A 206,352-nucleotide genomic window follows, 5' to 3' on the forward strand; every position below is an offset into this window, starting at 1 on the left:
TTAATGCTGTTTAGTGTTGGACTCCCAAAGGAAACGCGCATGAGGCTCCACGACTGGAGAAGTTACAGCTTGTTCCCCCGACGTGTGCCCTCCCGTCTTTTGGGGACAGGCTGCTGCCAAACGGCAGCACTAGTGGGACGGATTAATTTAGTCCAGGCACTATATCTCCGAGTTTTTTGTAAATTTACTTCCCATGTTTTCTTCCATCCCAGGTGATGTTTTTAAAGTTCCAGATCTGTCTTTTCAACAGAGGATAAGGTGTAGAATGGGATATCAAAAAACCCAACAAACCGACAAAAAATCCCATACATGTTTTGTATTTCACAGCCTATTTCCCTTTTTCCAGAGAGCTGTACTCAGTCCCGGTTGCTAGCATTTAGCTCTAAGGGTTTGGAATTTGCCTGAATTTCCTGTTTGTAATGGAGCCCCGAACAGCGAGTGCATGTGCAGCGCTGCCGGCTGCTGAGTTACTCTAGAACGGAGCGTTAAGTCCTACGTGTAAGCCCAGCCTAGAGTGTAAGGGTAGAGGCAAACATCGGGAAGTGCTGTTGGGAGAAGGGGGAGGAGTGGCGGCGGATTCAGAGCAGCCCCCGATGTGCAGCTGAGAAGTACCAAAGAGAAGAGCGAACAGTGGAGTGTCCCCGCACTGAGGGAGAGCGGGACGGACCATTGCGACTGGTGGTGAGATGCGGCGCAGGTCCCCTCCTCCATGACACTGCTTTCCTCAGCAGAAGGGGCGAGGACAAAGTCCGTGAAGCTCGACCGCTGCACAAAGCTGTGCAATTCGCGGTGGAGACTGTGCTTTCGGACCGAGGGGAACAGGCTCGTCACTGCCCCACGTCATATTTGACTTGGCATAATATCGCCAGATACATTTTTCTCCCGTGCGGTAGAAGGAACACAGTGGCGGGCCGCGTGTTGTTCCTTTGTGGTCGGGATGTGGGCGAGGATCACGGAGGAGGTGTCGGGGAGAGCCGGCAGCGCAGGAGCTCCCCGCCGGGCGGGCAGCGATGTCTCGGTGGCGCCGGTGCCGTCCCCGCGAGCTGTCGGTGGGAAGGGCCGGGCGGGCAGCGATGTCTCGGCAGCGCTCGGTGCCTGCAGTGCCGGGAGGAGGCTGCGGGCGCCGCTGTTGACCGAGGAGGAGCGAGAGGAAGGCCGGAGCGCTGCAGGCAGCCCCGCCCGCTGCGGCCCGACTCGCTCGCTCGCTCGCTGGCTGGCTCGGCGGCCGGGCGGTCTGCGAGCGTCCCCGCGGTGCGGAGCCGTGCTGCAGCGAGGCGGAGGGGCCGGCGGCAGCGGCCGGGGCCGGCGACAGCGAGCGGGAGCCGGAGCCGAAGCCGGAGCTGGAGGCAGAGCCGCAGTGGGAAGAACGACACGGGGCCGAAGCAGAAGCCGTAAACGGGAGCCGGAGCCTGAGCCGGAGCCAGAGCCAGAAGCGGATCGGCGGGCGGCGGCGGGTCGGTGGCGGCGGTGGTGCGTGGCCGGCGGGGCCGCGGCCGAGATGTGCGCGGCGGGGAGGCGCCGGGGCCGGCGGGAGCGAGCCCTGCTGTGGTGCGTGCTGGTGGCGGCGTGGGAGGCGGCGTGGGGGCAGCTGCGCTACTCGGTTCCCGAGGAGATGCCCAAGGGCTCGTTCGTGGGCGACGTGGCCAAGGACCTGGAGCTGGAGCTGCTGGCGCTCCCCGACCGCGGCCTCCGCGTTGTCTCCGCAGGGAGGACGCAGTATTTCTCCCTGCACGGGAAGACGGGACATTTGGTGACGGCGGAGAGGATCGACAGAGAGCAGCTGTGCAGGCTGGCGGAGAAATGCGTGCTGCGGTGTGAGGTGATAGTGGAGGGGCAAATGCAGGTTTATGGCATCGAAGTGGAGATCACGGACATTAACGACAACGCTCCCAGCTTCCGAGAGGCAGAAAAGGAACTGAGAATGAGCGAGACGACATCGCCGGGGTCGCGGTTTCCCCTGGCCAGGGCTCACGACCCGGACTCGGGAGCGAATTCCCTGCAGCGCTACGAGCTGAGCGGCGACGAGCACTTCTCGCTGGCCGTGCAGGCGGGCCCCGGCGGGGACCAGCGTCCCGAGCTGGTGCTGGCGAAGGCGCTGGACCGCGAGGAGGCGGCGTTTCACGAGCTGGTGCTGAGGGCGAGCGACGGCGGCGACCCGGCGCGGACGGGCACGGCGCGCATCCGCGTGGCGGTGCTGGACGCCAACGACAACGCGCCCGTGTTCGGCCAGGCGGAGTACACGGTGCGTGTGCCGGAGGACGTGCCCGTGGGCTCCACCCTCCTCACCGTCACGGCCACCGACGCCGACGAGGGGATGAACGCGCACGTGAAATACTCATTGAAGAAAGCGACGGACCTGGAATCGGAGATTTTCCAGCTGGACGCCGAGACGGGAATGATCACGCTGGTGCGGAGCCTGGACTTCGAGGAAGCGGCTCTCTACGAACTGGAGGTGGAGGCACATGACGGCGGCGAGCTTTTCGACACAGCGAAAGTGGCGATCACGGTGACAGACGTGAACGACAACGCGCCCGAGATTTCGGTGCGGTCGGCGCTGAGCGAGATCTCCGAGGACGCCCCGTCGGGGACGGTGGTGGCCCTGCTGCACGTGCAGGACCGCGACTCGGGGGCGAACGGCGAGGTGCGATGCAGCATCGCAGAGCGGCTGCCGTTCCGTCTGGAGAGGTCGTTCGAGGACTACTACCGCGTGGTGACGTCAAGGGAGCTGGACCGGGAGGAGGTGGCGGAGTACAACGTGACGGTGCGGGCGGCCGACGGCGGGTCGCCGGCGCTGCAGAGCAGCGCGGTGCTGGCGCTGCGGGTGCTGGACGTGAACGACAACGCGCCGGTGTTCGCGGAGGCGCGCTACAGCGCCCGGCTGCCCGAGAACAACGCGGCGGGCGCGCTGGTGCTGACGGTGCGGGCGGCGGACGCGGACTGGGGGCAGAACGCGCGCGTGCGGTACCGGCTGTCGGAGGGGCGGGTGCGGGGCGCGCCGCTGTCGTCCTACGTGTCGGTGCAGGCGGAGACGGGCGCGCTGTACGCGCTGCGCTCCTTCGACTACGAGGAGGTGCGCGAGGTGGGGCTGTGGGTGCGGGCGGAGGACGGCGGCGCGCCGGCGCTGAGCAGCAACGTGTCGGTGCGGCTCGTGATCGTGGACGAGAACGACAACGCGCCGCAGGTGCTGTACCCGCCGCCGGCGCCGGGCGCGGGCGCGGGGGCGGGCGCGGGCTGGGCGGGCGTGGAGCTGGCGCCGCGCTCGGCGGAGCCCGGGGCGCTGGTGGCCAAGGTGGTGGCGGTGGACGCGGACGCGGGGCAGAACGCGTGGCTGTCGTACGAGCTGGCCAAGGCGACGGAGCCGGGGCTGTTCCGCGTGGGGCTGCACAGCGGCGAGGTGCGCACGGCGCGCTTCCCGCTGGCCCGCGACGCGGCGCGGCAGAGCCTGGTGGTGGTGGTGAAGGACCACGGGCGGCCGGCGCTGTCGGCCACGGCCACGCTGACGGTGGTGCTGGCCGAGAGCGTGGCCGAGCTGCTGTCGGAGCTGGGCAGCGCGGCGGCGGCGCCGGGCGAGCCGGCCGGCAGCCTGACGCGGTGGCTGGTGGTGGCCGTGGCGGCCGTGTCCTGCCTCTTCCTCGCCTTCCTGCTGCTGCTGCTGGCGCTGCGCCTGCGGCGCTGGCGCCGCTCGCAGCTGCTGGCGGCGGGCAGCGGCGCCTTGCGCGGCGTGCCGGCCTCGCACTTCGTGGGCATCGACGGCGTCCGCGCCTTCCTGCGCTCCTACTCGCACGAGGTGTCGCTCACCGCCGACTCGCGCAAGAGCCAGCTCCGCTTGTCGGGCGGCAGCTGCTGCGACACCCTCCCGGCCCGGCCGCCGCCCGACGAGCCCGCGCCGCTGCTCGGCGAGGACCCCGCCGCTGCCCCGGTGAGTTCCTGTGCCCGCACTTCGCGGCTCCGCGACGCTTCGCTCTGCTGCTGCTGCTCGGGCCTGGCCGCGCCGCGTCCCGGCCGCTGCCGAGGGGGGTTTCGCTCCCAGGCAGGCAGCGCTTCCCGCGGCAACGCGCCGGCTGCTGCTGCCTCTGGCTGGCGGGAGGGGAGCGTGGGACCGGGGCTCAGCGCTACAGCTGCTGCCGGTGGCGGCACAAGGGCCGACTCTGCGGTCCCGCCAGGTCAGGTGCTTCCCCACAGCCCGCGCGCTGGAGCGGGGGGAGATGCTCTTCCGACGGAACCCTCGTGCCCCCACATGTAACTTGGCTGCTCAGCGTTTCTGCTCTTCTCAGCCTCGCTGCTTCTCCATGACGAGCAACGAAATGTCTTTGCGCTTTCACCTTTGTGCAGCGGGCGGAGGAATGGGCTGGGCAACAACTGGTCCCTTGACGATGTCTGTCTGCCTGTTAGGAAGCTGAAAGAGAATAGGAAAAGTTGTGACTCTTTGAGAAAGTCTCTGGGTGGCTGCGTGGGAAGGGCTACTGCAGGAAACGGGAGATGGGCTTTGCTGATTGCCTGTGTTTTAAGGCTTATTTACTTGAAATGGAGCTGGATGTGCCTTGGCTTGAGCATACAGGCTATGGCAAGAGCTGTAGGAGAGAGTCAAGGGGCAGTGGGAGATGTAAGGAGGGGGATAGCGCCCCTATGCAGATGTTCACTGACCCTGTGGGCCGCTTCTCTTCTAGTTTTAGGCCCTTGATGTTTCTTCCTAAAACACCAGTGAGCAGAGAAATGTGTCTTCCTTCTTGTATGGAGATGTCAAGATATCTATGTGGAGTGCGTGGTGTGATGGTGGTGAATGCTGAAGAGAAAAGTTTTGAGCAACTGTCCCTGTGATGTGATGTGTTTGCAAATTATCTGGTCAGAGAACACCATGCAAGTTGTGAAGGGTTGGAGATGAGAGTGCTGGGAGCTGTGTGTGAGGGGCTGTTGAAGGAGACAGGAGAGATGATTCGCTCCTTTCCCTGTCCGGTGCCCAGCTCCAGTGTCATACAATGAGAATTTCTCCTTGCCAAAGATGCTGAGATGCCCATGTGCTGAAGAAGGATGATGGTGTCTTTGAGTTGATATTTTGATGAGTGAGTCTTTATTGGAGCTGCGTATTGCTTATGCACTGGAGAACATTTGCCATTTCTTTGACTTAGTGTGATGCGCAGAGAAATCTCTTTGCATGTGTCTGTGTTGTGATTGTTGTTCTCGGGTAAGGAGAACTGTGTGTGCAACGTCTCCTTCAGTGGTGTCTGTGTGCAAAGGCAGCTTTCCTCTTGTGTGATGTTTGGGCAGGGTGAGAAATTTGTGTCTGTCCGTTGAAAAAGTTTGCTGTGGTATAAGAAAATACGTCTAACAGGTCTTAAGATTGTGTAAAAATTCTCTTTGACCTATTTGTTAGATGAGGCCCACAGTTGTGGTTCTGTGCATTTTTCCCTTTTTCAACTGTGCGAAGAACTTATATTGAGGAACAGTGGCTCTGGTGTTTGGTGTGAGCTCCTGTGTGAGTGTCCTGTGGGCTTTTTACCTACTAGATACCTTTCCTTTGTACCTACTAGAGCTGAGATCATCTGAAATGTCCCGCTCTGATTCCTTCACTTCTGTAGGTTTCCCATTCTTGCCTTGTTTGTTGTCCAGGTCTAAAGCTGGGCTTCGTTGTGCCTGGTCATGCCCCAAATACATTAAAAGATCTCTTGTAACTGTTGGGCTGGGGGAGCCGTTTCCACCCCTCCTGGAAGGTGTTCAGCTGCCAAGACAAAGACTTTGACAGAGCTCAGTTTCCCTCAGGTGTCACTGAATGAAATGCTCTGTTGCCTGTGGCCGCCATATGGCCACGAGTTGGATATTGTGCGTGGTGCAAGCAAAGGCTGTGACTGCAGAGTGAGGAGGGTGAGGGGCTGGCTTTGGACTAGGAAAACAGGTGGGTCAATGTGGTTTTGGGTGGGCCATGGTTTGGTTTCATGGCTGGTGCCAAGGCCTGTGCCACTGATGTTGTGATCCTGGTTTCCCTGTCCTGAAAGGCAATTCCAGTCCTCCGGTCATAAAGTGTTTGTGCAGTAACTGTGCCTGTAGAACGATGATGTGTGTGTAGAAAGGTTTATAATTCCTGTGTGAAAGCTCCTTGTAAGTTTGCAATGTAGTGTTTCTTCATAGTTGTACTTAGACTTTCTTTCAGGCCTTTGTTTGCTGGAAGGTCATGGTACATTTTCCCCATTTCTGGAGAGTTCTTTATGCTTTTGAAAACGTGAGCGTTGTTTTTGCAGCAAATACTTACTTCAAGCCCCTAAGACAGAATTTTATTTGTGAGGAAAAGGAAGCAGAAGCTGAAAGAGAATGTGTTGTAATTTCTCAGAAGACGTAGCTTGAGAAGGACGTCCACAAGAAGGAGTTTGTACTTACGGCTTCATATCTGTGGGAGATGAGCAGGGCACAGATTAGAAATATTGCCGAGAGCTGACGAGTATTTCTTAAACTGAACCCCCCTGCTGTGTAGTCCAGAGTAAGGCTTTAGGGCAGCACTTGCAGCTTGAGATCTCAGGGACTTCCAAGTGCTCTCCAGGATGAATTCCCACGCCTGCAGTGAAGACTGAGACATCTTCCCGGTGAGTTCCTCTGAATCCACTTTCTCTTTGAATGCTTACTTGCCTTGCTGGTCTGATCTGTGGGTTTGTTTTTCTTTACCTGGTCTCCTCTGTATGTACGTTTATCTGTAACAATCAGCACAGCTTTGTTCAGCCATGCGTGGTGTGTTAGTGCCTCTTGCTGATGCTCGAGCGGGTGTGCAAGGCAGGAGATGTGGGGGACTCTTTGTGTTCTGTTCTTGTCGGTGGGGAATAGAGGTAAACATGACCTTAGCAGGAGTCGCATCTCTGTGGAACAGTGCGTGTGATAAAAGAGGAGAGGAGGTTCCCCGTAAGCCCTTAAGTTGATGACTCATTCTTTAGCTGTTGGATGACTGCTCCTCTTCCATTTTGGGCATTTATCATTCATGTGGTTTAGAATTCTTGTCATTCTCCTGAGAGTGGTGGTGAGGACTCAAATGTACCTCTGTTCTTCGTGCCGTCGTGGTGCATTCTCCTCTCATGATCTGTTTTTGCCAATTCTGAGAAGGTCAGAAGCAAACCTGCCAGTTGTGTAGGGTTGGAGAGAAGACAGGGGAGCTCTGGGTGTGAGGCTGCAGAAGAAGAGATGGTCATTTCCGTACCTGTCATAGTTAACACGAGCGTGTGCCTCATGGAGTACCTAATGGTGTATCATTTCTGTGCTTTGAACCTCACAGAGAAACGCACCTTCCCTTGCTCATACACTTCCATGGCCAGATCTTGGTGCACGTTCTAGATATTGTGTCCTGGCAAATGGCCCTTTGATTACATGTTCTTGCAAATTATGAGGGTCAAAGAACACCGTGCAATGGTGAGAAGTCAAATCCTATCCATGGTGAGGAGAAATTGTCTGTGTGACTTTCGGTGGAGGGGGTTTGCAAATGATGAGGAATTGGAGACAACCATGTGAGCTGTGAGCAGAGTCTCGGGGGGGCTCTGTGTGAGGAGGAATTTGTAGCAGGAAGGCCTGTGTTTTGTGGATTCCAGGATGTATTGGTGGCCTTCTGCAAATGATTCCAAAGGTGTCTTATCTTTGGATATCACCTTGCTCAGACTCCAGATGGCCAAGTTGTGAGTTCATCAGTTTACTTTCCCCTTGCACGCTGTTCCCTGTGATGGACTGGCCTCAGAGCAAGAGAAGAGGGGGCTGTGTGCTCCCTCCAGCTGGGTGATGCTTTAATATCTTGCCCGGTGCCAAGGCCTCTGCCATTCTGCCTTATGCCATGTCCTGAAAAGGGATGACAATCCTCTGATGAATTTGTCTGCAAGCAATAGCCATAGACGTGCAGACATGCTTCAGGGGTACCGTTTCTAGGTATTGCTGTGGGAAATGTCATTTCTCCAGCTGTATGTCCTTGTCGGATTGTGCTGTGGAGTTTCATCCTGGTTGTATTGAGCCTTTACCAGCCTTTACCAACCTTCAGATGTTCTTAGTGGCTCTTGCTCATACGAAATAACTGCTGATGTTTTGTTGGTATTAAAATTGCTGGGACTGTAGGAGACGAGAGGATATTTTTGTCAGGGTTTTCTGGGTTTTGGGCTTGGTATTTGAAGCATATGCGAGGAAGCTGCTCATTTGGTGCACCTCATGGCTGATACAGCTTTTCCTATCAGCGGTATTTCTTGAACATAGGTGTAAACATTGCATTATCAATTACAGAGTCACGTGTCTTCCAGATTGCCCCTGTGCTGAAGAATGATGGTGTCTTTGAGGTGATAGTGAGGACTGAGCTGCATATGGCTTATGCTCTTTAGAGCATTTCAGATTTCTTCACATAAGTGTGATGAGCAGAGAAGTCCCTATGCATGCACCTGTGTTGAGATCCTTGATATCCTTAAGGAGAAGTTGTGTGGGAAACCTTTCTTTCAATGATGTCTGTCTGCAAAGTTAGCTTCCCTGTTGGGAGCTGTTGGAGCACGCTGAAGCATTCTGTCTGCACAGAGCCAGGGCAGGTGGAAGAGTTCACTGTGCTGTAGTTTGAAATGTCTAGAAGGTAGGTGTAAATGTTGAGTTTCTCCTAGTTTCATATGAGTTCCACACCTGTGGTCCTGTGCATCTTCCTTCTGTTATTGTCCAGAGAAATTTCTTTGACAACTGTGGCTATGGTCTGTGGTGTAAACTCCAGTTTGATGCTCCCGTGTACTTCTTACCACCTAGATACTCTTCATTTGCACCTACTAGTACCTACTCAGCTTCACCCCGAGGGTTTTCTCATCAACCCTCCTTTGAGTAAATTGAGGATCGTGCATGACGAAAAATGTGGTGGGCGCTTCTTGATGGAGTTTCTTCCTTCCTCAATACTTTGTTCCCAAACCGATGCACTTGAACGTGGTTGATAGCTGCATGTAAAACCGTGGGTTTCCCATCAACGTTTTCTCCATTAATTCAGAACTCACAGATTGTTCCCCCGAGATGAAGGAGGAGTTTGTCCCCCATCTTTTGGGAGAGGCTTCTGTAGTAAAGGTAGCTCAGGTGGGAGCGGTTATTTATTCCTGTCATTGTTGCTCTGTGCAGTTATTTTGCTTTTTTTCTATCCTGGGTGTTAGTTCCCTCTTTTTCAGCATTCCTGATCTGTCTTTCATACATATGTGGAGGTGTAGAATGGGATCTCGAAAGAAAAAATAAACCGCCTTTTATATTTTCAATCTCTTCCATTTACCTCTCCCCTTTTCCCGAAGAGAGGTGCTTGGACCTCGTTGATCGCGTTGACAGGGAAACCGAGGAACTTGGTTTCTCAGCCACTTTTCAATTTTTGTGGAATCTGCCTGTTTGAGCAGGAGAGACTATACCCACCGTGAGAACATATCTAAAACAGGAAGGAATTTTAGGAGAAGTAAGATGAGATCAATTAGGCACTCGAATACAGTCCATTTACACTTTTAGAAATGGTCCGCATAGTTTAGGGTGTGCAGCTGCACTTGTCTTCACTTGCTGTCCTACAGTATTTTGTTGAAGAGGTGTCCTACCAACATGAGCATTCAAGGATTAGATTAATAATTTATTAACAAGTTGCAATCTTTTACACCGCGATTTATGAGAAAATGAAAGTTCCTTCTGGTCGTTCAAGGTATCGAAATACTTGGATAAATGCTAATGTGTATGAACTGTACAAACCCGGAATTTATGTGGGGGTATTAAAAGTGAACACTCACGGTAGAGACCTTCACCTTTGATTTTCCAGCCATTCTTAGCTGTATCTTTGGATGTAGCAACGTTTAATGCGATTGAGTTGCTCTCCCACAGTGCAAAAATACCGTTGGGAATAACAGACGCACCCAGTCATGTGGCTGCGATGAATGGGCCGAGGAGCCAAGGCAGCGGTGCCGCTGTTGTTCTTGCCGTGCTCGCCAAGCCATTTTCCCGGCAGCTGGCGGAGGCCGAGCAGGTGATTCGGGCCGGGGTCAGTGCAGGTGCCTCCCGCCTCCTGGGGAGCTGTAGTGCAGCCCGGGGTGGGGGCAGAGAATGAGTCGCGAGCAGTAGCGGCGCCTCCTCCTGTGCTGTGTTCCCAGGAAGCTCTTCTAGGGAGAAAGCCCTGAGGCCGTGGCAGGGCCGGAGCAAGCCCAGCTCCTCCGGAGCGGTAGGGGCCGAGGGGGCTTAGATTCTGCGTTGATGGACCCCACCTTCTTCAGCCTTGACGTGTCTCGGCTCGGGCGGCGGCGGTGGGGGAGTTCATTGGGAGCGTGTTCCGGGGGAGCTGAAGGATTGAAAGCCAAGTTCCTGCCGCTTGGGTTAGGGAGCCCGATACCTCTGGTTCTCCGGGGGGGGGGTGGGGTGGGTGGGTGTGTGTGTCCGAATATCGCGTTTTGTATTTCAGAGCCTGTTTTCTTTTGCTGTCCTTGTACCCGTCATTCCAGCATGCTGGCTACAAAAATCCGTGGTGGGGATTGTGTTTAGTGCAAATCGTCGAAGACTCGTGATATTCTAGACGTCAAATTAAAAAAAGAAAGGATTATACTTGCCATATATGGCCATGAGCACGTGTTCTTTCCCGTGCGGTCGGAGTAAGAGGCATCGGTAAAGGACAGAACGGCTCAGAGAAAAGCCCGTGCAGGAAATCCCGGGTGTCCATTGGAGGGAGGATCTTCATTGCTGCCTTGTGCTGTTGGTCCGGACGGGGGGAAATCCTGTGGCTGTAGGACGCACCTTTGATCTGCAGAAAGCGTCAGGGAAAAGTCCTTGAAGGTCGAGTGCTGCACGAAGCTATGCAATTCGCGGTGGAGACTGTGCTTTCGGACCGAGGGGAACAGGCTCGTCCTATCTGACATGACATTTCTCGCCATTAGCACTTGGTTATTGCCGTGCGGGAGGAGTAAGACAGGGGCGGCCGCGTGTTGTTCCTTTGTGGTCGGGATGTGGGCGAGGATCACGGAGGAGGTGTCGGGGAGAGCCGGCAGCGCAGGAGCTCCCCGCCGGGCGGGCAGCGATGTCTCGGTGGCGCCGGTGCCTGCAGTGCCGGGAGGAGGCTGCGGGCGCCGCTGTTGACCGAGGAGGAGCGAGAGGAAGGCCGGAGCGCTGCAGGCAGCCCCGCCCGCTGCGGCCCGGCTCGCTCGCTCGCTCGCTGGCTGGCTCGGCGGCCGGGCGGTCTGCGAGCGTCCCCGCGGTGCGGAGCCGTGCTGCAGCGAGGCAGAGGGGCCGGCGGCAGCGGCCGGGGCGGGCGACAGCGAGCGGGAGCGAGAGCGGCAGCTGGAGCCGCAGTGGGAAGAAGGAGCCGAAACCGGAGCCGTGAACGGGAGCCAGAGCCGGAGCCAGAGCCAGAAGCGCATCGGCGGGCGGCGGCGGGTCGGTGGCGGCGGTGGTGCGTGGCCGGCGGGGCCGCGGCCGAGATGTGCGCGGCGGGGAGGCGCCGGGGCCGGCGGGAGCGAGCCCTGCTGTGGTGCGTGCTGGTGGCGGCGTGGGAGGCGGCGTGGGGGCAGCTGCGCTACTCGGTTCCCGAGGAGATGCCCAAGGGCTCGTTCGTGGGCGACGTGGCCAAGGACCTGGGGCTGGAGCTGCTGGCGCTCCCCGACCGCGGCATCCGCGTTGTCTCCGCAGGGAGGACGCAGTATTTCTCCCTGCACGGGAAGACGGGACATTTGGTGACAGCGGAGAGGATCGACAGAGAGCAGCTGTGCGAGAGTGTGCAGCGCTGCGTGCTGCGGTGTGAGGTGATAGTGGAGGGGGAAATGAAGTTCTACGAAATCGAAGTGGAGATCACGGACATTAACGACAACGCGCCTGACTTTCAAGAGGCAGAAAAGGAACTGAGAATGAGCGAGACGACATCGCCGGGGTCGCGGTTTCCCCTGGCCAGGGCTCACGACCCGGACTCGGGAGCGAATTCCCTGCAGCGCTACGAGCTGAGCGGCGACGAGCACTTCTCGCTGGCCGTGCAGGCGGGCCCCGGCGGGGACCAGCGTCCCGAGCTGGTGCTGGCGAAGGCGCTGGACCGCGAGGAGGCGGCGTTTCACGAGCTGGTGCTGAGGGCGAGCGACGGCGGCGACCCGGCGCGGACGGGCACGGCGCGCATCCGCGTGGCGGTGCTGGACGCCAACGACAACGCGCCCGTGTTCGGCCAGGCGGAGTACACGGTGCGTGTGCCGGAGGACGTGCCCGTGGGCTCCACCCTCCTCACCGTCACGGCCACCGACGCCGACGAGGGGATGAACGGGCACGTGAAATATTCGATGAAGAAAACGAAGGGCCTGGCATGGAAGATATTCCATCTGGACGCCGAGACGGGAATGATCACGCTGGTGCGGAGCCTGGACTTCGAGGAAGCGGCTCTCTACGAACTGGAGGTTGAGGCACATGACGGCGGCGAGCTTTTCGACACAGCGAAAGTGGCGATCACGGTGACAGACGTGAACGACAACGCGCCCGAGATTTCGGTGCGGTCGGCGCTGAGCGAGATCTCCGAGGACGCCCCGTCGGGGACGGTGGTGGCCCTGCTGCACGTGCAGGACCGCGACTCGGGGGCGAACGGCGAGGTGCGGTGCTCGTTGGACGGGGGCGTCCCGTTCCGGCTGCGGAGCTCTCAGGGCAGCTACTACCGCGTGGTGACGTCGAGGGAGCTGGACCGGGAGGAGGTGGCGGAGTACAACGTGACGGTGCGGGCGGCCGACGGCGGGTCGCCGGCGCTGCGGAGCAGCGCGGTGCTGGCGCTGCGGGTGCTGGACGTGAACGACAACGCGCCGGTGTTCGCGGAGGCGCGCTACAGCGCCCGGCTGCCCGAGAACAACGCGGCGGGCGCGCTGGTGCTGACGGTGCGGGCGGCCGACGCGGACTGGGGGCAGAACGCGCGCGTGCGGTACCGGCTGTCGGAGGGGCGGGTGCGGGGCGCGCCGCTGTCGTCCTACGTGTCGGTGCAGGCGGAGACGGGCGCGCTGTACGCGCTGCGCTCCTTCGACTACGAGGAGGTGCGCGAGGTGGGGCTGTGGGTGCGGGCGGAGGACGGCGGCGCGCCGGCGCTGAGCAGCAACGTGTCGGTGCGGCTCGTGATCGTGGACGAGAACGACAACGCGCCGCAGGTGCTGTACCCGCCGCCGGCGCCGGGACCGGGCGCGGGTGCGGGCGCGGGCTGGGCGGGCGTGGAGCTGGCGCCGCGCTCGGCGGAGCCCGGGGCGCTGGTGGCCAAGGTGGTGGCGGTGGACGCGGACGCGGGGCAGAACGCGTGGCTGTCGTACGAGCTGGCCAAGGCGACGGAGCCGGGGCTGTTCCGCGTGGGGCTGCACAGCGGCGAGGTGCGCACGGCGCGCTTCCCGCTGGCCCGCGACGCGGCGCGGCAGAGCCTGGTGGTGGTGGTGAAGGACCACGGGCGGCCGGCGCTGTCGGCCACGGCCACGCTGACGGTGGTGCTGGCCGAGAGCGTGGCCGAGCTGCTGTCGGAGCTGGGCAGCGCGGCGGCGGCGCCGGGCGAGCCGGCCGGCAGCCTGACGCGGTGGCTGGTGGTGGCCGTGGCGGCCGTGTCCTGCCTCTTCCTCGCCTTCCTGCTGCTGCTGCTGGCGCTGCGCCTGCGGCGCTGGCGCCGCTCGCAGCTGCTGGCGGCGGGCAGCGGCGCCTTGCGCGGCGTGCCGGCCTCGCACTTCGTGGGCATCGACGGCGTCCGCGCCTTCCTGCGCTCCTACTCGCACGAGGTGTCGCTCACCGCCGACTCGCGCAAGAGCCAGCTCCGCTTGTCGGGCGGCAGCTGCTGCGACACCCTCCCGGCCCGGCCGCCGCCCGACGAGCCCGCGCCGCTGCTCGGCGAGGACCCCGCCGCTGCCCCGGTGAGTTCCTGTGCCCGCACTTCGCGGCTCCGCGACGCTTCGCTCTGCTGCTGCTGCTCGGGCCTGGCCGCGCCGCGTCCCGGCCGCTGCCGAGGGGGGTTTCGCTCCCAGGCAGGCAGCGCTTCCCGCGGCAACGCGCCGGCTGCTGCTGCCTCTGGCTGGCGGGAGGGGAGCGTGGGACCGGGGCTCAGCGCTACAGCTGCTGCCGGCGGCGGCACAAGGGCCGACTTTGCGGTCCCGCCAGGTCAGGTGCTTCCCCACAGCCCGTGCGCTGGAGCGGGGGGAGATGCTCTTCCGACGGAACCCTCGTGCCCCACATGTAACTTGGCTGCTCAGCGTTTCTGCTCTTCTCAGCCTCGCTGCTTCTCCATGACGAGCAACGAAATGTCTTTGCGCTTTCACCTTTGTGCAGCGGGCGGAGGAATGGGCTGGGCAACAACTGGTCCCTTGACGATGTCTGTCTGCCTGTTAGGAAGCTGAAAGAGAATAGGAAAAGTTGTGACTCTCTGAGAAAGTCTCTGGGTGGCTGCGTGGGAAGGGCTACTGCAGGAAACGGGAGATGGGCTTTGCTGATTGCCCGTCTTTTAAGTCTGACTTACTTGATACGGAGCTGGATGTGCCTTGGCTTGAGCATACAGGCTATGGCCAGAGCCGTAGGAGAGAGTGAAGGGGCAGTGGGAGATGTAAGGAGGGGGATAGTGCCCCTATGCAGATGTTCACTGACCGAGTGTCTCCTGGTGGGCGGCTCCTCTTCTGCTTTTAGGACTTCGAGGTTTCCTCCTAAAACACCAGTGAGCAGAGAAATGTGTCTTTCTTCTTGTATGGAGATGTCACGATATCTATGTAGATTGCGTGGTGTGATGGTGGTGAATGTTGAAGAGAAATGTTTTGGGCAACTGTCCCTGTGATGTGATGTGTTTGCAAATTATCTGGTCAAAGAACACCATGCAAGTTGTGAAGGTTTGGAGACAGGAGAGATTATTTGCTCCTTTCCCTGTTCGGTACCCAGCTGCAGTGTCATACAATGTGAATTTCTCCTTGCCAAAGAAATTTGTCCTGAGCCATGTTATTGTAGCTGTCTTGAGAGCCCTGGGAGGTTCCTCCTCTGTGTTTGCAATTGTTGTCAAATGTTAACTAAGACCTTAATCACATACTTATTACAAACGATATAATGAGATCTTTGGGATCAGTAAACTGTGTGTAGAGTACCTACTAAACACCTTAATATTGTACCTACTCTAAGTGCCATGATCAAGAACAGTATGGTGTCATCCCTTCCATGTTGCACGTGTCAACCTCTTGCCTTGCTCACAGTGATGAGCTAAAGATGGGCCGTTGTCTCTGATGTGCCCTTTCATATTTCCAGCAGAGAAGAGAAATGATTTCCTAGGTGTGTTTCCTTAAAATGTTACTGAAAAAAATGCTCGTTTGACACATATGGTGAGAAATCAAATACTTTTCATGGTAAGGAGAAGTTGTCTGTATGACTTTTTGAGTGAAGTGTGTCTGAAATGATAACAATCAGTAACAGCCTTGTGAGATTGGAGGGTTTGAGGAGAGTCTCAGAGCTGCTGAGTGTGAGGAGGAAGTGGTGAAGACAAGGCATGTGTTTTGGTAATTCCCAGGTTTGTTGCTGGACAACATAAAGCGAGTCTGAAGGTGTCATAGTTTTGGATATCACACTGCACAGTCTCCAACTGTCCAAGCTGTTGGTTCATCCATTTCTTTTCCTGCTTTATGATATTTCCTGTGAGTGGCAGGTATTGAGCATAGACGTACACTTTACGTTAAGGTCTGGGAATCATGTATCTTCCAAGTTGCCCATGTGCTGAAGAAGGATGATGGTGTCTTTGAGCTGATACTTTGATGAGTGAGTCTTTATTGGAGCTGCGTATTGCTTATGCACTGGAGAACATTTGCCATTTCTTTGACTTAGTGTGATGAGCAGAGAAATTGCTTTGCATCCATCTGTGTTATGATTGTTATTCTTGTGTAAGGAGAACTGTGTGTGCAACGTCTCCTTCAGTGGTGTCTGTGTGCAAAGGCAGCTTTCCTGTTGTGTGATGTTTGGGCAGGGTGAGAAATCTGTGTCTGTCCATTGAAAAAATTTGCTGTGGTATAATGTGAGATGTCTAAAAGGTGTAAAGATGGTGTAAAAGTTACATTGGACCTAGTTGTTAGATGAGGCCCACAGTTGTGTTTCTGTGTATTTTTCCCTTTTTCAAGTGTGCGAAGAACTTACATTGAGGAATGGTGGCTCTGGTCTTTGGTGTGAGCTCCTGTGTGAGTGTCCTGTGGGCTTTTTACTAACTTGATACCTTTCCTGTGTGCCTACTAGAGCCGAGATCATCTGAAATGTCCAGCTCTGATTCCTTCACTTCTGCAGGTTTCCCATTCTTGCTTTCTTTGTTGTCCAGGTCTAAAGCTGGGCCTCGTTGTGCCTGATCATGCGCCAAAAACATTATAGGATCTCTTATAACTTTTGGGCTGAGGAAGCAGTTTCCACCCCTCCTGGAAGGTGTTCAGCTGCCAAGACAAAGACTTTGACAGAGCTCAGTTTCCCTCAGGTGTCACTGAATGAAATGCTCTGTTGCCTGTGGCCGCCATATGGCCACGAGTTGGATATTGTGCGTGGTGCAAGCAAAGGCTGTGACTGCAGAGTGAGGAGGGTGAGGGGCTGGCTTTGGACTAGGAAAACAGGTGGGTCAATGTGGTTTTGGGTGGGCCATGGTTTGGTTTCATGGCTGGTGCCAAGGCCTGTGCCACTGATGTTGTGATCCTGGTTTCCCTGTCCTGAAAGGCAATTCCAGTCCTCCGGTCAGAAAGTGTTTGTGCAGTAACTGTGCCTGTAGAACGATGATGTGTGTGTAGAAAGGTTTATAATTCCTGTGTGAAAGCTCCTTGTAAGTTTGCAATGTAGTGTTTCTTCATAGTTGTACTTAGGCTTTCTTTCAGGCCTTTGTTTCCCGGAAGGTCATGGTACATTTTCCCCATTTCTGGAGAGTTCTTTATGCTTTTGAAACCATGAGTGTAGTTTTTGCAGCAAGTAATTACTGCAACCACCTAAGACAGAATTTTATTTGTGAGAAAAAGGAAGCAGAAGCTGAAAGAGAATGTGTTGTAATTTCTCAGAAGACAAAGCTTGAGAAGGACGTCCACAAGAAGGAGTTTGTACTTACGGCTTCATATCTGTGGGAGATGCGCAGACCACAACAGATTAGAAATATTGCCGAGAGCTGACGAGTATTTCTTAAACTGAACCCCCCTGCTGTGTAGTCCAGAGTAAGACTTTAGGGCAGCACTTGCAGCTTGAGATCTCAGGGACTTCCAAGTGCTCTCCAGGATGAATTCCCACGCCTGCAGTGAAGACTGAGATATCTTCCCGGTGAGTTCCTCTGAATCCACTTTCTCTTTGAATGCTTACTTGCCTTGCTGGTCTGATCTGTGGGTTTGTTTTTCTTTACCTGGTCTCCTCTGTATGTACGTTCATCTGTAACAATCAGCACAGCTTTGTTCAGCCATGCGTGGTGTGTTAGTGCCTCTTGCTGATGCTCGAGCGGGTGTGCAAGGCAGGAGATGTGGGGGAATGTTTGTGTTCTGTTCTTGTTGGTGGGGAATAGAGGTAAACATGACCTTAGCAGGAGTCGCATCTCTGTGGAACAGTGCGTGTGATAAAAGAGGGGAGAAGACTCTCCCTAAGCCATTAGTTTGATGACCCATTCTTTGTTGGATGACTGCTCCTCCTTCATTTTGGGCACTCTTATAGTTTTTTTTCTTCTGACAATGGTGGTAAGGTCTCAAATATACTTGTCTTCTTCCCTTTAGGAGGGTGAGGGGCTGATGTTAAACCAGGAAGATCAGTGGGTCAGTGTGGTTTTGGCTGGTAAATGGTTTGGTTTCATTCCTGGTGCCAAGGCCTGTGTCATTCATGCTGTGATCCTGGTTTCCCTGTCCAGAAAGGCAATGACAGGCCTCCAACTATCATGAAGTGTTTGCACAATATCTGTGCATGTAGAATGATGTTCTTCCTCCTGCTGGGACAGGACCTTTTCAGTGGGGACACCTGTGGGATGTGGGGCTTGAACACCAGTGCCAGCGCAGAAGTGCTGCCCCTGGAGACCGACGTGCCACACGTCTATAAGCCCACGCTCTCTCGCTGTTTTCCTTGAGCCTTTCTGAACCTCTGTCCTTGTTCTGCTGGGTTTCCCTGGGTGATGTGGATGGGAAGTGCTGATCCATGTCTCCATGAAGGAATGAAAGAAGGAGCAGTGTGACCCCCATCCATGCAGAGCAGCAAGTGAGATAGGGCACTCGCATTTGCATCCTACGTGTTTGCTCAGCGGAGAACTTCTGGTGATTCTGTCTGTGCTGGGCAAAATGGCAAAGCCAGTAGTGGTGAACAAAAAAAATGTTGATTTGTAGTGAGATTGGTTTTGTTCCTAAATGCTTTTTCCCAGTGGGATGTGTTTGGACCTGATTGGTAACATTGCACACACAGCTGTTGGTTCTTGCTGTTTTGATAATGGCAGTCCCAAAGGAAATGACCGTGTGGTTCCATGGATAGAGAAATTAAAGTTTGTTCTGTGTAAAGAAAGACAAGAGTCTCACTGTCTGCCTTCCCAGCTCTTGGAGGAAGGCAGCTGCAGAAACAGTAGCATTCGGTGGATGGATTGATTTTCTCCAGCATGATTTCTGTGTGTTGTTGCTGCAGCTGTTTCTCACTGTTTATTCCATCCTTGGCGGTAGTACCTGCCTTGGTACTGTTCCTCATCTATCCTGTATCTGCAGGTGAAAGTCAAGGGAGATGTTGATGTATGGCTGAGGGTGGGAAAGCATTTCCCTGGGAGGCTGTAGTTGCTATGTCACAAATACTGGATTTCATCCATCCATACCCTGATGTTTCCATCCCTACCTTGAAGGTTTAGAGCTGTCAAGACAAAGTCTTTGATGTGCTTCTGTTTCCCTAAAACGTCACTGCATGAAATGCTCTTTCACCTGTGGCTGGTACATGGCCAGTAGTTGGATATTGTCCGTGGTATGACTAAAGGCCGTGAACGCAGAGTGAGGAGGGGCAGAGTCTGGCGTCGCACCAGGAACAAGGTAGGTCTGTGTGATTTTGGCTGAGCAAAAGTTTGATTTCATGCCTGGGGCCAAGGCCAAGGCCTGAGCCATGTGTGCTGTGATCCCGGTTCCCTATCCTGAAAGGTGATGGTCGTCCTCTGATAATAAAGCATTTGTACAATAACTCTGCAGTTAGAAAGATGATGCATGGGGAGAATGGCTGATAATTCCTGTGGAAAACTGCTTTTATCTGAATTATATCTCCCTGTTATGTTGCAACATAGGGCTTCTTCATAGTTGCAATTAGACTTTCTTTCAGGCCTTTGTTTGCTGGAAGGTCGTGGTTTTGTTTCCCTATTTCTGGATAGTTAATTTTTTGAAAATCTGAGTGACATTTTCCAGGAAAACAAAAGAGGGGAGGAGATTCCTCCTAAGGAGGTAGTTCAATGACTCAGTCTGTGTTGGATTACTGGTGGTCTTTTAATTTGGCCATTTGTAATTTGCCTGTTCTTGAATACTTAGGATTCTTCCGAGTATGGTGGTGGGCTGAGAGAAATGTATCTCCTTTCCTGGTATGATCATGATGCATTACCCTCTCGTGATGGTTTTGCTAATTATGATGTTCAAAAGCAAACCTGCAAGTTGTGTAGGGTTGGAGAGAAATGAGAACGATGATGTATGGGTAGAATGGCTTCTCTTTCCGTTGTGAAACCTTTATCCATCCATATCTCCCTGTAACACTTTGATGGAGAGTTTCACCAATGCAGTAATTACATTCTCCCATCCTTTGACCTTCCTTCAGCCTTCTTGGAACATCGTGGTTCACGTTTTCCGCTTGAGGATTGTTCTTTTGCATTTGAAACTGTGAGTGTAGTTTTGCAGCCAAGACTGACTTCCCTGGAGAACCACATGAAGACAGAATGTTATGTGTGAGGAAAATGAAAGAGATGCTAAAAGGGAGTCTCTCCTAAGTCCTTCTAGTCAGATACAGGTCTTTGATCAGTCATTTCCACTTACAGCTTCACATTCATAGGAGACGAACAGGACACAGAGTAGAAAAATTCATGAGAACTGTCAAATGTCCTGAAGTGCAGACCCGCTACTACATAGTCCAAAGGAAGACTTTAGGGGCTCACTTGTAGTTTCAGGCCTCGGTGACTTCCAGGTGCTCTGGGAGATGAATTTTCAAGGCAGAGATGTGGCAAAGCCCCTGTACATTTAACAATATTTACCACAGTGAGCCAATCAGAGCTTTAGGTTTTGTTTATTAATGTTGTGGTTTGAACCCAGAGGGCAACTGAGCCACACGCAGCCAATGGTTCACTCCTCTCCCCTCAGGAATGATAAGGAGAAATAAAGCCTAAAGGCTCTGGAATGGAGATAAGTGCAGGGAAGGATGAGTCACCCATTATGGTCACGGGCAAAAGAGAGACTCATTAGGGGAAGAAAAAGAACATCAATTTAATTCAAACACCACCACCACTTAACAGTCAACCACATCTTAAAATTAACCACAATTATCCACATCTTAAAAACACCTTTCCCAACATTTCCCTCTTCCCAGGCTCATGTTCGCTCTCGATTTCTCCACATCCTCCACCTCAGCAGTGCAGGGGAGCAGGGGATGGGGGTTGTGGTCATTTTGTCACCCATTGTTTGTGATGCTCCTTCCTCTTCAAGGGGCAGGACTCCTCCCACTCTTCCCCTGCTCCAGCGTGGGGTCCCTCTCACCAGAGAGTCATCCATGAACTTTCTCTGAACTGAGTCCTTCCCATGTGCTGCAGCTGTTCACAATCTGCTCCAGCGTGGGTCCCTCCCACACGTGGCAATCCTCCCAGAGATGAACTGCACCAGCGTGGGCTTCCCTCAGAGTCCCGGCCTTCCTCGGGTGCAGTCACCTGCTGTGGTGTGGGGTCCTCCACAGGCTGCAGGTGGCACCTGCTCCACGGGTGACCTCCATGGGTGCAGGGGACAGCCTACCCTCTCCCCATGGGTGCAGGAGACAGCCTGCCCTCTCCCCACGGGCTGCAGGGGAGTCTCTGCTGCAGTGAACCTTCCCCTCACCATTCTCCTCCCTTCTTCCACTGTTTTCCCCTCACAACTCCTCCTCCCAGCTCCAACTCCTCCCGGATTCCCCTTCTTAACTATGTTATCACAGAGGTGCAACCACTGTTGCTAATTGGCTCGGCCTTGGCCAGAGGTGGGTCAGCTTGGAGCCAGGGGAGCTTTGAGAATCTTCTCACAGACACCACTGATGTAGCTCCTTCCCCAGCTACCAAAACGCCCCTCCCACGCACACAAACCCAAGACAATTAATCCTCAGAAATGACTGAGAGATTTGAGCTTCTGCATTGGAAGAAGGAACTTGTGGAGAACACTTGCACACCTCCCTAACCATTGCTTACTCCAAGTGGGTAACAAGCATTAATTGAGATTAAGGAGCATTATTGCTGTTATTTGCTGAGGTATGTGTTTTGGCTTCTTTGGTTTAAACAGGGACTTTTGTTGTTCTCATAAAGGCAGATCTGAAGCTTAGTAAAGTCATTCAGTACAGGCAGAAGAGGCCCAACAGCCCTTCTGAATCACTGCAGCTCGCCCAACTTATATCTGGATGTCTCAGTGACTTTACTGGTGCTCTGGGGATTAATTCCATGACATACATGCATGACATCTATGGGCAGAACGATGAAACCGTTTGCAGGTTTGGCATGACAGGAGAGAGTGCCTTTGGAAAAGGAGAAAGAGCAGCACTTGGATCTTCCAGTATTTCCTTCTGCCTCTCTCTTGTCCTTGCGACTGGGCACAGGCCTTACAAAAACTGGCGTGCCTTAACGTCACTGGGTGTGAAACCCTTCTGCATTCTGCTATGACTCTACTCAGTGTTTAGTGTGTGGATTCCCTTTTTCTCCTGGGTGCTGGAGAAACAATATCCTAGCTATGGGGCATACGCACACCCTGTTCAGTCTCTGAGCAGTCGCCCTTTCACACTGTGTCTTCAGTTCTCTGACTGTGCATGAGGAAAACTCGTTATTGCCTCTGGCACACATATTTCCTTCTTAGCTCCCATGCCAGCTCAGGCCACAAGCTGTAAAATCCCTGATGGAGTGCACTGCTGCTTTAACAACCCACGGCAGGTACAAGCCCCTTTTCAGTACGACACAGGAATGAAGTCCTGTGCCGTTTCTGTTACGATGCGAGCTTTGCTGTCCATAACGCAATGGTAACGCTCTGGTAATCAAGTATGTGACCATCAGCGCGTACGTGGAGCAAGGCTGCGTGGGAACGAGCCGTCACAAGTGGCGGGTGCCCCCTCCTTTCCCCTGTGTCCCAGAGCCCCCGGGAGCGCGGGCATCGGCCGGCTGCGGTGGCGTCGCGGCGCCTCCGGGTGCCGCTGTTGGCCGCCGCGGAGCGGCGCTGGAGCCGGAGCCGCCGCCGCCGCCGCCGCCGCCGGAGCCGCCGCCGCGTCCTGCCCCCGCCGGCTGCTCGCTCGCCCGGCGCCGGCCAGAGCGGCAGCGGCGCGGGCAGCAGAGGCGAGAGGCGGCGCGGCGCGGGGAGCAGCGGCGTCCGAGCCGGCGCCGAGCTCACTGCCCTCCGGCGGCCCCTGCGCTCGGTGCGGAGAGCGGCTGGAAGGGCGGCAGGGCAGCGGCAGGAGGGAGGAGCGCGGCGAGCGCTGCCGACGATGGCGGGCAGGCAGCGGCAGAGCCGGCGGCGAGCAGCCGGGCGAGTGCTGCTGCTGCCCGCTCTGCTGCTGGGCTTGTGCTGCCGGGCGGCGGCGGAGCGGATCCGCTACGCCATCCCCGAGGAGCTGGGCAGAGGCTCGCTGGTGGGGCCGCTGGCGCGGGACCTGGGGCTGAGCCCGGCGGAGCTGCCGGCACGCAAGCTGCGGGTGGCGACTGCCGCTGAAAGGCAGCTGAAATACTTCTCGGTGAGCGCGGAGAGCGGGGAGCTGTACGTGAGCGAGAGGCTGGACCGGGAGGAGATGTGCGGCGAGGCGGCGTCCTGCTCCGTCAGCTTCGAGGCGCTCGTGCAGAACCCGCTCAACGTTTTCCACGTCGAGGTGGCCATCCAGGACGTCAACGACAACTCCCCGCGCTTCCTGCAGGACACTTTCCAGCTGGAGATCAACGAGTTGACTTCTCCCGGCGCCCGGTTTTCCCTGGGGGTGGCCGAGGACGCGGACGTGGGCAGCAACGCGCTGCAGGGCTACGAGCTGGAGACCAACGGGTACTTCGCGGTGGAGGTGAAGGAGGGTCAGGACGGCAGCAAGTTCGCGGAGCTGGTGCTGCGCCGAGCGCTGGACCGGGAGAAGCAGAGCTCCTTCCAGCTGGTGCTGACGGCGGTGGACGGCGGCGACCCGCCGCGGAGCGGCACCGCCCAGCTCTGCATCAACGTCACCGACGCCAACGACAACGCGCCCGTGTTCTCGCAGGACCGGTACCGCGCCAGCCTGCGCGAGGACGCGCCGCCGGGCTCGACGGTGCTGCACGTGTCCGCCTCCGACGCCGACGCCGGCACCAACGCCCGCATCACCTACGGCTTCGGGAAAACGCCGGCCAAGGTGCTTCAGAAGTTCGCGGTGGACGCGGAGAGCGGGATGGTCACGCTGCAGGAGGCGCTGGACTTCGAGGACACGCGAGGCTACACGCTGCTGGTGGAGGCGAGGGACGGCGGCGGCCTGGTGGCCCACTGCGAAGTGGAGGTGGAGGTGCTGGACGTGAACGACAACGCGCCCGAGATCACGGTGTTGTCGGTGTCGAGCCCGGTGGCCGAGGACGCGCCGGTGGGCACGGTGGTGGCCCTCCTGAACGTGATCGACCGGGACGCCGGGGAGAACGGTCAGGTGTCGTGCGAGCTGTCGGGCGAGGCGCCGCTGTCGCTGGTGGCGTCGTCGTCGGGCGGCTCGTACAAGGTGGTGACGGCGAGCGCGCTGGACCGGGAGCAGGCGGCCGAGCACCGGGTGACGGTGGTGGCCCGCGACCGGGGCATCCCGGCGCTGTCCGGGCGCGCGGCGCTGGTGCTGGAGGTGTCGGACGTGAACGACAACGCGCCGGTGTTCGAGGAGGCCGCCTACAGCGCCTACGTGGCGGAGAACAACGCGGCGGGCGCGCCGGTGCTGCGCGTGCGCGCGCGGGACGCGGACGCGGGCGCCAACGGGCGCGTGAGCTACTGGCTGGCGGGCGGCAGCGCGGGCGCGGCGCCGTACGTGTCGGTGGAGGCGCGGAGCGGCGCGGTGTACGCGCAGCGCTCCTTCGACTACGAGCAGTGCCGCGAGTTCGCGGTGGCGGTGCGGGCGCAGGACGGCGGGGCGCCGGCGCGGAGCTCGACGGCGACGGTGCGCGTCTTCGTGCTGGACCGCAACGACAACGCGCCGCGGGTGCTGTGGCCGGCGGCGGGCGCGGGCGCGGCGGGGCCGGCGCCGTTCGAGGTGGTGCCGCGGTCGGCCGAGGCCGGGTACCTGGTGGCCAAGGTGGTGGCGGTGGACGCGGACGCGGGGCGCAACGCGTGGCTGTCGTACGAGCTGGTGCAGGCGCCGGAGCCGGCGCTGTTCCGCGTGGGGCTGCACAGCGGCGAGGTGCGGACGGCGCGGGCCGTGTCGGAGCGGGACGCGGCCAAGCAGCGGCTGGTGGCCGTGGTGAAGGACCACGGGCAGCCGGCGCTGTCGGCCACGGCCACGCTGCACGTGGTGCTGGCCGAGAGCTTGCAGGAGGCGCTGCCGGAGCTGAGCGAGCGGGCGGCGGGCGCCGACTCGCCGGCGGAGCTGCAGTTCTACCTGGTGCTGGCGCTGGCGCTCCTCTCCGCCCTGTTCCTGCTGAGCGTGGCGCTGGCCGTGCTGGCGCGGCTGCGCCGGGCCGGGCCGCCCGCCGTCCTGCGCTGCCTGGGCGCGCAGCGCTTCTCCGTGGCCGGCGCCGCCTTCCCGGCCGACTTCTGCGAGGGCACCTTGCCCTACTCCTACAACCTGTGCGTGGCGCCGGGCCGCGCCGTGGCCGAGGCCGCTTGGCTGCCGCCGCCGCCGCCGCTGCCCAGCCTGGCCGCGGAGGAGCTTCTCGGCGGGGAGCCCTGCGGGAAGCGGAGCCCGAGCAGCAGCGCCGGCGCGGGAGAGCCGCCCGCGGAGCCCGACGCACCGCAGGTCTGTGAGCCCGCGCGCTCTCGCTCTTCTCCTTCAGCCGGGCGGAGCCGTCGTGCCTCTCGCCCGGGCTTTTCCGCGGCTGCTGGGCACAGGGAGCGCTCCTCCGGCTGCCCGGGAGGGAAGGAACGGGCGGGGGATCCCCCTTGCTCTGCGAGCAGCCAGGCAGCCGCGGCACTCCCTGCTCTGCCGGCGGCCCCACCCTCAGCCTCACGTCGGGGGTTTTCTCGCCGACCCTACTTTGAGTAAACTGAGGATCGTGCGTGACGAAAGATGTGGTGGGCGATTCCTGGTGGAGACTCTTCCTTCCTCGTCGCTCTTTGCCCAAACCGATGCACCTGAACCTGGTTGATAGCTGCATGTAAAACCGCTGGTTTCCCATGAATGTTTTCTCCATGAATTCAGAACTCCCAGATTGTTCCCCAGTGAATGTTGCCCTCATCTGCCGTGAGCCCTCCCAGCACTTGGAGGAAGGCTGCTGCAGAAATGGCAGCCTTAACGGGGCGGATTAATTTTAACCAGGCATGAGTTTTCTGAATTCTTTGTGCTTTTGGTAGTTCCCTCTCTTGTTTTTTTTTTACCGTTCCCTATCCGTCTTTCATACACAAGTTACGGTTTGTTCCTCCGTGATGATGGAGGAGAGTGTACTCCATCTTTTGGGGAAACTCTTCTGCAGTAATGGTAGCCCAGATGGGATTGGCTTAACTATTTCAGGCATTGTTCCTCTGTGCAGTTATTTCCCTTTTTTTCTACCCTGGGTGTTAATTCCCCCTTTTTAACGTTCCTGATCTGTTTTCCATATACAGGTGAAGGTGTAGAATGGGATCTCAAAAGAAAAAAAATTAATCTCCTTTTGTATTTCAGAGCCTGTTCTCTTTTCCTCTCCCCTTCTCCCAAAGAGAGGTGCTTGGACCTTGCTGATTGTGTTAACGGGGAAATGCTAAACCGAGGAATTCGGTCTCTCAGCCACTTTATCAATCATTGTGTGTCTGCCTGTTTGAGCAGGAGAGGCTATACACACCCTGAGAACATATCTAAAACAACCTAAAAGGAGATCAATTAGGCACTCTAATCTAGTCCATTTACGCTTTTAGAAATGGTCCGCATAGTTTAGGGTGTGCAGCTCTATTGGTGCTCGCCTGCTGACCAAGAGTACTTTGTTGAAGAGGTGTCCTACCAACATGAACACTCAAGGGTTAGATTAATGATTTATTAACAAGTTGCAATCTTACACCGCTATTTATGAGAAAATGAAAGTTCTTTCCGGTCGTTCAAGGTATCGCATTTCTTGGATAAATGCTAATGTGTATAAACTATACAAACCCTAAATTCACGTGGCGTATTAAAAAGGGAAATCGCTCACTGAAGTCCTTCAACTTTCCTTTCTCAGTATTGGCTGCATGCTTAGGCGATCCAGCATAGTAATGATGTAGCCGTTAGCTCCGTGACTTCCCTAAAGCATCGCACTGCTCTCATTCCGTTCTGTCCGTCCATACTGTCGAGGACAGACGAATATCATGAAATTAGACGGACAAGAAAAAAATGGAGCAAAGGAAAGCTGTCGTATGGCTGCAATCGATCCCTGTTTTGCTCCTGTGGGCCACCGAATGGGCCGAGGAGCCAAGGCAGCGGTGCCGCTGTTGTTCTTGCCGTGCTCGCCAAGCCATTTTCCCGGCAGCTGGCGGAGGCCGAGCAGGTGATTCGGGCCGGGGTCAGTGCAGGTGCCTCCCGCCTCCTGGGGAGCTGTAGTGCAGCCCGGGGTGGGGGCAGAGAATGAGTCGCGAGCAGTAGCGGCGCCTCCTCCTGTGCTGTGTTCCCAGGAAGCTCTTCTAGGGAGAAAGCCCTGAGGCCGTGGCAGGGCCGGAGCAAGCCCAGCTCCTCCGGAGCGGTAGGGGCCGAGGGGGCTTAGATTCTGCGTTGATGGACCCCACCTTCTTCAGCCTTGACGTGTCTCGGCTCGGGCGGCGGCGGTGGGGGAGTTCATTGGGAGCGTGTTCCGGGGGAGCTGAAGGATTGAAAGCCAAGTTCCTGCCGCTTGGGTTAGGGAGCCCGATACCTCTGGTTAACCGGGGGGTGGGTGGGTGGGTGTGTGTGTGTGTCCGAATATCGCATTTTGCATTTCAGAGCCTGTTTTCTTTTGTTGTCCTTGTACCCGTCATTCCAGCATGCCGGCTACAAAAATCCGTGGTGGGGACTGTGCTTTTGGGCAAATAGTCGAATACTCGTAATATTCTACACGTAAAGATTTAAAAAAAAAAAAAAAAAGTATCATACCTGCCATATAGGTCCATGAGCACGTGTTCTTTCCCGTGCGTTAGGCGTAAGAGGCATCGTTAAAGGACAGAACGGCTCAGAGAAAAGCCCGTGCAGGAAATCCCGGGTGTCCCCAGATACATTTTTCTCCCGTGCGGTAGAAGGAACACAGTGGCGGGCCGCGTGTTGTTCCTTCGTGGTCGGGATGTGGGCGAGGATCACGGAGGAGGTGTCGGGGAGAGCCGGCAGCGCAGGAGCTCCCCGCCGGGCGGGCAGCGATGTCTCGGTGGCGCCGGTGCCGTCCCCGCGAGCTGTCGGTGGGAAGGGCCGGGCGGGCAGCGATGTCTCGGCAGCGCTCGGTGCCTGCAGTGCCGGGAGGAGGCTGCGGGCGCCGCTGTTGACCGAGGAGGAGCGAGAGGAAGGCCGGAGCGCTGCAGGCAGCCCCGCCCGCTGCGGCCCGACTCGCTCGCTCGCTCGCTCGCTGGCTGGTTCGGCGGCCGGGCGGTCTGCGAGCGTCCCCGCGGTGCGGAGCCGTGCTGCAGCGAGGCGGAGGGGCCGGCGGCAGCGGCCGGGGCCGGCGACAGCGAGCGGGAGCCGGAGCCGAAGCCGGAGCTGGAGGCAGAGCCGCAGTGGGAAGAACGACACGGGGCCGAAGCAGAAGCCGTAAACGGGAGCCGGAGCCTGAGCCGGAGCCAGAGCCAGAAGCGGATCGGCGGGCGGCGGCGGGTCGGTGGCGGCGGTGGTGCGTGGCCGGCGGGGCCGCGGCCGAGATGTGCGCGGCGGGGAGGCGCCGGGGCCGGCGGGAGCGAGCCCTGCTGTGGTGCGTGCTGGTGGCGGCGTGGGAGGCGGCGTGGGGGCAGCTGCGCTACTCGGTTCCCGAGGAGATGCCCAAGGGCTCGTTCGTGGGCGACGTGGCCAAGGACCTGGGGCTGGAGCTGCCGGCGCTCCGCGACCGCAGTCTCCGCCTCTTGGATAGAGGTAGGACGCAGTATTTCTCCCTGCACGGGAAGACGGGACATTTGGTGACGGCGGACAGGATCGACAGAGAGCAGCTGTGCCGGCTGGTGGAGAAATGCGTGCTGCGGTGTGAGGTGATAGTGGAGGGGCAAATGCAGGTTTACGGCATCGAAGTGGAGATCATGGACATTAATGACAACGCGCCCAGCTTCAAGGAATCTGAACTGGAGGAGAGAATGAGCGAGACGACATCGCCGGGGTCGCGGTTTCCCCTGGCCAGGGCTCACGACCCGGACTCGGGAGCGAATTCCCTGCAGCGCTACGAGCTGAGCGGCGACGAGCACTTCTCGCTGGCCGTGCAGGCGGGCCCCGGCGGGGACCAGCGTCCCGAGCTGGTGCTGGCGAAGGCGCTGGACCGCGAGGAGGCGGCGTTTCACGAGCTGGTGCTGAGGGCGAGCGACGGCGGCGACCCGGCGCGGACGGGCACGGCGCGCATCCGCGTGGCGGTGCTGGACGCCAACGACAACGCGCCCGTGTTCGGCCAGGCGGAGTACACGGTGCGTGTGCCGGAGGACGTGCCCGTGGGCTCCACCCTCCTCACCGTCACGGCCACCGACGCCGACGAGGGGATGAACGGGCACGTGAAATACTCGTTGAAGAAAGCGACGGACCTGGAATCGGAGATTTTCCAGCTGGACGCCGAGACGGGAGCGATCACGCTGGTGAGGAGCCTGGACTTCGAGGACGCGACTCTCTACGAACTGGAGGTGCAGGCTCGAGATGGCGGAGAGCTCTTCGACACAGCGAAAGTGGCGATCACGGTGACAGACGTGAACGACAACGCGCCCGAGATTTCAGTGTCGTCGACTTTGACCGAGATCTCTGAGGACGCCCCGTCGGGGACGGTGGTGGCCCTGCTGCACGTGCAGGACCGCGACTCGGGGGCGAACGGCGAGGTGCGATGCAGCATCGCGGATCGGCTGCCGTTCCGTCTAGAGCGGTCGTTCGAGGACTACTACCGCGTAGTGACGTCGAGGGAGCTGGACCGGGAGGAGGTGGCGGAGTACAACGTGACGGTGCGGGCGGCCGACGGCGGGTCGCCGGCGCTGCGGAGCAGCGCGGTGCTGGCGCTGCGGGTGCTGGACGTGAACGACAACGCGCCGGTGTTCGCGGAGGCGCGCTACAGCGCCCGGCTGCCCGAGAACAACGCGGCGGGCGCGCTGGTGCTGACGGTGCGGGCGGCCGACGCGGACTGGGGGCAGAACGCGCGCGTGCGGTACCGGCTGTCGGAGGGGCGGGTGCGGGGCGCGCCGCTGTCGTCCTACGTGTCGGTGCAGGCGGAGACGGGCGCGCTGTACGCGCTGCGCTCCTTCGACTACGAGGAGGTGCGCGAGGTGGGGCTGTGGGTGCGGGCGGAGGACGGCGGCGCGCCGGCGCTGAGCAGCAACGTGTCGGTGCGGCTCGTGATCGTGGACGAGAACGACAACGCGCCGCAGGTGCTGTACCCGCCGCCGGCGCCGGGCGCGGGCGCGGGGGCGGGCGCGGGTGCGGGCGCGGGCTGGGCGGGCGTGGAGCTGGCGCCGCGCTCGGCGGAGCCCGGGGCGCTGGTGGCCAAGGTGGTGGCGGTGGACGCGGACGCGGGGCAGAACGCGTGGCTGTCGTACGAGCTGGCCAAGGCGACGGAGCCGGGGCTGTTCCGCGTGGGGCTGCACAGCGGCGAGGTGCGCACGGCGCGCTTCCCGCTGGCCCGCGACGCGGCGCGGCAGAGCCTGGTGGTGGTGGTGAAGGACCACGGGCGGCCGGCGCTGTCGGCCACGGCCACGCTGACGGTGGTGCTGGCCGAGAGCGTGGCCGAGCTGCTGTCGGAGCTGGGCAGCGCGGCGGCGGCGCCGGGCGAGCCGGCCGGCAGCCTGACGCGGTGGCTGGTGGTGGCCGTGGCGGCCGTGTCCTGCCTCTTCCTCGCCTTCCTGCTGCTGCTGCTGGCGCTGCGCCTGCGGCGCTGGCGCCGCTCGCAGCTGCTGGCGGCGGGCAGCGGCGCCTTGCGCGGCGTGCCGGCCTCGCACTTCGTGGGCATCGACGGCGTCCGCGCCTTCCTGCGCTCCTACTCGCACGAGGTGTCGCTCACCGCCGACTCGCGCAAGAGCCAGCTCCGCTTGTCGGGCGGCAGCTGCTGCGACACCCTCCCGGCCCGGCCGCCGCCCGACGAGCCCGCGCCGCTGCTCGGCGAGGACCCCGCCGCTGCCCCGGTGAGTTCCTGTGCCCGCATTTCGCGGCTCCGCGACGCTTCGCTCTGCTGCTGCTCGGGCCTGGCCGCGCCGCGTCCCGGCCGCTGCCGAGGGGGGTTTCGCTCCCAGGCAGGCAGCGCTTCCCGCGGCAACGCGCCGGCTGCTGCTGCCTCTGGCTGGCGGGAGGGGAGCGTGGGACCGGGGCTCAGCGCTACAGCTGCTGCCGGCGGCGGCACAAGGGCCGACTCTGCGGTCCCGCCAGGTCAGGTGCTTCCCCACAGCCCGTGCGCTGGAGCGGGGGGAGATGCTCTTCCGACGGAATCCTCGTGCCCCCACATGTAACTTGGCTGCTCAGCGTTTCTGCTCTTCTCAGCCTCGCTGCTTCTCCATGACGAGCAACGAAATGTCTTTGCGCTTTCACCTTTGTGCAGCGGGCGGAGGAATGGGCTGGGCAACAACTGGTCCCTTGACGATGTCTGTCTGCCTGTTAGGAAGCTGAAAGAGAATAGGAAAAGTTGTGACTCTTTGAGAAAGTCTCTGGGTGGCTGCGTGGGAAGGGCTAGTGCAGGAAACGGGAGATGGGCTTTGCTGATTGCCCGTCTTTCAAGGCTTATTTACTTGAAATGGAGCTGGATGTGCCTTGGCTTGAGCATACAGGCTATGGCCAGAGCTGTAGGAGAGAGTCAAGGGGCAGTGGGAGATGTAAGGAGGGGGATAGCGCCCCTATGCAGATGTTCACTGACCGAGTGTCTCCTGGTGGGCGGCTCCTCTTCTGCTTTTAGGACTTCGAGGTTTCCTCCTAAAACACCAGTGAGCAGAGAAATGTGTCTTCCTTTTTGTATGGAGATGTCAAGATATCTATGTGGAGTGCGTGGTGTGATGGTGGTGAATGTTGAAGAGAAATAGTCCTGGAAAATGTCCCTGTGATGTCGAGTGTTTTAGAAATTATTTGGTCAGAGAACACCATGCAAGTTGTGAAGGTTTGGAGACAGGAGAGATTATTTGCTCCTTTCCCTGTTCGGTACCCAGCTGCAGTGTCATACAATGTGAATTTCTCCTTGCCAAAGAAATTTGTCCTGAGCCATGTTATTGTAGCTGTCTTGAGAGCCCTGGGAGGTTCGTCCTCTGTGTTTGCAATTGTCGTCAAATGTTAACTAAGACCTTAATCACATACTTATGACAAACGATATAATGAGATCTTTGGGATCAGTAAACTGTGTGTAGAGTACCTACTAAACACCTTAATATTGTACCTACTCTAAGTGCCATAATCAAGAACAGTATGGTGTCATCCCTTCCATGTTGCACGTGTCAACCTCTTGCCTTGCTCACAGTGATGAGCTAAAGATGGGCCGTTGTCTCTGATGTGCCTTTCATATTTCCAGCAGAGAAGAGAAATGATTTCCTAGGTGTGTTTCCTTAAAATGTTACTGAAAAAAATGCTCGTTTGTCACATATGGTGAGAAATCAAATATTTTTCATGGTAAGGAGAAGTTGTCTGTATGACTTTTTGAGTGAAGTGTGTCTGAAATGATAACAATCAGTGACAGCCTTGTGAGATTGGAGGGTTTGAGGAGAGTCTCGGGGCTGCTGAGTGTGAGGAGGAAGTGGTGGAGACAAGGCATGGGTTTTGGTAATTCCCAGGTTTGTTGCTGGACAACATAAAGTGAGTCTGAAGGTGTCATATTTTTGGATATCACACTGTACAGTGTCGAACTGTCCAAGCTGTTGGTTCATCCATTTCTTTTCCTGTTTTATGATATTTCCTGTGAGTGGCAGGTATTGAGCATAGATGTACACTTTACGTTAAGGTCTGGGAATCATGTATCTTCCAAGTTGCCCATGTGCTGAAGAAGGATGATGGTGTCTTTGAGCTGATACTTTGATGAGTGAGTCTTTATTGGAGCTGCGTATTGCTTATGCACTGGAGAACATTTGCCATTTCTTTGACTTGTGATGAGCAGAGAAATCTCTTTGCATGTGTCTGTGTTGTGATTGTTATTCTTGTGTAAAGAGAATTGTGTGTGTAACATCTCCTTCAGTGGTGTCTGTGTGCAAAGGCAGCTTTCCTGTTGTGTGATGTTTGGGCAGGGTGAAAAAATGTGTGTCTCCAGAGACAGGGCAGTTGGGAATGTTTGCTGTGGTATAATGTGAGATGTCTGAAAGATGTAAAGATGGTGTAAAAGTTCCATTCATCCTAGATATTGCATGAAGCCCACAGTTGTGGTTCCATGCATTTACCATTTTTGATTCTCTGAAGAAATTACATTGAGGAACGGTGGCTCTGGTCTTTGGTGTGAGCTCCTGTGTGAGTGTCCTGTGGGCTTTTTACTAACTTGATACCTTTCCTGTGTACCTACTAGAGCTGACATCTTCTGTAATGTCCAGCTCTGATTCCTTCATTTCTGCAGGTTTCCCATTCTTGCTTTCTTTGTTGTCCTGGTCTAAAGCTGGGCCTCGTTGTGCCCGGTCATGCCCCAAAAACATTAAAAGATCTCTTATAACTGTTGGGCTGGGGGAGCATCTTCCACCCCTCCTGGAAGGTGTTCAGCTGCCAAGGCAAAGACTTTGACAGAGCTCAGTTTCCCTCAGGTGTCACTGAATGAAATGCTCTGTTGCCTGTGGCCGCCATATGGCCACGAGTTGGATATTGTGCGTGGTGCAAGCAAAGGCTGTGACTGCAGAGTGAGGAGGGTGAGGGGCTGGCTTTGGACTAGGAAAACAGGTGGGTCAATGTGGTTTTGGGTGGGCCATGGTTTGGTTTCATGGCTGGTGCCAAGGCCTGTGCCACTGATGTTGTGATCCTGGTTTCCCTGTCCTGAAAGGCAATTCCAATCCTCCGGTCATAAAGTGTTTGTGCAGTAACTGTGCCTGTAGAACGATGATGTGTGTGTAGAAAGGTTTATAATTCCTGTGTGAAAGTCTCTGGGTGGCTGCGTGGGAAGGGCTACTGCAGGAAACGGGAGATGGGCTTTGCTGATTGCCCGTCTTTCAAGGCTTATTTACTTGAAATGGAGCTGTATGTGCCTTGGCTTGAACATACAGGCTATGGCCAGAGCCGTAGGAAAGAGTCAAGGGGCAGTGGGAGATGTAAGGAGGGGGATAGTGCCCCTGTGCAGATGTTCCTGATCCTGTGGGCCACTTCTTTTATAGTTTTAGGCCCTTGACGTTTCCTCCTAAAACACCAGTGAGCCCAGGAATGTGTCTTCCTTCTTGTATGGAGATGTCAAGATATCTATGTGGAGTGCATGGTGTGATGGTGGTGAATGTTGAAAAGTTTTGGGCAACTGTCCCTGTGATGTGATGTGTTTGCAAATTATCTGGTCAAAGAACACCATGCAAGTTGTGATGGGTTGGAGAGGAGAGTGCTGGGAGCTGTGTGTGAGGGGCTGTTGAAGGATCGAAGACAGATGGTTTAGTTTATTCCCTGTTCAGTGCCCAGCTCCAGTGGCATGCAATGAGAATTTCTTCTTGTCAAAGAACTTTGTCCTGAGCCCTTTTATTCCATCTGCATTGGGTGTCCTGGGAAGTCTCTGCTGTGTGTTTGCAATTCTTTGTTGTCTATTCGTAACTAACACCTTCATTATGTACTTATCAGCCTTGTGATCTTGGGGGGTTTGAGGAGAGTCTCGGGGCTGCTGAGTGTGAGGAGGAAGTGGTGGAGACAAGGCATGGGTTTTGGTAATTCCCAGGTTTGTTGCTGGAAAACATAAAGTGAGTCTGAAGGTGTCATATTTTTGGATATCACACTACTGAGTCTCCAAGTGGCTAAGACGTGGGTTCATCCATTTTCTTTCCTGTTGTATGATATTTTTTGTGAATGGCAGGTATTGAGCATAGACGTACACTTTACGTTAAGGTCTGGGAATCATGTATCTTCCAAGTTGCCCATGTGCTGAAGAAGGATGATGGTGTCTTTGAGCTGATACTTTGATGAGTGAGTCTTTATTGGAGCTGCGTATTGCTTATGCACTGGAGAACATTTGCCATTTCTTTGACTTAGTGTGATGAGCAGAGAAATCTCTTTGCATGTGTCCATGTTGTGATTGTTATTCTTGTGTAAGGAGAACTGTGTGTGCAACATCGCCTTCAGTGGTGTCTGTGTGCAAAGGCAGCTTTCCTGTTGTGTGATGTTTGGGCAGGGTGAGAAATTTGTGTGTGTCCAGAGACAGGGCAGTTGAAAAAGTTTGCTGTGGTACAATATAAGATGTCTAAAAGATGTAAAGATGGTGTAAAAGTTCCATTTGTCCTAGTTCTTAGATGAAGCCCACAGTTGTCCTTCTCTGCATTTTTCCCTTTTCCAGTTGTCTGAAGAAAATACATTGAGCACTGCTGGCACTGGTCTTTGTTGTGACCTCCTGTGTGAGTGTCCTGTGGGCTTTTTACCTACTAGATACCTTTCCTGTGTACCTACTAGAGCTGACATCTTCTGTAATGTCCAGCTCTGATTCCTTCACTTCTGCAGGTTTCCCATTCTTGCCATGTTGGTTGTCCAGGTCTAAAGCTGGGCCTCATTGTGCCTGGTCATGCCCCAAAAACATTAAAAGATCTCTTATAACTGTTGGGCTGGGGGAGCCGTTTCCACCCCTCCTGGAAGGTGTTCAGCTGCCAAGACAAAGACTTTGACAGAGCTCAGTTTCCCTCAGGTGTCACTGAATGAAATGCTCTGTTGCCTGTGGCCGCCATATGGCCACAAGTTGGATATTGTGCGTGGTGCAAGCAAAGGCTGTGACTGCAGAGTGAGGAGGGTGAGGGGCTGGCTTTGGACTAGGAAACAGGTGGGTCAATGTGGTTTTGGGTGGGCCATGGTTTGGTTTCATGGCTGGTGCCAAGGCCTGTGCCACTGATGTTGTGATCCTGGTTTCCCTGTCCTGAAAGGCAATTCCAGTCCTCCGGTCAGAAAGTGTTTGTGCAGTAACTGTGCCTGTAGAACGATGATGTGTGTGTAGAAAGGTTTATAATTCCTGTGTGAAAGCTCCTTGTAAGTTTGCAATGTAGTGTTTCTTCATAGTTGTACTTAGACTTTCTTTCAGGCCTTTGTTTGCTGGAAGGTCATGGTACATTTTCCCCATTTCTGGAGAGTTCTTTATGCTTTTGAAAACGTGAGCGTTGTTTTTGCAGCAAATACTTACTTCAAGCCCCTAAGACAGAATTTTGTTCATGAGAAAAAGGAAGCAGAAGCTGAAAGAGAATGTGTTGTAATTACTCAGGAGATGTAGCTTGAGAATGAGGCCCATGAGAAGGTGTTTACGGTTAGAGCTTCATATCTGTGGGAGATGAGCAGGGCACAGATTAGAAATATTGCCGAGAGCTGACGAGTATTTCTTAAACTGAACCCCCCTGCTGTGTAGTCCAGAGTAAGACTTTAGGGCAGCACTTGCAGCTTGAGATGTCAGGGACTTCCAAGTGCTCTCCAGGATGAATTCCCACGCCTGCAGTGAAGACTGAGACATCTTCCCGGTGAGTTCCTCTGAATCCACTTTCTCTTTGAATGCTTACTTGCCTTGCTGGTCTGATCTGTGGGTTTGTTTTTCTTTACCTGGTCTCCTCTGTATGTGCGTTTATCTGTAACAATCAGCACAGCTTTGTTCAGCCATGTGTGGTGTGTTAGTGCCTCTTGCTGATGCTCGAGCGGGTGTGCAAGGCAGGAGATGTGGGAGACTCTTTGTGTTCTGTTCTTGTCGGTGGGGAATAGAGGTAAACATGACCTTAGCAGGAGTCGCATCTCTGTGGAACAGTGCGTGTGATAAAAGACAGGAGAAGATTCCCCTAAGCCATTAGTTTGATGACTCATTCTTTAGCTGTTGGATGACTGCTCCTCTTCCATTTTGGGCATTTATCATTGATGTGGTTTAGAATCCTCGTCATCCTCCTGAGAGTGGTGATGAGGACTCAAATGTACCTCTGTTCTTGGTGCGATCGTGGTGCATTGTCCTCTCATGATCTGTTTTTGCCAATTCTGAGAAGGTCAGAAGCAAACCTGCCAGTTGTGTAGGGTTGGAGAGAAGACAGGGGAGCTCTGGGTGTGAGGCTGCAGAAGAAGAGATGGTCCTTTCCGTACCTGTCATAGTTAACACAAGCGTGTGCCTCATGGAGTACCTAATGGTGTATCATTTCTGTACTTTGAACCTCACAGAGAAACGCACCTTCCCTTGCTCATACACTTCCATGGCCAGATCTTGGTGCACGTTCTAGATATTGTGTCCTGGCAAATGGCCCTTTGATTACCTGTTCTTGCAAATTATGAGGGACAAAGAACACCGTACAATGGTGTCACGGTCCACTCATTGGACTTGTGATGGTTTGTTTAGTACGATCTCGAAAGTGCAAAATTAAGGCGACCAACACCAAAGGGGATTGCATCAATCAAACAGTGAAACTTTATTGTGTTGCCCGTGAAGTGGCATGTGATAGTTAGAGGGGTGAAAGAAAGGGGAAAAGTTAACTGTAGAAAGAAGAGAAGGGGAGGTTATAGCTACCGGTGCTGATCTCAAGACGTCCTAACAGTCCTCTGTCCAGTCAGTGCTCCGTCATCAGTCGTTGTGATTCTTGGTGCGGAAGCTTCAAATTTTCATTGCCAAGAAGTCATCTTTCATGCTTAGTAACACACCTTGCTCCTCCTCTGCCTCAGGGATCTCCGCCCTTCTCAGAATTCAATTATCGTATCTCTGCCTTTCTCGAGCGAGACTCCCACGCATGCACGGGGACAGTGTCCGAGGCGTGGTCAGTGTTAGAGGCAGGTAGCCTTCAACCAGGAGGTGTGTTTTGGGATTATAATGAAGCAAAGTTTGTCTAAAGTTCATGATTTCTTCATCAATATTATGGCAACAGTTGCGATCCATCTTTTTTGACAGTAGCTGTGCAGTTATCTCTAACGGCTCCGGCTAGGCCCTGGTACCGAAGAACAGCACCGCACTCTTGGTACCACACAGTTCTGTATTCAGGAGCCTTTGCAACCACATTCCACTCTTGGTATCGGCAGCTGTGTTTCAAACAGGCTGTTGTGGGTTTCCTCACTGTCCATGTCCCTGATGACAATGTTGAGACAAGGCTGATCTGACTGACTTGTACAAATGGTGAGAAATCAAATATTATCCATGGTAAGGACAAATTGTCTGTGAGACTTTTCTTTGGGTGGAGGAGCTTTGCAAATGATGAAGATCAGAGACAACCATGTGAGCTGTGAGCAGGGTCTCGGGGGGGCTCTGTGTGAGGAGGTATTTGTAGCAGCAAGGCCTGTGTTTTGTGGATTCCAGGATGTATTGGTGGCCTTCTGCAAATGAGTCTGAAGGTGTCTTATCTTTGGGTATCGACTTGCTCAGACTCCAGATGGCCAAGTTGTGAGTTCATCAGTTTACTTTCCCCTTGCACGCTGTTCCCTGTGATGGACTGGCCTCAGAGCAGGAGAAGAGGGGGCTGTGTGCTCCCCCCAGCTGGGCGATGCTTTAATATCTTGCCCGGTGCCAAGGCCTCTGCCATTCTGCCTTATGCCATGTCCTGAAAAGGGATGACAATCCTCTGATGAATTTGTCTGCAAGCAATAGCCATAGACGTGCAGACATGCTTCAGGGGCACCGTTTCTAGGTATTGCTGTGGGAAATGTCATTTCTCCAGCTGTATTGTCCTTGTAAGACTGTGCTGTGGAGTTTCATCCTGGTTGTATTGAGCCTTTACCAGCCTTTACCAACCTTCAGATGTTCTTAATGGCTCTTGCTCATATGAAGTAACTGCTGATGTTTTGTTGGTATTAAAATTGCTGGGGCTGTAGGTGATGGGAGGGTATTTTTGTCAGGAATTTCTGGGGTTGGGGCTTGGTATTTGAAGCATATGCGAGGAAGCTGCTCATTTGGTGCACCCTCATGGCTGATACAGCTTTTCCTATCAGTGGTATTTCTTGAACATCAATGTAAACATTGCATTACCAATTACAGAGTCATGTGTCTTCCAGATTGCCCCTGTGCTGAAGAACGATGGTGTCTTTGAGGTGATAGTGAGGACTGAGTTTTAACTGAGCTGCATATGGTTTATGCTCTTTAGAGCATTTCAGATTTCTTCACATAAGTGTGATGAGAAGTCCCTATGCATGAACATGTGTTGTGATCCTTGTTGTCCTTAAGGAGAAGTTGTGTGGGAAACGTTTCTTTCAATGATGTCTGTCTGCAAAGTTAGCTTCCCTGTTGGGAGATGTTGGAGCACGCTGAAGCATTCTGTCTGCACAGAGCCAGGGCAGGTGGAAGAGTTCACTGTGCTGTAGTTTGAAATGTCTAGAAAGTAGGTGTAAATGTTGAGTTTCTCCTAGTTTTTATATGAGCTCCATACCTGTGGTCCTGTGCATCGTCCTTCTCCTGTTGTCCAGAGAAATTCCTTTGAGAACTGTGGCTATGGTCTGTGGTGTAAACTGTGGTTTGATGCTCCTGTGTACTTCTTACCAACTAGATACTCTTCATGTGTACCCACTAGTGCTGACAGAATGTGAAATGGGAAGCTGATTCCTTCACTTCTGTGGGTTTCACATTCTTTCCTTGTTTCTTCTCATGTTCTAAAACTGGGCCTCAGTTTGCCTGACAGTCCTTAAAGGAGGATCTGTTACAATGATCAGGCTGGGGAGCAGTTTCCATCCCTACCGTGAAGGTGTTCAGCTGCCAGGACAAAGGTTTTGCTATAGAATCAGAGGATCATCTCGGTTGGAAAAGACCTTGAAGATCACTCAGTCCAACCATTAACCTAACACCGACCGTTCTCAACTCCACCAGATCCCTCAGCGATGTGTCAACCCAACTCTTAAGCACCTCCAGGGATGGGGACTCCCCCCCTGCCCTGGGCAACCCATTCCAACGCTCAGCAACCCCTTCTGGAAAGAAATCCTTCCTAAGAGCCAGTCTAACCCTGCCCTGGTGCAGCTTGAGGCCATTCCCTCTTGTTCTATCGCTTGTTTCTTGGTTCAAGAGACTCATCCCCACCTTTCTGCAACTTCCTTTCATGTATTTGTAGAGGGAGATGAAGTCTCCCCTCAGCCTCCTCTTCTCCAGACTAAACCCCCCCAGTTCCCTCAGCCACTCCCCATCAGACCTGTTCTCCAGACCCTGCACCAGCTCCGTTGCCCTTCTCTGGACACGCTTGAGTCATTCAATGGCCTTTTTGGAGTGAGGGGCCCAAAACTGAAGCCAGTCATCGAGGTGCAGCCTCACCAGTGCCGAGCACAAGGGTAAGATCCCTTCCCTGTCCCTGCTGGCCATGCTATTGCTGATACAAGCCAGGATACCATTGGCCTTCTTGGCCACCTGGGCACACTGCTGGCTCCTGTTCAGCTGGCTGTCAATCAACACCCCCAGGTCCCTCTCTGACTGGCAGCTCTCCAGCCACTCCTCCCCAAGCCTGTAGCGCTGCTGGGGGTTGTTGTGGCCCAAGGGCAGCACCCAGCATTTGGCCTTATTGAAACTCCTGCAGTTGACCTCAGCCCATCGCTCCAGCCTGTCCAGGTCTCTCTGCAGAGCCTCCCTACCCTCGAGCAGATCAACACTCCCACCCAACTTGGTGTCATCTGCAAACTTACTGAGGGTGCACTCGATCCCCTCATCTAGATCATCAATAAAGATGTTAAACAGGAGTGGCCCCAAAACCGAGCCCTGGGGGACACCACTCGTGACCGGCCGCCAACTGGATTTAACTCCGTTCCCCAAAACTCTTTGGTCCCAGCCATCCAGCCAGTTTTTTACCCAGCGAAGCGTGTGCCCATCCAAGCCAGGAGCAACCAGTTTCGCCAGGAGAGTGTTTTTGGAAACGGTGTCAAAGCCTTACTAAAGTCAAGGCAGACAACGCCCACAGCCTTTCCGTCATCCAATAAGCAGGTCGCCCTGTCATAGAAGGAGATCAGGTTTGTCAAGCAGGACCTATCTTTCCTAAACACATGCTGACTGGGCCTGATCATCTGGTTGTCCTACATGTGTTGTGTGATGGTACTTAGGATTATCTGATCCATCAGCTTCCCGGGCACCGAAGTCAATCTGACAGGCCTGTAATTTCCCAGATCATCTTTCTGACCCTTCTCATATATGGGCATTACATTGGCCGATTTCCAATCTGTGGGGCCCTCCCCAGTCAGACGGGACTGCTGGTAAATGCTGGAAAGCAGCTTGGTGATCACCCCAGCCAGCTCCTTCAGCACCCGCAGGTGTATCCCATCCAGTCCCATAGACTTGTGTATGTCTGTGTGATGCAGTAAATATACTCTGTTTCCCTAAGATGTCGCTGAAGGAAATGCTCTTTCACTGGTGGTTGATGCCTGGCCAAGAGCTGGGCATGGTCCATGGTGCAACTAAAGGCTGTGAACGCAGAGCGAGGATGGTGAGGGGCAGGCTTTGAACTAAGGTGGGTCAGAGTGGCTTTGGTTGGGCAAGGCTTTGACCTCACGCCTGGTGCCAAGGCCTGTGCCATTTCTGTTATGATCAAGCTTTGCTGTCCATAACACGATGGTAATGCTCTGGTAATCAAATATTTGACCATAAGTGTGTACCTGGAGCAATGCTGCATGGGTACGAGCCCTTATAATTGCCTTCTGAACCCTCCTTTATCCATTTCTATCTTGCTGGAATGTTGTGATGTGGAATTTCTTCACAGTTGTAATTACAAGTGTTTTCAGGCCTTTGTTTCCTGGAAGGTCATGGCTGGCTTTCCCCATTTCTGGACAGTGCTTTTGCATTTGAAACTGTGAGTGTTGTTTTGCAGCAAATGTTTAGTTCAACCACCTAAGACAGAATTTTAGGTGTTAGGAAAATAAAGCAAAATCTGAACCAGAATCCCTTCTCTTTTCTCTTAGCTTGAGAAAGAGGCCCATGACGAGGTGTTTACACTTAGAGCATGTGATTTGTAGGGAGACTAACAGGCCAGAGAGTAGAAAACTACAGATGAGAGCTGATGAATATTTCATAAAATGAACCCCCTCCTATGTAGTGCAGAGTAAGACCTTAAGGTTGCCCTTCTAGCTTGAGACCCCAGGGATCTGCAGATGCTGTGGGAGATGAATTTCAATGTCCAAGTGCAGACTGCCAGTGACTTTCCTCTGGCAACTATTTGTTTTGAGGCTTGTTGCGTGGCTTGTTACATTTTCTTTTCCTTTCCTGGTCTCCTCTGGATGTTGGTTTAGTTATAAGTAGCAGGCTCTCTTCCATTGTGCGTTGGTGCCTCCTGCTCATGTCACAGCTGGTGAGGAAGGCAGGAGATGTGAGGGTACATTTGTGTTCTGGTTTTGGGAGGGAGAGCAGATGAAAACAGGATTATAGTAGGAGTTGCATCTCTGTGGGACAATGCGTGTGATAAAAAGGGGGAAGAGGTTCCCCCTAAGTCACTAGTTTGATGGCCCACTCTCTCTCGGATGACCGCTCCTCTTTGACTTTGGCCATTGCTCATTCATGTGCTTTAGAATCCTCTGTTTCTTCTGAGAATGGTGGTGAGCAGGCAAAGGTACATCCCTTCTTGTTTTTGCTAATTCTGAGAAGGCCAGAAGCAAACCTGCAACTTGTGTAGGGTCGGAGAGAAAACTCAGGGGAGATCTGTTGTTGGGGGTGGGTGTAGAGGCGCAGACAGTCATTTCCCTGCTTGTCATAGTTACTCCCTTGCGCGCACCTTGTGGTACCAAGCATACAATTGGAGTTGTTTCTGCTCAGTAAGTTGGGCCTAAGAAATGTTATTGCCCAGATCCGTTCATTTCTGTGTGTTTCTAACAACTGTTGTCATGAGCTACAGCTCAACCCCCAGGTGTCTGATCCAGTGGGGAAGGTCACATCTGCTCCAAGTCTCCGAGGGCAGGGGCACCTCCCATATAGCTCTTGGCTGGTGACACGGTGCAGAGGAAGGCTTTCCTAGACCCCCGTGTGCTGCCAGAGGACACTTGTCTGCAGCATAAGAAAGGAAACCATCTCTGCTGCAGTCCTCAAAGTGCAGAGCTGCACCCGGCCCAGCCAAGGTTTCCACGAACAGACGAGGGCTTCGTGACAGAACGTGTGCAGGGTGTCCCCAACACGGTCACCCAAAACATGATGGACACTTGTTGGAGAGAGCTGGGTTTGACAGGAGGACTGTTGGATGGGTGAGGACCTGGCTGGATGGCCACGTCCAAAGAGTTCCAGTCCATGGCTCAATGTCCAGATGGAAACCAGTAACATGTCGCTCAGGGGTCCGTCCTCGGAGCAGTACTATTGAATGGATCTAAATAACATCTTCCCCAGGGACAGAGATGGTGGCAATGAGGACACCCTCAGCAAGTGTTCTGATAAGCTGTGGATGCACCGTCATGGTAAGTATTCAAGGACAGGTTGGACAGGGCTTTGAGCAACTTGAGCTGAGGAAGGATGTCCCTCCCTGTGGTACAGGGGCAGGGGGGTGCTGGACCACATCATGTTTATGGTCTGTTCCAACCCAAGCCATCCTTGGCTCTATGAAGGACTTAACCTGGCTTTACGCTTTCCCATTGTCAACCCCTCACGTATGGAGACAGAAAAGAAGGAGGGAACTTTTGTTCCTCAGGAAGAAATTAATAAAGGCTATTCTGCTATCTGGGCATAGGGGGAGACACATTGCCTTCGGGGTGATACAGTTCTCTGTGCAATTGTTCTTCTCCCTACAAGAAAAATCAACAACAGGACAAACGTCAGAGACTGACTGGAGCACAAGGAAGAAATGCACAGAAACCCTTTGCAGGCCCAGGATGGCAGGACTGCACTGACGTTTGCTTCATCCTGTTTCTGATTATTTATTGGTTATCAATAACTGACCTCAGAGCTGTTGCCAGGGCCTGTGCCGTTTCTGTTACGATGCGAGCTTTGCTGTCCATAACGCAATGGTAACGCTCTGGTAATCAAGTATGTGACCATCAGCGCGTACGTGGAGCAAGGCTGCGTGGGAACGAGCCGTCACAAGTGGCGGGTGCCCCCTCCTTTCCCCTGTGTCCCAGAGCCCCCGGGAGCGCGGGCATCAGCCGGCTGCGGTGGCGTCGCGGCGCCTCCGGGTGCCGCTGTTGGCCGCCGCGGAGCGGCGCTGGAGCCGGAGCCGCCGCCGCCGCCGCCGGAGCCGCCGCCGCGTCCTGCCCCCGCCGGCTGCTCGCTCGCCCGGCGCCGGCCAGAGCGGCAGCGGCGCGGGCAGCAGAGGCGAGAGGCGGCGCGGCGCGGGGAGCAGCGGCGTCCGAGCCGGCGCCGAGCTCGCTGCCCTCCGGCGGCCCCTGCGCTCGGTGCGGAGAGCGGCTGGAAGGGCGGCAGGGCAGCGGCAGGAGCGCGGCGAGCGCTGCCGACGATGGCGGGCAGGCAGCGGCAGAGCCGGCGGCGAGCAGCCGGGCGAGTGCTGCTGCTGCCCGCTCTGCTGCTGGGCTTGTGCTGCCGGGCGGCGGCGGAGCGGATCCGCTACGCCATCCCCGAGGAGCTGGGCAGAGGCTCGCTGGTGGGGCCGCTGGCGCGGGACCTGGGGCTGAGCCCGGCGGAGCTGCCGGCACGCAAGCTGCGGGTGGCGACTGCCGCTGAAAGGCAGCTGAAATACTTCTCGGTGAGCGCGGAGAGCGGGGAGCTGTACGTGAGCGAGAGGCTGGACCGGGAGGAGATGTGCGGCGAGGCGGCGTCCTGCTCCGTCAGCTTCGAGGCGCTCGTGCAGAACCCGCTCAACGTTTTCCACGTCGAGGTGGCCATCCAGGACGTCAACGACAACTCCCCGCGCTTCAGCAAGGCTGCTCTGGACCTCGAAATCACAGAGCTGACACTTCCCGGGGCGCGTTTTCCGCTGGTGATGGCCCGGGACGCGGACGTGGGCAGCAACTCGCTGCTGACTTACCAGCTCACCAGCCACCCGTCCTTCACCCTGGCCGTGAAGGAGGGCCCGGGTGGGAAGAAGCAGCCTGAATTGGTGCTGGAGAGCGCGCTGGACCGGGAGAAGCAGAGCTCCTTCCAGCTGGTGCTGACGGCGGTGGACGGCGGGGACCCCGCGAGGTCCGGGACCGTCCAGGTTCGCGTCAACGTGACGGACGCCAACGACAACGCGCCCGTGTTCGGCCAAAGCGTCTACGAAGCGCGACTGCGGGAGAACGTGCCGGCGGGGTCGCTGGTGCTGCGGGTGCGGGCCACGGATGCGGACGCGGGCTCCAACGGGCGGGTCTCCTACTCCGACGCCAACGTCCCGGACGGCGTCCGCGCGCTGTTCAGCGTCGACGGCGACAGCGGCGAGGTCAGGACGGCGGGGCCCCTCGATTTCGAGGAGAAGAGCAAGTACAGCTTCGACCTGGAGGCGAGGGATGGCGGCGGGCTCTCGACTCACTGCGACGTGCAGATCGACATCACCGACGAGAATGACAACGCGCCCGAGATCACGGTGTTGTCGGTGTCGAGCCCGGTGGCCGAGGACGCGCCGGTGGGCACGGTGGTGGCCCTCCTGAACGTGATCGACCGGGACGCCGGGGAGAACGGTCAGGTGTCGTGCGAGCTGTCGGGCGAGGCGCCGCTGTCGCTGGTGGCGTCGTCGTCGGGCGGCTCGTACAAGGTGGTGACGGCGAGCGCGCTGGACCGGGAGCAGGCGGCCGAGCACCGGGTGACGGTGGTGGCCCGCGACCGGGGCATCCCGGCGCTGTCCGGGCGCGCGGCGCTGGTGCTGGAGGTGTCGGACGTGAACGACAACGCGCCGGTGTTCGAGGAGGCCGCCTACAGCGCCTACGTGGCGGAGAACAACGCGGCGGGCGCGCCGGTGCTGCGCGTGCGCGCGCGGGACGCGGACGCGGGCGCCAACGGGCGCGTGAGCTACTGGCTGGCGGGCGGCAGCGCGGGCGCGGCGCCGTACGTGTCGGTGGAGGCGCGGAGCGGCGCGGTGTACGCGCAGCGCTCCTTCGACTACGAGCAGTGCCGCGAGTTCGCGGTGGCGGTGCGGGCGCAGGACGGCGGGGCGCCGGCGCGGAGCTCGACGGCGACGGTGCGCGTCTTCGTGCTGGACCGCAACGACAACGCGCCGCGGGTGCTGTGGCCGGCGGCGGGCGCGGGCGCGGCGGGGCCGGCGCCGTTCGAGGTGGTGCCGCGGTCGGCCGAGGCCGGGTACCTGGTGGCCAAGGTGGTGGCGGTGGACGCGGACGCGGGGCGCAACGCGTGGCTGTCGTACGAGCTGGTGCAGGCGCCGGAGCCGGCGCTGTTCCGCGTGGGGCTGCACAGCGGCGAGGTGCGGACGGCGCGGGCCGTGTCGGAGCGGGACGCGGCCAAGCAGCGGCTGGTGGCCGTGGTGAAGGACCACGGGCAGCCGGCGCTGTCGGCCACGGCCACGCTGCACGTGGTGCTGGCCGAGAGCTTGCAGGAGGCGCTGCCGGAGCTGAGCGAGCGGGCGGCGGGCGCCGACTCGCCGGCGGAGCTGCAGTTCTACCTGGTGCTGGCGCTGGCGCTCCTCTCCGCCCTGTTCCTGCTGAGCGTGGCGCTGGCCGTGCTGGCGCGGCTGCGCCGGGCCGGGCCGCCCGCCGTCCTGCGCTGCCTGGGCGCGCAGCGCTTCTCCGTGGCCGGCGCCGCCTTCCCGGCCGACTTCTGCGAGGGCACCTTGCCCTACTCCTACAACCTGTGCGTGGCGCCGGGCCGCGCCGTGGCCGAGGCCGCTTGGCTGCCGCCGCCGCCGCCGCTGCCCAGCCTGGCCGCGGAGGAGCTTCTCGGCGGGGAGCCCTGCGGGAAGCGGAGCCCGAGCAGCAGCGCCGGCGCGGGAGAGCCGCCCGCGGAGCCCGACGCACCGCAGGTCTGTGAGCCCGCGCGCTCTCGCTCTTCTCCTTCAGCCGGGCGGAGCCGTCGTGCCTCTCGCCCGGGCTTTTCCGCGGCTGCTGGGCACGGGGAGCGCTCCTCCGGCTGCCCGGGAGGGAAGGAACGAGCGGGGGATCCCCCTTGCTCTGCGAGCAGCCAGGCAGCCGCGGCACTCCCTGCTCTGCCGGCGGCCGCACGCTCAGCTTCACCCGAGAATTTCTGATACCAACCCTCCTTTGAGTTCGTATCGGTGATCGCTGTAAATTGAGGATTGTGCCTGAGAGGGACGGGAAAGTGTGGTGGGCGCTTCTTGGTGGAGACTCTTCCTTCCTCGTCGCTCTTTGCCCAAACCGATGCACCTGAACCTGGTTGATAGCTGCAGGCAAACCCGTTGGTTTCCCACGAATGTTTTCTCCATGAATTCAGAACTCCCAGATTGTTCCCCCAGTGAATGTTGCCCTCATCTGCCGTGGGCCCTCCCAGCACTTGGAGGAAGGCTTCTGCAGAAATGGCAGCCTTAACGGGGCGGATAAATTTTATCCAGGCATGAGTTTTCTGAGTTCTTTGTGCGACTGGTAGTTCCCTCTTCTTTTACCGCTCCCAATCTGTCTTTCATGCACAGGTGAAGGTGTAAAATAGGATCTCAAAAGAAAAAAAAATCCGTGTTGAATTTCTGACCCTGCCCTCTTTTTCTCTCCTGTTTTTCCGGGACGTAGTTCAAGGCGTTACAGGGAAATACTAAAGCGAGGAATTCTGTCTCTCTGCCACTTAATCAGTCGTTGTTGCATTTGCCAGTTTGAGCAGGAGAGGCTATACCCAGAACGTATCTAAAACGAGAAGGAAATTCGTAAAATGAGATGAATTAGGCACTCTAATCTAGTCCATTTACACTTTTAGAAATGGTCCGCATAGTTTAGGGTGTGCAGCTCTACTTGTCTTCGCCTGCTGTCCTACAGTATTTTGCTGAAGAGGTGTCCTACCAACATGAACATTCAAGGATTAGATTAATAATTTATTAAGAAGTTGCAATCTTTGACATCACGATTTATGAGAAAATGAATGTTTCTTCTGGTCGTTCAAAGTCTCTTATTACTTGGATAAATCCAAATGTGTTTCAACTACGCCGCCAAGGCAACCCAATTGTCTGCAGAACCTGCGCTGTCTCCGAGGGTGTGTTAGTGCCGGTGAACGCGTATCCTGCCTGTGCAGAATGAAATCCTTCACCGTTCTGAACCTCCGTCCTCTTTCTCCTGGGTGTCGCGGTGGTGGGGATGGGAAGTGTTGAGCCATGTGTCCAGGGAGGGAGGAAGGAAGGAACGGGGCGACCCCCTTCCACTCCAGCAGGCAGTAGGCGCTTCGTGGTTCCTCGGCGGTCACAGGTTGAGGTTCAGCTGAGAAGTTCTGACTAGGAAACGTGTGTTGGCTGAACTGCTAGTAACGGTGAGGGCGGATCCTTTCTGTGTACGATGAGACCCGCTAATCCTACACGACGCCGCCGGTAAACAAGGTTGACGCTCGGTGTCGATGTTTCCTTCCGATGACTTTTTCCCAAAGCCATGGACTTTGTTTGACAGCTGAAGAGAGCCCCGTTGCTTAATGCTGTTTAGTGTTGGACTCCCAAAGGAAACGCGCATGAGGCTCCATGGCTGGAGAAGTTACAGCTTGTTCCTCCGACGTGTGCCCTCCCGTCTTTTGGGGACAGGCTGCTGCCAAACGGCAGCACTAGTGGGACGGATTAATTTAGTCCAGGCACTATATCTCTGAGTTCTTTGTGCATCTACTTCTCATGGTTTTCTCCATGAATTCAGAACCCACAGATTGTTCCTCCGTGATGAAGGAGGAGTGTGTCCCCCGTGTGATTGGAGAGACTTCTGTAGTAATGGTAGCCTAGGTGGGAGCGGTTATTTATTGCAGTCTTTGCTCTGTGCAGTTATTTCGCTTTTTTTCTATCCTGGGTGTTAGTTCCCTCTTTTTCAGCGTTCCTGATATGTCTTTCATGCACACGTGGAGGTGTAGAATGGGATCTCGAAAGAAAAAATAAATTGCCTTTTGTATTTTGAACCTCTTCTATTTTTCCCTTCCCTTTTCCCGAAGAGAGTTGCTTGGACCTTGTTGATCGTGTTGACAGTGACATACTAAACCGAGGAATTTGGATTCTCAGCCACTTTTCAATCGTTGTTGATTCTGCCTGTTTGAGCAGAAGAGGCTATACCCACCGTGAGAACATATCTAAACCGGGAAGGAATTTTAGGAGAAGTAAGATGAGATCAATTAGGCACTCGAATACAGACCATTTACACTTTTAGAAATGGTCCGCATAGCTTAGGGTGTGCAGCTGTACTTGTCTTCACTTGCTGTCCTAGAGTATTTTGGTGAAGAGGTGTCCTACCACAAGAAGACTCAAGGATTAGATTAATAATTTATTAACAAGTTGCAATCTTTTACACCGCGATTTATTAGAAAATGAAAGTTCCTCCTGGTCGTTCAAGGTATCGAAATACTTGGATAAATGCTAATGTGTATGAACTATACAAACCCGGAATTTATGTGGGGGTATTAAAAGTGAACACTCACGGTAGAGACCTTCACCTTTGATTTTCCAGCCATTCTTAGCTGTATCTTTGGATGTAGCAACGTTTAATGCGATTGAGTTGCTCTCCCACAGTGCAAAAATACCGTTGGGAATAAAAGACCGACACAGTCGTGTGGCTGCGATGAATGGGCCGAGGAGCCAAGGCAGCGGTGCCGCTGTTGTTCTTGCCGTGCTCGCCAAGCCATTTTCCCGGCAGCTGGCGGAGGCCGAGCAGGTGATTCGGGCCGGGGTCAGTGCAGGTGCCTCCCGCCTCCTGGGGAGCTGTAGTGCAGCCCGGGGTGGGGGCAGAGAATGAGTCGCGAGCAGTAGCGGCGCCTCCTCCTGTGCTGTGTTCCCAGGAAGCTCTTCTAGGGAGAAAGCCCTGAGGCCGTGGCAGGGCCGGAGCAAGCCCAGCTCCTCCGGAGCGGTAGGGGCCGAGGGGGCTTAGATTCTGCGTTGATGGACCCCACCTTCTTCAGCCTTGACGTGTCTCGGCTCGGGCGGCGGCGGTGGGGGAGTTCATTGGGAACGTGTTCCGGGGGAGCTGAAGGATTGAAAGCCAAGTTCCTGCCGCTTGGGTTAGGGAGCCCGATACCTCTGGTTCTCCGGGGGGGTGGGTGGGTGGGTGTGTGTGTGTGTCCGAATATCGCGTTTTGTATTTCAGAGCCTGTTTTCTTTTGCTGTCCTTGTACCCGTCATTCCAGCATGCCGGCTACAAAAATCCGTGGTGGGGACTGTGCTTTTGGACGAACGGTCGAAGACTCGTGATATTCTAGACGTCAAATTAAAAAAAAGAAAGTATTATACTTGCCATATATGGCCATGAGCACGTGTTCTTTCCCGTGCGGTCGGAGTAAGAGGCATCGTTAAAGGACAGAACGGCTCAGAGAAAAGCCCGTGCAGGAAATCCCGGGTGTCCATTGGAGGGAGGATCTTCATTGCTGCCTTGTGCTGTTGGTCGGGACGGGGGGAATTCCTGTGGCTGTAGGACGCACCTTTGATCTGCAGAAAGCGTCAGGGAAAAGTCCTCGAAGCTCGACTATTGCAAAACGTTGTGCAATTCGCGGTGGAGACTGTGCTTTCGGACCGAGGGGAACAGGCTCGTCACTGTCCCCACGTCATATTTGACTTGGCATAATATCGCCAGATACATTTTTCTCCCGTGCGGTAGAAGGAACACAGTGGCGGGCCGCGTGTTGTTCCTTTGTGGTCGGGATGTGGGCGAGGATCACGGAGGAGGTGTCGGGGAGAGCCGGCAGCGCAGGAGCTCCCCGCCGGGCGGGCAGCGATGTCTCGGCAGCGCTCGGTGCCTGCAGTGCCGGGAGGAGGCTGCGGGCGCCGCTGTTGACCGAGGAGGAGCGAGAGGAAGGCCGGAGCGCTGCAGGCAGCCCCGCCCGCTGCGGCCCGACTCGCTCGCTCGCTCGCTGGCTGGTTCGGCGGCCGGGCGGTCTGCGAACGTCCCCGCGGTGCGGAGCCGTGCTGCAGCGAGGCGGAGGGGCCGGCGGCAGCGGCCGGGGCCGGCGACAGCGAGCGGCAGCCGGAGCCGAAGCCGGAGCTGGAGTCAGAGCCGCAGTGGGAAGAACGACACGGGGCCGAAGCCGGAGCCGTGAACGGGAGCCGGAGCCGGAGCCAGAGCCAGAAGCGGATCGGCGGGCGGCGGCGGGTCGGTGGCGGCGGTGGTGCGGGGCCGGCGGGGCCGCGGCGGAGATGTGCGCGGCGGGGAGGCGCCGGGGCCGGCGGGAGCGAGCCCTGCTGTGGTGCGTGCTGGTGGCGGCGTGGGAGGCGGCGTGGGGGCAGCTGCGCTACTCGGTTCCCGAGGAGATGCCCAAGGGCTCGTTCGTAGGCGACGTGGCCAAGGACCTGGGGCTGGAGCTACCAGCGCTCCGCGACCGCGGCCTCCGCGTTGTCTCCGCAGGGAGGACGCAGTATTTCTCCCTGCACGGGAAGACGGGACATTTGGTGACGGCGGAGAGGATCGACAGAGAGCAGCTGTGCCGGCTGGCGGAGAAATGCGTGCTGCGGTGTGAGGTGATAGTGGAGGGGGAAATGCAGGTTTACGGAATCGAAGTGGAGATCACGGACATTAACGACAACGCGCCCAGCTTCAAGGAAACTGAACTGGAGGAGACAATAAGCGAGACGACATCGCCGGGGTCGCGGTTTCCCCTGGCCAGGGCTCACGACCCGGACTCGGGAGCGAATTCCCTGCAGCGCTACGAGCTGAGCGGCGACGAGCACTTCTCGCTGGCCGTGCAGGCGGGCCCCGGCGGGGACCAGCGTCCCGAGCTGGTGCTGGCGAAGGCGCTGGACCGCGAGGAGGCGGCGTTTCACGAGCTGGTGCTGAGGGCGAGCGACGGCGGCGACCCGGCGCGGACGGGCACGGCGCGCATCCGCGTGGCGGTGCTGGACGCCAACGACAACGCGCCCGTGTTCGGCCAGGCGGAGTACACGGTGCGTGTGCCGGAGGACGTGCCCGTGGGCTCCACCCTCCTCACCGTCACGGCCACCGACGCCGACGAGGGGATGAACGGGCACGTGAAATACTCGTTGAAGAAAGCGACGGACCTGGAATCGGAGATTTTCCAGCTGGACGCCGAGACGGGAGCGATCACGCTGGTGAGGAGCCTGGACTTCGAGGACGCGACTCTCTACGAACTGGAGGTGCAGGCACGGGATGGCGGGGGTCTTTCCGACACAGCGAAAGTGGCGATCACGGTGACAGACGTGAACGACAACGCGCCCGAGATTTCGGTGCGGTCGGCGCTGAGAGAGATCTCCGAGGACGCCCCGTCGGGGACGGTGGTGGCCCTGCTGCACGTGCAGGACCGCGACTCGGGGGCGAACGGCGAGGTGCGGTGCAGCATCGCGGAGCGGCTGCCGTTCCGTCTGGAGAGGTCGTTCGAGGACTACTACCGCGTGGTGACGTCGAGGGAGCTGGACCGGGAGGAGGTGGCGGAGTACAACGTGACGGTGCGGGCGGCCGACGGCGGGTCGCCGGCGCTGCGGAGCAGCGCGGTGCTGGCGCTGCGGGTGCTGGACGTGAACGACAACGCGCCGGTGTTCGCGGAGGCGCGCTACAGCGCCCGGCTGCCCGAGAACAACGCGGCGGGCGCGCTGGTGCTGACGGTGCGGGCGGCCGACGCGGACTGGGGGCAGAACGCGCGCGTGCGGTACCGGCTGTCGGAGGGGCGGGTGCGGGGCGCGCCGCTGTCGTCCTACGTGTCGGTGCAGGCGGAGACGGGCGCGCTGTACGCGCTGCGCTCCTTCGACTACGAGGAGGTGCGCGAGGTGGGGCTGTGGGTGCGGGCGGAGGACGGCGGCGCGCCGGCGCTGAGCAGCAACGTGTCGGTGCGGCTCGTGATCGTGGACGAGAACGACAACGCGCCGCAGGTGCTGTACCCGCCGCCGGCGCCGGGCGCGGGCGCGGGGGCGGGCGCGGGTGCGGGCGCGGGCTGGGCGGGCGTGGAGCTGGCGCCGCGCTCGGCGGAGCCCGGGGCGCTGGTGGCCAAGGTGGTGGCGGTGGACGCGGACGCGGGGCAGAACGCGTGGCTGTCGTACGAGCTGGCCAAGGCGACGGAGCCGGGGCTGTTCCGCGTGGGGCTGCACAGCGGCGAGGTGCGCACGGCGCGCTTCCCGCTGGCCCGCGACGCGGCGCGGCAGAGCCTGGTGGTGGTGGTGAAGGACCACGGGCGGCCGGCGCTGTCGGCCACGGCCACGCTGACGGTGGTGCTGGCCGAGAGCGTGGCCGAGCTGCTGTCGGAGCTGGGCAGCGCGGCGGCGGCGCCGGGCGAGCCGGCCGGCAGCCTGACGCGGTGGCTGGTGGTGGCCGTGGCGGCCGTGTCCTGCCTCTTCCTCGCCTTCCTGCTGCTGCTGCTGGCGCTGCGCCTGCGGCGCTGGCGCCGCTCGCAGCTGCTGGCGGCGGGCAGCGGCGCCTTGCGCGGCGTGCCGGCCTCGCACTTCGTGGGCATCGACGGCGTCCGCGCCTTCCTGCGCTCCTACTCGCACGAGGTGTCGCTCACCGCCGACTCGCGCAAGAGCCAGCTCCGCTTGTCGGGCGGCAGCTGCTGCGACACCCTCCCGGCCCGGCCGCCGCCCGACGAGCCCGCGCCGCTGCTCGGCGAGGACCCCGCCGCTGCCCCGGTGAGTTCCTGTGCCCGCACTTCGCGGCTCCGCGACGCTTCGCTCTGCTGCTGCTCGGGCCTGGCCGCGCCGCGTCCCGGCCGCTGCCGAGGGGGGTTTCGCTCCCAGGCAGGCAGCGCTTCCCGCGGCAACGCGCCGGCTGCTGCTGCCTCTGGCTGGCGGGAGGGGAGCGTGGGACCGGGGCTCAGCGCTACAGCTGCTGCCGGCAGCGGCACAAGGGCCGACTCTGCGGTCCCGCCAGGTCAGGTGCTTCCCCACAGCCCGTGCGCTGGAGCGGGGGGAGATGCTCTTCCGACGGAACCCTCGTGCCCCCACATGTAACTTGGCTGCTCAGCGTTTCTGCTCTTCTCAGCCTCGCTGCTTCTCCATGACGAGCAACGAAATGTCTTTGCTCTTTCACCTTTGTGCAGCGGGCGGAGGAATGGGCTGGGCAACAACTGGTCCCTTGACGATGTCTGTCTGCCTCTTAGGAAGCTGAAAGAGAATAGGAAAAGTTGTGACTCTTTGAGAAAGTCTCTGGGTGGCTGCGTGGGAAGGGCTACTGCAGGAAACGGGAGATGGGCTTTGCTGATTGCCCGTCTTTTAAGTCTGACTTACTTGATACGGAGCTGGATGTGCCTTGGCTTGAGCATACAGGCTATGGCCAGAGCCATAGGAGAGAGTCAAGGGGCAGTGGGAGATGTAAGGAGGGGGATAGTGCCCCTATGCAGATGTTCACTGACCGAGTGTCTCCTGGTGGGCCGCTCCTCTTCTACTTTTAGGCCGTTGATATTTCTTCCTAAAACACCAGTGAGCAGAGAAATGTGTCTTCCTTCTTTTATGGAGATGTCAAGATATCTATGTGGAGTGTGTGGTGTGATGGTGGTGCATGTTGAAGAGAACTGTTTTAGGCGACTGTCCCTGTGATGTCAAGTGTTTTGGAAATTATTTAGTCAGAGAACACCATGCAAGTTGTGAAGGGTTGGAGATGAGAGTGCTGGGAGCTGTGTGTGAGGGGCTGTTGAAGGAGAGAGGAGAGATGATTCGCTCCTTTCCCTGTCCGGTGCCCAGCTGCAGTGTCATACAATGAGAATTTCTTCTTGCCAAGAATTTGTCCTGAGCCATTTTATTCCAGCTGCATTGGGTGTCTTGGGAGGTTTCTCATGTGTGTTTGCAATTGTTGTCAAATGTTAACTAAGACCTTAATCACATAATTATGACAAACGACATAATGAGAGTTGTGGGATCAGCAAACTGTGTGTAGAGTACCTACTAAACACCTTAATATTGCACCTACTCTAAGTGCCATGATCAAGAAGAGTATGGTGCCATCCTTTCCAATTTGCACGTGTCAAACTCTTGCCTTGCTCACTGTGATGAGCTGAAGATGGGCCATTTTCTCTGATGTGCCTTTCATGTTTCCAGCAGAGAAGAGAAATGCTTTCCTAGGTGTGTTTCCTTAAAATGTTTCTGGAAGAAATGCTCTTGTTTGTTACTTACACGCGGTGAGAAGTCAATGACTATCCATCGTGAGGAGAAGTTGTCTCTGTGACGTTCTTTGGGTGAAGTGTGTCTGAAATGATAACAATCAGTAACAGCCTTGTGAGCTTGGAGGGTTTGAGGAGAGTCTCGGGGCTGCTGAGTGTGAGGAGGAAGTGGTGGAGACAAGGCATGGGTTTTGGTAATTCCCAGGTTTGTTGCTGGAAAACATAAAGTGAGTCTGAAGGTGTCTTATTTTTGGATATCACACTACTGAGTCTCCAAGTGGCCAAGCTGTTGGTTCATCCATTTCTTTTCCTGTTGTATGACATTTCCTGTGAGTGGCAGGTATTGAGCATAGACTTACACTTTACATTAAGGTCTGGGAATCATGTATCTTCCAAGTTGCCCATGTGCTGAAGAAGGATGATGGTGTCTTTGAGCTGATACTTTGATGAGTGAGTCTTTATTGGAGCTGCGTATTGCTTATGCACTGGACAACATTTGCCATTTCTTTGACTTAGTGTGATGAGCAGAGAAATCGCTTTGCATCCATCTGTGTTATGATTGTTATTCTTGGGTTAAGGAGAACTGTGTGTGCAATGTCTCCTTCAGTGGTGTCTGTGTGCAAAGGCAGCTTTCCTGTTGTGTGATGTTTGGGCAGGGTGAGAAATTTGTGTGTGTCCATTGAAAAAGTTTGCTGTGGTATGATGTGAGATGTCTAAAAGATGTAAAGATGGTGTAAAAGTTACATTGGACCTAGTTGTTAGATGAGGCCCACAGTTGTTTTTCTGTGCATTTTTCCCTTTTTCAAGTGTGCGAAGAACTTACATCAAGGAACGGTGGCTCTGGTCTTTGGTGTGAGCTCCTGTGTGAGTGTCCTGTGGGCTTTTTACCTACTAGATACCTTTCCTGTGTACCTACTAGAGCGACATCTTCTGTAATGTCCAGCTCTGATTCCTTCACTTCTCCAGGTTTCCCATTCTTGCCTTGTTGGTTGTCCAGGTCTAAAGCTGGGCCTCATTGTGCCTGGTCATGCCTCAAAAACATTATAGGATCTCTTATAACTGTTGGGCTGGGGGAGCTGTTTCCACCCCTCCTGGAAGGTGTTCAGCTGCCAAGGCAAAGACTTTGACAGAGCTCAGTTTCCCTCAGGTGTCACTGAATGAAATGCTCTGTTGCCTGTGGCCGCCATATGGCCACGAGTTGGATATTGTGCGTGGTGCAAGCAAAGGCTGTGACTGCAGAGTGAGGAGGGTGAGGGGCTGGCTTTGGACTAGGAAAACAGGTGGGTCAATGTGGTTTTGGGTGGGCCATGGTTTGGTTTCATGGCTGGTACCAAGGCCTGTGCCACTGATGTTGTGATCCTGGTTTCCCTGTCCTGAAAGGCAATTCCAGTCCTCCGGTCAGAAAGTGTTTGTGCAGTAACTGTGCCTGTAGAACAATGATGTGTGTGTAGAAAGGTTTATAATTCCTGTGTGAAAGCTCCTTGTAAGTTTGCAATGTAGTGTTTCTTCATAGTTGTACTTAGACTTTCTTTCAGGCCTTGGTTTCCCGGAAGGTCATGGTACATTTTCCACATTTCTGGAGAGTTCTTTATGCATTTGAAACCATGAGTGTAGTTTTTGCAGCAAGTAATTACTCCAACCACCTAAGACAATTTTATTTGTGAGGAAAAGGAAGCAGAAGCTGAAAGAGAATATGTTGTAATTTCTCAGAAGATGTAGCTTGAGAAGGAGGACCACAAGAAGGAGTTTGTACTTACGGCTTCATATCTGTGGGAGATGAGCAGACCACAACAGATTAGAAATATTGCCGAGAGCTGACGAGTATTTCTTAAACTGAACCCCCCTGCTGTGTAGTCCAGAGTAAGGCTTCAGGGCAGCACTTGCAGCTTGAGATCTCAGGGACTTCCAAGTGCTCTCCAGGATGAATTCCCATGCCTGCAGTGAAGACTGAGACATCTTCCCAGTGAGTTCCTCTGAATCCACTTTCTCTTTGAATGCTTACTTGCCTTGCTGTTCTGATTTGTGGGTTTGTTTTCCTTTACCTGGTCTCCTCTGTATGTGCATTTATCTGTAACAATCAGCACAGCTTTGTTCAGCCATGTGTGGTGTGTTAGTGCCTCTTGCTGATGCTCGAGCAGGTGTGCAAGGCAGGAGATGTGGGGGAATCTTTGTGTTCTGTTCTTGTCGGTGGGGAATAGAGGTAAACATGACCTTAGCAGGAGTCGCATCTCTGTGGAACAGTGCGTGTGATAAAAGAGGGGAGAAGACTCTCCCTAAGCCATTAGTTTGATGACCCATTCTTTGTTGGATGACTGCTCCTCCTTCATTTTGGGCACTCTTATAGTTTTTTTTCTTCTGACAATGGTGGTAAGGTCTCAAATATACTTGTCTTCTTCCCTTTAGGATGGTGAGGGGCTGATGTTAAACCAGGAAGATCAGTGGGTCAGTGTGGTTTTGGCTGGTAAATGGTTTGGTTTCATTCCTGGTGCCAAGGCCTGTGTCATTCATGCTGTGATCCTGGTTTCCCTGTCCAGAAAGGCAATGACAGGCCTCCAACTATCATGAAGTGTTTGCGCAATAACTGTGCATGTAGAATGATGTTCTTCCTCCTGCTGGGACAGGACCTTTTCAGTGGGGACACCTGTGGGATGTGGGGCCTGAACTCCAGTGCCAGCGCAGAAGTGTTGCCCCTGGAGACCGACGTGCCACACGTCTATAAGCCCACGCTCTCTCGCTGTTTTCCTTGAGCCTTTCTGAACCTCTGTCCTTGTTCTGCTGGGTTTCCCTGGGTGATGTGGATGGGAAGTGCTGATCCATGTCTCCATGAAGGAATGAAAGAAGGAGCAGTGTGACCCCCATCCATGCAGAGCAGCAAGTGAGATAGGGCACTCGCATTTGCATCCTACGTGTTTGCTCAGCGGAGAACTTCTGGTGATTCTGTCTGTGCTGGGCAAAATGGCAAAGCCAGTAGTGGTGAACAAAAAAAATGTTGATTTGTAGTGAGATTGGTTTTGTTCCTAAATGCTTTTTCCCAGTGGGATGTGTTTGGACCTGATTGGTAACATTGCACACACAGCTGTTGGTTCTTGCTGTTTTGATAATGGCAGTCCCAAAGGAAATGACCGTGTGGTTCCATGGATAGAGAAATTAAAGTTTGTTCTGTGTAAAGAAAGACAGGAGTCTCACTGTCTGCCTTCCCAGCTCTTGGAGGAAGGCTGCTGCAGAAACAGTAGCATTCGGTGGATGGATTGATTTTCTCCAGCATGATTTCTGTGTGTTGTTGCTGCAGCTGTTTCTCACTGTTTATTCCATCCTTGGCGGTAGTACCTGCCTTGGTACCGTTCCTCATCTTTCCTGTATCTGCAGGTGAAAGTCAAGGGAGATGTTGATGTATGGCTGAGGGTGGGAAAGCATTTCCCTGGGAGGCTGTAGTTGCTATGTCACAAATACTGGATTTCATCCATCCATACCCTGATGTTTCCATCCCTACCTTGAAGGTTTAGAGCTGTCAAGACAAAGTCTTTGATGTGCTTCTGTTTCCCTAAAACGTCACTGCATGAAATGCTCTTTCACCTGTGGCTGGTACATGGCCAGTAGTTGGATATTGTTCGTGGTGCGAGTAAAGGCCGCGAACGCAGAGCGAGGAGGGGCAGAGTCTGGCGTCGCACCAGGAACAAGGTAGGTCTGTGTGATTTTGGCTGAGCAAAAGTTTGATTTCATGCCTGGGGCCAAGGCCAAGGCCTGAGCCATGTGTGCTGTGATCCCGGTTCCCTATCCTGAAAGGCGATGATCGTCCTGTGATAATAAAGCATTTGTACAATAACTCTGCAGTTAGAAGGATGATGCATGGGGAGAAGGGCTGATAATTCCTGTGGGAAACTGCTTTTATCCGAATTATATCTCCCTGGAACATTGTGACATAGAGCTTCTTCATAGTTGCAATTAGACTTTCTTTCAGGCCTTTGTTTGCTGGAAGGTCGTGGTTTTGTTTCCCTATTTCTGGATAGTTAATTTTTTGAAAATCTGAGTGACATTTTCCAGAAGAACAAAAGAGGGGAGGAGACTCCTCCTAAGGAGGTAGTTCAATGACTCAGTCTGTGTTGGATTACTGGTGGTCTTTTAATTTGGCCATTTGTAATTTGCCTGTTCTTGAATACTTAGGATTCTTCTGAGTATGGTGGTGGGCTGAGAGAAATGTATCTCCTTTCCTGGTATGATCATGATGCATTACCCTCTCGTGATGGTTTTGCTAATTAGGATGTTCAGAAGCAAACCTGCAAGTTGTGTAGGGTTGGAGAGAAATGAGAACGATGATGTATGGGTAGAATGGCTTCTCTTTCCATTGTGAAACCTTTATCCATCCATATCTCCCTGTAACACTTTGGTGGAGAGTTTCACCAATGCAGTGATTACATTTTCCCATCCTTTGACCTTCCTTCAGCCTTCTTGGAGGTCGTGATTCACGTTTTCCGCTTGAGGATTGTTCTTTTGCATTTGAAACTGTGAGTGTAGTTTTGCAGCCAAGACTGACCTCCCTGGAGAACCACAAGAAGACAGAATGTTATGTGTGAGGAAAATGAAAGAGAAGCTAAAAGGGAGTCTCTCCTAAGTCCTTCTAGTCAGATACAGGTCTTTGATCAGTCATTTCCACTTACGGCTTCACATTCATAGGAGACGAACAGGACACAGAGTAGAAAAATTCATGAGAACTGTCAAATGTCCTGAAGTGCAGCCCCGCTACTACATAGTCCAAAGGAAGACTTTAGGGGCTCACTTGCAGTTTCAGGCCTCGGTGACTTCCAGGTGCTCTGGGAGATGAATTTTCAAGGCAGAGATGTCACCTGTACATTTACCAATATTTACCTCAGTGAGGCAATCAGAGCTTTAGGTTTTGTTTATTAATGTCGTGGTTTGAACCCAGAGGGCAACTGAGCCACACGCAGCCAATGGTTCACTCCTCTCCCCTCAGGAATGATAAGGAAAATAAAGCCTAAAGGCTCTGGAATGGAGATAAGTGCAGGGAAGGATGAGTCACCCATTATGGTCACGGGCAAAAGACAGACTCATTAAGGGAAGAAAAAGAACATCAATTTAATTCAAACACCACCACCACTTAACAGTCAACCACATCTTAAAATTAACCACAATTATCCACATCTTAAAAACAACTTCCCCAACCCTTCCCTCTTCCTGGGCTCATGTTCGCTCTCAATTTCTCCACCTCCTCCACCCCAGCAACGCAGGGGAGCAGGGGATGGGGGTTGTGGTCAGTTTGTCACCCATTGTTTGTGATGCTCCTTCCTCTTCAAGGGGCAGGACTCCTCACACACTTCCCCTGCTCCAGCGTGGGGTCCCTCTTATGGGAGAGAGTCATCCATGAACTTTCTCTGACCTGAGTCCTTCCCATGTGCTGCAGCTGTTCACAATCTGCTCCAGCGTGGGTCCCTCCCACATGTGGCAATCCTCCCAGAGATGAACTGCACCAGCGTGGGCTTCCCTCAGAGTCCCGGCCTTCCTCGGGTGCAGCCACCTACTGCGGCATGGGGTCCTCCACAGGCTGCAGGTGGCACCTGCTCCACGGGTGACATCCATGGGTGCAGGGAACAGCCTGCCCTCTCCCCATGGGTGCAGGGGACAGCCTGCCCTCTCCCCACGGCCTGCAGGGGAGTCTCTGCTGCAGTGAACATCCCCCTCACCATTCTCCTCCCTTCTTCCACAGTTTTCCCCTCACAACTCCTCCTCCCAGCTCCAGCTCCTCCCGGATTCCCCTTCTTAAATATGTTATCACAGAGGTGCAACCACTGTTGTTAATTGGCTCAGCCTTGGCCAGAGGTGGGTCAGCTTGGAGCCAGGGGAGCTTTGAGAATCTTCTCACAGACACCACTGATGTAGCTCCTTCCCAGCTACCAAAACGCCCCTCCCACGCACACAAACCCAAGACAATTAATCCTCAGAAATGACTGAGAGATTTGAGCTTCTGCATTGGAAGAAGAAACTTGTGGAGAACACTTGCACACCTCCCTACCCATTGCTTACTCCAAGTGGGTAACAAGCATTAATTGAGATTAAGGAGCATTATTGCCGCTATTTGCCGAGGTATGTGTTTTGGCTTCTTTGGTTTAAACAGGGAGTTTTGTTGTTCTCATAAAGGCAGATCTGAAGCTTAGTAAAGTCATTCAGTACAGGCAGAAGAGGCCCAGTAGCCCTTCTGAATCACTGCAGCTCGCCCAGCTTATATCTGGAGGCCTCAGTGACTTTACTGGTGCTCTGGCAAAGAATTCCATGACATACATGCATGACATCTATGGGCAGAACAATGAAACCATTTGCAGGTTTGGCATGACAGGAGAGAGTGCCTTTGGAAAAGGAGAAAGAGCAGCACTTGGATCTTCCAGTATTTCCTTCTGCCTCTCTCTTCTCCTTGCGACTGGGCACAGGCCTTACAAAAACCGGCGTGCCTTAACGTCACTGGGTGTGAAACCCTTCTGCATTCTGCTATGACTCTACTCAGTGTTTAGTGTGTGGATTGCCTTTTTCTCCTGGGTGCTGGAGAAACAATATCCTAGCTATGGGGCATACGCACACTCTGTTCAGTCTCTGAGCAGTTGCTCTTTCAGACTGTGCCTTCATTTCTCTGACTGTGCATGAGGGAACCTCGTTATTGCCTCTGGCACACATATTTCCTTCTTAGCTCCCATGCCAGCTCAGGCCACAAGCTGTAAAATCCCTGATGGAGTGCACTGCTGCTTTAACAACCCACGGCAGGTACAAGCCCCTTTTCAGTACGACACAGGAATCAAGGAGGGGGGGGCTCTGCGCTTCCTGCTTGTAACAGGAGAGAGGCATCGAGGCTGGGAGATTTTTGTAGGCCCAGGGTGACAGGACTGCTCTGACGTTTGCTTCATCCTGTTTCTGATTATTTATTGGTTATCAATGACTGACCTCAGAGCTGTTGCCAGGGCCTGTGCCGTTTCTGTTACGATGCGAGCTTTGCTGTCCATAACGCAATGGTAACGCTCTGGTAATCAAGTATGTGACCATCAGCGCGTACGTGGAGCAAGGCTGCGTGGGAACGAGCCGTCACAAGTGGCGGGTGCCCCCTCCTTTCCCCTGTGTCCCAGAGCCCCCGGGAGCGCGGGCATCAGCCGGCTGCGGTGGCGTCGCGGCGCCTCCGGGTGCCGCTGTTGGCCGCCGCGGAGCGGCGCTGGAGCCGGAGCCGCCGCCGCCGCCGCCGGAGCCGCCGCCGCGTCCTGCCCCCGCCGGCTGCTCGCTCGCCCGGCGCCGGCCAGAGCGGCAGCGGCGCGGGCAGCAGAGGCGAGAGGCGGCGCGGCGCGGGGAGCAGCGGCGTCCGAGCCGGCGCCGAGCTCGCTGCCCTCCGGCGGCCCCTGCGCTCGGTGCGGAGAGCGGCTGGAAGGGCGGCAGGGCAGCGGCAGGAGCGCGGCGAGCGCTGCCGACGATGGCGGGCAGGCAGCGGCAGAGCCGGCGGCGAGCAGCCGGGCGAGTGATGCTGCTGCCCGCTCTGCTGCTGGGCTTGTGCTGCCGGGCGGCGGCGGAGCGGATCCGCTACGCCATCCCCGAGGAGCTGGGCAGAGGCTCGCTGGTGGGGCCGCTGGCGCGGGACCTGGGGCTGAGCCCGGCGGAGCTGCCGGCACGCAAGCTGCGGGTGGCGACTGCCGCTGAAAGGCAGCTGAAATACTTCTCGGTGAGCGCGGAGAGCGGGGAGCTGTACGTGAGCGAGAGGCTGGACCGGGAGGAGATGTGCGGCGAGGCGGCGTCCTGCTCCGTCAGCTTCGAGGCGCTCGTGCAGAACCCGCTCAACGTTTTCCACGTCGAGGTGGCCATCCAGGACGTCAACGACAACTCCCCGCGCTTTCTTAAGGAAAACATCTACTTTGAAATCATTGAATCTACCCCTCCCGGCGCCCGGTTTTACTTAGGCATGGCCGAGGACCCAGACGTGGGCAGCAACGCACTGCAGGGCTACGAGCTGGAGGCCAACGGGTACTTCGCGGTGGAGGTGAAGGAGAGCCCGGACGGCAGCAAGTTCGCGGAGCTGGTGCTGCGCCGAGCGCTGGACCGGGAGAGCGAGCAGAGCTTGCGGCTGGTGCTGACGGCGGTGGACGGCGGCGACCCGCCGCGGAGCGGCACCGCCCAGCTCTGCATCAACGTCACCGACGCCAACGACAACGCGCCCGTGTTCGCGCAGGACCGGTACCGCGCCAGCCTGCGCGAGGACGCGCCGCCGGGATCGACGGTGCTGCACGTGTCCGCCTCCGACGCCGACGCCGGCATCAACGCCCGCATCACCTACGGCTTCGTGGAAACGCCGGCCAAGGTGCTTCAGAAGTTCGTGGTGGACGCGGAGAGCGGGACGGTCACGCTGCAGGAGGCGCTGGACTTCGAGGACACGCGCGCGTTCAGCCTGGCCGTGGAGGCGAAGGACGGGGGGGGTCTGGTTGCCCACTGCAAGGTGGAGGTGGAGGTGCTGGACGTGAACGACAACGCGCCCGAGATCACGGTGTTGTCGGTGTCGAGCCCGGTGGCCGAGGACGCGCCGGTGGGCACGGTGGTGGCCCTCCTGAACGTGATCGACCGGGACTCTGGGGAGAACGGTCAGGTGTCGTGCGAGCTGTCGGGCGAGGCGCCGCTGTCGCTGGTGGCGTCGTCGTCGGGCGGCTCGTACAAGGTGGTGACGGCGAGCGCGCTGGACCGGGAGCAGGCGGCCGAGCACCGGGTGACGGTGGTGGCCCGCGACCGGGGCATCCCGGCGCTGTCCGGGCGCGCGGCGCTGGTGCTGGAGGTGTCGGACGTGAACGACAACGCGCCGGTGTTCGAGGAGGCCGCCTACAGCGCCTACGTGGCGGAGAACAACGCGGCGGGCGCGCCGGTGCTGCGCGTGCGCGCGCGGGACGCGGACGCGGGCGCCAACGGGCGCGTGAGCTACTGGCTGGCGGGCGGCAGCGCGGGCGCGGCGCCGTACGTGTCGGTGGAGGCGCGGAGCGGCGCGGTGTACGCGCAGCGCTCCTTCGACTACGAGCAGTGCCGCGAGTTCGCGGTGGCGGTGCGGGCGCAGGACGGCGGGGCGCCGGCGCGGAGCTCGACGGCGACGGTGCGCGTCTTCGTGCTGGACCGCAACGACAACGCGCCGCGGGTGCTGTGGCCGGCGGCGGGCGCGGGCGCGGCGGGGCCGGCGCCGTTCGAGGTGGTGCCGCGGTCGGCCGAGGCCGGGTACCTGGTGGCCAAGGTGGTGGCGGTGGACGCGGACGCGGGGCGCAACGCGTGGCTGTCGTACGAGCTGGTGCAGGCGCCGGAGCCGGCGCTGTTCCGCGTGGGGCTGCACAGCGGCGAGGTGCGGACGGCGCGGGCCGTGTCGGAGCGGGACGCGGCCAAGCAGCGGCTGGTGGCCGTGGTGAAGGACCACGGGCAGCCGGCGCTGTCGGCCACGGCCACGCTGCACGTGGTGCTGGCCGAGAGCTTGCAGGAGGCGCTGCCGGAGCTGAGCGAGCGGGCGGCGGGCGCCGACTCGCCGGCGGAGCTGCAGTTCTACCTGGTGCTGGCGCTGGCGCTCCTCTCCGCCCTGTTCCTGCTGAGCGTGGCGCTGGCCGTGCTGGCGCGGCTGCGCCGGGCCGGGCCGCCCGCCGTCCTGCGCTGCCTGGGCGCGCAGCGCTTCTCCGTGGCCGGCGCCGCCTTCCCGGCCGACTTCTGCGAGGGCACCTTGCCCTACTCCTACAACCTGTGCGTGGCGCCGGGCCGCGCCGTGGCCGAGGCCGCTTGGCTGCCGCCGCCGCCGCCGCTGCCCAGCCTGGCCGCGGAGGAGCTTCTCGGCGGGGAGCCCTGCGGGAAGCGGAGCCCGAGCAGCAGCGCCGGCGCGGGAGAGCCGCCCGCGGAGCCCGACGCACCGCAGGTCTGTGAGCCCGCGCGCTCTCGCTCTTCTCCTTCAGCCGGGCGGAGCCGTCGTGCCTCTCGCCCGGGCTTTTCCGCGGCTGCTGGGCACAGGGAGCGCTCCTCCGGCTGCCCGGGAGGGAAGGAACGGGCGGGGGATCCCCCTTGCTCTGCGAGCAGCCAGGCAGCCGCGGCACTCCCTGCTCTGCCGGCGGCCCCACCCTCAGCCTCACGTCGGGGGTTTTCTCGCCGACCCTCCTTCGAGTAAACTGATGATCGTGCGTGACGAAAGATGTGGTGGGCGATTCCTGGTGGAGACTCTTCCTTCCTCGTCGCTCTTTCCCAAACAGATGCACCTGAACCTGGTTGATAGCTGCATGTAGAACCGCTGGTTTCCCATGAATGTTTTCTCCATGAATTCAGAACTCCCAGATTGTTCCCCAGTGAATGTTGCCCTCATCTGCCGTGAGCCCTCCCAGCACTTGGAGGAAGGCTGCTGCAGAAATGGCAGCCTTAACGGGGCGGATACATTTTATCCAGGCATGAATTTTCTGAGTTCTTTGTGCTACTGGTCGTTCCCTTTCTTTTTTTTACCGTTCCCTATCCGTCTTTCATACACAAGTTACGGTTTGTTCCTCCGTGATGATGGAGGAGAGTGTACTCCATCTTTTGGGGAAACTCTTCTGCAGTAATGGTAGCCCAGATGGGATTGGCTTAACTATTTCAGGCATTGTTCCTCTGTGCAGTTATTTCCCTTTTTTTCTACCCTGGGTGTTAATTCCCCCTTTTTAACGTTCCTGATCTGTTTTCCATATACAGGTGAAGGTGTAGAATGGGATCTCAAAAGAAAAAAAATTAATCTCCTTTTGTATTTCAGAGCCTGTTCTCTTTTCCTCTCCCCTTCTCCCAAAGAGAGGTGCTTGGACCTTGCTGATTGTGTTAACGGGGAAATGCTAAACCGAGGAATTCGGTCTCTCAGCCACTTTATCAATCATTGTGTGTCTGCCTGTTTGAGCAGGAGAGGCTATACACACCCTGAGAACATATCTAAAACAACCTAAAAGGAGATCAATTAGGCACTCTAATCTAGTCCATTTACGCTTTTAGAAATGGTCCGCATAGTTTAGGGTGTGCAGCTCTATTGGTGCTCGCCTGCTGACCAAGAGTACTTTGTTGAAGAGGTGTCCTACCAACATGAACACTCAAGGGTTAGATTAATGATTTATTAACAAGTTGCAATCTTACACCGCTATTTATGAGAAAATGAAAGTTCTTTCCGGTCGTTCAAGGTATCGCATTTCTTGGATAAATGCTAATGTGTATAAACTATACAAACCCTAAATTCACGTGGCGTATTAAAAAGGGAAATCGCTCACTGAAGTCCTTCAACTTTCCTTTCTCAGTATTGGCTGCATGCTTAGGCGATCCAGCATAGTAATGATGTAGCCGTTAGCTCCGTGACTTCCCTAAAGCATCGCACTGCTCTCATTCCGTTCTGTCCGTCCATACTGTCGAGGACAGACGAATATCATGAAATTAGACGGACAAGAAAAAAATGGAGCAAAGGAAAGCTGTCGTATGGCTGCAATCGATCCCTGTTTTGCTCCTGTGGGCCACCGAATGGGCCGAGGAGCCAAGGCAGCGGTGCCGCTGTTGTTCTTGCCGTGCTCGCCAAGCCATTTTCCCGGCAGCTGGCGGAGGCCGAGCAGGTGATTCGGGCCGGGGTCAGTGCAGGTGCCTCCCGCCTCCTGGGGAGCTGTAGTGCAGCCCGGGGTGGGGGCAGAGAATGAGTCGCGAGCAGTAGCGGCGCCTCCTCCTGTGCTGTGTTCCCAGGAAGGTCTTCTAGGGAGAAAGCCCTGAGGCCGTGGCAGGGCCGGAGCAAGCCCAGCTCCTCCGGAGCGGTAGGGGCCGAGGGGGCTTAGATTCTGCGTTGATGGACCCCACCTTCTTCAGCCTTGACGTGTCTCGGCTCGGGCGGCGGCGGTGGGGGAGTTCATTGGGAGCGTGTTCCGGGGGAGCTGAAGGATTGAAAGCCAAGTTCCTGCCGCTTGGGTTAGGGAGCCCGATACCTCTGGTTCTCCGGGGGGGTGGGTGGGTGGGTGTGTGTGTGTGTCCGAATATCGCGTTTTGTATTTCAGAGCCTGTTTTCTTTTGCTGTCCTTGTACCCGTCATTCCAGCATGCCGGCTACAAAAATCCGTGGTGGGGATTGTGCTTAGGGCAAATCGTCGAAGACTCGTGATATTCTAGACGTGAAATTAAAAAAAAAAAGGATTATACTTGCCATATATGGCCATGAGCACGTGTTCTTTCCCGTGCGGTCGGAGTAAGAGGCATCGTTAAAGGACAGAACGGCTCAGAGAAAAGCCCGTGCAGGAAATCCCGGGTGTCCATTGGAGGGAGGATCTTCATTGCTGCCTTGTGCTGTTGGTCGGGACGGGGGGAATTCCTGTGGCTGTAGGACGCACCTTTGATCTGCAGAAAGCGTCAGGGAAAAGTCCTCGAAGCTCGACTATTGCAAAACGTTGTGCAATTCGCGGTGGAGACTGTGCTTTCGGACCGAGGGGAACAGGCTCGTCACTGTCCCCACGTCATATTTGACTTGGCATAATATCGCCAGATACATTTTTCTCCCGTGCGGTAGAAGGAACACAGTGGCGGGCCGCGTGTTGTTCCTTTGTGGTCGGGATGTGGGCGAGGATCACGGAGGAGGTGTCGGGGAGAGCCGGCAGCGCAGGAGCTCCCCGCCGGGCGGGCAGCGATGTCTCGGCAGCGCTCGGTGCCTGCAGTGCCGGGAGGAGGCTGCGGGCGCCGCTGTTGACCGAGGAGGAGCGAGAGGAAGGCCGGAGCGCTGCAGGCAGCCCCGCCCGCTGCGGCCCGACTCGCTCGCTCGCTCGCTGGCTGGTTCGGCGGCCGGGCGGTCTGCGAACGTCCCCGCGGTGCGGAGCCGTGCTGCAGCGAGGCGGAGGGGCCGGCGGCAGCGGCCGGGGCCGGCGACAGCGAGCGGCAGCCGGAGCCGAAGCCGGAGCTGGAGTCAGAGCCGCAGTGGGAAGAACGACACGGGGCCGAAGCCGGAGCCGTGAACGGGAGCCGGAGCCGGAGCCAGAGCCAGAAGCGGATCGGCGGGCGGCGGCGGGTCGGTGGCGGCGGTGGTGCGGGGCCGGCGGGGCCGCGGCGGAGATGTGCGCGGCGGGGAGGCGCCGGGGCCGGCGGGAGCGAGCCCTGCTGTGGTGCGTGCTGGTGGCGGCGTGGGAGGCGGCGTGGGGGCAGCTGCGCTACTCGGTTCCCGAGGAGATGCCCAAGGGCTCGTTCGTAGGCGACGTGGCCAAGGACCTGGGGCTGGAGCTACCAGCGCTCCGCGACCGCGGCCTCCGCGTTGTCTCCGCAGGGAGGACGCAGTATTTCTCCCTGCACGGGAAGACGGGACATTTGGTGACGGCGGAGAGGATCGACAGAGAGCAGCTGTGCGAGAGTGTGCAGCGCTGCGTGCTGCGTTGTGAGGTGATAGTGGAGGGGGAAATGAAGTTCTACGAAATCGAAGTGGAGATCACGGACATTAACGACAACGCTCCCAGCTTCAAGGAAACTGACCTGGAGGAGGCAATAAGCGAGACGACAGCCCCCGGGTCGCGGTTTCCCCTGGCCAGGGCTCACGACCCGGACTCGGGAGCGAATTCCCTGCAGCGCTACGAGCTGAGCGGCGACGAGCACTTCTCGCTGGCCGTGCAGGCGGGCCCCGGCGGGGACCAGCGTCCCGAGCTGGTGCTGGCGAAGGCGCTGGACCGCGAGGAGGCGGCGTTTCACGAGCTGGTGCTGAGGGCGAGCGACGGCGGCGACCCGGCGCGGACGGGCACGGCGCGCATCCGCGTGGCGGTGCTGGACGCCAACGACAACGCGCCCGTGTTCGGCCAGGCGGAGTACACGGTGCGTGTGCCGGAGGACGTGCCCGTGGGCTCCACCCTCCTCACCGTCACGGCCACCGACGCCGACGAGGGGATGAACGCGCACGTGAAATACTCCCTGAAGCAAATTACAGAGAAAGTCTCGAAGATTTTCTATCTGGACGCCGAGACGGGAGCGATCACGCTGGTGAGGAGCCTGGACTTCGAGGAAGCGGCTCTCTACGAACTGGAAGTGGAGGCACGGGACGGTGGGAGACGTTTCGACACAGCGAAAGTGGCGATCACGGTGACAGACCTGAACGACAACGCGCCCGAGATTTCGGTGCGGTCGGCGCTGAGCGAGATCTCTGAGGACGCCCCGTCGGGGACGGTGGTGGCCCTGCTGCACGTGCAGGACCGCGACTCGGGGGCGAACGGCGAGGTGCGGTGCTCGCTGGACGGGGGCGTCCCGTTCCGGTTGCGGAGCTCTCAGGGCGGCTACTACCGCGTGGTGACGTCGAGGGAGCTGGACCGGGAGGAGGTGGCGGAGTACAACGTGACGGTGCGGGCGGCCGACGGCGGGTCGCCGGCGCTGCGGAGCAGCGCGGTGCTGGCGCTGCGGGTGCTGGACGTGAACGACAACGCGCCGGTGTTCGCGGAGGCGCGCTACAGCGCCCGGCTGCCCGAGAACAACGCGGCGGGCGCGCTGGTGCTGACGGTGCGGGCGGCGGACGCGGACTGGGGGCAGAACGCGCGCGTGCGGTACCGGCTGTCGGAGGGGCGGGTGCGGGGCGCGCCGCTGTCGTCCTACGTGTCGGTGCAGGCGGAGACGGGCGCGCTGTACGCGCTGCGCTCCTTCGACTACGAGGAGGTGCGCGAGGTGGGGCTGTGGGTGCGGGCGGAGGACGGCGGCGCGCCGGCGCTGAGCAGCAACGTGTCGGTGCGGCTCGTGATCGTGGACGAGAACGACAACGCGCCGCAGGTGCTGTACCCGCCGCCGGCGCCGGGCGCGGGCGCGGGTGCGGGCGCGGGCTGGGCGGGCGTGGAGCTGGCGCCGCGCTCGGCGGAGCCCGGGGCGCTGGTGGCCAAGGTGGTGGCGGTGGACGCGGACGCGGGGCAGAACGCGTGGCTGTCGTACGAGCTGGCCAAGGCGACGGAGCCGGGGCTGTTCCGCGTGGGGCTGCACAGCGGCGAGGTGCGCACGGCGCGCTTCCCGCTGGCCCGCGACGCGGCGCGGCAGAGCCTGGTGGTGGTGGTGAAGGACCACGGGCGGCCGGCGCTGTCGGCCACGGCCACGCTGACGGTGGTGCTGGCCGAGAGCGTGGCCGAGCTGCTGTCGGAGCTGGGCAGCGCGGCGGCGGCGCCGGGCGAGCCGGCCGGCAGCCTGACGCGGTGGCTGGTGGTGGCCGTGGCGGCCGTGTCCTGCCTCTTCCTCGCCTTCCTGCTGCTGCTGCTGGCGCTGCGCCTGCGGCGCTGGCGCCGCTCGCAGCTGCTGGCGGCGGGCAGCGGCGCCTTGCGCGGCGTGCCGGCCTCGCACTTCGTGGGCATCGACGGCGTCCGCGCCTTCCTGCGCTCCTACTCGCACGAGGTGTCGCTCACCGCCGACTCGCGCAAGAGCCAGCTCCGCTTGTCGGGCGGCAGCTGCTGCGACACCCTCCCGGCCCGGCCGCCGCCCGACGAGCCCGCGCCGCTGCTCGGCGAGGACCCCGCCGCTGCCCCGGTGAGTTCCTGTGCCCGCACTTCGCGGCTCCGCGACGCTTCGCTCTGCTGCTGCTCGGGCCTGGCCGCGCCGCGTCCCGGCCGCTGCCGAGGGGGGTTTCGCTCCCAGGCAGGCAGCGCTTCCCGCGGCAACGCGCCGGCTGCTGCTGCCTCTGGCTGGCGGGAGGGGAGCGTGGGACCGGGGCTCAGCGCTACAGCTGCTGCCGGCAGCGGCACAAGGGCGTCGCTCTCGGCTGGAGTTTCGTTTGAACGGGGCTTTGTGCTCTTATCGCTCGCCAGGTTCTTTCTCGTTTTGTGCCCTGACACGTGTAATACCCGTTTTCCTGTCGCTATTGGTAGGTGTTGCGGTAATAGCAAATGGAAGGTTGCGTTATTACCAGGGCAGATGTCTTCCCGACTGCACATACTCTTGACTAGGCTGAGATTGTTTCCAAACGGATCGTGTGTTGGGGTCGGTTAATACTTTTCACGCGGGCTTATCCGTTGTTGGGTACCATCACATGCTCGTGTGTAGTGGCACTTCATCTTACATTGTTTATTAGTTACTATCGTTGAAATCGGTGTGTGAGGAACAGAGTACTATGTATTCTTTATCACTGTACTGGTTAGAAAGGTTATTCCTCTTTTTCTGTGCTCCTCTACCAGCCTCTGGTCAGTGTTACTTGTAGGATTTGAGTGTTACCAATTCTGTTATTTTTATCGTGAACGGTGTGTTAACTGGGGTGTTTTTCTCAAGTGCATCTTTGGTTCATTTAATTATCGCTCTTCTCTTGCTGCACATCGTTTTCATTTAACATGGTTTGGAATGACTGGAAGCCATTGTTTGAAGTTAAGAGCCGCCTGTGCCTGCTTTGGGGCCGGTCTTGTGCTTGTCTCGTACGTGAAAGCTTCTCACACAGTGTGTTCCTCAGCCAGTGGTGAGAGCAGTGTCCATTTTGTGCACCAGAATGCAGTGTGTGTTTTCCACATTGGAGGTACCCCTTCCTCAACGGGAAGACCATTCCCAGGCGTTCCTGTGAATTCCTTGTTGCTTGCGGGAATTTCCTTGGTTGGGTCAGTAGTGAGCTCCATGCTCCGGATGGAGGACGAGGGTGAAAGAGGAGCGAAATTACTTGTTGGTAAGTATTAAATTCTAAAATACATGTGTGTACCTGAGCACTAGTTGGTCACCTTGGGGGTGAGCCACGGCTGTGCTCTTCAAAGATGTAGCAGAGTTAAGGAACTGGGTGTTCCCAGACTGAATGCTGTGCTTATAGACTCTTCTTAGGCCTTCAAACTGTAGGTGAAGTGTTAGAAAGTAGAGAGTATTGCTGCGGTTTCTGCTGGGGTGTGTTACGGACAGCATGGCACCTCAAGAAATGTCAAGATACTCTTGCTGTGAAGCATGACTCACTTGTGCTTTTTATGTCACCTTGCAGCTTGTTTCATATTGTTAGCCCTCATGTAGCAGCACTTGATCTTTCGATGCTAGGTGTTTAAAATTGATGCAAGCGGGGTGTGTGTGGAACCGAGTAGCACACATTTTTAATAGTGCTACTGGTTGGAAAGGTTGTTTCCTCCTTCTGTGCTCCTTACCAGCCGGGGAGCACAGCTGGAATCTTTCTACAGCTGGAATCTTTCTACAGCTGGAATGATTTTGTGAGAATGACCTCGTTGTCCACGAGAAGCTTGTTCATGCAGCAACCTTGTGGCCTTTCTGCCAAATGAGGGTTAATCTCCGAGGGATCGTTACTGTCCCCTCGGCACTTGTAATCTGCTTTGCTGGTTGTCATCGTGTCTTTTACAGAGAGGTGTAGTTAGAGGTAGCGGTGTAGCCGAGGGTGTAGCAACAGTTTGTCCTCTTGTGCCTAATGCCGATATAACGTTCATTTCTTGCTCGGCAGCATTACTCATAGGATTGGGCTATTAGACATACACAGGTATTTTCATCGTGAATGTCTTCTTAGTTGAAGGTTTTTCTAAAACTCTATTGTTCATTGCTTTATTTATCACTATTGTCTTACAACACAGAGTTTTCATTTAACGTTGATTATTTGACATGCATGTGAGCAGTACCTTAGTAATGCAATGCAACAAGGTCGAGGAAGGGCGAGATTCTGTGTAAATAGCTGCTCAGTATGGGTAGGTGACCCTCTTGTACGTGTCTCTCTACCTGAAGCAGTGTGGCTACTCCTTTGTGAGAATGGTCTTGTTGGCGAGGAAGAGCCTGTTCTCACAGCAATGTTGTGGCCGAGCGATCGTTTGCTAGTAACTGCTACGGTGGAAGAAGCTTGTGAAGGAGAAACGGAGTCCTGTAGTCCATGTCTTTGTATATATTGAGGGAGTGGCAAGAGTGGCATAACCGGGAGCTGAGTTATCACCAGGACCCTGTGAAGGAGCACAGTAGTCATCCATGGAGTCACCTCTTCTTTGGAGCAATAGGAGTGATAGGAAAATCTGCTGTACCTGTAGTTTCCAAGCTCGTGGTGTGTGTGATGTGCCTTGGCTAGAACATACAGGCTATGGCAAGAGCTGTTTGAGGGAGGGAGGGAGAGAGTCAAGGGGCAGTGGGAGACAAATGTATCTTCCTTCTTTGTATGGAGATGTAAGGATGTGTAGTACGTAGTGTGATGGTGGTGCATGTTAAAGAGAAATGGTCTGGGCAAATTATGGGGTCAAAGAACACCATGCAAGTTGTGAAGAGCTGGAGATGAGAGTGCTGGGAGCTGTGTGTGAGGGGCTGTTGAAGGAGACAGGAAAGATGGTTTGCTCCTTTCCCTGTTCGGTGCCCACCTGCAGTGTCATACAATGTGAATCTCTCCTTGGCAGAGAAGTTTATCCTGAGCAATATTATTCCAGCTGTCTTGCGAGACTTGGGAGGACTCTCCTCTGTGTTTGCAGGTTGTTGTCAATTCTTAACTAAGAACTTAATTACATACTTATAAAAAACGACATAATGAGAGCTTTGGGAAGAGCAAACTGTGTGATGGCACCTACTAAACACCTTAATTAGGCACCATCATCAAGAATTGTATGTTGTGATCCTTTCCTTTCTGCATGTTTCTTCCCTCCATCATTGTGATGAGCTGAAGACGGGCTGTTGTCCCTGATAGTGTGTGGAAGATCACAGCTGTTACATTTCTCTGACTGTCCCGAACGTGCCTTTCATGTTTGCAGCTGTGAAGAGAAAGACTTTCCTAGGTGTGTTTCCTTAAAATGTTACATGAAGAAATGCTTTTGTTTGTCACGTACACAGGGGGAGAAATCAAATACTATCCATGGTAAGGAGCAATTGTCTGTGTGACTTTCTTTAGGTGGAGTGTGTTTGAGGTTATGACAATCAGTGACAGCCTCGTGAGATTGGAGGGTTTGAGGAGAGTCTCGGGGCTGCTGAGTGTGAGGAGGAAGTGGTGGAGACAAGGCATGGGTTTTGGTAATTCCCAGGTTTGTTGCTGGACAACATAAAGTGAGTCTGAAGGTGTCTTATTTTTGGATATCACACTACTGAGTCTCCAAGTGGTCAAGCTGTGGTTTCATTCATTTTCTTTCCTGCTTTATGACATTTCCTGTGAGTGGCAGGTATTGAGCATAGACGTACACTTTACGTTAAGGTCTGGGAATCATGTATCTTCCAAGTTGCCCATGTGCTGAAGAAGGATGATGGTGTCTTTGAGCTGATACTTTGATGAGTGAGTCTTTATTGGAGCTGCGTATTGCTTATGCACTGGAGAACATTTGCCATTTCTTTGACTTAGTGTGATGAGCAGAGAAATCTCTTTGCATGTGTCCATGTTGTGATTGTTATTCTTGTGTAAGGAGAACTGTGTGTGCAACATCGCCTTCAGTGGTGTCTGTGTGCAAAGGCAGCTTTCCTGTTGTGTGATGTTTGGGCAGGGTGAGAAATTTGTGTGTGTCCAGAGACAGGGCATTTGAAAAATTTGCTGTGGTATAATGTGAGATGTCTGAAAGATGTAAAGATGGTGTAAAAGTTCCATTCGTCCGAGATATTACATGAGTCCCACAGTTGTGGTTCCATGCGTTTACCATTTTTGATTGTCTGAAGAACTTACATTGAGGAACAGTGGCTCTGGTCTTTGTTGTGAGCTCCTGTGTGAGTGTCCTGTGGGCTTTTTACCTACTAGATACCTTTCCTGTGTACCTACTAGAGCTGACATCTTCTGAAATGTCCAGATCTGATTCCTTCACTTCTGTAGGTTTCCCATTCTTGCCATGTTGGTTGTCCAGGTCTAAAGCTGGGCCTCATTGTGCCTGGTCATGCCCCAAAAACATTAAAAGATCTCTTATATCTGTTGGGCTGGGGGAGCCGTTTCCACCCCTCCTGGAAGGTGTTCAGCTGCCAAGACAAAGACTTTGACAGAGCTCAGTTTCCCTCAGGTGTCACTGAATGAAATGCTCTGTTGCCTGTGGCCGCCATATGGCCACAAGTTGGATATTGTGCGTGGTGCAAGCAAAGGCTGTGACTGCAGAGTGAGGAGGGTGAGGGGCTGGCTTTGGACTAGGAAAACAGGTGGGTCAATGTGGTTTTGGGTGGGCCATGGTTTGATTTCATGGCTGGTGCCAAGGCCTGTGCCACTGATGTTGTGATCCTGGTTTCCCTGTCCTGAAAGGCAATTCCAGTCCTCCGGTCATAAAGTGTTTGTGCAGTAACTGTGCCTGTAGAACGATGATGTGTGTGTACAATGGTTTTTAATTGAATTGCGTATGAAAGCTCCTTTATCCATCTGTATCTCCCTGTAAAGTTACAATTGAGAGTTTCTTCATAGTCGTACTTAGAATTTTTCAGAACTTTGTTTCCTTAAAGGATATTTCATTTTCCACATTTCTGAATAGTTCTTTACACTTTTGAAAACGTGGGTGTTGTTTTTGCAGCAAATACTTACTTCAAGCACCTAAGTCAGAATTTTATTTGTGAGGAAAAGGAAGCAGAAGCTGAAAGAGAATGTGTTGTAATTTCTCAGAAGATGTAGCTTGAGAATGAGGCCCATGAGAAGGTGTTTCCAGTTACGGCTTCATATCTGTGGGAGATGAGCAGGGCACAGATTAGAAATATTGCCGAGAGCTGACGAGTATTTCTTAAACTGAACCCCCCTGCTGTGTAGTCCAGAGTAAGACTTTAGGGCAGCACTTGCAGCTTGAGATGTCAGGGACTTCCAAGTGCTCTCCAGGATGAATTCCCACGCCTGCAGTGAAGACTGAGACATCTTCCCGGTGAGTTCCTCTGAATCCACTTTCTCTTTGAATGCTTACTTGCCTTGCTGGTCTGATTTGTGGGTTTGTTTTTCTTTACCTGGTCTCCTATGTTTGTCTGTAACAATCAGCACAGCTTTGTTCAGCCATGTGTTGCGTGTTTAGTGCCTCTTGCTGATGCTCGAGCGGGTGTGCAAGGCAGGAGATGTGGGGGAATCTTTGTGTTCTGTTCTTGTCGGTGGGGAATAGAGGTAAACATGACCTTAGCAGGAGTCGCATCTCTGTGGAACAGTGAGTGTGATAAAAGAGGGGAGGAGGTTCCCCCTAAGCCATTAGTTTGAGGACTCATTCTTTAGCTGTTGGATGACTGCTCCTCTTCCATTTTGGGCATTTATCATTCATGTGGTTTAGAATTCTTGTCATGCTCCTGAGAGTGGTGGTGAGGACTCCGATGTACCTCAGTTCTTGGTGAAATCGTGGTGCCTTCTCCTCTCATGATCTGTTTTTGCCAATTCTGAGAAGGTCAGAAGCAAACCTGCCAGTTGTGTAGGGTTGGAGAGAAGACAGGGGAGCTCTGGGTGTGAGGCTGCAGAGGAAGAGACGGTCATTTCCGTACCTGTCATAGTTAACATGAGCGTGTGCCTCATGGAGTACCTAATGGTGTATCATTTCTGTGCTTTGAACCTCACAGAGAAATGTATCTTCCCTTGCTCATACACGTCCATGGCCAGATCTTGGTGCATGGTCTAGACATTGTGTCCTGGCAAATGGCCCTTTGATTACATGTTCTTGCAAATTATGAGGGTCAAAGAACACCATGCAATGGTATCATGGTCCACTCGTTGGACTCGTGATGGTTTGTTTAGTACGATCTCGAAAGTGCAAAATTAAGGCGACCAACACCAAAGGGCATTGCATCAATCAATGAGTGAAACTTTATTGTGTTGCCCGTGACGCAGCACATGACAGTTAGAGAGGGGTGAAAGAAAGGGGAAAATAGAGTTAAGTTTAGAAAGAAGAAAATGGGAGGTTGTAGCTACCAGTGCTGATCTCAAGACGTCCTAACAGTCCAGTGTCCAGTCAGTGCTCTGTCATCAGTCATTGTGATTCTTGGTGGGGAAGCTTCAAATTTTCATTGCCAAGAAGTCATCTTTTATGCTTAGTAACACACCTTGCTCCTCCTCTGCCTCAGGGATCTTCACCTTTCTAAGAATTCAATTATGATACCTCTGCCTTTCTCGAGCGAGGCTCCCACGCATGCACAGGGAGGAGTGTCCGATGCGTGGTCAGTGTTAGAGGCAGGTAGCCTTCAACCAGGAGGTGTGTTTTGGGATTATAATGAAGCAAAGTTTTTCTAAAGTGTATGATTTCTTCATAACAGTTGCGATCAATCTTTTCTGACAGTAGCTATGCAGTTATCTCTAACGGCTCCGGCTAGGCCCTGGTACCGAAGAACAGCACCGCACTCTTGGTACCACACAGTTCTGTATTCAGGAGACTTTGCACCACATTCCACTCTTGGGATGGGCAACTGTGTTTCAAACAGGCCGTTGTTGGGTACCTCACTGTCCATGTCCCTGATGACAATGTTGAGACAAGGCTGATCTGACTGACTTGTTGGAAATGGTGTCAAAGGCCTTACTAAAGTCAAGGTAGACAATGTCCACAGCCTTTCCGTCATCCAATAAGCAGGTCACCCTGTTGTAGAAGGAGATCGGGTTTGTCAAGCAGGACCTGCCTTTTGTAAACCCATGCTGACTGGGCCTGATCATCTGGTTGTCCTGCATGTGTTGTGTGATGGTACTCAGGATGAGCTGCTCCATCAGCTTCCTGGGCACCAAAGTCAAGCTGGCAGGCCTGTAATTTCCCAGATCATCCTTCTGACCCTTCTCATATATGGGCATTACATTGACCGATTTCCAATGTGTGGGGCCCTCCCCAGTCAGACAGGACTGCTGGTAAATGCTGGAAAGCGGCTTGGTGATCACCCCAGACAGCTCCTTCAGCACCCACGGGCGTATCCCATCTGATCCCATTGACTTGTGTATGTCTGTGTGATGCAGTAAATATACTCTGGTTCCCTAAGATGACTCTGAAGGAAATGCTCTTTCACCGGTGGCTGATGCCTGCCCAAGAGCTGGGCATGGCCCATGGTGTGACTAAAGGCTGTGAACGCAGAGCGAGGAGGGTGAGGGGCAGGCTTTGAACTAAGGTGGGTCAGAGTGGTTTTGGCTGGACAAGGCTTTGACCTCACGCCTGGTGCCAAGGCCTGTGCCATTTCTGTTACGATCCGAGCTTTGCTGTCCATAACGCAATGGTAACGCTCTGGTAATCAAGTATGTGACCATCAGCGCGTACGTGGAGCAAGGCTGCGTGGGAACGAGCCGTCACAAGTGGCGGGTGCCCCCTCCTTTCCCCTGTGTCCCAGAGCCCCCGGGAGCGCGGGCATCAGCCGGCTGCGGTGGCGTCGCGGCGCCTCCGGGTGCCGCTGTTGGCCGCCGCGGAGCGGCGCTGGAGCCGGAGCCGCCGCCGCCGCCGCCGGAGCCGCCGCCGCGTCCTGCCCCCGCCGGCTGCTCGCTCGCCCGGCGCCGGCCAGAGCGGCAGCGGCGCGGGCAGCAGAGCGAGAGGCGGCGCGGCGCGGGGAGCAGCGGCGTCCGAGCCGGCGCCGAGCTCGCTGCCCTCCGGCGGCCCCTGCGCTCGGTGCGGAGAGCGGCTGGAAGGGCGGCAGGGCAGCGGCAGGAGGGAGGAGCGCGGCGAGCGCTGCCGACGATGGCGGGCAGGCAGCGGCAGAGCCGGCGGCGAGCAGCCGGGCGAGTGCTGCTGCTGCCCGCTCTGCTGCTGGGCTTGTGCTGCCGGGCGGCGGCGGAGCGGATCCGCTACGCCATCCCCGAGGAGCTGGGCAGAGGCTCGCTGGTGGGGCCGCTGGCGCGGGACCTGGGGCTGAGCCCGGCGGAGCTGCCGGCACGCAAGCTGCGGGTGGCGACTGCCGCTGAAAGGCAGCTGAAATACTTCTCGGTGAGCGCGGAGAGCGGGGAGCTGTACGTGAGCGAGAGGCTGGACCGGGAGGAGATGTGCGGCGAGGCGGCGTCCTGCTCCGTCAGCTTCGAGGCGCTCGTGCAGAACCCGCTCAACGTTTTCCACGTCGAGGTGGCCATCCAGGACGTCAACGACAACTCCCCGCGCTTCCTGCGAGACAATTTCCAGCTGGAGATCAACGAGTTGACTTCTCCCGGCGCCCAGTTTTCCCTAGGAGTGGCCGAGGACGCGGACGTGGGCAGCAACGCACTGCAGGGCTACGAGCTGGAGGCCAACGGGTACTTCGCGGTGGAGGTGAAGGAGAGCCCGGACGGCAGCAAGTTCGCGGTGCTGGTGCTGCGCCGACCGCTGGACCGGGAGAGCGAGCAGAGCCTGCGGCTGGTGCTAACTGCAGTGGACGGCGGCGACCCGCCGCGGAGCGGCACCGCCCAGCTCTGCATCAACGTCACCGACGCCAACGACAACGCGCCCGTGTTCGCGCAGGACCGGTACCGCGCCAGCCTGCGCGAGGACGCGCCGCCGGGCTCGACGGTGCTGCACGTGTCCGCCTCCGACGCCGACGCCGGCACCAACGCCCGCATCACCTATGGCTTCGGGGAAACGCCGGCCAAGGTGCTTCAGAAGTTCGTGGTGGACGCGGAGAGCGGGACGGTCACGCTGCAGGAGGCGCTGGACTTCGAGGACACGCGAGGCTACACGCTGCTGGTGGAGGCGAGGGACGGCGGCGGCCTGGTGGCCCACTGCGAGGTGGAGGTGGAGGTGCTGGACGTGAACGACAACGCGCCCGAGATCACGGTGTTGTCGGTGTCGAGCCCGGTGGCCGAGGACGCGCCGGTGGGCACGGTGGTGGCCCTCCTGAACGTGATCGACCGGGACTCCGGGGAGAACGGTCAGGTGTCGTGCGAGCTGTCGGGCGAGGCGCCGCTGTCGCTGGTGGCGTCGTCGTCGGGCGGCTCGTACAAGGTGGTGACGGCGAGCGCGCTGGACCGGGAGCAGGCGGCCGAGCACCGGGTGACGGTGGTGGCCCGCGACCGGGGCATCCCGGCGCTGTCCGGGCGCGCGGCGCTGGTGCTGGAGGTGTCGGACGTGAACGACAACGCGCCGGTGTTCGAGGAGGCCGCCTACAGCGCCTACGTGGCGGAGAACAACGCGGCGGGCGCGCCGGTGCTGCGCGTGCGCGCGCGGGACGCGGACGCGGGCGCCAACGGGCGCGTGAGCTACTGGCTGGCGGGCGGCAGCGCGGGCGCGGCGCCGTACGTGTCGGTGGAGGCGCGGAGCGGCGCGGTGTACGCGCAGCGCTCCTTCGACTACGAGCAGTGCCGCGAGTTCGCGGTGGCGGTGCGGGCGCAGGACGGCGGGGCGCCGGCGCGGAGCTCGACGGCGACGGTGCGCGTCTTCGTGCTGGACCGCAACGACAACGCGCCGCGGGTGCTGTGGCCGGCGGCGGGCGCGGGCGCGGCGGGGCCGGCGCCGTTCGAGGTGGTGCCGCGGTCGGCCGAGGCCGGGTACCTGGTGGCCAAGGTGGTGGCGGTGGACGCGGACGCGGGGCGCAACGCGTGGCTGTCGTACGAGCTGGTGCAGGCGCCGGAGCCGGCGCTGTTCCGCGTGGGGCTGCACAGCGGCGAGGTGCGGACGGCGCGGGCCGTGTCGGAGCGGGACGCGGCCAAGCAGCGGCTGGTGGCCGTGGTGAAGGACCACGGGCAGCCGGCGCTGTCGGCCACGGCCACGCTGCACGTGGTGCTGGCCGAGAGCTTGCAGGAGGCGCTGCCGGAGCTGAGCGAGCGGGCGGCGGGCGCCGACTCGCCGGCGGAGCTGCAGTTCTACCTGGTGCTGGCGCTGGCGCTCCTCTCCGCCCTGTTCCTGCTGAGCGTGGCGCTGGCCGTGCTGGCGCGGCTGCGCCGGGCCGGGCCGCCCGCCGTCCTGCGCTGCCTGGGCGCGCAGCGCTTCTCCGTGGCCGGCGCCGCCTTCCCGGCCGACTTCTGCGAGGGCACCTTGCCCTACTCCTACAACCTGTGCGTGGCGCCGGGCCGCGCCGTGGCCGAGGCCGCTTGGCTGCCGCCGCCGCCGCCGCCGCTGCCCAGCCTGGCCGCGGAGGAGCTTCTCGGCGGGGAGCCCTGCGGGAAGCGGAGCCCGAGCAGCAGCGCCGGCGCGGGAGAGCCGCCCGCGGAGCCCGACGCACCGCAGGTCTGTGAGCCCGCGCGCTCTCGCTCTTCTCCTTCAGCCGGGCGGAGCCGTCGTGCCTCTCGCCCGGGCTTTTCCGCGGCTGCTGGGCACGGGGAGCGCTCCTCCGGCTGCCCGGGAGGGAAGGAACGAGCGGGGGATCCCCCTTGCTCTGCGAGCAGCCAGGCAGCCGCGGCACTCCCTGCTCTGCCGGCGGCGCCACCCTCAGCCTCACGTCGGGGGTTTTCTCGCCGACCCTCCTTCGAGTAAACTGATGATCGTGCGTGACGAAAGATGTGGTGGGCTCTTCTTGGTGGAGAATTTTCCTTCCTTGGCGTTCTTTTCCCCAAATCGGTTTATAGCTGAATGCAAACCCGTGGGTTAATCCATTTCCCCAAGAAAACGGGCGTATTTTCTCCATTAATGCAGATGTTACAGATTGTTCCTCCGCAGTGAATGTTGCCCTCATACGCCGTGTGTTCTCCCATCTTCTGGAGGAAGGTTGCAGCAGAAGTGTCAGCATTAAGTGGAGAAATAAATTTTATCCAGGCATGAGTTTTCGCAATTGTTTATACAGTTCTTTCCCATGCTAACTGTGAATGCGGGTCTTTACCGTGTAGAAGGAGATCCACTGATTCTACGTGGCGCAGTCGGGATGATGGGATTGACTCTTGGTGTTGGCGGTTTTTTCTTCCTGAAACATGCGTGTTTTCTCCATGGAAGAAGTTATGGTTTGTTTCTCCGTGATGAAGGAGGAGAGTGTCCCTCGTCTTTTGGGGGAATTCTTTTGCAGTAATAGTAGCCCAGGTGGGATGGCTTAATTATTCCAGGCATTGTTTCTCTGTGCAGTTATTTCACTTTATTTTTTTTGCTTCCTGGGTCATAATTTCCCCCTTTTCACCGTTCCTGATCTGTCTTTCATACAGTGAAGGTGTAGAATAGGATCTCAACAGAAAAAAGAAATCGCTTTTTGTATTTCAGAGCCTGTTCTCTTTTCCTCTCCCCTTCTCCCAAGGGAAAAGTCCGAATATGTGTGTCCGACTTTCGCGTTTTGTATTTCAGAGCCTGTCTTCTTTTCCTGTCCTTGTACCCGTCATTCCAGTTTGACGGCTACAAAACCCGTGGTGGTGATTGTGCTTTTGGATCAGTGGTCCAAGACTCCTAATATTCTACACGTAGAATTAAAAAAAAAAAAAAAAAAAAAAAAAAAAAAGTATTTTACTTGCCAAAAATGTAAAAAAATATAGTTGTAAAAAAAGTATTTGTCCTTGCTTTCCCCCTCCCCTTTTCCCAAAGAGAGGTGCTTGGACCTGGTTGATCGCGTTGACAGGGAAAGACTAAACCGAGGAACTCGGTCTCTCAGCACTTCATTAGTCGTTGTATTTGACCAGGAGGGGCAGTGGTCTGTTGGTCTTCCTTTGTCTGCTTTGGGCGTTAGTGCCGATCTCGGTTTCCGTGAAGGAACGAAAGAAGCCTGTAGCGCTGCTTTTCTGGCAAGTGCGAACCGGCACTTAGTGCCTCATCAGCTGTCACTCCTGTAGGCTCAGTGGAGAGGTTCTTGCCATTCAGCTTGTGCCGCCTAAAATGGTGGTACTGGTGTCGTGAACCGCTGAGATGTCGTGGGCTCTGCCACTCGAATCTAGTCCATTTACACTTTTAGAAATGGTCCGCATAGTTTAGGGTGTGCAGCTCTACTTGTCTTCGCCTGCTGTCCTACAGTATTTTGCTGAAGAGGTGTCCTACCAACATGAACATTCAAGGATTAGGTTAATAATTTATTAAGAAGTTGCCATCTTTTCCACCACGTTTTATGAGAAAATGAATGTTTCTTCTGGTCGTTCAAAGTCTCTTATTACTTGGATAAATCCAAATGTGTTTCAACTACGCCGCCAAGACAACCCAATTGTCTGCAGAACCTGCGCTGTCTCCGAGGGTGTGTTAGTGCCGGTGAACGCGTATCCTGCCTGTGCAGAATGAAATCCTTCACCGTTCTGAACCTCCGTCCTCTTTCTCCTGGGTGTCGCGGTGGTGGGGATGGGAAGTGTTGAGCCATGTGTCCAGGGAGGGAGGAAGGAAGGAACGGGGCGACCCCCTTCCACTCCAGCAGGCAGTAGGCGCTTCGTGGTTCCTCGGCGGTCACAGGTTGAGGTTCAGCTGAGAAGTTCTGACTAGGAAACGTGTGTTGGCTGAACTGCTAGTAACGGTGAGGGCGGATCCTTTCTGTGTACGATGAGACCCGCTAATCCTACACGACGCCGCCGGTAAACAAGGTTGACGCTCGGTGTCGATGTTTCCTTCCGATGACTTTTTCCCAAAGCCATGGACTTTGTTTAACAGCTGAAGAGAGCCCCGTTGCTTAATGCTGTTTAGTGTTGGACTCCCAAAGGAAACGCGCATGAGGCTCCATGACTGGAGAAGTTACAGCTTGTTCCCCCGACGTGTGCCCTCCCGTCTTTTGGGGACAGGCTGCTGCCAAACGGCAGCACTAGTGGGACGGATTAATTTAGTCCAGACACTATATCTCCGAGTTTTTTGTAAATTTTCTTCCCATGTTTTCTTCCATCCCAGGTGATGTTTTTAAAGTTCCAGATCTGTCTTTTCAACAGAGGATAAGGTGTAGAATGGGATATCAAAAAAACCAACAAACCGACAAAAAACCCCATACATGTTTTGTATTTCACAGCCTATTTCCCTTTTTCCAGAGAGCTGTACTCAGTCCCGGTTGCTAGCATTTAGCTGTAAGGGTTTGGAATTTGCCTGAATTTCCTGTTTGTAATGGAGCCCCGAACAGCGAGTGCATGTGCAGCGCTGCCGGCTGCTGAGTTACTCTAGAACGGAGCGTTAAGTCTTACGTGTAAGCCCAGCCTAGAGTGTAAGGGTAGAGGCAAACATCGGGAAGTGCTGTTGGGAGAAGGGGGAGGAGTGGCGGCGGATTCAGAGCAGCCCCCGATGTGCAGCTGAGAAGTACCAAAGAGAAGAGCGAACAGTGGAGTGTCCCCGCACTGCGGGAGAGCGGGACGGACCATTGCGACTGGTGGTGAGATGCGGCGCAGGTCCCCTCCTCCATGACACTGCTTTCCTCAGCAGAAGGGGCGAGGACAAAGTCCGTGAAGCTCGAGTGCTGCACAAAGCTGTGCAATTCGCGGTGGAGACTGTGCTTTCGGACCGAGGGGAACAGGCTCGTCACTGTCCCCACGTCATATTTGACTTGGCATAATATCGCCAGATACATTTTTCTCCCGTGCGGTAGAAGGAACACAGTGGCGGGCCGAGTGTTGTTCCTTTGTGGTCGGGATGTGGGCGAGGATCACGGAGGAGGTGTCGGGGAGAGACGACAGCGCAGGAGCTCCCCGCCGGGCGGGCAGCGATGTCTCGGTGGCGCCGGTGCCGTCCCCGCGAGCTGTCGGTGGGAAGGGCCGGGCGGGCAGCGATGTCTCGGCAGCGCTCGGTGCCTGCAGTGCCGGGAGGAGGCTGCGGGCGCCGCTGTTGACCGAGGAGGAGCGAGAGGAAGGCCGGAGCGCTGCAGGCAGCCCCGCCCGCTGCGGCCCGACTCGCTCGCTCGCTCGCTGGCTGGCTCGGCGGCCGGGCGGTCTGCGAGCGTCCCCGCGGTGCGGAGCCGTGCTGCAGCGAGGCGGAGGGGCCGGCGGCAGCGGCCGGGGCCGGCGACAGCGAGCGGCAGCCGGAGCCGAAGCCGGAGCTGGAGTCAGAGCCGCAGTGGGAAGAACGACACGGGGCCGAAGCCAGAGCCGTGAACGGGAGCCGGAGCCGGAGCCAGAGCCAGAAGCGCATCGGCGGGCGGCGGCGGGTCGGTGGCGGCGGTGGTGCGGGGCCGGCGGGGGCGCGGCGGAGATGTGCGCGGCGGGGAGGCGCCGGGGCCGGCGGGAGCGAGCCCTGCTGTGGTGCGTGCTGGTGGCGGCGTGGGAGGCGGCGTGGGGGCAGCTGCGCTACTCGGTTCCCGAGGAGATGCCCAAGGGCTCGTTCGTGGGCGACGTGGCCAAGGACCTGGGGCTGGAGCTGCCGGCGCTCCGCGACCGCGGCCTCCGCCTCTTGGACAGAGGTAGGACGCAGTATTTCTCCCTGCACGGGAAGACGGGACATTTGGTGACGGCGGAGAGGATCGACAGAGAGCAGCTGTGCGAGAGTGTGCAGCGCTGCGTGCTGCGATGTGAGGTGATAGTGGAGGGGGAAATGCAGGTTTACGGAATCGAAGTGGAGATCACGGACATTAACGACAACGCGCCCAGCTTCAAGGAAACTGAACTGGAGGAGACAATAAGTGAGACGACATCGCCAGGGTCGCGGTTTCCCCTGGCCAGAGCTCACGACCCGGACTCGGGAGCGAATTCCCTGCAGCGCTACGAGCTGAGCGGCGACGAGCACTTCTCGCTGGCCGTGCAGGCGGGCCCCGGCGGGGACCAGCGTCCCGAGCTGGTGCTGGCGAAGGCGCTGGACCGCGAGGAGGCGGCGTTTCACGAGCTGGTGCTGAGGGCGAGCGACGGCGGCGACCCGGCGCGGACGGGCACGGCGCGCATCCGCGTGGCGGTGCTGGACGCCAACGACAACGCGCCCGTGTTCGGCCAGGCGGAGTACACGGTGCGTGTGCCGGAGGACGTGCCCGTGGGCTCCACCCTCCTCACCGTCACGGCCACCGACGCCGACGAAGGGATGAACGGGCACGTGAAATACTCCCTGAAGCAAATCACAGAGAAAGTCTCGAAGATTTTCTATCTGGACGCCGAGACGGGAGCGATCACGCTGGTGAGGAGCCTGGACTTCGAGGAAGATGACTCTTACGAACTGGAGGTGCACGCTCGGGACGGCGGGGGCCTTTCTGACACGGCGAAAGTGGCGATTACAGTGACAGACGTGAACGACAACGCGCCCGAACTGACCGTGTCGTCGGCGTTGAGCGAGATCTCCGAGGATGCCCCGTCGGGGACGGTGGTGGCCCTGCTGCATGTGCAGGACCGCGACTCGGGGGCGAACGGCGAGGTGCGGTGCAGCATCGCGGAGCGGCTGCCGTTCCGTCTAGAGAGGTCTTTCGAGGACTACTACCGCGTGGTGACGTCGAGGGAGCTGGACCGGGAGGAGGTGGCGGAGTACAACGTGACGGTGCGGGCGGCCGACGGCGGGTCGCCGGCGCTGCGGAGCAGCGCGGTGCTGGCGCTGCGGGTGCTGGACGTGAACGACAACGCGCCGGTGTTCGCGGAGGCGCGCTACAGCGCCCGGCTGCCCGAGAACAACGCGGCGGGCGCGCTGGTGCTGACGGTGCGGGCGGCGGACGCGGACTGGGGGCAGAACGCGCGCGTGCGGTACCGGCTGTCGGAGGGGCGGGTGAGGGGCGCGCCGCTGTCGTCCTACGTGTCGGTGCAGGCGGAGACGGGCGCGCTGTACGCGCTGCGCTCCTTCGACTACGAGGAGGTGCGCGAGGTGGGGCTGTGGGTGCGGGCGGAGGACGGCGGCGCGCCGGCGCTGAGCAGCAACGTGTCGGTGCGACTCGTGATCGTGGACGAGAACGACAACGCGCCGCAGGTGCTGTACCCGCCGCCGGCGCCGGGCGCGGGCGCGGGTGCGGGCGCGGGCTGGGCGGGCGTGGAGCTGGCGCCGCGCTCGGCGGAGCCCGGGGCGCTGGTGGCCAAGGTGGTGGCGGTGGACGCGGACGCGGGGCAGAACGCGTGGCTGTCGTACGAGCTGGCCAAGGCGACGGAGCCGGGGCTGTTCCGCGTGGGGCTGCACAGCGGCGAGGTGCGCACGGCGCGCTTCCCGCTGGCCCGCGACGCGGCGCGGCAGAGCCTGGTGGTGGTGGTGAAGGACCACGGGCGGCCGGCGCTGTCGGCCACGGCCACGCTGACGGTGGTGCTGGCCGAGAGCGTGGCCGAGCTGCTGTCGGAGCTGGGCAGCGCGGCGGCGGCGCCGGGCGAGCCGGCCGGCAGCCTGACGCGGTGGCTGGTGGTGGCCGTGGCGGCCGTGTCCTGCCTCTTCCTCGCCTTCCTGCTGCTGCTGCTGGCGCTGCGCCTGCGGCGCTGGCGCCGCTCGCAGCTGCTGGCGGCGGGCAGCGGCGCCTTGCGCGGCGTGCCGGCCTCGCACTTCGTGGGCATCGACGGCGTCCGCGCCTTCCTGCGCTCCTACTCGCACGAGGTGTCGCTCACCGCCGACTCGCGCAAGAGCCAGCTCCGCTTGTCGGGCGGCAGCTGCTGCGACACCCTCCCGGCCCGGCCGCCGCCCGACGAGCCCGCGCCGCTGCTCGGCGAGGACCCCGCCGCTGCCCCGGTGAGTTCCTGTGCCCGCACTTCGCGGCTCCGCGACGCTTCGCTCTGCTGCTGCTGCTCGGGCCTGGCCGCGCCGCGTCCCGGCCGCTGCCGAGGGGGGTTTCGCTCCCAGGCAGGCAGCGCTTCCCGCGGCAACGCGCCGGCTGCTGCTGCCTCTGGCTGGCGGGAGGGGAGCGTGGGACCGGGGCTCAGCGCTACAGCTGCTGCCGGCGGCGGCACAAGGGCCGACTCTGCGGTCCCGCCAGGTCAGGTGCTTCCCCACAGCCCGTGTGCTGGAGCGGGGGGAGATGCTCTTCCGACGGAACCCTCGTGCCCCCACATGTAACTTGGCTGCTCAGCGTTTCTGCTCTTCTCAGCCTCGCTGCTTCTCCATGACGAGCAACGAAATGTCTTTGCGCTTTCACCTTTGTGCAGCGGGCGGAGGAATGGGCTGGGCAACAACTGGTCCCTTGACGATGTCTGTCTGCCTGTTAGGAAGCTGAAAGAGAATAGGAAAAGTTGTGACTCTTTGAGAAAGTCTCTGGGTGGCTGCGTGGGAAGGGCTACTGCAGGAAACGGGAGATGGGCTTTGCTGATTGCCCGTCTTTCAAGGCTTATTTACTTGAAACGGAGCTGGATGTGCCTTGGCTTGAGCATACAGGCTATGGCCAGAGCCATAGGAGAGAGTCAAGGGGCAGTGGGAGATGTAAGGAGGGGGATAGTGCCCCTATGCAGATGTTCCTGACCCTGTGGGCCGCTTCTCTTATAGTTTTAGGCCCTTGACGTTTCTTCCTAAAACACCAGTGAGCCCAGAAATGTGTCTTCCTTCTTGTACAGAGACGTCAAGATATCTATGTGGAGTGCATGGTGTGATGGTGGTGAATGTTGAAAAGTTTTGGGCAACTGTCCCTGTGATGTGATGTGTTTGCAAATTATCTGGTCAAAGAACACCATGCAAGTTGTGATGGGTTGGAGAGGAGAGTGCTGGGAGCTGTGTGTGAGGGGCTGTTGAAGGATCAAAGACAGATGGTTTAGTCTATTCCCTGTTCAGTGCCCAGCTGCAGTGGCATGCAATGAGAATTTCTTCTTGTCAAAGAACTTTGTCCTGAGCCATTTTATTCCAGCTGCATTGGGTGTCCTGGGAAGTCTCTGCTGTGTGTTTGCAATTCTTTGTTGTCAATTCTTAACTAACACCTTCATTATGTACTTATGACAAAACAACATAATGAGAGCTTTGGGAAGAGTAAACTGTGTGTATATTATGTACTAAAGACATCAGTCATGTACCTACTCTAAGCGCGATCATCAAGAAGAGTATGTTGTGATCCCTTCCATTTTGAATGTGAGAACTTCTTGCCTTGCTCACTGTGATGAGCTAAAGACGGGCCGTTGTCTCTGATAGTGTGTGGAAGATCACAGCTGTTACATTTCTCTCACTGTCCCGTACCTGCCTTTCATGTTTACAGCTGTGAAGAGAAAGACTTTCCTAGGTGTGTTTCCTTAAAATGTTACTGTAAGAAATGCTCTTGTTTGTCACATAGACACAGTGAGAAGTCAATGACTATCCATGGTGAGGAGAGGTTGTGTGTGTGAATTTTCTTTGGGTGGAGTGTGTCTGCAAATGATGATGATCAGTGACAGCCTTGTGAGCTTGGGGGGTTTGAGGAGAGTCTTGGGGCTGCTGAGTGTGAGGAGGAAGTGGTGGAGACAAGGCATGGGTTTTGGTAATTCCCAGGTTTGTTGCTGGAAAACATAAAGTGAGTCTGAAGGTGTCTTATTTTTGGATATGACACTATTCAGTCTCCAAGTGGCCAAGCTGTGGCTTCATCCATTTTCTGTCCTGTTGTATGAAATTTCCTGTGAATGGCAGGTATTGAGCATAGATGTACACTTTACGTTAAGGTCTGGGAATCATGTATCTTCCAAGTTGCCCATGTGCTGAAGAAGGATGATGGTGTCTTTGAATTGATACTTTGATGAGTGAGTCTTTATTGGAGCTGCGTATTGCTTATGCACTGGAGAACATTTGCCATTTCTTTGAATTAGTGTGATGAGCAGAGAAATCTCTTTGCATGTGTCTGTGTTGTGATGGTTGTTCTCGGGTAAGGAGAACTGTGTGTGCAACGTCTCCTTCAGTGGTGTCTGTGTGCAAAGGCAGCTTTCCTGTTGTGTGATGTTTGGGCAGGGTGGAAAGTTGTGTGTGCCCAGAGACAGGGCATTTGAAAAAGTTTGCTGTGGTACAATATAAGATGTCTAAAAGATTTAAAGATGGTGTAAATGTTCCATTTGTCCTAGTTCTTAGATGAAGCCCACAGTTGTCCTTCTCTGCATTTTTCCCTCTTCCAGTTGTCTGAAGAAAATACATTGAGCACTGCTGGCTCTGGTCTTTGTTGTGAGCTCCTGTGTGAGTGTCCTGTGGGCTTTTTACCTACTAGATACCTTTCCTGGGTACCTACTAGAGCTGACATCTTCTGAAATGTCCAGATCTGATTCCTTCACTTCTGTAGGTTTCCCATTCTTGTCTTGTTGGTTGTCCAGGTCTAAAGCTGGGCCTCATTGTGCCTGGTCATGCCCCAAAAACATTATAGGATCTCTTATAACTCTTGGGCTGGGGGAGCCGTTTCCACCCCTCCTGGAAGGTGTTCAGCTGCCAAGACAAAGACTTTGACAGAGCTCAGTTTCCCTCAGGTGTCACTGAATGAAATGCTCTGTTGCCTGTGGCCGCCATATGGCCACAAGTTGGATATTGTGCGTGGTGCAAGCAAAGGCTGTGACTGCAGAGTGAGGAGGGTGAGGGGCTGGCTTTGGACTAGGAAAACAGGTGGGTCAATGTGGTTTTGGGTGGGCCATGGTTTGATTTCATGGCTGGTGCCAAGGCCTGTGCCACTGATGTTGTGATCCTGGTTTCCCTGTCCTGAAAGGCAATTCCAGTCCTCCGGTCATAAAGTGTTTGTGCAGTAACTGCGCCTGTAGAATGATGATGTGTGTGTACAATGGTTTTTAATTGAATTGAGTATGAAAGTTCCTTTATCCGTCTGTATCTCCCTGTAAAGTTACAACTGAGAGTTTCTTCATAGTCGTACTTAGACTTTTTCAGGTCTTTGTTTCCTTGAAGGGTATTTCCTTTTCCACATTTCTGGAGAGTTCTTTACGCTTTTGAAAACATCAGTGTTGTTTTTGCAGCAAATACTTACTCCAACCACCTAAGTCAGAATTTTATTTGTGAGGAAAAGGAAGCAGAAGCTGAAAGAGAATGTGTTGTAATTTCTCAGAAGATGTAGCTTGAGAAGGAGGCCCATGAGAAGGTGTTTCCAGTTAGAGCTTCATATCTGTGGGAGATGAGCAGGGCACAGATTAGAAATATTGCCGAGAGCTGACGAGTATTTCTTAAACTGAACCCCCCTGCTGTGTAGTCCAGAGTAAGGCTTTAGGGCAGCACTTGCAGCTTGAGATCTCAGGGACTTCCAAGTGCTCTCCAGGATGAATTCCCACGCCTGCAGTGAAGACTGAGACATCTTCCCGGTGAGTTCCTCTGAATCCACTTTCTCTTTGAATGCTTACTTGCCTTGCTGGTCTGATCTGTGGGTTTGTTTTTCTTTACCTGGTCTCCTCTGTATGTACGTTTATCTGTAACAATCAGCACAGCTTTGTTCAGCCATGTGTGGTGTGTTAGTGGCTCTTGCTGATGCTCGAGCGGGTGTGCAAGGCAGGAGATGTGGGGGAATGTTTGTGTTCTGTTCTTGTCGGTGGGGAATAGAGGTAAACATGACCTTAGCAGGAGTCGCATCTCTGTGGAACAGTGCGTGTGATAAAAGAGGGGAGGAGGTTCCCCTGAGCCATTAATTTGATGACTCATTCTTTAGCTGTTGGATGACTGCTCCTCTTCCATTTTGGGCATTTATCATTCATGTGGTTTAGAATTCTTGTCATTCTCCTGAGAGTGGTGATGAGAACTCAAATGTACCTCTGTTCTTGGTGCAATCATGGTACATTCTCCTCTCATGATCTGTTTTTGCCAATTCTGAGAAGGTCAGAAGCAAACCTGCCAGTTGTGTAGGGTTGGAGAGAAGACAGGGGAGCTCTGGGTGTGAGGCTGCAGAAGAAGAGATGGTCATTTCCGTACCTGTCATAGTTAACACGAGCGTGTGCCTCATGGAGTACCTAATGGTGTATCATTTCTGTGCTTTGAACCTCACAGAGAAACGCACCTTCCCTTGCTCATACACGTCCATGGCCAGATGTTGGTGCATGTTCTAGATATTGTGTCCTGGCAAGTGGCCTTTTGATTACATGTTCTTGCAAATTATGAGGGTCAAAGAACACCGTGCAATGGTGAGAAGCCAAATCCTACCCATGTTGAGGAGAAATTGTCTGTGTGACTTTAGGTGGAAGGGATTTGTTAATGATGAAGATCAGAGACAACCTTGTGAGCTGTGAGCAGAGTCTCGGTGGGGTCTGTGTGAGGAGGAATTTATAGCATCAAGGCCTGTGTTTTGTGGATTCCGGGATTTATTGGTGGCCTTCTATAAATGAGTTTGTGTGGGGCTGTAGGGGACGGGAGGGTATTTTTGTCAGGAATTTATGGTTTTGGGGCTTAGTATTAGAAGCATATGCGAGGAAGCTGCTCATTTGGTGCATCCTCATGGCTGATACAGCTTTTCCTATCAGTGGTATTTCTTGAACATCGATGTAAACATTGCATTACCAATTACAGAGTCACGTGTCTTCCAGATTGCCCCTGTGCTGAAGAATGATGGTGTCTTTGAGGTGATAGTGAGGACTGAGCTGCATATGGCTTATGCTCTTTAGAGCATTTCAGATTTCTTCACATAAGTGTGATGAGCAGAGAAGTCCCTGTGCATGCACCTGTGTTGTGATCCTTGTTGTCCTTAAGGAGAAGTTGTGTGGGAAACCTTTCTTTCAATGATGTCTGTCTGCAAAGTTAGCTTCCCTGTTGGGAGCTGTTGGAGCACGCTGAAGCATTCTGTCCGCACAGAGCCAGGGTGGGTGGAAGAGTTCACTGTGCTGTAGTTTGAAATGTCTAGAAGGTAGGTGTAAATGTTGAGTTTCTCCTAGTTTTTATATGAGCTCTATAGTTGTGGTCCTGTGCATCATCCTTCTCCTGTTGTCCAGAGAAATTCCTTTGAGAACTGTGGCTATGGTCTGTGGTGTAAACTCCGGTTTGATCCTTCCATGTAATTCTTACCAACTAGATACTCTTCTTGTGTACCTACTAGTGCTGACAGAATCTGAAATGGAAAGCTGATTCCTTCACTTCTGTGGGTTTCACATTCTTTCCTTGTTTCTTCTCATGTTCTAAAACTGGGCCTCAGTTTGCCTGACAGTCCTTAAAGGAGGATCTGTTACAATGATCAGGCTGGGGAGCAGTTTCCATCCCTACCGTGAAGGTGTTCAGCTGCCAGCACAATAACTTTGCTATAGAATCAGAGGATCATCCTGATTGGAAGCTGCTCCATCAGCTTCCTGGGCACCGAAGTCAAGCTGACAGGCCTGTAATTTCCCGGATCATCCTTCCTACCCTTCTTATATATGGCTGTCAGATTGTCCAATTTCCAATCTATGGGGCCCTCCCCACTCAGCCAGGACTGCTGGTAAATGCTGGAAAGCGGCTTGGTGATCACCCCAGCCAGCTCCTTCAGCAACCGTGGCGTATCCCATCTGGTCCCCTAGAACTGTGTATGTCTGTGTGATGCAGTAAATATACTCTGGTTCCCTAAGATGTCGCTAAAGGAAATGCTCTTTCACCGGTGGCTGATGCCTGGCCAAGAGCTGGGCATGGCCCATGGTGTGACTAAAGGCTGTGAACGCAGAGCGAGGACGGTGAGGGGCTGGCTTTGAACTACGGTGGGTCAGAGTGGTTTTGGTTGGGCAAGGCTTTGACCTCACGCCTGGTGCCAAGGCCTGTGCCATTTCTGTTATGATCAAGCTTTGCTGTCCATAACACGATGGTAATGCTCTGGTAATCAAATATTTGAGCATAAGTGTGTACCTGGAGCAATGCTGCATGGGTACGAGCCCTTATAATTGCCTTCTGAACCCTCCTTTATCCATCTCTATCTCCCTGGAATGTTGTGATGTGGAATTTCTTCACAACTGTAATTTCACGTGTTTTCAGGCCTTTGTTTCCTGGAAGGACATGGCTGGCTTTCCCCATTTCTGGACAGTGCTTTTGCATTTGAAACTGTGAGTGTTGTTTTGCAGCAAATGTTTAGTTCAACCACCTAAGACAGAATTTTAGGTGTGAGGAAAATGAAGCAAAATCTGAACCAGAATCCCTTCTCTTTTCTCTTAGCTTGAGAAAGAGGCCCATGATGAGGTGTTTACACTTAGAGCATTTGATTTGTAGGGAGACTAACAGGTCAGAGAGTAGAAAACTACAGATGAGAGCTGATGAATATTTCATAAAATGAACCCCCTCCTATGTAGTGCAGAGTAAGACTTTAAGGTTGCCCTTCTAGCTTGAGACCCCAGGGATCTGCAGATGCTGTGGGAGATGAATTTCAGTGTCCAAGTGCAGACTGCCAGTGACTTTCCTCTGACAACTATTTGTTTTGAGGCTTGTTGCATGGGTTGTTACATTTTCTTTTCCTTTCCTGGTCTCCTCTGGATGTTGGTTTAGTTATAAGTAACAGGCTCTCTTCCATTGTGCGTTGGTGCCTCCTGCTCATGTCACGGCTGGTGAGAAAGGCAGGAGATGTGAGGGTACATTTGTGTTCTGGTTTTGGGAGGGAGAGCAGAAGAAATCATGATTATAGTAGGAGTCACATCTCTGTGGGACAATGCGTGTGATAAAAAGGGGGAAGAGGTTCCCCCTAAGTCACTAGTTTGATGGCCCACTCTCTCTCGGATGACCGCTCCTCTTTGACTTTGGCCATTGCTCATTCATGTGCTTTAGAATCCTCTGTTTCTTCTGAGAATGGTGGTGAGCAGGCAAAGGTACATCCCTTCTTGTTTTTGCTAATTCTGAGAAGGCCAGAAGCAAACCTGCAACTTGTGTAGGGTCGGAGAGAAAATTCAGGGGAGATCTGTTGTTGGGGGTGGGTGTAGAGGCGCAGACAGTCATTTCCCTGCTTGTCATAGTTACTCCCTTGCGCACACCTTGTGGTACCAAGCATACAATTGGAGTTGTTTCTGCTCAGTAAGTTGGGCCTAAGAAATGTTATTGCCCAGATCCGTTCATTTCTGTGTGTTTCTAACAACTGTTGTCATGAGCTACTGCTCGACCCCCGGGTGTCTGATCCAGTGGGGAAGGTCACATCTGCTCCCAGTCTCCGAGGGCAGGGGCACCTCCCATATACCTCTTGGCTGGTGACACGGTGCAGAGGAAAGCTTTCCTAGACCCCCGTGTGCTGCCAGAGGACACTTGTCTGCAGCATAAGAAAGGAAACCATCTCTGCTGCAGTCCTCAAAGTGCAGAGCTGCACCCGGCCCAGCCAAGGTTTCCATGAACAGACGAGGGCTTTGTGACAGAACGTGTGCAGGGTGTCCCCAACACGGTCACCCAAAACATGATGGACACTCGTTGGAGAGAGCTGGGTTTGACAGGAGGACTGTTGGATGGGTGAGGACCTGGCTGGATGCCCGCGTCCAAAGAGTTCCAGTCCATGGCTCAATGTCCAGGTGGAAACCAGTAACATGTCGCTCAGGGGTCCGTCCTCGGAGCAGTACTATTGAATGGATCTAAATAACATCTTCCCCAGGGACAGAGATGGTGGCAATGAGGACACTCTCAGCAAGTGTTCTGATAAGCTGTGGATGCCCCGTCATGGTAAGTATTCAAGGACAGGTTGGACGGGGCTTTGAGCAACTTGAGCTGGGGAAGGATGTCCCTGCCTGTGGTACGGGGGTGGAGGGGTGCCAGACAACATCATATTTATGGTCTGTTCCAACCCAAACCATCTTTGGCTCTATGAAAGATTTAACCTGGCTTTGCGCTTTCCCATTGTCAACCCCTCACATATGGAGACAGAAAAGAAGGAGGGAACTTTTGTTTCTCAGGAAGAAATTAATAAAGGCTATTCTGCTATCTGGGCATAGGGGGAGACACATTGCCTTCGGGGTGATACAGTTCTCTGTGCAATTGTTCTTCTCCCTACAAGAAAAATCAACAACAGGACAAACGTCAGAGACTGACTGGAGCACAAGGAAGAAATGCACAGAAACCCTTTGCAGGCCCAGGATGACAGGACTGCACTGACGTTTGCTTCATCCTGTTTCTGATTATTTATTGGTTATCAATAACTGACCTCACGCCTAGTGCCAAGGCCTGTGCCGTTTCTGTTATGATGCGAGCTTTGCTGTCCATAACGCAATGGTAACGCTCTGGTAATCAAGTATGTGACCATCAGCGCGTACGTGGAGCAAGGCTGCGTGGGAACGAGCCGTCACAAGTGGCGGGTGCCCCCTCCTTTCCCCTGTGTCCCAGAGCCCCCGGGAGCGCGGGCATCAGCCGGCTGCGGTGGCGTCGCGGCGCCTCCGGGTGCCGCTGTTGGCCGCCGCGGAGCGGCGCTGGAGCCGGAGCCGCCGCCGCCGCCGCCGCCGCCGGAGCCGCCGCCGCGTCCTGCCCCCGCCGGCTGCTCGCTCGCCCGGCGCCGGCCAGAGCGGCAGCGGCGCGGGCAGCAGAGGCGAGAGGCGGCGCGGCGCGGGGAGCAGCGGCGTCCGAGCCGGCGCCGAGCTCGCTGCCCTCCGGCGGCCCCTGCGCTCGGTGCGGAGAGCGGCTGGAAGGGCGGCAGGGCAGCGGCAGGAGGGAGGAGCGCGGCGAGCGCTGCCGACGATGGCGGGCAGGCAGCGGCAGAGCCGGCGGCGAGCAGCCGGGCGAGTGCTGCTGCTGCCCGCTCTGCTGCTGGGCTTGTGCTGCCGGGCGGCGGCGGAGCGGATCCGCTACGCCATCCCCGAGGAGCTGGGCAGAGGCTCGCTGGTGGGGCCGCTGGCGCGGGACCTGGGGCTGAGCCCGGCGGAGCTGCCGGCACGCAAGCTGCGGGTGGCGACTGCCGCTGAAAGGCAGCTGAAATACTTCTCGGTGAGCGCGGAGAGCGGGGAGCTGTACGTGAGCGAGAGGCTGGACCGGGAGGAGATGTGCGGCGAGGCGGCGTCCTGCTCCGTCAGCTTCGAGGCGCTCGTGCAGAACCCGCTCAACGTTTTCCACGTCGAGGTGGCCATCCAGGACGTCAACGACAACTCCCCGGTCTTCAGCAAGGCTGCTCTGGACCTCGAGATCGGTGAATGGACGCTCGCCGGCGCGCGTTTCCCGCTGGAGATGGCCCGGGACGCGGACGTGGGCAGCAACTCGCTGCTGACTTACCAGCTCACCAGCCACCCGTCCTTCACCCTGGCCGTGAAGGAGGGCCCGGGTGGGAAGAAGCAGCCGGAATTGGTGCTGGAGAGCGCGCTGGACCGGGAGAAGCAGAGCTCCTTCCAGCTGGTGCTGACGGCGGTGGACGGCGGCGACCCCGCCAGGTCCGGGACCGTCCAGGTTCGCGTCAACGTGACGGACGCCAACGACAACGCGCCCGTGTTCGGCCAAAGCGTCTACGAGGCGCGAGTGCGGGAGAACGTGCCGGCGGGGTCGCTGGTGCTGCGGGTGCGGGCCACGGATGCGGACGCGGGCTCCAACGGGCGGGTCGCCTTCTCCTTCGGCAACGTCCCGGACGGCGTCCGCGCGCTGTTCAGCGTCGACGGCGACAGCGGCGAGGTGAGGACGGCGGGGCCCCTCGATTTCGAGGAGAAGAGCAAGTACAGCTTCGACCTGGAGGCAAGGGACGGCGGCGGGCTCTCTGCTCACTGCGACGTGCAGATCGACATCACAGACGAGAACGACAACGCGCCCGAGATCACGGTGTTGTCGGTGTCGAGCCCGGTGGCCGAGGACGCGCCGGTGGGCACGGTGGTGGCCCTCCTGAACGTGATCGACCGGGACTCCGGGGAGAACGGTCAGGTGTCGTGCGAGCTGTCGGGCGAGGCGCCGCTGTCGCTGGTGGCGTCGTCGTCGGGCGGCTCGTACAAGGTGGTGACGGCGAGCGCGCTGGACCGGGAGCAGGCGGCCGAGCACCGGGTGACGGTGGTGGCCCGCGACCGGGGCATCCCGGCGCTGTCCGGGCGCGCGGCGCTGGTGCTGGAGGTGTCGGACGTGAACGACAACGCGCCGGTGTTCGAGGAGGCCGCCTACAGCGCCTACGTGGCGGAGAACAACGCGGCGGGCGCGCCGGTGCTGCGCGTGCGCGCGCGGGACGCGGACGCGGGCGCCAACGGGCGCGTGAGCTACTGGCTGGCGGGCGGCAGCGCGGGCGCGGCGCCGTACGTGTCGGTGGAGGCGCGGAGCGGCGCGGTGTACGCGCAGCGCTCCTTCGACTACGAGCAGTGCCGCGAGTTCGCGGTGGCGGTGCGGGCGCAGGACGGCGGGGCGCCGGCGCGGAGCTCGACGGCGACGGTGCGCGTCTTCGTGCTGGACCGCAACGACAACGCGCCGCGGGTGCTGTGGCCGGCGGCGGGCGCGGGCGCGGCGGGGCCGGCGCCGTTCGAGGTGGTGCCGCGGTCGGCCGAGGCCGGGTACCTGGTGGCCAAGGTGGTGGCGGTGGACGCGGACGCGGGGCGCAACGCGTGGCTGTCGTACGAGCTGGTGCAGGCGCCGGAGCCGGCGCTGTTCCGCGTGGGGCTGCACAGCGGCGAGGTGCGGACGGCGCGGGCCGTGTCGGAGCGGGACGCGGCCAAGCAGCGGCTGGTGGCCGTGGTGAAGGACCACGGGCAGCCGGCGCTGTCGGCCACGGCCACGCTGCACGTGGTGCTGGCCGAGAGCTTGCAGGAGGCGCTGCCGGAGCTGAGCGAGCGGGCGGCGGGCGCCGACTCGCCGGCGGAGCTGCAGTTCTACCTGGTGCTGGCGCTGGCGCTCCTCTCCGCCCTGTTCCTGCTGAGCGTGGCGCTGGCCGTGCTGGCGCGGCTGCGCCGGGCCGGGCCGCCCGCCGTCCTGCGCTGCCTGGGCGCGCAGCGCTTCTCCGTGGCCGGCGCCGCCTTCCCGGCCGACTTCTGCGAGGGCACCTTGCCCTACTCCTACAACCTGTGCGTGGCGCCGGGCCGCGCCGTGGCCGAGGCCGCTTGGCTGCCGCCGCCGCCGCCGCTGCCCAGCCTGGCCGCGGAGGAGCTTCTCGGCGGGGAGCCCTGCGGGAAGCGGAGCCCGAGCAGCAGCGCCGGCGCGGGAGAGCCGCCCGCGGAGCCCGACGCACCGCAGGTCTGTGAGCCCGCGCGCTCTCGCTCTTCTCCTTCAGCCGGGCGGAGCCGTCGTGCCTCTCGCCCGGGCTTTTCCGCGGCTGCTGGGCACGGGGAGCGCTCCTCCGGCTGCCCGGGAGGGAAGGAACGAGCCGGGGATCGCCCTTGCTCTGCGAGCAGCCAGGCAGCCGCGGCACTCCCTGCTCTGCCGGCGGCCGCACGCTCAGCTTCACCCGAGAATTTCTGATACCAACCCTCCTTTGAGTTCGTATCGGTGATCGCTGTAAATTGAGGATTGTGCCTGAGAGGGACGGGAAAGTGTGGTGGGCGCTTCTTGGTGGAGAGTTTCCTTCCTCGTCGCTCTTTTCCCAAACCGATGCACCTGAACCTGGTTGATAGCTGCAGGCAAACCCGTTGGTTTCCCACGACTGTTTTCTCCATGAATTCAGAACTCCCAGATTGTTCCCCCAGTGAATGTTGCCCTCATCTGCCGTGGGCCCTCCCAGCACTTGGAGGAAGGCTTCTGCAGAAATGGCAGCCTTAACGGGGCGGATAAATTTTATCCAGGCATGAGTTTTCTGAGTTCTTTGTGCGACTGGTAGTTCCCTCTTCTTTTACCGCTCCCAATCTGTCTTTCATGCACAGGTGAAGGTGTAAAATAGGATCTCAAAAGAAAAAAAAAATCCGTGTTGAATTTCTGACCCTGCCCTCTTTTTCTCTCCTGTTTTTCCGGGACGTGGTTCAAGGCGTTACAGGGAAATACTAAAGCGAGGAATTCTGTCTCTCTGCCACTTAATCAGTCGTTGTTGCATTTGCCAGTTTGAGCAGGAGAGGCTATACCCAGAACGTATCTAAAACGAGAAGGAAATTCGTAAAATGAGATGAATTAGGCACTCTAATCTAGTCCATTTACACTTTTAGAAATGGTCCGCATAGTTTAGGGTGTGCAGCTCTACTTGTCTTCGCCTGCTGTCCTACAGTATTTTGCTGAAGAGGTGTCCTACCAACATGAACATTCAAGGATTAGATTAATAATTTATTAAGAAGTTGCAATCTTTGACATCACGATTTATGAGAAAATGAATGTTTCTTCTGGTCGTTCAAAGTCTCTTATTACTTGGATAAATCCAAATGTGTTTCAACTACGCCGCCAAGGCAACCCAATTGTCTGCAGAACCTGCGCTGTCTCCGAGGGTGTGTTAGTGCCGGTGAACGCGTATCCTGCCTGTGCAGAATGAAATCCTTCACCGTTCTGAACCTCCGTCCTCTTTCTCCTGGGTGTCGCGGTGGTGGGGATGGGAAGTGTTGAGCCATGTGTCCAGGGAGGGAGGAAGGAAGGAACGGGGCGACCCCCTTCCACTCCAGCAGGCAGTAGGCGCTTCGTGGTTCCTCGGCGGTCACAGGTTGAGGTTCAGCTGAGAAGTTCTGACTAGGAAACTTGTGTTGGCTGAACTGCTAGTAACGGTGAGGGCGGATCCTTTCTGTGTACGATGAGACCCGCTAATTCTACACGACGCCGCCGGCAAAACAAGGTTGACGCTCGGTGTCGATGTTTCCTTCCGATGGCTTTTTCCCAAAGCCATGGACTTTGTTTGACAGCTGAAGAGAGCCCCGTTGCTTAATGCTGTTTAGTGTTGGACTCCCAAAGGAAACGCGCATGAGGCTCCATGGCTGGAGAAGTTACAGCTTGTTCCCCCGACGTGTGCCCTCCCGTCTTTTGGGGACAGGCTGCTGCCAAACGGCAGCACTAGTGGGACGGATTAATTTAGTCCAGGCACTATATCTCTGAGTTCTTTGTGCATCTACTTCTCATGGTTTTCTCCATGAATTCAGAACCCACAGATTGTTCCTCCGTGATGAAGGAGGAGTGTGTCCCCCGTGTGATTGGAGAGACTTCTGTAGTAATGGTAGCCTAGGTGGGAGCGGTTATTTATTGCAGTCTTTGCTCTGTGCAGTTATTTCGCTTTTTTTCTATCCTGGGTGTTAGTTCCCTCTTTTTCAGCGTTCCTGATATGTCTTTCATGCACACGTGGAGGTGTAGAATGGGATCTCGAAAGAAAAAATAAATGGCCTTTTGTATTTTGAACCTCTTCTATTTTTCCCTTCCCTTTTCCCGAAGAGAGTTGCTTGGACCTTGTTGATCGTGTTGACAGTGACATACTAAACCGAGGAATTTGGATTCTCAGCCACTTTTCAATCGTTGTTGATTCTGCCTGTTTGAGCAGAAGAGGCTATACCCACCGTGAGAACATATCTAAACCGGGAAGGAATTTTAGGAGAAGTAAGATGAGATCAATTAGGCACTCGAATACAGACCATTTACACTTTTAGAAATGGTCCGCATAGCTTAGGGTGTGCAGCTGTACTTGTCTTCACTTGCTGTCCTAGAGTATTTTGGTGAAGAGGTGTCCTACCACAAGAAGACTCAAGGATTAGATTAATAATTTATTAACAAGTTGCAATCTTTTACACCGCGATTTATGAGAAAATGAAAGTTCCTCCTGGTCGTTCAAGGTATCGAAATACTTGGATAAATGCTAGTGTGTATGAACTATACAAACCCGGAATTTATGTGGGGGTATTAAAAGTGAACACTCACGGTAGAGACCTTCACCTTTGATTTTCCAGCCATTCTTAGCTGTATCTTTGGATGTAGCAACGTTTAATGCGATTGAGTTGCTCTCCCACAGTGCAAAAATACCGTTGGGAATAAAAGACCGACACAGTCGTGTGGCTGCGATGAATGGGCCGAGGAGCCAAGGCAGCGGTGCCGCTGTTGTTCTTGCCGTGCTCGCCAAGCCATTTTCCCGGCAGCTGGCGGAGGCCGAGCAGGTGATTCGGGCCGGGGTCAGTGCAGGTGCCTCCCGCCTCCTGGGGAGCTGTAGTGCAGCCCGGGGTGGGGGCAGAGAATGAGTCGCGAGCAGTAGCGGCGCCTCCTCCTGTGCTGTGTTCCCAGGAAGCTCTTCTAGGGAGAAAGCCCTGAGGCCGTGGCAGGGCCGGAGCAAGCCCAGCTCCTCCGGAGCGGTAGGGGCCGAGGGGGCTTAGATTCTGCGTTGATGGACCCCACCTTCTTCAGCCTTGACGTGTCTCGGCTCGGGCGGCGGCGGTGGGGGAGTTCATTGGGAACGTGTTCCGGGGGAGCTGAAGGATTGAAAGCCAAGTTCCTGCCGCTTGGGTTAGGGAGCCCGATACCTCTGGTTCTCCGGGGGGGTGGGTGGGTGGGTGTGTGTGTGTGTCCGAATATCGCGTTTTGTATTTCAGAGCCTGTTTTCTTTTGCTGTCCTTGTACCCGTCATTCCAGCATGCCGGCTACAAAAATCCGTGGTGGGGACTGTGCTTTTGGACGAACGGTCGAAGACTCGTGATATTCTAGACGTCAAATTAAAAAAAAGAAAGTATTATACTTGCCATATATGGCCATGAGCACGTGTTCTTTCCCGTGCGGTCGGAGTAAGAGGCATCGTTAAAGGACAGAACGGCTCAGAGAAAAGCCCGTGCAGGAAATCCCGGGTGTCCATTGGAGGGAGGATCTTCATTGCTGCCTTGTGCTGTTGGTCGGGACGGGGGGAATTCCTGTGGCTGTAGGACGCACCTTTGATCTGCAGAAAGCGTCAGGGAAAAGTCCTCGAAGCTCGACTATTGCAAAACGTTGTGCAATTCGCGGTGGAGACTGTGCTTTCGGACCGAGGGGAACAGGCTCGTCACAGTCCCCACGTCATATTTGACTTGGCATAATATCGCCAGATACATTTTTCTCCCGTGCGGTAGAAGGAACACAGTGGCGGGCCGCGTGTTGTTCCTTTGTGGTCGGGATGTGGGCGAGGATCACGGAGGAGGTGTCGGGGAGAGCCGGCAGCGCAGGAGCTCCCCGCCGGGCGGGCAGCGATGTCTCGGCAGCGCTCGGTGCCTGCAGTGCCGGGAGGAGGCTGCGGGCGCCGCTGTTGACCGAGGAGGAGCGAGAGGAAGGCCGGAGCGCTGCAGGCAGCCCCGCCCGCTGCGGCCCGACTCGCTCGCTCGCTCGCTGGCTGGCTCGGCGGCCGGGCGGTCTGCGAGCGTCCCCGCGGTGCGGAGCCGTGCTGCAGCGAGGCGGAGGGGCCGGCGGCAGCGGCCGGTGCCGGCGACAGCGAGCGGCAGCCGGAGCCGAAGCCGGAGCTGGAGTCAGAGCCGCAGTGGGAAGAACGACACGGGGCCGAAGCCGGAGCCGTGAACGGGAGCCGGAGACGGAGCCAGAGCCAGAAGCGGATCGGCGGGCGGCGGCGGGTCGGTGGCGGCGGTGGTGCGTGGCCGGCGGGGCCGCGGCGGAGATGTGCGCGGCGGGGAGGCGCCGGGGCCGGCGGGAGCGAGCCCTGCTGTGGTGCGTGCTGGTGGCGGCGTGGGAGGCGGCGTGGGGGCAGCTGCGCTACTCGGTTCCCGAGGAGATGCCCAAGGGCTCGTTCGTGGGCGACGTGGCCAAGGACCTGGGGCTGGAGCTGCCGGCGCTCCGCGACCGCGGCCTCCGCGTTGTGTCGGCAGGGAGGACGCAGTATTTCTCCCTGCACGGGAAGACGGGACATTTGGTGACGGCGGAGAGGATCGACAGAGAGCAGCTGTGCGAGAGTGTGCAGCGATGTGTGCTGCGGTGTGAGGTGATAGTGGAGGGGCAAATGCAGGTTTACGGCATCGAAGTGGAGATCACGGACATTAACGACAACGCACCCGGCTTTCAAGAGGCAGAAACGGAACTGAGAATGAGTGAAACGACATCGCCGGGGTCGCGGTTTCCCCTGGCCAGGGCTCACGACCCGGACTCGGGAGCGAATTCCCTGCAGCGCTACGAGCTGAGCGGCGACGAGCACTTCTCGCTGGCCGTGCAGGCGGGCCCCGGCGGGGACCAGCGTCCCGAGCTGGTGCTGGCGAAGGCGCTGGACCGCGAGGAGGCGGCGTTTCACGAGCTGGTGCTGAGGGCGAGCGACGGCGGCGACCCGGCGCGGACGGGCACGGCGCGCATCCGCGTGGCGGTGCTGGACGCCAACGACAACGCGCCCGTGTTCGGCCAGGCGGAGTACACGGTGCGTGTGCCGGAGGACGTGCCCGTGGGCTCCACCCTCCTCACCGTCACGGCCACCGACGCCGACGAGGGGATGAACGGGCACGTGAAATATTCGATGAAGAAAACGAAGGGCCTGGCATCGAAGCCATTCCATCTGGACGCCGAGACGGGAGTGATCACGCTGGTGCGGAGCCTGGACTTCGAGGAAGGCGGCTCCTACGAACTGGAGGTGGAGGCACATGATGGTGGAGGCCTTTTCGACACTGCGAAAGTGGCGATGACGGTGACAGACGTGAACGACAACGCGCCCGAGATTTCGGTGCGGTCGGCGTTGAGCGAGATCTCCGAGGACGCCCCGTCGGGGACGGTGGTGGCCCTGCTGCACGTGCAGGACCGCGACTCGGGGGTGAACGGCGAGGTGCGGTGCAGCATCGCGGGGCGGCTGCCGTTCCGTCTGGAGAGGTCGTTCGAGGACTACTACCGCGTGGTGACGTCGAGGGAGCTGGACCGGGAGGAGGTGGCGGAGTACAACGTGACGGTGCGGGCGGCCGACGGCGGGTCGCCGGCGCTGCGGAGCAGCGCGGTGCTGGCGCTGCGGGTGCTGGACGAGAACGACAACGCGCCGGTGTTCGCGGAGGCGCGCTACAGCGCCCGGCTGCCCGAGAACAACGCGGCGGGCGCGCTGGTGCTGACGGTGCGGGCGGCCGACGCGGACTGGGGGCAGAACGCGCGCGTGCGGTACCGGCTGTCGGAGGGGCGGGTGCGGGGCGCGCCGCTGTCGTCCTACGTGTCGGTGCAGGCGGAGACGGGCGCGCTGTACGCGCTGCGCTCCTTCGACTACGAGGAGGTGCGCGAGGTGGGGCTGTGGGTGCGGGCGGAGGACGGCGGCGCGCCGGCGCTGAGCAGCAACGTGTCGGTGCGGCTCGTGATCGTGGACGAGAACGACAACGCGCCGCAGGTGCTGTACCCGCCGCCGGCGCCGGGCGCGGGCGCGGGGGCGGGCGCGGGCGCGGGCGCGGGCTGGGCGGGCGTGGAGCTGGCGCCGCGCTCGGCGGAGCCCGGGGCGCTGGTGGCCAAGGTGGTGGCGGTGGACGCGGACGCGGGGCAGAACGCGTGGCTGTCGTACGAGCTGGCCAAGGCGACGGAGCCGGGGCTGTTCCGCGTGGGGCTGCACAGCGGCGAGGTGCGCACGGCGCGCTTCCCGCTGGCCCGCGACGCGGCGCGGCAGAGCCTGGTGGTGGTGGTGAAGGACCACGGGCGGCCGGCGCTGTCGGCCACGGCCACGCTGACGGTGGTGCTGGCCGAGAGCGTGGCCGAGCTGCTGTCGGAGCTGGGCAGCGCGGCGGCGGCGCCGGGCGAGCCGGCCGGCAGCCTGACGCGGTGGCTGGTGGTGGCCGTGGCGGCCGTGTCCTGCCTCTTCCTCGCCTTCCTGCTGCTGCTGCTGGCGCTGCGCCTGCGGCGCTGGCGCCGCTCGCAGCTGCTGGCGGCGGGCAGCGGCGCCTTGCGCGGCGTGCCGGCCTCGCACTTCGTGGGCATCGACGGCGTCCGCGCCTTCCTGCGCTCCTACTCGCACGAGGCGTCGCTCACCGCCGACTCGCGCAAGAGCCAGCTCCGCTTGTCGGGCGGCAGCTGCTGCGACACCCTCCCGGCCCGGCCGCCGCCCGACGAGCCCGCGCCGCTGCTCGGCGAGGACCCCGCCGCTGCCCCGGTGAGTTCCTGTGCCCGCACTTCGCGGCTCCGCGACGCTTCGCTCTGCTGCTGCTCGGGCCTGGCCGCGCCGCGTCCCGGCCGCTGCCGAGGGGGGTTTCGCTCCCAGGCAGGCAGCGCTTCCCGCGGCAACGCGCCGGCTGCTGCTGCCTCTGGCTGGCGGGAGGGGAGCGTGGGACCGGGGCTCAGCGCTACAGCTGCTGCCGGCAGCGGCACAAGGGCGTCGCTCTCGGCTGGAGTTTCGGTCGAACGGGGCTTTGTGCTCTTATCGCTCGCCAGTTCCTTTCTCATTTTGTGCCCTGACACGTGTAATACCCGTTTTCCTGTCGCTATTGGTAGGTGTTGCGGTAATAGCAAATGGAAGGTTGCGTTATTACCAGGGCAGATGTCTTCCCGACAGCACATACTCTTGACTAGGGTGAGATTGTTTCCAAACGGATCGTTAATGGTCCCGTGTATACGTGTTGGGGTCGGTTAATACTTTTCATGCGGGCTTATCCGTTGTTGGGTACCATCACATGCTCGTGTGTAGTGGCACTTCATCTTACATTGTTTATTAGTTACTATCGTTGAAATCGGGGTGTGAGGAACAGAGTACTATGTATTCTTTATCACTGTACTGGTTAGAAAGGTTATTCCTCTTTTTCTGTGCTCCTCTACCAGCCTCTGGTCAGTGTTACTTGTAGGATTTGAGTGTTAGCAATTCTGTTATTTTTATCGTGAACGGTGTGTTAATTGAGGTGTTTTTCTCAAGTGCATCTTTGGTTCACTTAATTATCGCTCTTCTCTTGCTGCACATCGTTTTCATTTAACATGGTTTGGAATGACTGGAAGCCATTGTTTGAAGTTAAGAGCCGCCTGTGCCTGCTTTGGGGCCGGTCTTGTGCTTGTCTCGTACGTGAAAGCTTCTCACACAGTGTGTTCCTCAGCCAGTGGTGAGAGCAGTGTCCATTTTGTGCACCAGAATGCAGTGTGTGTTTTCCACATTGGAGGTACCCCTTCCTCAACGGGAAGACCATTCCCAGGCGTTCCTGTGAATTCCTTGTTGCTTGCGGGAATTTCCTTGGTTGGGTCAGTAGTGAGCTCCATGCTCCGGATGGAGGACGAGGGTGAAAGAGGAGTGAAATTACTTGTTGGTAAGTATTAAATTCTAAAATACATGTGTGTACCTGAGCACTAGTTGGTCACCTTGGTGGTGAGCCACCGCTGTGCTCTTCAAAGATGTAGCAGAGTTAAGGAACTGGGTGTTCCCAGACTGAATGCTGTGCTTATAGACTCTTCTTAGGCCTTCAAACTGTAGGTGAAGTGTTAGAAAGTAGAGAGTATTGCTGCGGTTTCTGCTGGGGTGTGTTACGGACGGCATGGCACCTCAAGAAATGTCAAGATACTCTTGCTGTGAAGCATGACTCACTTGTGCTTTTTATGTCACCTTGCAGCTTGTTTCATATTGTTAGCCCTCATGTAGCAGCACTTGATCTTTCGATGCTAGGTGTTTAAAATTGATGCAAGCGGGGTGTGTGTGGAACCGAGTAGCACACATTTTTAATAGTGCTACTGGTTGGAAAGGTTGTTTCCTCCTTCTGTGCTCCTTACCAGCCGGGGAGCACAGCTGGAATCTTTCTACAGCTGGAATCTTTCTACAGCTGGAATGATTTTGTGAGAATGACCTCGTTGTCCACGAGAAGCTTGTTCATGCAGCAACCTTGTGGCCTTTCTGCCAAATGAGGGTTAATCTCCGAGGGATCGTTACTGTCCCCTCGGCACTTGTAATCTGCTTTGCTGGTTGTCATCGTGTCTTTTACAGAGAGGTGTAGTTAGAGGTAGCGGTGTAGCCGAGGGTGTAGCAACAGTTTGTCCTCTTGTGCCTAATGCCGATATAACGTTCATCTCTTGCTCGGCAGCATTACTCATAGGATTGGGCTATTAGACATACACAGGTATTTTCATCGTGAATGTCTTCTTAGTTGAAGGTTTTTCTAAAACTCTGTCGTTCATTGCTTTATTTATCACTATTGTCTTCCAACACAGAGTTTTCACTTAACGTTGATTATTTGACATGCATGTGAGCAGTACCTTAGTAATGCAATGCAACAAGGTCGAGGAAGGGCGAGATTCTGTGTAAATAGCTGCTCAGTATGGGTAGGTGACCCTCTTGTATGTGTCTCTCTACCTGAAGCAGTGTGGCTACTCCTTTGTGAGAATGGTCTTGTTGGCGAGGAAGAGCCTGTTCTCACAGCAATGTTGTGGCCGAGCGATCGTTTGCTAGTAACTGCTACGGTGGAAGAAGCTTGTGAAGGAGAAACGGAGTCCTGTAGTCCATGTCTTTGTATATATTGAGGGAGTGGCAAGAGTGGCATAACCGGGAGCTGAGTTATCACCAGGACCCTGTGAAGGAGCACAGTAGTCATCCATGGAGTCACCTCTTCTTTGGAGCAATAGGAGTGATAGGAAAATCTGCTGTACCCGTAGTTTCCAAACTCGTGGTCTGTGTGGCGCTTGAAGTGATTCAGCTGGTCATAACGTGCCCTGCTCTCTCCGTGGTCACGAACCAAGATTTGTTGGTTCACAGAGCGTCTTGCATTCCACGATTTCCTTTGATATTCGCTGACATGTGGTGTTACCGTACAAACAGGCACTGAGGAGGATCAAGTACATTTTCATAGGCGTTGCACTCAGGAGGGATTTATCCTTTCCATTTTCAGACCACCCCACGCCTGGAGTGTCCTGTGTACTGTCGGTGCAAAACACACGTTGCTCTGCTTGTGTCATGGGCACACCGCCTTCCTTGGTGCTGCCCTTCTCACTTTTCTTCCTGCGACTTTTTTTGCCGTCTTTTACCTGCCAGTGTCTGACTGTCCCTGGGAAAGGTAGCTGATGTCGCATACACCACGGAGGAGTATACCACTCCTTTTTACAATTCTCGGAATAGCACACTGGTAATTGAAGTATCCTGGGCGCACGGGCACCTTTTTGCTGCCCGTCCATGTTCTTAGATCTATTTACTTACCGTGTTCCCTGAAAGAAGCAATTTTAAAGAAATACTTTAAGAGGTCTGTCTTCCCAGTTCTAGAGCAAGAAGTTGTGATGATCTCCGTGATTTGTAAAAGTGGGAGCATGTACTGATACCGCTTTTGTGGAGAGTAAGGCTTGCCATTTACTCCCAGTCTCAGTTTCTCTGAGAGGTATATAAAGGGATATAAACAAGAATCCTCTCAAAGGAAACGGGAGGTCTGGTGCTTCCTTTCTACAACAGCTTCTCCTCTGAAGTATTTTGTAGCTGTTGCTCCTCAGAGCTCATAGAAATGAAACAAAAGAGCTGGGGAAAGACAACCGGCAGCAATAGTAGGAGCTGTTGGAACGTGTCAGACATTCGCTGCACAGTTACCGGCTTGCACTTACCTGTACTCCCGGGTGCTGTACGAAGTCTGTCCGCTCCTCCACCGCTCGGTAACACGTTCCCCAGCCAGACTCTTCATTGCCGGTCCCGGGCACAGCTGCGTGGTTCGTCCTTCCGCGGGAATGAGAAAACTCGCCAAACTGAGAGCGGAATCGAGCTTTTCGGTGGCCGATGGCGCCGACTCCCGGCGGCTGCTGGCAGAGCGGCTCCGAGCGCGGGGGGCCGAGGCGCCGCACGGCATCAGCCGGCTGCGGTGGCGTCGCGGCGCCTCCGGGTGCCGCTGTTGGCCGCCGCGGAGCGGCGCTGGAGCCGGAGCCGCCGCCGCCGCCGCCGCCGCCGGAGCCGCCGCCGCGTCCTGCCCCCGCCGGCTGCTCGCTCGCCCGGCGCCGGCCAGAGCGGCAGCGGCGCGGGCAGCAGAGGCGAGAGGCGGCGCGGCGCGGGGAGCAGCGGCGTCCGAGCCGGCGCCGAGCTCGCTGCCCTCCGGCGGCCCCTGCGCTCGGTGCGGAGAGCGGCTGGAAGGGCGGCAGGGCAGCGGCAGGAGGGAGGAGCGCGGCGAGCGCTGCCGACGATGGCGGGCAGGCAGCGGCAGAGCCGGCGGCGAGCAGCCGGGCGAGTGATGCTGCTGCCCGCTCTGCTGCTGGGCTTGTGCTGCCGGGCGGCGGCGGAGCGGATCCGCTACGCCATCCCCGAGGAGCTGGGCAGAGGCTCGCTGGTGGGGCCGCTGGCGCGGGACCTGGGGCTGAGCCCGGCGGAGCTGCCGGCACGCAAGCTGCGGGTGGCGACTGCCGCTGAAAGGCAGCTGAAATACTTCTCGGTGAGCGCGGAGAGCGGGGAGCTGTACGTGAGCGAGAGGCTGGACCGGGAGGAGATGTGCGGCGAGGCGGCGTCCTGCTCCGTCAGCTTCGAGGCGCTCGTGCAGAACCCGCTCAACGTTTTCCACGTCGAGGTGGCCATCCAGGACGTCAACGACAACTCCCCGCGCTTCCTGCAGGACACTTTCCAGCTGGAGATCAACGAATTCACTTCTCCCGGCGCTCGGTTTTATTTGGGCGTGGCCGAGGACGCGGACGTGGGCAGCAACGCACTGCAGGGCTACGAGCTGGAGGCCAACGGGTACTTCGCGGTGGAGATGAAGGAGAGCCCGGACGGCAGCAAGTTCGCGGAGCTGGTGCTGCGCCGAGCGCTGGACCGGGAGAGCGAGCAGAGCCTGCGGCTGGTGCTGACGGCAGTGGACGGCGGCGACCCGCCGCGGAGCGGCACCGCCCAGCTCTGCATCAACGTCACCGACGCCAACGACAACGCGCCCGTGTTCGCGCAGGACCGGTACCGCGCCAGCCTGCGCGAGGACGCGCCGCCGGGATCGACGGTGCTGCACGTGTCCGCCTCCGACGCCGACGCCGGCACCAACGCCCGCATCACCTACGGCTTCGGGAAAACGCCGGCCAAGGTGCTTCAGAAGTTCGTGGTGGACGCGGAGAGCGGGACGGTCACGCTGCAGGAGGCGCTGGACTTCGAGGAGACGCGCGCGTTCAGCCTGGCCGTGGAGGCGAAGGACGGGGGGGGTCTGGTGGCCCACTGCAAGGTGGAGGTGGAGGTGCTGGACGTGAACGACAACGCGCCCGAGATCACGGTGTTGTCGGTGTCGAGCCCGGTGGCCGAGGACGCGCCGGTGGGCACGGTGGTGGCCCTCCTGAACGTGATCGACCGGGACTCCGGGGAGAACGGTCAGGTGTCGTGCGAGCTGTCGGGCGAGGCGCCGCTGTCGCTGGTGGCGTCGTCGTCGGGCGGCTCGTACAAGGTGGTGACGGCGAGCGCGCTGGACCGGGAGCAGGCGGCCGAGCACCGGGTGACGGTGGTGGCCCGCGACCGGGGCATCCCGGCGCTGTCCGGGCGCGCGGCGCTGGTGCTGGAGGTGTCGGACGTGAACGACAACGCGCCGGTGTTCGAGGAGGCCGCCTACAGCGCCTACGTGGCGGAGAACAACGCGGCGGGCGCGCCGGTGCTGCGCGTGCGCGCGCGGGACGCGGACGCGGGCGCCAACGGGCGCGTGAGCTACTGGCTGGCGGGCGGCAGCGCGGGCGCGGCGCCGTACGTGTCGGTGGAGGCGCGGAGCGGCGCGGTGTACGCGCAGCGCTCCTTCGACTACGAGCAGTGCCGCGAGTTCGCGGTGGCGGTGCGGGCGCAGGACGGCGGGGCGCCGGCGCGGAGCTCGACGGCGACGGTGCGCGTCTTCGTGCTGGACCGCAACGACAACGCGCCGCGGGTGCTGTGGCCGGCGGCGGGCGCGGGCGCGGCGGGGCCGGCGCCGTTCGAGGTGGTGCCGCGGTCGGCCGAGGCCGGGTACCTGGTGGCCAAGGTGGTGGCGGTGGACGCGGACGCGGGGCGCAACGCGTGGCTGTCGTACGAGCTGGTGCAGGCGCCGGAGCCGGCGCTGTTCCGCGTGGGGCTGCACAGCGGCGAGGTGCGGACGGCGCGGGCCGTGTCGGAGCGGGACGCGGCCAAGCAGCGGCTGGTGGCCGTGGTGAAGGACCACGGGCAGCCGGCGCTGTCGGCCACGGCCACGCTGCACGTGGTGCTGGCCGAGAGCTTGCAGGAGGCGCTGCCAGAGCTGAGCGACAGAGACACTGTGTCCGAGCTGACGTCTGATCTAAACATCATCCTTGTAGTCGCGCTCTCTGTCGTGTCCTTGTTATTCGTTTGCACGGTCATTCTGATATTGTTCTTGAAATGCCGACGGTCAAGGAGCCCCCCCGTCTTTATAACTTCTGATAAGGAACTGTATTCCAGCCTGGGCTCAAAAGGACCGTACAACTACTGTAGCAGCACGCTGCCCTTGCCCTACTCCTATGAGGTGTGTTTAGCCTCCGAGTCGGGCCAGAAGGACTTCACATTTCTGAGACCAGGGGCGGCAGCGCTGCCTGACCGTCTCCTGGCCGGGGAACCGGGCTCAGAGGCTCAGTCCGGAAAGGATCCTCCTAGCCCCGGGCGCTCGGCACAGGTGAGCTTCTGCCCTGGGGTCCCTCCTTGAGGCCTTATCCGAATAATCTTCCCCCGTTCTGCGGTCGGGTATCTGTGAGCCACCGGCAGAGCTCAACGTCGCCTCCGGGCGCACTGCTCAACGGCTCGGGGGTGGAGGTGTGTGTGTGATCCTGACTTTTCCTTTTGACCTTCCCGATCTCATCCGCGAATTGTCGGTTGTGCCCCGAAAAGAGACGCAGTGTTGTCAGTACTGCTGTCTGTCTGTCCTACTCCAGATGGGAGTTCCACCGAGCCGGGGTGGTGGCGTGGACACGGGGTGGAGCGGGGCCAAATGTGTCGTGGGGTCCGAAGCGGAGACAACCCTTTCCTCTTGGTGTAGTGACTGCTTCACTCATTGTCTCTGCCACATTTGAGCGTTGCCTGTGAAAAAGATGTGTGATCTACCCCGGTCTGTTCACCCAGTGAAGGCAGCAACTCTGTAGTTCTCTGTTTTCCCTTCCAGCTCCGTTCTTTTCGTACTCTGAACCCCTCAAATGGAAGATGTTGTGTACACCCTTGACACCTTCGTCTGGGGAGCTGGGGCTGATGCCTCCGAGCCCAGAGCCAAGCAGAAAATGCTTTGGATCTGCTGCTGCCACCCGCTCCTCTGGAGCCCCGGCAGAGCCGGGAATAGCGCCGAGTGAGCGGCTCTGGCTGGGATTTGTCTTGAATCCGTCCCCGAAGGAATTCCTGGTGCAGTGGAAAGGCGTCTTTCCCCTTACCTGTCTCACGTTTCCATTCCTCACCCTCCAAATGGTGCTTTCAGGGGCTCTGAGGTGTCGCCGTCAGTATTCGGGCTTCCCATCAAAGTGAGGGAGACGTAATGTCTCCAGATCAGTCGAAATAAGGGAGATGGAAATGTTCAGTCTTCCACGCCTTTCCCGAGATCTCTTCGCTGTACTCAGCTCTTCGCTGCTTGGCCCTCCTACTGCTGCTGGGATTAAGTGGACAAGGTACTCTGAATACAGGTCGTGTGTGCGCTCATATGAAGAGAAACTCCTTGAGAAATGTGGTACACATGGTAGAGAAATTGCTCAGTAAAGCAGAGTTTAGAAAAGACACGAAATGTGCAGTGGTTGGGAAAAAGATTCAGAGCTTATTTCAGAGAAAATAAGTGGTTGGAGACTGTTTCAAGATTTGTTTTGAAGAGAGCTGTGAAGTTTCTTCTTTTCAGATTATATATAAGAAAGTAATTGGTATTTGGTTGCGTAAGGGCCTATGAGAAAAAAAAAAAATCTGCTGTCAGCACTGTGAGCCTGCAGACACGGTTTGTTACAGAAGCGCTCCAGAACGGACAGAAGGTCATAACGTGTATTTATGTGCACGGTGCAGCTGCGGTGGGTAAAGCATATTGTTCTCCTTCTCAAGTCTTTAAATTGCTCCAGAATTAAATTCTATTAAAATACACCGTTAGATGACTGACGTGGGATCTTATGGGTGTGAAGCCTATACTTTTATCACATTGTGTGGACTGGTGATAAGAATGCTCAGTAGCACTGATATGGTTTATCTTTCGGCAACGACTATTCGGTAGGAAAGGAAATAGCTGAGCACGTAAGACTGTGCCGACCCGTTTGATATTGTTGACTCTTCATATAAGCGCAGAAATACTGCGTCTCTGGGTGCATCCCGGGTGCTCACGGCAGTTAACACGACTGCGCGGGGCGAGGACACGTAGGTCCCTGTCGCTCTGGCGGGTGTCGTGTCTCCCACGTTGGTGCGGGTGATTTGCAGCCCTTCCACGACGCGCCCAGCCACGACAAGCAGCGGCGTAACAGACAATTAGCCGCAACGTTTCTGAGCCAGTTCTGCGGAGAGTCTTCTCGTTTCTCTTCATAAGCGAATCCACGCGTGGGCGCTGTTTTCCAGTCCGGTTTCTTCCCCAGTCATCGCCGTTCCTTCCACAGTCTCAGCCACAGGGCTCCTGGAGCTCCCTTCTCAAACTTCCTTGGCCCCTTCCCATCACACCGTGACTGCTGAGCAGTTGTGCGGGTGACAGCCGAAATTGCGGTAGTTTATCCGTATGGGCGCTCGAAACGTCGGAAAAACCGACGCGTCACGAGTTGTTGTTGACAGCAACAACCCCAAACGCGGGCAGACAGCCCGGCAAGTGGCTGTTTCTCGCCCAGACGCTGCCGGTACTGTGGTCCACGCGGTGCCGTGACCTGCCGGGCTGTTGCTGCGCGGGAACGGGAACCGCTGCAGCCCCCGGTGAACCAGCACGTCGCAGACTGGGATTCCCCTGCATCTGGCCGGTGGAAACAGGTACCGGGGAGCAAGCTGGGAGGTGGCGAGAGTAGGAGAGCGTATTAGACCGAGATTTCTACGATTTGTCGGGGAAGATGCCTGCTGGGACAGTGGTGGCGGTGGGGAGCAGGAGGACGATGCTCCTGGGAACCCCGCGGCAGGAGCTGCCCCGCGGGGTGACAGTGCTGCGGCCGGGGCGGCTGCTCGTAACTCGGCAGCACGAAATCCGCGTCGTTTTGCCGGCGACACTGCTTTGGTGGCACACAGAGGCGCGACGCCGTGGGATGTCAGGAAGGGACTCACCAAGCACTGGGGTGGGAGGGGCGGCCTCCCGAAGGTCCCGAGGGACAACTCGGAGCTGGCGCGTCGTGCCGGGGGTGGTTCTCCCCGGTGCCCTGCGCGCCCCCACCGACCCTCCCCATCTCTCATCCCGCCCGCCCCACCTCCCCTTGCTGCTCCCGCTGCCCCTTTCCAACGAGGTTTTCCCGGGGGACACTCTCCCCCGTTTCCATCTCGCCCCTTTTGGCGCCAGCCTCTCCTCCAACTCTTACACCTTCCTGCCCGCACACGTAGTCCCCGTGCCCGACCCACGCAGCCGCTGCCAGCGCTCTCCCAGCCCCGCTGCCCTTTTTAGCTGGGTTTCTCGCAGGGCTGTGCTCTCCCTTCAGGATCGACGGCTTGAGCCCCGCTGCCTTCGGGCCGGGGCGGTCCCGCTCGGTCCCGGCGGGGCTCGGCGGGCGGCGGCCCCGCGGCGGGGGCCCCGGCAGCCCTGCGCTCCGTGCAGTTATTGACCGGGACTCTGTGTGCCGCTGTCGGCCAATGATGGAGCGGGGGGGATCTGCCGGCCCGGCCCCGCTCGGAGCCGGGCTGAGGCGCAGACGGTCTCAGAGCGAGCCTGGGAGCGAGTCGCCGCCGAGCCCGCCGAGCGATGCCCGCCTCCCCGCCGGTCGCCGCTTCCCGGGGCGCGCTGGGCAGCGGCATGACGGGGCGAGCTGAGCATTTCTAGCCGGGGCGGGGGGGCGAAGCGGGGAGCGCGGCCGTCCTGTGCGATGAACGGCGTTGCTGCAAGGAGCCGCGGGGTGACGACGGGGCAGGTACTGAGCCTCTTGCTTTTGTTCGGCGTTTCCGACTGGGTTTCCGCCGCGATTCGCTATGCGATCCCCGAGGAGGCGCGGAGAGGCTCCGCGGTGGGGAACGTGGTAGCCGACCTGGCGCTGGACCTCGGGCGGCTGCCGGGTCGCCGGTTGCGGGTGGTATCCGGCGGCACCAAGAAGTACTTCGGGGTGGACCTGGCGAGCGGCGCGCTGCTGGTGAGCGAGCGGATAGACCGGGAGGAGCTGTGCGGCGCGCTCTCTCCCTGCTCCCTCAGCTTTGAGATCGTGGTGGAAAACCCGCTGGAGCTGTACAGCGGCACCGTGGAGATCCAGGACATCAACGACAACGACCCGGTTTTTCCCAGCAGCCAGGCGAGGCTGGAAATCAGCGAGTCGGTGGCTGCCGGAGCGCGCTTCCCGCTAGAGAGCGCGCAAGACCCCGATGTGGGGATTAACTCTTTGCAGACCTACCAGCTCAGCGCCAACCCGCACTTCGCACTCGACGTGCAGACGAGGGTGGATGGCAGCAAGTACGCGGAGCTGGTGCTAGAGAAGGAGCTGGACAGGGAGGAGCAACGGGAGCTGCACCTCGTCTTGACTGCACTGGATGGAGGCAGCCCGCCGCGGTCAGCCCACGTGCAGATCCACATTGATGTTGTGGACGCCAACGATAACGCCCCAGTCTTCAACCAGTCCACGTACAAGGCAAGCGTGAGGGAGAACACGCCCAGCGGTACCCTGGTCGCCAGGATCAGTGCGTACGACCTGGATGATGGGCCCAATGGAGACATCGTCTATTCCTTCAGCAGCCACACGCCCGCCAAGGTACGAGAACTCTTTGCTCTGGACTCAGCCACAGGGGAGTTGAGGGTCAAAGGACAGCTGGACTATGAGGAAACAAAGCTGTATGAGATTTACTTACAGGCTAAAGACAAGGGCGCTGTTCCTGGCGTAGCTCATTGCAAAGTGCTGGTGGAAGTTGTGGATGTGAACGACAACACTCCAGAGGTGACAGTGACTTCTGTGTACAGCCCTGTGCCTGAAGATGCAGCCCCAGGGACGGTCGTAGCTCTGCTGAGTGTAACGGACTTGGACTCCCATGACAACGGTCTGGTGAACTGCTTCATTTCCCCTGGGATCCCGTTCATGCTCAGCTCCTCCCTCAAAAATTACTACACATTGAAAACAAAAGCAGCTTTGGACCGGGAAAAGGCATCGGAGTATAACATCACTATCACAGCCAGGGACTCGGGCTCACCACCCTTGTCTGCAGTAAAACAGATCCTGGTGCAGGTGTCAGATGTCAACGACAATGCGCCCAAGTCTTCCCAGGACTCCTATGATGTGTATGTGCTGGAGAACAACATGCCTGGCATCCCCGTCCTTAACGTGAGTGCCACAGACCCGGACCTTGGGCGCAACGCCCATCTCTCCTATACCCTCTTGCAGGGTGACACCACTGTAGGCCACCTCTTCTCCATCAACCGGGACAATGGCACCCTCTACCTGCTCACCTCCCTGGACCACGAGGACCAGGTGGAGTTCAACATGATGGTGCAGGTCCAGGATGGCGGCTCTCCGCCTCTGGCCACCAATGTCTCAGTCAGTGTGTTTGTCACTGACCTCAATGACAATGCCCCAACTGTGCTGTACCCTCTCCCTAACACCACCGCCACCTATACCGATGTGGTGGCACCAGGCACTCCTGCCGGGCACATGGTCACCAAGGTGGTGGCGGTGGACGCGGATGCAGGGTACAATGCCTGGATCTCCTATACCCTGTTGCAGGCCACTGACCCCAGCCTCTTCTCAGTTGGGCTGCACAGCGGGGAGATCTTCACGGCTCGCCAGCTCCGGGAGGATGACGCTCCCCAGCACACATTAGTCATCCTGCTGAAAGACCATGGGGAGCCTGTGCTGTCCGCCAGTGCCACTGTCTCCATCTCTGTAGCCGAGATGGTCAAGGAGGTGTTCACTGACCTCTCTGATGTGGCACCTGCCAATGACCCCAGGAGGCATGTGACTTTCTATCTCATCCTGGCTGTGATTTTGGTGTCAGCAGCTTTCTTCATCACCATGTTGTCAGTGGGCATCTTCAAGTGCTACAAGTGGAGGCAGTCAAAGGAGCTGTTCAACAGCTCCAGGAACACCCTGTACAGGACACCAGGGCCCTTCCACCACATTGACGCCGTGCGGGGCGGCTTCACGCCACCCAACTTCTACCACCAGGTCTATCTTACCACAGACTCTCGCCAGAGTGATCTCCTGTGTAAAAAGCCCTTCACTTCCAGCCCCCTGGGCAGCCGACAGAGCACCATGAGGAATGGTGAACCAGGGCTGTACCACCAGATTGTGGGCACTGCCAGCCGTCTCCCCACACCTGCCGAGGTAATGTAGCTCCTTCCTTGGCACGTCCCAGTGCCAGGCAGAGCCGTGGTTCATTTGTGCCATACGCATACGGTAGCAGAATGGGGTTGGGGGGAATATCCAGTCGCCTCGTGCCTCTGAAGAGTGGTTAGCTATAGCTGAACAGGTCTTCTTTGGAGTCAAAGGAGCCGTTCTGAGTGTTGATGACGTTTGTACTGTGGTGAGCAGGATCAAGTGAGTCAGTTTGCTCAGGTTATTGAACATATGTCTTTCTGATGCAGTTTTGGATATGCCTTGTGTGAGTAACCGGTGAAGGCTGAGGTCAGCTTGCAAACACTTGCAAATCCTTGGCAGAAAGTTTGCTGCTAATGGTATTTCCTTCCCTTTGCAAAATGAGAGCTGGGGGGAGCACTTGTGGGGTCAGGCACTGGGAGGGGAACGTAGCCTCTCTGCGTCGTGCGCCGGTGTGGGCTGAGGAGGTGGTCGTAAAAATGGGGCTGGGAGCCACCAGATGCCAGTGGGGGACTGGGGTGTCACTTCCCACAGCGTAGCATGCAAACCTGAAGGATGATGCTGGTTCCTGCATTTGACAGACCATGGCCACAGAGCAGTCCCTTCCGTCCATGTCTCACCTCATGTTTGACTCCTGATGGTTCCGTTCCGGTTTTGTTCCTGTGGAAGTTTTGTGATGATGTTCATTTTGGGGTGGGGGGGTGGGATTGCAGACCACCCCAGTTGCTTGCAGAGCTCCACTGAGCTGGACTGTGCTCTAGGCAGGATGGTGAGTTCTCCACCCAGGTGTTGTTTTAACAACCCTGTTACAAGCCCTGCATGATTTGTAATATGCTATCCCCGGGTGTCTAATGTCCTGACTCAACAAACTGCAGTCAGGAAGGCGTTTGTGCATGACAGGCAGCTTCTGTGCTTCTTCCCCAGTGAGAATTATGCAGCTTAATTTGAGAGCTTTCAATTACAGGAACGCTTCGATCTTCAGAGCTGAGGCTGGGTAGTGGATCCAGCAGAAGGGGGGTGATCTGATGGGTTTCCAAGGTGGTAGATGCTGGTAATGTGTCCATGGAGGCTGTGAGTAGGAGCGACCGGTTCCTCTGAGCAGAAGGAAGTGAGGTGCAGCGGAAACTGCGCAGGGGTGTGGGGCTGAGTCTGCCGCCTGCTCACTGTGGCCAAATCACAGATGGAGGCAGAAACCTCTCAGAATTTTTTTTTTTTTTTTTCCTCTTGCGTCGCTGGTCAGACTCAGCACTTCTCATTTGTGGCAGGTGGAAATGGCTGCAGCAGCTGCAGAAGCAAGTGTTCCTCTGCATTGTGTGGGCTGTGCTACAGCTGGGGACAAGGATGTCCCCTCCACCAAAGGGTTCTGGCAAGATGCCTCTGGGGGTGGGGGCAGTAAATGATTTGAGAGTGGGAATGGAAGGAGGTGATAATGGGCAGGTGGTAAACCTAAGACCTAGCCATGGCTCCCCCCTACTCCTCAGTATACACTGGAAAGGCACTGACAGTGAGAAACCAGCTGGGCTGGCACTGGGCCCTGGATTTTCAGTCTTTGTGGTCAAAGAAGATCCAGTCCAATGCCATGGACTGTGTCAAGCCTGCAAAGGCTTTACAACTCTTTGCTCTGCAGGGCAACAGCCAGACCCCAAAACTGATGCAGTAGGGAGGGTGCTGTCCCCATCTGTGGCAGGTGGCGTGTCCTGCAGGATCTCCAGTGATCCCTCAGCTCCCTGGGTAGCCTGGGTCAGAGACTTTCTATAGGGTGAGCTCTGGCCCTCTGAAAGGGGGACATCTCCTTCTCAGTCCTAGACACCCCACACCTTTCCTGCCTTGCCACTGTCCCCATCCTGGGCTTTGGCAGACCCAAGCAACAGCAGGATTCCCCATGTGAAGCCCGTCCCTTGCTCCAACCCCTTGGTGACTGAGCCACCTTGGGACACTGAGTGGATTCTCTGAGATCATGTGGGCTTCACAGGGGCCTTCTGCCGAGGCAGCACAGCAGCACCAAACCCATTCCCAAGGGTGCAGCACCCTGTGTTGCCAGTGGCAATGTCTGTCACCCAGCTGTGCTATCCTGGGCCCTGCCTGGGATGGGGACAGGGCACATCCCAGAGTCAAGGTTACTGCGACAGCTTCCTGCTGGTGGCACCGTCGGAAGCCCTCGGGGAATGAGTCCGTCCGAGCAGGTATCGGGCTCTGGACTGTGGGGAATCCACTTGTCCAGCGTTTTGCTGCGTTGGCCCTTTAAGAAAGCCTTCTTCTCTTCCCCGGAGCAGGCAGTAGGTGGGACCCGGGCGATATTCTGCACCAATCGCGACGTTCCTTGCTCCGTCTCTCCCTGACTAGCAGCAGGCTTGTCCCGCCCCGTAGGTCCTGGAATGGGCAGGGAGGGGCTGCACCGGGGAGGGAGGCCCCTCGACGGCAGCACATCCACCGTCACTGTCCTCGCCCAGAAGGATGGTGTCCCTGCCACCGTCCACTGTGCCGGGCATGGGTGCCCCCAGCCTCTCTCACCTATTCCCCAGGTCCCCTTGGTGCCCGGGTGGTGGGTACAGGCAGGGTCCCGGGCAGGAGCTGGCTCCCTTGCCTGCCACACCACTGTGAACCCCAGCCCCCGGGGTCTGCATGCACCCAAGGGGGGCCAGGGTGTCTTTTGAGTGCGCCAAGGATGGGACTCCAGGGCATGACTGCACAAGGCTTCTGCAGGGATGTGAACCAAGCTAAGACCCTGCAGCTTGCCACTCTCCTCTGGGACAGGGAGAGGGGGAAACTACTGCCCCACTCCTCTTCGGGGAGGCTGAGACCCCTGCTTTTGCCCTCCAGGAGATTGCTGGGCTGCAAAGCTGTGTCTGCCACAGAATTTCAATATGTGTGTCTGTCACATGGGAGACTCAGGCCTCCTTCCCAATCTAATGTCCCAATCTGATGTTGTGATCTGATGGTGGTCTAGTGGGCTTGTCGGCTGGTTCTGTGTGTTTGCAGTGACTTGGGTCCTGAGAAGGTTGACCCCTTCCTTATCCCAGGGTGAGGAAGGGGCATCCAGCCATGTGTGTGTGTGTGTGTGGAGCAATTGCATTCTAGTTTTGAGTGGCTCACCCATCTCTGCCTTCCCACATTCTGCCTCCAACATCCATGGAGGGCTGGCAGGGGTGGGCATCCCTGTCTTGGTGCGAGCTCCCCTGGCTGATGGTGGTACTGGTGGCAGTGATGCCTCACTTACAGAGGCAATTCTGGGGTCCGGGCAGTAGCCAAAGCATTAGCTGGAGGGGAGAAAAGGGGTGGGAGAAGAGCCCCTGGCACCTCAGGGCTCTAACAAGCACCTTTTCATCAGGCATGAAAAGTCCCTTGGCCCGCGTTCATGACAGCTGCCCTTTGTCTGTGGGCATGATGTGAAGCCACCATTGAGGAAGGGGGAGAGCACAGGGAGGGCTTGTACCTAGCTTCCAGGCTGCCAGGACGTGCAGTTTCCCTGCGAACGGGAAGGGAGCTGTTGGAGCAAGTGACTCAGGCTGGCGGAGGGGAGGCCGGGGGTGGCAGCCCCGCTGATGCCGGCTCGGGCCCCGCTTCCCGCACCTCCGTGAAGCCACCACTGGCCGAGAGGGGACGGAGCTCTCGGCCAATTGGGCGCTGATCTGAAGCGGGGGGGGGGAATCTGCTTCTCCCCCCCCCCCCTTCCACCTCCGCGCTGGGGCTGTGATTCAGTTCCCCTCCCCCAGCCCACCCCCTCTGCTCGGAGGCTGACAGCCGGAGCCGCAGCTTGCTGGAACCCAGGAGCTGTTTTCCAAGCCGTGGAAGAGAGACCCAGGGATTTTTTGCAGTTCCCCAGCGCCTGCTGCGTCCCGGGCCGGACGCGCACGGACATGGAGAGAGTCAGCCTCCAGCGACCCGCCTGGAAATGGCAAGTACTGAGTTTGTTTTTGCTCTGCGGCTGGGGCTGGGTCTCCGGGCAGATCCACTACTCGGTGGTCGAGGAGTCGGAGGTGGGAACCGTGGTGGGGAACGTGGCCCGGGACCTGGGCTTGAAGGTGGAGGAGCTGCCGGGTCGCAGGCTGCGCCTGGGCTCAGAGGAGAGCCTGCGCCACTTCGCCGTGCGCCTGGACAGTGGTGCGCTGGTGGTGAGCCAGCAGCTGGACCGGGAGCGTCTGTGCGGAGCAGCTGCCAGCTGCGTGCTGTCGGTGCAGGTGGTGACAGAGAATCCCCTGCAGCTCTTCCGCCTGGAAGTGGAGATCCTGGACCTGAACGACAACTCCCCGAGCTTCCCCACCACTCACCGCACCCTGCGTGTTGCCGAGTCTGCCACAGTGGCTGCACGCTTCCCCCTGGAGAGCGCGCAGGACCCCGATGTGGGCACCAATACCGTGGGGTCCTACTGGCTGAGCCCCAACTCCCACTTTTCCCTGGACGTCAAACAGCAGCAGGATGGCAAACTCTTCCCGGAGCTGGTGCTGGAGCGTGCCCTGGACCGGGAAGAGCAGCCAGAACTGCAGCTGGTGCTGACGGCCGTGGATGGGGGAAGCCCAGCCCGCTCAGGCACAGTGCAGATAACAGTCCTGGTCCTGGATGTCAATGACAATGCACCCACCTTTGACCGTGCCACGTACAAGGTGCAAGTCCCGGAAAACACGCCTGTGGGGGCCCTGCTCCTCCGGCTCAATGCGTCTGACCCTGATGAGGGGCCCAATGGGGAGACGCAGTACTCCTTTGGGGTTCACACCTCTGACTTGGTCCGGAGGCTCTTCACCCTGGATCCCCACAGTGGTGAGGTCCGGGTGAGTGGGGCCCTGGACTTTGAGGAATCACCTTTCTATGAGATCTATGTGCGAGCCCATGATGGAGGGGTCCCGGAGATGGAGGGCCACTGTGTACTGCGGGTGGAAGTGGCGGACACCAATGACAATCCCCCAGAGGTGCTGCTCACCTCCCTGCTGAACCCGGTGCCAGAAGACACCCCACCAGAGACCGTTGTGGGGCTCTTCAACATACGGGACCGAGACTCGGGGGCCAATGGGGATGTGAGCTTGGAGATCTCCCCCGATGTGCCTTTTGCCATCAGGTCCCTTCAGAACCATTTCTCCCTGGTCACACGGGACAGCCTGGACCGAGAGTCCACCTCACAGTACATAGTGGAGCTGATTGCCCAGGATGGTGGATCTCCTGCCCTCACCACGACCCTCACGCTGCTCCTCAACATATCTGATGTGAATGACAACCCACCACACTTCTTGCAGCCCTCCTATGATGCCTTCCTCCTGGAGAACAACCCACCTGGCTCTCTGCTGTGCACTGTCTCTGCCTCAGACCCTGATGATGGGGATAATTCCCGGCTTGTTTACTCCATAGAGAGTGGCCAAGTGCAGGGTGCCCCCATCTCTTCCTTTGTCCATATCAACCCTGACAATGGCAACCTCTATGCTCAGCGCACCTTCGACTTTGAGCTGCTGCAGGTTCTGCCTGTCTCTGTGGCTGTGCGGGACTCGGGGTCCCCCCCGCTCCATGCCAACGTTACTGTCTACATCTTTGTGTTGGACCAGAATGACCACCCCCCCACCATCCTGCACCCTACCAGCGACAGCGACATCCCAGCACCACAGAGGGTCCCGCTGTCTGCTCCAGCAGGCTACCTGGTCACCAAGGTGACAGCAGTGGATGCGGATGCTGGGCACAATGCCTGGCTCTCATACCACCTGCTGCCACAGTCCACCGACCCCTCCTTGTTCCACGTGTCACTGTACACCGGGGAGGTGCGGACGACGCGTGCCCTCCGGGACACTGACATGGCAACACAGCAGCTCATTGTCCAGGTGACGGACAATGGTGACCCCCCACTCTCCACCACTGTCACCATCACCGTGGCCCTGGAGGAGGCAGCCCTGGAGGAGAGCTACAAGCCTCGGGATTTCCTGGCTGGTGCCAAGGAGAAGCCGGACCTGACCCTCTACCTGATCATCGCGCTGGCAGCTGTTAGCACCGTGGCGCTCGCTACGGTCACTGTCCTGGCTGCCCGGTGCCTCCGCCGCAGAGGCCGTGCTGCCGCCTCGCCCTGCTGCTGCTGCTGGCTCAGCGAGTCGCCCTCCCGGGACTTCTTCAAGCACTCCAGCCCCAAGCTCCAGCTCAGCTCCGACGGCACCCTTAAGTACATGGAGGTCACCCTGCGACCCACCGACTCCCAGTCCCAGTGCTACAGCACCTGCTTCTCCCCCGGCTCCGACCGGAGCGACTTCACCTTCCTGCGGCCTTGCCCACCCCCCGCGACCCTACCGAGGGCAACCGGGGCTTTCCTCCCCGCTACCGGTACTCTGCGGGACCCCGGCCAGGTGAGAGCCTAGGGGCAGGGGAAGGCGGTGCCGGTGCGGGGCTCGCCGGGCGGCCGGGCCGCGCCTTCCTTCCCCCCCCCCCCGCCATCCCCGGGGTCGCCCTCGCTGCCCCGGCCCGGCGCGGGGGATGCGCGGGGGATGCGCGGGGGGCGCGGAGCCGCCGCCGCCGCGCGGGGAAGCGCCGCGCAGGTTCGCGCCGCGCGGCAACAGGCGGCGGCTGGCGATTGGCGCCGGTGTTGCTGTCCGGGGGAAGCAGCGCGCCCATTGGAGGAGCCGCGCGGCCTCGCAGCCAATGGCGAGGCGGCTGCGCGGAGCCCCGCGCCCCTCCCGCGCCCGACCGCGTCCGCCCCAAACAATGAATGGGAGCGGCGAGCGCTGAGCGCGGCCCCGCAGCGCGGAGGGCATCGCTCCCCGGCCGCCCACCCGGCAAGGATGCCGAGGGCAGGGAAGGCGGGCCGGGCCCTGGGGCTGCCGCCTGTCTTCTCTTTCTGTTTGTTCTTGCACAGCTCCTCTGCCCAGATCCGGTACAGCATCCCGGAGGAGCTCACCCGGGGCGCCTTCGTGGGCAATATCGCGAAGGACCTGGGCACCGATGTGGCGAAACTGGCGGCAGCTAATCTGCAGGTACTGTCCGATTCGGATTCCCAGTACTTCTCGGTCAATGTGAACACCGGTGTTATCATGGTCAGTGAGCGGATAGACCGGGAGCAGCTCTGCGGGCAGAACCCCCGCTGCTTCCTCCACCTGAAACTTGCCATCGAGAACCCAGTGGAGTTTTACCGCATTGAGGTGGAGATCCTGGATATCAATGACAACCCCCCGGAGTTCCCCAGTGATGAGGTTTCCTTGCGCATCTACGAGCTGGCGTCCCTGGGTGCGCGCTTTCCCATCCAGCCTGCCCAGGACCCTGACGTGGGCACCAACACCTTGCAGACCTATCACCTGAGTGCCAATGAGAACTTCAACCTCAACGTGAAGGCACGCACTGATGGTGGGAAGTTCCCTGAGCTGGTGCTGGAGAGGGCCCTGGACCGGGAACTCAGAGCTTTCCATCACCTGGTGCTGACTGCTGAAGATGGGGGCTCTCCCCCCCAGTCCAGCAAGATACGCATCACTATTCAGGTCCTGGATGCCAATGACAACCACCCAGTCTTTGACAGACCATCGTATGGAGCCCGCTTGGTGGAGAACTCACCACTGGGAACCCTCGTGGTGAAGTTAAACGCCACCGATGTGGATGAAGGGCCCAATGGAGACATCCGCTACTCCCTCAGCAGCCACAACTCAGCTGCCCTGCGCCAGATCTTTGCCATCGATGAGCAAACTGGGGAGATTCGTGTCCAGGGCAACCTGGACTTCGAGGAGGCAACGGTGTATGAGATCGAAGTGGAGGCCAAAGACATGGGGTCACCCACAATGGAGGAGCACTGCAGTGTGGTGGTGGAAATCACTGATGTGAATGACAATGCCCCTGAGGTCATTCTCACCTCCTTCTCCAGCTCCCTGAGCGAGGACGCACCTCCGGGCACAGTGGTGGCCGTGATACACGTCAGAGACAGGGACTCTGGTGAGCAGGGCAGGGTCCAATGTCACGTCTCTCCAGACCTTCCCTTCCAGCTGCGTAAGGACTATGAGCACCAGTATTCGCTGCTAACCAGCACCCGTTTGGACCGGGAGCATGTTGCCTACTACAATGTCACCATCTCTGCCTCAGACCTGGGCAGTCCCCCGCTCTCCCGCCACACCACCTTGCCAATCGCCCTGGCAGATGTCAATGACAACGCGCCCCAGTTTGAGCAAGCATCCTACGAAGTGCTGGTGGCAGAAAACAACCCAGTGGGCAGCGTGCTGGTCACAGTTTCTGCTGCCGACCCTGACTCGGAGCAGAATTCCCGCCTCTCCTATTCCATCCTGCGAGCTGGTGGGACAGATCCAGGCCTGGATCCGACTCGCTACCTCTCCATACATCCCACAAGTGGGCAGATCTCTGCCAAACTCCCCTTTGACTATGAGCAAACCACCTATCTCCAGTTCCATGTGGAGGTCTCTGATGGTGGCTCCCCGGCCCTGAGGAACAGGACGCTGGTTCACATTTTTATAGTGGACCAGAACGACAATGCCCCACGGGTGCATTTCCCCAGGGCCGGGGAGGACTCCGCTACCCAGTTCCGAATCTCCCCCTCCACCGCCCCTCCTGCTCTCATCACCAAGGTGGTGGCAATAGATGCGGACTCGGGGCGCAATGCCTGGCTCTCCTACCACCTCGTGGAAGCCACAGACCCGGGGCTTTTCAGCGTGGCCCTGCGCTCCGGGGAGATCCGGATCATGCGGGCCCTGCAGGAGACGGATGCCTCTGCGCACGAACTGCTGGTGGTGGTCCGGGATGCCGGGGAGCCCCCACTCTCCACAGCCGTCACACTGGTGGTGCTGGTGGAGGAGAGGGGCCCAGAGGCCTTGCAGGGCTCCGAGGCTCGGGCCACTGACGGTGGGGGCTTGCCCACAGTTACGCTTTATCTGATCGTGTCCCTAGCGCTCATCTCCACCGTCTCACTGGTGGGACTGGCAGTGCTGGGCGTGCGGTGCCTCCGGCGGGGCTCTGCGCCTGCCAACCAGGGCTGCTGCGTGGAGAGCGTCCACACGCTTCAGCCCCCTCCCAGCCACATTTTTGGGCACTTGCACTATGAGCCTAAGCAAGGGGACACGGTGATGGGCGTCCAGGTGACAGCCACGGCACCCCCTGCCCCGCGTTACCGCTCCTGCTTTTCGCCGGTCTCGGATATCAGCGAGTTCATGTTTGTGAAACCCTCGGCGGGTCCAGCCGGGGCCAACCCGCCGGATCCCACCCTGTGCAGCGAGGTGAGCTCGGGAGCGTGTCCCCCAGCCTGGCCGCAGCCCCGGCGTCTGCGGGGCTCGGCACCGGAGCGGCTCGGGGTGCGGCACCCCCAGCCGGCTGTGGGGAGGGGGTGCCGTCGGTGCCGGCTCCCAGCAGCCGGGCGGGGCGGGGAGGGGCGGAGCGGGGGTTCCCGCTGCCGGGAGTCCCCGGCGCCCTCCCGGCGCTGCGGGGGCGGAGTGGCGGCGGCGGGGCGCGGGGGGGGGGGCGGTTACGCCGTGCGTATTTTGGGGAAGGCGGCGGCGGAGGGAGAGGAGGAGGAGGAGGGAGAAAAAAGGAGGAGGAGGCGGAGGAGGGGGCTGTGGAGAGACGTAAAACTGTCACTAGGTCCATCCCCTCCGCTCGCCGACTTTGTGTGTCTTTGCGTGCCGAGGAGCGGCTCAGCCGGCCGGGCTGCGATCGCCCTCCCCCCCCCCCCGCCCCCTCCATCCCTCCCCGCCCGGCTCCGGCGGCTCCGGCGGCGGCTTCCTCCCTGCAAAACCCTCTCGGACCCCCCCGGGGCGCGGGGGTTCCGGCGCGGCGGCGGCTGCCGGGGCCGGCAGCGGGGGCGGGGAGGCGGGGGAGGCTGCGCGGAGCCGCCGCCGCTCCGCTCCGCGCTGCTCCGCTCTCACACCCGGCACGGGATGCTCGGGGGACGGAGTTTGCCATGGCAGCTCCCGCTGCTGCTCGCAGCCCTCTCCTGCTTGCCGGCTCCCAGCAGCTCCCAGCTCCTCTACTCCGTGCCCGAGGACCGAGAGCCGGGCTCCTCGGTGGGCGACCTGGCCAAGGACCTGGGGCTGGAGGTGCGGAGCCTGGCCGCCCGCAACCTGCGCCTGGTGAGCGAGGGTGGGCAGCGGCACTTCCAGGTGGACCTGGCGGCGGGCGTGCTGCTCCTGGACAGCAGGCTGGACCGGGAGGCTCTGTGCGGGCAGAGCCCCACGTGCTCCCTGCACCTCCAACTCGTCATGGAGAATCCCCTCCAGCTCCACCGCATTGAGGTGGACGTCCTCGACGTGAACGACAACGCGCCCCAGTTCCCCAAGCCGGAGGTGGTCTTGGAGATCACTGAGGTAGCCAACCCTGGGACTCGGCTACCCCTGGAGGTAGCAGAAGACCCAGATATGGGCTCCAACTCCATCTCCACCTATGAGCTGAGCCCCAGCGAGCATTTCGCCCTGAGTATCAACGTGAGAGGAGATGGTGTTAAAATGCCTGAGATTGTACTTGAAAAAGCACTGGATAGAGAGAAAGTGTCTGTTCATCACCTAACACTGACAGCCCTGGATGGAGGGAATCCAGTGAAATCTGGCACTGCCAGGGTTACCATCCATGTCCTGGATGCAAATGACAACCCTCCTGTCTGTGACCCACCCATATCCAAGGTACATTTGGAGGAGAACGTGCCAGTGGGCACTCTGGTCACCAAGCTGAATGTCACCGACCTGGATGAAGGTCCCAACGGGGACGTGGAATATTCTTTCAAAACTAGCAATAATGCACCTGGTAAATTCACCAAGCTGTTCTCCTTAGACCCCCGGACAGGGGAGATCAGAACCAAAGCCCCGCTGGATTATGAGGAATCCAGTGCTTACGAGATTGCAGTTCGAGCCAGGGACAAGGGTTCCCCAGCCATGGAAGGACACTGTCACCTGCGAGTGGAATTAATCGATATCAACGATAACAGCCCAGAGATCATGCTGACCTCTCTCTCCAGCCCAGTGCAGGAGGATGCAACCCCAGGCACTGTGATTGCCCTCATTGGTGTGAAGGACAACGATTCTGGTGACAACGGGCAGGTCCGTCTGCAGATAGCGAAGGAGCTCCCATTTAAATTGGTGTCATCTTTTAAAGAGCACTTCTCGCTGGTCACAAATGGTCCCCTTGATCGGGAGAAGGCCAGTGGATACAACATCACGGTGAAGGCTGTGGACTCAGGGTCCCCACAGAGGGCCACACAAAAAACCTTTTACCTCCGAATTGCTGACGTGAATGATAATGCACCGAATTTCTCCAGCCCTTTTGATACAGCCCATGTTCAGGAAAACTCCTTTCCTGGAACTTCCGTTTTTTCGGTGTCAGCATCTGATCCTGACGAGGGTAGCAACGCCAAGCTGTCTTACTCCATCCTGGACAACGGGATGCAGGATGTACCCATCTCAACCTACTTCAGGATAGACCAGGACAACGGGACCATCTACACCATGCGGGCTCTGGACTACGAGCAAGACAAGGTGTTCCAGGTGCCTGTGGAGGTGAAGGATGCTGGGTCTCCTGCGCTGAGTAGCACTGCTGTGGTCCACGTGTTCGTCCTGGATGAGAACGACAATGCCCCCACCATTGTCTATCCATCCGTCCCCAAGGGCTCTGCCTTCCACCAAACCATCCCGGTCTTGGCAGAACCTGGCTATCTGGTCACCAAAATTGTAGCTGTTGATGCTGATAGTGGCCATAATGCCTGGCTGTCCTACCAGCTGCAGGAGAATGCAGAGGTTTTGCCTTTCCAAGTGGAACGCCGCTCTGGAGAGATAAGGGTTGCACAGGCTCTTAGGGAGTCAGAAGATCCCCACAGGCTGGTGGTTGAAGTGAGGGACAATGGGACACCGTCCCTCTCGGCCTCCGTGGTAATAGTCATTTCTCCAGAGGAAAACAGTGTTCAGGACTTCGCCAAGTCCTTGGACCTCCCCAAATCTTCTCCCCAGGATACCAACCTAACGCTTTACCTCATCATCTCCTTGGTGTCCATTTCCCTTGTGTCCTGCGTGATGTTTGCTGTGGTGGCTGCCCGGTGTCTCAAAGCTGGCACTGCCAGCTGGACCTTTGCGGATTGCTGCCGAGGGACTGGCCGCAAGCCTGCCTCCCATTTCCGTGGGCAGATGAAGCCAGATGGCTTCATCAAGTACCTGGACGTGGGAGGAGCGGGCTTGACCTCCCAGGCACAGAATTACACCTCTTGTTTCTCACCCATGTCTGACCAGAGCGATTTCCTCTTTGTAAAACCTTTCAGCCATTCTAGCACTGCGGAGACCATGGCTGCCTACGAGCAGGTGACCAGCACCTTAGCGAGTCCCTGCGACGGGGTAAGAGGAGGGTGTTTCTTACTGTCCTGTCCGCTAAGCGCAATGGTCCATAATATCTGGGCCAGCTGGCTGTTCTCTGTCTGTCCTTCCACCTAAGAAGGTGGCTTCAGGGCACGTGTGTCACTGTCACCTCCTGGGAGGTGGCAGGTGAAAGCTTTGGCTCGGCTTGATGGAGGTGGGGGAAGGGGCTGGGCGGCACTATAAAGTCAAAGACTGTGTGTTTGTGGAAGTGGAGAGTTTTCCCTTGGCCCCGTTCATATTCTTTTATTTTTTAAAGTGATTCTTAACATGGTCAGGAACATATTTTCTGGGTGTTTAACTTCTTGATTCTGCGTGGCATACGAACTGCGATGTGGGAGGATGTTATCTGAAAGCAAAGTTGTCAGTGTTTCTTTTACTCTATTTTAGAGGTGCTTCATAGAAATTTCTCATTTCTTAACTCCCGAATGTTATTAATTACTGATTTTGCCCTGACAAGGGATCATTTTCCAGCTTGGTCATTTTAAGCGAGGGGCTGAATTCACTATTCATCACTGAACGTAGTGACATTTTTCACAAAGATCCTGGTGACCTTACATGCCCTTGGGCTTGCAGAGACCTAGGCAGCGGCGTGCTTTGAAAACTTTAGCCACTTGTATTCAGATGTCTAAATATGGATGTAGGTGACTGTATTTAGCTGTAGCTTTTATAACTTTGGGATATAAAAAGTAAAGTAATTTTGTGTCATAAATGCCTGTCCTGAATTTGAAAGTGGTAATTACAACAGGAATTCAAAATATAGATTGGGAAGGTCTTATCTAGTGCAGGATTGTGTGTCAGCGTGTGCAAAAATGTGTATCTGAAATCCGCAGGGCAAGTATTTAAACAGCTTAATTTGCATGCAGCATGGGTACCAGTGGGGCCTCTATTTTAGGGGAGTAATTTATTCTAATATATTCTTTCATAAGAATCATCAAAGCTGTGGAGAAATTAGTGAAATCACATTTACTAAATAAAAATCTAGGTCAGCTGTACCCGTCTTCACTTTTCCTTCGTAATTGCGTGTACAAGCAGAATAATCCTGTAATATTGATGTTCCACTGTCTGGACTATGAACTGCTCATTCCTAAGGTTGTCCTTTCCAGGTAGCATGTTATCATTCTGGAGTTAATTAAGAAGATTATGATTTTCGGAAGTATGCATCTTGCAGACAGAAAACAGTTCTGCTATTTAGTGCTCTTCACAAAGGCATGATTCAAACAGCAATATGCAAGCCTGCTTCGTGTCCTTCCTTATTTACAAAATCTCTATTGTCTGATAGTAAAATAACACAGGCAGAAAGTGATATGGGGGCTTACTAATGAAGTTACAAAGTGTGCTGCTGTGTCCGAAGTTTATTGTGTCTCCTAAACAAATAATGCTTTTTTCTTTTGCTGTCGGAAGTTCATTCTTTTCTCTGCGGACAGAAAAATATTGTAATGCTCCGAGGCCACAGCATCTAGGAAAAGTCATTCAAATACAATGTGTGAAATCAAGATCTCAGGCAGGCCTTTTTAAGGACAGAAGAAGGACAGATTAGGAAGGTCTGTTATCATTTTACCTTCTGGCATTAAAAACATCTTTCTCGGTATCAATTAACTCTGCCACCCCCACCCTCCTCCAAGCTCATTACTTTGGTACCATTGCTTCTGCTGAATTGATGCCCTTATCAGTTTATTTCATGCTTCATTTCTTTCACAGCCTGGTTTCCTGAGCTGCTTTGGAAGATTATTCGCTGAATGGTTTTTCTCATGCTTTTTAGTATTCATGCTGGTTCAGAAATACTCAAGAAAGGGGGAGGGGGAGCTTTCTTTTTGTTCTAATTGATTTGCTTTACTTGGAAAGAACACGCTGATATTCCAGACTGAAATAATCCAGGATCAGTTCGCTTTCATTTTCAAAGGCAAGAATAGAGGTATTAAAACAACTCTTCTATTTTCTCCGCAGCAAGCTCAGCCTAACACAGACTGGCGCTTCTCTCAGACCCAGAGACCTGGAACGAGTGGGTAAGTGCCTCTTTCTCCATGTATGTGTCTGGTGAAGGTTTCTTTCCTTTGCATGCCACTTCCAGGGCTGAAAAGTCCTCGACTCACAGCTCTGAGGATGGATGTTCCCTGTCACTGGTAGAATTGTCCAGCCAAAGAGTCAGAAATAGGGCTGCTTCTGTGTCAGCTTGGTTTGGTGGTGGGGTGACAGCTGTTGTGTGTTTTGGTGTCTACAGCTCAAGGAGGACAGTCAGGAATCAGAGGGAATTCCAGGTGAAGTTATGAGATGGTTAAAGGACTGGAAAACATGCTTCACAGAGAAAGGCTTCTTCAAAGCAGATTTTGAGCATTTAGACTAGACTCAGAGTCCAAAATCTTGATTACTCCCCTTGCCACTGGAAATCACTGTGTGAGTCCCTTTACCAGCCATGGAGCCTTGAGCTCTGTGCTGCTGAAGTGTATTGCCTGCTCTGGCTTGAGCATCTTGTGCCAACCCACTTGTGTAAGCCCCTGTGACAGCCAGAAGTTGAGTGAATGAGCCTCAGGTCCCCAAAGGCCCCTCTAGAGGAACGTGTCCCAGCCATATCTAACTCAGCAGGAGCAGGTCCCTCATGCAATGCCACTGTATGTGCTTTCTCCTGTGGGCTAGTCTGGCTGAATTGGGGTTGGGACCCCCAGATCCAGCTCCATTTTTTGGGGAGTTTGGAATCTTTCTTGCGGTCCTTGGGAAGTGCCATCACCAACACGGGGTGGTTCATTGGCTCATCCAGGTGAGGAGCCCTCTGCACGCTTCCCACTGGAGCTGGGCCACTGAGCAGAGGGAGGCTAAAGAAGAAGAAATGAAACCTAATGGGTCAGGAGACTCACAGGAAGGATGTCTCCTAAGGTCTGGTCTTGCTGTCAAAACCATGGCTGAGTTTTTGCCAATTCGCATGTGATGTCAAAAAGATAAGAAACCCTGACAGCAGAGCAGCGACCTGCCTCCCGAGTTAGTGGCCCTCTCTTGATTGTGCACTCTTTCCTCTGGCCCAACAAAGTTTGTTTTTCTTGGTCCACAGTGAGAAAGCGTTGACAAGAAAATGTTGAGCAGATGCCCTTCTCCTCTCACATCTTCCCTCCTGGTTCATAAGCAGGGGCAGGGATCCTTCTCAGAGGGTGAACTTCCTTGAGGTTACTGTCTATGAGGAGACCGGGTCCAGGTTAATTTATATGTGAAAAAATTATATCCTTTGGAGCATACCCAAGAACTATACCCTTGGAGCAATCAGGAGTAAATTCAGATACTGTGCTCTGAGGAAAAGAGAGGAGCTCACACCTCTGTGCTTTGTCATTCTTGGTGACCACTCGGGCAGCTCCCTGGAGGTTTAAAGGGTACCACAGGGAGCATCGGGTTCTGGGTTTTGGTGTTGGAGCTTGCAGTTAAACATCTGCAGCAGCTGGTTGTGTCTGAGTCTTTCTCTGGGTCTGGCTCAGTAATTTAGCTTAATAGAAAATTAGACTGCTAGAGCCAAGTTGTTACAGTGATTAAACTGTGTTACTAGGCTTTTCTAGCTGACAAAGCTAAAATGGAGTGAGGGTCTGATGTAAAGTAGATAAAGCATTCCTACTAGAAACCAGCCATGGACTTTAAAACAAGGCTAGCGCTGGAACAGTTTTCTCAGAGGTCTGTTGAATTCCCCATCACTGACAACATTTTAATCAAGGAAAATCTTTCTAACCATTTATACCTTAGTTCAAATGACAATTAACAAAGCCCTGTTAATACAGAAGTATGCCAGAGCTGCTGTAATAGTTTTGTTACGAGAAGTGAGTAAATGAGCCCCATCAGAGCAAGCTCTATTGCTGCCTGTTCTAGCATCATGCTGGAGCTCTTCAAGGCACAGAGCTGATGCAGTCCAGGCCTACTCAACTCAGTGACAGGGACATTTTATCAGGTCATGGGACAGTGACCCTCACCCCAGCCTCCAGCCTCTGCCTGAAGCTCTTTACAATCTCCAGCACTTCCCAGTGTGTAAGTGGGAGCAGCAGCAGCATGTGGGGTGGGAAGAGAGAGGGCAGGAGGAAAGGCAGCCCCAGAGTCAGTTCATGGGGAGCTGGGCTAGCATGACATGTTGGTTCTGGTGCACAAGCCGTGATGTTACCCCCGATGATCTGTGAGTTGGGTGCCCACAGTAGTCCCTGAAATAGCCATCAGTGGCTCCTGTCAGTGCCTGCTGAGGCAGGGGTTCCCGTAGCATGGGCTGCCCAGGCTGGTCCCTGGCTTTGGAGAGGGACTTTGCCTGAGAACAGGCTGGTACTGAAATAAGTCAGTGGATTTTAATTCCTGCTGATTTTCCCCACCTGCCTGTGTGCAGATTCCACATTTGCAATGAAACAGCTCTTGATGATTTTTTTTTTCTGTTTCTTTTATCCTGTTTTAAGTTAAATCAAGGGAGCTGTTTTTATTCTAAACCTGTGTTACAATACTAAAGGATGGAAATACAAAGTTCTATGTGTTCAGTGCTCAGCCCTGACATCTCTCTTGTGATCAAACAGGCAAATCCTGAAGAGCAGTCCACTCCCTGTTGTGCTTTTCCCAGCATTTTGCTATCTGGTGTGTGAATTTCCCAGGCACTGGTTGGTAGTGCAGGTATTAAAGAGGGTGCAAGGGCAGCTGCCTGAGCCCTGCCCGCTGTTACGCTCTCCGATGTTATCTCAGGTATTACTGTGTCTCCTGCTGACAGGTGAACCTCTCTAGCACCACGAGCTCTCTGAACTGCAGAGCTTGGGGAACACAGACCACCTCTTAGATGAAAAGAAAAAAAAGGGATGTGCTCTTAACTGCATTTGTTTGACCCAAATTAAATAACAATAAAGACAAGAAAGCTTAGGCTAGTGGTTTGAATGGATCCCAGAGGGCAGTCCAGCACTGACCCTAAGCCAGAAAGCAGGCTTAAACCCATGTTGTGATTTCTCTTTTGCTGTCTTCATGGGAGTTGGAGAAGGAACAATTCGGTCTTCTCTCAGCGTAGCCCTGCCCACCAAAACAAATCCCACATGTCTCTGAACACCTGAAAAACTCAGGGTAAGCTCAATAGGGCAGGAACTGTCTTCTGATCTCATATATTGCTGCATTCAGAGCCCTGTTACAGCACAACAAAGAGAATTTGATCTTTGTTCTGAAACACAGGGGAGCTCTGGTGCACATGCTCAGAAAATAAGAGCTCAGACAATATCCTCTGAAAATGTAGGAGGGAGTCAGACTTGAGTAGACCAATTCTCAATTAATCTTGTTTGGGAGAAAGAGGAGGATAGATTAGTTCATTTAATCATGCTTGTATTTTGTTTTCTAAAAAAAAAAAAAAGCACCCATGCTATCTCTGGGCAAATGTACGTGAATACAGAATGATACCGAGCAGCAGATGCCGTTGCCAGACAAATCAGATCAGTGGCTGGGCTGTAGTGGAGATTACAGCAATGAATTGTCCAAAGTGAAGGAGACGTACAGTCCGGCAGCATTGCAGGACATCCCTGTGGGATCAGCAGTGCGGGGTTTCCCTGGCGGGGGGTGGGGGTATGGAGGGAGAACACAGGAGCTGGGACTGGTACTTGTTGCTATTTCACTAGTTGCCAAAGGAACAGAGACCGGGATTGTGCCCTGCGTGTTCACGGTACTGGCCTGACCCCTGTAGCTCCTTGTCTTGATCTCTGTGTGATGGTTTATTCAGGAAAACACCTGTCTCAAGTCAGGATTTCCTTCCTAGAGGAGTGGGGAGGGTTCTGTGTTGCTCACAGGTGGGAATGGGAAGGTGAGACATCCCAGGCTGGGAAGTGCCGATGTGTCCTGGGCAGCTCGTGGAGGAGTGGGGACAATCTCGGGCTGTGTGGACAGGCTAGACGGAGATCCCAGGCAGGAGACACCGCAGAGACCATGGCGGGGGACTCACAAGGAGGTGGGAAGCAGTGTGGGAATTCCAAGTCACTCTGGGGGAGGGAGGAGCAAAGCATGCAAAGAAGATACGGAATGTCATTTCACACCTCCTCTCTCCGGCTTGTTTTCTCTAATCCTAAATGTCTCCGTGCTACTGGTTTCCAACACTGTTGCAAGCCAGACTCCCCCTCCCAGGGCCAACACAGTCAATAGTCATTTTGCTTCACGTGTTTGTTAAACAGCATCGCAGCCACCTTGTCTGACCCCGGCCATCATCACCCAGGCTGTGCAGAGGGAGGAAGGAGAGTGCAGCAAAAGGGGGTTTGCAGCAGACAGTGGAGGTGCCCGTAGGAGAGCTATGAAGGAAAAGAGGGTTTTTTCATTCTTTTTTTTCATTTTCATGCCCGAGCTCCAAGAGTTGGGCTTGCGGGGCTAATGACAGCCTGCCTGTGCGTGGTGGGGGCCAGGGAGGGAAAAAAAGGTGTTCCAAGGATAGTCCTTAAAGCCCTGAGGAGCATTCATGGCGTGCAGAGCGTGCAGGTACCGCCAAAGGGTGACTGCAGCTCGGGGGGCTTCTAGTGTGTGTTTGGGGTGGTCAGGAGGTCCCGTGTGACAGCAGCACCAGGACACGCTCCCATCAAAGGGACCCCAAACGTGTCTGGGTGGGACATCTCAGAGCACACAGCAGCTGGGGCCAGAGGACAGAGGGACGCACGGACGTTCATGGGCTTATGCGGTGCGGGGGCAGATACACAGCAGAAAGACAACTGGCCACAGATGCAGGCTTTAGCATGTCCTTCCTAAAAAAAATACTTGCTAACCCAGCAGCCACAGGCGTGTCTGTCGGTGTTGTAACCCCCTAGGAATTTACGTTGCAAGTTTGTGTAACATTATATAGTGGATACAGTAGCAAGTGCCATAAACCATATGCACACCTTCACTGGTGGGGATGTCTGGGTAAACACTGACAGAATTACCTTCTGTCCACTCTTTGGTTGAAAATGATGTGAAAACTGACATGTGCTGGGCAGAGGTGCTGGCCAAGCTGCAGCCTGAAGCAGTCCTCTCCCTCCCTTCCAGTGCTACAGCTGGGCTGCAGAGCCAGGTCCCTGTGACTGTGACCCCTCCGTCCCTCTCATGCCCCACTATGGCTCTTATGGCATCTTTTCATGGAAACACAGAAGGGTTTGCGTTGGAAGGGACCTTCAAAGATCCTTTGCCATGGGCAGGGACACCTTCCACTAGCCCAGGTTGCCCAAAGGCCCGTCCAACCTGGCCTTGAACCCTTCCAGGGAAGGGGCAGCCACAGCTTCTCTGGGCAACCTGTGCCAGTGTCTCACCACCCTCGCTGTAAGACATTTCTTCCTTATGTCCAACCCAAACCCTACCTGCTTTCAGTTTAAAACTGTTGCCTCTTGTGCTGTCACACCAGGCCCTGGTAGAAAGTCTTTAGCTTTCTTACAAGCCCCCCTTCAATATTGAAAGGCCACAGTAAGGTCTCCCTGGGGCCTTCTCTTCTCAAGGCTGAACAACCCCCCTCTCTCAGCCTCTCCCCACAGCAGAGCTGTCCCAGCCCTTGAACCATTTCAGTGGGCTCCCCTGGACCCGCTCTCACAGGTCCATGTCTGTCTTGTGCTGGGGACCCCAGAGCTGGGTGCAGTGCTCCAGGGGGTCTCAGGAGAGCAGAATGGAGGGGGAGAACCACCTTCCTCGACCTGCTGGCCAGCTGCTGCTGATGCAGCCCAGGATACAGTTGGGCTATGAGTGCACATTGCGGGCTCGTGTCCCATTTTTCACCCACAAGTACCCCCAGTCCTTCTCCACAGGGCTGTCCTCAATCCCTTCATCCCCCAGCCTGTACTGATATTGGGGATTTCCCTGACCCATGTGCAGGACCTTAAACTCGGCCTTTTCAAACCTCATGATGTTCACATGGCTCACTCCTCCAGTCTTTCAAGGTCCCTGGTGTTTTCCACCACAATATCTGCTCTTGCTGCCCTACTGTGCACTATGCAGTGAGGGCCTCCCTATGCTCCTCTTCTCCATTCCCCACCACATCTGCAGCCTCTTGCTTTCTCTGAGCCCATCCCCAGCACCACTGTCATCCCACACAGCATCCCAGGCTGTGCCCAGCTCTGAACCAGCAGCAGAACAAGCAGCTTTTGCAATGTCCAGCCACCCGTGTGATGACAGGCAGTGACAGGCCAGCTAGTGGGCCAAGCATGGCTGGTAACTGAGCCTTTCCCTAGTAGGAAACACCAGTGAGGGGCTTTTTGTTGATTTTCATGCAAATGGTGGAAGAGTAGCATATCAGAAACTTCAGATCTGGTTGAAACCACTCAGCAGCTTCCAGAAGCCAGGGCTAATAGAATCAGTGGATGGGCAGCATAGGGGAAATAGGTTGAAAAAGGGAAAAGGAGACAGTTGTCAGGACAGGTGTCTCCTGGAGAACATGCAGCTAATGGGACATGCACCACAGCTGGTGTCACCATGGTTCCTGGGGAAGGCCAGGAGCCCTGGGAGCAACTGCTGGCCCTTCTGGGCTGCGCAGATTTCCCACCCTCAGCTCCTTGTTGACAGAGCCAAGAGGAGCAGCAGAAATAACTGCCACCCTGGGAAGTTTAGGAAATAATTGTAATCCTCAGGTTTCCATCCCAAATGCGCTCAAGGTTTGCAGTGGTATTTGCTTTGCCAGGTGACGTTCCACATTTTGCAACACTGTGCAACAGTCTTTGGGCTAAAATTACTGCTTCTTCAGGCTGGTTTGTATTCATCTGCCTGTTCAGATGCTTGAGTGATCGCTCTACTGTTCCTGCAGCATGCAGAGTGTGGAGCTGCTCTCAGCTGCCACCCCAGGGCCTCTGGAAGGTGTGAGTGGAGCCCAGCAGTCTGAAAAATCACAGCGCTCTCTGGAAATCCCTTTGAAGTTATCACTTTGCAGGAACAGCTGTAATCTAAGTAACACAGCACTCTCCTAAGATTGAGAGCCTCTGAACTTTATCGTGAGCTGTGGACCTCTGAGTGAAGGAGGAGTTGTGCTAGTAAAGGGGCTCTGCTCTGAAGGAAGGGTTTTCCCCCTGTCAAAGCCGCTGGGGCTGCAGAGCTCAAATCACCAGCTTGTGGCAGGTCCTGGGGAACCTGGGAGACGAGTTGCCTTTCTGAGTATTTGAGGTGGTTGTTCATGCCTGATGATGCAGCCAATGCCATCCCCCAGCCTGCTTGTGTCTTCTGCCAGTAAACACCTCGGAGGGAACCACAGAAGCCCAGCAAGGGCTGGACGGTTACATCTGTCAGATTTGGTGTTGCCTTGGTGGGTCTTGAAACAGGAAAGGTTGAAGATCACTCAGAGGCTCACGGCTTTGGGGTGCTGGAGTGTGGCCAAAGAAGAGCAATGAAGCTGGTGAAGGGTATGGAGAACAGGTCTTATGAGAAGTGGCTGAGGGAACTGGGGTTGTTTAGTCTGGAGAAAAGGAGGCTGGGGGAGACCTCATTGCCCTCTACAGTTACCTGAAAGGAGGTTGCAGCGAGGAGGGTGTTGGCCTCTTTTCCCAGGTAACAAGTGATGGGATGAGAGAAAACAGCCTCAAGTTGTGTCAGGGCAGGTTTAGATTGGATATTAGGAAAAATATCTTCACTGAAAGGGTTATCAAGCATTGGAACAGGCTGCCCAGGGAAGTGGTTGAGTTACCATCTCTGGAGGTATTTAAAAGACATGTAGATGTGGTGCTTAGGGACATGGTTTAGTGGTAGACCTGGCAGTGTTAGGTTAAGGGTTGGACTCAATGATCTTAAAGGTCTTTTCCAACCTAAATGATTCTATGGTTCTATGAATGTGGTTTCCTATCAAATGCTGCAGAGAAAACACTGCTTTAAGGCATTATGATGCTGCTCAGAGCCTGGATTTCCCCTGAGCATGGGCTACAGCCCCACGATGCAGTTTTGGAGTGGATTTGGGATGCTGCGACAGGCAGGAGCTGTTTTGACGCTGGGAGTAGGAGTTGTCCTTGAATAACTGCTCTCCTTTCCCTGCCTTCCTGCAGAGCTAACCCAATACTGGGATTGGAAACTGAAGGTTTTGTAGCAGTGGTCCTGGTCCCACCCCACCTCCCTTTCCACAGCCAGGAGACCACAGAGCTGCCCCGCCGTGCTGTGCACGATGCCCGTGAGCATCCCTGCTTGCAGGGTTCACCCTTTTGTCTATTAACAGCCCAAATCTCAGTAGATTCAGTACCTGAGCTTCTTTCTAGATCACGCAGCCTTCTTCAGCTGAATGTTTCCTTCCCTTATTGCCCATCCTGGGCCAATAATCCCTTTATCTGCACTGTGATGGCCCTTGAAGTCTGAGCCATCCAGATCCTGCCAGGCAGGACAAAAGCTGGAGAGTCTTTTATGGAGAAAGAGAAATATTATAATGATGGGACATGTTTCTCATTCTGGAAAGCCCCTAGAATATCAGGAGTTTCATCATCACAGTGTTATGTATAGAAACGTTATTTTAGGTAATTTAGCAGGTGCTATGTGTATTGGTTTAATTTTTCTGTCTCCATCTGCTTCCTGCGCAGCTGAGCACATGCCATGGCCGGCTGCAGAGGCACAGGGATCTGACAAATAGGCACAATAACCTTTCTAAAGAATTTCTCAAAATATCCTTCCCGGCATGTTTGGGGCATGGATGGCGGCAGGGTGGGCTGGGTGAAATAATACTTGTCTCAGCTCCAGCTCATCCAGGAGGACTGAAGAGTCCCTGGGAGGGGGGACTGCCCCTGGTCCCCGTTTAGAGACATCATGGCCTTTTTTTGTTCTGCCTCTGCCTGACAGAGCAGTATCCCAGCAGCTCTTGCTGGCTGGAAGTAAGGACTTGCTGGTGCTTTGGGAGGCTGCAAATCTTCCCCCTGCTTGCCTGCTAACATTTTCAATCCCATCTTTGCACAGTCATGATCTTAAAGCTGGGTCTCATCCAGATCCTCTCCAGCATTACGGAAGCGGCAGGGAATGTGCGGAGCCGGGGGAGCATGGGGAAAGACCAGCAGCATCCTTTGTTAAGGAAGGGAGAAAAGCAGGGGATTGTGGCAATTTTGGAGCTGGTTCCTTTTTTTCAGAGGCTGGGGGAGGCAGGAGGGTGGTGGGCTGTAGGCTGGGGCTGCAGGAGGCTGGCGTGGGTGGTGGGACAGAGGGATACTGACCCTGGGGCTGCATCCCCAGCCGTGGGACTGTGTCCCCAGCGCACCTCGAGTGCAGCAGAGACTCAGCACCGGCAGGGATGGATCCGTTCCCTCTTGCTTGTCACTTTGCCAGCCGAGAAACACGAAGGCTGAGATTTTATTTCTGCTGCTGTCTCCGGCTGGAGGTGTGTGTGGGAGGTGGCAGGGGGGGCAGGGAGGGCTTATAGGAAGCTGGGAGAGAGGAAACAGCAGTGAAGGGGAAGTTAGGCTGGGGGTGCAGCCTGCTGGGAGCAGGAACTGCCCGGGAATGGGACTGGAGGAATGGGCTTGAAGATACCCCCTGAGGCTGGGGAGGGGAAGGCAGAGCCCTGCCCCAGCCAGCCTCCCAGTGATGGGATGGGGGAAGCAGCAGCCAGAGCTGGGGAGCAAATGGGAGCGAAAGGGGAAGAGGCTGGGAGGAGAAACAAACCCTAGCCACATCCCCCTCCTAGGAGTGGGAAAGCCTGGCAGCAGCTGGGGCTGTGGGGTGGGAGAAGTGCTGGCTGGGGGCCACTGCCGTAGGAGCCAGAAAGCCCCAAAGGAGAGAGGAAGGAGGATGCTGAGGATGTCCCAGGAAAACCCCCAGGCCAAACGCTGCCCACAGTCCTGCCAGGCACCCCTGGGGTGCCAGGATCTTGCTTAGTTGTCCTCTCCAGCCCCTGGGGCTGTGACAGCACCGCTCTGGCATGAATAAACTTCTTCAATTTGTTGTGGCACTGCTACGGCTCATGTTTCCAGCTGCAGAGTGAGAAAAACAATTTTTCAGGAATCCACCGGGCAGTTGTGCAAATAAATGTTTGCGAGGCCTTTGGCTGCCATAGTGACGAGCTCCATAGCAACCCCGCAAGGAAATGAATAATTCTGTGCTCGAAGAGGAAATTAAAAAGAGACGTGGTGACTGGGGGTGCCACAAAATAGCTGGTCAGTGAAGCACCCTGGTCCACCCTACGCTGCTTGGGCAGATGCTTGTGGAAGCCCTCGGCAATGGGGCAGCTTAGTGATGTAGCACGTGGTGGGGCTGTGTCAAGGCTGCAGGGCAAGCCTTTCATTTCAGCATTCCCTGATTTCCATGTAGCCAGGTTTAATGAAGGCATTTGCAGGTTGTACTCCGGCTGTACCTGCCTCTGCTGGCACAGCCCCAGTCCTGTGCTCCATGTCCACCATGCTCTGAGCCCCCTAAGATGCTGCATTCCTGGGTTCGTCTCAAACGTGGGTTCACTTCTTCTCTCCAGTCCTAGCTGTGCTGGAAACATTCCCGAAGATGAAAGCCAGCTCTTTGCTGAGCTTTGAAGTGTGGAGTAGAATTGAACAGAGAAAAAAAAAAAATCTAATCTATGGGGGATGGGTTTTTAGAAAAAAACCTATTGAGTCAACGGCATTTGTATTAAAACCAGCAAGTCCTTGGAGTCATTTCCATAGGAACCAGCCCCCCCTGTTCCCAGCAGCCTCCCCACAGCAGTGCCCAAGGCTGTGGCTGAGCGGGGAGCAGTGCTGCAAGGGGGGGCTCTGAGGTCTGCCTGCCCCAGGCAGGGGGAGCAGGGCAGGGCAGGGCAGGGCAGGCTGCTTGCTATTGAATTGGTGATTCACAGCTCTGATTCACAATTCCGTCCTACAGTCATGGAAGATGGCCAGATCTGGTCATCAGCTGTGTGCCTTTTTTCAATACGAGAAGTTATTTTTGGGTGTTTTTAGATTACAGCACTTGTTTTTTTTCTGTGTCTCTGAATTCTGGATGATTGCACTGCAAGTAATTGAGGCACTTGAACTTCCTGCTTAGAGAAGTGAACTCAATACCATTTTTTGCAACGCTAAGGCATTTCTAAAATAGCTTTTCTGCGTGGCATCATGAGGAGCAGGCACCAGCTTTGGGGCTGTTTGTGCAAACTTTGGGAACACTGGATGCAGTAAGTTTGCAGAAAAAGCCATCAGGCTGAACATGAGTCACCAGTGCACCATTTCTGTGGTGGAGACTGGCTGGGTTTTGGTGGTAAGATGGTAGCCAGCAGGTCAAGAGAAGAGATGGTTGCCCTCAGTTCAGCACTTATGGGATCACGTCTGGAGCACTGTGCCACTGGGCTCCCCACTGCAACAAAGACATGGCCATATGGGAGCCATGCAAATGCTCAGAGGTCTGGAGTCCGAGGCAGGGGAGGAGGTGTGAGAGCTGGGAGAAGGGTCTCATTGCTGTCTTCAGAGGTGCACAGTGAAAGGACGAGGGGCAATAGGCACACATTGCAACAAGACAGATTTGGAGTAGATGTTAGGAAACATTTTTTACCCAAGGGTGGTCAAACACTGGAACAGGAAGCCAGAGAGATGGAGAAATCTCATACTCAGAATGTGGCTGCTCAGGCCCAGAACATCTAATATCAAGTTGGGTCCAGCTGAAAGCTTGGCCCTCTTTTGAGTGGGGTGTTGGACCAGAGACCTTTCCACCTTTGTTAGGCTGGGTGCTTCATGTCCCTGTCCATCTGAATCGGTCTGTGGTTTTGTGATCCCACAGGGCATTAAGGGGATGTAGGGCTTTGGCTGTCCCCCTGACACTGGAGTATAGCCATAACTCAGCGGCTGGAGAGGCCCACCACGTGAGTTCACATGTATTCACTCCCTCTCTAAGACCAGAAGAAGGGAAAAGGCTCTGAAATGCTGCCTGTCTCACCCTCCTTCAGGGATAAACTTCCCTCTGCTCATTGGTGCTGCGTGGTCACCCTTTCCTGGGGGCACACAACTCTAAAACAAGAGCTCAAACCAACCTGAACAATATCCACAGGTTTCTTGGCACAGCTGCTCCTCTTGTACTGTGCACCAGAGGGACTGTCGCTCAACCCCCTCCCAGGCTGCAGGGACTAACCACTGCCTTTCTTCCCCCTCTTTCCAATCCAGCCCTGGGCAAGTCTGGTGCTCAGTGGTGGCCAGCTTTCCTGTCTGTGCCTGCATGTAGCCCTGGGGCCAGGGGTCGTTGGGGTGGAGAGTGAGGAGCACCTGGTTAGGGAGCTCAGTGAAGTTGGGGGTCCTGGTGCTACTTCCCAGGTGAATGCCCTGACCACAGGGGGAGCCTTTCCTTCCCTGCATTCCTGCTGGCCTAGGGCACAGAGGCATGGCTTTGACAGGAGGCAGGAACTTCTGTCCAGTTGCCCAAAGGAGAGGTGGGAAGGGAGGAAAGAGTCTTTCGGGAGGTGAAAAATGTGATGCCAGCACTGCCACATCAAAGAGGAAGTTGAATCCGGGCCTCTGATTTCCAAACAGAGTTCAAACCACTGGCATATTGCAATTAAAAAAAAAAAAAAAAAAAAAAAAAAGGATTTGGCACTTCCCCATGTTTTGCCTTTCCCCACACCCGGATCCCATTAGCATGCCGGGGCAGACCCCAGAGCTAGGAGCAGTGGCTGGGAGGCACCAGGATATTTCTGGGCAGCTTTCCTGCAGCCCTGAAAAACCTGGGAGCCTCAGCTGCCAGCCGGTGGGGCAGCTGGTGGGGCAGGAGCTGCTGGAGTTAACTGGTGGCTGAATGGGTTGTGGTTTGCAATGAGGTTTAGGTTCTTAAGTCCTTTATTGGATCTAGCCCAGGGCTCTATTCCCAGCCCTGCTTGTGACATTAACAGGTCACTGCAGCCCCAGGCCTGTACCCTCCTTGCCCTCGCTGCCTGGGCTCTATGCACAGCACCGAGTGCAGGGCAATAGCACCCACGTCCGTGGATCGGCACAACCATCACGCAAGCGCTGAAATCAATTTACGAGGTGAGCAAGTCTCACTGCTGGCCTTCTTGAAACTGTGCCACCGCACGTGTCGCAGAGGAAGGATATAAATAGTTTGTGGGATGCCCGGGGTTGCAGCAGACGGCAGGTATGTCAGAAGCGGTGCTGTCGGCAGTGTCGTGCCAGGGCAGCCTCTGCCACATTAGGGATTGTTTGCATCCTCCACAGATAAGCCGGTATGAGAGCAGAGCCCTGTGCCTGGCCGGAGATGGATCACGCAGGCGGTGCAGAAGGGGAGGGGATGGATGGTTGTGTGGTCCTGGCACAGGTCTTGCTTGTCTTTGGACATGTTACTTAAGACCAGACTTTCCGCAGAGTACCTGAAAGTGTCCATACACTCATCCTTACACTCAGATCTTGTGTTTCAAAGGGAGTTTGCCCATATATACCCCTCACTGGGTTCATACCAAGCTGTGTGACCAAGCAGGGCCATGTAGGGTCTGAGCAGAGCTCACAGCCACCCTTATCCATCCCATTCATCTGCAGTTTTTTTTCCTGTGTGCAGGATATTGCACGGGGAAAAGAGAGAAAGCTTTTGTGCATTCAGGGCTTCCCTCCTTGCAGAGCTTTGATGCAGCTGAGGCAGCGTCCTAGACACGGGAGCTGCTCATGCTACAAGGTCGCTATGGCAGATACAACCTTCACGGATGGGTCTTTCTCAGTTCCAAAATGACCATATTGAGGCTGTCCTGTGCGTGAGGGCTGCAGCGGGTGTAACCAGTGGGGGAACTCAGGCAGTGGGATGCTCGGCATGGTGGCAAAGAGCCCATCTGCCACCCAGCATGTGGTGTTGAGTTGGCACTGATAGTGCCTGCACTGGCATTTGCAGTGTGCGGGGTGCCAAGTGCTCAAGCATGGACTTGCCTGCAGGAGACCCCAGAGCTGGGGGAGATCTTGGCTGCTTGAGCATGTCTGAGCAGGGCTTCAGGGTCTGAGCAGGGCTTTGGGGGCTGAGCAGGGCTTTGGGGCCTGGCAGCTCCTGGGACTAAGGGCTGGGACTATAGTGGTGAGGAGGAGGAGGCCACCTCCATGCCTTGCAGCCTGATGGCTTGAACGCTTGCCTGGGAAACAGGCTCAGCTCTCTCCAAGGGCTTTCAAATCCCGCTTCTGCAGAGCTCCCAGCTGCAGGACTGGGGCAGCCCTCCTCGCAGGAGAGCCAGCACACAGCCAAGGGGCAGATCCTGGCATCCCAGTGGGCAGGAGAGGAGAGACTGGTGGTCTGAGTGATGTGGTCACTTAGGGTCAGAGCAGAGGAGGACCCAGGAAGCTGGTGAGATGTTTAGGTCTCTCGGCTGGAAGCGGGGAGGCTCTGGAGAGGCTCTGGGAGCACAGCCCTGACCTCTCCAGAGGGGAAGTGCCACCAGCAGTGAATGGTGGCCAAGCACAGCTGGCACCTGGCAAACATGAAAGCGGGGTTTGTTAAACTGTGCACAGACTGCTGATTGTAACCTCGGTCACAAAACCTCCTTAGTGGAAGTCTGATAGCATTCCCAGAGGTTTCCCAGGCGGATCTGCAGTGCTCAGCCCCACCATCAGCCAGTCCCAGGCAGGTGCCCACCTCCCTTCTCTCCTCTTGCTGTTGCTCCAGCCTCCCCAGGACTGTTTGCTGTTGGCTCTGCAGAGCTGGCAGCTGCTCTTGGACTCCATTTGGAGCAAGTTTTGTGGTGCCAAGCAGCTGGCTCCATGCTGATCCTAAAGCCCACCATGCCGTGGGGTTTTCTCACCCTCTGTCTTCCAGATGAAACTGCAGAGTGGGGTTGTAGCCTGAAATAGCTTGAAAGGTGCATCCACACATGTGACCTGCAGAAGGAACACAGGACCTGGTTGTACAAGGGTGCATGCACCTCTGGGACTTTAGGACCAGCATTTTTTGTAGTGGTACATTATATTGGTGGGATTTTGAGGTGATGAGGTGCTGGCTATCTCTGAAGTTGATAGAAGTTAGGTAGGTGTTGCTGGGAGCACCACTGAGCCCCCAAGTGCTTTTGGTATTGGTGGTTATTCTTCAAAAGCCTGGTGAGGGATGGAGACCTCTGAAAGTGTCTTGACTCTTGAGCGTTATTTAACAGAAGGATTTAAAGCCGAGCTGTAGTAACTTGCTGTTTCTTTTCCCGTAGCTCCCAGAATGGAGAGGAAGGTGGAGCCTGGCCGAACAACCAGTTTGACACGGAGATGCTCCAAGCCATGATCCTGGCTTCAGCAAATGGTTGGTCTCCATCGCGCGTGGGAAAACCATGGCACTTGCTCTCTCACGGACATCTCAGATGCATGCTGTTAGATAAGATGCTGATGGGCTTGATATATCTGGGTTAACTGGGGTGGCTTCAAAAACCCTTTAACAGATGCTGGTGGAAAAGCACTGCTGTCTGTGTTACCCTGCAGAAGAGAGGGGTTGGGAAGGATTCAGGCAGAGGCGACACCAGATAGCCATCAGCATCAGGCATGCCAAAGACAGGGGTGCTTCTTCCACCCAAACTATGTTATCTATGTACTGGACGGAACGTTATCTGGCTCGTGATGTGGTTGTGTTACCTGAAAAAGCCAGTCTTGAGATGATGCTTTATAAACTACTTGGTTCCATAAGGTTCCAGTAAATGAAACGTCTGCTATGTTGCAACTTGCTGTAAGGTGGAAAGCCTGAAAGATTTGCTTGTGGCTAGAGGCTGGGCCAGGAATGCAGTAAATGCCTGACTCAGTATCCCCAACAAACCTTATATCCAGAGACGCCGGTGCATGCTCCCTGCTTACGCTGCGTCCCTTCGCCGAGCCATGGGTTCACCAGGGTTTGCCCCACTGGCTGCTGCTGTCTCTGCAGTTGTAGTTACAGGGGTTTGTTTGGTTTGGGGTCATTTGGGGTTGGTTTGTTCTGGTTTACGGCTGTGCCATATGGAAGCAGTGGGCAGGGAGGGGTGTTCCCATGTATTCACGGTCTCCGTGGCTTTATATAAAAGAAGTGCAATTATCACTCTGCACAGCACTATGGATAAAGAGGCGGGGTTTCATACAGCCTTTATTTATAAATACCTCCAAGTCTTTTCCCCCTTGATTTAAAAATAGAAGCAACAGCACAGCCATAAAACCCTGTGCAAAATGCTTAGGATATTTCCTTTGAGCTGTTGGGAGAGAAGGAATCTGGGGGAGGAGGGATGGCTTTGGTGTTGCTTTCTTGGAAAGCTGCTGCAGCTGAACTTCACTGCTGCAGACACCAGCCTGGAGACACAGCTGCGGTGGCAGGGGAAGGGGACGAAGGTCTTGGGCAAGGGAGTTGTTTACACTCAAGGGAAAGAAACGATGCGAAAATGTGTCTCTGCTCTGAAAAACGACCATGGAAAAATAGCCTCCCGGGTTGCATGTGGTTATCATCACCCAGTGCCTCCAGATCCGCTTTCCTTGCCTGAAAATAAAGCTGTTTTTCTTACTGCTGCTCCAGCAGTCCCTGGGATCTGAGAGCTGAGCAGGTCTCTTCCAGGTTAAGCACTGACTTCCATGTAGCCCCAGGCCCTATTGCAGCAAATCTCCCCCAATCCACAAGTCTCAAACAGTCCTAACCTCTCCCACGGCTTCAGTCTGCTCAGGGGGTTAATTTAAATCAGATCCATCTGCTAGATAAGAGCTTTCCCTTCTGCAGCCCCAGGGAGAGGATGGCTCTATGCACTCCATCCTTTTCTTGCCCACGCTGGTCCCTTGCTGTGGTGGGTGGGTGGGTGGGCGAGCGGATGGATGGATGGATGGATGGATGGATGGATGGATGGATGGATGGATGGATGGATGGATGGATGGAGTCAGGTGGGGACAGAGCACAAGTTTTTTCCACCAGCACTGTGTTTTCATGTCTCCCCTGCTCTCTGTCTCCCCCTTTTCTGCTTTCACCCATTAAGCTAACCCAGTAGGGTTGATTGGACCAGGACTTTGATTAGGGGCAGTGCTAACTGCCAATTAAGCTTTGTGCTGCCCATCCTTAGGTAATGTTTCCTGGTTATTTAAGAGGTCCTTATCTGTCACCTGCTGAGCTCTGCCTGAGCTCTGGGGTGACAGGTGGGACACAGTGACGCGGGTGATGGCACTGTGCCTTTTGCTCACCCTCTCCTCCAAGTGTGAGCTGATCCTGCCCAGAGCAGACAATGCTGACTTGCACTGCACCATGTCAAGCCCTGCTCGAGTCTGTCAAGCAGAGATCATCCTGGAGACAGAAGATCCTTTAACCCTGCCCTGCTCCACAAGCATCTGGAAGGGGCTGGTGATGCCCTGCCTGCATCCTTACCCTGTGCCATGGGTTATCCTTTCAGCAAGAGGCAGAGCTTGCCCTGCCATGCCGAGCTGAGGATTAAATCATTTGCCCAGTGGTTAAATCACTGTCCCAAGCCAGAGTGCCTGGAGAGCTGGTTCTCCCCAAAGTCTGTGACCCTGCTGACGGTTGGGCTTCTGCCTCCTTTCCTGGGCTCCCTTCCTCTGGCTTCTCCACCCTTGGAGCTGGGAGCTTGGGAACATCAAAAGCCAATGTTTTGAGCCATCTGAAGAGACAGAGACAGCTGCTGAGACAGACAGAGGAGCACATATGCTCCAGGACACCAGACACTAAAGGGCAGGCATAGGAGGCACCCTGTCCTTAAAATACTCTGGCTTCTAGTGAGAATTTCTAGAGGTGCTGTGAGACAGCAGGAGAGCAGATGGAAAGGCAGCCTGAGGAGGTCCTTCTCCCCAGCTCCACTGCCTCCAGGCAGGGGCAAACATGCTATACTGGTGTCTCCTGAAATCCCCACCAGCAGCTGCAGCAGCACGGGCTCCAGGACTGCTCCTGATGGCAGCCCAGCCCCTCTGCAATGGCCTCTCCTCCCCTCTGCTTACCAGGGTGATGGAGCCACTAGCTGGTTATTTTTGCTGAAGTCCAAATTTGTGTTTTTCTCCTCCAGACCATTGGGATAATGGCTGGCTGCTGGTAAAGGCTGAGTGTAACCTTTCCAGTAACAAGAGCTGAAGTGCCCTGCTTGGCAAGAGCAGCTCTGTGCCCATTTATAAACCTCTATTGTCCCTGTTCTCTCTTCTTTTCAGCCTTAATGTCAATGTTACCTAGAAACAGCTCTTTGCTCTTACCCTCGACCAACTGACAGGCTGGGAACTTCATGGGCTGCTTTTTCTCCCACGCAAAAACTGTGCTGTGACTGCAAACTAGTTCAAGGGGACCAGTTGTCCTGGATGGCACTGGGAGCCCCCAGCTCCCTTGCTGCTCAGAGCCCTGGTGCATCTGGGATGGTCCAGGGGGGAAGTGGAGCAGCGGCACCCAGGGCACAGGAGATATTCAAGCCCACCAAACCCCAAACTGGGCTGTCTCCAGCTGGGGGAGCCCAGAAAAAAAAATCTACCACACTGCCAGAGGCCATAGCCCACCTGCGAGCCAGTCCCTGGCTGCAGCCTGGCCTGACAGCACATCTCCAGCCATCCCGTCCCCGTTCATAACCCCCCAGCGGGTGTGGGGTTGAGTTGGTTGTTAATGAAACACACTGCTGCTGAGGGGAGCGAGGATTAGTGATAAATATCACTGACTGTACATGCACATCTCCTCCAGCCCTCTTCCAGCCCAAGGTCTTCAAAGCCCAACCAGGTCTGGGAAACATTTAATGGGGACTGTAGAAAAATTGTCCTGCTGGTGAATGCTTCCACAGCGGAAAGGAAAATGGCATTTCCCTACACTGGATTATTGTGTTTATACACTGTCCTGTGGGTCCCTGGCCTCAGCGCACAATACCCTGTCTGTTTTTGGACTTGCTGTGCGTTTTCCTCTGCCTGCTGCAGCAGAGCAGCTGTAACTTGTCAAACTGCACTTGCTTCATACTGCCGACCTCTGTGAGGGGATGAGCAATATTTCAGGGGTTTGGTGAGATGTGGCCCAGTTTTTTGTCTAGCTTTCTGGCTGGCTTAGCCACCTCCATCTGCTCAGGGGAAAGCTAAGGCAGCACAGAGGCGTGTACAGATCTGGTCTGGAGAGAGGAAAAACAGAAGAGGACCAGCCCACATTCTCTGCTCATTGTTTTTCTTTATTCTCTCAGTCTCTCTGCCTGTGAAAGGAGGGAGCAACAGCCCCAGACTCTGCTTTGGGCCCTTCGGGTGCCCTTGCTGGCTCTCTCCAGCCTCCCAGGAGAGCGTGTCTGTAGCCTCAAGCACGAAGCAGTTAAAAGGCTGAGATTGGATCCACAGTATCCAACACAGAAGCAGGGTTTTAGCAAACCATTGCTGAGCTGGGCTGTGCAAGGATCCCACCTTGAGTCATGCATTGGCAGTGATGCTGGAGCAGGTCATGTAGTGGCTCATGGCAACAGCATCGCTTGTGCCCTGTCACCCCTCTGTGCTCATTTCTCCCCCTGCCTCTGTGCATCCCCTTTCTCTCCATCTGGTCTTTGTCTTCCAGCAGTGCCCCAGCATCCCGGGGGGGGGCCCTGTGCCCTTCCCCCCTCTCTGCGCTTGCTCTCTCCATGCTGGAGCTTTGCAGCACGACAGGAATGAATTTGCCTTCCCCTCCCCCTGCTCCCAGATTTGGACCATTGGATGTGCTTCAGCATTGATTTGCTTCGTGCTCGGCTTCCTAGAGCCATTTTGTGGTACTGCAGGGGAGGGATTTTCTTTCTCATCTCATGTGCTCTGCTCCCTGAATAAGCCTGGCTGGAGAAATACTGGGGGCAGGGTTTTAAATGCAGTGGAAAAAAAAAATAATATTGGATTTCCCTTAATGCATTACTAATGGTTATGGCTGTACAGTATGTTTGTAATGGGCTGCTTTCGGAGGCGGTGTGTGTTTTGCTGTGGAGGCAGCAGCTGGGGAGGGGAGCAGAGCAGGCAGCATCAGGCAGGGAGGCAGAGACAGGCAGCCCCATCACTGCCGAGGGCAGAGGAGAGGTGGCCCTACCCTGGCCAGCCTCCAGCCCCAGATCCCAAACGTTTAGCAACGACGTGAGATGGAAACAAGGGATTTTGGTGCAGCACCATGCTCCCCAGCACACGTGTTGCAGCCGTTCTGTGGAGCGACAGCGCTGAGGGGTAGGGAGGGGTGGGGGTGAAGGTTGGTGGCACCGAGGTCGGGGTTTGACACCCCATGAGAGCCTTTCAGGGCTGCGGGGCCTTGGGGTGGGCTCTGGCTGGCACTAACAACCTGCCCTTCTCTTTTGTCCCCCTCCTCTGGCATCCCCCACAGAAGCTGCTGATGGCAACTCGACCCTGGGCGGCGGGACAGGCACCATGGGGCTGAGCGCCCGCTACGGCCCCCAGTTCACCCTGCAGCACGTCCCTGATTACCGGCAGAACGTCTACATCCCGGGCAGCACCGCCACCCTCACCAACGCCGCTGGCAAGCGCGACGCCAAGAATTCTGGCTCCTCGGGAGGCAACAAGAAGAAATCCGGGAAGAAGGAAAAGAAATAGAGAAGAAAAAGGAGACCTTAGAGCTACAGGGCAGCCGGCTCCAGCACTCCCCCAAACCACAGCCCAGGCCGGAGGACGAATGTGAATTATTTGTGATACAAAAAGTAGGAAATGCTGCGAATGTATCTCATCATCATCAGAGCTAGGAGCAGGGTCTCGCTGCTGTTAGATCTCATGATGAAAACGAATCCGGAAGCTAAACCGAATGCAAACAAGTGCCCTGTGAATACTTGCTAACGTTTTATACAATCCCTCGGGTATTAGAATATGCAAGGGCAGAAGGTCTTCTGCCAAGTCTTTGGATCCGATTTTCGCCCAGATAGTCTGAGAAAGGCACAAGGCTTGTGCTCGGCTTTGCCCTGTGTAAATAATTTTAATGTGGGTCTTTTAATTTATAAACCTTTGATCATTTTTTGGAAAGGAAAAGGAAGTTCCTAGCTTAGAGCCCATGCTCCAAATCTTTGCTCTTAAACTTTCCATTAGTAAAATTCACCCCCAGTTAACGATAGCGATGGATTTGTTGCTGAGAAGTTGGTAGGGAGTGCTTCAGTTCCTGCTTACCTGTTACCTGGAAGAAAAATACCTAAGTGTTTATATTGCATGAGTCGAAGGGAATATGGCAAAGCTGCATCCTAAACATTTTTTTTTTTTTTAAAGTGCAACCACTGATGGCCTGAAATATGAGACAAAAAAAGCACCAACCTCCTGATGTCTGAGAGATAGGGAATTCAATGAGGAGCATGCCGAGGCGTGCGGCAGCTGCCCCAGCAGTTCTAGGGGTCTCCGAAGAGCAGACACATCTCATTCCTTCTTTGCAGTAAATATTTATATGTACAGTCAATGTTCTTCTGGAATTAAAGCTAAGAGAGTCTCGCTCCCCTGCGTCCAGGCAGCTGTCTGGCCAAGTCCCCTCCAAGGGGACCGGGGATGATGCTTCACATTTCTGCACACCGTGTCTGCATGCACGTCCTTCACCTCACACCTGCACTAGCGCAGTTAGCTCCACGGACCCAGAGAAGTCCTCGCATGCCCACACAGCGTGGTGGGAACACGCCGGCAGCTGCCCGAGCCTCTGTGCTGGGGCTGCCTTTGGCAGGGGGGGAGGGATTGGTCAAGCAGGATGGGGAAACTCATCACTTCTTATTTGTGGTGTAGACCCAAATAAGACCCGAAAGGGTGAGATTTGCGGAGCTGCCGGAGCATGGCTTTGGTGCAGAGTTGGTGACTGAGTAAGTGACAGTTGGGTTGGTGGTGTTTGGGGACCAAACCTGGAGAAGGGACCTGAGAGCTGGGAGTGAGCGCGGGGTGATGCTGCAAAGCCGGTGAGCCCGGGCAGCAAAGAGAGGCCCTTGTATGGGACCACACCGGGCCTGGAGGAAGTGATGCTCCCGTTGGCTTTGGGCTTTCCACCCCGCAGAGGGAATCAAAGGATGAGGAATAGAGTTTCTCCATGTGCCCATCACCCTTGCACCGGGCCGGCTTCCCATACCAAAGCAGCTCTGAGCCCCCCCGGGGAGGCAGAGGGGCGCTTTGTGTAGCCAGAGTGAGGAGAGGGGCTGCGGGGTGGCCAAGAAGGGGCCACACCAGGTTTCCCAGGGAGTGTGTGTTGTTTTTTCCCTTTTTAATCACTAACACGTAACTCACCCGAGCAGATCCAGCCCTCTCAGCCAGGCTCCGGCATGGCAACGGTCACCCCCCCCCACCCCCTCCCCAACCCCAGGGCAGCAGGAGCATCCGCCGTGTTTCATCTGGATCTGGCCACCTCTGGCGCTGGCTGTGCTGGGAGCAGTTCCCACCCTGTCCCCCGCAGCTGCCACCTGCCCCCCTCTAGAAATGCTGTAGCTGAATCGTAGTCTTTATATTTCTTTTTAATCTGCAATCTGAGGTAGCATAGTGAGTGTTGTGTATTTAGTGGCGTGTTATTTTTAATCTCGGTAACTAACTTGTGAACACCAGTATTTTCAATTTTCTCTGTATCTTATTTCCATGTGGTCTGTGCTCCGAGTGTACGTGAAATGAAACACGTTTGCCCTTTCAATGTGTCTAATATTGAATTATACTTATATATTATATATATGCTTATATCCTTCTTATACCCATATAGACCAATGTCAATGTGTTACACGCAAGTTTTATACTCTAATATTTATATTGCTTTTTTTCTTTGGGAAAAAAAAATAATAAAATGGTTTCTTCTGAATAAATTGTATTTATTCTGATGGGAAGAGAGGGGCACAGATGGGGCCAAGGCTGCCAGTAGGGTGGTGGTTCTGCCCCAGCCTGGCTCTGGCAGTGGGCATGGTCTTGGGGCACCCTCAGGCCTTTGGGCAGAGGGTGACATCACTGTGGGTGGCACCGTTGTGCTCCCCGCTGGCATTTTTGGGGAAAGCCAGGGCACACCCGGGCACACCCCACCAAGGAGACCATGTTTTTTCCAGCCCCTTCCCTACCCCCAAGGGATCCAGTTGCCCTTCCCCAGTCCTGGAGGGATCAGGTCACCCTTCCCCAGACCCAGGGGGATCTGGTCACCCATCCCCATCACTGGCAGGGATCTACTCTCTCTTTTCCAACCCCGAGGTGAGCCACTTTTTGTGGTGCCCAGGCTGTCCGCTCTGCACTTAAGGGGGGGCAGAAAAAAGGGGGTGTCAAACCCTATGTCCAGGACCCCCTGGCCAGGACAAGCCCCCCCACCCTCTCCCTGCCCAGGTGTCCGACACAGGCCAGCGAGAAACGTCCTGTGACTTGGAGTGTTGCAACCACGGAGAAAAAAAATAAGCTGCTGCTGCCCAGATGTGAGGGGGAGGGTGGAGGGGGCGGGGGCAGAGCAGCTCCTGAAGACAGTCAGACAGAGAGACACACACACACACACACAGCCCGGGGAGGGAGAAGTGGGGAGGGGGCTGGGGCTGGCCCCCCCCAACATTAGCAGAGTGCAGGAGGCTCCAGGAGTGCAGGGCACAGCCCTCCTCCCCATATTCCCATCCTCCACACACCCTACACCCCTCTCCGTGTCTCTATCTGGGCTGCAGCTCCATGGCCTCCACCCCCCCCCATCCCCGACACTGCCCTCACACACAGAGACGACCACCCAAAACCCACTTACAGACCAACAGACGCTCCCCAAAAACCCCCTGCACCCTACAGAGACCCCCCCACCCTTCCCCCCAGTCCTGCTGCACTCCCTCAGACACCCCTGGAAATCCCCATCCACCTCTCATAGGGACACTCTCCGCCCCCCCTCCCAATTCCTCTGCACCCCACAGAGCCAATCTCCTCCCCTCCCTGTGCACACAGGGACAGCCCTGGTCTCTCACAGGGTCCTTGTCACACTGTGTCCTCTGCCCCCAGCCCCAGGGTCACTGTCCCTCCCACATTGGAGCACCTGGAGCACATTAGGGGCAAATCCAGGGGGACAATGGTTGGGATCAATCACATTGACCCACTGCTAATGGGGACCAGGGCTGAGCACATCCAGGTGCCACCCACGGGCTGTCCCCAGCACCCAACCTGGCTGGGGTGGCATCGTCCCAGGGCACTGGGCATTGCTGCCCACTTTGTTGGTGATGCCATCAGGCACCTGGAGCTGGGGGGTGGTGGAGGAAGAGGTGATGGTCAGGCCAGTGGGTCCCCGCCTGGGTGACAGCCACTGCTGGTGGGGAGCAAAGGGGCTCCTGGAGCCAGACCCACACCCACAGCCTCCCCAGTGCCCTGAGCCTCACCATGTCCCCGTGTTCCCAGCTGCTGGTGTCCGTGTAAGGATGTATGTGCAGTGTGAGGATGTGTATTGAGTTTCATTTTGTTTCTCCTCTTTGTTGTGCTAAGATCACCCAAGGGCACTGAGAAAAACGGGAAAGGAAATGCAGAGAGACACAAACCTGGCCAATTAGCACTGATGAAGGGAACCTGGTCAGCTGCACTGATTTACAGGGACACGTGGGAGTGGGAACATGCTCACTGCAGCATGGTTAGCTGATGGAGAACATCCTGAGCTGGGGTGATGAGAAAAGGGAGGCCGACAGAAACAGAGCCCAAGTCACAGCCCTGACAAAAAGGATGCCAAGAGGGTGACAAGACTGAGCCCCCTGGCAGCCGCTCAGGCTGAGAGACCATCGGGGGATTAGAGGCATCACTCCCGGGAAGGGCAACTTGACCTTGGAAAGGAGGGGATGATGCTGGATGGGGGATTGGAGCAAGTGGGCAGGTGGAGGGAGGGGGTTTTTCACCTCCAGCCCTGCAGGGGACTGAGAGACTCTGTGGCTGGAGCAGGACCCTGGGTTACAGCCCGTGTGCCTGGCGCTGGCTGCTGGTGGGGGTGTGAGTGTCTGCATCCCTCCCCCCTCCTGCAAACCGAGTGTGCATGGGGGGTGCGTGTGTGTATTCACCAGCAAACTTAGAGGTGGTTCAGCCGTTGAGCAGAGAGGGACCTTGGGTCTGGGCCAGCGTACCAGGCAGGCGAGGGTCTGTTCTGGGATGCTCTGAACATCCCTCAACAGCCAGAAGGGGCTTGTATCCTCCTCTACCCTGGTGCCCTCCTGCTTGCTGCTTCACTCTGCTTCTCCTCCTCCATCTCCTTTCCCCCACATCGGGAGCAGCCCAGCATCTCTTACCCCCACCCCAGCTGTTCCTTGTCACCCTCCCATGTGCATCCATAACATGGGACCAGAGGAACCCCAGGCTGCTCTGCAGGCAGCTGAGCTGGAAGCCCTTGGTGGTACAGGAACAGGTTACACAGTGCTGGGGACCCTGTTGCCCTTCCCCCAGGGAGTGTTCCCAACTCACTGCCTGCTCCTGGTGGGGCTGGAGCCTGCAGAAGGGCAGTGCTGGCCCTATCTCACCAGCTTATGGGGCCCTTGTTCGCAACAGTGACTTTTTTTGGCCAGTTGACCTTGAGAATCAAACCAAAACAATAGCAAAAAAAAAAAAAAAGGGAATTGAGCAAACCCAGTTTTCCACTGGATTTTTGAGCTGCGCTGGCCTGCGGTCGCTTGGCCCTGGGGAGGGCTGGGTGGGGAGCTGGCAGGCTGCCTGCTGACATGCTCCTTGGCATCATTCTGCAGTCACAGGCTTAGTCCCATCAGGCAGCTCCTCCAGCAGTGACCTCACCCAGCAAAGAGTGGGGGGAGAAAAAAATCACCAAAAAACCTGAATTGTCACGCAACTCCCTCTCAGTCTCTCCTTCAGGGTCCGTAAAGGCAGTTGGGAGGTTGCCCCAGGTCTAACACAGACATTGGGAGCTGCAGGATTAAACAGGGCTTTGTGCTTTCCTGTGCCAAGAGCCTGCAGTTGGATTTTGAGCCTGCCCCAAACAGAAGAAACCCCGGGGAGCTGGTGGCAGTGGGGGGCTTCTCCTCCCATAAAAGTATCAGCAGGGAGGGCAGCTGGTGCCATCAAAAACCACTTAGAAATCTTGGTCCTTGGGATAGAAAAGGTCTAAAAGGGACTCGCTGGGGCAGTGAGTGCAAACGGCCAGGCGAGGAGAGCAGGTGCCCGTAGCAGGGTGTTCCCGCAGCCCGCACAGCCCGGCTCTGCGCCAGCCCCTCACTGTAACAGCCCCCTGGGATTGTATTTCCCCCTGACGCAGCTGACTCCTCACACAACCTCGCATTCCTTGGTGGGAACAAGAGGTGTTTCACCATCCTCCGTGTTCCTTCCTGTTCCATAAATCCACGTCCCGATGCTGTGATTTATTATTTTTTTCTAACTGCTTAAGCTCAGCATGCAGAGATGGAAAAAAATTTGTCTTTTGCTGGCTGAAACCTTGCAACTGCGGTGAAGGAGACAGTGGAAGGAGGGCACTGCGTGCCCTTTGCCGGCCCTGCCGGGGCTCGGTGGCTGCCAAGAGCTCATCCATCTCTTGGAGGAGCAGGGCCAGCCCTCAGCCACTCTCCGGGCTGCAGAAGATGTAGGTGGGATGTGGTGGGATTTCGCTCTTTTGCAGCCTGTGTGACCTCGCGGTGGCCTCTGCTGTGCAGTGCCATGAGGTGCTTGGAGCCCGCTCTGTCTGTCTGTCTGTCCTCCCCTGCAGGGCAGAGCCCTTGCCCCCACTGTGCTGGTGGCCGGGAGCCAGAGAAGCCTGGCCCTGGGGAGCCAAGGGCAGCTGCGGCCAAGCCCTGAAGTCATGGAGCGAGGGAGAGGGGAGGGCAGGGAGAGGGAGGCAGGGGAAGGAGAGAGATGCCAGGTGGGATGAAGGCAAACTGGGCAGAGGGGGGAGATGCTGTGGGCACTACTGTTGGGCCACGGTGTGGCTGGAGGGGCTCAGCCCAAAGGGGACACTACTGTCGTCCCCCCCCCGGCCCCTGGAGCCCACACACTGCTGGAACTTCCTGGGGCCCCTGTGATGCTGTGGTGGGACCTGCCAGGGTCACTGTCACCGAGCTGCTGGTGGAGGAGCCAGCCCACATGCTCGGTCCCTGCTGCCTCTGCAGTCAGGAACACCCCTCCACTCCCTGAGAGCCCAGTGCTGCCCCCCCCAAACCTATCCCTGGGGAGTCCCTGGTGGCAGGCAGCCAGGCAGGGCTAATTCTCTCCCGGATGCCCCCACCCCCATCAGCCCCCAGGGAGTTTGGGCAGAGGCAGTGCTTTGGGAACCCCCCAGCCAAATAAAAAGTCAAGAAATGCCACTCATGGACAAAATGTTCCTCCAGCAGTGAGCATGGCAATGGGCAGGGGCTTCCTGCGCCCAGCGCTGCCTGTCCAGCCCTTCTCCCTTCGGCACATGCCAAAAGTGGCCATGCCCAGTGTGGGCAAGGGGTTTTTGGCACCTTCTCCACACGAATGGGCAGCAACGTTGAGCCAAACTACCCAGAGCTTTGCCAGGGTGGCTGGGAGCAGGAAGGGGACTGAAGGTGGCTGTATTGAGGCATATCCCCCTTTCAGGGGACAGAGATGTGGGTGGCATAGTGCCAGGGACATCCCAGTGGCCAAGGTTTGGCCTGGGGAGCAGAGACATGCCCCAGGAAAGTCCCCTCCTCTCCCACAGGACTCATGACACATGGGATTTGGTGGGGCCCACCCAGGTGATCCCCCAGTGACACAGCCCGGCTGGCAAGGTGATGGGAAGGCAGCTGGTGAAGCTGTGCTGGAGGCAAAGGACCCCCCGTGCCCGTGTCACCATCACCTCCTGACCAGGGCACAGCCAGGGGGTTCCTGTGAGCTGTAGTGGGGCAACAGGGGAGCTTGGACCCCCTCCCCAGAGATAAATAGAGAAGGAGGGTCCCTGCGCTGCAGAGGGAGACGAGACGGGCGCCAGGGAGGGAGAGCAGCCAGATGGGGGGGAGGAAGAGGAAGAGGCAGACAAAGCGGCTTTGTGCAGGGCAGTGTCTGGGGCGGGGTGGGGGGTGGGGGAGTGGGGGGAAAGGAGGGGCACGGGGAAGGAGCTCGCCAGTGCCAGATGTGGGGTCCAGGCTGGATTCCTCTGACCCCATGGTCCCCAGAGTTGGGTGCACAAGATAGTCCACTGGGATGCAAGAAAAAAATATTTTTTGTACTGTTAATAAATAAAAAAATACTTAAAAAATAGTGCTTATTCTATCTCTCATCCTTTTAAAAATTTCTATTTTAGTTTCTGCTTTACAATGTACATGTTAGGCCCAGCAGTATGTGTAGGTAATTTATAAAACAATAATTATATTGGGGCGGTGTGCATCAAAAACTTTGGAGCCCACTGCTCTATACGATGCTGGTGGGTACCTCATGGTGTTAGAAACCAGAAATCCCCCCCCACCATTTCAGCACGCTGGGACAATGTGGCACCTCTCCCTGCTGAAGCCCATGAGGTCTCTGCTGGCCCCTGCAGAGCTTTGGGGTGTCCCCACCCACTAACCAAGCACCACTCCTATGCCCCTCTGAGGCCGCCCCAGTCTGGCTTTCCTTTGTCCCCCTGGTCAGGCCCAGTGCCAGGTTTAGATGATTATTTTATCATGGCTCTTTTTCCCCTGTTTTCACAGGACAACAGGGGTGCATTGAGCTGTGGGGCACCTAGGGAGACCCTGCTCCCCACCACCCCAGTTCAGGACCTCCTGCTTCCTGATTAGCAACTTGTCATTGATCAGCTCATCAAAAGACTGTCAAAAAAACCCAAAAGAACTAAGGAGATTTGACCAAACTAGGGCAATAATCAGGTCTCTGTCCTCATTTTTAAATTAGCCCTGAAGTCCCCAGCATCCATGCCGGCAGGGACCAGCTCCCAAAAGTCCTGTGGAGCAAACACTGGCCAGCCAGCCCCATCCCACGCCCGCTGCAGCAATGGGGATGCCTTGAAGCAGAAAGGGGAAGAGGCAAGGAGGGACATTTTGGGGCACAGGTCTGTCTGGTGGCAATATTCCCCCAAGACTGTGGGGACAGGGAAGGCACAGAGGAGGATCAGGGATGGGGAGGAGATGCTGGTGGCAGCTTGCTGCAGCAGGAGGGGTTAGAGCAGCTCCAGGGGATCCCGAGGAACCCCTTGGTCTTGACCCACCACCAGCTTTCTAAACACATGGCAGCAGGGAGGGGAGCAGGGGCTGCTCCCTGCTGCAGGCATGGGGTAAAGGCAGCGCTGCCCTGGGCAGGAGGGGACAGGGCTGATGGCAGAGGGGGTTTGGATACCCCATAGGGTACCTACCATGAGATGCCAGCAGCAGAACAGCTGCTGCTACGTGTGTTTGGCCCCAGGATGAGGAACACAGCCCAGGCTTGGTTGTCCATGCATGAAGGATGAAGCCTTTCGCCCTTGGCTCCGGGCCCATGCACAGAACCAGTCGCAAAGACAAACTCCTCCTGTGCCACCAAGCCAGCACCACCAGCACGTGGCAAAGCATTTGTCCTTCCGAAGTGGCCATCTGGGAGAAAGCATCCTTCATCCCAGCAGAGCAGCAGGGAGCTGCAGCCTGGCCGATTTCTGGCTGGGTCGACCTCTAAACTCAGCTGGCAGCCAGGCTGGGGCTGCTCACATAAGAGCAAGGGCAGGAAGATCCCGCCATGGGGCCACTGCTTGCACAGAGCTGCCACAGGGGTAGGTACACCTTTAGGGACAAGAAAGGCTCGCGCGGTGTGACCAGGGCTCTACTTACTGTTTTATCCCTGGGGAATATCCATCGTGGCAAGTATTTGGACAGCGAGGGTGGTTCCTGTCCTCACCAGCTTCCCCTGCACCTGGCTTTCAGCCTGGGTGACATTTGGGCAGGGGGGACACCTCCATCCCCCAGACCCCACTCCATGTCTGGGCTCTCAGGCACTGAACCAGGTTTGCCAAGGTGGATTTTCTGTGCAGGGAACAGGACCTCCAGCCTCCTCCCAGGACGTGATGGCAGCACCCAGCCCACTGCAGGCACCTGCGATGCTGCTCCAGCTCCCCAGCAGCCCACCCCAGCCCAGTCCCTGCGGCTCAGTGCCACAAGGCTCCAAGTTGGTCTCTGCACTAGCAAAATTATGACATGGATACAAGATCACATTTTTATAGCAAAATAAATATGTTTATTTCTCCATCTTTTGTACATACAAATGGTCACGATAACAGTGTTACCAGAGCATCACTTGCCCACAGCTGCAAAGCCATGAAAAAGGCTTTATATTAAGGAAACTATTACAAGAAAAAGCTCTCAGGCAAGGCTCCAGGCTGGCCTGGGTGCAGCTCACGTATCCCAATTTCTCTTTCATTTTGCAGCTTTCCAGGGCTGCTAAAAGCAGCCATGGGCATTTTGCTGCACAAAGGCAACTCCTGCTGCACTTACCAACCTGGCAGAGCTCACCACCACCCCGACATGAGGGAGGCACGGCTCCCAGTGCTGCAAGGAGCCCTCTGATGCCCCAGACACCGAGAAGGCAAAGGGACCAATGTCTCAGTTGTTCTGGCTGCCCTTTTTGACTCCCTCATCCCTTCTGGGGAGGGATAGGAAGGGGTCAAGCCTTGCTTAAAGTGGGCTCCTGGTTCACCTAGGTTTGAGTGTGGGCAGTCCTTGGACCATGGCCAGCACCATCCTGCCTGATCAACTGCTCGAGGCTGAACCAGAGCAACTCTTCTCCCTTCTACAATCAGCATTTTTCTCTTTCAAGCACAAACCTCTTGCACGCAGGCATGCACCTATCTCTTCCCAAGGGCCTATCTGCAGCTGCTCGCTCGCTGTTATTCTCTCCAGTTCACGCACCACTAGGTTTGCATGCTGGAGCCGAGCACCTGGGATGGAAGCAAAATAATAGACATGAAGTGCATTTGAAGCAGGGAACAGGCATCGTGCCCCACACAAAGAGCCCTGCTGAGTGCAGCCACTGCCGCTGCGAGGGGACCGGCAGCTGTGCCACGTGCCGCACGGGGCTGCTGGGCTGACCTGGCACCGGGGCACACGCTCTCCTCGGGTCGCCCAGCTTTTTATTAGCGCTTCCTACCTGTGATGTGATGTGATACAACCCCCAGGAACACCCAAAATGCTATGAAAAGTAGAACTGTATTATTATTGAACATAAAAGTGCATTAAAACTAAAAGCTGCAAAGGCTCGGCGGGACTTCAGGCAGGACCAGTGCTCCCAGTAGTGATTGGATGGGCAGAGGCTCCTGCAGGAAAGAGCCTGTCCTGTGCTGGGTGACCCTAGCCATGCTGAAAGGCCCCCAGACCCTGCTGCATGGCCTGTGCTGGCTCACCCCTCCCTAGGTGGCTCTCCAAGATCAGAGGGTGCCAACCCACCTTCTCTCTGAGAGCATTCTCAGCCACCCCCTTTCCTTCACCCTCCTGGTACCTCAGCTCCTACTTGAGCTGGGATCAGTCTGCCTCCTCCTGCAGCAGCCAAGCTGTGTGATGGTCCCAGGTGATGCTGGGCTGTTATGGATTACTCCATTACTTCAACATTACAAATATATTAAATTAGAGCAAGAAAACAACTCAACACCTGGAAGCTGCAGCTGAGGCAGAGCTGTTCCCACTGTAAACTATTGCACCAAGAGCCAGCACCCTGCAAGACAAGACCTGGGGTCCCTGCTTTGGCACCCCAGCACTGAGCTATGTGGAGGGAGGGCTGTGGCTTTACCCTCTGTCCCTGCCTTTCTGCCCAGTCTGCTCCAGCATAAGAACTGCAGATGATGTTCCTCCCCTTGGCTGAAGCCTTTGACCCTTCAGCTGTCTACAGGGGCAGACCAAAGAGCAAGAAGGAAAATAAATTATGCTTCATACCATGCACAGATCCCAGAGTGAAACTGTTTTACTTACTGAAAGCTCTCACAGGTCCAGCAGTTTTCTGCCTTTGTCCAGGGGCAATGCCTAGCTGGAGCAGCTGATGATCTCTGTGATCTCCTCAAGGATGCCTCCATCTCTTGTCACCTCGCTGGCTTTGCTTGGTTCTGAAAACAAGGGGTTGTTAAAAAGAGGGGGGAGAAGCACCTCTAGGCCAGCTCTGGTACAGACCATCTCCCTCAGGGCAGGCTGGGCTGGAGGAGCTACCTGACCTCAGGACACTGCAGAATTAAGTTCTTACCCTGGGGTTCAGGGCTGCAAAATGGACCATATTAATGGTTCAGACCTCCACCTGTATTCACCCCAACTCCAGACAGCAGGCGTAGCTCCCCGAGGGGCAACACTGTGACCCAAACAGGACTCCACACCTCAGGACACAACCTCCTTAGGAGGCCCCTGTGCACCCCGTGGGAGAGGACAGCAGCGGTGTGACGGAGGACACCGCCTGTCAGGCTCTCATGGGGCTGTGCCAGCAGATTACAGCCCCCCAAATCCCCCCACACTCCACGCTTTGGCCTTATCCATATAAGCCTGGCATTGCCTTCCAGATGCAGCTGAGCGCTGCTGTCCCAATAATGAGGCCCAAACAGCACCTACCCTTAAGAAGCCTTTATAGTTTAAGGCCTGAGCTCATCCAGCTCATGATGCCACGCTCAAGCTGGCAGCCCTGAACCAGAGCAGCCGCCGAGCAGCCGCAGGCACCGGGGCACGCAGTGGCCGGCCAGCGTGGCCAGCTGAGCACGGCCACTGGCCCAGCCACAGGCAGGGCGTGCTGGGGCAGGCACCAGCACAGCCACGCGGCGCTGCCTGCACAAGCTCCTGCCTTCAGTGCTTCTGAAGATGTATTTTTATGATTGGGAGGGCAGAAGGGAGGGGACCAGCTCAGGAATATAAAGCCGCAGCTGAATCACTGTAGGCATGAGAAATTAACTCTTTCAGAGCTGAAAACCTTTCATGCTGTCACCCTAGCTTCTGAAATACCAAGGACAGGCACACAGAACTGTGCAGAGAGGACAAGCTATAGGCTCCTGTGCAGAATTTAAAAGCCTTTTGGAGACTCTGTTAAGTAGCTATCATGAATCCAGCACCCCTCTCTCCGAGCCCTGGAGCACCCCTGAAACTATTCCTCACCTCTCATTGCCACATCTGCCTCTCCCTGTCCTGCTCCCCAGCCCCACAGGGTGTCCATTTCACCAGTGGTGCAGTAGGCAGGAGATATGACTTATGAGTCTGTCCCTCACCCCCCCAAAACAGAAAAGCAAGACAAACGTGGGCTGTGCGCAGGAGACAGCTAGGACAGCGCTTCTGCCCTGTGCACAGCAGGGCTGACACACGCAGATCACGCGCAGAGCCTGGCTGGGAAGGGACCGACAGTCTCCAAACCCAACCATCGACCACCTCCCTCCCCCTTCCAGGTCTGCTGGCGAGATGTCCCCTGTGCTGGGTGGGCGTCTTTCGGTGCTGGACCCTGGTGTGTGGGTGCTGCTGACGGGTCAGCCCCTCCCGGTGGTCTCAGGTAGCTGCTGCTGGGTTGTGCGAGAACTGGCCAAGAGCTGCTCTCCCATCTCGGTCCCGCAGCGAGCAGGGAGGAAGCATTTGGTTTGCGCAGACAACACAGAGAGCATTCAGAACTGCCAGGCTTTGTGCACTGATCCCCTCAGGGCTACAGCAGAAAGGAGCAGGGAGGGGGGGTGAGACATGTCCCCCCAGCTGCCAGCTGGACCGTAGCATAGCTAGAAAGAGCTGAAAGAAAGCAGGAGGCTGTACTCAATGCACTTCTTGTCTTCTTCATCCCTCAGCAAAGCCTCCTCTCCACAACAGCCTCACACTGATCCAGCAGCCCCTTCTCACCCCAGGCTCTTCCACGTCCCCCAAGCCCTCTCCCAAGCCCCAACCCCCAGAAGCTTCTCACTCCTCTGGGCAGAGCCATCCTCCTCCCACAGTCCGGCTCTCCCCCAGGCCAAACCCTTCCCAACACACAACGTGAACCCAGCAGACTGATCCCTCCACCTCCGCTTCTTGCAGGTCTCAAATCCTCCCTCACGTCCCCACTGACACTCTCTCATCTGTCTCAACCAGTGAATTTTCTCACATCCTCCCACTTTTTTCTTCCGTAAATGTATTCAGTTGTTTTTTTTAACCCGTGTAAACTGTAAGCATCTGCAACATCCTGTAAAGAGGAGGGCTGTGAAACTACAGCTTAGCATTTAAGCCTGCCCCTCCCAGGTTCATTCAAGCTCTTGCAGAAGAGACACAAACATCTCCAGTTTATATTTCATATGTCTCCTTCATGCCCCTTTTCTGGATTAAGCAAACACAGGTCTACCCAGTCACCATGTTGCCTCCCTCTGCACCTTATCTTGCTTATGATGCCCCTCCTCAGGCAGGGGAACCAGAACTACAGGCAGCAAAACACATTTAAATAAAAAAAAAAAATGCTGCTGTGGTTGCTTTTCCTTCCTCTCCTTCCTTTCCCAGGGATTCCTAGATTTCAGATGGGGATTTTGGGTTTTAGCTACTGCAGAGCACTGGGCTGACATTGCCACAGACACCCCATAAAGCCCATGTTTCACTCCAAGGGGCAATGGTCAGCTTGGAGCATCCCCCTGCTCACTTCACAGTTAAGTCTTGGTTTTTCCTACTGAAATACTGTCAGAAATATTCCTACTCTTCACAGTCTTCCTAATGTATTTTGTTTCCTGCCTTTCAGCCTGTTAAATAATGGGTTAGCAGTCATGTAGGAACATCCCCCCCCATGGGACCTTAGCTTCATTAAGAGACTGCAAGAGACCCCTTTGGAAATCCAGGTGGGCTTTATCAACTGATTTCTCATGTCATCATCATCAGGACAAAAAGAAAACATTGGAGCTACTGAATATTATTCAGTATTTTGGGCAATGAGTAGTTAGGGCTTGACCAAGGGATTGCCTGGCTGGAAACCTATGCCCAAAGATGCTATTTTTGGTCATCCCCAATAGATCTGAGATTGCAGTGGCTCTGCAGAAGACTGGCAAAATATTTCAGAAGGACTTGGAAATTGCTTCCTCCTCCCACAACACACACAGATTTTTGCCGTGGCATGATTGCACCCACTGGCAAAGGCTGCAACCTGCCCTGCTCCCTGGCTCAGTTTGTGCATCACCGGAGTTAAAGATGAGCATCTTCCCCCCTCCCACAGACCCAGCAACAGCCCCAGCAATGGGGCAAGGGGTAATGTAATGTATCTGCTCTGTACACGACAGCTTCATCCTGTCTGAGCAAGAAGAGTGCCCTTGTGTCCAGCCCGCCTCAACCCTTGCTCTCTTTCCTTTGGATACCCAGGCCAGCAGCAAACTCGGGGTGGGAGAGATGGATTCACAACTGATTTATCTGCCTTCACTTTGCTGTGTGGTGGAGAGCAGATGGCATATGCGTGACATCAGGGTGACAGAAAAGGACACCGGTTGAGTCACTTCAACCACAAACCAGTTCTGAATCATCTGGCTGAAGCTCTGGGGGTAGGACAACTGCTGAGCTAGACCAGAGGAGGACAGTGAGCTATTGTGTGTGTGCCCTGCCATGGTCCGCACATCTTTCTCAGTGAGCTGGCTGCAGCACTCCCCTTTCGCTGACCTCACTCCCCCACAACAGGTCCTTTAAACCATTAAGCAGAAGCCAATGGCTTTTCCTATTCCTTCACAGTCTAGGGATGGAGCTGCTCGTAGCTGAATAGACACAGCTGCCTGGGCAGGACGGGACTTGGAGATCAGAGCTGACAAGGCTCACACGCTGAGCTCCTGCCTTCCTTGGCAGCCGTGACGGGGAATGGAGAAATGTCCTGACAACTGGGGTGATGGAGAAAGACAATACATCCCATTGGGAGAGCTCCTGGGGACCGCAACATCAGGCAGGAGGCCCACAGAAGGAGAAGCACCGGCTCCAGCAGGACCCTCTGCAAACACACGCTCCTGGTGCACCACCTGGCAATGCCAAAACCAGCACAGGCTTGGGACCTGCTGGGGGTTAACCCCAGTGGGCAGCTCAGCCCCACAAAGCCACTCACTCACACTCCCCAGAAGGATGGGGGGTCAGAACTGGAAGGTTAAGGGTTGAACTAAAGGCGGTTAAACAGGTAAAGCAGCAGCTGAGCGTGCAAGCAAAGCAAAATAAGGAATTCATTCACTGCTTCCCCTCAGCAGGCAGGTGCTCAGCCATTTAGCAGCTGGTGGTGTTCTGCTGCCCACTGGGGTTAAACCACGACAGGACCACACGGATACTGCACTGTACTGAAATCACCTTCTGAAAAGAGCAAAAAAGGGGAAAACCCAGAGGACAGGGGAAGGAAATCTCACAGTGACAGGCTGAGTTTAGGCTCACGTGCCTGGTACCACCCTCCCTGGCTCCTACCCATGAGCTTGGCCCTTGCACCCTGTGGGCAGTGAGTCAGGGCCCCTTGTTTTTGCAGGTGTAGAAAGGGAAATCCTCCCCCTCCAAGGGAAGCTGGGTCTGAAACAGCTGCAAAGGCTGTGAGTGTCCCCCTCAGGGTTTTGATTACAGCAGGGGAGCTTCCTTCAATCTGACCACACGGTGCTCCTCTGGGAAAGGGCCAGAGGGGTGAAACCAAGTGGGGGAGATGTCAATGGGACACAGAGCACACTGTCACCAACAGCCAAAGTGCTATATGGGAGCACACACGGTGCTGTGGTCACATGGGTTTTGGGCTGATGCCTCTCACAGCCACAGTCCTGTCACTGGTGGAGGAGCACAGGCACCCTACACGGCCAACAGAACCATGACACATGTGCCACGCTGACACGCAGCTGATCAGGGTCTGATGGGGCAGCAAGGCTACACTAACCATGCGTTAGCCTTGGACCCCGCTGAGGCTGAAAGGCAGAACAGCCTGTTCCTTTAAATCCCTGCCCTTTACTGTATGTAAAAGATGAGCAAACATCCCACTGCTGCTGTAGGCTGCTGAAATTGAGTTGAAGATTTCTCTCCTTGCTTCTCCTGACCTCCTCCTATATTTGAGACAGAAAAGTTGTAGCTTTGTCTCTTCTACATCTCTATTCTAGGTTTGTTGTGTTGGTTTTTTTTTTTTTTCCAAATACTTGGCTAAAAGATCTTCCCCACTCTTCTGGTCTGGTCACCAGCTTGCAGCCACTTCTGTGGCACAGATCTAGCACCACGTGTCCTCACTCCCACTCTGGGTCCTGTTTTTCCCTGCTTTCTTTTCCACCTGGAGCACATCACATCCCCTTTACCCAGAATCTCCCATACAGGGACCACTTTCAGCAGCACATAAGCTGCTCTAGTATCTCTTCACACAGTTCTCAAACCTTGTCATTTCTGAACCTGCTTCCAAGCTGTCTCCTTTTCCAAATCCTTTTGATCTCTCTTCCTCTGCCCCTAACATGACACAAGCCCCCTGTGTCTTTTCCTGGAGCTGCTGGCACCTGGGGGTATCTCCATATATCCCACTCCTACCTCAACTCTTTCCATCTCTTTGCAAGTCTTTCTGGTGGAAATGTAACAGTCCTGTCCTGACCACACTCATACATGGAAAAAGTATGATTCTGCTTCCTCAGCCTGGGAGAAGACTTTTTAGTAGGGCCTGTTGCAATAGGATAAGGGGTGATGGTTTTAAACTAAAAGAGGGTAGATTCAGACTAGATATAAGGAAGAAATTTTTTATGATGTGGGTGGTGAAACACTGGCACAGGTTGCCCAGAGAGGTGGTAGATGCCCCATCCCTGGAAACATTCAAGGTCAGGTTGAATGGGGCTCTGAGCAACCCGATCTAGTTGAAGATGTCCCTGCTCATGGCAGGGGGGTTGGACTAGATGATCTTTAAAGGTCCCTTCCAACCCAAACTGTTCTGTGATTCTAAGAAAAAGTCCGGTATCCCAGTGCACATCACTGGCTGGGAGAACAGACGATGGCAGGCGGGAGTGCATGGTGAAAGGTGCTGTGCAGGCCAGTGTGAATGGAGGGGTGGACAAGCTATTTTGGATATGGATTAAAAGGATGTAACACGTCAGCAACAGCAGCAACACCAGCTGGGTATGTGAACCATGCCATGGTTTCCTTGACAGATGAGAGGAAAGAACAAACACCAAGTAGTAACAGTAGGCACCATTTTTTTTTCCTTCCCTTAGCAGCCCTGGAGCAACCTGCGGGAAGAAGCGCAGAGGTGGCACAGCCCGGTGAGCAGCACCTACCCTGCCACACTCCCCTGCTCCAGTGGGACAGGCTGCCAGAGTGCAAAGCTTCCTGTAAAACATCCATCACCCCGTTAGCCACCTGCAAAGAACACACAGGACCCCGTGACACCCAGGTGGCAGGAACAGGGAACAGAGCCCAGCATCCGGACTCCTTCACGGAGGTTTGTCAGCAGCAGCCGCACACCCTATTCCGCTGTAGAAAATAACATCTTTTGCCTCTTGTATCATAGAAAAGGAAAATAAATATTCCTCGCCCTGTTCCTCTATGTCTCTCATGTATGGGGTAAAATCCAGTGGGTCTTCACTCGGTATATGCTTTGAGGGAATGTTTTCATGCCCCATGGGTATGATGGGGAGTGGGAAGGCATCCACCTCCCCCGCTCTGGATGGAAGGGGATGGATTAGGACCCAGACTGCCTGGCAACACCTTCCTCCTGGGGAGGAGGGGGCGGGGATGGCTCCGTGAGGATTTTTGGGCATGTTGTCTAAAGCCTTTCACTTCCTCAGAGATCCCAGCTGTTGGGTTATTTGCTGCTGACGGAGGCCTCTCTGGCTGCTCTACTGATCTCCCCCAGGATCTTCTCCCTCTCTGCTTGGCTCAGTTGTCTCCTTGCTCCTCTCCAATGAGCATCCCGGGTTGCTAATGCCACCCTGCCCTCTAATCTCCCTTTCACTGTCGTGATGGTGCTCAGGCCACTAAGGAGATTAGCCTGGCCTCAGCTGCTCACCCTCCCTAGCAACAGGGATGTCACCCCTCGGGAAGCTGTGTGATGGGGTGACAAACGTGCTGTCACCACCCCAGTGGCAGTGCAGCTCTGGTGCCCCCTCCTGTCCAGCCACAGACCCAGAGGAGGTGCCTGAGCCGCAGTGTAGGATGAGATGTGCTGCGACCAGGCATTAGTAGGACATTGTTCCCCTCCCAAACTGGGAACCTGGGAGACCTGCACCCATCCTCTTGTTTGCGTGGGAATCTCCCAAGCTTGAAAACGAGAGGGCCAGAACCCCCAGGCAGAAGACGGAACCCTCCTGCACCCCTCCAGGCACAGCTTTGTGCTCCAACAGGAGAGGAACAGATTTTAAAAGGCCATTAAAACCCCAGTCCTAAATAACAGAGCACGTTCCCGCTGCCTCTGCAAAGCCCGGCAGAGGTGGTGAGCTCCAGGCACAAATCACTCACCGCACACCTTTAAGAGGAGTCTCCCGGGGCTGCTTGCTACCCCGTGCATCCTCCACCGGCGCCGAGGCGGTTAACACCGAGTGCACGGCTCTCTGCAGATCTCTGTTTCCGTGACAACAGCTCCCGATGAAACCCAGAGCTATAAAATCCCATTAAACATCTGCGAGAGCCTGCCTGCCCTGCCTTCGCTGCCTGCACAGGCTGCCACCTGCCGGCACCCCCTGCCAGGCTGACCCACATTGCCCACCCTGGACAGAGCTGGAGGCACCCAGCACTCCAGAAACACAGCTGAGGGGAGCAGGGACAGCTTGTTGGGGGGACAAGTCTGGGGCATGAAACCTGCCTACCAGATCCAGCTTTTTGGCTAGTGAAGGGAGCCTGTGAGGATTGAGGGTGCAGGTATATACCCCACAAGTCACTGGAGCCTTGGGGGGCTCCTAGGAGGGACACAACCCCCATCACTGTGACTTTGGCTGGCAGAGACGCTCCTCTCGGAGCAAACCAGTCCAAATCCACCCGTGGGGGCTCTCAGTTTTGAGGGCAGGTGTAAGCAACAGCAGTGGCTGCTGGCATCTATTGGGGCTTTTTAGTTTCTTACACTTAGTCTTCTTCTTGTGCCAAGCCCAAGCGGAGGGTCTGGGCTGCTGCGAAGCATCTCTGAGGATGAGACAGGGCGGTGGCCCAACGGGAACTTCAGACTGAACTCAGCCCAAGCCAGACAAGGGAACTGGAAGGCTGAGGAAGGATGCTGTGACACTGACAGTTAGGGTTCCTGTCTCATCTCTGTGCTTCATTCAAGCTTTAGCATACTCAAGGACTTCTAAACACCCTTTGTATTTTCCCCAGTTCGAGAGGTTTGGGCTTTTCCCTCTCCATGCTTCCACCACTGCCTGCAATAGGAAAAGGTATCAGAAGTTGAGTAGGAAGTTAGGGAGATGTTACACATTTAAGGTGATGCTCCTGATGGCAAAGCTCAACTGATGTGTTCCTGCTGTGGGTAGGAAGAGCAGCACTGAGTTTAGTCTGGTATCACACAAAGGGCTCTCTGGGCACTGGGCAAACAGGGCTCTGGTGCTCAGGAGATCCTAAGGAGTTACTACTTCTTGTGGGGAAGTGGTCCAGGAGAGAATGGGCACCATCCCTCGAGGGGAAGCTCAAACAACAGCATAGGAACAATCCATTCCTGTGTGCTTGTTGCTGGGGCTCAGTGACCTTAGATGAGAGAACCTGCACACACAGCATTCAGGCTTATAATACGGCTTATCATACAACATATAATAATATATAAGCCATATATAACAATATATAAGGCTTATTATACAATAAGGCTCCTGCATCTGAAGCTGACTGCGGGACTATTTGTTGGATCTTCCCCCAAGCTGTACCTTAAGTTGTTCCCCTGCACTCCTGGGTTCAGAGGTGCAGAAGCTGCAGCTTTTCCTTCCATTTGCAAGTGCTGCCGAGTCACTTGTATCCTGGGAAATAGCCACTCCTCTGCTTGGGGGAGGATGGGGTAGGAAGCAAGCAGGGAGCAAACTGTGCCTTCTTCATCTCGCCCCCCCCGCCATCATCTAACTCCATTGCTGGGTACAGAAGGGAAAACAGTCACAGGGACTCACAGCAGCAGGAGCCCTGGAAACTCCGGAATTTGCAGGAGTCAGGGGAATCCAAAGGGGCCATGGATGAAAGCTGACACAGAAAGAAAATACTCTTTTTGAGCTACAATTGCTGGCACAGCTGCTGGCCAGACCCCCTTCCGAAAACTGAAACATGCCAGCAAGGGGATGGAAATCATTAACTTGTTCGTTTGCGTGATTTAATCATTTGCATCTCCCCCTGCCCCTTGAATAAGCTCAGATTTCTTAAGATTTCCAGTACCCCGATGCTGCAGGGCCTGGGACTCCCCCAGAGAAGCAGGCAGGGGCTGAGAGAACCACTAATGGAAAAGACAGGGCTCCCTCTCCCCTCTTCCTCAAATGCTTTCAAAGGCAGAAGCCATGGGCACGCAGCTTTTCTGCAGTAGATGTCCAGGAAAGAAGCCAAACAGCACCCAGGAGAAACCCAGAGCAGTTTGATGCTCGTTTCAAAGCGTGGAGGCTCAGAAAGCCCACGGCCTCAGAAGGGAACGGGAAAAAAAAGCCTGAGTCTTGCAAATAAAGCAGTTGGCTGAAAACTAGAGGGTGATCTAGGAATGATGCTGAGGCAGGGTGGGGACCTCCGTCAAGAGGAGCTGGGACGCAGCCCTGCTGGATGCTGAGCATGCATTTAGTGGGCTGGCTAGTTCTGCTGGGGCAACTCAAGCCCTTGGGTTCCTGGGCTCAGCTATAGTGACAGTGTGGGTCTGCAGCCTTATCTGTGTGTGCTCTGGATCAGGACCACCTTGTTAGAGGCAGCAAAGCAGCAGGAGGGAGGGAGGGAGGAATGTGAGAGCTTGAAAAGCATCTCACTGCGGGCGTTCAAGCTGCCAGGAGGAGGGGATGCGTTTCAGGAAACCCGAAGAGGCAGGAAATCAAGGGAGAGGGACAGTAATTGAGTCCATATGTTGGAAACAAAGAATGCATCTGGTAGCAGGGAGTAGACTAAAGGGAGAAAGCCCATGCTGTGGGGACAGCACAGGGCGCTCGCAGAGTCACGTCAACTTCCTGGACCAAGCAGAAGTTTGCATCCAGACTAATCACGACTGCTGAGACGGGTCATTTGTGTGGGCTTTCAGGTCTGTGCCTGTAGTAGCTACATGTTCAGGAGGCTTCCAACCTTAAACTCCTAATTAACATCCTAATGTAACAGGTAATGTTGTAAAAAAAAAAAAAGGTGAAGGAAATGGCTGTTCTATTACAAAGTGACAGGGTTAGATCTACACCCATGTCCCTGAGCATGTGTGGAGCTAGGAAGGAAAGTGGACAACAGTAACATCAGAACGTGGTTTTGCCATTCATCGGGCAGGAGGGATGTCAGGTCCACTCTGCTCCCAGAAAGCAGGATGGCTTTGGTGCAGGAGTACCTGCAGGATTCACTCACTCAGAGGTAAGGGCACAGATGGAGTGATGAATAAGAAAGGCTATCCCACTGGTTTAGGTACTCCTAGGTTCAGGCTACAGCACTGGGAAAGCTCGTAAGAATGTTTATGGCCTCTCCCCTCCCCCCTTTTAAAACACATTTGCAAAGAAATCTGAAACGTATGTGGTTGGAATAGAGGAGCCTAACGCCAGACTCCTGTACTGATAGAGCACAGCATAACGGTTTGGGAAAGGGGGAGAAGGGCTCTGACACTAATACCCACCGGGCCTCCCAAGAAAACAAGGGAGGAGATGGAGTGCAGGACTACAGCACTGAATGGCTCTACAGGCTTTTGGTGTGTCATGCAAATTGCTGCATTTTCAGAAGCAAAAAACCTCTCAAAAAGGCCCTCAGGTCTGGCAAGGTTCTCTGTACCTTTGTACATCTCTGTATCTTTGCACATTGCTGAAGCTTGTCCAACACCTAAGTTAAAAGTTCTGCAGACAAACCTGCAAACTGCTGCTCTCAGGACTTATCCTCTCAGTAAAGAGGAGAGTAATACCACTCATGCTGTCCCAAGCCTCCATCCCTGGGAATCCAGCTCCACAGCATTTCTCTCTTCACCTGTAGCTCTCTGCACACATTATTAGTAGGGCTTTGCAGCCAGTCCAAAACTTCTGCTGCCCCAAACACCCAACTGCATCTCATACCTGCATTCGTGTCTACCAGCCGTTCTCTGCTGCTGTCACTCCTGGTGTTTCTTCTCTGCTTCCTCCTTCACCAGCTTTGCACGGCATATCATGTTTCATGCCGATTCTGATTCTCCATGACAGCTTGCTGTGGAACAGGAGAAACAGCTGCTTAGGGGCTGCAGGATGGGGGGGGGGGGGGGGGGCAGGGAAAAACACACAAAAGCAGTTAAAAATCCCTCTTTGGAAAAGGGGGAGGAAGAAACATGGGAGATCTGGGCAGTGAAGAAAACACTTAAGAATTAAGAGGAGAAAAGGACATGTTGCTCGCTAGAAACCTATTTCTGAAGTTATTCAGTTCTATGAAGATGTTATCAACAGTCATTTTCTGGGGGTCAAACAGAAAGTACTGGCCCAGTACCATACAGAGATCCTCTGTGTCCAAGTACATCATTTGCAACTTCTCATACTGTGTCTTGGCATCCTTAGCAAAGCTGTGAAACCCAGAAGTCAAGGACCATAAAGCAAACATCAGGTGGAAAACATAAGAGTGAGCAACAGACCAGAGTGCTGCAACATTCCACCTCATCTGTGGTTCCTCTCCACTCAGAGGTTTCAGCAGTAGCACAGATGCCACCATCACCAGACCATAATGTCGAGATGAACCCAGCCTAACTTGCTCAGTGTTTGGGTGATCCTTACACCTCCTACATCAGAGGCAAAATGAAGGAATATGCAGCTGGCAAATAAGCAGCATCTTGCTCATGCTTCGCTTTTCAGGCATGATGTGGTCCCCACGGCACATATCTGCAAACACCTCCTGCAAAAGCAAGATTTCATGGTACAGCCCTGACTGCTCAAAGTCTGTCACAGCCCTGCAACACTCAGTAACTCGGAGTGTCCCTTGGGAAGCACACAGCACTCCCAGCAAACCACCAACCTCGAATCAGGCCAGAAACTCCAGGAACGCAGTCAGGAAACTCACTTTGAGACAACAACTGAACAGAGCAGCAATCCCTTTGCCCGAAGCTGTCCAGGAGGCTCAGAATGAGAGCTCCCCTGCTGATGGCAAACAGCATCCCTGCAGCACTGCAAGATCCCCCCACAACTGTAGAGAAACACTCCGTGGTCCTCACCACAACTGAAATGCCTTTTCCCATATGACGGACCCTTCTGCTCTCTCTCTGTCTCTAAACTTTGCTGAGACCCGTGAATCCCTTCTGCCATAGCTCACATCCACTTTGAAATATTTTTCTTCCGAAAAACAAAATTCCACAAATTTGTCACACTCATCTGTGTCAGCCGGAAAGTTCAGAATATTACACTGCACATTCAAAATCTGTCCTTTTCTCATGTTTAAGCTTTTCTTCAAGTTCTCAGCAGACACTGAAAAAAAACAAAGGAGGCATAAAAATAGAGAATGACATTCCTAAAATATTTGCTTTAAGCAGGAGCATAGTTTCTACCCTGCAACTGCCATCACGACTCCAGACATACCCCCTGAAAATCCCTTTGACGTCACTGCCAGAAGTGTGGCTCATCCCCCGTTTAGATCCAGGCAAATCACCCCCCCTCACTGATAATTAACTGCTTCAGGCAACACCTCAGTGCTCCTTCAGCAGCAGATCTCCCAGGAAGTATGGTCCTTTCTGCTCCTGGATGGTGCGTGTGCTCAGACCAAGGGCAAAGCTTCCTCATACGTATGTTTATGTGCAATCCGCAGGCAGATGAAAGAGCTCTGCAGTGTAAATACAAACCAAGCCAGCACCAGGGCTGTCCCCCCTCTTTTTTTTTTTTGCATTATTTTGGTATGGGGGACGCACACAGCAGGAAAGGTCTGCACGCTTTAACAATCTCCAGTCTCGAAAATAAGAGAAAAAGTTGATTTCTTTGGACCTGTTGTTTAAAGCTGTTTAAAGCCCCAGAGAGGGGTGCAAAGACACCGTGAAGCGACCTGCCCAACTCTAGTGCAGCACAGCAGGGTTGGCTCAGCAGCCTGGGACGAGGGATGGGATGGAGTTATACTGGAGATGTTACTGTACGTTGGAAGGAGGCTTGTTAGCTGAATGTAAATATTAGACAAGGTAAGACAAAGAGCAGAACACCAGGGGCACACGGTGGGGCAGCAGCCAGGCATTTGGGAGAGAGCTTTCATCCTCTGGCTGAGGGACGGATACATCTGCAGTCCGCATCCTGCTACTGCCTCTTGCTTTCCTTCCTCCCTGGACACTGACTCAGCACTACCAGCCTTTTATCACAGGACAAAACAATAGGTATCCTTCCTTCCAGCCATCGCATCCGCTTGTTTCATCGATGTTTCTTTCCTTCGCCAGCCTGCGCAGTACAGCACAGCCACAGCTTCCAATATAACAACACAAAATAAGGCATCTTTGGGATGTAGGCTCAGGCTTTGCAGCCACAGACACAGCAATGAGCCAAAACTGTCTTTGTTCAGAGCAGCTGAGATCCAAACCCCTTTTCCCCAGCCACAGCAAGTACCTCGCCTTCACTGGGATCACTTCTGATCCCAGGACTTTGTGTCTTGGAGCTGATCATGAGAAAAACTGGTCAGGAAAACAGGACCGTACAGAAAGCATTGAAAGCCTAGCCAGCAGGTATTTCCAGGTGCTGAAAATCCTCTGGATGTATTTCCTAGCTGCCCACATGCAGGTGGCTGGGAAATAAACCCAGAGGGTACCAACCAGTTCCCGGAGCTGCCCACAGAAAAGCACTCGCCTTGCAGAGCTGATTTCTCTAATTCTGTACAGACCCACTCCAGAGACCCCAAGCTATTCCAGAGCTATCAGAGACCCACGTTAGGTCCTGCTTTTAGCTGAAGAGACTGAGCCCACACACCGTATCATGCTCAGGCCCACTCTACCAAGCAAAAAAAAATAAAATTAATGAAGTCTTAATGCCAGAGGCAGCAGGTAAGTGAGTAGGTGCAGGATGTATGCAGGCACTAGGACTGGCAGGCAGCAGTCTCTTTCTTTGCCATTGCCAGCTCCCACTTGTAAGATCAAATGCAGAAAGCATTAAAGTGATGCCTGCAGTCCCACAGACTTCAGACCTATCAAGCACTTGTTTCCTGCTGACCTGAGCCAGAGTCCAACACAGCAACAAGCACAGAAATCAGCAGGAGGATAAGGCAGAAAGATGTGTTTAAAGAGAGATGAAGAGATGCTTCCTGACATGAGCACCGACTGCCTGACTCTCGAGGGACCATCACCGAGCACGTCTGTGCCACAGAGTCCTGCAGCAGCACAGGCACATCTCTGAAGCAGCTCGCCAGGCGAGACCCACACGACTGGGTACAGGCAGTTACCGAAAAACAACTGCTCGTTACTTGTGCTGCTTCCCAACTCATTACAGCAACCAGAACTATTTTCTTTCTCCAGAGCAGTTTTGCATTCAGATCCCGTTGTCAGGCAAGCTATGAGGAGAGAGAATCACAGAATGGTTTGGGTTGGAAAGGACCTTAAAGATCATCCAGTTCCAAACCCCCTGCCCCGGGCAGGGACACCTTCCACTAGCCCAGGTTGCCCAAAGCCCCATCCAACCTGGCCTTGAACCCTGGGAGGGGGCAGCCACAGCTGCTCTGGGCAACCTGTGCCAGGGCCTCACCACCCTCACAGGGAAGAATTTCTTCCTTGTATCTAATCTAAATGTCCCCTCTTTAGAAGACCTCAGACTGAGCGTATGTTATTGTGGCCAGGAGTGAGCTTATAAGGTTAGCCAGGAGTTGAGGAGGAGGAAGGAGACTAAGTGCAGGCTGCAGGCACTAGACAGGTTACACACAGCTGGGCACAGGAGGAGATGCTTCCAGAAAGAGCATTGGCAAGGGTTAAGCAATGGCAGAATCAGCATCCTTCCCGAACAGAGTCCTTCTAAGCCCTGAGTGCATCTTAACTGTAAAAATGGTGCTCTGATCAATAAAAGTGAAAAAATTACAGGAACGGGCATTTCTGAGGTATTTAATCCTTCCGGTACTTCTCAAACTTTATAAAGGTTCCAGTGTTAGGAACAAGATCAGATTTATTTTCCACTTCCCTGTTTCTGACAAGCAGCAGCACTCTCATTTGAGGTCACAGTCTTAACTCCATCCTCCCTGGTGCAGGATTCATCATGGGGTCCTGGCTCTTTCCATTCTCCACCTTGCTCTCTTCTTGCCCTTTACCCTACAGCAAGGTTACACGGGACTGTAAAAACATAACGGTTCTGCTAAAGGAGGCTTTTTAGATCTGACAATTTGAAGACTTGCACTGAAGAAAGGGGGAAAAAAAAAATTGCGATGGGAGTTTCCTACTGGCATTACATGGCTGAATTTTTATTTTTTTGGAATTAAACGTGGCAGGAGAAAATGACTTATTCTGTTGGAGTTTTACCAGATGCTTTTGCATTTCAAACATCACATTTCTCCTGTGTGGACAACCCAGAGTTCTGTGTCTTAAAAAAATAGGACAACTGAGACCCTCTCAGGATGTTTTGGGAAGTCGAAGAGGGAGCTCTTAACTCTTCTTTTTTTTTTCCTGTCTTCCACACACATTATGAAATCTTACAGGGAACAAGGACAGGGAGCATAGTTTTTCTACAACACACATGTAAGGACAGATACTGTTTGGATCTTAAAAATCCATCAAGTCCAAAATTTACTCATCTAGACTCTCCCCACATCACAGTGAGATGATAAAGCTGCCTTCTCTACAGGAAGAGAGAGTCAGTCTATTTGGAAACTTAGGTAATAAAGCTGGTACTGATTAAGCAGCCCAGAGAGAATTACTGCTGTCCAAGCAGTTTAAAGGCATTGGTAGCTTTTTTTTTTTTAACAAATTAAGCACAGAATTTAAATTCATCACTGGTTGACCATAAGAATGCTAAAAAAACATTATCAGGAAGCAGGATGAGGAAGAAAGGAGACTACAGAAATAAAGTCCCTACTGTAAGACATGGTGTGTAGCAGACAGACCAGGCAGAAGAGACTTTTCGGTGTTATATTCCTTAAGGGCACGTAAGCTTACAAAATGAGACCTAAGACTAACCCTGAGCCCACGCAGTGCTGTAACCTGTGTAACTGAAGCGTCTCCCTTATCTCCCCTAAATCAGCCCTGCAGCCCAGGTCTGTTGTGCTTCGTGTTGCACTGGGAAGCAATTAGAATTGAATGGTTAATTACCACTGATGGGAGAGCTGATCTTCCTTTTCTTGTTTTGTGCTGTGAGCTGTAACCTCCTACCAGGGCCCACAGCAGACAATAGGAGACAAGGGTCATTAAACATCACCCAAGGATGGGCAGCAGTAAGCTTAACGGGCAATTAACACTTGCAAACGTCTGCACCTAATCAAAGCCTACTCCAATCAACACTTCCAGCCTAAGGATTGACAATGGGGAGACTGAGCAAGACCTGCAGAGTCCTAAGAGTTACTGCAGGAGAAGTATTTGGGGGACTCCTTGCTGCACTGGAAAAAGTGCTTATTCAGGGAGACTCCTGCTGCTTCTCATCCCAGGTGGCCGCTGGGGAGAGTTTTCCCTTTCCATTCTTTTCTCCCATTTATTCCCTCTCCCCACACCCCAAAAAGGAACTTTTACTGCTGCAGTTGATATTTACCACTAGCACCAGATTCTGAGAATAAACCTGTCTCATCATCTTCTGTGCAATAGCAGATGGGGAAAATGCAGAGACACTGCAAGGAGAATGAAACAGGAGGTGGAGCTGGGCATCACACAAGGAAAAAAACAATGAAAAATGTGGTTTTTCTGTTAGGGGAAGATGCTGACGTGACCTCTATTTACCTGACTAGAAGAAAAGTCACCCGCCAGTACCCCAGACTGCTCATACTCTGCCAGATGTGTATTTTTCTGAGCACCACCAGCTGTGGCAGCAGCTCGAGCAAGTTCTACGAGTGCACAAACCAGTAGGTCAGAACTGCCTGGACTGGCACCAGGGCAAAGTCCAGGAGATGCAGAGTACAAATAGGTCCCTGACTATATACCTCTCCCAACCTTGCAGAAACTCACCTGCACCACGTTAGTGCTCAGCACAATCTCATCCAGCTCCAGGACCACAGTCTTAATATTTTCATAAGGGAAGCAGAGAAACCCCAGTAAAATATCTGCCAGGGCTCAGGAAGAAGCATGGGCCAAGCTTTAGGAACAACCCCCTGATGAGCACCAGAGAGAAGCAGTTTCTGACTTGGTCCTACTGGCAGAGGATTGTCCAAACTCAACAAGTGCAGCTCCTTTCCCTTTTTTTTCTTTGGACATTCATTCTCTTGCTCTCCTGGTCTTTCTTTTCTGAGTACAACAAACCCAGGTAAGCCACAAGCTGTTGAAGGATTTATCCCTTGGGTAACCACGCAGCTTTTCTTCATGCAACAGCTGACCAGAACTGCCCTCCTAATAAGTATCAAAGCTCTGGCTGCCCCACGCAACAAACATCTTTACAAAGGAGGAGGGAAAGATCAGATCACTGCTCTCCCTGGCATTCACAGATACAGACACAAGTGACTCTCCCACAAAGAGCGAGATAACCTTGCTGAGAACATCTATTACCTTAAATTAATGCAGAGACTTCAGGCCTGACAATATCCACTATATCCACCCGCACATCAAAGCTCAGTGCGAGACACTGACAGCCAAAGGCTTTGTGGAGCAGCACAAGGGGGAGTGTTTCAGGAGACCTGTTTGCAGGTTTGGTGTTGGAAGAGTGACTGAAAGATGCCCAACAGCATCATCACAGTCCCTAGACTTTCTTGTCCCTTGTTAATGGCCCATGAACAGTCCCACCAACACACCTGGGACTCGCACAGTGTTTCACCCTGTCCTGCAACTCCAACCGCCTCTGACAGTTCCACACCACGAGAGGGATGACTGAGGCATCCCACTGCTTAGGTGCCTAAAAACTCACCGCTTCACCGTGGGCTGGAACAGGCAGGGGAGTCTGCGCCCGGCCCAGGGTGACCACGAAAGCCAAGACACCCTTTCCTGCTGCACCCCAACCACGGGGAGGGGGAGAAACCAGCTCTGCTGGGCACCCACCCTTCAACACCTTGGGCAAGGGGGCTGCAGGAGCCTGTAGGACCCCCAGCACTGTCCCCCACCCCGCTCACCCGTCCCCAAAGCAGCACGCTGGCTGCCCAGTAACAAGGCAGGGGAGGACGAGCATCCCTCCCCTCACAGCTGACCTATGGCTGTACCGCTCCTCTGCGCCTCCTCCCGCAGACGCGCTGACGCCCCGGGCCAGCGAGCAGACAGCACGGCTGCTGCCGGCACAGAATCGCTGACCTATTTTCAAATATATGCGGGCATGCACAAGATCACAAACAAAGGGTGCTTTAGCTTAGGATATTTAAAGGAAAAGATACTCATCTAACTATCCCCAGAAACCACAGCAGCTCTTATGACGTTTATTATCTTCCTGAGAAGCATCTTTGTGCATGGCTGTGGGAAAGGAAAAAATGAAAAAGCACAGAGCAGTTGGGTAAAAGCAACAAACAAAAAGCTCCATTAAGCTGCAAAATCACATTTCTAGGAATGCAACAAAAGGAGACGTAAGAACATGAGAATAAACAGGGCCTAGGACTTGATAAGCACAAGAGCAACCAGGACTCACCTACATGGAAGGAATAAATGTTTATAAAAAGGAGTGACTGAGCAGTCCTGCAGGGATGTCCCCTACCTCCCTGTCACTGATGGATGAGCTGCTTGTGCAGACTCATCTATGCAGACTTTATACAGCTTTCCCAGGCATTTTGTTCAAGATTGCTGATGGACTTAGATGAAACAGTGAAGTACTTAATCCGCACCTCAGGCAGGTTTTGGAGCTGGCAGCTTCAGCTGGTTTGAAGTTAGTTGAATGCATTTATGCCAGCTGCTCTCTCTGTGCACATATCTGTAAGGGTGAGGACCTGGCAATTTGGTTTTCAGGTACTGGAACAACAGATGCCACAAAAGAAAACCCTTAAACTACACTCCTTAGTTTGAAAAACACCCCAAACAAACCCAGGAGCCCTACAGAGGTTCACAAAACCGTCTCCTGCCAAGCACCTCTCACAGAAGGGAGAGATGGGCTGTGCTCATCACAGAGCAAGAGCTTGCAGAGGTGGCAACTAGGAGCAGACCACAGATGTGCAAGTCCATCTCCAAGCCCGCAGCATCCTTGTTTGCTTGGTACCGTGAAGTTCACTGTTGGAGAAGCCTCCAGCAGTGTGGTTTGCTGGCTTGCTTCATATCCTGGATTGGGAAATGCCTGCTTGCCCCTAAGCGCTCCACTGCACAACACAAAGGATGCAGTGATGAATAACACAAAAATGGTTACTACAAATAGAGACGCTGACAATAGTTACTCAAGATCAGATGCTGACAGCTCTCTTGGGGCTCTCTGCACAGCTGGGAAAGGTGCCGCTGCCAGGATTTATTGGTAACAAACCTGGGGCAACAACCCACCCTCCCCTAACATGCACAGGCAGGAAGGAAAAAAAAGAGCAAGAATAGATCTCAGTGTCCTGAATAATGAAAACAGGAAAGTCCCTCTTGTCTGGGGAGCCCAGACAAGAGCAGCTCTGCAGTGAAACCTTAGCTCCATCCCGCTTCCAGGCAGTTTGTGGGGTCTGCTAGCCTCCCATGGAGACGTGGGTTAAAAAAAGCAATATTGCAGCTAAAGCATCCTGTGACAGCAAGGGAGGGAGGGAGGGAGAGCATCATCCAGCCTCGGGGGATGGCAGGGGCAGGCAGGGGGGACTCCAAGCAGCATTTCATCTAAAATACCAGCTCTCTCTGTACACTGCACTCCCCCCCAATTCTGAAATTTCCCCCCCCCATCCCCCCCACCCTGAGACCCCCTCGCTCTGCATCCCCCTGGGTACAAGTTGGGGCTCACTGCCTCCCCCCCTCCCAGCCCCGCATCCTGCTCCAGCGCTGAGAAAGCCATTGCCAAGCTTTGCTTTGGCACATCCTGCTCCCCCCCATCCTCCCTCCCTTTGCCGACTTTTTTATTTCCTGCGTCAGAAACATAAAATGGAGACTGCAGGGAAAGAAAACAATTTGCCTAAGATGGCTGAGGGAGAAGAAGGATTTGCACGGTGGTGCACGAGCACCCTCTGCCGCTGGATGGGGAGGTGGGGGGGGAAGCAGCTCTGCAGCCCTGCTCCAGCCCCACAGGCTCCAGGCAGAAGAAGACTCCAACCAGCCCTTAATTGGGTGATTTTAGTTGTCATAATAGCCAAACTATTTGCTTAAAAAACTTCAGCAGCCTTGTCGCCTCTGAGATCTCCTGGTTGCCTCTCCTCACTGCCCCATTTATATTCTGCTTTTCCTCACAGTGTTAGAGTTACAATACTTAGCAAAAGGATAGTATTTGTATTAGAAACCACACATACAACTCCCAACAACTAATGTTACCACCCTCCCTATTTACATATTTTTCCAGGTTTGAGAAAAACCACCAAATTTCATCTGTGTTAAGTTCCATATCAGGGTGAGCGCCCAAAGCCTGGCATTACCTCTCATGGGAACAACCCAGGTCCAGGGATGGGAGAAAGGGCTGAAGACAGACATGGGGGGAGAACCAGCACCCACCTGAATCGGGGTGACCAAATGCTGTCCTTAGGAAAGGTTCAGGGACCAAAGGGTACATGCAAAACTAGCATAAGGATACCTTGCAAGCCGCTCCCTGAGCATCCAACTTTCAAGCCAGGAGTATGTCAGTGTTGGGCTAAATCCACCTGAATCTGAGGCTTAAATTCCCATGTGAATCTCGCAGGAAGTTTTCTCAGAATCAGTTCAAAATGGACCAAAAAGCATCACTCAGCTATGAGACAAAGCCCACAGACAGATCCAGGAACCCAAGTCCTTTGCAGTAACACCAAGGAGAATGAGGATGAAAAGCAAGTTTTAAAAAAATTAAAAAGACAGACAGAGAGCAAGCGCTTGCATAGGTGACAGCAGTTAATATCCTAACATGGAAGGATTAAACTCAGCGAGGAGCAGGGTGCCCAGCACACATTTCAGTACCATAGTTTCACCCACCCAGCCTGCAAGGACAGAGCCTGACAAGCACCAGTTCTGGGGTACCAGCACTTACATGCCACAAAAGTCACATGCAAAGTCCCACTAGCTATATAACTAACTACAAAAATACCCATAAGGACCTTTTCTGGGAGAGAACAGCCCTTTTTGCGTGATCAGGGTGAGGCTGACCCAGAGGCAGAGCTCTGCAGTGATGCTCCTGCTGCAGCAGCATGCCTGGGTGCAGGCAGAGCGTGGGACACCTGGGATGGGGCACTGAGGGAGGCTTGATTTTATTACTTTCATTTCTGCAGCTGCAAAAACTACAGGCACGTCCTCCTGCATGGCAGGAGACAAGTGAGGCTGGCCCTGGGACAGTAGGGACCTCGGCAAGTCAGAGCTGGCTGGCAGGGCAGGGGGATCAGCATCATGGGTGCGCTGACGAGCGGGCAGTTTTTGCAGTGTGGTCACATAAGAAGGGGTATCAAAAGATGAAGTGCCAGAACACCTCATCCTGTGAGCAATGAGGGACTGAAAAAATTGCAAAACATAGCTTTGGGCCTACTAAACACGGGTGTATTCCCAGCACACCCTGAGTGACTCAGTCTGGGAGTGCTGGGAAAGCACAAGTGAGACATCAGGGTGGACCCCAGCCTGGTAAGATGGTGCCACGGGGCAGGAACAACGGAGACGGGCAGAACTCTGTGGGAGCCCAGGGCTGGGGTACGCTGGCACTGCTGGGCAGTCCCCTGAGCCTGTAATGTCAGCAGGAAAGGGGGTTTGGGGGGTGCAGGAACAGAGGAGCACTGTACCAGCACAACAGCAATGGGCTGAGGGCACAGGGCAGGAATGGGGTGCACTGGAGAGACGCAGGGGGGCCCACAACAGAAGCATGTAGAGAGGGGCTTGCACAATGCTCCAGAGATCTCTGTTTCATTTAATGAGAGAAAACACTGCTAATCCCTGCTCCTGCTCTCAAACTGACCGATAACTAAGCACCCAAAAGGCTGGTGATGCCGGCTGGGGGGCAAGAGCTGCCTTTGTGTGCCAAGGCAGGTGATTTCTCCCTGCAGCCCCCCCATTCTCCCCAGCAGCAGATGGAGACCCCCTCCCAATTATGGTCTTGTCACAGGCAGAAAAAAGAAAGACAAATCACCCAAAGAAGGCTGTCTGACAGGACAAAGGCTCCTTGAAATGGGAGCTGAGCTGTTCTTTCCAGGTTCAGAGCGGGGACGCAGGGAGGGGGGCACAGCCCAAGGAGGGGGGCTGGGGCTGCCAGCAGCGCAGGGCAGGATGCGCACGCAGCCGGCACTTCCCCTCTTTGTCTGGAAAAGGAGGTCACGGGGGAGGACGTGGGGGGATGCAGGGGAGGATGCAGGACTGCGTCAGCCCCGCGTCAGAAAAGCAGCTGATCCCTTCTCCCAATCCCAATCCTCTGACCTCATCCCCAGGAATGGAGCCAACATGGCTCAACTGCGCACATCTGGCGGATGAAAACAGTACTGCAAGGGACCTGGAAAAATAAACACAGGGTAAGGGGATCCCAGAGAAAACCCCCCAGTTTTCAAAGCCAGACAAGCCCCAAGATCTACATTAAGCCAAAAACCCCTAGGACAGCCCTGGCCCTAAACTGGAGTTCACCCAGTGGCCTCCTGAAGCTCAAATTGCAAATAAAATCCCTGCCCAGTGCTGACACCCCAGTGCAAACACCAGGGACATGCAATGTGGGCACTACAGGCACAGTCCAGCTCCCAGTATCTCCCAGTAAGCACCACACACCTGCAGAGAGCTCACCAACAACACCCCAAGTGCTTCTCACAGTGGCAGCAGCCTGGGACAGGCAGGAGCTGCACCCCAGAGCTGTACCCACTTGTCCTCCGCAGCACCCCCAAAAGCGAGCACCAGCAGTGCCAGCGCCGATGGGGACGGCAGCAGCTCCTCACTCCCACAGAGGCAGCCCTGGGTCACAGCCCAGCCTTGCTCCCACTGACTCTTCTACAGGTGCTCTCTTAGAAACGCCACCTCCACCTGGCAAAACATCCACACCAGGCCCTCTGCTGCAGCCGAACCAGCGCCTGGACACCAGGGATAGCACTGCAATGGCAGGAAAAGCGCTGCTTGCCCCAAAGTGTGAGGAAAGGTCAGCCCAAGCCATACAGGCAACACCGTCGCCTGTTGTGAGATGAAAACATCAACTCTTTAAAATACAAGGCTGTGCTACAGAAAGTGTCTGAGCTGGTCACGGTTCTTATCTCTGGACTCTGATACACGTGAGTGGAAAATACCAGGAATGTACAAACACCTCCCAGACCAGCCACCACTGTACCTGTACTTATAGATTGCATACGTGCGATGAGGAAACTTTGGTTTCTAGAAACTCCAGGGGAACAGGCTCAAAACCCTCTCCTAGGGTATGATACAGGGAGCAGAATACCCCACATATTCTGCAGAGATGAAACACTTAAAAGATCTACTGAGAAAGTTCCCCAAACAGGTTCTGCCTCCTTCGAAAAACAAATAAATGTTCAGTTTCCCACCAGCACTGCTCCCAGAGCCCTGTCAGAGTACACTGATGCTGTTAGTGTGAGTTCCCCAACACCACTCCAGGAGAAACAAGGAAGCAAGAGCAGGGAGATGGTTAAGAGGTAACAGCCACCAGCTCCAACAGGGGAAAACCTGACTTGGTATAAGGAGAATATTTTCACAAGGGTGGTTAAACACCAGAGAAGTGAGTCCAGTTACATCTAGAGAGCTGGGGCAATTTCTGTCCTTAAAGAGGCTCAAACTGAACTGCAAAAGGCCCTGAGCAATCTCTAACTTTCAGGTTAGCCTTACTTGGAGCAGGATGGATGGACATGAGACTTCCAGTGGACCCTCTGAACCCAAATCATTCTGCGATGCCAGAAGGACACCTGGTGAGCTCCCCTCACTCTTTCTCCCCAGCGGGCACTTTTGAACCAGGATTTACCAGCTCCCAGGTTTGTGGACAGACTTCTCCATGTTGTCTGAAAACATTCCTGAGCAACAGAAGAAGAGAGAAGTTTCTGTCCCTGTTCACTGACGCTTCTCAGCCAACGCTGGCACAACATGTATGGAAGCTCGACGGAGAAGCTACACCTGCAGAATCCTGAAGGCATCTGCCTCACCAGGAAGAGGTGATGGAGCCATCACCTGGGCTGAAAAAGGAAAAGGGAGGGAGATATTGGCAAGAGGAGACACTTGTACCAGGGATCCCTGCAGCAAGACATATGTGAGCAAGAGGCAGCAATGCCTCCCAACAGCCTGGAAATCTGAGGACATGTGAAAAGCACACAGGGAAGCTTTAAATGCATTTGTGAGCACCTGGAGAGTCCAGCAAAAGACATTTTGCAAGCTAGTCCACAGTGCTGGGCAGCATTTTCAGAAAAAAAAAAGTTTTATTCTCAAGAGAAACTTCAGTTTGGGTTCCCATAAGGTATTCAGGGCCCTGACCCTTAGCCAGGTATATGAAGTCCCACTGTCTGCAATAGTATCTTACATTTCCATGCATTAGGAGCTAAATACCTTTCTGGATCTGGCCTTCTGGAGCTAAGGAGTCACCAATTTCCAGCAAAGTGCTGGATCTTATTAGATAGAGAAGAAACTGGCTGGATGGCTGCGTCCAAAAGAGTTACAGTCAACGGCTCAATGTCCAAATGCAAACCAGTAATGAGTGGTGTCAGATAAGGGTCTGTTCTGGGACAATAATATTTAAAGTTGTAACTGATGACAAAGAGTAGGATCGAGCACACCCTCATCAAGTTTGCAGCTGAGTGGTGTGGTTGATTTGCTGGAGGGAAGGGATGTGCCATCCAGAGGGACCTGGACAGGCCAGAGGAGTGGGCCATGTGAATCTCATGAGGTTCCAAAAGCCCAAGGGCAAGGTCCTGCACCTGGGTCGGGGCAATCAATACAGGCTGGGGGATGAAGGGATTGAGAGCAGCCCTGCGGAGAGGACTTGGGGATACTGGTGGGTGAAAAATGGAACATGAGCCAGCAATGTGTGCTAGCAGCCCAGAAAGCCAATCACATGTCCCAGGCTGCATCAGCAGCAGCATGGCCAGCAGGTCGAGGAAGGTGGTTCTACCCCTCCATTCTGCTCTCCTGAGACCCCCTGGAGCACTGTGTCCAGCTCTGGGGTCCCCACCACAAGACAGACATGGAGCTGTGAGTGCGGGTCCAAGGAAACCCACTGAAATGGTCCGAGGGCTGGGATAGCTCTGCTGTGGGGAGAGGCTGAGAGAGGGGGGTTGTCCAGACTGTAGACAAGAAAGGAGACCTTACTGCAGCCTTTCAATACTTGAAGGGGGTTTTAACAAAGATGGAGAGAGGCTTTCTACCAGGGCCTGTCATGACAGGGCAAGAGGCAACAATTTTAAACTGAAAGAGGGTAGGTTTAGACTGGACATAAGAAATGTTTTACAATGAGGGTGGTGAGACACTGGCACAGGTTGCCCAGAGAAGCTGTGGCTGCCCCCTCCCTGGGAGGGTTCAAGGCCAGGTTGGACGGGGCTTTGGGCAACCTGGGCTAGTGGAAGGTGTCCCTGCCCATGGCAGGGGGGTTTGGGTGAACGATCTCTGAAGGTGCCTCCAACCCAAACCATTCAATATTCTATAAATATTACTACCTCCTGCCTCTCTAGATTATACCTACCAGAAAATAAAACAGATAAATACTGAAGGGACTTTATCCACAGGCTGTTTAACATGGAAAAGAACCCAATGCAGAGAATGATTGCATGCTCTTGAGTGAATTATCTGGATCAGGACACCTGAGGCTGAAGCACCCAGGCTGCACTGTGTAATCACCACAGCCAGGGCAAGCATCACCCCAGCACATGGCCCAGCTCTGCGGGGCTACAGCATGTAAAGAATCACATAAAACAAGAAAGAAAATTAATTGCTCACAAGGAGGGAATCTCTGGGTGACAGGGCTGTCCTGCTGATTGTTACTGTGGAGAAAGGGCAGGTACCATCCTGGCCACAGCTCTGGTCACCGAGCTGGCCACACTCTTGGTGGCAGAGGATTTGCTGGGCCACTGCAGAAGTTCACACAGGAAAGCCCCAGATGTGCAGCAGTGAGCAAACTCTGCTCCTCTGCAGCCTGGTGACAGTCCTGCCAGAAACCTGCCTCTGACGGGCTCTGCAGGTGCTGCATTGCACTGGACCTCTCCAAGAGCACGGCCAGGAATCTGCTCCCCCAAAAATCCACACCCAGCACTGGAAGTTCACTCTGACACTCTCGGAAGCAGGGCTGCAAACACAGGCTGCAGCAGGGACACAAAGCCTCCATGCAAAACCAAGAGATCCATGTGCCACCTGGTGTCCAAAAGCAGCTCTGCACCCTGACCTGAATTGCCAGAGAAACTCAGATTTTAACCTGCCTAAAATCTAAATCCTATCACCATCGGGACAAGCAGCACCCTACTCTGCTGCAGAAACATCGAGTGCCACCCTACCTGTCCTAAGCACCTGTAGCTTAGAGCACAGCAACACAGAGCTGCAGAAAACACCCGTCTGTTTTCCTTTGGGCAGGTCACTTCTGTCCCAGTACGAAACTGTTTCCCAGGATCCCAAGTCCTATGGACACCTCAAACTATGAAACTTAGGTAAAGAAAATAATCTGGACACACAGAAAAACAGCCTTCAACTTAGAAATCAAGAGACAAAGGGAAAGACAAAGCAGATGCTTCCATTGCCAGCAGCAAGGCAAGGAGCTGCTGATAAAAAAGCAGCATAAAATGGCCTTAAAGTGAAATCTTGTTGTCCCTGCAGCTGGTGCCACCACCAAGCAAGGTCCTGGGCTGTGCCCTTCGGCAGCCAGAAGGGTCAGGGCTGCCCCTGTGGGGCAAAGCACCCAACAACAGCTTCTGTGTTTCTGTAACTGCAGGTGCTGCAGAGCTGATCCAGAGCACACGGGTGACACAGCACCTCCAGAAGCTTTGGTCTCTGGTGGGTCAGCCCTACTTCTTGGGACAGTTTGACAGTAGAAGACAACCAAGAGGTGCCACTGCTCTCTCCCTACCCTTGATCTGTTGCTCCCAGAACACCCACAGGGGATGCGCAGCCCTTACTGGTCCTACAGCTACTCTGCTCCTGAGAAAGACCCCAGGGAGACTTTCTGCTCCTTTTCAATCTTTCTAACATTGCCCAAACCTCAAGGATGAAACAGAACATGCTCCCCAGTGTCTGTCTGCTAAAGCAAAAATCCCGAAAGCTTAAAGGAGACAAAATCAGTTTTAAAGCAGAGTAACCTGGAAAAAGTGAGGCAGCTGGAGAAAGCACCCACCAAGCTCCATCTCCAGAGATCCCAGCCAGTATCTGAAGCAGGGCAGAGGCCAGGGCAGCTCTGGAGAACAAACAGCTCTCCCAGACCCACCACTGAGGCAGGTAACAAAAATTCACTTGGTGGGTCATTACCTGCCAAGTTGTTCCTTCACTCAACACAAAGGGAGAGACATGACTTTAAACCGCTTTCTTGCTCCCCAAACCCTCAGTCCCTAAACGATCAGAGAAGGGCAGAAAATGACACCACCATGGCCATGCTGCACCTCAGCCCAGGAGTGGGACAGCCAGCCCAGGCTGGGCTAGTGCCTGAAGACTCAGCCCACAATTCTCCAGGTCCCCTTGTCCTCCGAGGGGTGGAGAAGGTGGGGAACATGGTTTAGGGGGGTGAAAGCCAGACGTGGCTGGGCAGCACGCCCCAAAATCAGCTCCTGCCAGTGTCAGCGTGTGCTGGCTGCAGCTCCCCTGCTCAGACTGACAGGCTGGGCGTCCTCTGTGAGGGAAATCAAGCTTGGGAGAGCACCCAAAGCACTCCTGGTAACGGCTGGAAAATAAGCAGCGACAGCATTTCCAGGTCTGTTCCGGAAGGGCTGACAGTGCATTTAGGCCAGGCTGCCCTAATGGCCTTGGAAACATCAGATACGAGCTTCTGGTGCAGCAGGACACAAGGTAAAAGCGGCCCCTGCTCTGCCCTTGACAGCAGTGCTGGGTTCCAGGAGCAGGATTTGGTACAGAAATGCTTCCCCCACTTCAGAAGCCCTCTCCTCACATCCCCTAACTCCACCTGTGGTCCCTTCCGCAGGGTTTTGCCCCTCGCTGTTCACTCACGTGGGATATGTTCAACAACACTGCACCCTGGGTTTGCTCTGGGGAATTACGAGGAGGGAAACTGAGGCAGGATGGAGCTGCAAAGGACCCATCCCAAAGCAGCTGAAGGCAGGGCAAGAGTCCACCGGAGACCGTCCCATCGACTGCAGAAGCAAATGACAGGGCAGAGCCCCAAAGCAGTGCAGGTTTCCCCATCACGATTTCCCACCCCTACACGTGAATGCACAAACCTTCTCCCGGCTTATCCCACATCTCCTGAGGAACAGCCCGAGGGCCAGGAAAAGCTGCCGCTGGGTTAATTAACTCTGGGTAGCTGTGTTTTGGGGCTGGGAAGGGGCCCAAGGCCTGGCACAGCTTCCAGCTCTGTGGGGGGCACAAGCCCACCCCAGCACCATTCCATGCCACCCTCAGCTCCAACTCTGACTGCAGAGGAACTGGGCAGAGCGGAAGCAGTGCCAGGCCCGCACTTAATGCTGAGCCCAATTAATTAAGGATGTGCTTGGAAACAAAGGGAGATTTTAACAGACACGGACAGCAGTGGGAGCTAGTGATGGCTGCTGAGGTAGGTGGCTTATAGGAAAGATGGAGAGATGTTTTACCAGGGCCTGTTGTGACAGGCCAAGGGTCAAAGGTTTTAAATTAAAGGAGAGTAGGTTTCAGTGGGTCATAAGGAAGAAATGTTGTACAATGAGGGTGGTGAGACACTGGCACAGGTTGCCCAGGGAACTTGTGGCTGCCCCCTCACTGGAAGGGTTCAAAGCCAGGTTGGATGGGGCTTTGGGCAACCTGGGCTAGTGGAAGGTGTCTCTGACTAGGGCAGAAACCTGCCTCTGACGGGCTCTGCAGGTGCTGCATTGCACTGGACCTCTCCAAGAGCACGGCCAGGAATCTGCTCCCCCAAAAATCCACACCCAGCACTGGAAGTTCACTCTGACACTCTCGGAAGCAGGGCTGCAAACACAGGCTGCAGCGGGGACACAAAGCCTCCATGCAAAACCAAGAGATCCATGTGCCACCTGGTGTCCAAAAGCAGCTCTGCACCCTGACCTGAATTGCCAGAGAAACTCAGATTTTAACCTGCCTAAAATCTAAATCCTATCACCATCGGGACAAGCAGCACCCTACTCTGCTGCAGAAACATCGAGTGCCACCCTACCTGTCCTAAGCACCTGTAGCTTAGAGCACAGCAACACAGAGCTGCAGAAAACACCCGTCTGTTTTCCTTTGGGCAGGTCACTTCTGCCCCAGTACGAAACTGTTTCCCAGGATCCCAAGTCCTGTGGACACCTCAAACTATGAAACTTAGGTAAAGAAAATAATCTGGACACACAGAAAAACAGCCTTCAACTTAGAAATCAAGAGATGAGGGGAAAGACAAAGCAGATGCTTCCATTGTCAGCAGCAAAGCAAGGAGCTGCTGATAAAAAAGCAGCATAAAATGGCCTTAAAGTGAAATCTTGTTGTCCCTGCAGCTGGTGCCACCACCAAGCAAGGTCCTGGGCTGTGCCCTTCGGCAGCCAGAAGGGTCAGGGCTGCCCCTGTGGGGCAAAGCACCCAACAACAGGCATATACTTAGGGGAAGAACAGATAACTGTAATGAACATGGAGTTCTCTTCCCCTGACCAAGAAGAAAAGCTCTAAGACACAAGACTTTCCACCCCTTCCACCTTTTTAAGGAACATAATGTTGGGGGTGTCTGTGCATACCGCCTTTCAAGCCCTGCTATTCACACATCGCTTCTACTGCACAGCCGGATGGTTTGCCCTAAGTGCTCAGACATAACACAGTCCCAAACCCTGTCCCCTCACGGCAGGGTCAAGTCTCCCCAAAGGGCAGGGCCCGGAGCTGCAGGCAGAGTGAAGGGCAGAGAGCATGGGGGAAGGAGTAGAGGTGGGGAAACAGCGCCATAAATGTTTAACAGAGATGTTACAGAGAGCACTCAGACTTGGGGGATAAGACCCCAGCATCTACCTGGAAATGAAGGAGGAAGGAGAGGAGAGAAAACCAGTGAGAAAAGCAGTAACTGGCTGTATGTGGTGCCAAGCAGACATCTCTGCCAGGCAGCCTACTCAGCACAACTGTTGGGACAGGTAATCAAGCAGAAGTGAGATGGATGGTGCAGAAAGCACACACAAAGCACAGTATCCACGCTCAAGACGATGCAAAGCACAGACAGCGGAGTGGTGAGCTGCACCCTACACCGTGCAACATCCTACCACCACCACAAACCCTGCCTAGAGCCGATCTGGCTGTGCCTCACAGGCTGCTCGTGAGGCACACCGAGAGGCAGACATCACGCAGCCAGGAGGTCCCTCCCTCCCTTCATAGCTAAAGAGGACCTCATTTGGAAGGGCCTCCAGGTCTTCTGAAGGTCTTACTAAGGCCTGCCAGCTTATTAAGCCATCTTACACAGGAGAGATACCTCAGGTCAGTGAGGAAGACCTTCCAGTCCACCAGAGCCTTCAAAGGTGGCAGAGGAAAGCACGTGCCAGCATGCTGCAAGCTGGGCCTCCCGCATGGTTTCTGGCGGATCAAGCACTTCAGGTCCCTGTGTGTTCTGTCCTGCCCTCTGTGCACGCAGAGGCAAGGAAGAAATCACCTCCTTCTACAGAAAAATGGCTTTTCTATAGAGTATAGAAAGCAGGGTCATGAAAGCCTCTCGGCCAGAGTGATGTGAGATGAGACACAAGGGAAAGGATGAGCTTGCTGTGGGGAAAGAATAATGTGTAAGGTGGTGTTTAAAATGTAGGTCCTACCTTAGTCCAGTGTGGTCTTTGTCGTTGTATGGCTGGTGGAGAATCTTCTTTGAAGATGATCCCCATGGACACAGTCGAGGTGCATAGGCTCCCCCGACTCCAAAGCCAAGGGGTAGGCGAGGAATACCCATTCCTCATGGAGGTGGTGGGACGCCAGAACAACCTAGGAGCAGAGGAGCTGGTGGGCAGTCTCCAGAAACAGTCCCTGGTAGTGGATGGGTGGTGGTGGCTGGATGTTCCCTGCAGTGCCTGGAAGTGAAGCTGCAGGCAAGGAAGAAGAGCCTGAAGCCATTTCTTTCTTGATGCCTTCAAGATCTTCCTTCAGCCTCTCCATCTGAAGCAGAAAGAACAACACGCCAGTGGTTAGTTCCTGCTCAGTTGCCCAGAGCAAAGTACCACCCTGAAGCATGTCTCAAATGACCAGGTCTACCTCAAATCCCCATCCTTCTCCTCACAAGGTGCTGCCAACGAAAAACGAGCAGAAGACAGCAGAAGTACCATCACCTGGGGACTTGACGTCCTCCTCCCAAAAGCTGATAGAGGGAAAGATGCATTCCTGCAGCAGGGTGACCTCAGAAGAGATCTGGCAAGCAAGATACAGCTGGAAGCACAATAGTGAAGTAGAGTCTGCTCCAAACCCCGTAAGTCAGTGGCTGAAACAGGCCTCAGACATGTGGTGGTTTATTAAATCTGTCTCAACTGTTAGGAAGCTGGTAATCTCTCTCTCTCTCTCTCAGGGTTCTATGTCCCTGAATATCAAACAGGGTGCTAAAGACACAGTGTAGCATGGAAAGAAAACCCCAATTCTCTGCACCAACTGCTAATCCTAGTGCCACAGAGGATAAAAAGGGAAGAAAGTATGTCGATCTGCAAGACAGCCAGAGCCTGTGCTCTTATGGTGGTGCATCCACACCACGGTCAGTCCGTAGCCCTTTCTGTTTGACACCTCAGAGACCCTAACAGACCTTCTCTTGTGCTGCACGACCCCTTTCCACCATGTGCCCTCCTCTCCTCTCTCAGCTGTTGACCTCTCAGAAAGGAGAGGTGTCCCCTGCTCAGTGCACTCCTGCCTCATGATGGGGGAGAGGCAGAGCAGGAGCCACCACAACCAACTGCCCAGTCCCAATAGTCCAAGAACTGCAGCAAAATTAGTTGAATGTTTCCCTCCCTCCAATCTGTGCTCTCTCATCTTGTCAAAGGTAAACAGCCAGGGGGATAAGGCTCAATAACAGAGACGTTTTTCTTCCTCTCCTCCATCAGAGTAGCTGCTTTAAAAAGTATGTAGTCAACAAGAAAGGGATTTCTATAGAACTTCTATTTCAAGACCATTTGTTTTGTATAAAGAATTGCAAGAAGCTTTATCTTTCTTTCTGTTATTTTTCTTGAGGGTGAAGTACTCAATACTTTTCCAAAAAAAATAACCAGTGTGCATTTCTATTCTATCAGATATGGGACGTCGGAGCAGAAATGTCCACATTCAGATCCAAAAGTTTCCTTAACTGTTTGATCTTTGCTCTCCAGAGAGCAAGGCCAAGTACATACAGACTTGCCTGGGCTCCAGGCCAAGCACAGCACTTGGTGCAGCAAGAGGAGGCTGCTTGAACTCAGGAGGCCAGCTAACACTGGGCATCCTGAAAAACACAATCTCAACATTTCTGCTTTTTCCTCACCCACACTTTTGTTAATATAAAAAAGCAACTCTGACAACACACTTATCAACTTCTGGGAGAAGTCTGTGTGTCCAGGGAAAAGCCAAGACCCTCCAGGGTCAGACTGACATAAGCCAGGTCTCTCCAGGGCAGACCTGAGTGATGCTGAGCTGAAAGAAGGGATGCGAGGGGAATGCTGGACAAAGTACAGGAGGGAAAGATTCAAGGCAAACAACTCTACTCCTGTTAAATCTAGAATTCAAACCTCTTTAGAGCACAACAGAACACCAGAGCTGCCTGTGGAGCAGAAGAGGACAAGAATCAGCTCAAGGAAGGCTGACCCAGAGACTACTTTTGGGCCAGGAAGAAATTAAAGTAGTCATCTGTGGACTTATCCTGCTGGCCTCAGGTCTGTGGATACCACCAAGAGAAAAAGGAAGGAGGAAGCAGCCAGAAGTAGCACCAGTATCATTCAGTCTCTTCATCTTTTTCCTGTCTCTACCTGTTTAAGCAAAAATGGCTCAGAGCCTCCTGAGAGCACTCTTCAAATCTCTGACCAGGGTAGCCGCTCATCATTGTTTCTCCTCTTTCCAATGTCACCTCTCCCCAGAGAGGGACAGAGCGCTTTGAGAGCAGTCTCTGGCCTGCTGTACCCCATCCCCAACTCATCAGCCCGTGTCTCAGCCTGAGATGGACTTCCTCACTCGATGGGAGACTTTGCTTGCTAGCTCCTGCTTCTCCGCAGTCATCTGCTGCTTCTCCATGTCCAGCATCTCCTTCTCACCACATGCATCAAGTAGTTTCTCCACAAAGTCCCTTTTTGTCTCCTTCATTTCAATCTGCAGCTCTTCCATGCAGTCAGTTCTGAGTCCAGCTGCAGAGGCAACAGACAGAGCTGAGCAGGGATGTACAAGGAGTATGTGTATATATAGGGATGGGGGGGGCTTCCTTGCTTTTCCTAAAAACCTCTCAAAACCTCAATCACCCCACCCTCATGCAATACTTCAGTCACAATCAGAGATGAAGATTCATGCCTCTGTATAACCCAAGAGGTGAAAAAACTCCTAAGAGCCCATCTCCAGTCCAGCAGCGTTGGCCCCAAGTTTCCCATGGCACACATTCACACTGAAACACAGGCAGTGACACCTTTCTTGCTGGGAAGGATTCACTACATATCTGGCACAGTCTGGAGGCAGCTGCTCACACCGCAGTGACGGGAATGGCATTTGCCAATTCCACCCCATCACTGCTTCCGTTATTTCCTATCAGACAGAAGCTGCAGGGGACTGTCTGACCGCCTGAGCGTTCAAGAGGTAGGGGAGACCCATGCCCACAGCTCAAACATTGTTCTCCCTCACTTGACAGCTGCAACCTGTTGGGCTTTTTTTTTCTAATTAAGATGTAAGCACATGCTCTGTCAGAGAGATCAAGCACAACACTCACAGTGGTAATCAATTAGGCAGAAGTGAGTGGCAGCACTTGTAGTCCAGCATCAGGTAGAACAGGCTTTCATTTGATCCCTGCTAACCTGTTACCCAACCACATCAGCAAAAAACCTTTCTCTCCAGTTCCACCACTCTGCTTCTGGTTTTATCGAGTTACCTAAAAAGAAAAGGGAAACACAATTAAGAAAAGCACTGCTGTAAACACACTCCCCCCCTTCCTTCTCCAATACATCCCACAAGCTTCACGATGCCCCACGCCACTCACTGCAGGGCCGTGCTCTGCCCTTGATGAGGAAACTCCATTTGTCGACTATTTGCTACTGCAGAAACTCTGCCTGACGACTGGCATGCCCTTCTCTTAGGGAGGACACCACAGGATAAAGGTTTCTTCTGGAAGCTGCTGTCAATATAAACCACTGAATCCTGGCAGCACTCACTCCCTGCCCAAACACAGCAGTGTTCTGGATTTGATACGGGTGGAACTGCTGTGCCCCAAGCAACGGGAGACGTGTCCCAAATGAAGTAGTGAAGATTGGCCTCAATACCCATCCCATATGCTGAAAACGAACACCAGGAGACAGCTCAGCTCAAGGCAAAAGTATGAAGAGAAAAAGGAAGAAGCTCTGATGGCCAACAGCTCCAGCGAGTACAAGGATGAAATAACAGGGTTTGCTCTAGAACCATGATCTGACAGGGCTGGTTTCAGCCGAGCTACAATCAGTGAAAGGACTTACCTATCCACCGCTCAGGGTTCGTGCAAGTCAGGGTCAGCTCCACTCCTGTACACTATGATTTGGGAGTCACACTCATCGGTCAGCTTATAACAGTGAGGTCTGCAGCAGAAGACGACAAAGCAACAAAGCATTAATATTCCTGCAAGCAGCTGCATTCAAACAAGGAAAGGTCTCACAATGGAGTATCTGTTGTTGAGTTTATATAAAGATGCCCAGTTGTAATTTTTCAAGATTTCAGAGAACACGAATGAGGAAAACATAGAAGGGCATCTCCATGCAGCACAATCAAGCAAACTTCTCCAAATAGACAGTGAATGGGAGGAACAAGGGGTTTAAAACGATTAATTGTAGGGGTATGGAAGGAACGGGGAGGATTCTGCTGTTCACCACCTGTTGAAACAAGACTGGAGTCATCCTGCAAGATCAAGAATTGGGTTCAAAACAAACAAGAGGAGGGAGCTGTTAATGTTTGGAGCAGCAGAGCTGTGGCTCCCTTGCCCTGGATCTTACAGATGCTCAGAGATGATGCAGCTTCAAGGCGGGGACCGGGAAGGTTTATGAAAAACCAATCTACTCAGGGTTACTCATTGAAACTACACCTGACTCGAACAGTCTTGAAGCTGCATGTGCTTGGAGGCCAGAAGAGCACTGAGGTAGCTGCTATAGATGCTTCCCCCTTCTCAGACACTTCCCCAGGCACCAGCTTTTGGTCACTGTCACACGCAGGATACGGGGCTAGACATTCAGGCAGACCAAGTAACCAAACATTTGGTCTGATCCCCTACAGTATGTTATTTTAAATAACAAGCTTGCTTTCCAGATAACATGGGGTCTCTTACTTCTCAGAATCTCTGATAGAAGCAATAAAGCATCAAGAGATGAACAGCAAGTAGACTCCATACTAGTCAACCCTCAGCTTTTTGACTAGAATCTCCCCTGCTACTGGCTGTCAGCTATTTCTGCTTTAAACTGGTCTTTATCCTCAGCCCCTGCAGTACAGGTTCCCTCTCTGCTCACACAGGCAGCAGCGAGCTCAGCCCTCCTGCTGGCAGCAACCTTTACTGACGTTCACCCAGGAGCAACTACTCCTGAATGAGGTCAGAAAACAACTTCCAGAGAGCTCAGGAGTTGCTAGTGACCTCATGAAGAAGGCAATTACCTCAGTTATTCTTAGATCTTCCAAGAAATTCCTTCCTTCATCTTCACTTTATGTGGGACTTTTAGTTGCTTTATTTTATTCTCTTCCATCTAACAATTTGTCCTGTTTTGGTTCAGTGTTATTTCCTCTTCTGAAAGTCAACTTTCAAAATGGAGAGCATAAACCACAAATGTAAAAAATCCACAACAATCATCTGACTACAGAAAGTCATGAACTCTGCAATCATTTGCAGGGAAGCACATAAATAACTAGATTTAAAAGGAGTTTGTTCTACACAAAATCTTCCCGGATTATATCCTTGGTGTATTTAATCACAGTGGCAGACATATGGAGGGGGTATGTCCAGAGATATAGAAAAGAAAGGTATGCAGACTATTTAACTTTTTTGGGGTTTTTTTAAAATATTTGAACTAATTTCAAGTAACTTTAAGATTGCAATAACCCTTCAGGTGAGCACCACCTTTTGCATGAGGATTTCCCTGGGGATCCTCTGCATAATACTCCTTTTCTCTCTCTTTTGCCTAAAAAGTCTTACAAGTCTTCCTCACAAATGAAAAAAAAAAAAAAAAGCCAACACAAAACAAAGCCACTTTAATAAAAAAGGGAGACAAAACATCTGTGAAAACCAGAGAATTTAGGAATTTTCTCCTCTACTCTTTGCAGGCAAAGGCACACGAAGGACCACTGTAATTTTGTTAGTTTAGGCTTATATCTGTTTTTAAGAATAATTTGGAGTAAGAACAGCAGTAAATCAGCTGCAGACCACAGCCAAGCAGCACTAGCCATACAGGCCATCACCAAAGCCCGTAGGAGACCACCTCAGCTCTTGGGCTGCAGGTCCCACCCAACAGCACAGATGGCACAGATCTGCATGCAAGCAGACTCTCATGCTGCCACCTTCTTAAAGCCTCTCACTTTCCCATCAAAAAATTAGCCTTAAATTCCCATTCTGCTTTCTGATGAGGTGATTTAGTGCCTGAGGGAATGATACCAGAACTGATCTTTCAGTGGAAAGAGTGCAGGGACCACTTCTGGGGGCAGGGAAGGAAAGGTTTTGGTTGTCTCTCACCCACAAGGAGGGCTTGGGAGTTAGCAGGGCAACAATAGGATCTTGACTCACTACTTTACTCTTGCCCAACTCACGCCAAAGCCAGGCCTGAACCAATGGCTGCCTCCTCCACTTTCCGGATCAAGTAGAGAAGTGAGCTGCTCCTCACCTTGAGGAGGTGTTGAAAGCCAGGACACATCAGCTCCCTACAAATGTCAAGTCTGAAGTTCAGCTCATCAGAAGGGTTGATTGTGGCAATGATCAGCTGCACACAGGCCACCTAAAAACCAAAAAAATCAAGAGAGAAAACTTCTGATCATGAGCTGGAACTCAGTGGTTTGGGACTTACAAGGCCAGAAGACCATGCAAAAAGCTGCAGCAGAAAAAAGTGGCAAAAACAAAGGCATTTCATCCATATCAAATCCATTCTGCTACACAGTCTCCAGCTTCTGTGTCAGACTCCAAGAGCCATGTCCACAAAACCTGAGGAATTAAGTACCTTCAGTGCCCTTGAGGTGCCACCCTTCAGGCCATCCAAAGGAGGCTGGAATTGCTCCACCTCATCTATTCCTGCTCAATGTCTCCAGAGCCTGCTCATCCCTGCTGTGAGAGGGGATCAGCAGCTCCCTCACTAGTCAGGACAGGAGTGCACCTGTGCAGACCAACTCTAAAATGAAGAACCAGAGTCAGAAGAGAGACTTCACAGAGAGGCCAGTAACAGTGGAGAGCTCAAGCACAGCAAGAGACAGGATTTGTACCCCCACATACAGGCTGTGGGGCTGAGGCAGGACACAGAGGGTAGACAGAAGCTTCACAGCATCCTGCATCGTGGAGGAGACTTTTGGGTCAACAGTTCTTGCCAGAAGCATCCCCTCTTCTGTGCCCAGCAGTGTTTTTGTTCCAAATTAAGGAGAAAACAGTTGGATTAAGGTCCAAAACCAAGCCAGCTCTAAAGCAGAGTGAGATGGGCACTGTTCCCAAGTGAGAACACTCAGAGGAACAAAACTTTGAAGATACTTGCTTCAAAGCACTGTTCAAACATCTGCGTTACCCTTGTTGCTGACAGGGGACAGTGGAGAGACAAGAAAGGGAGGGATGCATCTCAGACTGCACCCTGCCAGCAAAAGAAAGGGTTTCAGGGAATCTTCAGACTCCAGGAGCCACAGAAGGAATGTACGGACTTGGGAGGAAGCAGAGATGCTCAGTTCACCCAAAGAGAGCAGGGAAGGGCACACACAGGGACAAGGAAGAACCCCAGCTCATTCCCAGGGAAGATAAAGCAGGTCACCACTGCAGAGCAGTGGAGAAACAAAACAAAGAAACCCCACCGATACATAGAAAGACAAGGAAGAAATACTGAAGTGCATCAAGACCTCATAGATGAGCTGAGAGAGCTAATCAGAGACAAGCAGAGTAAGCCACAAAAAGAGGGCAGAGCAGTTGCAGCCCCACAGGGCTGGACAAGGAGATGGAAAGTATTTGTACGTCCCAGGGTAAGTAGATGATTGAGATGATGGTATCAGAAAATGTACGGCATGGGAAAAAGCAAAGCAAAGCAGTGTGGGGATAGTAAAGATTTAATAAAGAGGAAGAAACTTCACCACCATTTTCCCTGTCCATTCCAGCAACTGCCCTGGGGTGCCTGGGCAGACACCACATACCAGAAGCTGGGGCTGGTTCTCTCTGGATACTGGACAAGGTTTTTGCCTGGTTGTTCACAAAAACCTTCAGGCATTAGTTGCTCTCACATCTGCTTGGCATCCCATAGGAGCTGTGAGGAAAACAATGAGCCAGCTGACAAACTTACAGAAGAAGGTATGTCCCCTCTCCCCTCCAGAGTTGCTCCTGCTCAAATGAGGCTGTTAGCACCCACACCGAGATCCCACCTTAATTGCATCTTACAGAGGAAAGACAGGAGGTCATTTATGCAGAAAACCACCAGACTAAGCTCCGATATCACCTATATTCATAGTGCTGTGAGGTGCCTGGCCCTACACACAGGAATCCCTCAGCTCCATCCCAAACACAGATCTCAGTACAGATTAAGTAGCTGAGACGCCACAAAAAGACATGGTGGGAAGAAAGAAAAATAAAGGGTACTTTTCTAAGAACAGAGCACCAGATTGGCGTCATGAATCCTAGCACTTCCCAGAAATGCTGTGGAAAAAAAAAAAAAAGAGGGAATCCCAAGACAGCAAGTCAACCCCAAGAACTGCAGGAAAGATGCGTGAATGTTATCAGCTGCCATCAAAAAAGCAAAGACCCCAAGTGCTGGGGTGGCAGGAGCAGCAAGAAGGAACCAAGGGCAGGCACTGCCAGGCACGAGGCTAGGAGGAAAGGGCTGAGCTGCAACCTGTTTACACAGTGTTTATAGAGGAGGAGAGATGGGGTAATGAGGGAACAGAGGAGTTGAAAACAGTGGAGAGGGTCTAGAAAGCAGGTATAGAAACACTCAGCACTCAAATGCAACATCTCAGTGCAAACTGCTCAGAGAAACTGCCAAAAAAAAGCATCAGGTGAACTTCAGAGATAATACAGCCACATAGCTTAGTCCCCAGCTTCAGAAATTAGTAGGAAACTTCACTGGAAACCCTGCTCCAAGACACTTTTTTTTTTTTTTTTCCTCTTCCCCCCTCTAAAAAACAGATCTCCAGCCAAGGTTTTGAAAGGATCTCAAAGCTGTCAAGGCTTATTCAGGTTTAGGGCAGAAGATATTTACCTGCAGACAGCACGTAAATATCTTCACCCCAAATTAAAAATGTGCAAGTGGGCCCATCATTTGACATTTTTTTTTTATACATAAAAGCTACATATTTTTGAAAGTGGAGTTTCACTAATTTTCTCTCTTGCAAAGAAACATTTTTAAACATACCAAGCGATGCCCAAAACGTTCATAATGCATCAAAGTTTTCTTTATAGTAAAAACTCTAGTCTGAATAACAATTGCAGGAACTTTCAAAAAGTTGTATTAAAACAAAAGATGCCATTGCTGGCTGCAGAACTCCATAATTCCCTCTGTTCCTGTAAAACCAAGCTGTGGTAGTTGGCCAAATGGTGAAACAAGGGACAGCTGAATCTTTATTACAATTTAAGGCTGGCTTAATTGCTGCCTGAAAGCTTCCTGCAAGGCTTCAGTAAGCAGCCAAATAAAGAACTGTGATATACTACCCCAGTAAGGTTTAACTCTTACTGTCTATGTACTTACCTTTCTTTTGACTTATTCAAGGGACTATTGTTTTAGGTCCTGTTTTAACTTGGGAAGCTTTTGAAATTTGTATATAAAAGACAGGTTAGAGTATTTGTGTTGCAGCCACTGCAGAGCCTGGAGTATCTCCTCCTGGTGACCCCAGCGCAGAGGCAGCAGTGAGGGTCAGGAATACTCACAGCACTGGATGCAGGTAGCAGCAAACCATCTCATCTGGACTGTCATGTCCTTCTCCCTCAGAGGCTGCTGCTTCTCCTTGCTCAGGTTCCTCTCCAGCTGCTGAAGAAAAGCATTTTTAATCACCTACACTCATGGAATGAGCAGGTTCAGCAAGCAGAGCACCATTTCCAACACGAGCTGTTACACAAGTGTGGTGCAAATACAACTACTATTAGGCTTATCAAATACCCATCAGATTTTAGTCTTATTAGAAAGCTAAAGTCCACTCCAACAGAAACCACAGATGCAGCTCTGTCGAAAACCTGCTTTCAGCCCATTGAGGCAAGCTCATTTTTCTCTTTTCTCTAAACTCTGTCCTAAGCACATTGAAACCTTGTAAACAGCTTTGGAGGAGCAAAGAAAGGAACATGCAGTTCATGTGCTATTAAAAAAACCAAAACACAAAGGTACTCCGAGCTAGGAATGGAAAATATTTACAAAACACCACAAAGGCAAATTACCCAAATAGCACACATTAATGGGAAAACCTAGGAGCAGAATTAGAGCCACCACACCAGCAAAATTGTCCTCAGCAGTTCAGCTGCCACCAAGGACCACAAACCCCACGGCTGATGATACTTGGTAAATGAGTTTCCCTGCCCCAGACAGCTCTCAGTAGCCCATGCTGAGATCAAGAAAGGAAAAAGCAACACGCCTCTGTGTTCAAAGACATACAGCTGCAGTCGAAGGCAATTTTTGTTTTCTGTAGATAAGCTGCCTGGCCAGCTATTAACAGTTGCTTATAAAGGACACTGACTTCATCTACCTCCATGCAGAAAAAGTTTTGTCATGCTGAGCAAGTGTGGAGTCCCGTGGACTAACCAGGGTTTGTTGATCTGAGTACCATTACCCATGGCTCTGGAGCTGCCCAAAAGCATCCATGCTCTTGCTGCTGCAGGTTCTTGCTCAGTATAGGTGCTAAGGAAGGCATTTCTGGTTATTTCTTCTTTTAAACCGGTAAAGCACAGCAGAGCATACTGTTTATGACCTGCTGGGAGTTATCCCCCAGGCAGAGCAGGAACAAGGGCAGAGCTTGTATATTTAAAAGGCATTTGAGTTACATTACTATTAAACATGCTGAAGATTTCACTAGGCTGAAGGCTGACAATGTTTTACAAGGACAGTCTTTGCTGGACATCTAACTCCTGGGTAGAAATCCTACATATTTCCTTTATTTTAGTGCATAAAACACCATGTAATTTATTGACAGAAATACAAAGACCTACAATAAACTTTTTAAACAGAGCACAGCAAATAAAAAGCAAACAAGCAAACAGCAGATACCCCAGGTGAATCCCTAAGGCACTAAAGAGGAAGGAAGGACTCCCTCCAATCCAAGCTCAATAAAAGGGACAAGAAGGGCAACAAAGGGTGATGCCAGGGCAGGCTGCTGGGGCTGAGTGATGCCGGGGGACCAAAGCTCTCCTGGCATCACTGCACCCCTTGAGGCTTGCACAGCTCCCTGAGCACCCCAGTCCCTCTCACTTCTGCTTGTGCAGCTGGAAGAGAAGAGCATCACCCAACACAGACATTACTCACAGGGTCTGCAATAGGAAAAGGTGCATTTTTAACACCTACTCACCAAACACACTTAAAATGTGCCTTGCCCCACCACTGATGTCACTTAACAGGGTTGTGTTTCAGCTCAAAGAGCTTGAATTTGTTTTCCGCACCCTGAAAAACGAAATTAGGAAAGGAGGAAACCTGCCTTCCAGCCCGTGTTAGGCTGCAGAGAGGAGAAACAGAAAAATTGTCCCCAAGGTAGGAGTCGTGGCTTACATCAAAGGCTTCTGAGCAAGAGGAAAAACAAGGCAGCATCCTTCATCTCTGCATGCTGTTTGGAAAACTTACTCTGCAGTTATTAGCCTCCGTCCAATCCAACAGTATCAGGACTGGGAGAGAGATTTTTTACGATCTCAACCAGCACTTCGGAATCAATAAAGGCCCTGCGCTCCCAAAATCCTGAATATGCCATCCGAGTTCAGGAGTTAGGACCCTTGGGGGAGGATAATATCAATATTAACATCAGCAGCAAAAAGAAAACTCCTGCAAAAGATATATTCTTGCTAATTAACAGGCCAAACAGGAGACTAGAGAAGGAGATAAGACGTTAAAGTTTCTTCCTCTCCTTAGAGGGGACAAAAGTTTAACAGTCAGCCTAGAAAATCAGCAGTTTTAAAAAGGGCTAATTAACTCCAAAAGCCCAGCACCTCCGGGACAATGAGAAGCACAAAGAAGCCACAGACCTGTAATCGGGACCCTGCTTGGTGCCCATCCAGCAAGGCTTTGCCTCTGCTTTCCATAACAGAGGAACTCCAGAACGGCTTTGGATCCCATGCTGGGGCGTCCATCCACGAGAACCTGAAAATAAACGGCATTACTTGATTATCAACAGCATCATCTTCGGTTTTTATGAACTCAGAGTAGCAGATTTTCACGGCATCCATCAGCCGGTGCTGTAACAGGAGCTCAAACAGCTCCCACTCACCTTTTGATGTGCAAAAAGCCTTGGGACCCCGGGCTGAGCCGTGAATTCAAAACGAGCAACACCGAGGACTGAACTCAGTATTTCTGGAGTCTCCTGAAAATGCAAAATTAAAGGGTAAGAATGAAAACATTAAATATACTTTTTTTTTTTTTTTTTTTTTTCTCCCCGAAAGGAAAGCAGCGCCGCAGTTTGCCAAGGCCCGGCGGTCTGCATCAAGCACCCAATCAGCAACTAAAGCTAAAAAATAATACAATCAGTGTTTTTATACCGATCAGCGATAAATTAGGGGAAAAAAACCCGGGTTTTTGTTAGCGCCTCTGAAAGCCGGAGGCGCGGGAGAAGCCGGCGGGACCGCCCGGCTCTGCCCGCTGCGCTCCCCCCCCCGACCACCGGCCGGGACCCCGCGGTGGAGGCGCCGCGACACCGGCAACGCGGTCCCGGGACCCCCCGAAACCCCCCGGGACCCCCCGGCCCCGCTGCACTCACCGCCGCGAGCCCGCCAAAGCAGCGTCACGCCACATATGAATATTCATGAGGCCCCATCTTCAGGCCCCGCCCACCCCTCCCGGGCCGGGAGCACCTCCCCTTGGCGGGGGGGGGGCTACGGAGGGGCGGGGCTGGGCGAGCGGACAAGGGAAGAAGCAAGTAAAAACAGCAAGAAGGTGAAAAACACGCTCTAGCACCCAAAATCGTTTTCACCCCCCCCCCCGGCCCCGCTGCACCGCAGGAGCGGCCGCCGCTGCCCAGGGGGGTGCAAGCGCAGGGTGTTCTCAGACATTTCGACTGAGAATTAAATTCAGTTCCAGCGGATCCCGCTTTCGGGAGCAGCCTACCCGTGCTTTGGGCATCAGCTACTGCTCAGGAGGTGCTGCTCTGCCGCCTTCGCCGGGGTATCTGGGTTGGTGCTGGGGGGGGGGGGGGGGTCAGGCTCACCCTGGTCTCACCCCGGCACTGGGCGCGCGTGGCTGAGCGATGCCAGAGATAAATGTTGATCTAACGCAGCTCCAGTAGCTCTGCAAGTACTGGATAGCCAGTGTAGTGTGTGCTTTCTTATTTGTGACAGCTCTGCTGCAGTGCAAAAATACAACTATAAGGAAAATAAAGAAGTCTTTAGAGCCTGACCCTGTTTGCTAGCCCTTTCCATAAAAAAAACCCCATCAA

The 206,352-nt window shown here is 55.2% G+C and overlaps 11 protein-coding genes across 22 annotated transcripts; all 11 read left to right on the forward strand.

Moving 5' to 3' along the window:
* The first annotated feature begins 1,067 nt into the window (after window positions 1-1,067).
* LOC141949960 (protocadherin gamma-A2-like) lies at window positions 1,068-4,818 on the forward strand. Its single transcript, XM_074884149.1, has 3 exons — window positions 1,068-4,163; window positions 4,275-4,375; window positions 4,510-4,818. Exons 1-3 carry the CDS (start codon window positions 1,499-1,501, stop codon window positions 4,816-4,818), a joined length of 3,075 nt encoding a protein of 1,024 aa, XP_074740250.1. The 5' UTR covers window positions 1,068-1,498.
* A 6,549-nt stretch (window positions 4,819-11,367) lies between these two features.
* On the forward strand, window positions 11,368-14,484 carry LOC141949961 (protocadherin gamma-A2-like). Its single transcript, XM_074884150.1, has 3 exons — window positions 11,368-14,061; window positions 14,172-14,272; window positions 14,407-14,484. Exons 1-3 carry the CDS (start codon window positions 11,397-11,399, stop codon window positions 14,482-14,484), a joined length of 2,844 nt encoding a protein of 947 aa, XP_074740251.1. The 5' UTR covers window positions 11,368-11,396.
* An 8,000-nt stretch (window positions 14,485-22,484) lies between these two features.
* Window positions 22,485-27,656, forward strand: LOC141949635 (protocadherin gamma-B5-like). Its single transcript, XM_074883491.1, has 4 exons — window positions 22,485-25,005; window positions 26,411-26,723; window positions 26,823-26,890; window positions 27,417-27,656. Exons 1-4 carry the CDS (start codon window positions 22,558-22,560, stop codon window positions 27,654-27,656), a joined length of 3,069 nt encoding a protein of 1,022 aa, XP_074739592.1. The 5' UTR covers window positions 22,485-22,557.
* Window positions 27,657-27,754: 98 nt separating this feature from the next.
* LOC141949636 (protocadherin gamma-A2-like) lies at window positions 27,755-33,604 on the forward strand. Its single transcript, XM_074883492.1, has 4 exons — window positions 27,755-30,699; window positions 30,811-30,911; window positions 31,046-31,193; window positions 33,360-33,604. The coding sequence occupies exons 1-4, from the start codon at window positions 28,026-28,028 to the stop codon at window positions 33,602-33,604; spliced, it is 3,168 nt and encodes a 1,055-aa protein (XP_074739593.1). The 5' UTR covers window positions 27,755-28,025.
* A 9,988-nt stretch (window positions 33,605-43,592) lies between these two features.
* Window positions 43,593-46,758, forward strand: LOC141949796 (protocadherin gamma-B5-like). The gene has a single exon (XM_074883811.1). The coding sequence runs from the start codon at window positions 43,722-43,724 to the stop codon at window positions 46,392-46,394; it is 2,673 nt and encodes an 890-aa protein (XP_074739912.1). The 5' UTR covers window positions 43,593-43,721; the 3' UTR covers window positions 46,395-46,758.
* Window positions 46,759-50,233: 3,475 nt separating this feature from the next.
* LOC141949637 (protocadherin gamma-A2-like) lies at window positions 50,234-53,644 on the forward strand. The gene is made up of 3 exons (XM_074883493.1): window positions 50,234-53,124; window positions 53,236-53,336; window positions 53,471-53,644. Exons 1-3 carry the CDS (start codon window positions 50,451-50,453, stop codon window positions 53,642-53,644), a joined length of 2,949 nt encoding a protein of 982 aa, XP_074739594.1. The 5' UTR covers window positions 50,234-50,450.
* Window positions 53,645-61,676: 8,032 nt separating this feature from the next.
* LOC141949638 (protocadherin gamma-B5-like) lies at window positions 61,677-64,499 on the forward strand. Its single transcript, XM_074883494.1, has one exon. The coding sequence runs from the start codon at window positions 61,806-61,808 to the stop codon at window positions 64,497-64,499; it is 2,694 nt and encodes an 897-aa protein (XP_074739595.1). The 5' UTR covers window positions 61,677-61,805.
* Window positions 64,500-67,394: 2,895 nt separating this feature from the next.
* On the forward strand, window positions 67,395-75,949 carry LOC141949639 (protocadherin gamma-A12-like). Its single transcript, XM_074883495.1, has 8 exons — window positions 67,395-70,165; window positions 70,742-70,948; window positions 71,989-72,123; window positions 72,609-72,702; window positions 73,124-73,205; window positions 73,626-73,704; window positions 73,952-74,019; window positions 75,884-75,949. The coding sequence occupies exons 1-8, from the start codon at window positions 67,411-67,413 to the stop codon at window positions 75,947-75,949; spliced, it is 3,486 nt and encodes a 1,161-aa protein (XP_074739596.1). The 5' UTR covers window positions 67,395-67,410.
* A 1,701-nt stretch (window positions 75,950-77,650) lies between these two features.
* LOC141949794 (protocadherin gamma-C5-like) lies at window positions 77,651-153,293 on the forward strand. Of its 12 annotated transcripts, none has more exons than XM_074883807.1 (4): window positions 77,651-78,812; window positions 130,775-130,833; window positions 145,797-145,885; window positions 150,863-153,293. In XM_074883807.1, the coding sequence occupies exons 1-4, from the start codon at window positions 77,787-77,789 to the stop codon at window positions 151,087-151,089; spliced, it is 1,401 nt and encodes a 466-aa protein (XP_074739908.1). In that variant the 5' UTR covers window positions 77,651-77,786; the 3' UTR covers window positions 151,090-153,293. The 12 variants fall into 12 exon arrangements, with proteins under 12 accessions (XP_074739908.1, XP_074739902.1, XP_074739907.1 ...); XM_074883801.1 differs by lacking the exon at window positions 77,651-78,812 and adding an exon at window positions 95,065-97,703; XM_074883806.1 differs by lacking the exon at window positions 77,651-78,812 and adding an exon at window positions 101,986-103,404.
* Window positions 78,819-80,758, forward strand: LOC141949920 (protocadherin gamma-B5-like; the record flags this gene model as incomplete). The annotated part of the gene is made up of 1 exon (XM_074884086.1): window positions 78,819-80,758. A coding segment is annotated over one exon (1,665 nt), but the record flags the coding sequence as incomplete, so codon positions are not given.
* On the forward strand, window positions 84,036-87,244 carry LOC141949921 (protocadherin gamma-A10-like). Its single transcript, XM_074884087.1, has 3 exons — window positions 84,036-86,727; window positions 86,839-86,939; window positions 87,074-87,244. The coding sequence occupies exons 1-3, from the start codon at window positions 84,063-84,065 to the stop codon at window positions 87,242-87,244; spliced, it is 2,937 nt and encodes a 978-aa protein (XP_074740188.1). The 5' UTR covers window positions 84,036-84,062.
* Window positions 153,294-206,352: the final 53,059 nt, after the last annotated feature.

The sequence above is a fragment of the Strix uralensis genome, chromosome 14, assembly GCF_047716275.1.
Source record: "Strix uralensis isolate ZFMK-TIS-50842 chromosome 14, bStrUra1, whole genome shotgun sequence".
Classification (NCBI taxonomy): Eukaryota; Metazoa; Chordata; class Aves; order Strigiformes; family Strigidae; genus Strix; species Strix uralensis.

Excerpts from the sequence above, each read along its gene's own strand:
- LOC141949639 (XM_074883495.1), top strand. The coding sequence starts at position 67,411 with ATGTGCGCGGCGGGGAGGCGCCGGGGCCGGCGGGAGCGAGCCCTGCTG. Across the intron at positions 72,124-72,608 it reads TGAAGGAGAAACGGAGTCCT|TGTCATACAATGTGAATCTC; the intron begins GTAGTCCATGTC and ends GCCCACCTGCAG. Across the intron at positions 73,206-73,625 it reads GAGTCTCGGGGCTGCTGAGT|GAGAACTGTGTGTGCAACAT; the intron begins GTGAGGAGGAAG and ends TTCTTGTGTAAG.
- LOC141949960 (XM_074884149.1), top strand. The coding sequence starts at position 1,499 with ATGTGCGCGGCGGGGAGGCGCCGGGGCCGGCGGGAGCGAGCCCTGCTG. Across the intron at positions 4,164-4,274 it reads CGACTCTGCGGTCCCGCCAG|CCTCGCTGCTTCTCCATGAC; the intron begins GTCAGGTGCTTC and ends TGCTCTTCTCAG. Across the intron at positions 4,376-4,509 it reads ACAACTGGTCCCTTGACGAT|GCTTATTTACTTGAAATGGA; the intron begins GTCTGTCTGCCT and ends CTGTGTTTTAAG.
- LOC141949638 (XM_074883494.1), top strand. The coding sequence starts at position 61,806 with ATGGCGGGCAGGCAGCGGCAGAGCCGGCGGCGAGCAGCCGGGCGAGTG.
- LOC141949796 (XM_074883811.1), top strand. The coding sequence starts at position 43,722 with ATGGCGGGCAGGCAGCGGCAGAGCCGGCGGCGAGCAGCCGGGCGAGTG.
- LOC141949794 (XM_074883798.1), top strand. The coding sequence starts at position 120,410 with ATGGAGAGAGTCAGCCTCCAGCGACCCGCCTGGAAATGGCAAGTACTG. Across the intron at positions 130,834-145,796 it reads CAGAGACCTGGAACGAGTGG|CTCCCAGAATGGAGAGGAAG; the intron begins GTAAGTGCCTCT and ends CTTTTCCCGTAG. Across the intron at positions 145,886-150,862 it reads GATCCTGGCTTCAGCAAATG|AAGCTGCTGATGGCAACTCG; the intron begins GTTGGTCTCCAT and ends CATCCCCCACAG.
- LOC141949636 (XM_074883492.1), top strand. The coding sequence starts at position 28,026 with ATGTGCGCGGCGGGGAGGCGCCGGGGCCGGCGGGAGCGAGCCCTGCTG. Across the intron at positions 30,912-31,045 it reads ACAACTGGTCCCTTGACGAT|GCTTATTTACTTGAAATGGA; the intron begins GTCTGTCTGCCT and ends CCGTCTTTCAAG. Across the intron at positions 31,194-33,359 it reads CACTGACCGAGTGTCTCCTG|TCTCTGGGTGGCTGCGTGGG; the intron begins GTGGGCGGCTCC and ends CCTGTGTGAAAG.
- LOC141949961 (XM_074884150.1), top strand. The coding sequence starts at position 11,397 with ATGTGCGCGGCGGGGAGGCGCCGGGGCCGGCGGGAGCGAGCCCTGCTG. Across the intron at positions 14,062-14,171 it reads CGACTTTGCGGTCCCGCCAG|CCTCGCTGCTTCTCCATGAC; the intron begins GTCAGGTGCTTC and ends TGCTCTTCTCAG. Across the intron at positions 14,273-14,406 it reads ACAACTGGTCCCTTGACGAT|TCTGACTTACTTGATACGGA; the intron begins GTCTGTCTGCCT and ends CCGTCTTTTAAG.
- LOC141949635 (XM_074883491.1), top strand. The coding sequence starts at position 22,558 with ATGGCGGGCAGGCAGCGGCAGAGCCGGCGGCGAGCAGCCGGGCGAGTG. Across the intron at positions 26,724-26,822 it reads TCGGGCCGGGGTCAGTGCAG|GAAGCTCTTCTAGGGAGAAA; the intron begins GTGCCTCCCGCC and ends CTGTGTTCCCAG. Across the intron at positions 26,891-27,416 it reads AGCCCAGCTCCTCCGGAGCG|AAGGAACACAGTGGCGGGCC; the intron begins GTAGGGGCCGAG and ends CCCGTGCGGTAG.
- LOC141949921 (XM_074884087.1), top strand. The coding sequence starts at position 84,063 with ATGTGCGCGGCGGGGAGGCGCCGGGGCCGGCGGGAGCGAGCCCTGCTG. Across the intron at positions 86,728-86,838 it reads CGACTCTGCGGTCCCGCCAG|CCTCGCTGCTTCTCCATGAC; the intron begins GTCAGGTGCTTC and ends TGCTCTTCTCAG. Across the intron at positions 86,940-87,073 it reads ACAACTGGTCCCTTGACGAT|GCTTATTTACTTGAAACGGA; the intron begins GTCTGTCTGCCT and ends CCGTCTTTCAAG.
- LOC141949637 (XM_074883493.1), top strand. The coding sequence starts at position 50,451 with ATGTGCGCGGCGGGGAGGCGCCGGGGCCGGCGGGAGCGAGCCCTGCTG. Across the intron at positions 53,125-53,235 it reads CGACTCTGCGGTCCCGCCAG|CCTCGCTGCTTCTCCATGAC; the intron begins GTCAGGTGCTTC and ends TGCTCTTCTCAG. Across the intron at positions 53,337-53,470 it reads ACAACTGGTCCCTTGACGAT|TCTGACTTACTTGATACGGA; the intron begins GTCTGTCTGCCT and ends CCGTCTTTTAAG.